The 288,358-nt window shown below is 38.9% G+C and overlaps 4 protein-coding genes and 2 pseudogenes across 6 annotated transcripts; 2 read left to right on the forward strand and 4 right to left on the reverse strand.

Annotated features, from left to right (window-relative positions):
• Window positions 1-73,493: 73,493 nt before the first annotated feature.
• On the reverse strand, window positions 73,494-135,353 carry LOC101403520 (cell surface glycoprotein CD200 receptor 1). The gene is given in 4 exon segments (XM_087440147.1): window positions 73,494-76,068; window positions 80,754-81,002; window positions 81,122-81,399; window positions 135,310-135,353. Coding segments are annotated over 4 exon segments (708 nt in total). The 3' UTR covers window positions 73,494-75,931.
• A 756-nt stretch (window positions 135,354-136,109) lies between these two features.
• On the reverse strand, window positions 136,110-141,052 carry LOC106802837 (cell surface glycoprotein CD200 receptor 1-like; annotated as a pseudogene).
• Window positions 141,053-159,838: 18,786 nt separating this feature from the next.
• On the reverse strand, window positions 159,839-190,926 carry LOC101403251 (cell surface glycoprotein CD200 receptor 1). Its single transcript, XM_087439591.1, has 8 exons — window positions 190,573-190,926; window positions 173,319-173,393; window positions 168,745-168,804; window positions 165,401-165,718; window positions 165,033-165,281; window positions 161,291-161,396; window positions 160,699-160,744; window positions 159,839-159,987 (listed from the first exon to the last, which is right to left on the reverse strand). Exons 1-8 carry the CDS (start codon window positions 190,637-190,639, stop codon window positions 159,862-159,864), a joined length of 1,047 nt encoding a protein of 348 aa, XP_087295717.1. The 5' UTR covers window positions 190,640-190,926; the 3' UTR covers window positions 159,839-159,861.
• LOC147915127 (thioredoxin-dependent peroxide reductase, mitochondrial pseudogene) lies at window positions 168,986-171,684 on the forward strand (annotated as a pseudogene).
• Window positions 190,927-209,614: 18,688 nt separating the features above from the next.
• On the forward strand, window positions 209,615-219,282 carry GTPBP8 (GTP binding protein 8). Of its 2 annotated transcripts, none has more exons than XM_087439594.1 (6): window positions 209,615-209,968; window positions 211,584-211,682; window positions 213,359-213,489; window positions 214,494-214,593; window positions 216,765-216,883; window positions 218,466-219,282. In XM_087439594.1, the coding sequence occupies exons 1-6, from the start codon at window positions 209,633-209,635 to the stop codon at window positions 218,560-218,562; spliced, it is 882 nt and encodes a 293-aa protein (XP_087295720.1). In that variant the 5' UTR covers window positions 209,615-209,632; the 3' UTR covers window positions 218,563-219,282. The 2 variants fall into 2 exon arrangements, with proteins under 2 accessions (XP_087295720.1, XP_087295719.1); XM_087439593.1 differs by having other exon boundaries at window positions 209,616-209,968; window positions 218,497-219,282.
• Window positions 216,441-237,066, reverse strand: RMP64 (ribonuclease MRP subunit p64). 2 transcript variants are annotated; one of them, XM_087439592.1, is made up of 9 exons: window positions 236,903-237,066; window positions 234,768-234,922; window positions 231,511-231,587; window positions 230,999-231,130; window positions 230,315-230,392; window positions 228,484-228,845; window positions 228,101-228,162; window positions 225,702-225,961; window positions 216,441-216,707 (listed from the first exon to the last, which is right to left on the reverse strand). In XM_087439592.1, the coding sequence occupies exons 1-9, from the start codon at window positions 237,003-237,005 to the stop codon at window positions 216,488-216,490; spliced, it is 1,449 nt and encodes a 482-aa protein (XP_087295718.1). In that variant the 5' UTR covers window positions 237,006-237,066; the 3' UTR covers window positions 216,441-216,487. The 2 variants fall into 2 exon arrangements, with proteins under 2 accessions (XP_087295718.1, XP_014647732.2); XM_014792246.2 differs by lacking the exon at window positions 216,441-216,707 and adding an exon at window positions 222,189-223,414.
• Window positions 237,067-288,358: the final 51,292 nt, after the last annotated feature.

A 288,358-nucleotide genomic window follows, 5' to 3' on the forward strand; every position in this document is an offset into this window, starting at 1 on the left:
GTAGAGCTGCAGCAGGTTTTCCAGATCTAGCTAAGATCATTAATGAAGGTGGCTACACTAAACCACAGATTTTCAATGTAGATGAAACAGCCTTACATTGAAAGAAGATGCCACCTAGGACTTTCATAGCTAGAGAGGAGAAGTCAATGCCTGGTGTCAAAGCTTCAAAAGACAGGCTCAATCTCTTGTTAAGGGCTAATGCAGCTGGTGACTTTAAGTTGAAGCCAGTGCTCATTTACCATTCCAAAAATCCTAGGACCCTTAAGAATTATACTAAATCTACTCTGCCTGTGCTCTATATATGGAACAACAAGGCCTGGATGACAGCACATCTGTTTTCAACACACTTTACTGAATATTTTAAGCCCACTGTTGAGACCTACTGCTTAGAAAAAAAGATTCTTTTCAAAATATTACTGCTCATTGACAATGCACCTGGTCACCCAAGAACTCTGATGGAGATGTACAATGAGATTAATGTTGTTTTCATGCTTGCTAATACAACATCCATTCTGCAGCTCATGGAACAAGGAGTAATTTTGACTTTCAAGTCTTATTATTTAAGAAATACATTTCATAAGGCTGTAGCTGCCATAGATGATGATTCTTCTGAAGGATCTGGGCAAAGTAAATTGAGAACCTTCTGGAAAGGATTCACCATTCTAGATGTCATTAAGAACATTTGTGATTCACGGAAAGAGGTCAAAATTTCAACATTAACAATAGTTTGAAAAAAGTTGATTCCAACCCTCATGGATGACTGAGAGATTCAAGACTTCAATGGAGGAAGTAATTGCAGATGTTGTGGAAATAGCAAGAGAACTAGAATTACAAGTGGAGCCTGAAGATGTGACTGAATTGCTGCAATCTCATGATAAAACTTTAACAGATGAGAAGTTGCTTCTTATGAATGAGCAAAGAAAGTGGTTTCTTGAGATGGAATCTACTCCTGGTGAAGATGCTGTAAAAATTGTTAAAATCACAACAAAGGATTTAGTATATTACATAAACTTAGTTAATAAAGCAGTGGCAGGGTTTGAGAGGATTAACTCCAATTTTGAAAGAAGTTCTACCGTGAGTAAAGTGCTGTCAAACAGCATCACATGCCACAGAGAAATTGGCCAGGAAAGGAAGAGGCAATCGATGCAGCAAACTTAATTGTTGTCTTATTTTAAGAAATTGCCAGAGCTATCTCAACCTGCAGCAACCACCACCCGATTGGTCAGCAGTCATTAACATCAAGGCAAGACCCTCCACTAGCAAAAAGATTGCAACCCGCTGAAGGCTCAGATGATGGGTAGCATTTTTTAGCAATAACGTATTCTTTGATTAAGATATGTACATTGTTTTTTCAGACATATGCTATTGCACACTTATTAGACTGCAGTATAGCATAAACATAACTTTTATATGCACTGGGAAACCAAAAACATTCATGTGACTTGCTTTATTGTGGTGGTCTGGAACCAAACCTGCAATATCTCCAAGGTATGCCCGTATACATTTCCTTGTATAAAGAGAATGTCACAAGAAAAAGCAAATGGAAAGATATCTCTAAGACTGAACATAGACTTTTAGTGGAAACAATTTTATTTTTTCAATCAATTCTAAAAATTGCTAAACACACATTTAGAAGCAGGATGCTAACACATTAGAACTCAAGGATGACTAAAAATAAAAAGGAGAAGTAGTTCGAGAAGTAGTTCAAGAAGTGACCGGTCCACATGCCAAAGTCACTCCTACCCATTAGAGAATAAGAAAGTCCCTCATGTCCCAAAATATCTTCCCCACCCAATTAGTTACCCATTCAGCCACCCACTGCCTTCCGTTTCCACATCACATTTCTTTACTCTATTATGTTTAGGGCTGCTGTAACTTTAAATCTTACATGGAAGCAGTAGCATATAAACCAATTGTAAACTGTTTTACTAGAATGTATGTAACCATTACTTAGGGAGAATAAGTGATATAATGACATCCAGGTCAGATCAGTTTCAGTGGGTAGGAGGTTGTCTTAAATTGAGTTCTTCCAGAAGCAGCTGCTGAGACAAAGATTTCAGAGATAGTAATTTATTTGAGATCAAATCAAAGGAATCATGGGTAGTGGACTGGGAAAGAGAAGCAGAGAAAACAGAAAAGCAATAGAGGGTGTGATAATGAGCAATTTACTACTGTGGCCACTGGGGCTTCTCCCATGGAGGATCTCTAGAACACTGTGCAGAGCATGTCTCAGCGTTTTCTCAACCAAGGCATAAGGAGCTGGGGTAGTTATTCACCAACTCTTGTTCATCATTGGTTGAGAGATTCTCCAGGGCATTATCTCCCCCAAGCACTTCCAGTGTTCCACTTGTATGCTGCTGATTGACCTGAGTCTCAGGGGCTTGAAGAAGAAAGCCATCAGCATGCAACAAATTGATGAGCGGATGTGGGTTGGGTTCCAGCAGTGTCTGCTGTAGTCCACCCTTTGCATTGCTCAGATCCCCTTGGGTCCTATGTTAAATTGACTCAGTCTCGCCACTGATTCTTCAAGGAGGGGATTCATTAGAACTTCAAGAGAAAAGAAAAAAGACAACAGGTATATTGATAGGCAAGATACAGTCACCACTGGTGCGGTTGGTCCCAAAGTCACAACTGATAATTATCATTTCCTTCCTCTACCACTTGTTTAGCAGTTTGACTGGTCTTGGTTGTTTGTTTGGTGTGATAACCTAGAGCTTTGTCCCTGAGGGGTCTTGGCCCCTGATTACCATGCTCTTATCAAACTGAGACTGCTTGAATTGCCTGGTCATGATTATCACCATATATGAAACCAATAAAAAGGGCCCCAGTGAGTTTCCTGGGTTCCAGATATTCTCTTCCCTGCTGGCATTATGTATTAGCAATCCTATCTCCTATCTCTTGATGGTAATCAGAGCCAATTACCTCTCCCATTAAAGTAACTCTTTTTTGCCTGTTGGTCTATCAGCATAAGTCCAAAATGAGGAGGGAGGAGGAAGTCATAACTTTAGGTTAGGGGATCTCAAAGAGCGGTCTGAAGAGTCTTGGGAGTTCCTAAGACTATTTCAGGAGGCTCAAGAGGTCCACCACTTCCAACTACATATCTGTAAGAGAACAAATTTTCTTTATATGTTTCAACCAAAAACAATATCTCACAATTAATTGAATGCTGAAGTAGATATGAGAATCCATCTGTCTTCTATTAAACCACAGATTTGCAAGAATGTAAAACAATGACATTCTCTCATTAAAATTTTTTGTTTTGGAAATATTTGTTTTTCATTAAAATATGTCATTTACATGTACAGTACACTACATGTATTGGGTTTACTATTGTTGTTTAAAATAAATTAATAAAAAATGGTTTAAAATTGCCTCAGTTTTAGTTACAAATATGGTAACTAGTGGTAGAGAAAACCCACAAAAATAAAACTCGTTGGAGTCTGCAAAGAGTATAAAAGGATCTTGTAACCCAAAGTCTGACACCTCTTCTCTAGGTTTAATGAAACTTCACGGGGTTCCCTGATATTGTGAACCAGGACCTCCAACCCAGCAAAGCCTGAATGTGCTTGGGTGACTCCAAAAGTGTCACTGTGAGTGATGGCGAGAGGGACTGCTCCTACTTCCGCCACTTGGTTTCCTGACCCACATACTATAACTTTTGAGACATAGAACCATATAATGGTTATTGGGTCAAAGTTTATACCACCTCAACTCTGCAAGGTGCCATTCCCAAAGTGGCATCTTAATTGTAATTTCTAAAAATTACATTATGAAAATGTTCTAACATATACAAAAGTAGATAGTATAATAAAATGAACCCCTCCACACCAATTATTCCTATTTAACAGTTGTCAAAACTTTGTAGCATATGCTTTATCTCCATTCCTTTTTTCATTTTTCCTTTCTTGCTCTGCTTTCATATTTTTACAGTTCTTTTACAACTTTATTGAGGTATAATTGCAGTACAATATACTTTACATCTTAAAAGTGTATTATTTGATAAACGTTGACATATTATACACCTGTAAAATCATCCAGAAAATCAAGATGCCTATTTGCCTCCATCCCTCCCTCCACCTCTGTCCCCATGCAGCCACTGATCTGTTTTGTCACTATAGATTAGTTTGCATTTTCTGTAATAGAAATCATATAATATGTACTCTTTTTTGCTTGGTTTCTTTCACTCAACATAATTATTTTGAGGTTCATCCATGTTGTTGCATCAATTATTCATTCATTTTACTGCTGAGTAGTATCCCACTGTATGGGTATACTACAATTTATTTATGTCACCCATTGATATACATTTGGACTATCTCCAGGTTTTGGTTACTAAAAATAAAGTATGAGCATTTGTGGACAAGTCTTCATGTGGAAATAGGTCTTCAATTCTCTAGGGGTGGAATGGCTGGGTCATATGGTAGGTGTATTTTTAACTTTTTAAGGAACTGATAAAAACTTTTTTTCAAAGTAGTTGTACCATTGTATATTCCCACCAGTATTCCAAGAGAATTCCAGTTACTCCACATCCTCATCAAATCTTGGTTGGTTGGTTATTTTAATTTTAGCCATTCTAATAGGTGTGTAGTGGTCTTAGTTTGCATCTCTCTGATGACTAATCACATTGAACATATTTCCATGTTTCTTTGCCATTCATATATCTTCTTATGTGAAGCATCTAAATCTTTTGCCTATTGTTAAATTGGGTAGCTTGTCTTCTTATTATTGAATTTTAAGGGTGTTTATATGTGATAAAATAAAATAAATACTTGGTCTTTATCCCTGGTTCCTGGCACACAGCTCCTAAATCCCTTGGAATTTCTAGAGAGATAAGATTGTCTTTTGTATGCTACTGAGGTAACTGGCAGCAGGGGGCCCCTAGATAGCCTCAGAACGGGGGCTGGTTACCAAAAAGACCAAGGCATGATTAGAGGGTCAGAATTTCCAGCCCACCTCCTAACATCCTGGGAGAGGAGAAGGACTAGATATGTAAATCACAGTGGCCAATGAGTTAATCAATCATGTCTACATAATGAAACCTCCATAGAAACCCCTAAAAGATGGGATTGAGAGAACTTCCGAGTTGGTAAACAAATCAAGGTAGTGGGAGGGTGGCATGCACAGAGTGGGCATGGAAGCTGTATTTCCCCCTCCCCCACAATACCTTGCCCTATGTGTCTCCTCCCTTTGGCTGTTCCTAGGTTGTATCCTTTTTAATAAACTAGTGATAGTAAGTAAAACACTTTCCTGAGTTCTGAGAGCCATTCTAGCAAATTATTAAACCTGAGGAGGGGATTGTGGGAACCCCCAATTTATAGCCAGCTGTTTAGAAGTACAGGTGGCAATCTGGACTTGTGACTGGCACCTGGAGTTAAGGCAGTCTTGTGGACTGAGCCCTTAAACCTGTGGAATCTGACACTAACTCTCGGTAGTTAGTGTCAGAATTGGATTGAGGACACACAGTTGGTGTCCAAAGAGTTGGAGAACCAGTTGTTGGTGTGGAAAAGACCCACATATTTTGTGTCAGAGGTATTGTGAGTAAAAATAGCTCTGATTATATATTTTGAAAACAAGCCCTTTGTTAGACATATGTCTTGAAAACATTTATCCAATTTGGTGGCTGACCTTTTTGCTTTCTTTTTACGAACCAATATTTTTAATTTTGATGAAGTCCAATTTTATAAATGTTTTCTTTTATAATTTGTGCTCTTTGCAGTCTATCTGAGAAATCTTTGCCTACTCCAAGGTAGCAAAAATTTTCCCTTGTCTTCTGTCTGACGTTTTATAATTTTAGATTTTACATTTAGGCCTTTGATCCATTTCAGGTTTATTTTTGTGTATGTTGTGAGGTAAGGGTTGATGTTTATTAGTTTTTCTAATATTGATTTCCAGCATCAACTTTTTGACAGGATTTTTTTCTCATTAAATTACCTTAGCACCTTTGTAATATAGCAATTGACCATATATGTGTGGGTCTATTTCTAGATTCTATTCTGTTCCATATATATATAATCTTTTTGTCAATACCAGACTGTCAGATACTGTAGCTTCATGGTAAGTCTTGAAATCAAGAAGGATAAATCCCCCATCCTTGTTCTCTCTTTTTATAAATTGCTTTGGTTATTTCAGTTCTTTAGCACTTCCATAGATAATTCTCCAATTATATGTGGAATCAGCTCTCCAATTTCTACAAAAAATGTTTACTGGAATTTTTATTGGTATTTCACTGACAAATTTGGTGAAATATGAAATCTTGACATCGAGTCTTCTAATCTATAATCATGGTATACTTCTCCATTTATTTAGGTCTTCTCAAATTTCTCTTGGTGATGTACCATGTGTACTTAAAAATAATATGTATATTGCAGTTGTAAATAGTGCTTTGTAAATGTCAATTATGTCTAGTTGGTTTATAGTGTTTTTATGATCCTCCATGTCTTTATTGATTTTTTTGTTGTTCTAGGGTCCTTAGCAACTGCTGATGGAGGGGAGTGGAAATTTTCTACCATGTGTTGAGTTGTCTATTTCTCTCTTTTCTTCTCTCAATAGTTGCTTCATGCATTTTAAGGCTCTATTATTAGGTGTACATACATTTATAGTTGTTTTATCTTTCTGATGAATTGTCCTTTTGATTATTATGAAATGTCCCTCATTATTACTGGTAATATTCTTTGGTTTGAAGTCTATTTTATTATTTGACACTAATATAGCCACTCCAGCCTTCGTATGCTTACTGTTTGCTTGGTTTACCTTTTTCCAACTATTTACTTTTGACCTGTGTCTTTATATTGTAAGTATATTTCTTATTAGAAACATGTAATATGGTCTTGCTTTTTTAAAATCTATTCTGTCCATTTCTGCCCTTTTACTGGAACACTTAGACCATTAACCTTCTCCATTATCTCCCATTAGTGGCCCAGAGCTGTTCCCAGGGTCATTAACTCCCTGACATTCTTGGTCTGTCCGTCCTGCCAGGCTAAGCATGGTCTGGAGTAAGAAGCTATCTGTCAGTATGTAGAGGAAGGATGAGTGCTAAGGAGTTGTAGGGAAGGCCTTGACAATGTCTCCTTCAGAGGAAGTAGAGGAAAAAAATGGGAACGGTATCTTATTTCTTTGTCTGAGGTATGCAATGGTGTTAGTTAGGGGAAATAAGTCTAAGGATATCAGAAATGTGTGTGTTGGAAGGTTGTGGACCATGAGCCCTGTTAGGAAGACATCAAAAGGGAAAAAAGGACACAGAAATCAGGCTTCTTTTTAAGCTAATTTTCTTGAGTATTTACTATGCCTTATGCCTTTATTTCCAGTGCTAAGCCACTCATCCATAGTATCAGATTTAATATTTACAATAATACTGTGTGTTAGATGATATTATTTTACAAATGAGAAAAGTGAGACTTACAAAAGTAACATCCCACAGTCAATAAAGACAGAGCCAGGATCCCAACCCAGACTACCAGATGTTAGATCCTGGGCTACGAGGGGCTATGTGGGATAAGCTTTGCCTGCTTCGGAGACCTCTGTATATTTGCCATGGATGCTCTGCGGAGCGTATCTTTCAGAAACCTAAATTCTGTTAACAGACTTCATACAAACTGGGTGATCAAGGAAGTGTTGTTCAGTCCACATTAACAACTCCCTGGCACCCAGATAAGGGCCAGAGCAGGATTCTGACGGGGACTCAGAATCATCTTCTGCTGTGGGCACTCCTGCGCCTGTCCTGGGTGCTCCTGTGCCCCACCCTTTAAGATGAACAGGGGGAGGCTCTGCAGCATCCCTGTCGCTTCGCACAGCGGCTGCCTGGGCCCAAGCTCACTGTAGAACAGCAGGGATAGCTCAGTTCACTGGGCCCAGGAGGAAGCCCTAACCTTCTATGTGAAGCTTGAGGCCCCAGGTGGTCTCTCTCGGGACTGATGTTCTTTCAGGGTAGACCATTTTTCTGGCTTATAATATTTTTGGTTACAATTTATATTGACTCAGCTGCAGGCACTCTAGCTGACACAGCTGTGTTGTCAGCTGAAGACTGTTAATTCCTCATATAAATGTAATGATATATAAGCTTTGGTCTGGGTCTGTCTGGAAAATAAGTGATCAAGTGCCCCCCTCTCCAAAATGACGTCGGAGCCACAAACTCTCTGGTAGGAGGCTACTGCTAAATCTAAACGTCTTGTTCAGTTCAATGTTTTACTGGCCAGGCTTCAAATCGAGCCACTCAAGTTATTATCTCTCACATGCACCCCTTCTACAAACTCACACCCCTCCACCATGCCTCAGACATTTCTGTGAGTTAAATGCAATGCAGCACGAGAGCACCTCCATTTTGCAACAAGGAAATTGAAGTCCAGGGAGAAAGAATTACTTGCCTAATGTGAAGCTGCACCAGAACTCAGAGGCAGGAAGTCTTAGTTGAGTGAACCTCGCAGTAGAGTACAACGCCTGGAGTGAGACCTGGGGGGCTGTCCATGTGTGGCCTGTCTACCCAACCATGGTATGGAACTGGAACTGTCCGTTCCATAGGGATGTTCAACCTTTGAAAAATAGCTACTCTGCTTTCTCTGGACTTCTTGTAAATCTTGTATTAGTTGCCTGTGGCTGCCATAAAAAATTGTCACAAGCTTGGTAGCTTAAAGCAATAGAAATTCATTCTCTCACAGTCCTGGAGGCTAAAATTCCAAAATCAAAGTGTCAGCAGTGTTGGCTCCTCCTGAAGGCTCTGAGGGAGAATCAGTTCCATGCCTCTCTTCTAGCTTCTGGTGGCTGCCAGCAATTATTGGTGTTCATTGACTTGCAGAATCATCACTCCAACCTCTGCTTCCATCTTCACATCACCTTCTCCTCTGTGTGTGTCTGACTGTCCTTTGTGTGTCTCTTATAGGACACTTGTTGTTGGATTTGGGGCCCACCTGGATAATCCAGGATGATATCTCAAGATCCTTAACTCAATTACGTCTGCAAAGCCCCTTTTCCAAATAAAGTTGCATTCACAGATTCCAGGGGTTAAGATGTAGACATCTCTTTTTGGGGGGCTGCCATTCACCCCACTAGAGATTCCCTGTGTCCTGTTCCTTTGGATTTATTTGAGTAATCTTGGGTTTGCTACATGCTGAAGCTGAGTAGACTACCAGAGTCCACCATTAATTTAAGTAAGAAAATGCTTATGGAATTTCTACTACATAAAAAGAATTGAGCTAGGAGATGGTAACATAAAAACAAATGACATCTTACTACCCAACCCACCTAACTGTAATCTACCAACAGGTGCACAAGTAATTGATCCAGGCCCCTGGTGTGGTACAAGTACAGTAGCAGACATTATGCCATCATCCTCTTGGAGATATAATTTGCATATATGAGTAGTTTTGACAACAACAAAAATCTCTTCTAAAATTCCACTCACAGTTAAAGGAAATGCCATCATTTGCTTTGCCTTTGGTGTGAATTCACAATATGGAAGATAACATTACAGGAAGTTAGCAGAATTAAGACATGTCAAACTTGACCCTTTGAAAAGATTTTATGTGGTATGTATCAGAACTTTGGTCAATTTCATCTCTATCTGATTCCTGTGGCCAGACACTCTTAAAGTGAACGTGGAGCTCATAAAAACTTTTCAATATATCAAGTAATCAACATCATAAATAATTCCCAAAAGGCAATGAAGAATCCGAAGGTGGGACTCAATAAATGAGCCCTATAGAAAACTTACTACTTCTGATCTTTTTTCCTGTGAAGCTAACTAAGGAGCCCCTAGAAACAAGGACCGGTTCCCATAGAGCTCCACATTCTCTCCTAGTTAAAAGACTGCCCCATCACACTATCACATCCTGTCAAAATGGATTGCAGGACTAATCCACTAAACCAAGACCCTAAACCACTGGAATTTACAAGAGTTAAGGTCACTGAATGTGTCTAAAAGTAAAAAAGTGCTAAATGCCGTCAATTCCACTCCATTGCCCCACATATGGTACTGGTGTATTTTTCTTCCTATTATTCTAAACCCTAAGCTCAGAAAGACTGTGCCATTTTATAAACAGATGTCATTCAATGTTTTCTTAATGTAACAACTTCCGAAAGACAGCGTTTGCATGAACAAAAAGGAAAAATAACATTTTATACCTTTATGGATGCATTTTCCTCAATTTTGCAAGAAACATTAGAAAAAATTTAACCCTCTATAATTTTAGAAGAGTAAAGCTTAAAAGCAAGACTTGAGCAAAGCAGTATGTTCTACCACCATTCTGCTGGTGTGGGCCAAAACTGAGATCAGAGCCCAGCACTTCTTGGTTTGGGCTTCCCGGTAAGAGAGAGGAAAGGAGAGGAGAGGAGAGGAGGGGAGAGGAGAGGGGAGGGGAGAGGAGGGGAGAGGGGAGGGAAGGGGAGAGGAGAGGAGGGGAGGGGAGAGGAGGGGAGGGGAGGGGAGAGGGAGGGGAGGAGAGAGAAGAGGAGAGGAGAGAGGAGAGGAGGGGAGGGAGGGGAGAAGGGAGGAGGAGAGGAGACAGGAGAGGAGAGGAGGGGAGGGAAGGGGAGAGGAGGGGAGAGGAGGGGAGAGGAGAGGAGAGGAGAGAGGAGAGGAGGTGAGAGGAGAGGAGAGAGGAGAGGAGAGGAGGGGAGAGGAGAGGAGAGAGGAGAGGAGAGGAGGGGATGGAAGGGGAGAGGAGAGGAGAGCAGAGGAGTGGAGAGAGGAGAGGAGAGGGGAGGGGAGGGGAGGGAAGGGAAGGGAAGGGAATGGAAGTGAAGGGAAGAAGAGGAGGGAAGGGGAGCAAAGGGAAGGGAAGAAGAGGGAAGAAAACCTTTTGAATTGGGTAAATGGCCTGATTAAAGGCCCAACTTGCCAAAGCACCCAGCCAGGGCCAGGTGTTTCAGAGAAAGGAATCAGGATGGAGGTGCCCACAAGAAGCAACTTGATTCAGATTCTAAGCTAAAATTGCATTTCCAAACACAAGAGAAGGATGATCTCCTGGTTGATTCTCCCTACTCTTGTCATGACTAGAATTCCTCTGGTCCACATCCACACTTAATTAGTTGGTTGCATTTGATCCCGAGGCCATGAATCCCACTAGCTGATTATACCCTTTCAGAATGGCTGTCTGTGGGAACTCCAGTCTGGCGTTACATTGGATGGAAGCTGCTTTGTGGTTCTTACTCCTCTTCCAGCAGTGTATTTCTTCCCCCCGAAGTAAGTCTCCATATGTGCTTCCCAGTCTCCCTCATAATTCTTCTTTGGCCTTCTCTCATTTTACAGAAAGCTTCTAAGTTGTCGCCTGGAGATTTCTTTACTTAGACTTGTTTATCTCCAAGGTCACAAGAATATGGGAGACTTATCCAGACCCTGACCACTTTCCTCTTCTAGGGTGCACTCCAGACCCCTTCATTGTACCTGCAGCTACAGCAGCATTTCTTATGCATGTGGCACTGCGGCTTTGATATTCACTTAATAAAATTTGGTAATACATGTTCCCAAATGCTTAGTTTTCTTGGGACACTTTCCAGTTGCTTTGTGCCTTCAGATTTGGTTATTCAGTTCACAAAAGATCTGTTCTTTAGACCAGCTTTGTTTTAAATCTCTTTTGTCTGTGGGGAAACCAGTATGCCTTGGGCCACAAATTCTCTTCTTTGCCCATCCTTCCATGATGCCCATAATCACCCAGCAAAAGATTGGAATAAGGCTATCAATATTTCTCTCCCTATTGAACCTTGAGGGCTGAGCTAGCACATATAGAACAAAACTTTAAAAAAAGCAAGATCTAAAGTACAAACAACATCAGAGGAGGAGTAGAGAGGAGTGGAAGACAGTGGTTTCATTTGACCAAATTATCATGCCCAGATAAGCCGTTCATTAAGGCACATTACTTTCTTTCCCTCCTGTGTGTTCACATTAGTGAGTTTGTCTCAGAGTACGAGTGTTCAAGAGTCCAGGCAAGAGTCTTCTTGGAGGACCTTTAGATCCAAATAACATGGGGTCATGATTGCTCAATTCACATGTGAGGATGATAGCAATGAGAAGAATGGCCCAGAGCTGAGGCCAGTTAAAAAAAAATTGTGAGGAAGGTACGTTTTGAGGTCAAGCCCAACTTCTCTGTTTTCACAGCCCTCTTCCTGAACTTACTTGGATCTGCTTTCTTATAGCTCCCTTTCATTACAAAGAGAAAGCTGCTGTATGAACACAGGATTTCAAAGGTCAGAACTCCTCAGTCACTGCTGTTTTGACCATTCTTTGACCTCAGTAATTAAGAGTCTTTCACTCCAGTCACTTTCTTCCTCTGGGAAATTTATGTCAATCCAAAAATGAGAGAGAAAGTTCAGCTGTGTTTTGCCTAATGGGGAGAGGAAAGAAAATGGAACTGAGCCTAAAAAGATGGCTCCAACACAACCAAATGAAGGTGGTTATCAGAGAAAGGAAATTCTCAGACACGAAATGCATTCCAATCTGAAAAAATATTTACAGATAGAATAAACCAGCGCTGGCAAAATAGTTTGAGATAGTGGGAATGTTGTTTCCTTCTGAGACTGGAAATAATTCTCTGGTGGGTACTATTTTTAAAAAAGAGTATACTGTGTTTGCTTTTCATTATAAAAGCAATTCACGATCACTAGAAAAAATTGAAAAATATAAAAAAGGAAGGAGGAGAAAACCTCACAAAATCTACCCACCTACAGCCCCACTAGAGTGGAAATCATTTTGGAAGCCAGTGGGATTTTGTGAAAAGGACATGGCCTTTGGGATCACAAAGATCTGGATTTAATTCCAGTTCTAACTTGTGTGACCTTGGGCAAATCCCTTCAATTTGAGCAGATGCTTACTAAATGGAAGTTGAACAACAACAACAAAAAAAACCCTGACCATTTTTACATATCGGAGTCATTAGAGACGAACATTCCTTTTTCTTTTTCATATACGACACTGGCTTATGATCAATGTTTAACTATCTTTAATGTTCTTGTTTTGGCTTGTTTATGTTCCATTGTTATGAGCCGAACTCCGCATTCTTGCCTCTCTTATTTGGCACTCCCATTACAGCCTTCTTTTTAGCTATTGCCATGACTCCTCTCATGGCAGCTCTTCTTTCCTTCCCCAGAATCCCTCCTTTAACCCTTTCCAAGATAGCTCCAACCTCTACCTCCCAGCCTCAGCCAGGCCAATGATGCCTCACTGTCCATCTAGAAAGAAGAGTGGGCACCCATGAACTTGAGCCTGCAAGCCCTTCGTCTTCATTCTTGAAATAAACAAAAGTTAAATCAAAATGGCTGTGATAAATCATATTGATGCTGTGTTTCAAAGAACTTACTATGGTATATGTCAACATGATAAAGTCATTCAGAATTCAAATATTGGAAAACCTACAGCATCTCATGCCCATTGTACTCCCTTGTCTGACTTCTATACCTAAGGCAAAAAACAAATCTACTTTACTATCAATACCTCTCCTGGGATGAGATGAAGTAACACTTCATGAAAAGCCGTGGGTTATGAAAATTAGTTTGGTGAGTGGAGTTCAGCATTTTTTTAAATGAAAGAATAAAATGAAATAGAAAATGTCAAAGTATAAAAAAGATGGTATAGGTAAATATTGTTTCAAGAACTTTTTAAAAAGTGTTTCTTTGCAAGGCAAAACATTTTTTATGGTCATAATGAGAAATGTTTAAAAACCCTTGTGATAGGAACTTGGTCGAGGGTGAGAGTGGAGTGAGGCTTCAGAGACAGGTTGGGAAGAGCAAGGCATTGATGGGGAAAGATGAGTTCTTGGGCAGGTGCCAAAATTAGACAAGTCCATCACACTTCTGCCAAAATCACATACGCACCGCACCATACCACACCCTACATACACATATGCCTACCCTTAACACCACTCTCCTTGATGTCTAAAAACTCCCCAGTCACTGCCCCTGGCATGAATGCCATAAACTCCACACTTAATCTGAAGGAGTCTTCTTGGAAAATATCCTTCTGGGTGGATGTCCACAGGAAAAGGATCTAGAACAACCAGGACTTCTGTTTCTTTCCTGAGATGGGTATAAACAGTTAATGGAGGGGTGATCAGCCCTCCTGTTTTTTACATAGCTTCCTATTTTAGAGTTTCTGCTTTGGAATATTTAGATTAATAATAACGTACATAGACAGAACCCCCAGATTTAAGTTAGATGATAAGCAGTTATAATTCCAACATGAGAAAACCTGAAGTTTTACCTTCTTAGTCACCTATATCACTCGTTGTACAGATCCTGCAGCAGTCTTTGGTAAGAAGTGTCCACTTAAACCACATCCACCACTCGATTCTCTCTAAACTGTGCGAGAGTGTATGTGTGGTTCCTTCGCCCTGGGTCTTATCTCAGGCAGTGCTGTACCTTAGGAGGGCTGCAGTCAAGGCAGCTGAGCTAAAGCCACAAGCATCTCTTCTAACTCCCTTAGTTGAGTACACTTGACATTTTCTCACCTTCCTTGCCAACATGAAACCCGACAGAGAGAGTGTGAGAATGAGGTTGAGAGTGTTGAGGGAGGAAACTGACGAGCGCTCAGCCGTGGAGACACGGCCCCTTTGCCCAGCAGCAGGGTGACTAAGAAGTTGCAGCAGCTTCCGAGTCTCCTCAGCTGCTGGGGCTGCCCAGGCCCTCAGCAGGGTGTGGGATGCCCAGTCCTTTCCCAGCCTCCTTCCTCCTCCTTTGGGGCTAAGAGGCAGCCTCCTCCCTATTCTTTGAGCTTCTCTCTTGCCACCACCCCCCTCCCCCCACCTTGGGACACTTTCTTATAACAGTTACCTACACTAGGCGGCTGTTCAGGTCACCTCACCTGGGAAAACTTCTTCACTGACCTTTGCTTCTTCTGTTACCCTCTGAAGGTTTAATTGCTACAACTCTTTACCTTAATTTTGGACTGCCTTGTAGCATGTTTAGTTGTTAGCGCTCCTATCCTTGGGCATGAAGGGCTGCCGGCTGTCAATATTGTTCCATTTCTTGATCCAGGTTGTGATTTCCTGGGTGTGTTCACTTTGTGATAGTTCATTGGGCTGAATACTTGTGATCTGTCTGCTTTCCTGTACATATGTCATATTTCAATAAAGGTTTTAAATGTTCCTATCTTATCCACTAGACTATTCCCTGAGGACAATAGTCTCTGTATGTCCCCTAAGTTATAGCAAAATGCCTAGCACTTAAAGAGTTATCAGGAGGCATTGATTTAAATGGTAGTGGGCCTTGTTATAGAGGTAGCCAGGTCCAGTAGAAAACACTGGACTAGAAATATAGAGACTCGTATTCCGGTCCTGGGCCTGTTGCCATTTAGCTGAACTAATTTAGGCAAGTTATTTGGCATCTCTAGACGTCAGCCTGTACAACTATAAAACGGACCCTCTGCACCTGCCTTCTTGACCTCACAAGGATCCTTCTAAGGATCAGATGAGGTAATGGCATAAAAACATATAAAAACGGAAAGTGCAGCACAAACACGAGGTTGGTTTTCTCGGGAGCCTCCTGCTTACATTCATGTCTCTTGGTCTGGATTGGACTGCAGGAAGCCAGGGCTGTGGCCTTTGCACCTCTCTTTGTGCAATAGCAGTTAAAATGCTTTTGTGTTATGAAAGGGTCATTTTAAAAGAATGTCCTCTCATCCCTGGCTCTCCAAGTCACCTCAGAGAGCCTTCCCCAGGCTTTCTCTGAGCCCCTGTTTGCAGTTTCCCATGACGTTTGACTCATAAGGACCCTTTCTGCCTTTGCCCCGGGGTCACGCCCTGCAGTATGCAGAGAGCTATAGCCAGGCAGGAAGCAGCCGCAGCGGACCTAACAGGTGGAAGGCGGTGCGGCAGGAGGAAGGAAAATGGGGTGTGTAGAGGTACAAGGATCCCGCAAAGAGAAGGGCCTGATCACCTCCACCATGGGCTACAGTGAAAATGAAGAGCTCCTCTCAGACTGGAGGCTGTTGAACTTCTGGCTCAGAAGTTGACTGGTCAGTCAGAAAGCAATTCTAAACGGCCTTTCTCTCCTAGATAGAAGATGTGGGGCCCCCACCAGAGTGAAAAAGCTAATCTAAGAGCTAGGAAGGCCAGCATGATGTGAAGGCTTAGGGTCAGGGAGACCTCAGCTTGAATCTTGGCTCTCTAGCTTTCTAGCTAGAGATCTTGACCTCCCTTAATCTCTTTTTTCATCTGAGAATGTGCTCGTAGGTAGCTGATGAGTTTTTCATGAGATTAAATGAGAGAATACATGGAAAACACTGAGCACTGTACTCTCAGTAAATCTTAGTAATTCTTGTCACTACTGTATTAAGTATGAAGGAGAACCTCATGAATGCTTGACATAGAACACAGAGGAAGCCCAGGAGTGGGGTGTGTGGGTGCCAAGAGGATGGAAAGGACAAACAAGGAAAGACCACAGAGTGAGCATCTGAATCCAGGTGTGAGGTTTGGGGGGAATGGTGAGGGAGAGAATATGACTCAAGGGACATAAATTGTTGCTACACAAAATTGGGGTTCACTTGCCTGATGTGTATAAATGCCAATTAATTACGACATCAGCCTTTGGGAAAAGAGATCAGCTTTATTCTGTGAAATTGACCTGCAGGGAGACAGGGGGCATGTGCCTTCAGATCTGTTCCCTTGATTCAAGATTTGGGGTGAAATTTAAAAGGTTAAGGAGAACAGGTTGGCACATGGAAATGTTGGCAGGACAGGTTTTAATTGGTGGGCTTCAAGCACTTATGATAAGGTTTTAAAAACTTATGACAGGGTTCCAAACATTTATGATGAGGTGGGGAAGGAATTTTAGCATCAGATCTTCCTGAATGAGAGACCCCTTTCTTCTGATAAGAGTCCAACTTTTAAGTTCCGGTTGTGTCCTAGTCCTTGAGTTCTGTGGGAAGGAAGATCTTTGGTTCTGCGGTCATTTCAGGTTAAGATTTCCTCTTCTGAGCATGCTCTAGCTACGTGACTTTGCAGGTTTTCTGAAAGACAATCCTTAACCACTTTGTTGATGGATCTGTTTGAACTGGCTCTAAATGGGCCTGTGGTTACAAACTTATGCTATTTAGATGGAAAACACAAGTGGTTTAGTGTGTCAAATGGTTTATCAGGATTGTTAATATGGCAAGTTCTTGTTAGTTCTCAATCTTCAGCACTGTGGTATGGGTTGATGAAATTTATTAACATTAAATTGGCTGTATCAGGTAGGCAAAGATTTCTTAAACAGATTACAGAAATAACTAATTCTTATAGGAAAAGATTGATTAGACTTCATTAAATTTAAGAACTGCTCATAAAAAGATACCATTAAGAGTGTGGAAAGACAAGCTACAGACTGGGAAAAGATATTTGCAACACATGCATCCAACAAAGGATTTAGATAAAAAGTATTTAAAGAAATTGTCCATGTCAATAAGAAAAGGACAGTCCACCCAAACGAATAAAATTTTAAGTTGGGAGGGGAAAGTAGCAAAAGACTTGAACTTCACAAAGAAGTTATCCAAATGGCCAATAAGTATATGAAAAGGAGCTTACCCATTGGAGAAATGCACATTAAAACCACACCTTGCCCTCAGAATGGGGGAAAAAAAGGTGTTGCCCAAGATATGAAATGTCTGGAAACTCTCATACGTTGCTGTTGGGAGTGGAAATTGGTACAAACATTTTGGAAATGAGTTTAGAAGTATCTGCTATAGCTGTACATATGTATCTCCTATAACCCCAAAATTTCACTCCTCAGTGCACAAGAGTAATTATAGCAGCATTGCTTGCAATAGCTTTGAACAGAAAATAGACTATCTATTAATGATAGAATGAATAAGCAACCTGTGATAAATTTATTAAGATGGAATATTATTCAGCAATAAAAATGAAAAGACAACTGCTAACATAAAAATGTGGATGAATCTCACAAACATAATGTCAAGTGAAAGAAGCCAGCAGTATGATTTCATTTACATGAAGTTGAAATGGCAAAAACAATCCATGGTGATGGATAGCAAGATAGTAGTTATGTCTAGGGGAGGAGGAGGTAACTGAGAGGGACAGAAGGGGGGCTTCTGGAATGATTTTCATGTTCTATATCTTGATTTTAAAAGGATTACAAAAATTTCACTTTTTTAAAAACTTATCTATTTGTCCATTTACGAATTTTTTATTTTTCCAAATGTGTTATAGGTCAATAAAAAACAAATTTACCTATAAACCAAGCAGAACTTGCCCCCGACTCCCGCCTCACCCCTAAAAGAGAAGTGCATCATCGTGTCCTGTGAGATGTGGTGCGGTGTGTGCAGGCTGACTTGCCTGATGACTGAAACTCTGCAGCCCTTCTGGGAGGGGATGCATCATTCCCTCCACTACGCCTGGGCATTGGCAGAAAGATCAGGTGGGCAATGAAGAGTTAATCAGGTGCAACTCAGTGAAAAACTCCATGTATTAATGAAACCATACCTCAAGGCCAAAAGAGAGCCACAGGCCCAGTATCTCTCTGGAAGGTGGGCTCACGTGGCAGGATGCAAGGGAAAGCCTCAAGGAGGCAGCAGAGACTGCATCTGGGCCTTGGGCTTCCCAGGAGGCAGGTACTGTTGTTAGAAGAAAATAGAGGCGTGGAGAAATTAGGTACCTTGCTCCAGTCACCTCCTGTGAAGTGGCAAGGTCTGAATCGGGGATTTGAACTTTGGCAGCCTGGCTCCAGAGCGTGGAAACTTAGCTGCTATGCTGTGCAAGCTCTTGAAGGATGTGTGAAATCTAGGGTAGGGCTGTCCAGGAGACGCGCAATGGGACCCACACAGGTGATTTTAAATTTTCTAGTAGCCACATATGAATAAGAAAGGAGAGGTGAAATAATTTTAATATTATATTTTAAACTGATATGTCAAAAATATTATTTCCACATGTGATGAATATAAAAATAATTATTGATGAGGTAGTTCATATTTTTCCATACTAAGTCTTTGAAATCCTGTGTGCATGTTACACTTACAGTACATCTCCATTTCAAGTGCACACATGGCTGGTGGCCACCGTTTTGGACAGCGTAGGTCTAGAGAGCTGGAGAGGAAAGAGGGTGAGAGGAATGGCTTGTGCAAGGGGTCAAGGGTAGGAGTGCTCTGAGCATGTGAAGCATCTTCCATGAACTGCTTGAGTCCAAGCCTCCTGACAGCTACACCCGGGGAAATTCTCTTTGCCACTTGGCAGACGCCTTTCTGCCTCTCGTGATTCAAGATAGCTGAAATCACACAATCAAAACAGCCTCTCCCAGAATCCCACGACCTCAGGCTTTCAGACCGATGGTCAATATGAGTCACTCTGAGACCCACATTCAGCCATGCCCCTGTAAGTTTCATAGTCCAAGGCCAAGCCTGGCCCCCTGCCTGCCTATGCTATCCCTCCTCTCCCCTCCAGACACCCCCTTCTCAGGCTCTCCCACCCACTTCACCCTCTTCCTCAAACCTGACTTCACAACTTTGGGGCTGCCACTCTGTCTTCTTACCTCCTCCCCTCTGCCTCTTCAAACCTCACCCACCCTTTGCTTAGGACCTTGATACCGCCTCTTCACATCATTTAGGAAGAGCGCACTCTAACCAGCAACCTGTTTTGGGTGCACAATCCTGTACATGTATCCCCACGGACCTTTGTCCAGTCAGTTTCATGGTCAATTTTTCCCCTAATCAGAGCTGCATCTTCTCTCAGAGTCAGATAGACAGGGGGCAACTTGTAAATAAGTGTTGTGAGAATACAACCTGGCAAGTTTGCCAGGGTTGAAAGAAGCTGAATTCTTCTGCCACCCTGACTCATAAAACAGGATGAATGAAGTAACTGAATGTTATAGTCACTGTGCATTTGCCAAATAACGTCCCATTGAATCATTACCTGAAGTCTGATTACAACGTTGACTATGAATTGTATAGGAAACAATGATATGCAGTAACGTGAGCTATGCCCACATTTAACCATTTAGAAACACTGGAATTCACATTTCTAGATGCTCCAGCAAGAACGGGACTGAGAGGTGCTCATTTACAGACAAGCATGTCGTGGAGGTGTGGGCATGTCCTAAACAATACCAAGTGTTAGGATCAGCCACTACCAGAGATACATGAAATGTAAATCAATAATGTTGTCAAAAGGTTTGCAATAACACCCTATTCCTCTACAACCCTAAGAAAATTTTAATTAAAATAATTTTATCATCCCTGTACAGTCCCTACTTTGAGGTCTTCCTCAAACAATACCGGGGAAATTCCTCTGATTCTTGTAAACAATGGCTCTTTCTACAGAGGAAACTGGTGGTTGGCAGGACCATTGCAGTGGGTGTGTTGTAAACCACAAGGTTGAAGCTCCACGCTGGGGACCTGGGTCAAGTGCCAGTTCCGCAGATAATTTGCAGGGTCACTACCTCTCTGAGCTGCTTCTCTTTTTATCTGTAAAATGGGGGGAAATAAACTTACATCCTAAGGTGGAGTAGAATCCGGGGTAGAATGCTCACACATTGCAGGGCTCTGCTGCCCCCTGAGTGGAGCCCTGAGGAAGAGAAGGAGAATGAATTTGCCTTCCCGAGCCTCGCTACAGATGGGATGGAGCTTTGCATCTAGTTTCATGAAGGGAATGATGGGGGTGAAAATATGAACCTCAAGAAAAGAGAGCAGAGTTAAGCACCTCCTCAATTCATGGCACCGAATCCTCACGACTCTGGGCAAGGCCTTTTCTTATTTTATTTTGTTTTATACACTTGCTTTTCATCCCTGGCTCCTGCTTGCTCCCACCCTGATATGCACTAATATGTACTTGGACATGTGTGTATATTAATACATTTGAAATTTCATGATGTTATATTGTCTTTGTATACATTTTAAATATGCATGTATATGTGTGTGCACGCGCGCGCGTATAAAGGTGGACTATGGAATTCATTCCTTTTCTTACTTCTTTTTTCACTCAGCTCTATGCTTTTAAGATTTGTCCACATGCTTGGTGAACAATACTCCACATTCACCTATGCATTCCCCAGAGATGGACACAGAGGGAGACCATATGGCATGATAGTCAGGAGTGCGTGCTCAGGAGTCAGACTGCCGGGCATCATTCCCATATGCCAGCTGTGTGAACTAACCCATTTATCAACCTCCCCATACTCCATTGTTCTCATTTCTGATACAGATAGTCTCTGCTTCACGTGGAGTACTGAGAATGTAAAGTGCTGAGCACACATCAGCATCCAGCAAATGTTAGCGATACTTATCATCATCATCATCATTATTATTCCCACAGCCCGTGCTGCACTGAAAACCCTCGTCCACATCCCCTAATGGGCCTGTGCCAGGGTCTCTTTGGGGTGTAGACTCCAGAGAGGGATGGCTGGGTCAGAGGGCGTAGGCACACTTAATTTCACCAAGTCCTGCCAAATTGCTCTCCAGAATGACTGCTCCAGTGTACAATCCCACCACCAGTTCCTGAGGGTTCCGGGAACAGTTTCCTCAGCCAGTGAGAGCACAGATTTTAACAAGTCTCCTCTCCAGTTGCACTGACATCATCTCTCTGGGAGTTCATGTCCAAGTTGGGTGGAGAAACAGCTCTAAGACACGTGGCTGATTCAGGAGTCTGTGGTGTTCCACACTCCAGAGCCCTAGGCCCTGTAGTGATTGTCAAATAGTGGGCTCACAACATTGGGGGGCATCAGAATCACCATGGAGGAGGAGCTCAAAGTGCTTCCCCAGGGAATTCTGACCTGTGCACCCTAGGAGAGCATGCACCTCCTACTCTCTAACCCTGAGAAAGAGTCCCTGCCCCTGGAAGCCACTGTCACTGATGGACAGATGTTGTCAGCACAGGGCAAGAGGTGGAGAGCCGCTGGAAGAAGGGCAGGCCTGCGATGGCCCAGGGCCCTAGAGTTGCTGGAGGCCGTCAATGCAACCTAATGGAGCAGGAAGGTCCCCTTGTCCAGAAAATTCTCCTATTGTCAAAGATTTCTCTATAGCCAGGACAATACAAGAAATGTCACTACTTAATTCAGTCTTTTGAATTAAGCCTGTATTTTTTCTGAAAGACCGTGCACTATGGGCATGTTACTGGGCTCTACGTTACCTGGGCTCTGTTGCCTACGGCCCAATACCTGTTAGTACCAGAAGGTGTAAGCATCTAAGTAGGAGTCCCTGGAGGACTTGGATGTTTGGTAGGCAAAATATGATAAATGTTTGATAGATTTGGGAAATGTGTGTCTCAGGCTCCCCAGGGGTAGTCGGTACAGCTCCAAAGCAGATTCTGAGGCCCACTTAAGAGTGTCATTTAAATCCAGCCTGGCATCCATATTATCCTAAAGGTGCTAAATAGTACACATAATAACTGCCAGTAATCCCAGATCTAGGTCTGGAATTCAATAGCCTCCAAATACCCCTTTTTATGACAGGCAAGTCAGTAGATTTTGTTCCCTCTGTGTCTCCCTCATAAGAGTTCATTAAACTTCAAAATCCATTGCTTCACCCACTGGTAGTCTGTTTCTTACCCAGGGGATCCTTTCTCTTTCTGAAAAGAAACCCTGGCTACAAATTTCACTGAAGCTGTTAGAAAGTGATGCGTGAAGTTTTGTAGCCCTCAGGGATGAGAGAAGCAGAGAAAGAAGCTCGGAACCAGGTGGTGGGCAAACAGCTTTCTGCTCTGTGAAGGAAGGATGAGGTGATGCAGTTTGGCTTGAGGCTGTCACACTGGTCTCAGCAGCATCTGCCAAGGTATTCAAGTATTTGGATGCTAGAGAAGATAGAAAAATATTTAAATTGGCAGAGTAATAGGCAACTAATTTTTAAATATTGATTATCTCTTTATTAATACTTTTTACTCTAAGTAATTTTTTTTATGGACCAGTAAGCTGATATCTAGTAGGTTCTCAGTAAATATTTGTTGCATGAGTGACAAGTCAATGAAGAGCAGGGCTCCTCACCCTGTTCTCCCGATCTCATTCAAGCTCAAGCCAACCTCACCTTCCCACATAATCTCTTGATCCTATAAGGCACATATTGGTTAAAATAAAAAACATATTGGAATATGATATAAAAATTCCACCTGGAGGCTTGTCCAGCCCCAGCTGCAGAACTAGCATGAGGCATAGCAGGATGGGGATCCAAGGGGCCTGAAGACCGGTCACCAGCTGGCTCGAGAGGAAGAGAGGCCAAGGCCCTGTGAGGTCCATTGTTAGGAAGTGGATCAGCCTGAGGAATGAAGATGCTTACAATAAACACTTGGAAGGCAAGGACTGATGTTGCAAAGGGGGGATGAATTAAAAAGGGAGCATCTGCTGGAAGAGCCAGCTTGAAAGTTAATGCTGGGGGTAGAGTTTGGGCACAGGAGGAAAGAGCAGGGACCTTTGGTGCAAAATGTGCAAGAGTGGGAGAAGTTGGGATGAGTAAAATAGCAAGGAATAAAAGAGGTTGAGGCTTGAGAACTGGGGCTAGAGGCCAGAGAGGGAGGTTCTGTTAGTTCCCGCTTATCCATGTTTTCTCTCTTTACAACATATTCCATTCCCATCCCCACCTCCACTCCTACATATGGAGAGCAGGGCTGAAGCCAGACCCCATTGCATCCAAGGTGAGGGAATGCATCTTCTGAGGTTTTGTCTCCCCAGTTTGGGGCCAAACTGGTATCAATGAGTCCCTGTCAGTATTCTGGAACCAGGCCCTGTTGGATCCTAGCCTCCATGGCCCTCCAATTAAGGTTCCTCAATCCCATCCAAACCCAGAAGAGACAGGCCCAAAAGGAGAAATTTAAGTCAATCTTGCCCAGCCATCTGGGTCCTGGCCCCAATTACTGTGGCCTCTAGTCTCTCCCTGACTTTTACCCTCAATTCTGAAAACCAGGCCGCAGCCTTAGCTCAAAAACATGTATTGAATCCCTGCTATGAACCAGGCACTCTGGTCTTTACTGGAGGTACAGTTATGGATGAGGTACTGGCCCTAGCCTAATGGAAACTATAGGCTCGTGAGAGACAGGGTCAAGTAAATAGGAAGTTGCAGTAAACAGTGATAAATACTGAGATGAGGAAATGGAAGCATGTAGGAGGGCAGCCAACCCAAGCTGGGGGAGGGAGGGTGGGACAGGAGAGACTTCCTAGAGGAAGTGATAGCTAAGCCCTCATGCAGGACTTAAGTAGAAGTGAACCCAGTAAAGAAGGCTGTGGCTGTGGGTGGGGCAGTGATGTTGGAGGAAAGAATAGCAAGTTCAGTGGCCCAGAGATTAAAGAAAGCAAGACAGGTTCAAGGATCTGAACATAATTTAGTATGGATGAGACCACAGAGGATCATGGAAGAAGGGTAACTCAAGTAGTAAGTAGGAGCCAGATAATGACTGGTCTTACGAGTAGGGTGACCATATACATTTACTGTCCAAATTGAGGACTCAATAGCTATAAACTGGGACTGTTCCAGCAAACCAATTCAGATCATCATTTTATTTATAAATCAAGTTAAAGGATTTGGCTCTAACTGAATCTGGTCTCTGACTTTCTATACCGAGCCTCACCCCAAGGGCCTACCTGAAACATAGGTTCCTCCTGTACAGAGGCCCTGACTTTCTCTTGCTAAACTTCTCCCAGGAAGACACTTGCCTTTCTGTATATTTGGATTGGCATATTGCCCTCATCTCTGGATAGCCCATAAATATGCCCAGTCCTTTGTCAGAACCTCCTGATCCTCTTTCTTCTAGACGAATTGGCCACCCTCCCAGAGGCTAAGATTCTTCTCCTATATATACCCTACTCATGTGGGTGGAAATAATTTCATGTTCTACTTCTCCAGTCGATCTTATCCCAGGGCAGTTAACAGGGGGTGCCAGAAGAGATGATATCTCAAATCTGCAAAAAGCTACTTATTTGTGTCATATACCTTCTAATGAAACAAATCTATTTTTCACATTAAGATTGTTTCATTTTTTACCCACACCTAAATATGCACTGAGTTAGCATCAGAAAGTTAGAGTTTACATGTAGGCTGCCCACTTACTAGCTCTGTGAACTTAGACAAGCTACTTGACTTCTGAGACACATTCTCCCATTTGCAAAATAAAGAAAACAGTACCAGCTTCTCAGAGTTGTTAGGAGTAAATGAGAGAACACAGGTGATAGAACATAGCTCAGTGTCTGATTTGTGGTACATGTTCAATATAGCTTTACTTTATTATTTTTTTAAAGAACCTGAACTTAGCAGTAGCCATGAACAAGTACTACAGAAGGAAGCAGCTTTAAAAGATTAACTGCATTTTCTGGAATTCAAAGGTACAATGGCAATTATTCACATTCTTTAGACTCAACCATGCTTACTCTGACCCTGTTCCCCACAGTTGCAGGTGGGAACCTCACCTTTATATTTCCTTGTGGGTACCAACTGTGGATGCTTCCATTAGATGAGGCTGTGCTAGGCACATATAGCATCTATTCTTCTTGATTGCTTAGCAGGATTCATCCACAAAGCCCATTCACCAAAGCTGAGCTCTAGAATGCTGGCTCCCAGGATGGCAGGTACACAGAGGTGAAAAGCATATTGCCTGATCCTCCTCACATGTATTGGCTGATATTCTATTACATTGACACAGATACCTGCAGTTCTTCCTCCAACCACCTCCATGCCACATTGCCCTGAGCTACTGGGCTCTACGTGTCCCCTCAGCAAATCCAGCCCCCTGGGTGCAGAGCCCAGGATCATAACCTAGATCTGCCTCTGCTTTGGATTGTCTTTGCCATAACGCCACCACACCCTGGCTGATTGCCCTGCCTTCACTATTAACTTGGAAGTGCTATATTTGCTAAAGGGAACTTTCATCCCTATGATGAAAGAAACTTGGCCTCTCTAATATGCCATGATAGAAAACAATACATTGCAATGAGCTTGCTTCCTCTCACCTGGAGACTGATAACCTTTGAATCTCAGTCCAGAAGGTGCTGCTCCATGTATTGGAGTCAACCTTGTCCTTGGGAAGCATGGTGGTGGTGAGGAGTGTGGTTTATAATGAACCCTAACTACACATCTGATCAGTCTTTCTGATGGTCCTGTTCTTACCTTGGAGTTCTCAGGATTAAATTAGAAGGAATGATTTTTGAAGGAGAGTTAATAAGAAGAGAACTGAACGGATAAGTGGGTGTAAACTTTGAAAGGTTGAATGGTGCCAGTGAATCACTTATACCCATCCAAGGCATTCTACACCCTCCAGTCTTCCATCCCTTGCCTGCTTGTCCCAAGGCCCGAGTTCACCACACTGAATAAAGGAAGCAGTGGTGATCCCAGAACACCTTCCTCATAAGGAGCACACACCAGTCCTTTACGTTACCTGGTCTTGTCTCCATCTTCACAGAATATGGGCAGGCTTTTCACCCACATGAGACCTCTAATCTGATTCTAACCTTATTTCTCAGGGGCCTGAAGTATACTTTACTTCTACGCCATTCACCTTTAGAATGTCTGGAAATTGTCAACCTCATCTCAGAAGATGCTATTTTTACTGGTTCTCAAGCCCCACTGGTCACTTTCAGTCATCTGAGACAGCTGTCTTTGGTACTTTGTATTTTCACATATATAAATCGAAGAACACAGGAACTTACGTACATATTCATTGCACATAATGCTTTTGGTTGCTCTTTTCCAGATTTTATAATACACTTGCTCCTGGAGAGCTGAATCTCAAAAGGTAACTGTATTTTTACCTTATTTTCCAGAAAAAAAAAAATCTATATCTGCTGCCCTAAGAGGCCTGGCTTGCCTACCTAAGAACCCCTTGTCACATGGTTGAATCCGTTGTATCTGATGCCCCACTCTCTATCCACCTGCCTGCCTAGGAAAATTCTTTCCTGTCTCACTGAGGCTCACAGTGACTTCATGGATCTTAGCATCAGTTTGGGTCTATGATAATAGTTATGGACTTAATCTCCTACCTTCAGACTCAAGAACTTGTAGGAATATCCTTTTAACAACTTGACCTTGACTTGAAGTTCCACCACCCAGCCTTTGCTTCAACCTGATCCACTCTTCTTCCCTGATCCCATCAGCCCGAAGCTACAGCCTTCAAAGAATCAAAGCCAGCTTCTCTTTTAGGTTGTGGGACATGGCCCTCGGCACAATGATATGTAGCAGTAGCAGGTAGGCACACAGCTGGACCCACTGCAGCAAGCCTCCTGAGAACAGTGTCCCCTGTGCCAGACCTTCTCCAAAAATTCACAGAATAAATTCTCCAGGACAGAGTTCTAGAGTTAAAGACTAGGACACTCATCCAGAAAGGCATAGAATATCATATCCATGAGGTAGGGAACTCCTTTGTCTTATTCACTGCTGTTTCCCAATGTCTGGCCCAGGGATTGGAACTTAGTACTTGTTCTGTGACACTTGTATTCATGAATAAAAAGGATATCTAAAAGACTCACAGGTTTGAAAAAGAAAATCTAAAAAATTTAAATATAACAAAGGGATTTAGTTTCTTCTGTTTCAAGAAGAGAAAAATTTAACAGAAATTTAACATTAAAACAATTGAAAGACTTAATTGAAGATAGAATATAAGAGGCAGTATTAGATGGTGTAAAAAATTTGATTTGGATTGCCTGGGTTCAAATCCTGGCTTTGAGGTTTACCAGTTACGTCAATGTGGCAAGTTAGTCTCTCTCAGCCTCAATTTTCTTATCTGTAAAGTGGGAATAATAATAATATCACCTAATGGAACTGCTGTGGAAACTACATGAAGTAATACACAAAAATGGCACAGCACCCTGGCTACAGAGTCAGCCCCCATCATTGTTAGCTCTTAGTAGTAGTAATATAGTGTTGGTATTACCACCCACGTCAACACCAACAGTTTGGTGATGACTTCCCAGAGGGCTGTGTGAAAGAGTACGTCCACTGAGCTTCTAGCTTGGAAGAAAAAATGTGTTATGTCTGCCCTGGATGCTACATGAAGGAGCAGTGGAGCACATACCATATATTTGCAATTCCTGGCCTGGACTTTAAATTTCTCAAAGATAGGGACTGTACTTATTCATCTCTGTATCCCTAGCACCTGGCAAAGTATTTCACACATAGTAGTTCTGTCAATAAACCTTTGTTCAAGTGTTCAACCTTTTCATTGGCTGGCTAATAGCTTTTCTCTGCCATAATTCCACAGGATGGGTCATTGCATTGATGGTGTTATAGTCATATAATAAGTCCTGGAGCAAACCCTGGTCTCAGTCAGGTGGTCAGGTGGTGGATAAATTAAGAATTAATCATTCTTAATTCATTCATTAAGAATGAATACACAGGCTCTAACAAAACTGTTTCACATTCCATAAATTCAGTACATTCCAGGAGAGATTAGTGCTATACCAGGATCCCCCCACACGAAACCACATGTGGACACTCTGTTGATTTAATTGTGGCTTTCTCTTCAGAAGTCTTTTTTTCAACCCCATTTGAAATCTTATATAAAAATTCTTTGAGGGTGTTGCAGTCTTGTAGCAATAATCTGGCAATGACTCACCTCCATTTCACAATTAAATACTGTAAAAAGCAACACCCAAAGCTTGCCAATGAATTCCTCAGCTGTCTTCGGTATGACATTGAAATAGCAATGGCTTTCTCTATCATCAGCACATGGATGATTGAAGACTAGGAGAGCAGTCCAATTTTTAAAAAATTCGCCAACACCAGAATAATAGAGCAGAACTTGAATTACTTTGGTTTTTACCTCTAAACACAAATTCTAGATTGCTTCAAAACAAACAAGTATTCCTAACTTACTGCTAGGGTTATAGAAGGAAGAATATTCCTAATAAGAAGTCCTAGGAAAGAGACAGAGTGTATTTAGACATGAGATAGTGTTCTGTAAATAGAGGACAGAGTGAGTTGGGGTGACACCATGGCTTTGGATTTATATGAGAATTGCTCTTGATCTTCTCAGAGAAGAGTGGGTTACCTACAAGTCTGGGCTACCCTGCTTAGGATTCAGTAGGGGCAGCTGGTTAGTTATTCAGGACAGAGCAGGTAGGGCAGGGCTAGCGATCTAGCTCTGGAATTTTTGTGACTACAGGGAATGATAGGAATAGGATGCAAGATGAGGGCTGGCCCACCTGAAGCTGATGAAAGGAGCTGGGATATAACAGGTAAGGGATGGATATCCACACAAAAAGTCAGCAACACTTAGCCCTGCGACCAAGTAATCATCTTTATAGAGCACCACTTTCTTGGGGGAAAACTGTGCTCAGAAGATCAAAATTTTAGATCAGAGGAATTATGCGGTTAAGCATAAAATTAGCATGAAGTCAGTGGTTGGAAATTCTTAAGGTATATCTCTATTTCACACCAGCATATCTATTTTTAAAAATTATTTAATTCAGAGATGTTTAGATAAGGGATATGTTGATAGAAACTAATCAAACTCTAAAACTGCTAGCGAAAGCAGATTTATTTTTTTTAATCCTGAATGATTTAGCTGTTTAATATGCTTTCTTAAGCAATCTGGAACAAAATAACATAAATTCTAGCCTCAGAGAACAGAGAATTATTACTCTTTGAAATATAGAGAAACTCTGAATCAAAAAAATTTTCATGGCTTTTACCCAGATCCAGGGAAGTATGTGAGTCCTTACTATAAGAAAAGCCAGCCTGACTTTCTAAAGAAGAAATAGAACCACGCTAGTAAAAGTCAGATGAGGCTGCAGCATGAAAGAGTCCTACATGGACATTCTATTTAAAATTCCAAATACCTCTACCCTGGAACTTCCAACCCTCTTTACTTTGCTCTATTTTTTTCCACAGCACTGGGAATAGGTATTTGATAGTGCTTATTTGATATTATTTCTCAGCGTTGCAAACTGGAGTGTACAGACCATTAGCATCAAATAGCTTTAAGAATGTGGTGATCCTCTTGTACATGAATCTTGTAGCTTCAGTTGCCTTTCCACTGCAAGAGGTGACAAAACATGGGACCCTAGAGTGGGTGAGGAAGTGCATATGTTAAGTGTAAGGAAAAACATTTGCAGACTCTCTGCTCAGGGCTTTTTCCTATCCTGCAAGGGCTAGTGGTCTTGGATACATTTATTTTATTCTCATGTTTGTGTTTTTTAGAAAGGTGAATAATCAATAAACGACTTAAGTTTTGTAATAAAATCATTTGATACTCTTAGAAGAAAAATGTCCACAGACTATGTTTACTTTTTATCATCTGTCTCTCCTCACCAGAATTTAAAGTCTACAAGAGTTAAGGACTTTTGCTAGTTTTGTTCACTAATGTATCTCAGTTCCTAGAACAGTGCCTGGTACAGGGTAGATGCTGAATAAATATGTGTTGATGCTTATTCAGCGAGTCCTACATAAACAAAACCAGAAGACAGCACATCAAGTAGGAAATGTCAGTGTGTTAAGGGTAAGTATGAGTGATTTAAACATAACTCAAACTAAGTTATGAGCAAATGGTGAAATACCTAACAGAGACGGGCCAAGGGTTGAAATTCAGTGAACTCTAGGATTATGAGCTGCTCTGAAGCTTTGAAGCCAGAAGCAAGTCAGCAAGGAGTGGGAGTCCAGAAGACCTTTGACTCTGGCATACACTGTTAGCTACCTACCCACTTTCCATTCCCCACTCTCAATTGCCAGCAGAAATCCTGTTTTATTTATAATGATTTTATGCACAACTTCAGATGGGGAATCATAATTGGTCTAAGCCAGCTATGACCATCCTCTTCCCAGTTTCTCAGCCTTTCAATCCAGACCAGCGAGAACTTAAGTGGAAGTCAACCAGACATATTCTGGAAAATAAAAATTAGTTTTTCTGAAAGAATACTAAAATTTATATGGGGCAACAAAAGACCCCGAATAGCTAAAGCAATCCTAAGAAAAAAGAACAAAGCAGGAGGCATCACAATCCTTGACTTCAAAACATACTACAAAGCAATAGTAATCAAAACAGCATGGCACTGGTACAAAAACAGACACACAGATCAATGGAACAGAATTGAAAGCCCAGAAATAAAACCACACATATACGGACAGCTAATTTTCGACAAAGGAGCTAAGAACATACAATGGAGAAAGGAAAGTCTCTTCAATAAATGGTGTTGGGAAAACTGGATAGCCACACGCAAAAGAATGAAAGTGGACCATCTGCTATCGCCATTCACAAAAATTAACTCAAAATGGATCAAAGACCTGGAGGTGAGACCTGAAACTATAAAACTCATAGAAGAAAATATAGGCAACACACTATTTGACATTGGTCATAAAGGAATCTTTTCAGATGACATGCCTACCCAGACTGGGGAAACTAAAGAAAAAATAAACAAGTGGGACTTTATCAGATGAAAGAGCTTCTACAAGACAAACGAAACCAGAATCAAGATGAACAGACAACCCACCAGCTGGGAGAGAATATTTGCAAAACATACATCTGACAAGGGGTTGATCTCCATAATGTGTAAAGAACTCACACAACTGAACAAAAAAAAAACAAACAACCTGATCAAAAAATTGGCAGAGGAAATGAACAGACATTTCTCCAAAGAAGATATACAGATGGCCAATAGGCACATGAAAAGATGTTCAACATCATTAATGATCAGGGAAATGCAAATCAAAACAACACTAAGATATCACTTCACGCCCGTTAGAATGGCTATAATCACCAAGACAAAAAACAGCAAATGTTGGAGAGGATGTGGAGAAACAGGAACCCTCATACACAGCTGGTGGTAATGCAAACTGGTGCAGCCTCTATGGAAAACGGTATGGAGATTCCTCGAAGAATTAAAAATAGAGATGCTCTATGATCCAGTCATCCCACTACTGGGAATCTATCCAACAAACCTGAAATCAACAATCCAAAGAGGCTTATGCACCCCTATGTTCATTGCAGCATTATTCACCACAGCCAAGAAGTGGAAGCCACCTAAGTGTCCCTCGACTGATGATTGGATCAAGAAAATGTGGTATATGTATACAATGGAATACTACTTAGCCATAAAAAAAGACAAAATTGTCCCATTTGCAACAACATGGATGGGCCTGGAGGGTATTAGGTTAAGTGAAGTAAGCCAAAAGGAGAAAGACAAACACTGTATGATCTCACTCATATGTGGAATATAAACCAACACATGGACAGAGAAAACTGCATTGTGGTTACCAGGGGCAATGGGGGTGGGAGGTGGGCACAAGGGGTGAAGGGAGTCATATATATGGTGATGGACAAACAAAAATGTACAACCCAAAATTTCACAATGTTAAAAACTATTAAAACTTCAATAAAAAAAAATCACCACACAAAAAAATTAGTTTTTCTGATAGAGGCATAAATGATTGGCATGTTCCTTCCCTCTTCTTCCTGTCTTGAACATAGGACATAAGAAATGGAGCCACACAGGCCATCTCAGGTGCCTGAGCAAAGGTCCAGAGAATTTCAGGTTCATTAGCCTTTACCTCATAGACACTGAACTGATGCTAACGAGTGTCTACCTCAGGATCTCTTCTTATGTAGGAAAAATAACCTCCTTATTTAATCCATTGCACTGGTCTTTACCTGTTTATTCCCAGATTTATTTCACATCATTCTCTGTAAATGGTATTTCCAAACTACCTTACCAGCTGAAATCCAACTAGGTATAGTCCATTGGCAGCACTAGCAGGAGATTGGAGAATGAGAGGAAAGAAGCCAGGGAATTTCTCCTTCTTTTCCTCTGCTTCAGGCAGTGTCTCCAGCATTGGCTATGTCTCCTCCATAATCTTAATGCCTGCCAACTGTCCCCCTTCCATGGTCCCATCTTCCACCAAGCAGCCATCTTGTAGATCCAGCTAGAGGTGGCAATGACTCCTAACTCTGGTGAACATCATCTTCTTCTTTTATCCCTGCAGCCCTGTGAATGGTAGTGTCTTCCTGCTGTTACTAATCTTTGAGTTGCTACTCTTTGAGACACATTATTTGGCTTCTCAACTTTTCCAGCCCCTTTGTAACTAGTTCCCTGTATTCAATTATTAATATTGGATTACCTGGCATGGACTGGGCTTTCCTGACTGGATCCTGACTGATATAGCACCTTAGTTGGATTTTCGCTTACTTGACAAATCACTTTCTGAATTGATCCAAACCTTAAGAAATAATTAAAGCTTCTTTACCTTGTGGACTGGTACATTTTAGTGATGTCCACCCTCCTTTCTAACATATATAACCACATCAGGTTGTTGTCTGTACTCTCTCCTTGCCCACACTGAAGACACAGCCACCCTGTAAAAGCCAAGGCTGCTCCCTGCCTGAGATCTGAGGATTGCTCCCAAATTTGACTTTCCCACACTATACCGGGAACATTCTTTCCTATTTGATTCCAACTGACGTCATCCCAATGACTCTGTACCCTGATTCACTGCCTCGACCAAACTCCTCAAGATTGATAACATACTTAGAATGCCTATCATTTCACCCCAAGATTTTACCTCCCTCATTGCTTCGTTGGGTATGCTCACCTTCAGCCATAAAGCAAATGGTGTACTGCTCTGTAACCAAACAAGGGTCTCCAGGACCCAAAAACAGCCTGGGCCTAAGAACCTCTGGTCTGCTACCCCTGCAAAAAAAGATCCAAACTCTGTGTGTGTGTGTTGAAGGATGAATGGTAGAGGGCAGGATGGAAACTTTGGAAGATAAACAAATTCATTATTTCAACCAATATATATTGAGCTATTCTTTGTGCTTCGCCCTGTTTTATGTGCAAAGGATATGGCATTTAACGAAGCAGGAAAATCCCTTCTCTCTGTCCTCGAGCTGCTTCTGACTCTCCAGAACGGCAAGGAGAGCCATTCACAGCCAGATTATGTTATTAAAGTTGTTAAGGTAATGTTTTCACAAGAGGCAGCATCAAAGTCTTGATATCAAAAGGAATATCTTTTCATCTTATGCGATCGGGTTGTGTTGTCTCCCTAAAATCAAATGTTCATCTTTGCAAGGTGTGCTTGCTTCCAGGGCAAGTCAGCATGAAAATAAACCAGAACTCTAGCTGATAAGTAGACCAAAATGAAATGTAGCCGCCACATTTGCTTTCTCTCATTGACTAGAATCCAAACCCTCCTCCTCTATAGTCAGCCACACCTGAGTTAGTCTCCATCAGCATCCAGTCCAGGGCTGAGGCACATAGAGTGTACAGGAAACAAGAAGGGACTGGGTGGTGAGGAGAAAGGTGACAGAATCTCTTTCTTATCTCAGGAGAGTGAAATTGTCAGAGGAGAAAGAGAAACACAGAAAGAGACAAACAGAAACAGAGACAGAGATGGGGGGTGGTGGTGGCAAGAGATGTAGTGTCTTCATGGGACTCCCTCCTTTTGAAAGCTTACATATGTCAGACTATTAGCAACTACTCCTGAAGATACTCTTTAAGGTTCCTTTTAGCACTAATGCTCCATGACTGTAAGATCTAAAGCAAGATGCAAAAAAATAACCCAAATTCATTAATTGGATTATATGGCAGTTGATATGACTCAATATTTCTTAAGGAAGATGCACTATATTTTTATTAGTGCTCATAAAGAAACAAAAAATGTATTCTAATTTTCAAAAGCAGTTATGAATTTTACTGTCTGATACTCTCAAGCAAGATCCAAGTTCAATCAACACTACCAGGAACTGTTCTCTATAATCAAGACAAAAGTTCCTTCTAAAAGTAAAAAGTAGTTTCTGCATTAAACTGGTGAGATCCTTGAAATAGTCTAACAATACTAACTTCACTTTTATGACCTAGTTTAATCTTTACATCCATCCTATGAGGTAGATACTATTTTAAATCCTCTTTATACGTGTGGAGATAGGGTCTTGGAAAAGCTGAGTGACCTGCTCAAAGTCACCTGGCCAGTAAGTGACAGAGCCAAGATTGGAACACGCCAATTTGGGTAGCTGGCTATTTATTTCCCTATCCTGTAGTGCCTCAGATAGACTAGGGGAGGTTACAGTAACAAAGGAATAAGAAAAGTCTTGAAATCGGCTTGCTTTAATAATCTTCCCCAAGAAATTGTAGACAAAAAATTCTTTGTGTCTTCTTTCCTTGTTGAACATATATAGTTGCCTTTTGTAAAATTCATGCTTGTGATATATATACCAATCCATTTGCATCTGATTGGAATTGTTTAGCACAAGAAAATGTTTTTCTAAACAAACAAAAAAATTAATTTGAGCAAACAAGTGTAAAGCTAACTCAAGAAATTGTTTCCCAAAGCAGACATAACATTCTATATTTAATCAGAGCAGCACTTGCCCCAACCATAAACAAGAACAGCTATGTGCGTGTGTTCCATGGACAGGATCACGTGTTTCATGCTTTTAGCATTATGACGGGAGAGCTTAACAACAGAGCAGAATACCTTCTCCAGGCTTCCGAAGAGAGGCAAGAATCTTAGCAATTACTTCCACTTGAAACATCTGCCTAGCCTACTCAGCATAGGATTTTCAGCCTGTGTGGGAAATAAACTTTTTGGATATTGGGGTGTTTACTATTTTTCCCTTTGTAAGTGAGAAAGAAGATTTCCCCAGTGAAATGGATGTGAAAATAATGGCTGAAGGAAGCTGCAAGTGCTCCAGGACCTCATGCAAAGGCATTTGAGGACAGCCCCACCCACGTTCTGCCCATTGGTGAGCTTATCAGAGGCCAGCCTCAAGGAACTGGTCTGAGAAGACACTGAGAAGCTTTCAACTCTAACGGCACTTGGTTTCCAAGTTCTTTACCTTTGATTTACGAGATAGTAGCAACAAAACTATGTATATCACTTCCTACAGAATCTTTGCTTTCTTTCTCACATCCCTTCATCCAGTTTCAAAAAGAAAGTATGATGGACTTTATCACCCTCACTCAATGGCGCCATCACAGTGAGTCTTTGCAGTCCACAAGCTTAATTTTCTTTGATTGATTATTGGAACAGATCCATTTTCCACATCTTTGTGAACACAGTTGCTGACTGCCTTATCTGAAGGGGCAAGGAATAGGCGGCACAGCCCAAAAGTTTATTTTTCTTAGTTAAAAATAAAAGCATAACTAGACAGCAGTCTGAGGCTGGGGTGGTGAATGGAAAGATGGAGAACATCACTAAGGAAAGCGGGGAGAGAAAGAATGGAAAAACTCAGCTCTGCAGGCCTGGCCTTGTTGTTATTTTTTAATGCCTGTGAACTGACCACTATTGGTAGAGTTTGTGAGTTCAGCTGATTCCGGCTGTGTTGAATCTCCAATGAAGAATATCAGTCCTATCCTAAATTGCCAAACTTCTACCTATAGTACATTTCTCCAAATATGATTAGGACCCTGCAACAAAGTACCACATGCCACAGGGTAGGAAATTGACAGTGTTGGTTCACTAACTTTGAAGATAGAACTTGAGAACAGTGGCTCTCAACTTAAGTAGCACATTGGAATCCCTTGGGAGCTTTAAAAACTACTGACGTTTGGGCCCTGGCCACAGCATTTTTAATTTAATGGAGTTAGGTAAGCCTAGGCATCAAAATTTTAAAACTCCTCCCAGGTTTTTCTAGCTGTAGACAAGACTGAGACCCACTTCTGTAGAACGCCACATCTGAGGTCTAGACCCTCTGCCTACAGACCAGGGGATTTCATATGGCAGGATTAGACAGGATGCCAGTGAATACAGTCTCAGCCATGTGGGGTCTTCTGTGGCTCCCAAATCACTTTTTTAAAGGATGACTGGGACTTGAGGATGGAAGTCCACTCTAGCATCTGCACATGCTGCACTTTCTGGCAATACAAAACCTCGCAGATTTGAGTCAAAACTACAAAGATTAGCCAAAGTCTCTCCATCCTCCTACAAACCAATAGGCAGGATTAGTGGGCCAAGGATGAATCCCTCTTGATCTGCTCTTTGCTTCCTGGACATGATTTTCAGTCAAACTGAACTTAAACTCATAATCCAATCATGAGAATATCTTCTGCCCCATAATTCAGGTTGACCCATCAGATAGACTACCTCTTCCCTTATTGCTGTGCCAAGCACATGCATCTGACTCTCAGAGGAGTAGGAGTAGGACAAGGACTTCAAATTTCTCAGATTAGAAGTACATCCAATTCAACTTTAAAGGTTTGCTGAAATCATGCATTTAGCAAAGGGCCTAACTTCTCTCCGTCTGGTGCCCGTAAGAGTATGTGAGTAATAAACTCATTAGCCATGTTACATGAAAGTACTTTGTGGACTTTTCCAGAGACTCAAATCTAATCATGGTTAAGCCAACAAAGGGATTACAGCCTTATCGGGAGTTTATTTTGCAAGACTGCCACATAGCTCTGCCAGAGACGGTATCCTGTTTTTTTCCCACTATGCTGAGCTCAAAGATCCCATTAAATAAAGTTGAACTCTTCAGTTATGCAGAAATATAAACAGACTTCTCAGTGTAATTTGGAATTATATTTTCATTTAGGAAAAAATAATGTTCAAATACTAAACAGTGTTGACCCCCATAACTCAGAAATCTGGATATGATAGAAGAGGAAATTCTAAAATTTCTCCAGTGGAAAAAAGGTACTACATATTCAAAATACGCACACACACACGCACACACACACACACACACAAGTTTTACCATTTTCTCTAGCCATGGCGTCTACTTGATAAGCAATGATGCCTGGAGAATTTTTCAGTGGATAAACTGGTGAGGACAGTTTATACCTGTTCGTAGCCTGGGACGAACTCGGTAGAAAGCTTTGTAGAATCAAATCTAAATCATTCTTCTAATATGGAATCAGCCTAATCTGAGCATATCGTACTTTGTGGGTTTAGTAAGAGGGTGGCTTGAGAAAGATATTATGGATAGGGTGGCACATCTCTATTATGTAGGTTTCTATTGACTCAAGACCAAATATTGTCTTAGTTCTAGGTAGGCCAAACTAGTGGAATAGAAGGTCCATGTCCAGATACGACTAGAGCCAATCAACCACTTTAACCAAACCAAAATAATTCCCATTTCTATGTAAAATTATGAACTTAAATACCATGGAGGAAATCTATTGTATATCCTCAGATGTCTACACACTATACACTACATTTCTACCGAGAGACATAGGAATTCAAGCCATATCTCCTCAGGTATACTTCTGACAGTCCAATGATGAGTGATTTAGTAGGAGATGATGGCAATGGAAGAGAGCTGGAGAATGGAATCTTCAGAGAGGACATTAATAACCCCACTCCACACTGCATTTTTGTTCACTTACATTGTGGCTCTAAAAGCAGAGTGTTTGAGCCTCTGGCTGTGAGCTTCACATAATTGGAGAGATTGCATTGTCCAAAATGGCTGTAACAATATCTGCCATCCTTCCTATTCCACTATGTGACCTTGCCACTTCCCCCACTCAAGAGAGAAGTCTAATTCCCCTTGGCTTGAATCTGGGCAGGGCTGTGGCTGCTTCTACTAGTAAAGTATGGCAGGAGCTATGCTGTGTGACTTCCAAGACTAGGGCATAAACAGCAATGTAGCTTTTGTCTTGTTCACTAGAACACTTACACTTAGAGCCCAGTACTGCCATGTAAAAAGTCCAACTACCATGAGGTCACCAGGCTGTCAGGAAGCCAAACCACATGGAAAGGCCACAAGTAGGTGCTGGGTTCAACAGCCCCAGTGGCACTCCCAGCAAACAGTCAATACCAATTGCCAATCCTGTGAGTGAGCCATCTTGAACATCCAGCCCAGGCTAGCCTTCAGATGATAGCAGCCCCAGTGACATCTGATTCCAACTGCTTGAGAGACCCCAAGCTAGAACCATCCAGCCAAGCTCTTCCCAAATTCCTGACCCAAAAAATAGTGAGAAAAATTAAATGGCTCTTTTAGGTCATTAAGTTTTGGAGTAATTTGTTATGCAACACTAGTAGCCAGAACAGAATTATTTAAGAATTACCTTTACTTCCTACTATTTAGACTACTGCAGAATCTAAAAAAATCAGAAGTTTCTGGCCACCTTCAAGAAAGGAGCATCTTTTCTGAGATACTTGACCTTGAACTTTCCAATACCCTGGTGTTTCTAGAATACGCTAACAGCTAACAGCCCTGACAAACAGTCACATTACGTAATCAGGCAGAGAGAATTATATTTAGCAGAACTCTTCTAAGAGAGATTGCTCTATATATTTGGAAAAATACTATTTGATCAACTACATGGTGGGGATGAGATGAAAAGTAGGGCAGAGTGAGACATTCAAGCCTACCCTCAAGTACTGATAAATAGTTGCTAAACTTCCTTCTAAGGGGAAGGGGTCCTACTCACTATAGATCTTTTTGCTTTGTTGAGCACCTAGCTGAGTAGGGATTGCAAATTTAGAAAAAGAACTGAATTGCTCAGCAAAATAGAGGAAACTGGACCACAGTTGGAAAAAATGAAAAGAACACCCTGTTTGCTGAGTAGCCAAAATGAGAACTTTGGGGAACAGAGATATTTAACAATGTTTTGAAAGAGTTTGCTATTGAATGTATAAGGAAAACTGTATCCCATTATCCTTAACAGAATTCCAGTAAATAATACATTGCTCAATAATTCTCCTGTTGCTAGCGTTTTAGAGAAATATAGAGATGGTGAGGCTAGCAAAGGGATAAAAAAGAGACTACACATAAGGACCAACAGAAATCTAGGTTACCCACATATTGGTAAAGATGTAGCAAGGACAAAACATTTTTTTGAAAAGGGAAAGAAAATTGCAGAAAATAATTTACAGTAAATAGCCCATTTTAAAGGAAGAGTTTTACACATACTGTCCCCTAAAGATTGAGAGAAGGGACAGGCACACACAGGAATTCCTAAGCACTGATCAGTGTTTTGCCCAGGTGCTAATGGTTGTTTAGTTTTGAAGGAGAAGAAACTTGTGGGAAAATTTAGGCTGTGGCTATACAGAACGGTCATTTACCAGAGTCCCATAAAACGGCCCACTGTTTTTAACCAAATGCTGACAGTGAGTTTTGTCTCTTGCTATCTCTTTCAACCCTTTCAAAATTTTTCTCTCATCTGTCTCACTTTTAGGGAACAAGCTCTAATATGATGCTATTCTGATTAACAAATCTGCACTGAATTGTTAATAAGTGAATTGATAATAAGTGAATGTATTTTATGTATTTTAGCTCTCTGGGTCATTCGCATTTTTAGCCTATATGAACCTTACCCTACAAACTTGGGTGTGAGAAAAGTCTACCCTTTCTTTACTTTCTTCAAATTAAATCTGTTTGAGCCTCATCCCTCCTGAAACTATAGAAAAATTCAACTTCTGTCATTATTGGCATTGGTGAGAAGAAGTCTTCTCCTCCTTAGGTTCCAAAGATAATCTAGGAGCCTGATGTGGTTCCTGGAAATAGAGGAAGAACCACTGGCCTTCACCCTGTCTTGATTGCTGGTACACACTGCACAGGTTGCGTTGCTCTCTGAAGTCTGGTGGCTCCGCAGTTTCCTCTGCTGTGTGTTGGTAGAGAGCTGTAGATGGGACAGGAGCTCTGGCCTAGTGTTCAGCCTCCTCAGGTGCAGTTTTCCTGAGTCCTGCCTCCAACCTGGGTCTCCATCATGGTGCGGGATTCCCCACACAGTGTTCCATCGCCTCCAGTCTTGGGAGTCTCCCTTCTCAAAGAACACTCACTTCTCTCCCTTCTCCCTAGTCTAATCCTTTTGAGGAGATCAGTCCTTGGGGACATAAAAGCCACTGTCTATAGTCATTTTTGCTCTCTGCACCCACAAGACAAACCTGAGGCACGGGGGGTGGCTCAGAGGGCAAAGCTACCTTCCTGGAAGAGGGAGAGGTTAACAAACTGCAAAAAACAACACGAATTCATGTTTCAACAAAACACTCAAACATGTATTTAACAAGCTACTCCAGAAGTAGTGATATTTTAACCCAAAGAAATGGGACTTTTAAAATGGGTGCTCTAGCCCTCCTCAGATCTGGACGGTGGTCCCTCTCCAGAAAGGCTTCGCCCAAGCTTGAAGCACAACGCACTTGAGAAAACCCTGAGTTTAGGGATGTTATTCATGGAGTCACTCCTTGGGAGGAGCCGTGCCTGCCAGGACGCAGACCTGAATCATCTCTGAGAAGTAAACATTTAGGAAGACATTTTCCTGCCTGGACCCCTGCCCTGCAGGAGAATGTCAGAGATAATTCTGGGTTGGTTAGCCAAAGACAGTCTCCGCCGTACCTGACTCCTGCCCGAAGCAGCTGCCTTTGAAAACAGCAAAAATAGCCTTCTGTGTCAGGAGGAAGCAACAGGACCCTGGCACTGAGCAGACCTCACACTTCCCTCATGCCACTTGTTTACAGACAGCGGGGAACAGGGAAAATGAGGTCAAGGAGCTGCTGCCGCTTCCCTCTTTACCAGGCCCAGGTGATCTGGGAGAAGGTCTTCAGAAGCAGATACTTACATCCACTGCCTTGGCGCCTGTGAGACTCAAACTGACACGTGACTTCAGAAGGATTCTGCTGAAACCCCCTGTTATCCTTCTGAGAAGGGCAACCATGGAAGTTTAAAAGGACATAGATTTTCATATCCAAACTAAGAGAGGTATTCTGGAAAAGCACAGGTTATAGTTCTCATAGAACCGATTTTTGCCATTCGCTCTGATCAAGCAATCAGCAACCCAAGCCCTAACTCGCTGGTTTCTTATTTCTTTTAGCAGCCTCACTTTACAGGTAAGGTAAACTAAGGCTCAAAGGGATTAAGTAACTCATTTCAGGTCCCATACCTAGTAAATTGTGTAGTCCAGCATTGCAAGCTAAGAATTTTGGTTGTCTTTACCCATTTGTAGCCTTTTCAGACATATATTTCACTAAAACATTTTTAGGTTTATTTGTTATTTTAAGAGAGATGCTTGAAGAAGACTGAAACTTCCTAACATTAAGAGAGGCTGAATCCCTGTTAGGAAAACCAGACATGTATTTATGAGAGTCTAAGCAAATTATCTGTGTCTAGAGGACACCAACAGATCACAATTATCAAGCTAAGTCTAAACAAGTCAATTATTTTACAAAGAGTTGCGTTTTGTTTTTGAACTATGAGCTCAATTTAATCATTAGTTTGTTTATTGGGTGTGTTTGTGTGTGTGTGTTAGAGGTGTCCATGGGGTAGACAAATAAGCTTTAATATGGAGCTGGGTATAGCCAAAGAATAAGCACATTGTATACAACAGAACAACTAGAGTGTTCTGTAGCTTTGAAAAACATTGTGGCCAAACAAAATGTTCTGCCAGGGGCAACATGGACTAGGTTTTTATCATCTCAATGTGAACAGGTTATAGTCTCAGGTTCTGTTGGCTTGCAAGGCCCAGCCTAATAAACTCTGTTCTTGTGTACCCGAGTTGTCCAACAAGACCAACAGGGCCATTTGGGGAGCTGAGAAAGAAGGAGCTCATTTTCAGTTCCTTTCACAGAACAGTAACTTTCCCAGAAAAAATTCTTTTTTTTTTTTTGTGAAAATGATCGGCCCTCAGCTAACATCTGCCAATCATCCTCCTTTTGCTGAGGAAGACTGGCCGTGGGCTAACATCCGTGCCCATCTTCCTCCACTTTATATGGGACGCCGCCACAGCATGGCTTGCCAAGCTGTGCATCGGTGCACGCCCGGGATCCGAGCGGGTGAACCCCAGGCAGCCGCAGCGGAGCGCGCGCACTTAATGGCTTGCGCCACCGGGCCGGCCCCCTAGAAAAAATTCTTGCTCCTCGACAAGCATCTTTAAAGAGGGGAAAAAGAGGCGTGTTTCCTTTGAGAAGTTGTGGTATTTTTTTTTTTGTCATTTATGTCTAATTTATTTATTTATTTTAATTTTTTGTTTATTGTAGTAACATTGGTTTATAACATTGTATAAATTTCAGGTGTATATCATTATACTTCTATTTCTGCATGGTTTACATCATGTTCACCACCCAAATACTAATTACAACCCATCACCACACAAATGTGCCGAATTATCCCTTTCACCCTCCTCCCTCCCCTCTTCCCCTCTGGTAACCACCAATCCAATCTCTGTCTCTATGTGTTTGTTTATTGTTGTTATTATCTACTACTTAATGAAGGAAATCATACGGTATTTGACCTTCTCCCTCTGACTTATTTCACTTTGCATAATACCCTCAATGTCCAGCCATGTTGTCACAAATGGTTGTAGTATTTTTAAAGCACTGTTTTCAATTAGGTGAGGGGTTCATTAGGACCATGTAATAGTAACCACTGCTAATTGAATGCTTACTATGCACAGTACCATACTTAATCTCCCAGGAAGACTCAGGACAAAGGCAGCATTTGAAACTGGGGTTCAGAGATTTTAAATAATTTGCTTTAAATGGCCCTGTGGAAAGTGACGGAGCTTTCTGACCTCAGCTCAAGACTTTCTGACCCCAAAGCCCTAACCACTATGTTATACTGTCTCCCAATTTGACATGAGGGAAAAGATAAATTAGCCACATGGGAGAGGTGGGAGTTGGCACCAGATAACCAAGAACCAAGCTCTGATCAGCCATCCTTCCAAATTAGAGGACAACTGTAATCTTGATCTTCGCTTTGAAGGGAACTTTCCTGTAAGCACAGTCTGTATTTTTCCAGTTTTCAGCCGGGTACATTGCAGGGAAAAAAAAAAAAAAGATACTAAAATTTAATTGCCTTGCAGAAAACACTACTTTTTTTCATCCCCTGGGGGAATGAAAAAAAACCAGCCACATAAAATTAGATCAAAATTACTCACCTGCAAAAATTTCTTCTGAGATAATCACGTAAAGATTATTTCATCCTAAAGGAAAATTACATGGAAGTTCAAATGTGTCTAAAATGAAATTATCTACAGAAACTTTGCTACAAGTACCAGTGACATTGATGGCTTTAAATCACAGTAGTCTTCATAGAAAGCTCATTTGAATGTTCTTGAAAAGTAAAAATGGTAGCACCAAAAATTGTGAAATTGTGATTAGTTTTGTCTACTTGGCATTACCAATGCTAAGGTCAAGATATAAAGTAGATAAATCACAGATAGGAGAAGTTATTTGCAAAACATACACAGGCCACAAAAAATGTATATCCATAATATACAAAGAACACCTATAAATCAATAGGGAAAAAAACAGTAATCCAATAGAAATATAGACATAAATATGAACAGGCAGAAAACAAATGGCTTATGCACATATGAAAAGCCATTCGACTTCACTAATAATCAAAGATATGCATTTTAAAATCATGAGATGCTCCTTCAAAGCTTCAGATTAGCAAAAGGTAAAAAGTAACAATACCAAGTGTTAGAGATAATACAGAAAGATAAAACTATTGGCATGGAAATTGACACAATCAGTTAGAACAATTGGTTGTATTTACTAAAATTGAATATATAACCCTATTGGCTAACAATTTCATTTTAAGGATTATCCCCCAGAAGAACTCTCTACACGTACATAATGAGACACATAGAAAAATTAGCAGCATTATTTGTCATAATAAAAGTGTGGGGAAATCCACTAATTGTAGAATGTCTAACCAAATTGTGATATAGTCACACAAAGGAATACTATTCAGCAGTGAAAATGAATGAAAAGCACATTAACATGAATGAATATTGTGGACATAATGAGAAGCAAAACAGAAATTTCAGAAGAATACATAAATATGAGTCTATTTATACAAAATTAAAAATATGTAGAATTAAATAATACATTTTGTAAGGATACAAACATACGTTGATGCTATCGAGAATTTCATAACAATGATACACCCCAAATTCAGGAGAGTGGTCAGCTCAGGAGGGCAGGGAAGGAGAGGAAATCAGGGTGGGGCACACAGAGGGCTTTAAATATGTTTGGCAAGTTTCATTTCTTAAGCTGGGAGATGGCTGAGATGTTTTTCTCTTGCTGTTTACATCTTCTGATTTTTTAAAACATTTCGTGATTTTTTTAAAAGCTCTGCACAGAACAACATCTCCCTCCAAACAAGCAAAGCAAAGGCCTGCTCGTCAGCTTTGGAACACATTGCTTTCTTTTGACCATGGTTGTGCCTGAGCGCCTGAGAACTTACATCTCAGAAGAAACAATGAAGACAACTCACAAGATCCCATCCTGGAAGAATGTGAAGCTGTCCCAAATTTACAACCCAGGCCTCTATTCAACAACACTTTGAAATTCACTAGAGTGGATTCCATGCCCTGTCCTCTACCTGCAGCTGGTGTAGAAGAGAGACTGACTTTCAAGACAGATATAGATTTGGGTTTGAATTCTAGCCTTGCCACTCTCTAGCCTCAGTTTCTTCATCTGTAAAATGTAAGTAATAATCTTAAACCCACCTCATTGGGCCTTAACAAGGATGGAATTAGTTACCAAATGCAAAGTGCCTGGTGTGTGATAAATATTCATAAATAATGTCATCATGATTTACACAAATCACCAGTCTAGGAAAGTCTCTTCTGATGCTTTTCCTTGCTCTCACTTTCTCCCAGATGTCTGCCATTTTAAAATTTGCCCTGTAACTAAATATTTTCATCCAAATCACTTTCCTGAGGCTTATGGTAACAAGCATCCTAATTCATTGTTTGGTTAGTCAATTTACTAGGTATTTCTGAACTTTAAAAAAAGAAAGTAAAAATATTCTATTTATTCACCTTTTTTCTTCCTTAAAAGCACTAGCTGAGGTCATGAGACCATTACCTCAGAGTGCTCAGACGTTATTAAAACAAATTACCCCAGGTCAGTGTAAAGGGAGCCCGAACACTCATTCTGACAGAGGAGACCGGGAGGCCCCTGAGAAGGGGCGAAAGAATGGATCTCTTGTTGGCTTACACATGACATTATGCAGAAATGGCTTGTTTTGCCATTATGACCAGATGGCTCCCAGCCATATTTAAAAACATTCTAACCCACACTGATTTGCTTCACAAGTGTCCCACCACAAGGTGTTTAACTAGACTGAAGGGTATGTGTCTATTGAGGGGAAAACCTTATGCAAGGATTGCATTGTCTGCTGAGAGCTCTTCCTTGGGAGTGCTGAAATCCTAATGTTAATGGGAGAAGAGCCAGATATTTTGGGTTTGAAATTTTACTCCACCACTTCCTGGTCACGTGGCATGAGTAAACTGTTTAATTTCTAGGCCTCCACTTCTTTATTTATAAAGCAGGGGTAATAATACATATCTCACCGAGTTCTGGTAAGATTTAAGTAAATATGAAAGAATCTGGAACGGAGCCAGATGCGTAGCAAGCATTCAACAAACGTTAGGTGAAATAGTTAACTCAGTAGATCAACTTGGACATGTGTCTTCAAATTTCAGATCCCAGTTTCAAGATGGTAAACATGACAATGGAATGGAAAAAGTGTTAGACTTTGAGTCAAGAAAGAAAAACTAAATTGTACTTATTACTTGTTGTGTGACTTGGGACAAATTTCTGAGTCTCATTTTCTTAATGTGCCAAATGGGGCATAATAATAATAATATCTCCTCTCTGTACTTTCTAAGATTATCAAGAGGGGCAAAGTTTGTGTATCCTAACTTTCAGATTCTGCATTCCTTCTGTTTCTAAAAGCAACAACCTTCGTTAAGTATGTATTTGTGTTTTCTCAAATTACTAGCTTCTAATGGGATGGATAGCTTTCAAAAAAATCCAGTGGAAGAATTATAGCTATGTTCTAGAATTCTAGCGTCCTCTGAGGGAGCACTCTATAGGCAAAGGCAAACAGCAACTCCACAACAGAACACCAGTAACAGCAATGATTAAGATAATTATCCATCTCTGGAGAAATGCCTCTACCTTCGGTGACCTTATGCTTTCAAGTTCAATAAGATGGAATAATTCCATAATAATTTCAATCCCAGAACTACCTTTACTAAGAGTCTGAGTAATAGCTTCTTAACACTCCACAAATCAAATTTTATAGCCAATTGGCTGCATTGTTGAATAAATCAAAGGATAAGGTTCATGAAAGCCTAAGTCCTTTAAGGGTTCAGACCCAGTGAATTGGGCGGTATTAGATAACATGGCGTATGCATGAAAGTTTACATAACATTGCCCGGAGGACAATAACTTGAGTTAGATTTTAGTTTAGTTGAATAGAAAATGTTTAAATTAATTTATCTTATTCCATTAGAAAAAAACGAACTCTCCATAATTTCTAAATAATACATGAATATACTCTTACTTGAAAAAAAATTTAAACTCTGTAAAGTTTAAGTCCCTTTTATCACCACTCTCCTTCTTAAACGTGACTACTATTATTAGTTCATTGTATATCCTTTCAGAACTCTTTACTCTGCATTTTCTTTAATGTGTATTTATAGAAACATAGTTTTGTTAGTGTATATCTATACATAAATAATACAAACTATCCTATAAATAGCTTTTTACTCTACAGTGTGTATTAGAGATAGTTCCATGTCAGTATGCAGCTATCCACCTCATTTTTTTAATAACTGTTGCGTAGTACTCCACAGTATGAATGTGCTATCTTTTGTTTAACTATTGACCTATTGACTTACAAGTGAGTCATTTCAAATATTTTGTTCTTATAGATATTGCTGAAAGGAACATATTTGACCAAGCCTTCTTAGGCATGGGAGTAAATATAAAAAAGTAATTGCTGATCATAGGATATACACATTTAAAATTATAACATTGTCAAATTACCTTTCAAGATGTCTATACCAGTTTATACTCTGACCAGTAATATCATGCTATCCACTTTCCTATATTTTCACCACCATTTGATATAAAATATTTCAATTTCTTGCTTAATAATATGAAAATGGTATCTTATTGCTGTCTTTCTTTGTATTTCTTTGGTTAGTAGTAATATTGAGCGTCGTTTCATGAGTGTATTGTTTATTTATATTTTTGCTTGAATCAACTACTTGCTAATACATGCATAAACTCTTTCTGTACTTTATTCTATTCTTTTAATCTATTTGCATTTTCCTACATAGTTGCCATATTTGTTTAACCTAACTTTTTAATACATTTTAATATCTTGGGGGGAGGGACTCTTCTTCCATTTGTATAGACCTTTTTACTTGTAAATTTCGTACACAAGGAACTCTCTAATCACACATCACACCTGGAAGAAAATGACAGCTACTACTCTCCACTTCTTAGAGATGAAGAAATAAAACCACAAAATGTACAAGGTCAGATCTAAACCCCAGATCTTTGGGTCCAGTGCCTTTCCTTCTAAGCTAAAATTCTGCAATTATATCCAGATGCCACAGAAACCTAGGATACTAGAGGCGAAATAATTTAAGTAAGAATTATCTAATTTAAGCTCCTCATTTTACAGATGAGCAAACTAAGGTAAGGGAAAGCTACATATCTATGACCTGATACTAGAACACAGGTCTTGAACCTGTCAGTTGGGATTCTTTCCACTAAACCATGTATATTTCTATAATGGTAGCATTTCATAAACAAATTCTAGTGTTTTATCTCTATCAATCACTTGGAAGGGGAAAAGAATCCAGAAGTCATTGTCAGACCTTCAATTTTTTCCATTCTTTTAACTTACAAAATAAAAATAAATAAAATCGCTAAAGTTGAGACTGGACATATGAAAGTTAAAGCTCAAGAGTCTTTTACATGCTTACAATGACTCTGTGAAAAAGATAAAGGGAATAGAAACACCCTTGGTTATAATAATATATTCTGTTTATTTACTGTCTGCCTACTGGGTATCTCAAGTATTTCATGAATGGTGTTGTATCCGTAAGCAAAGATGGGCATACATATTTGGAATGAGCAGCCATAACTATCTTGAGAACTTCTCTGGAACTAAAGATGATTTAAGCTCTTCCTTTGATTAGAATCTTTCACACCCTGGTTTTCAGTATTCTGAGCTAGGAAACACATGAACACCGGATTTCAACAGCTCTCTTGTTTCACCTGATAACACTTTTCTTTGCCTGAGCAATGGACAAGAACAGATTAACCTGTGTCACAAACTTCAAAAGTGCTGTAGCTACTCTTAGAAAAATAGATATAGAAGGTTACCCTTAAAAAGACGGTAATACAATAATATTAGGAGACTTCAATAACCCACTTTCAACAATGGATAGATCATCCAGACAGAAAATCAATAAGAAAAAGTTGGACCTAAACTACACATTAGAACCGATGGACTTAACAGGTATCTACAGAACATTCCATCCAATAGCAGCAGAATACACATTCTTCTCAAGCCCACATGGAACATTCTCCAGGATAGACCATATGTTAGGCTACAAAACAAGTCTTAATAATTTTTAGATCATTGAAATCATATCAAGCATCTTTCCTGACCACAATGGCATGAAACTAGAAATCAACTAAAAGAAGAAAACTGGGAAATTCACAAATATGTGGAGATTAAATAACATGCTCCTGAACAACTGATGGGTCAAAGATGAAATCAAGAGAGAAATCAAAAAATATCTTGAGATAAATGATAATTGAAACACAATGTACCAAAACTTATGAAATTCAGCAAAAGCAATTGTAAGAGAGAAGTTTATAGTGATAAATATCTATATGAAGGAAAAAAGAACGATCTCAAATAAACAACCTAACTTTACCCTCCAAGGAACCAGAAAAAGAACAAACTAAGCCCAAAGTTAGTAGAAGGAAGGAAATATAAAAACAGAGCAGAAATAAATGAAATAGAGACTAAAAAGACAATAGAAAAGAACAACAAAACTAAGAACTGGTTTTTTGTTGTTGTTTTTTTTTTAAAGATTTTATTTATTTATTCTTCCCCCCAAAGCCCCAGCAGATAGTTGTATGTCATAGCTGCACAACCTTCTAGTTGCTGTATGTGGGACGCGGCCCCAGCATGGCCGGAGAAGCGGTGCGTCGGTGCGCGCCCAGGATCCGAACCTGGGCCGCCAGCAGCGGAGCGCACGCACTTAACCGCTAAGCCACGGGGCCGGCCCTAAGAACTGGTTTTTAAAAAAGATAATCAAGATAGACAAAACTTTAGCTAGACTTACCATGAAAAAAAGAGAGAAGATTCCAATAAATGAAATTATAAATGAAAGAGGAGACATTACAATTGATACCACAGAATTACAAAGGATCATAGGAGACTACTATAAAAAATTATATGCCAATAAATTGGACAACCTACCAGAAATGAATAAATACCTAGAAATATACAACCTACCAAGACTGAATCATGAAAAAATAGAAAATCTGAACAGATCAATTACTAGCAAGGAGGTTGAATCAGTAATCAAAAACCTCACAACAAAGAAAAGTCCAGGACCAAATGGCTTCACAAACATTTAAAGAAGAATACATACCAACCTTTCTCAAACTGTTCCAAAATATCGAAGAGGAGAGAACACTTCCAAACTCATTTTATGAGACCAGCATTACTCTGATACCAAAGCCAGACAAAGACACTACAAGAAAAAAAATTACAGGCCAATATCTCTGAAAAACATAGGTTCAAAAATTCTTAACAAAATATCAGCAAACTGAATTCAACCACGACTGAGTGGGGTTTATTCTAGGGATGCAAGGATAGTTCAATATCTGCAAATCTATCAATGTGATACACCACATTAACAAATGAAGAATAAAAATTCTATGATCATCTCAATTGGTGCAGAAAAAGCATTTGACAAAATTCAACATCCTTTCATGATAAAAACTCTCAACAAAGTGGGTATAGAGGGAACATAACTCAAGATAATAAAGGTCATACATGACTAGCCCACAGCTAACATATTCAATGGTGAAAAGCTGAAAGCTTTCCCCCTAAGACCAGGAACAAAACAGGGATGCTCACTCTTGCCATTTTTATTCAACATAGTACTGGAAGTTCTAGTCAAAACAATGAGGCAAGAAAAAGAAACAAAAGTCATCCAAATCAGGAAGGAAGAATTAAATTATCTCTGTTTGCAGATGACATGATATTATATACAGGAAACCCTAAAGATTCCACCAAAAAAGCTGTTAGAACTAATAAACGAATTCAGTAAAGTTGCAGGATACAAAATCAATGTGCAAAAATCCATTGCATTTCTATACACTAAAAACAAATTATTAGAAAGAGAAATTAAGGAAACAATCCCATTTACAATAGCATCAAAATAATAAAATACTTAGGAATAATACCAAGGAGGTGAAAGATCTATACACTGAAAACTATAATACATTGATGAAAGATATTGAAAAAGACAAATAAATTGAAAGATATTCCATGCTCCTGGATTGGAAGAACTGATATTGTTAAAATGTCGATACTACCCAAAGCAATCTACGGATTCAGTGCAATCCCTAGCAAAAATCCAACAGTATTTTTCACAGAAATAGAAAAAACAATCCTAAAATTCATATGTAATCATGAAATACCCCAAATAGCCAAAGCAATCTTGAGAAAGAAAAACAAAGCTGGATGCATCACACTTCCTGATTTCAAGCTATATCACAAACCTATAGTAATCAAAACAGTATTGTATTAGCATAAAAACAGACACATAGAGCAGTGGAACAGAATAGAGATCCCAGGAATAAACCCACAGCCAATTAATTTTTGACAAAAGAGCCAAGAATATAGAAAGGGGAAAGGATAGTCTCTTCAGTAAATGGTATTGGGAAAACTGGATAGCCACATGCAAAAGAGTGAAACTGGACCACTCTTTTCCACCATACACAAAAATCAACACAAAATGAGTTAAAGACTTGAACATAAGACCTGAAACTGTAAAACTCCTAAAAGAAAACGTAGAGAGTAAGCTCCTTGAAATTGGCCTTGGCAATGATTTTTTGTATTTGACACAAAAAGCAAAGGCAACAAAAGCAAAAATAAGCAAGTGGTACTACACCAAACGAAAAAGCTTCTGCTCAGCAAAGGAAACCACAACAAAAAAAAGACAACCTATAAAATGAGAGAAAATATATGCAAACCACATATATGATAAGGGGTTAATATCCAAAACTTATAAGGAACTCATACAACTCAATAATAGAGAAAAAACCCAATTAAAAAATGGGCAAAGGACCTGAATAGACATTTTTCCAAAGAGAACATACAAATGGCCAACAGATACTTGAAGAGGTGCTCAACATCACTAATCATCAGGGAAATGCAAATCAAAACCACAGTGAGACATCGCCTCACACCTGTTAGGATGGCTATCATCAAAAAGACAAGAGATAACAAAAGCTGGCAAGAATAAGGAGAAAAGAGAACCCTTCTCCACTGTTGATGGGAATGTAAACTGGTACAGTCACTATGGAAATCAGTATGGAGGTTCCTCAAGAAATTAAAAATAGAACTACCATATGACCTAGAAACTCCACTGCTGGAAAAGGAAATGAAGTCATTATCTCTAAGGGAGAATGTATTCCCACGTTCATTACAGCATTATTCACAATAGCCAAGATGTGAAAACAACCTAAGTGTCCATCAATGTATGAATGGGTCAAGAAAATGTGGTATATACATGCAATGGAATGTTATTCAGCCTTTAAAAAGAAGGAAATCCTATCATTTGTGACATCATGGATGAACCTGAAGTGTATTATGCTAAGTGAAATAAGCCAGATAGGGAAAGACAAATACAGCAAGGTATCAGTTATATGTGGAATCTGAAAAAAAAAGTTGAACTCATAGAAACAGAGTAGAAAAGTGGTTGCCAGGGTCTAGTGGGTGGGAGAAGCAGGGAGAGGTTGGTAAATTGATATAAACTTTCAGTTATAAGATGAATAAGGTCTGAGGATTTAATGTATAACATGGTTACTATAGTTGAGAACACTATATTGTATAATTGAAATTTGCTAAGAGAGTAGAACATAAATACTCTCACCAAAAAAAAAAAAAAAGACTAAATATGTGGGATGATGTATGTGTTAACTCAATGGGGGGAATCCTTTTGTGACATATACATATGTCAAATCATCACATTGTACACTTTAAACATCTTACAATTTTATTTGTCAGTTATTCCTCAATAATGATAAAAACAAAACAAACAAAGAAGAAGAAGGCTGCCCTTAACTCAACATCTGGATTTTGAGACAGAATGAAAAAAAAAAAAACCAATACTTGAAGTTCTAACAAAGTTTGGGCCAAAGGTCTCAGATCCTCTGCAGGGTAAGTTACAGAGCAGGAAGGAAAAAGTCCACTACAGGGTTATAAGCCGTGTAACTTAACTGAATAATTCCTGATTATTCCTGGGACCCCAACTTCGCCATCTCACAACCTGCATGTGTTCCATTTGTGGTCCTCAGGCAAATTCTTTAAGCCTTTTAGTTGCATTTTCCACTTCAATTTGTTATAAATAATAGGTTAGAACACATGTCTTGAATAGCCTAAGATCTAAAACATATGTTTGTGCAATAATACCACAGAGGTGGGACTACAGAACCTTAAGCCAATTTTATTTTTAGCAGAGACTTTAGATGTCTGCTCAACACATTTATTTGAAGAGTAATTTTTGTTCATTCAATATGTCGTGCTGTCAAGAAACATACCAAAGAAGACCAAGTTCCTGTCCTCCGGGAGCATAAAATCTTGCTGGAGAATAAATGTCTCATTCCTCAATGCCCCTTCTCCATGCACAGAGAATACCAGTTGAAGAACTAGAGGTTCAAAGAAGGTAATGGGAGTAAAGTCAAGTTGAAGGCGAGTGCACTGGCCCCTTTAGTCAGTCTCAAACCGAAAAGGAACTATAAGTGGGTGTACTGCCTTTGGGCCCTTCAATCAGGGCTGTAGACCTGTCAACTATATGTGATGGCTCATGTCTAATTTATAAAAATGCTCCTTTTGCCCCTATAAGACTGCAGTTCTCCTAGGCATGCACACATTCTCCTGGCTCTGTAGCAGAAACTTAGATACAAGACCCATTTCTCAGGTCAGCCTATCTTCTTCTCTTGGTAAGGAAGGTTCTGTCTGCTCACATATTCCTCCCTTGAACTTCATGTTTTTCTTTGCTAACTTGGTGACAGCTTCCTACTCCTTCTGGAGACTTCTGGACCTAAAACAATTACTCTTCTTCTTCCTCTTCCCCTTCTTGATTTTTTAGAAGAAGGTCTAGAAGGTAACCGTATTGTGAGAAAACCCTGAGTTAGAACCTTGGCTCTCCGCCACTCAAAAATTTGAGCTTCAATGTTCTTGATTGTAAAATAAATAAAATGATTTATAACTACCTGCCTGGGCGGATTGATGAAATATTAAGGTTTGCAAAGTAGATGCCTCTATAAGTATTGGCTTCTGTCTCCTTTTCCTAAGTAAACCTTAGGCTGTAAGGTTTCCTCCTCTAGGCTGTAGACTATCCTACTCTGGTCTGCAGTCACCTTTCTTACCTTTTAAAAAAGTCTCTGTGGCTCTCACCCCTGAATATCTCCCTGGACTAGCTTCTCTCTGTCGTGTGAGCATTGCCTTCACTTGGCCTAACCAGCTTTATGTCCAGATGATGCCCAGCTTTTTCCACCGCCATCACCACTGTCACCACCTGTTGCTGTCAAATCTAAATCCTAGTACCACCTTTTCAGGAGGTCTCCATGGTGAACCTCCTACAGGTCCCAGTAAACTGGTGAACTAGTTTGCTAAGCCTGCCATAACAAAATACCACAGACTGGATGGCTTAAAAAACAGAAATTTATTTTCTCACAGTTCTGGAGTCTAGGAGTCCAAGATCAAGGTGTCAGCAGGTTTGGTTCCTTCTGAGGCCTGTCTCTTTGTCTTGCAAATACCCACCTTCTCACTGTGTCTTTGGATGGTCTTTCTTCCGCATGCACATCTGGTGTCTCTTCACGTGTTCAATTTTCTCTTCTTATAAAGACAACATTCAAATTGGATTAGAGCCCACCATAATGCCCACATTTTAATTTAATTGCCTCTTTAAAGGCCCTGTCTCCAAACACAGTAACATTCTGAGGTACTAGGAGTTGGGGTTTCAACATACGAATTTTGGGGGGAAACAATTCAGCCCATAACAACTGGTTCTTTGGCAAGGGTGGGTAGAGAGAGAGCCCTGATTTGCAGCATGATGCATGTATTCCCGCCATGGCCTACTTCAAGCTACCAGTGGTTTACCAACCAGCTCACAAATATCTTGAACACTTAATAATCAATCTCACAAGTTGTGAGAGCTTGCTCCAGCACATGGCTGATACAGATTCCAGCCAAATGCTCCTTCCCTTGTTCAAGGGGATTTCCTTGTATCACCTTGTACCACCTTCAAACTTCATAGGACCTTTACTACGTCCTTCTTCCAGCTGAGGGACACCTCTAGTTGATAGCCCATTTGCAGTGCTAAAATGGCTGACACAGCCTTGAGCTCAGTAAATTCCCCAGCCCTTCCAGGATTAGATTATAAACCCATTCACCTCCTCAAGATGGTAACATTTTCTCTACCCTTGAGAAGTTGGTTATCAGGAAGTATTTTTTTGCTTTCTTTCCATTTTGCCATCTTAAATGCAGTGATACTTATTTAAATCCAAAGAGACCTATATAGAAACAATTTCAGTTAGAGTCAAAGAAAGAAAAACTTGTTAAAATTCTCTCCATTTCTCAACTGATCTTGTGAGAGCAGTAGGATAAGAAGAGAGGGAGTCAAGCTTGTGAGAGTTAAACAAGAAAAAGGCTAAGACTTGTCTTAGCATGAAAAATAATGGTTTTTATCTTTTACTGTCCATGTTCAAAACTGCATGACTGATCATAATTCTAAGTGAAAAAAAACTCATATTTTAAAATAATTTAAGAACTTTCCAATCAGGCAGCACTCCAGCCAAACAATGCACCAAGAAGAACAAATCTTAATTTTCTCATTTCTCATTTTATTCTGACAACTTTGGAAGAGTAACAGGAAATATCTTTTGATGAAGAAATCCCAAATTGACTTCAACTGAAAAAAATTCTTAAATCTATTTTGTAAGACACTTTCAATTTCTGGATTTTGTTTAATCTTTATAACTTAATAGATTCAGAAAAGTTTCTGGCCTTCCAATCAAGTAATTATGATAACCTCATTCCAAATTTGTGTCTACATATATCATAGTCTTATGTATAGTGGATCTATTTGACTTTCCATTTTGATCACGAAATTAACTAGATAATTTGCAAATTTCTATTTTGCTTAGTGTGATGGCCAGCCTCCAATGATCCTCTCCTTCTGGTGTTCATGCACCCAGTGCAGTTTTTTCCTACATTGAATAGGACTGACCTGTGAAACCAGTAGAATTTTGTGCAGAAATGTCATAGAAAACGTTGCAGCTTCTGCTTTGCTCGCTCTTGGCTCACAAACAGCTTCTATGACATGAGAGCACTCAAACAGCCCTGTAGAGAGGTCTATATGGGGAGGAACAGAGGCCTCCTGCCAACCCGAGGTGTCAACTGTCATCATGTAGGTAAGCCCTCTTGGAAGTGGATCCTCCAGCGCCAGTCAAACCTTCAGACGACTGCAGCCCCAGCTGACATCTTGACTGCAACCTCAGGAGAGATTCAAGTCAGAACTGCCCAGCTAAGCTGCCTCTGAATTCCTGACCCACAGAAATTGTGTGAAATAATAAATGCATTTGTTTTGCTGTTTTAGACTGCAAATTTAGACTGCTAAATTTTAGGGTAATTTTTTATGTAGAAATAGAAAACTAATACACTCAGGTAGGTATTTAAACCCAATATTCAGAGAGCCAGTGTTTATACATCTCTCAGGGTCAGTAAATGCGAAAAGCCTTCACTTTTATCCCCGCCATAGACATTTATTGGGTTTTTGTGACTCCTTGACCTTTGAACTCCCTTCCTATATTTGTGAATTCTCTACCTTCGGGTCTTGGCAAGAGGCAGAGCATTTCCTTCCTCTCTAGACCCAGCAAATGCGAGACTTTATTTTGCCAGTTCCTCAGGCAGCTGTTGGACAAGAGCCCCAGACGTGGTGTATCAGGCGCACTTGCTCACAGTGATGGTGGCACTGTAAGCCATGGCATCCACTATGGTCCAGCAGTTATGGAAGCAGGGTCCTTCCTCATTAGACTGGTTTGTTTCTGCCCATTTCCCAAAACTGGTTTTCCAGAGACAGAAATTCTGTGAGCTACTTAATATTCCTTAAAAGATTTCTTTTGTGCTTGAATGATCATCTACTGTGTGTGTACTACATCATGGTATGTGCAATGGAAATCACAAGAGCATCAGATACATCAAAGGCTGCTGTTAATAGGAACTGCCTGAGAGAGGATTATCTCATTCTGGCCAAATGAATCTGTCTTCAAAGGCACAACTTAATTGGCAGAGAGAAGCTGAATCATGACATGGAAAGAGAAAGGTTAAAAGACACAGTCTCTTTAAGATAAACCATTATAGGTATGCATCAGTGAACCAGGAGTTTGAGATCCTCAAATACTGGTGATGTACAAAAGAAATATTTCTCAAAGTCTGAGTTTTTCTCCTTTAGTAGCTTTATAATCACATGTTTATTAACTTACTAAAAATTATTTCAAACCATTCATGAACGTCAAGAAACAGGAGGCATCAAGAAATGAAAAACAAAATTAATTTTAAAGCCACAGTAATTATAGCAAGGACATGTAGAAAATGAAATTTAATTTATACACAACTTAACGTGCTTGGAACTCAAAGTAACTGTAAAAGTATGAGACAGTCATAAATATCAGATTCTTACACAGTTTTCCCAAATAATTAAAAAGGCATATCCATGACAGAACTTGGATTTAATGTTCCTTCTTTCTCCTCATATGCCTTTGATTAATTCTTGAATTACAAATTCTCATAAATTCTGGCATTTTTAGGCTGGTAGACAAATAAGTAGGGAGGCCAGAGGAATTACTTATATGAAGAATAAATAAAAATCCAGAATCACAGCTTCCTATAGGTCGAATTTAGCCAGCTCCACCTCAGCCTTATTGAATTCCCCCTTAGCAGCCTGTTAGCTCTAACCTCAGCCTCTCTGCACGGCTGTGGCAAATCCTATAACTCTTGCCCTACCTTCTGGCAAGAAAGTACATTGGGTTGTCTTACTTTTCATTTTTTATCTTTTGGAAATTCTTATTTTTAATTACACAGAGTACATAGACACATTCTTGGTACAAAATCCAAACTTTACAGATCAAGCTAAAGCCCCTCTTCACTACTACCCACGGTCCAAGTCCTCTGTGCATGCTTGCAGTCTTCCAGATGTTTTTCTACGTCTGGATTATACAGATTCAAGTCTACTGGATTATACAGGTACAAGTGTGAAGCTCAGCCTCTACTCTGGGTTGCAAGGGAAATCATTAATGTTTAGAATACACATTCTAGTACATGAAGAAAATCACTCCCAGTCCATCAGCCCCTTCCCCTCTTCTCCACCAGGGCTGCATCTAAATTTGGTGGTAGTTAGGGAAGCATCTGGTCCTCCAAGTCTTCTGCCCCAGAGGCATCTGCAGAGAAAACCCTTGTTCCCGTCTGCCTGGCTCCTTAGAATCAGTCTGCCTTTACCACATCAAGACTAGAAGAGTAGGCTCAGTCTACCCTCGGTGCCTGTTACAGCAAGAAATCCTGTAATCCATCCAAGTTCTCTTCCCCCCAAACTCCCTCTGGCCTTTCACCTCCTGGGCTCTGCCTGGGGGTGATAGTTTCCCCCAAAGGAATCTCTACTCTCATCACTCCCCCATTTGCCCTTTTCCCCTCATTTCAAGGCGAGTTTTTGTCGCTGTTTTGTTTTTCAGGTTTTGGGATCGAGTGGAGGGAGAAGACTCAGAATTCTCTCTGTTCCCCTAAGAGAATTTATACTTTTGAAAAACAGTCAGGAAGAGACATGTATGTGACATTTCTACCTTCTGCCCAAATGTATATTTCTGCTGAGGTAATGAGCCTAGGATTGCTAAGCTTAAAATAGGTAAGAATGAGGAGAAAGTGGAATTATTAGAAGGATATTGAAAAAAAATTCATTTTGTACTTACTCTACATAAACTATATCATCCTATATGTATTGTTCTGTTACTTGCTTTTTCTTCTTAGTCAATATGCCTTGAAGATCTCGCATGTTACTATATACAGCCCCACATTATTCAGTCAATAACCATTGGCTGAGCCCCTCTGTGTGCCAGGCAGTGTGAGACTGGGGCTGCGTATATGGCACTGGAAAAACAGAACAAGTCTCTATTCCCGTCAATCTTACATGCTAGAGAGGGAGAAAGATAACAGTCAAATGTGTGTGTGCATAAGTAATACGACATGAAGTGAAAGGTAAAAAGGAAAAGAAAGTGGGATAAAAGGATAGAGACAGGGATGGTATTTTAGATAGTCAGAGAGGGCCTCTCTGTGGAGACAGGTTTATTCTTTTTAGCTGCTACATAGCATTACATTCCCCTAAAGAAGCATAGTGAGGTTTTTTTCCCAATTTTGCTATTACAAACCATGTTGCAATATTTATCTACTGTGCACATGGATAGTAGTACTTTGAGTAGATACTGAAAAGAGGAATTACTGGGTCATACTTGCGAACTGTGCTCTGAAAGGCTGTGCTGATTTATACTCCCATCAGAAACTGCTTGTTCCCCATACCTCTCTTAGTTGATACTATCAACATTACTGATTTTACCAATCTGATGTGTGAAAAAAACGGTATCTTGGATTTTTTAGTAATTGGCATTTCCCTGATCATTACTTAGGTTGAATATCGTTTCATACGTTTTTTAGACACTTCTATTTCCTATCTTGGAAAATGGCTATTCATATCCTTTTACCCATATTTCTGTAGGATTTTGTCTTTTTCTTCTGATTTTTTGGAGCTAATGTATTCAAGGTAATAATATTTTGTCTTACATATGTTGCAAATATTTTCTCCCATTCTTTGTCTTTATCTTTGTCATATAAAGCTTCTTTTATTCATGTAGTCAAATGTATCCTTGTATCCCTTTAATGATCATACCTTTATCAGTCCTTATTATTTTGAGTTTTTGAATTCAAATTCAGCATACATTTATTGAGAACTCATTATGTGTTTGGAAGATATAAAAATAATTGAGACCTGACATCTGCCCTCATGGATTTCACAATTTAGTGTTGGGGACACATGAATACAAACACATATAAAGCCAAGGGTCTTAGTACTACAAAAAGATGTACTACAGTGGAGCAAGGCCAAGCCCAGAACGAGACACCTGGAAAGGTTTCCTAGATGCAGCAGCATTGGAGAGAGGGCAGCCTTTCAAAAAGCAGGGATGGAAGTAAATGTCTTCATCATAGGAGGAACATCACAAGCCAGGCAGAAAATGCAGCCAGGAAGGGCTGGAGAGAAATTTATGGTAAAGCTGGAGAGTGGGTAAGTGGGTAGGAAAGAGGAATAAATACAGTGGAAGACCAGATTGAAGAGGTAGGGTGGAACTATTCTAATCTTTCATCTGTAGATAAGAAATACAGTGACAAATTCAACACTTTCTGCTCTCCTTGAAGAGCAGTCATTAACGAAAAGAACATATCAACCAGGAGAAGTCAGGTAAAGATTTGGGGTGATTGGATGAACAGAGATAGCCTCTCCCCCAGCTTGATGACAGCCTGAAGATGGATTATTCCACAGACCTCCAGTGTGTGCTTGTGCACTGGCAGTGTGTCTCCTGGTTTCCGCTGGCCAGAACCCTTACCCAAGATCAGCTGCAATTTGTGAGTCTTAAGTCTGTTTTACCATCCTGCAGAGGTAAGAGTTGGATAGTTTATGTACTATGACTTCACAGTCCTGTGGGGAGGCTGCCAAGGAAAGCATGTTTTGGATAGAAATCTGAAAAAAAGTAAGAAGAAAAAAATAAAAATCTTAAATACCCGAGCTAGTTTGGCATAGGGATAAGGTTTCACATCCAGCTCCTCCCTAGGCTCTGCCATTTAATCTTCCTCCAGGATGCAGGGGCTGCCATGGGTTACCATGGATAGCGATTAGGCCTCCTTGGGCTGCATCAGCAAACACCCTCCTTTGATAGGCAGTTGGAAAGTAATGGAATTTGGGTTTTAGTTGTAAGGGAATGGTGGAAAATGTTACAAACAGCCGACCTCCTTCACCCTCACTGAAATGGCTGCCTTCCTCTGCACATTTTATATTGCTTTGGGGAGAATGACAAAAGACAGATGCTTCTTGCTGGAATGCTAGTTGTTTAATCATCCCTTCTAATCCCAAGACATTTACTGTAGTTTCTTGGAGCTGACCTCTTGGGCCACTCTTTGGTTTTCAATGTCTTGCAAATGGTGTTGCATTGTGATTTTCCATTACATGGAATATGGGAAAGTCTATGGGAGAGTTTTTTCAAAGGTGTTAAGTCGCAGATGGTGTCCTCAGGCCAAAAGCCTTAAATTGGGAGAGCATAAATTGTAAATAAACTGTACGCTCTTGTGGTCAGACACAAAATACGTAACCTAGTTTGGCTCCCATCTCCCACAGAGCATCACTCAGTCTACAGAAGTGTTTTCATCCATTCCAAGGGTTGGCAGCAAGGTACAAAATTCGTCTTTCTGATAGCATGACCTCTCCACACAGCTCCCACAAAGGAGGAGACCTGCTTCCTCTCCAGGTTCCGTGGCCCCGTGGAACCTCAGGAAGCTGCACAGCAGACAAGACGCCCTACAGAAATATAGTGAAACTCTTGTGTGAGAAACCACCCTGCTTGATAGGGCTCTTGCTCTGTCTTCACAAAGATTACGTAAGAGAAACTGAAAAGATGTGATGTACTCAAGCATTTTCATCATGTTAAGGAACAAGAGTAAATGATTAATCTCATAATCATACGTAATTTTTTTTGCCCAGGAGGATCACATTCTTATTAACAGGCAAGTCATAACAGCATTTTGGAAAGCAATTCATTTTTCTTCCCCTAAGAATCTTATCATTTGGTGAAACTTCACAATGCTTGTGTTAGTGTACTTTATTTAAATTTTTTTTTCTGATTTTGAGCTTGTGTATGTTTTTTCTCTCCCTCTTGTTAAATTTGCAAATTCTTTTGGTTAGTGCCATGGCATCCTTCTACCCATGCAGAGATAATCATTTCTTTCCTCTCTGCTGATTACCATACCTCTGAGAAGCTCTCTCCTCGATGTATGGGAACTTTAAAGTAGAGAAGACATAACTGCAAATGGGAATCTATGTTTGTGGCATCCGTGTGTGGGGTCTCTGTGTCCTAGGTAGGAGAGAAGTTTTAGGGAAGAATACCTTGTCAAATTTTTTCAATATACTCATATGTGCATAAGGGGCATTTGAAAACACATGGAATGAATAACAAGACTTTGTGTTTCTAGAGCACCTTTCCCAAGGACATTTATATATAGAGAGAGAGATTATCCTCAAAACCCTCTCTTCAGCTGGGTTAAGAGCAAGAATTATTTTCCCATTTCATGAGGGGAAACCAGAACAAGGAGAAGTGCCTCACCTCTACCAGCTTTACCGACCACAGACACCGAGTCCCCCCCTCTCAGAGATGAGTGCCAGCAGCCAGCAGACCCACTGCGGCTCCAGTCTAAGTTCCCCTGGCCTCTCTTTGGTTCTCCACTGTGTATAAACCAATGTTCTTGGCTCCTTATTTGATCTTAAATTCAGTGTTGGGTGAATCAGTCACAAGATTTGGACATTCTGTTCAGAAAACATTATAAATTCATCAAGATTTGCTGGATCTGCAAAACTCTCCTGGCGTTCTTAATAGAATAGCAGTCTTCTGTCCCCAGATGACTTCAGGAAATGTAAGACTTGTGTGAGGGGATGATAGAGACAGTTTCCCAATTGCCGTGAAAGAGACACACCCTGTCATAGCACCCTGCCTTTACCCATGCTATCCTCTCTTCTTAGCGTGCCTTTCTTCCCTGCCCTTGTTCACCTGTAGCATTCCAATGCATCTTTTAAAAGCCAGTTTGACCATTTTCATCTCCTTCATCAAGGCTTTGCATGCATTCTCCAGTTATGTTTTCTTAACAAAGCCCCAATTTCATTCAAGTCTCCACTCCTCTCCCTCCAGGATGTGTGCCTGGTGAAAGGTGCTGACTTGAGCCCAGCTCCATGGAAGACTTAATTAACATAAGTATAATCTCAGTCCATTTGTTAGAGATTGGATAAAGAATTTCTCCGAGTCCTTGGCCAATTAGACAAAAGAAGTGACATGTGGGGGACTCTTGGTCCTCACGAATAAGATGGGGCTTGAGGAAGAGACGGTCAGCCCTCTTCCTCTGACCATACTGTATGGCTTTGGGGTGGCTGCTATCTTCTCACTTCCAGCCTGAGGATGACGCAAATGCTGATGATGGCAGAGCAGAGACAAGGATAAAATCCAGGTCCTTCAAGGCTTTGTAGAGCCATTGAAACAACCAGACTTGAAGTTGGCTCTACTTCTGGATGATTTACATAAGCTAATAAATACCATGATCCATTGTCAGAGCCCTACTTTCTGTTTCTTGCAGCTGAAAGCCTTTTAATTTATCCAATGCTTTTCCTGCACTAAAGCCACACATTCAGTCAGAATTGAGTATTCCTTCCTTGGGTTGCTGTAGAACTGTGTATACACCTCTATTTTAGCATCAACACTGGATTTTAACCATCTGCTTCTATGTCTATCTTCCTCACTGTGATATCTCAAGGATCATATTTTATTTAATACTTAATTCACATTTCAGTCATTTATTTTTAGAGTTTAGTATTATGGCCAATATATACCAAGTAATTAATGAATATTTGATGAATGAATGAATTTACTCAGAATATATCAAAGTGAGTGCCGTAGGCAGCCTCAGGCATAAGCAACTTAAATAATCACTTGAGACCCTAGCCCTTAAGACACTGCTTCCAGGACCTATGGTGTTTTTTCCATCATCTGTCCATCCATTCATCCAACCCACAGAAGTCCCAGGCACCATGCTAAACCCTAGGAATTCAGAAATATGCTGTCCTCTGCTGGCACAGATTCCATTCTGCCCACCTCAATGTAAATTGGGGGCCCTCTGGACCTTTGATACCACTTCAGGTGCACACTCCATCTGAGTACATGTGGGAAGCTGGCAATGGACAGAACTATAGCTCTCAGTGTAGGCATATAGGACAATACAGACAAGAAAATGCTCAGCTTTCTGCCCAGGAAGTGCAAGTGGCCATACATCCAAGAGAGAACAATAATAGAGGTTGCTGCTTCCCATCTGAGCACTGTGGGCCCTGACTCTCACTGGGCCTGGTTGCACACAGTCTTTGGGCAGATCTGCTGCACCATCTTTCTGGCCTCTTGTGGGTGTTTAGTAACAGAGAGAGCTTGCAGGTTCCTAAAAGGAGGAGAAAACTCCAGGTATTTAAGAATTTCTGAGTATCCCTATTTGATTCCCTGTTTCTCTATTGTAGTCCAGAAAATTACAAGTTACAAGCCACAGGGAAGTAGGAAGGTCAACATGAGACTCTAGTTCTAGCCAGGACCTTCAAAGATAATGGAGTTCTTCTCTCTGCTACCAGGACATAGTACATTCAAATGTTCAGATTTCAAGTAATAACTCTATAGGTAGACTTTGAGCTTCTTGTCCTAATCATCCTTGCAATTCCCAACAGTCCTTAAGAGTTCCAGTCTTCTAGAAAAATCTTTTCCTTTAATATCCAAATAAAATAACTCAAGCTTTGCCCAGTGCAATTTTGGAAAGTTCAACACATTCCCTGGCATTTTGAAGATGCCTGATGGAGTGCTTGCCTTCCCCTGCTGGCTTTTTGTCATCTCTTACCCTAAACTTCGAATCCCAGACCAATTCTTGGTCATCCTTGATTTCTAATCACCAATACTGTCAACTGCTGCCCTCTCTGCCCTGTTTCCCCAAGAATGTGGGCAGAACTACCTCTTCCTTTATTTCTAAAACATCATTAGTCACATGAAGGCTACTATATGTAACAGATTTTAACTAAATGTTAAGAGAGAGGCATCCTTAATTCTAAAATTCTTTAGCTATCCCATGATAGAGAATTTATGACCAATCAACTCTCCCTTTGTAGCTAAGGCCTATTTTATTTCTTCTTTTACTTGATTCTTCAAGGGCCCCCAAAAGCCCTCTCTGGAGTCCAGAGAGAACACTCTTTTTTGATTGTGCTGATCATTTTAGTTCCCTTTATTTTGGTATTCTTGATGCATTCTACAACCTGAGCCCTACCTTTCCTGTCTAAAATGTTGGTGTATTTCCCTGCACAGATACATTTTCCCCTTCTGCCTCTTTTCTTGCTTCCAGATTATAGAAAGGACTGAAGTAAGATTTAAACAAGCAATTTTTAAAATCTCTCCATTGCACTTGTATTCTTAAAGTTTAGATGTGCTGCACTTGGGACAGGATGTACTTCGCATGTGGTGACACTCAATAATTTTTAACAATAATAATATCTAATCCTTCCTTGAAGATAGTAATCTCATATTTCATGCGTTGTTTCACTTTTTCATCTTGTGATCCTTTTGAAGACTCCCATGAATTCCCTCTTGAACTCCAACTCTCACTCCAAACAAACAAACTGTAAAGTCTACTCTGTGAGTATTCTCATTAGCAAGCGAAGTGAGTCCACACTCCAGCTGGCTTCCTAGCAACACCCAATGGTCACTTAACTCTGAGAGTCTTAGTTTCCTCTTTTGTAGAATGAGGAAGTTGGCCTACTTTATCTGTGGCTTCCTTCTAGCTTTAGAATACCATGTATGCCTCTAGAAGATGATGGGGGAGGTGATACGGGGTTGGACCCAGGAAGTGGAGAAAGCCAGCTAATTTTATTTGTAGTTTCAACCATCTGCTGCCATTAACACTAACAAGCAGCTATTTCCTTTTTAGTGATGGAGTGATCTTAACTCTCCAGTTTAAGCAAAAAGTGACTACTAATCTTGATTTAATCACTAAGAGATCGTCACATTTCCCCTTTCCTTGAAATGAGATTACTAATATCGACCCCTATCTCACTTGATAAACAAAATGTTTATATTAAAATGAAGTGTCAAGGGTAGTACAATTCAAGTTTGGAAACTGAAAATTTATTTTTCTCCTTAACTTTAACTTAAGCCATTTTCCCTTCCTTCTGTAATTGTTCCAAAACTACCCAAGAAGACCTAAATAATTAGTAAATGGAGGGAGATTTATATGGAAAATTAAAGAAAAAAAATGCAGAATGATTGTCTGAGGTTAGTAGATTTTAGCTTGCTTCAAAATGTTAAAAGAATTAAGTTGAAGCACCATCTAGTGGCTCTCAACTTTGTTTTGCTAAAAGTTGCTCCTAATTTCCTTCAATTTAGGAACATGATTAATTTGTTGTGCATGTATATCTGTATGCATATATGTGTTCAGAAAAGAAAAAAAATGTTTTTTATCTTTTTGCAGGGGTAGAAGGCTGGGAGGAAGTAGCTGTACTTCTTCACTCTGCCAATCTATCACCCAGACAATCATGGTGGTGAGAACGGAACAGAGAGGAAGCATGAACTCAGATGAATCTCTTCCAGGAGTCCTGTACGTGGAAAAAGGATTAACACAGTAAAGTCCCATAGATTTCAGTTCCTCTGCTCCTCTTCCTCACGTCCTCTCTAAGAGCCCACAACAGTGTCTTTTTCTTCCCACTCTTCTATTGCAGACATGTCCTCACATGTCCAGGGACTGGCTGACTATTAGGTGATCTTTGCACACCCCCAGATTCTCAAACCGTTTCATATTGCAAGCCCACAGCATCCCTTGAGTTTACACAACCAGCAATTCTTCTGGAACAGTCATAGAGGTGGCTCTCATACCTATGATTCTTATCTTCTGAAGTTACATCTCTTTCATTATCTCTAAGGGAAGAATGAAAATGAACATGAATACACCATAACCCGTGTTGCAAGTCTGACAGCAAACCTTGAGATTGGCAAACTAGGTATTTGAATCAATCAAGATTAAGTTCAACTGCATATGAAGTTAAACCCAAAAGAGTGAACAAAATAGTTTATTCTCTCACACAAAAGAATTTTATAAGTAAGTAATCTAGGGTTTGTAAGGCAACTCCATGGTCATCAGGACCCATCTTTCTTTTCCACCATCTTAGTGAATGTCTTCCATCCTCAAAGCCACCTATGGCTCACTTTGGCAGCTGGATTTCCAGTCATCACATCAATGTTGCAGTCCAGGAGATAAGGAGGAAAAGCAAAAGAAGACCTCTCCTTTCTCTTTAAAGGGCTTTCCTAAAAATATCACGTAATATTTATGCTTACATCTCATTGACAAAACCTTTGTGGGTGGTCATATTCAGCTGCAAAGGAAACTGAGAAATGACTTTTAGCTTAGTATGTCCCTCTACTTAATAAAATTGGAGCTATGTTATTAAGCAATATATTGGAAAACTAATACCACAACATTACTGTGTAACAATTACAAAACCTCTGTGGCAACAATTGCTGAAATGTCAGGGATCATCTGAGGGTTAGGTAGGCAGCTCTTCTGGTCTTGACTGAGCTTCCTCACATGTCTAGGAGATAGCTGACTATTGGATTGTCTAGGCTGGCCTCAACAGTGATGTGGGGGTTGAGACTGGGGTGACTCAGCTCTGCTCTTCGTGTTTCTCATCCTCCCACAAACTAACCCAGGCATGTTCTCATGGAGTAACAATAGAAATATGCAGGACCTCTTGAGACCTAGGCTCAAAACTGGTACACTGTCACTTCTGCCTCATTTGATTGGCTAAAGCAAATTACAGGGGGTGAAGAAATATGCACTCGCTTTATAGAAAGAACTCTAAAGTCTCTGATGAGTTACACGGATAAAGGAAGGGGTGAAGTTTTTTTTTTTTTTTTTTTTTTTTACTTTATTTTATTTTATTTTTTTTTTTTAATTTTTTGTTTATTTCAGTAACATTGGTTTATAACATTGTAAAAATTTCAGGTGTACATCATTGTACTTCTATTTCTGCATGGACCACATCATGTTCACCACCAAAATACTAATTACAACCCATCACCACACACATGCACCGAATTATCCCTTTCACCCTCCTCCCTCCCCCCTCCCCTCTGGCAACCACCAATCCAATCTCTGTCCCTATGTATCCGTCCATTGTTGTCACTATCTACTACTTAATGAAGGAAATCATACGGTATTTGACCTTCTCCCTCTGACTTATTTCACTTTGCATTATACGCTCAATGTCCATCCATGTTGTCACAAATGGCTGGATTTCGTCGTTTCTTATGGCTGAGTAGTATTCCATTGTGTATATATACCACAGCTTCTTTATCCATTCGTCCCTTGATGGGCACTTAGGTTGCTTCCAAGTCTTGGCTATTGTGAATAACGCTGCAATGAACACAGGGGTGCATGTACCTTTGCAAATTGGTGTTTTCAAGTTCTTTGGATAAATACCCAACAGTGGAATAGCTGGATCATATGGTAGTTCTATCCTTGATTTTTTGAGGAATCTCCATACTGTTTTCCATAGTGGCTGCACCAGTTTGCACTCCCACCAGCAGTGTATGAGAGTTCCCTTCTCTCCACATCCTCTCCAACACATGTTGTTTCCTGTCTTGTTAATTATAGCCATTCTGACGGGCGTGAGGTGATATCTCATTGTAGTTTTGATTTGCATTTCTCTGATAATTAGTGATTTTGAACATCTTTTTCATGTGTCTGTTGGCCATCTGTATATCTTCTTTGGAGAAATGTCTGTTCAGGTCTTTTGCCCATTTTTTAATTGGGTTGGTAGTTTTGTTGTTGAGATGCATGAGTTCTTTATATATTTTGGAGATTAAGCCCTTATCAGATGTATGGTTTGCAAATATCTTCTCCCAATTGTTAGGTTGTCTTTTCGTTTTGTTGATGGTTTCCTTTGCTGTGCAGAAGCTTTTTAGTTTGATGTAGTCCCATTTGTTTATTTTTTCTATTGTTTCTCTTGCCCGGTCAGACGTGGTGTTTGAAAAGATGTTGCTAAGACCGATGTCGAAGAGCGTATTGCCTATGTTTTCTTCTAGAACTTTCACAGTTTCAGGTCTTACATTCAAGTCTTTAATCCATTTGGAGTTAATTTTTGTGTATGGTGTAAGGTAAGGATCTACTTTCATTTTTTTGCATATGGCTATCCAGTTTTCCCAACACCATTTGTTGAAGAGACTCTTTTCCCCATTGTATGTTCTTGGCTCCTTTGTCAAAGATTAGCTGTCCATAGATGTGTGGGTTTATTTCTGGGCTTTCGATTCTATTCCACTGATCTGTGTGTCTGTTTTTGTGCCAGTACCATGCTGTTTTGGTTACTATAGCTTTGTAGTATATTTTGAAGTCAGGGAGTGTGATACCTCCAGCTTTGTTCTTTTTTCTCAGGATTCCTTTAGCTATTCGGGGTCTTTTGTTGTTCCATATAAATTTTAGAATTCTTTGTTCTATTTCTGTGAAAAATGTTGTTGGAACTTTGATAGGGATTGCATTGAATCTATAGATGGCTTTAGGAAGTATGGACATCTTAACTATGTTAATTCTTCCAATCCACGAGCACGGAATATCTTTCCATTTCTTTGTGTCTTCTTCAATTTCTTTCAGAAATGTTTTATAGTTTTCGGTGTACAGATCTTTCACCTCTTTGGTTAAGTTTATTCCTAGGTATTTAATTCTTTTTGTTGCAATTGTAAATGGGATGGTATTCTTAATTTCTCTTTCTGCTACTTCGTTGTTGGTGTACAGAAATGCAACTGATTTTTGTATGTTGATTTTGTATCCTGCAACTTTACCATATTCGTTTATTACTTCTAAAAGTTTTCTGGTGGATTCTTTAGGGTTTTCTATATATAAAATCATGTCATCTGCAAATAGTGACAGTTTCACTTCTTCCTTTCCAATTTGGATCCCTTTTATTTCTTTCTCTTGCCTGATTGCTCTGGCTAGGACTTCCAATACTATGTTAAATAGGAGTGGTGACAGTGGGCATCCTTGTCTAGTTCCTGTTCTTAGAGGGATAGCTTTCAGTTTTTCACCATTGAGGATAATATTAGCTGTGGGTTTCTCATATATGGTCTTTATTATGTTCAGGTACTTTCCTTCTATACCCATTTTATTCAGAGTTTTTATCATAAATGGATGCTGGATCTTGTCAAATGCTTTCTCTGCATCTATTGAGATGATCATGTGATTTTTGTTCTTCATTTTATTAATGTGGTGTATTATGTTGATTGATTTGCGAATGTTAAACCATCCCTGCATACCTGGAATAAATCCCACTTGATCATGGTGTATAATCTTTTTAACGTATTGTTGTATGCGATTTGCTAGTATTTTGTTGAGGATTTTCGCATCGATGTTCATCAGTGATATTGGCCTGTAATTTTCTTTTTTTGTGTTGTCCTTGTCTGGTTTTGGTATCAGGGTAATGTCGGCCGTAGAATGAGTTAGGAGCTTCCCCCTCCTCAATTTTTGGAAGAGTTTGAGAAGGATAGGTATTAAGTCTTCTTTGAATGTTTGGTAGAATTCACCAGGGAAGCCGTCTGGTCCTGGACTTTTATTTTTGGGGAGGTTTTTGATTACTGTTTCGATCTCCTTACTGGTGATTGGTCTATTCAAATTCTCTACTTCTTCTTGATCCAGTTTTGGAAGGTTGTATGATTCTAAGAATTTATCCATTTCTTCCAGATTGTCGAATTGGTTGGCATATAGTTTTTCATAGTATTCTCTTATAATCTTTTGTATTTCTGAGGTGTCTGTTGTAACCTCTCCTCTTTCATTTCTGATTTTACTTATTTGTGCCTTCTCTCTTTTTTCTTGGTGAGTCTAGCTAAAGGTTTGTCTATTTTGTTGATCTTTTCAAAGAACCAGCTCTTGGTTTTATTAATTTTTCTATTGTTTTTTTGGTCTCCATTTCATTTATTTCTGCTCTGATTTTTATTATTTCCCTTCTTCTACTGATTTTGGGCTTTGTTTGTTCTTCTTTTTCCAGTTCCTTTAGGTGCATTGTTAGATTGTTTATTTGAGATTTTTCTTGTTTGTTGAGATAGGCCTGTATCGCTATAAACTTCCCTCTTAGAACCGCTTTTGCTGTATCCCATAAATTCTGGCATGTCGTATTTTCATTTTCATTTGTCTCCAGGTATTTTTTGATTTCTTCTTTGATTTCTTCGTTAACCCAGTCATTGTTCAGTAGCATTTTGTTTAATCTCCATGTATTTGTGGCTTTTCTGATTTTCTTCCTATAGTTGATTTCTAGTTTCATACCATTGTGGTCAGAAAAGATGCTTGGTATTATTTCAATCTTCTTAAATTTATGGAGACTTGTTTTGTGGCCTAATATGTGATCAATCCTGGAGAATGTTCCATGTGCGTTTGAAAAGAACATGTATTCTTCAGTTTTTGGATGGAATGCTCTGTATATATCTACTAGGTCCATCTGTTCTAGTGTGTCGTTTAAGGCCAATGTTTCCTTATTGATCTTCTGTTTGGATGATCTATCCGTTGGTGTAAGTGGAGTGTTAAAGTCCCCTACTATTATTGTGTTACTGTCTATTTCTGTTTTTATGTCTGTTAATAATTGCTTTATATATTTAGGTGCACCTACATTGGGTGCGTAGATATTTACAAGTGTTATATCTTCTTGTTGGATTGTTCCCTTGATCATTATGTAATGCCCTTCTTTGTCTCTTTTTACAGTTTTTGTTTTAAAGTCTATTTTGTCTGATATGAGTACTGCTACCCCAGCTTTCTTTTCATTGCCATTTGCGTGGAGTATCTTTTTCCATCCCTTCACTTTCAGTTTGTGAGTGTCTTTAGGTCTGAAGTGTGTCTCTTGTATGCAGCATATATATGGGTCTTGTTTTTTTATCCAGTCAGCCACCCTATGCCTTTTAATTGGAGCATTTAGTCCATTGACGTTTAAAGTAGCTATTGATAAGTATGTACTTACTGCCATTTTCTAACTTTATTATTTTTTTTTTTTTTCCCTCAGTGTTTTAGTAGTCCTTCTCTGTTCCTTACTTCTTCTATACAGAATTGATGGTCACTTTAGTTTGACCTCTGTATGAAAGCTGTACTCTTTAACTACCCTCCTCCCTCCTTTTATGTTTTTGATATCATATCTAACCTCTTTTTTGTGCATTTGTATCCATTACGTTCTAATCGTGGAAATAGATAATTTTTCCTATTTGTGGTCTTCTCTTTTCCCCTTAAATCAGTCCCTTTAACATTTCTTGTAACACTGGTTTCTTGGTGACAAACTCCTTTAATTTTTGCTTATCTGGGAAAATTTTGATCTCTCCTTCCATTTTGAACGATAACCTTGCTGGGTAGAGTATTCTTGGCTGTAAGTTTTTTCCTTTTAGCACTTTAAATATATCATGCCATTCTCTTCTAGCCTGTAAGGTTTCTGCTGAGAAGTCAGCTGATAGCCTTATGGGGTTTCCTTGTATGTAACTTGACATTCTCTTGCGGCTTTTAGGATTCTCTCTTTATCTTTAATTCTGGACATTTTGATTATGATGTGTCTTGGTGTGGGCCTCTTTGGGTTTATCTTGTTTGGGGCTCTCTGTGCCTCCTGTACCTGGATGTCTGTTTCCTTCCTTAGGTTAGGGAAGTTTTCATCTATTATTTCTTGAAATAGATTCTCTGCTCCCTTGTCTCGCTCTTCTCCTTCCGGGACACCTATAACACGGATGTTAGTGCGCTTGATGTTGTCCCAGAGGTCCCTTAGACTGTCCTCACTCTTTTTAATTCTTTTCTCTTTTACCTGTTCACCTTGGGTAATTTCTTCTAGTCTTTCTTCCAGCTCACAGATCCGTTCTTCTGTATCCTCTACTCTGCTTTTGAGTCCCTCTAATGAATTTTTCATTTCCAGTATTGTATTCTTCATTTCTGATTGGTTCTTTTTATATCTTCCATTTCTTTGTTGACATTCTCACTGAGTTCATCTATTCTTCTCCCCAGATCAGTGAGCATCCTTAACACTCTTAGTTTGAACTCTCTGTCGGGTAGGTTGCTCATTTCTGTTTCACTTAGTTCCTTTTCTGGGGTTTTGTCCTGTTCCCTTACTTGGAATGTATTCTTTTGCCTCCTCATTTTGCCTCTTTCCCTGTGCTTGTGTCTACGTATTAGGTAGGTCAGCCACGTCTCCTGCTCTTGGATAGGTGACCTTATGTAAGTGATGCCTTAGGATGCTTCCAGTGTGCTTCCCTCAGTTCTCAATGTTCCAGGGTGGCCCCTATGTGGGCTACGTGTGTCCTTCTATTGTGGCCTATTAGCTCTCCCTATAGGCGCCCAGGAGGCTGAGTTATGCTCCTGGCCAGCTGTTGTAATGCTCAGCTGCTTGTAGTTGTTGTGGGCCCTTCAGTCTCTTTATCAGGTGTGGGGAGCCCCAGTACAGTTGGCTGTAAGTTCTAATACCACATTTGTGTTGCAGTGTTTCTTTTAAGTGAGTAGGCCCCCAGTGTGGCAGGTTGTTAGGCTCAGGGCCTTACAATTGCTGTAAACCTCTAGCCTATTAGGTCTCTTGTCAGCTCTCTGGGGATTGCAGCTGGGTGGGGCTGGCCTCAGGCACAGGAGCACCCAATTGTTTCAGGCTTTGGAAGGTGGGGCAAACCCCCTATGTGGGTCTTTGAGATGCACAAGTCTTCTGCAGCTGACAAGCCCTGCTGCCCACAGGTCCACAAACACAGTCAACACAGTCCTGCCCGGTGTCCTCACCCCGACCTCCCCAAGCGCACCCAGTCTCTCCACGGCGGGAGCCCCACCCACTCCTCCACCACCCCACACTCTCCACCCGCTCCTTGTGCACACCCTGCCCCGCTCAAGTCAGCTCAGTTGCCAGGCTGCAGAGAATCCAGTCACCAATCTATGCAGGCCCACACGTTGCCTGAGGGCTTGTTGTTGGGTGGGGCCAGTCTCTAGGGTGGGCTGCCTGCCCTGGCTGAGCTGGATTAAATTGGTGCTCTAGCGGGTGGAGCAGACCCTGGGCTAGCAGGTCTCAGGGAGAACTCCAATGGCGTCTGTGTCAGCACGCTCACACCAGGCCACAACAATGGCCGCCGCCAATGTCCCAGTCCCTGGAGAGGTCTCACCCCTCACCGTGATGCACTCAGGGCCTATTAGGTGAGTCTCTTGTCACCGAAGCACTGTGTACCTTTCTTTCTGGTGATTTTAGGATGCTTTCTGGAACGGGTGAGTTTGTGCGCGGGCCCTTTAAGAGCCAGTTTTAGTTTCTTTGTGAACCGGGTTTTCTGGGGGTGCTACCCAATGCTTTAGTAGCAGGCACAGTCAGATATTATGCCGCTGGTGTCGTTTGTGCTGGGTCCACAAAATGCCCACAGCGGGGGCGCTCCCCGGCTCAGGGCCCCGCGCCTCCAGGGAGGCTGCGTACCTGTGAGCTGCTCCCGGCGGCCGTGAAGCTGGCGGCTTGTGAAGGCGGCGTTTTTCCTCTCCAGAAGGGAGTCTCTGCCTCTTCTACCCCAGTTAGGATTGTCCGTTGTTGCAGGAGTTCCTCTTATCCAGTTTTCAGTTCTGTCTCAGGGGTAATTTTTCCACGAGTAGTTGTAAATTGGCTGTGTCCACGGGAGGAGGTGAGTTCAGAGTCTGCCTACGCCGCCATCTTGACTCCGCCTCTCAGGGGTGAAGATTTTGAGTCATGAATATAATCATCCACCACAAAGAGAAAGAGGAAGATGAGCATTGGACCAGGCAGCTAGCAATCAGTACCACAGTATTTTCGAGTCTGTGACAGAATTGTAGTACTAGACTTTTTTCCGTTCTATGCTCTGTTTTAAACATGAGGAAATTAAAATAAAAAAGAAAGAAAGAAAAGAGCCAATATAAGTTATGTATGGCGTTATTTACTAATTTATTTCTTGACTCATGTTCAATTACTAATGGAGTAGGTATTAATCTTAGCATTTGTCCTATCCTTTACTGTAGGCTATATGTAGCCAAAACCTGACTCTATTTCTTCAAATCCAGCTACACTACATTTTCCAACTTCCATAGAAGTTAGTGTGGCCACGTAAAAATTACCAGCCAATAGAATGTGAGCAGTAGTGATTACTATTCCAGGCCTGCTTCATGAAAACCTCCCACATAAAACCTCCATTCTCTCTCTCTCTCTCTCTCTCTCTCTCTCTCTCTCTCTTTCTCTCTCTCTCTGTCACCCATTCACCAGCTGAATGGAGAATACTCTGAGAAGAGCAGAGTCATAGGATAAAATGCTAGCTTAGAGTAGAACCACTCCTGCTCCCTGCCCTAGCCCCACCAACCTGCATTGGAATGTGAAGCGAACAAGAATTAAACTTTTGTGGTATGAACACACTGAGATTTTGGGGTTGTTTGTTTCAACAATTAGACTATCCTACTTATTTAGTATCCTCTAGACAGTATGCATTAATTTTCTCCCTTAGAGTTTTGCTAAAAATAAAACTAGTAGCCCAAATCACCTGCCACTTTATGCAAGAAATTTTTCTTTTAAATAAAAGGACACTTTTTACTATAGGATTACCATATGTATCAGTGAAGATAGGTTTCCTCTTTACAGTGGCCCTAGAAGATGTTAGGGTTTCAGCAAGCATTCTTACTCCTACCACCATTAATCTATTCCAACCTGGAGTGCAGACAAGAAAGAATTGAGAAAGGGAATTGAGACATTGGAGCTCTAAAAGGTGAGATGACATTCAGTGCCATCTCCAGTGAGTCTAACAGCTCCTTATTTGGGACCAGCTTATAATTTCTTCAAAAATGCAGGTAAGTGCTGAAAACGATTCCTGACCATTTATTCGATGATCAGTCCAAATATGCAACACAACTACACCACTAATTGCTAGCAAGCGAGAAAGGGGTGGAAGGGTCAGCGACTAGCTGATTTGGAGGAGGTGTTTGCAGTGGCTCCTGCCATTGCAACATTGATTAGCATCTCAAGTGGGCGGAGGAAACAAGAAGCTAGGATGAAAGAACCATCCAAAGAACCCCGAGGAGTGGAGAAAAACTGCACAGCATGGCTATTTGCTTTTTGCTGACCCATCTTCCTCTTTATTCTGAGAAGCAAGGTTGCTTCTCCTTTGCAAATAAGAACTCACTAGGGCAAAGGGGAGAGTAGATGAGTCATCCTAGGCACTGATGATGGCAGGCAGCAAGCTTTTGCATGGGCATACATATGTGTGCTAAGAGTTTGAAATGGGCCTTGCCAACTATCCCATCAATTCTTATAAACACAAAGTTGTCAAAGAGTAACGGGAGACGTTGAAGTAGATGTTGAACCCGAAGGCTGATTTCAACTGGCTGCTTCTTTGTGATATCTCCTCAAGTCTAAATCGACTTCCAGATTTTTTACTTTCGTGCTCTAGAAAAAAACATAAAATATATAATTCAGCAGGAATGAATACAAGCCTTCAGAAGCAGAGAAACTGGGAAGTAAACACTTAAGAAGTCCCAGCCAAATTTCATTTCTCCCATGGAATTCTCAAAGGGTGGTCTAGGATGGGTCTCTCCCAGGGAAAAACTACAGTGAAGCAGAAGCTCGTGCCCCGGTGCTGCAGGCACCTCTGGCTGGGCTCTCAGCTGTTAACCAAGCTTTTATGTCAACGGAGGGGCTGGCCAACAAGCACAACGCACGAAAAAATGTGTCAAGCTTTTCCCAGGACATTGTAAACTCAAAGTCTTACAATGATGGTTTCTTTCTAATGAGTCCTATGTTTTTCAGTCTTCAGCTCCTAACTGCAACCATTAATCCTCTGGAAATAGATGCATCCCATGATGACCAGTATAACCAAGAAAAGAACGAATCTCTCATAGAGAATGATCAGTAAGGATGATGCTGGAAATCTTAGGGTTCTGAGACCTTTAATCACAGGCAACACAGGCGGGGGTAAAGAGCCGTTCCAAGGATTCTTCTAATTAACAAATTACAGTCAATGGTTTAAAAGAGCCTTTTAAAATGTTCCTAAAATTTCACAAACTATCATAATCAAAACACCTTCTAGATTACAATTCTAACGTTGTTAAAGTAGCCTTCTTTTGTGACAGAGTTTAGGACCCACGTCTGTGTTTGTAAATGGTAAGTTTTAATAAATATTTTCTAAATGAATAAATGTGCAATAAGCATTGCTAATACTTCCCAATTTTATTTTTTTTTACAAAAGGAAATGTACTTTCTAACTTCCTGTGTAAATGTTAGTCTTTGGGGGTGTTATTCTTAGTATTTTGAGCACTATCTGATAATACTTTCCACACAGTGAAGTGATTTTGTCACTGAGTTGCTGTAAATAGGGTATTTTGTGTTTTACTACTTTCATTTGTTTTTCTGTGAAATGGTCTTGGAAATTGTTGAAAAGGTAAAATGGGATTAATTAGGACAATTACTCTGAAGTCTTTCCTTCCATGAAAATGGTAGCCAAAAGAGCAAGTGAACTCTAAGTACAAGTCTGACTCTTGGCTCCAAGATGTCAGGTCGTCCGTTAAATAACCTGCTCAAATACTAAATTGGAAGAATGTCAGGCAATCTCCTAGGCACCGTAAGGGAAAAAGAAGACACGGTCAGAGCCCTCAAAAATCTCACAATCCAGGGGCCGGCCCAGTGGCATAGGGGTTAAGTTCGTGTGCTTCTCTTCGGCAGCCTGGGGTTTGCAGGTTCAGATCCTGGGAACGGACTTACACACTGCTCATCAAGCCATGCTGTGGCAGTGCCCCACATACAAAATAGAGGAAGATTAGCACAGATGTTAGCTCAGGGCCAATCTTCCTTACCAAAAAAAAATCTCGCAATCCAATTGGAGAAGTCAGACCCATACGAATGAAAAGATAACTTACAAGAGAGCAAATAGTGCTAAGTGAGCATTACAGATTATAAATCCTCTAAGGAATAAGAAAGCTTAATCACCTCTAACTCGGAGGTCAGGGTGAAGTGGATTTGACCAGGCCTTGCCAATAGCAGGATTAAATAGGTTAAGAGAAGAAGAAAGGACTTTTTAAGGGAAAGAAACAACTTGAGTCAAGATTTGAAGATGAGTTAAGTCATATTTGAAGCATAGAGCGGGAATATAGAGATGAAGTCTGTGATGAACTGAAACTAATTCTGCAGTTATTTGTATGTGTCAGGCACTGTGCCAGACTCTGGGGATATGGAAATGAATGATGTGGTTCCTGCTGTCAAGAGCTTACACTGCACTGGGAGTCTGAGAAGTGGGCGGTCAATTACAGGGTTATGGAAGTACTCTGACAGAGGCATGCATGTGGCATCATGTGCGCACAGAGTAGAAAGCTAATCAAACTGTAGGGCAAGGGAAAATTATCCCAGAGGAACAATATCAAACTAAGTCTTAATGCATCATTAGGAATTGATCAAATGGAACGGAAGAAGAGTATGGACAGAGAAGTGCATTAGGGAGAGGTAGAAATTGCATGTAAAAGAGAACAGAGGAAGAAGAACATAACACATTTAGGAGTCCAAAATGCCCACATGCATGGAGTGCAGCCTGGAGAAGAGCAAGCCATGAGGCTAAGGAGAGCAACAGGTCGAGGTTGTCAAAGGGGTTTAGCTTTCCATGAGACAAAAAGAAGCCACTAGGGGCATTTAAGTAGGGGAGTGGCATATTTTTCATTTTAGAAAAGTCACTCTGGCAACAGTGTGGGGGACAAATTGAAGGGAGGTAAGTTAGGGGCCAGAAGAACTGTTACAGGGACATTGCAATAATCTTGGTGAGAGATAATTATGTGCTCAAGGAAGGCAGTGGGAATAAAGAGAAAAGTCCATATTTTAAAAAGATCTTTAAAGTAAAAATCAACAAAACATAGTGATTGGTTTTGAATATGAGGAATAAAAAGAAGGATGTTGTACGATATCTTTAAGTTTCTGGCTTGAGTCACTTATCAAGATATAAAATATAGGTGTGGAGCTTATGAAGGGGTAGAGGAAAGGAATTCCATTTTAGGAATATGCAAGTTGAGGTGCCATTGGTGCATCCAGGTGAAGCTGTGCAATTGGAAGTTGGTTTTGATCCTAGTGTAGCCAAGGAGAGAAATCTGGGCTAAAAATATATATTTGAGAGTCAAGAATTAGGCAGTGGTTGAAGCCATAGGTATGGATGAAATTGCTCAAAGAACGGGGTAAAGGTGAAAAGAATAGAGGGCCAACAATGGAATTCTATGGGAGAAATGCCTTCATTCATGGGATGAAGAGACGCAAAGTGATCTATTTAAGAAGACTGTGATGTAGACTGAAAGTTAAGAAGAGAACCAAGTGAAAAAGGGAGGAAAACAGATGAGAAGGGAGGAGAGATCATATCAAATATCACAAATAAGCTAATTAATAACAAGAAATTAAAAATTATTATCTCACTTGGCATCTGGGAGATCTTTAGTGCTTTTTGTCAGAGCATTTTCTGTGCATAGATATAAGTGAGTTAAGGAGTAGACATGAGGTGACAGAAGATAAGTATAGATTCCTCTTTTAAAAATCTTGGATATGAGTAGAAGGCAAGAGCTCAGAGCTTGAGGAAGTCACAGCATCTAGCTTTAAACATGAGGGGAGAAAGTCATGTTTATAAAATCAGCCTTAGGGAAAGGATTTCTGGAACAGAAAAGATTGAACAAAAGAGAGCAAGGATAATTAATGAGGCAAAGCCTCTGAGGACATGGAAGGGGAAAAGTATAGAGTGTGGGTTGAATGTTTGGTCTGCAGAAGGGAAAGTCAGGTAGGACTGGAGATAAATGCACAGATCTAGAGACAAGAAGCATAAAATAAGAGCCTAGAGCAAGCGGGAGATTGACAGTGGAAAATAAAAAATAGATGCGAATGTACTGATACATGCTACAACATGGATGATCCTTGAAAACTTATGCTTTCACTTATGCTAAGTGAAAGAAGTCACAAAAGACCACATATCATATGGTTCCATATATATGAAATGTTCAAAATAGGAAAATCTATAGAGACGTAAAGTAGATTAGTGGTTGCCTAATGCTGGAAGAGTGGTGGGATTAAGGAGTGATAGCTAAATGGCATAGGTTTTCTTTTTGGAGTGATGAATATGTTCTAAAATTGATTGTGGTGATGGTTGCACAACTCTGTGAATATAGTCATGCTCCACATAATAATGTTTCAATCAATGACAGTGAATCAATGTGAGAGACATTATGAGGAATAATTAATAGGATATGATGATTTTTAGTAATAATAGCCAATGTATACTATAATAAATACAATAGCTAACACTTATTGATAGCTAACATTTGTTAATACAATAGCTAATATATATTGAGTACTAACTATGTGTTAGGCACTGTGTTAACTATGTATATTATTTTATTTAATTAACACAATAACCCTATGAGGTAGGTGCCATCATCCTCATTTAACAGATGAAGAGATCATGGGACAGAGAAATTAAATATTGTTCAAGGTCGCACAGCTGGCAAATGAGAAGCCATTTTATGCCAAAGGCTTTGCTCCTAATCACCAGATTATACTCCCTGGAACGATATGAAAACATGGACCTTGTCTTTTCATCTTTGTATCACCAGCTTTAAATGTATAATAACATTCAATAAATATTTGGTGAATGAATTGATGGATTGGTTACCGATGACAAGGGAGAGGGAGAAAGAAAACTTATCTCTTACTCAGGGTAACAAAGTGGTGACAGAAAACTCAGGAAGAGAATAACTACTGCTTTTTTGCTATCTACTAAGTACTGTTTAATTATATAAAAGTATTGATAATTTGTACCAATAATCAACCTCAAAGTAAAAGTCTACAGATTACTAAGTTAGCAAATAATACTTTTATGGCTACCAGAATAAAGATATGTAGAGAATGTACTGGTAAATTGTTATTAAATGAATTCTTTCTGTTTGATAAGGGAGTAGGAACAATTTGTCTAGCATGCTAATGCATTACCCAGTTAAGTTTTAGAGAATATCTTCAAATTAGGAGCACAGGCTTCCTACCGTGTACTTGGTAATTCATAATCTTCTATAGAGGGAAAGGCTGAGCACCAAGTCCACTACTCTAAAAAAACAGGTGCTTACCAGGGTTTAGCTCTAAGGACAGGCTCTTGTTGCCGGTCACATGGGAGACAGTGCAGGACGCCGTAGGCACATGGCAGTCCTCCCAGTGGCAGGTACTCTGGATGGTCACTGTGCCATTGTCCCAATATTCTTGCTCAGTGACACAGTCTCCCTCTGGGGTCCAGGAGATTTGTGCAGCTGGCTTCCTTGCAACTGCCCTGCACACCGCAGTTCTATTCTTACTTTGAAACAGGGTCACCTCAGGGGGCACTGCAGATACATAGGGAAAAGAGCTTCAGTCTTAACACATGGATATGGAATTTAGAGAGACATTCATTTCAGTGCCAAATCTGGTTATCTGAAATACTACAATCTATGATGTTCCTTACCTAACACTTGGAGGTGATATCCATGAAGAAAATTCCCGTAAGATGTTACCACTTGACACCTGTAATACTCATCATGAGTGATGTCCACGGGATCAATCTGAAGGGTAAGATTCTCATCAGATCTGGAGGCCCAGGTTATTCTCTTATCAGACAGTTTCCTTTTGGTCTAATTTTTCTCTCTCCTGTAGGCTCTGATGCAGGAAAGCTTGTCTCTGAGGATTATTTCCCATGTTGTTAGCACCACAGCTGTCAACAGGTTGGGAGGGCAATAGAGCCCTCTTCATAACCACAGGTACAGACACAGAAGTGTTAACTGGACAGACACACACACACGGAGAATAACAAAAGAAAAGCTTGAGAAAGAACTTCATCGTGTGTTAAATTTATCCACAGCATATTACACGAAGTTGTACTGAAACATTACTTTGCTGGTGATATAATTCCAGAAATATTAGATTTATATAAGAAATTAACATTTATGAAATACATATAACATATTAAATCCATCTGAAGATTAACCAATTTTATCCTGTATTATGTTTCATTAGGAAAACACACATGTTGTATGTCTGACAAATTTTTTAAGTATTTTGAAATTAATTCATGGGATTTGATATCTATAAAACAACAGAGAAGAAAACAGAATCTAAATTAAAAGAAAAAGACAATGTTCTAAATCTAATCTTTTGGTCATAGAGACTATTAGATTTATCATACAATTCATGTTCCCCAGGAAAGAAAATGGATGTGGTTTTCTCTTCCTAAGTTTTGATGAAAGCAAAAAAATCAATAACATCAGAACTAAATGCCTATCTCTAAAGGGTGACACTTAAGACAAACATAAATATGGAAAGTATACGGTACTTGCATTAAAAATAACTAAGATGGCATCAGGTTGAGCAAGCTGGATTTTTTTTTTTTTGCTTAATTTCTCTTCAGAGAATAATGAAGTCAGTGAAATCTGTAATTGTATCAGTTGGACCATTCCACAAAAAAGTAAAATGATGCCTGGTAGAAAGAGAAGCTAGAAGTATTTATTTCTAGTGAAAAAGTAGTATAGTATATAAATACAATACAAAGAAAAAACAAGAATTGTTTTCCTCTGTATATTTTCTGAAAAAGGAACTTATTGCAAATGTGTCATACTATCGTATGTGGCCTTTGAACGAGTTTCCCTTCCTTCCTATTCCGTCACATATACTCTCCCAGATGGTTCAGCTATGAAATTTGCCCACAGACTTTGTTTCCATACATTCAATACAATTATCAGGATTAAATATAGAATCGACCTCTTCTCCTCAGTTCATGCCTTACATTGCCACCAGGTACATCTTTCTATAACACAAGTCTAATTCACTTAACTCTAAGAGAGGTCTCTTTAGAGATCTCTCACTGTTTAAAGAATATGATTAAATGTCTTTGTATTGGCTTTGAAAGCCCTCTTTTTCAAATTGACTCACCTTTGCAATTTTTTAAAATATGTGATTTATCCTGTAGAATGTTGTGTGTGCACTTGAGAAGGATGTATATTCTGCTGCTGTAGATGGAATGTTCTGTATACGTCTGTTAGGCCATTTGCTCTACAGTGTTGTTCAAGTCTACTGTTTCCTTATTGATTTTATATATGGATGATCTATCCATTTTTGAACATGGGTAATTAAAAGTTTCCTACAATTATTGTATTGCTATCTATTTCTCCCTTCAGTTCTGTTAATATTTGCTTTATATCTAGGTGCTCCAATTTGGCGTGCATAAATATTTACAAGTGTTATATCCTCTTGATGAATTGACTCCTTATTCACTATACAAAGACATTCTTTGTCTCTTGTTAGAGTTATTTTTTGTGTGTGTGTATGTGAGGAAGATCAGCCCTGAGCTAACATCCATGCCAATCCTCCTCTTTTTGCTGAGGAAGACCGGCTCTGAGCTAACATCTGTTGCCAATCCTCCTCCTTTTTTTTTTCCCCAAAGCCCCAGTAGATAGTTGTATGTTATAGATGCACATCCTTCTAGTTGCTATATGTGGGACGCCACCTCAGCATGGCCGGACAAGCTGTGCATCGCTGCATGCCCAGGATCCGAACCCAGGCCGCCAGTAGCGGAGCGCGCGCTCTTAACTGCTAAGCCACGCAGCCAGCCCCTAGAGTTTTTGACTTAAAGTCTGTTTTGTCTGATATAAATATAGCCATCCCTGCTTTCTTTTGGTTTTCATTTGCGTGGACTATCTTTTTCCATCCCTTCACTTTCAGCCTCGGTGTATCCTCAAACCTAAAGTCAATCTCTTGTAGGCAGCGTATTGTTGCATCTTGTTTTTTTTAATCCATTCCGCTATTGTGTGCCTTTTGATTGGAGAATTTTAGTCCGTTTACATTAAAATAGTTATTAATAGGTAAGGATTTACTGTTGTCATTTTGTTAATTGTTTTCTGACTGTCTTGAATTTCTTTTGTTCCTTTCTTCCTTTCTTGCTGTCTTCCTGTGTGATTTGATGAGTTTTTGTAGTGGTATGTTTTGATTCTTTTCTCTATATCTTTTGTGTATCTACCAGAAGTTTTTTCTTTGTAGTTACTATGCGGCTTACATAAAACATCTTATAGTTATAATGGTCAGTTTTAAGTTGATTACAACTTAACTTCAATCGCACACAAATACTCTACACTTTTAATTCTTGCCCCCACCCACATTTTATTTTATTGATGTCACAATTTATATATTTTAAATTTGTGTATTCATTAACAGATAATTGTAACAATAGTTATTTTTAATACTTTTGTCTTTTAACAATTGTACTAGAGTTAAAAGTGATTTGTGCACCACCATTACAGTATTAGAGTATTCTGAATTTAATTATATATTTACCTTTACCAGTGTATTTTATACTTTCATATATCTTCATGTTCCTGATTAGCATCCTATATTTCAATTTGAGGAACTCTCTTTACAATTTCTTGTAGACAGGTCTAACAGTGATGAACTCCTTCGGCTTTTGTTTTTTCTAGGAAAGTCTTTATCTCTCCTTCATTTCTTAAGGATAGCTTTGCCAGGTAAAGTATTCTTGGTTGGCAGAATTTTTTCTTTCAGCACTTTGAATTTATCATCCTACTCTCCTAGACTGCAAGCTTTCTGCTGAGAAATATAGTAGTCTTATGGGGTTCTCTTATATAGGACCAGTCACTTTTCTCTTGCTGCTTTCAAAGTTCTCTCTTTGCCATTTGATTATGTGTCTCAGTGAAGACTTCTTTATGGAAAATTTATTTGGAGTTCTTTTGGCTTCATGGATCTGGATGTTCATTTCCCTCCTCAGATTTGGGAAGCTGTCTGTTATTAATTCTTTAAACAAGTTTTCTGCTCCTTTCTCTTCATGTTCCTCTGGGATTCCCATAATGTGTATATTGTTTTGTTTCTTGGTGTCCCATAAGACCCATAGATTTTTCTCACTCTTTTTTGTTTTTGTTACTCTGTATGGATAATTTCAAATGATATGTCTTTGACTTCACTAATTCTTTCTTCTGCTCGATGAGTGTGCTGTTGAAGCTCTCTATTGAATTTTTCAGTTCAGTCAATATTATTCAGCTCCAGAATTTATGTTTGGTTCTTTTTTTATGGCTTCTATCTCTTTTTTGAACTCTCCTTTTGTTCATATAGTGTTTTTCGGATTTCATTTGGTTGTCTTTCTATATATTCTTGTAGCTCACTGAGCTTCTTTAAAATAATTATTTTGAATTCTTTGTCAGGCAATTTCCATATCTCCATTTCCTTTAAGGTTAGCCATTGGAACTTGATTTTGTTTCTTTGGTAGTATCAAGTTTTCTTGATTTTTTGTATTCCTTGTATTGCTGTCTTCACATTTGAAGAAGAAGGCACCTCTCCCAGTCTTTACTGACAGGCTTCTGGAAAGAAAGACCTTCACCAGTCAGCTCAGCTAGAGATTCAGTGGGGGGGAGGGGTGTCTCTCAGACCTTTCTATGAATCTTCTCCATTCCCCTTGCTCTCTCTTGGGAAGGAAGTCTTAAGATTATGTGTCTTCTCTTAATCCTGCAAAGTCAGACAGAATGCTGAGAGCCTCTCATTTACCTCAGGGCAATTCTCTGAATTATTCAAGGTTGTGCACCTTCTCCCAAACCATCAGAATCAAACAGCTGCTGATATCCATGCACACTGTCTGCAAGGGTGCCTGTTATCTGTGGAAAAGTGTGGTGCCAGCCACAGAGGGGACCTATGGAATACTTGGGAAGCACATCAGCTAATTAACGGGGTCCACAAATGAAGACTCCCACAGGGCTTTTGGGTGGGGCTCATAGTGGAATTCACAAGCCAGCCAGTAGAATCTGTGGCCAGTTGTTGAGTTTCATGCTCCAGTTGCCATGACTCCCCACCTCTTTTGCCTACTCCTAGCTGCCCCAGACAATTCAGCTGTGCTGATCCCCTCAGAATTCCTCAGGGGTCAGAAAAGTGGGCCTCTTGGGCAGCATCCTGTAAGGCTAGGGAAGCTGGGTCCTCACTTTGCTCTAATTTTCCCCCACAGGAGAAATCACAGGCTGAGGGAGTTTCTCTTGGGACTGAGCTGTGCTGCCTTGGGGGGAGGAGTGATATTGGCAAAGTGAAACTGTTCTTACTGTCTTCAATGTGTCTATTCTTGATTTTTTGCTTCACTGTGGTACTACAACCTCTCAGCTGGACTCCTGGGCTCCCATAAAGGTATTCTCATCCACATATGGTTGTTAAAATTGGTGTTTCTGTGTGGGTTTGAGGGCTGGAATCTCCTATTCTGCCATTAAAGGGACCAGTAATTTTTACCAACATTTCTATTGCACGATCAGTGGAAAAGTCAGCACAGTAAGAAAGAAAAATAATGTCATTGTATTACTATTATTATTAATTATTATTATTATAAAAATCATTTTTACCTTTTGGACCTACTGAAAGGGTCTTGGTGACCTCTAGGCAGCTGAGAACCATACTTTGAGAACAATTGGAATAGTCATTCCCCTAGTCCTTTCCTAGGGGTCCTATGACCACGCACTTGGGTAATCACTCACTGGGGAAAAAAAATTATCAAGATCACTTGAAGATTGTTTGAATACAGATCTGAATTGATCCTGATATCCAAAGATACAATGCACCATTATGGGCTTCCTGTTAGAGTAGGAGAATATAGGGTAATAAAAGGAATCCTGGGTCAGGTTCATGTCACAGTGGGTTCTCTAAACCTACAGCCCATCCAGTGGTGATTTTCCCAGTTGATAAATGTTTAATTAGAATAGATATATTTAATGGTTGGCAGACCCTCCTGGTGACTCCTTGATCTGTAAAGTAAGAGCCATTATAGTAGGAAAAACTGAGTGAAACCCTCTGAAACTACCCTTTCTGGCCAAGAGAATAAACAAAAATCAATATTGCAGACCTAAGCATAGGTGTCCCCTCAAAACTTAAAGGACACTAAAATAGTGGTCCCATCATATCCCCATTTAAATCATCAGTTTGACCCCTGCAAAAAGTGAACAGTGAATTACAGTGGACTAAGGCAAACTTTCCAAGTAGTAGCCCCAACAGCAGCTGCTCTGCCAGATAAAGTATCTTTACTAGAGCACTTTAACCAGCCTCTGGTTGAAGTATGCAGCTATTGATCTAGAGAATGCATTATTTTCAATATTCATCAGGAAGGAACATCATAAGCAGTTGTATTCACATGGGACAGGAAACAATATATAAATATGGTCTTGTCTTATGGCTACTTAAATTTCCACCCTCATGGATGATATAATCTAAAAAGACCTAGACTAACTAGGCAGTCTACAGATCATCACTTTGGTCTACTATATTGATGACATCATGTTAATCAGAGCTCATGAGCAAGAAGTGGCGGGTATTATGGATACCTTGGAAAATCACATGCATTTTAGAGGTGGAAGATAAATTCTACAAAAATCCAGGGCCTGATACATTGGTGAAGTTTTTAGCAGCCCAATGTTCTGTCCCTACCAGGACATCTCCACAGTAAAGGACAAGTCATTTAACCTTAATTCCTACCACTAAGTAGCACAATACTTGGTTTTGGAGGCAGCATATTGCACATTTGAGACTATTACTATGACCCACTTACAGGTTTACATGGAAGGCTGCTAGTTTTGAGTGGAACCCACACTAAAAATAGTATCTATTGCAGGTACACAATGCAGTACAACAACTTTTACACTAAGTTCATAAAACCAGGAAGATCTCATAGCACTAGAGGATATTGTGGTTGAGAAAGATGCCATGTGGAGGCTCATACAAATCCAGTAGGAGAGTCACAGTGGAAGCCCTTAGGATTTTGGGGCAACGCCATATCATCAGAAGCAGAGAAGTATTCACCTTTTGAAAATCAGTTCACGATATGCTATAGGACCCTAGTAGAGACTGAGCCTCTAATCATGGGTTATGAAGTGACCATGCAACTAGAACAAACTGTCATAAACTGGGTACTGTCAGACCTACCAGATCATAAAGTCAAGTGGGTTTGGCAGCAACTCATTGTGAAACAGAAGTTTCAGAGAGTCGAGAGGACACAAGTAACCTGAGTGAACAAATGGTCCAGACTCCCACATCATATACCACTGTTGCACTGACATCTCTCCCACAGCTCACATCTAAGTCCTCATGGGGAGTTCCCTGCAACCAGAAACCCAAGCTTAGTTTATGGATGCGTTGCCTCAGTATGTGCATATGTGCCTAAAAGGACAGTTGCTGCACTAGAGTCCCACTCATATCTGGCCCTGAAAGATAGTGGTGAGAAAAAACACTACCTACCAGTAGGCAAGGTTTTGAGTGGTACATCTGGTAAATCTACTTTTTATGGAAAAAAAAAATGTGGTCAAGTAAGAAAATAGATGAACTCATGAGCAGTGGCAAATGGCTTGGCTTTTTGGTCAGAAGCCCAGAAGATTCAAAATTGGAAGGTTGGGAACAAGAAGATCTGGAGCAGAGGCATATGGATTCATCCAGAAATTGCTAGCCTGATGGAGCACTGAAACTCTTGAAGGCACAATTTGGAAATTATCCCCTACAATGATCCAGGCACCATCCTTCAGAACAGTTCTGTTTTCCCAGTAGATGGAATACACGGCCCAAAAACAAAGAGTAAATGCAGGAGTCGTCCCACTCACCATAATTCCTTGGGGAGTTTTGCTTCCAAATTCCAGTAATTTTAGATCCTGTGGGTCTAGTGTCCTGGGTCTCGGACTGGAGATACTTTTTCCAGGAAACACGATAAGAGTTCTTCTAAGATATAGCTGCTTTCTGCTAGATGAGGAGGCTCAGAAAGGAATTACCTTCTTGGTAGGGTAATTGACCCTGATTATCCTGAGATGATAGGCCTGCTTTTATATAATGGGGACAGGGAAGAATATGCCTTTTTGTACTCCTATAACCAGTTTTAACTGAAAATCTGTAAGTGTGGCAAATACGGTCTGAGAAGGGCCTGACAACCAGGCCTCAGACCCCTCAGGACTGAGGGTGTTGTCACCCCACTAGGAAAGCCACATAGACAAGTAGAACTGCTAGGAAAGGAAAGGAAATTGATAAGTATGAGTTATGGCCTTGGGACCAACTACAGCAGCAGGGACTATAGTCTGTCACCTTACCCTTCTTTTGTAAGTTTTCCCAGAAACTATAACCAAACAGAATCCTGGAAAAGCTGTGCCTGGATACAGTCAACTTAATGTAAAAACACACAAAAACAAGTGGATGTGAATGGTGCAAAGAGTGGACTGTAGTGTATGCTTCGGTACCCCACCCAGATCCCCTTTATCAGGCAGATTCTCTCATCGCCCAACTGCTGAGAATGCTGGTTGTTAAAAGCTCACAACTGTCCCCTTCTCTGCTGAATGGCTCTCAGCGGAATGGGAGTTGTCTCACCTGAGAAAATATACACTGCCTCACTTACCCACCCCAGCAGCTGACAGCCAATGCCTGAGTGATACAGAGATACAAAAAGATAACCCTTTTTCTCGAGATAGAACAAACTCTGAAATGCATTTCATGTTCCACAGCTCCAAGTGGAGCAGCCTGATGTCTCCACCTGAATCCACATTCTCGCTTAGCTTTCTTCCCTTGTCCTATCTTGTTTGTCTCACTTCTACTCTTCTATAGGAGTAATAAACCTCAATAAACCAATGGCATAAGACCATACTTCTACACTCCCTGTACTACAATTTGTTTGTTTTTGACTAGTAAAACCTTTCTGCCTTTTTCTATAGGATTCTGGGTGTTGTAACTTGCTTAGGAAATCCTTCTACACTAAGATTATAAAATATTTTGTCTAATATTTCCATAGTTTTGATTTTCATATTTTGCTAATCTATCTGAAATTTATTTTGATTACTCTGTGACAGGATCTTTCTTGCCCTTTCTTCCTTCTTTCCTTCCTATGTATTTACCTATTTATTATGGATAGTCAATTATCCCAATATCATTCATTCAATTTCCATCCTTTCTGATGTTTTTCAGGTTTTTGTTTTTATCTTTAAAATAAAGCCTAATACACATATGAATCTGTTTTATTTCATTGATCTATTTGTCTACTCATATGCATTTACCACACTATTGTAATTTATATATTTGCATTTATGTCCGATAAAGACAAGTCCTCTCTCATTGTTCTTCCTCATTCTTTTTTATTCTCCAGAATTTTCTAGGTATTTTTTGTAATTTTTTACTTGCTTCCATATAAACTTTAGAATCATCTCGTCAACATTCACAAAAATATTCCATTGATAGTTTTATTGTGATTGTAGTGAATATATAAATTAAATCAGAGAGAAATAACATATTAGCACTATCGAGCCTCTGATACTTGGAAATAAGTATTTCCTAATGTACTCCCGAGCAGTCATATTAAACTCCTGCCACCCCAGACTGCTTCCATTGGACAAACATTTCATCTACCTTATATTTTAGTACACAGTGATTCCTTAGCCTTCTTTTCTTCCTCATTTATGCCTTCTGAAATCCTTCCAGAGCCGGCTCAAAAGCTACTCTCTCTAATACATCGATTTTGTATTACAGCACTCATCTTATTCTCCCCTATATTTCATGTCCTGTCTACCTCCAAGACTAGACTATACTGACCACCTGAGGACAGGTGTAGGTTCTCTTCATCTTTGCAGCCTCTATTTTACCTAACACATTGCTTTGTACTAGTAAGAAATCTATAGGGTTTTTCTTGGTTATTGAATTAAATTGGCTAAGTAGTTTCTTGCATGGTCTTCAAGCAATAGTGTATGGAGAGATGTCTATTACAATTGCTCACAGGGCACATGATCATATAAATATTTCTGCTGATGATCTAACCCTGCCTACTGCAGAACTGGCTAATAAGTGAGTACCTTACCTCCACGAGGTGGAAACATCTGGCTCTGAATTTCCAGTTGTGTCATCAGGAATGAATTATTACCTGAAGATAGAAAAAATATCTAGAGAAGAAATATGAAGAAAAATAAGAAATTTTATTCACTGAAATGAAGCAGAATCTCCTGATTTCATATGAGATAATCACAAAAAAATATCAATTGCTTTAATTAATCATCACACAACAAATCATAAAAACCTTTACAAGAGAGAAATCAGAGTGGTACCATAACTAGGTAAAAGCATTATCAGGCTTTTGAAATTTACTTTATATACTTATGAATAAATTATTCATTTAATGTTACTATAACAGATCAGGCCCTTCTAGTCTTTTGCCAGCCATACCTACCTCTAATCTGTGAAACAGTTTACAATGCAGGGCCCAGGAGTCAAGTTTCATTTCCAGAACTATCGTGGGAAAGATAGTCAAAATCTCTCCCACTAAAAAATACTTAGAGTGTTGAATGAATTATAACAATTCCTATTTCAAATGCATCACTGAACTTGCAAAACAGAAATAGAAATTCTGCCAGGCCAAAAATGATAAGGGAGCAGGAAACCATGATACCACTTGCTGACCTCAATAACCTAGAACATTTTTTAAATTACTTAGGTGAGTTTAAATTTATTGAGACTTGTTTTATGACCCATTTTATGGTCTACATTGGTAAATATCCCATGCGCACCTGAAAATAATGCATATCTTCCTATGATGGTTAGTTTTTATGTGTTAACTTGACTAGGCTATAACCCCTAATCATTCAATCAAACGTTAATTAGGGTGTTGCTGTGAAGATATTTTGTAGATGTTGTTAACGTTTACAATAAGTTGACTTTAAGTAAAAGAGATGATCTTTGAGAAAACAGATAGACCTCATCCAATCACTTAAAGGATCTAAGAGTAAAACTGAGGTTTCCCTAAGGAAGAAGAAATTCTGCCACAAGACTGCAGCATCAGCTCCTGCCCAAGAGTTTCTAGCCTACTGGTCTACCCCCAAAATTTCAAACTTATCAGCTTCCACAGTGACATAAGCCATTTCCTTGAAATAACATACACACACACACACACACACACACACACACACACAAATACATATTTCCTTCTGATTTTGTCTCTCTGGTAGAACTCTGACTGATAGAGATTTTGGTACCAAGAGTAGGTCTAGAGGAACAGGATCATAAAGATGAGATTTCTGAATTGGTTCTGGGTTTTCTGGAATTGTTTCTCTAACCTAGTAATATTTAAAAGCACTAATGACTCTATTTCTAGTGGTAAAGAGGGCATTGGTAGTCTATGGCATGTTGTAGCAATAGAGATATGAAAAATATCACCATTGGATACTACTAATCAAATACTTATAAAAGGTTCTGGGTTACCATGTATTTGATACTTTAGAACATTTTAGTATAATGAAATTGGCTAGTTTCTCCTAATTGCACTGGAGAAAGGGGGTGGGGGTGAAGATGAGTTCAGGTCTTCAAATTCCCAGCTCAAGCTCTGCGTAAAGGACCGGAAAGTTTCTATGTCTGCTCTGAGAGAAACTCTTGTCTCCTGTAGCAACAGGATTGAGATTTCTGTAAAATCAAACCTTATGCTGCGAGTGGCTGCATTACAACATGAATTCCCAACCTTGCAGAGTGCCTTCTGTTAAAGTGAAAGTATTGATTATGAAGGAATGGGATTTTGAAAATTAGAATGGAGATATATGGACAGATCCCAATGAAGTTGGGGGCATCAAACTAAACTCTGCTGAGTCTTCTTTGCCCATAGAAGTAGCCCTTCTACCCCTGCCTGAAGAGGTTAACCCTGCTTTGCCTGAAGAAACTATAATAGCCTCCCTTAAGGTAGTTACCTTGAAAGACACTGCTGTTCTCCTCAAGACCTGCCCCGCTCACTCCTCTTTGCTTCTAGACCTATAACTAGACTCAAGTCTCAGTAGGGTCCCAAGAGCGAGGTACAAAGTGTGAGCCACTAAGAGGTGCACTACACACCAAAAACCTATATGATTTTTCCAATTTATACAGTTGTAAATCTGGAGAATAAGTGTGGGAATGGATATTAAAGATATAGAATAATGATGAAAGGAACATAAAATTAGACCAGGCTAAATTTATTGGTATGGGTCCACTAAACAGAGATTCTGGATTCAATGTTATAGCTTATGGGGTTAGAAAGAACTCCAACAGTTCCTTCATTTGGTAGACTGAAACATGGACCAAATGATAGCCTACACTAAATGAAAATTAATGCCAGAACTGCCTTGGTATACTGTAGAGGAAGGTATCTAAAAGCTCAGGAAAATTGGAATGTTAGGTTGGATTTATCATGTAAGAGGTGCTCATTCACACCGGGTGACCTTTCACCATGACTGTGACAAATAAGTTTGTGAGAGAAACTCCAGCATCCTTTAAGAGCTCTGTGGTCGCTCTTCTCTGTAGGTCAGAAATTACAGTGAGAACTGCTGCCACTAAACGTGGAATATAATGCAAGAAAGATAATTTGATCCCGGGGTAGCAGGGCCAAGTTATGGCACTTTATCTCCAAAGATAAGGTGTGAGTGTGGTTATTGTAATGGATAATGGAGTCAAAGCAGTAATTAGAACTGTCTGACACACAGAGGTCTATGGCATTGGCTAGTTTATCATGCTGTCTCTAGAAGTAAAATAGATGGGCAGTCTATTAAATTCTGACTTGATCTGTATAAGCAGAAAAGTTCTAGGTCAAGTAAACAGAAGACTAACTTGAATTACCAAAACAGAAGCACAGCCTCTCAATCAATTCCCAGACCTGAGCAGTTCTATTAGTTTTTGTTTCATGTATTTTGAAGCTTAGTTACTATGTGCATTAATGTTTAGAACTATTAGGTTCTCTTGATGAATTGACCTTTTCATTATGATGAAATGTCCTTCTTTATCTCTGGTAATATTTTTTGGTCTGAAATCTACTTAATCTGATATTAATTTAGCCACTCCAGCTTTCTTTTGATTAGTGTTAGCATGGTATATTTTTTCCACCTATTTACTTCTAATTTATTTGTGTGTACATTTAAAGTGCATTTCTTATAGATAGCATATAGTTGGGTCTTGAATTTTTACCCAATATTACACTATTGCTAGAATTGATATACTCCAGAGAAGAAACAAGCTGATTGTATTTTCCAGAGGTTCCAGAAGATGCTTCTTTGACTTAAGCAATAAGAAATACACTAATAAAAGGCGAGAAGGAAGAGCACTGGCATCATTGAGAAGCTCAATGGTGGTTGTCTTTTGTATGCCAGGATTGAAAATAAGGAAATTCATTATGGAAGTGAGTTCCCCAATGACAATGGAGATAATAGGATTCTGTAACACCAGAGACAAGGTGACACCACTTAACAGTCAGAAGCAAGGTGGATATAATTATCATAAACAGTAACAAGGCTAGAATGGCAACCAAGAGACTCTGACCTGAAGGATTTGTGGCAAAAGTTAAATAAACCTTAGTACTCTTAGAGGCAAGATAGAAGGGCAGCCAAAGAGGGTGTGGTTTGCCCTATATAACCAAATCAAGGGTGTAGTGTCCTAGTCAATTTTGTCTGCTGCAACAAAATACCATAGACTACATGGCTTAAACAATAAACACTTATTTTTCACAGTTCTGGAGGCTAGGAAGTCTAAGATCAAGGCACCAGCAGACCTGGTGTCTGGAGAAAGCCCTCTTCCTGGCTTATAGACAGCTGCCTTCTCACTGTATCCTCACATGGGAGGGGCAGAGGGAGAGGGAACTCCCTTGCGTCTCTTCTTATAAGGGTACTACTAATCACATCATGAAGGCTCCTCCCTCATAACCTAATTATCTCCCAAAGGCCCCATCTCCTAATACCATCACATTGGGGATTATAGTTTTAACATATGAATTTTGGGAGGACACAAACATTCAGTCCATAGCAGTGAATGAAGTCTCAGATCAGTTGCCGTAATGGAAAATCATGATCCTTCACCAAGTTTCTATACTCAAACCGGTTCTCAGACTCAAAGCCACATAATCGTGAGCTCACATTCAAAAATTACAAAACACAGGAAGAAACAAGCAACCAAAAAGTGAGATAATACACCCTTTTATTGACTGCTCTTTCTTATTCCCAAAGAGAAGAATAAGATTCAGAACTTCAGATATTAGAATTATTGAATGAATCAGATATTCAGATATTGGAATTGTTGAATGTGGGTTATAAAATAAATTTTTTGAAGATGTTTAAAGAAATAAAAGAGGAAATTTTTTTAAAAAACAAATAAAATATGTTCTCAAAAAAAATTAGGCATATTAGGAGAATAAAACAGAGTTCAGAGGGGGCGGAGTCAAGATGGCGGCGTAGGCAGACTCTGAACTCACCTCCTCCCGTGGACACAGCCAATTTACAACTACTTGTGGAAAAATTACCCCTGAGACAGAACTGAAAACTGGATAAGAGGAACTCCTGCAACAATGGACAATCCTAACTGGGGTAGAAGAGGCAGAGACTCCCTTCCGGAGAGGAAAAACGCCGCCTTCACAAGCCGCCAGCGTCACGGCCGCCGGGAGCAGCTCACAGGTACGCAGCCCTCCCTGGAGGCGCGGGGTGGGGTCCTGAGCCAGGGAGCGCCCCCGCTGTGGGCATTTTGTGGACCCAGCACAATCGACACCAGAGGCATAATATCTGACTGTGCCTGCTACTAAAGCATTGAGTAGCACCCCCAGAAAACCCGGTTCACAAAGAAACTAAAACTGGCTCTTAAAGGGCCCGCGCACAAACTCACCCGTTCCAGAAAGCATCCTAAAATCACCAGAAAGAAAGGTGCACAGTGCTTCGGTGACAAGAGACTCACCTAATAGGCCCTGAGTGCATCTCGGTGAGGGGTGAGACCTCTCCGGGGACTGGGACATTGGCGGCGGCCATTGTTGTGGCCTGGTGTGAGCGTGCTGACACAGACACCATTGGAGTTCTCCCTGAGACCTGCTAGCCCAGGGTCTGCTCCACCCGCTAGAGCACCGATTTAATCCAGCTCAGCCAGGGCAGGCAGCCCACCCTAGAGACTGGCCCCACCCAACAACAAGCCCTCAGGCAACGTGTGGGCCTGCATAGATTGGTGACTGGATGCTCTGCAGCCTGGCAACTGAGCTGACTTGAGCTGGGCAGGGTGTGCACAAGGAGCGGGTGGAGAGAGTGGGGCGGTGGCGGAGTGTGTGGGGCTCCCGCCTTGGAGAGACTGGGTCCGCTTGGGGAGGTCGGGGCGCTCACGCGGGACAGGACTGTGTTGACTGTGTGTGTGGACCTGTGGGCAACAGGGCTTGTCAGCTGCAGAAGACTTGTGCTTCTCAAAGACCCACATAGGAGGTTTGCCCCACCTTCCAAAGCCTGAAACAATTGGGTGCTCCTGTGCCTGAGGCCAGCCCCACCCAGCTGCAATCCTCAGAGAGCTGACAAGAGACCTAATAGGCTAGAGGTTTACAGCAATTGTAAGGCCCTGAGCCTAACAACCTGCCACACTGGGGGCCTACTCACTTAAAAGAAATACTGCAACACAAATGTGGTATTAGAACTTACAGCCAACTGTGCTGGGGCTCCCCACATCTGATAAAGAGACTGAAGGGCCCACAACAACTACAAGCAGCTGAGCATTACAACAGCTGGCCAGGAGCATAACTCAGCCTCCCTGGGTGCCTATAGGGAGAGCTAACAGGCCACAATAGAAGGACACACGTAGCCCACATAGGGGCCACCCTGGAACATTGAGAACTGAGGGAACCATACTGGAAGCCTCCTAAGGCATCACTTACATAAGGTCACCTATCCAAGAGCAGGAGACGTAGCTGACCTACCTAATACGTAGACACAAGCACAGGGAAAGAGGCAAAATGAGGAGGCAAAAGAATACATTCCAAGTAAGGGAACAGGACAAAACCCCAGAAAAGGAACTAAGTGAAACAGAAATGAGCAATCTACCCGACAGAGAGTTCAAACTAAGAGTGTTAAGGATGCTCACTGATCTGGGGAGAAGAATAGATGAACTCAGTGAGAATGTCAACAAAGAAATGGAAGATATAAAAAAGAACCAATCAGAAATGAAGAATACAATACTGGAAATGAAAAATTCATTAGAGGGACTCAAAAGCAGAGTAGAGGATACAGAAGAACGGATCTGTGAGCTGGAAGAAAGACTAGAAGAAATTACCCAAGGTGAACATGTAAAAGAGAAAAGAATTAAAAAGAGTGAGGACAGTCTAAGGGACCTCTGGGACAACATCAAGCGCACTAACATCCGTGTTATAGGTGTCCCGGAAGGAGAAGAGCGAGACAAGGGGGCAGAGAATTTATTTCAAGAAATAATAGATGAAAACTTCCCTAACCTAAGGAAGGAAACAGACATCCAGGTACAGGAGGCACAGAGAGCCCCAAACAAGATAAACCCAAAGAGGCCCACACCAAGACACATCATAATCAAAATGTCCAAAATTAAAGATAAAGAGAGAATCCTAAAAGCCGCAAGAGAATGTCAAGTTACATACAAAGGAAACCCCATAAGGCTATCAGCTGACTTCTCAGCAGAAACCTTACAGGCTAGAAGAGAATGGCACGATATATTTAAAGTGCTAAAAGGAAAAAACTTACAGCCAAGAATACTCTACCCAGCAAGGTTATCGTTCAAAATGGAAGGAGAGATCAAAATTTTCCCAGATAAGCAAAAATTAAAGGAGTTTGTCACCAAGAAACCAGTGTTACAAGAAATGTTAAAGGGACTGATTTAAGGGGAAAAGAGAAGACCACAAATAGGAAAAATTATCTATTTCCACGATTAGAACGTAATGGACACAAATGCACAACAAAGAGGTTAGATATGATATCAAAAACATAAAAGGAGGGAGGAGGGTAGTTAAAGAGTACAGGTTTCAGACAGAGGTCAAACTAAAGTGACCATCAATTCTGTATAGAAGAAGTAAGGAACAGAGAAGGACTACTAAAACACTGAGGAAAAAAAAAAAAAGTTAAAAAATGGCAGTAAGTACATACTTATCAATAGCTACTTTAAATGTCAGTGGACTAAATGCTCCAATTAAAAGGCATAGGGTGGCTGACTGGATAAAAAAACAAGACCCATATATATGCTGCATACAAGAGACACACTTCAGACCTAAAGACACTCACAAACTGAAAGTGAAGGGATGGAAAAAGATACTCCACGCAAATGGCAATGAAAAGAAAGCTGGGGTAGCAGTACTCATATCAGACAAAATAGACTTTAAAACAAAAACTGTAAAAAGAGACAAAGAAGGGCATTACATAATGATCAAGGGAACAATCCAACAAGAGGATATAACACTTGTAAATATCTACGCACTCCAATGTAGGTGCACCTAAATATATAAAGCAATTATTAACAGACATAAAAACAGAAATAGACAGTAACACAATAATAGTAGGGGACTTTAACACTCCACTTACACCAATGGATAGATCATCCAAACAGAAGATCAATAAGGAAACATTGGCCTTAAACGACACACTAGAACAGATGGACCTAGTAGATATATACAGAGCATTCCATCCAAAAACCGAAGAATACACGTTCTTTTCAAATGCACATGGAACATTCTCCAGGATTGATCACATATTAGGCCACAAAACAAGTCTCCATAAATTTAAGAAGATTGAAATAATACCAAGCATCTTTTCTGACCACAACGGTATGAAACTAGAAATCAACTATAGGAAGAAAATCAGAAAAGCCACAAATACATGGAGATTAAACAAAATGCTACTGAACAACGACTGGGTTAACGAAGAAATCAAAGAAGAAATCAAAAAATACCTGGAGACAAATGAAAATGAAAATACGTCATGCCAGAATTTATGGGATACAGCAAAAGTGGTTCTAAGAGGGAAGTTTATAGCGATACAGGCCTATCTCAACAAACAAGAAAAATCTCAAATAAACAATCTAACAGTGCACCTAAAGGAACTGGAAAAAGAAGAAAAAACAAAGCCCAAAATCAGTAGAAGAAGGGAAATAATAAAAATCAGAGCAGAAATAAATGAAATAGAGACCAAAAAACAATAGAAAAAATTAATAAAACCAAGAGCTCGTTCTTTGAAAAGATCAACAAAATAGACAAACCTTTAGCTAGACTCACCAAGAAAAAGAGAGAAGGCACAAATAAGTAAAATCAGAAATGAAAGAGGAGAGGTTACAACAGACACCTCAGAAATACAAAAGATTATAAGAGAATACTATGAAAAACTATATGCCAACCAATTCGACAATCTGGAAGAAATGGATAAATTCTTAGAATCATACAACCTTCCAAAACTGGATCAAGAAGAAGTAGAGAATTTGAATAGACCAATCACCAGTAAGGAGATAGAAACAGTAATCAAAAACCTCCCCAAAAATAAAAGTCCAGGACCAGACGGCTTCCCTGGTGAATTCTACCAAACATTCAAAGAAGACTTAATACCTATCCTTCTCAAACTCTTCCAAAAAATTGAGGAGGGGGGGAAGCTCCCTAACTCATTCTATGAAGCTGACATTACCCTGATACCAAAACCAGACAAGGACAACACAAAAAAAGAAAATTACAGGCCAATATCACTGATGAACATTGATGCGAAAATCCTCAACAAAATACTAGCAAACCGCATACAACAATACGTTAAAAAGATTATACACCATGATCAAGTGGGATTTATTCCAGGTATGCAGGGATGGTTTAACATTCGCAAATCAATCAACGTAATACACCACATTAATAAAATGAAGAACAAAAATCACATGATCATCTCAATAGACGCAGAGAAAGCATTTGACAAGATCCAGCATCCATTTATGATAAAAACTCTGAATAAAATGGGTATAGAAGGAAAGTATCTCAACATAATAAAGACCATATATGAGAAACCCACAGCTAATATCATCCTCAATGGTGAAAAACTGAAACCTATCCCTCTAAGAACAGGAACCAGACAAGGATGCCCACTGTCACCACTCCTATTTAACATAGTATTGGAAGTCCTAGCCAGAGCAATCAGGCAAGAGAAAGAAATAAAAGGGATCCAAATTGGAAAGGAAGAAGTGAAACTGTCACTATTTGCAGATGACATGATTTTATATATAGAAAACCCTAAGAATCCACCAGAAAACTTTTAGAAGTAATAAACGAATATGGTAAAGTTGCAGGATACAAAATCAACATACAAAAATCAGTTGCATTTCTGTACACCAACAACGAAGTAGCAGAAAGAGAAATTAAGAATACCATCCCATTTACAATTGCAACAAAAAGAATAAAATACCTAGGAATAAACTTAACCAAAGAGGTGAAAGAGCTGTACACCGAAAACTATAAAACATTTCTGAAAGAAATTGAAGAAGACACAAAGAAATGGAAAGATATTCCGTGCTCTTGGATTGGAAGAATTAACATAGTTAAGATGTCCATACTTCCTAAAGCCATCTATAGATTCAATGCAATCCCTATCAAAGTTCCAACAACATTTTTCACAGAAATAGAACAAAGAATCCTAAAATTTATATGGAACAGCAGAAGACCCGAATAGCTAAAGGAATCCTGAGAAAAAAGAACAAAGCTGGAGGTATCACACTCCCTGATTTCAAAATATACTACAAAGCTATAGTAACCAAAACAGCATGGTACTGGCACAAAAACAGACACACAGATCAATGGAATAGAATCGAAAGCCCAGAAATAAACCCACACATCTATGGACAGCTAATCTTTGACAAAGGAGCCAAGAACATAGATTGGGGAAAAGAAAGTCTCTTCAACAAATGGTGTTGGGAAAACTGGATAGCCATATGCAAAAAAATGAAAGTAGACCCTTACCTTACACCATACACAAAAATTAACTCCAAATGGATTAAAGACTTGAATGTAAGACCTGAAACTATGAAACGTCTAGAAGAAAACATAGGCAGTACGCTCTTCGACATCGGTCTTAGCAACATCTTTTCAAACACCACATCTAACCGGGCAAGAGAAACAATAGAAAAAATAAACAAATGGGACTACATCAAACTAAAAAGCTTCTGCACAGCAAAGGAAACCATCAACAAAACGAAAAGACAACCTAACAATTGGGAGAAGATATTTGCAAACCATACATCTGATAAGGGCTTAATCTCCAAAATATATAAAGAACTCATGCATCTTAACAACAAAAAAACTAACAACCCAATTAAAAAATGGGCAAAAGACCTGAACAGATATTTCTCCAAAGAAGATTTACAGATGGCCAACAGACACATGAAAAGATGTTCAAAATCACTAACTATCAGGGAAATGCAAATCAAAACTACAATGAGGTATCACCTCACGCCCGTCAGAATGGCTATAATTAACAAGACAGGAAACAACATGTGTTGGAGAGGATGTGGAGAGAAGGGAACTCTCATACACTGCTGGTGGGAGTGCAAACTGGTGCAGCCACTATGGAAAACAGTATGGAGATTCCTCAAAAAATCAACGATAGAACTACCATATGATCCAGCTATTCCACTGTTGGGTATTTATCCAAAGAACTTGAAAACACCAATTTGTAAAGGTACATGCACCCCTGTGTTCATTGCAGCCTTATTCACGATAGCCAAGACTTGGAAGCAACCTAAGTGCCCATCAAGGGACGAATGGATAAAGAAGCTGTGGTATATATACACAATGGAATACTACTCAGCCATAAGAAACGACAAAATCCAGCCATTTGTGACAACATGGATGGACATTGAGGGTATAATGCAAAGTGAAATAAGTCAGAGGGAGAAGGTCAAATACCGTATGATTTCCTTCATTAAGTAGTAGATAATAACAACAATAAACAAACACATAGGGACAGAGATTGGATTGGTGGTTACCAGAGGGGAAGGGGGGAGGGAGGAGGGTGAAAGGGGTAATTCGGTACATGTGTGTGGTGATGGGTTGTAATTAGTATTTTGGTGGTGAACATGATGTAGTCCATGCAGAAATAGAAGTACAATGATGTACACCTGAAATTTTTACAATGTTATAAACCAACGTTACCGCAATAAACAAAAAATTAAAAAAAAAAAAAAAAAAAACAGAGTTCAATTCACCCATGATTCTCTACTTTCCCTACCTGGAAAACTACAGTGACAACACAAATGTATGGGATAGGAGAAAGGGAGAAAAATTTCAGAATATGGATCATTGACATCACTCCAATATACAAAACACTCTTTGGGGTAATAAATGATGATAAAATAACACGTAAAATTTAAACCATAAAACAGAGTGAGAAGTTAACACAACTTGTCTGAATCCTCTTATTGACTTGAGTGATCACATTCTTTAAAATATAACAGTATATGCAAATTATTTTCCAAAGACTGTAGTTCACGAACAGCCCTAAGAAAAAGGAATTTAGTTAAAATTGAGTTATAGAGCAACTAAAAGTCTTAGATTTAAATGACTACCCAGTCTACTTTTGTGTATGGCCAACTAACTTCTAAAGGAACAACACCTCTATAGATACCAACTGTAATCTCTGGACAAAATATGAATAACATCTATCTGAATGTACTGGAGAGCAATCAAGAGAATGTATATAGAGAAGGCGAGTCAACAGCTGGAAAAAGAAATTGGCACTGAGTGAATTTCCCATTTTCAAAACCTTTGGCCTGAGGGCAGGCCCGGGTGACATACTTAAACTCTAATAGAAAATCTGCACTGTTACAGACTTGAAGAACTGGAGGACAAAGTTTGGAAAAACATAAACCATTGGAAAGTATGAAAGTAAATTTTGGAAAAGACAGAGCCAAAGAGAGGAAGCCCCAAATTCTGTGCAATAGCTCTGCCCAAATCTCTGGCAGACCCATGACATGAATATGTTTAGGGCAGAATCCAAGCAGCTAAGCTTAAGACTTAAAGAATGGTCTTGAATTTGAGTTGCTGCCCAAAGCAATGAAGATAGCTGATCTACCTAATACATTGAAACAAACACAGAGAGTTAGGCAAAATGAGGAGACAAAGAAACATGTTCCAAATGAAAGAGCAAGAAAAAACCTAGAAAAAGAACTAAGCAAAATGGAGATAAGCAATCTACCAAAAAAAGAGCTCAAAGTAATGGTCATAAAGTTGCTCACCAAACCTAGGAGAAGAATGGAGGCACACAGTGAGAACTTCAAGAAAAATATAGAAAAAAAGAGAGATCCCAAATAAATAAAATCAGAAATAAAAGATGAAAAGTTACAACTGACACCACAGAATACAAAGAACCATAAGAGATTACTGCAAACAATTATACTTCAATAAATTGGACAATCTAGAAGAAATGGATAAGCTCCTAAAAACATTCCAAGACTGAATCAGGAAGAAATAGAAAATCTGAATAGACCGATTACTAGTAATGAAATTGAATCAGTAATCAAAAAACTTCCAACAAACAAAAGTCCAGGACCAGATAGCCTCATAGGAGAATTCTACCAACGTTTAAAGAAGAATTAATATCTATACTTCTCCATCTATTCCAAATAATTGAAGAGGAATGAATGCTTCCAAACTCATTCTATGAGGACAATATTACCCTGATTCCAAAACCAGAAAAGACTCTACAAAAAAAGAAAATTATAGGGGCTGGCCCAGTGGCATAGCAGTTGAGTTCAAACATTCTGCTTTGGCAGCCCGGGGTTCTAGGGTTTGGATCCTGGGTGCGGACCTACTCACTGCTCATCAAGCCATGCTGAGGCGGTATCCCATATAGAAGAGCTACAACTCCACAACTATGATACACAACTATATACTGGGGCTTCGGGAAGAAAAAAAAAAGAAAAAGAGGAAGATTGGCAAGAGATGTTAGCGCAGGGCCAAACTTCCCCTCACCCCAAAAAAAGAAAAGAAAATTATAGGCCAATATCCCTGATGACAACAAATGCAAAAATCCTCAACAAAATGTTAGCAAACTTAATTCAATGATACATTAAAAGGATCATACACCATAATCAAATGAGATTTACCCCATGGATGCAAGGATGGTTTAATATCTGCAAATCAATCATGTGGTTCACCACATTAAGAAAATAAAGAATAAAAATCATAGGATCATCTCAATAGATGCAGAAATAGTTGCTGACAAAATTCAACATCCATTTATTTAAAAATTCTTTGTCTGACTTATTTCGTTTAGCATAATACCCTCAAAATCCATCCTTGTTGTCACAAATGGCATGATTTGATCTTTTTTTCTTGCTGAGTTGTATTACATTGTGTGTGTGTGTGTGTGTGTGTGTATCACATCTTCTTTATTCATTAATCTGTTGATGAGTATTTAGGTTGCTTCCAAGTCTTGGCTATTGTGAATAATGTTGCAATGAACATAGGGGTGCATATATCTTTTTGAATTAGTGTTTTCATGTTGTTTGGATAAATACCCAGAAGTGGAATAGCTGGATCATAGCGTATTTCTATAAGAAATCTCCATACTGTTTTCCATAGTGGCTGCACCAGTTTGCATTCCCACCAACAGTGCATGAGGGTCCCCTTTTCTCCACATCCTCTCCAACACTTGTTATTTCTTGTCTTTCTAATAACAGCCATTCTGATGGGTGTGAGGTGATATTTCTTTGTAGTTTTGATTTGCATTTCTCTAATAATTAGTGATGTTGAACACATTTTCATATGCCTGTTGGCCATCTGTAAATCTTCTTTGGAAAGATGTCTGTTCATATCTTCTGCTCATTTTTTGATTGGGTTGTTTGTTTTTCTGTTTTTGAGTCTCATGAGTTCTTTATATATTTTGGAAGTTAATCCCTTATCAGATATACAATTTACAAATATTTTCTCCCAGTTGATGGGTTGCCTTTTGCTTTGTTGATGGTTTCCTTTGCCATGCAGAAGCTTTTTAGTTTGATGTTGTCCCATTTGTTTATTATGTTTGTTTGTTTCCCTTGCCTGAGGACACATGGTATTCAAAAATATACTGCTAAGACCAATGTCAAAGAGCATACTGACTGTGGTTTCTTCTAGGAGTTTTATGGTTTCAGGTCTTAAATTTAAGTCTTTAATCCATTTTGAGTTTATTTTTGTATATGGTGTCAGAAATTGGTCCAGTTTCATTCTTTTGCATGTAACCACCCAGTTTTCTCAACACCATTTATTGAAAAGACTGTTTTTTCCCCATTGTATAGTCTTGCCTTCTTTGTCATAGATTAATTGACCATATAAGTGTGGATTTCTTTCTGGACTCTCTAGTCTGTTCTATTGATCTGTGTGTCTGTTTCTGTGCCAGTGCCATGCTGTTGTGATTACTATAGCTTCACAGCATTTTGATAACTGTTGTTTGATTCAGGGAGCATGATATTCCAGCTTTGTTATTCTTTCTCAAGATTCCTTTGGCCATTCGATCTTTTGTGGTTCCACACAAATTTGAGGATTCTTTGTTCTAGTTCTGTGAATGCAATTGGTATTTTGATAGAGATTGCATTGAATCCATAGATTGCTTTGGGTAGTGTGACTATTTTAGCAATATTAATTCTTCCAGTCCATAAGCACAGTATATCTTTCCATTTATTTGTGTCTTTTTCAATTTCTTTCATCAATGTCGTATAGTTTTCAGAGTACAGTGCTTTCACCTCCTTGGATAAATTTATTCCCAGGTATTTTATTCTTTTTGATGCAATTGTAAATGGGATTGTTTTCTTAATTTCTCTTTCTTATAGATGGTTATTAGTGTGTAACTAATACACTATGTACAGATTTATGTAGACATACAGACAGCCAACAGAGACATTAAAAGATGCTCAACATCACTAATCATCAGGGAAATGCAAATCAAAACTGCAATGAGATATCACCTTATACCTGTCAGAATGGCTATCACCAAAAGGACAAGAAATAACAAGTGTTGGCAAGAATGTGGAGAAAAGGGAACCCCTGTGCACTGTTGGTGGGAACGTAAATTGGGGCAGCCACTATGGAAAACAATATGGAGTTTCCCCAAAAAATTAAAAATAAAACTACCATACAATCCAGCAATTCCACTTCTGGGTATTTACTCAAAGAAAACAAAAACATTCATTAAAAAAGATATATATGCCCCTATGTTCATTGCAACATTATTTATAATAGACAAGATAGGGCCGGCCCCGTGGCTTAGCGGTTAAGTGCGCGCGCTCCGCTGCTGGTGGCTGGGGTTTGGATCCTGGGAGCGCACCGATGCACCGCTTGTCCGGCCATGCTGAGGCCGCATCCCACATACAGCAACTAGAAGGATGTGCAACTATGACATACAACTATCTACTGGAGCTTTGGGGGAAAAATAAATAAATAAATAAAATTATTTATAATAGACAAGATATGGAAGTAACCTAGATGTCCATCGATAGATGAATAAAGAAGGTGTGGTATGGGGCCTGCTCCGTGGCTTAGCGGTTAAGTGCTCGAGCTCTGCTACTGGCAGCCCGGGTTCGGATCCCGGGTGCGCACTGACGCACCGCTTGTCCAGCCATGCTGAGGCGGCATCCCACGTACAGCAACTAGCGGGATGTGCAACTATGACATACAACTATCTATGGGGCTTTGGGGAGAAAAAGGGGGAAAAAAAAAAGATGTGGTGTATATACACAATGGAGTATTACTCAACCATAAAAAAGAATGAAATCTTGCCATTTGCAACAACATAAATGGACCTAGAGAGTAGTATGTTAAGTGAAATAAGTCAGACAGAGAAAGACAAATACCATATGATTTCACTTATATGTGGAATCTAAAAACCCAAACAAATGAATAAACAAAACAAAATAGATACAGAGAATAAACGGGTGGTTGCCAGAGGGGAGGTGAGTTGGGGTTGGGTGAAATGGGTGAAAAAGATTAAGAAGTACAAACTTCCAGCATAAAATAAATGTCACGGAGACACAGTATATAGCATATGGAATATAGTCAGTAATATTGCAATAACTTTATACAGTGATAGATGATTACTAGAATTATGGTGATCATTTTGTAATGTCAAATCATTATGTTCTACACTTGAAACTAACATAATACTATATGTCAACTATACTTCAATAAAAAAGTGTAATTACCATATGACCCAGCAATTCCATTCTGGGGTATATATCTAGAAGAATTGAAAACATGCATCCACACAAAAGCTTGTACACAAATGTTCATAGCAGAATTATTCATAACAGCTAAAAAGTGGAAATAATCCAAATGTCTACTAACTGATGAGTAGATAAATAAAACGTGGTATATTCACAAAATGGAATATTAGGGAATAAAAAGGAGTGACATGCTGATACATGCTACAGCATAGATCGACCTTGAAAACATTATGCTAAGAAGCCAATCACAAAAGACCATATATATGATTCCATTTACATATAATTTCCAGAATAGGCAAATCTACGAAACAGCAGTAGATTTGAGGTTTTCCAGAGATGGGGGTGTGGGGAGATGAAGAGGAGTTAATCCTTAGATCAAATACTGAAAATACAATGCAAAGTAACATAGACAAAAAGTCAATAGCTTAGTTAAAATGATGTCCTTAAAAATATTAGTTAACTAAAAAAAAGGCAGGAAAGAAGAAACCAAAGAACACCAAACAGAGGGGACAAACAGATAGAAAACAAATAGTAAAATGATAGCTGTAAATTTTACCATATCAATAAGTCTATAATATATTAATACAAAAGCAGAGATTGTCAGAAAGGATGAAAAAGCAAGATCCAATGATATGATGCCTACAGAAAATGCACTTTAAAATAAAGACACAGATAGTTTGAAAGTAAATGGATGGAAAAATATAAACTATGCAAACAGTAAGAAAAAAAAGGCTGTAGAAGCTATATTAATAACAGATAAAGTCTTCAAGACAAAGAACATTATCAGAGATAACAAAAGGAAAGTTACAATGTTTAATAGACCAATTCATCAGAAAGACATATTATCATAAATGTGAATATACCTAATAACAGAGCCTCAAAATATGTGAGGCAAAACAGACAAAATTAAAGGGAGAAATAGACTGTTGCACAATCATCGTTGGAGATTTTGACACCCTTCTCTCAGAAATTAATAGAACAATTAGACAAAAAAATTTCAGTAAAGCCATAATATATGAACAACAGTATCATTTATCTTGATCCAGTAGATACTTATAGAACAGTACACCCAACATAGAGAATACACATTCTCTTCAAGTGTTCTTGGTACATTTACCAAGGTGGACCATGTTCTGGACCATAAAGCAAGTCTCAATAAATTTAAAAAGATGAAAAAACAAAAACTATATGAGTGTATCAAGGACTCTCACACTTTTATTTCTTATTGAAGGAAATGTATTGTTAATGGTGTGATTGTTCTTGGTCACTTGGTCTTGATTTTATACATACTGAAGTAGAGGAAAATACGCACTAATATTTCTACTTTTGAAGAAAAATACATTTTCTTTCATATTTATTTGTCTATTTTGGAATGATTTCCAATGAAATATAAGTAAGGAGTGTAGTCATACCACATTTGTGTAGTATGCTTCTGTCTCAATCTTTGTAATGATTACTGTGAAATAAGTTCCTCATCTTGCCCTCCCTCCTTCCTCAACTAACTTTCAAACAGTGACTTTGCTTCAAACACTTTGAGAAAGAACTCCCCCATCTTCCTACCACCAATCCATAAATGATTTGCATCTATGCCATCTTATCCTTCTTCTCCTTGTTAAAATGGAAGACAGTACCTTTCCTACCAAAATCCAATTCCTCCGCTTGTGCTCTGGACCCCATTGTTTCTCATCTTCTCAGTGTTCTTTCTCATTTGGTTAATAAATACCACTCTCAAAGAAGGAAAAAGCAAGAAACTTAGCAAGATACTTCTTTTCAGGGAATAACTAATCTTAACATTTATGATAATGACTGATAGAATAACTTATTTTAATGTAATATTTGTGGTTTATCTACATTTTTACAAAATCAGCTCAAAGGTAAATTGTAGAATAGTAAAATGATCCTAATTTCCTATTGGTTTTTATTATAAAATTGGATTTATATGATGCAAGAAAAGTTACAAATAGAGAATGAAAACTGAAAAAAATCAGTGTGCAGTTGTTTAACAAATTTTTAGACTGCTGGTTTCCAGTTCCACATGTAAGGAGCTTGGAAGTCACCACTCCATCCTAAGAAGTAAAAAGCTGAACAAATTCAAAAATCAATAACTCTTCTTAGATCCATAAAAGAGAGGAGGTCACATGACAAACCACTGCTTCCACTGGAGACATCAACAGGCAAATATTGAGAATCACAACTTATGAGAGCAGAAACTCAAGAGTAGGAACCTCTAAGGGCACCGGTGTTGGGGTAGGAAAACCAGAGCTGTAATTGATGAATTGCTGGAGGCTCAGAGTGGACCAATCTGAGAGTTAAAAACTCCAAGGGGACACAGTCATAGGAGAACCCTCACACTTTTGTGAGTTTTACCTCCAGAAACTCAATCAGGTTTTCACAGTAAATATTGGAGAAAAATCCTCTTATGCTTCTGGCACAGGGAGGAGAAAAGAAACCATTTTGAAATACACCACCACACTCTGTTCCTACAAACAAAGTTCGCCCTCAAGAGAAACTATTTTACCAGAGCCTCACTCGCTGGGGTTTAATCAGAGCCTAACTGACGTGCAGTAAGGGAAATACCCAACTCCAGCCCACTCTAACCATCCTGTTCCAGCTAAGGTGGGGGAAAATAACTGAGAAGCATTCATAAAGTTCACAGTCCAGAGGCTTAGGCTCACTATAAGACTGACACTGAATCATAGGACTATAAAACACTTCCCCTCACCCCCATCTTGTTACCGTATTCCTAAAGACCTATTTATAGTAGTTCGTTTTACCCTTTAAATCACGTCTGGGTATCAAGAAAAAATTACAAGTCATACTAAAAGTCAAAAAACACAGTTTGAAGAGACAGAGCAATCATTAGAACCAGACATGGCAGGGATATTGGAATTATCAAATCAGGAATTTAAAACACCTATGATTAATACGCAAAGAGCTCTAATGGATAAAGCAGACAACATGCAAGAACAGATTGGCAATGGAAACAGAGAGATGGAAATCCTAAGAAAGAACCAAAAAGAAATGCTAGAGATCAAAATCACTGTAACAGAAATGAAGAATGTCTTTGATGAGCTTATTAATAGACTGGTTATGACTGAGGAAAGAATCTCTGAGCTACAGGATATATCAATAGAAACCTCCAAAACTGAAAAGCAAAGAGAGCAGAGACTGAAAGAAATAGAATAGGACATCCAAGGACTATGGGACAACTACAAAAGGTGTAACATTAACGTGATGGGAAAATCAGAAGGAGAAGAAAGAGAGAAAGGAACAGAAGAAATATTTGAAACAATTATGTCTAAGAAGTTCCCCAAATTAATTCAGATACCAAATCAAAGATCCAGGAAGCTTGGAGAACACTAAGTAGGATAAACACCAACAAACAAACAAACAAAAACTAGACCAGGGCGCATCATATTCAAACTACAGGAAAAAAAAAATAAAGCAGAAATCCTGAAAGAAGCCAGAAAAACATCTTACTTGTAGAGGAACAAAGATAAAAATTATATCCAGCTTCTCCCCAGAAACCATGCAAGCAAAAAGAGAGTGGAGTGAAATATTTAAAATGTTGATAGAAAAAAACGCACCTTCTAGAATCTGTACCCTGTGAAATTGTCCTTCAAAAGTGAAGGAGAAATACTCTCATATAAACAAAAACTGAGGGAAATTGTTGCCAGTAGACCTGCCTTGCAAGAAATGTTAAAAGTTTTTCAGGGAGAAGGACATAGATCAGAAACTCGGATCCACATAAAGAAAGGAAGAGTGTTAGAGAATGACTAAGTGAAGGTAAAATAAAAACTTCTATTTTTCTTATTCTCAATTGATATAACAGATAGCAGTTTGTTCAAAATAATAATAGCAATAATGTATTCAGTTATATTTATTTGTTTATTTTTATATTTATATATAAGTGAAATGAATGAAAGCAATGATACAAGGGATGGCCAAAATCCAGAACACTCATAATACCAAATGCTGGCAAGGATGTGAAGCAACATGGACTCTCATTGATTGCTGATGGGAATGCAAAATGGTACAGCAACTTTGAAACACAGTTTGGCGGTTTCTTACAAAACTAAAAATACTCTTACCATGTGATCCAGCAATAACACTCCTTAGTATTTATCCACTGGGGTTGAAAACTTATGTTCACGTGAAAAACTGCACACAGATGCTTATAGCAGCTTTATTCATAATTGCCAACGTTTGGAAGCACCCAAGATGCCCTTCAGTAGGTGAATGGCTAAATAAACTGTGGTACATCCAGACAATGGAATATTATTAGATGCTAAAGAGAAATGAGTTCTCAAGCCATGAAAGGACGTAGAGAAAACTTAAATGCATATTACTAAGTGAAAGAAGCCAATCTGAAAATGCTACAAACTATGAAATTCCAACTGTATGACATTCTGAAAAAGGCAAAATTATGAAGATACTAAAAAAATCAGTGGTTGCCAGGGCTTAGAGGGGAGGGAAGGATGAATAGGCACAACACAGAGGATTTTTAGGGCAGTGAAACTACTCTCTATGATACTATAATAACGGATATATGTCCAATGTATATATGTTTATATACATTTGTTCAAACCCATAGAACGTACAACGCCAAGAGTGAACCCTATGTAAACTATAAACTTTGGGTGATAATTATGTGTCAGTGTAGGTTCATCAATTGTAACAAATGTAACACTCTAGTGGGGGATGTTTATAATAAGTGAGAGGCTATGCATGTGTGAGGTTAGGAGGTGTATGGGGAATTTCTGTACCTTCCTCTCAATTTTGCTGTGAACATAAAACTGCTCTAAAAAAAAGTCTTAAAATACAAAAAAAAAAAACTTTTTATAATAAATGGATGTTTAATTTTATCAAATACATGAGACAATCTTATGGTTTTCCTCCTTTGAACAGGTAATGAAGCCAATTACATTAACATGTTTTAATTAAACTCTCTTCAATTACACCTGTTTATTGCCATCTGTTTCCTGACATATCTAAATATTTCTATAGCCCTTTTCATGTGTCAAAATCTGCTGTTCACTTTCTTTTGAGTTCATCCCAAATGTTTCTCCCTCTCACCCAACTTCTTTCAGCTTTTTCTGGCCCTAGATTCCCCTCTTTTGTTCTCCTAAGAACTGGTTCTCTTGTCTCTTAACTAGGCATAATGTGGAAATGTGGAAGCCAGTGTTTCTCAGAATGTTGTGGAATTTCTATGAGATCATTGCAAGGAAAGACAGAAAGGATTCAAAAGTTTGTTTCTGGCTGCCCAAGCCTGCTCTGATTAAAGCCACTCCACTCATTTGTTCTACCTGTTTATGCTTTTGGATAAGATTCCATTTGTATAAAGAGCTCTGGCAGGAGCTTGAAATCATTGCCTTAGATTAATTATTTATCATTTATATACTCTTATGTTTCCTGCTCCTCATTTTCTGAAACAAATTGTACCCATATATTTCTTGCCTCTATTTTAAAACCCCAAATAGAAATTTAGGGTTTCCTTCTTAGCCTTAGTGCTGGAAATATTAGAAATATCAAAAGAGAAAAAAATTACATATCAATAAATACTAAGGTCCAAAAAATAAGAATTCAAGTGAGACAACGAAAACCAAAAAACTAGGGGAAAACACTAAATTTTGTCTAGTCACAGAAGTCTAGTTTCACTCCATTCCAACCCCCATGTCTCTAGACTCAACTAGTCAGTGCACCATTGGGTTAAGGTAAATCAGAAGGTTTGCTGGATAATGCACAAATTTATCGCTGCTACTAGGACAAATCATAAAACATCTTATGAGTGGATCAAGAGTGTCCTTATCACTATTGAAAGATAGCTTTATTTTTCGATAAAAATGTCACAGCATCAGACTTACCGGACACCACAATAATGATGGAGATCAGTAACCTCAAAGTTGAAGACCTCCCCAAAGTATGCATTTGGAGTGGTGTCATTAATGCAAATTCACTGTAAATCAATCAATGGACTCGACAAATCGCTCTCTCTGGTCACCTTCATTTACTCTCCGTTCAACAGGATTGTGTGTCATTTTTCTTCGCCATTTTGCTTTATCTTCATCTCCATTCTATATGCTTTTGGCTAATTAGCCACTGACAGGAAATGTCAGTGAGTTTTTCTGGGTGATAAAGAAAAAAAGCCAATGCTTGCTATTGATTGGTTCTTTCACAGTACTGAAGTGACAAGATAAATTATGTAGCAATTCTTTTAAGAAGGAGCATTTTTGGAAGTATAAATTACATATGGTAAAATACATAAATTTTAAGTGTACAGCTTGATGAATTTTTACATATGTATGCACTCAGATAATCATCTCCAAAACCAAGGTAATACCATTTCCGTTATTTAAGAAGTTTCCTTCATGTTCCTTCTCTGTCAACATCCCTTCCCCAGAGATAAATACTACTCTGACTTCTCTCACCATTTTACCAGTTTTTGAACTTCATATAAATGAAATTTTTTATGTAGTTAATTTTTTTAATGCTGTGTAGTGGGGTTTATTATATTTTATACCATAATTTATTCATCCATTTCTCTGTGGATTTGGATTGTTCCAGTTCAGGACTAAGACAAATAAGGTTTCTATGAACATTTTTGTTTTATACATACCTTTTAGTCTACTTATGCATTCATTTTTTGGGGTATACATCAAGAAATAAAATTGAGGGATCATAGGATAGACATGTGTGGCTTTAATAAATACTTCCTGTTATGGGTTGAAATATGCCTTCTCAAAATTAATATGTTGAAATCCTAACATCCAATACTTCAGGATGTGAGCTTATTTGGAAATAGGTCATCGCAGATATAGTTAGTTAAGATGAGGTTGTACTGGAGTAAGCTGGGCCCTAACCCAATGACTTTGTCATTTTAAAAAGAGAAAAACTGGACACAGACATGCACACAGGGAGAAGGCCTTCTAAAGATGACAGTAGAGATCAGGGTGGTGCTTCTACAGGCTAATGAACACCCAAGATTTCTAGCAAACCACCAGAAGCTAGGAGAGAAGCAAGGAACTGTGTCTTTCTTCTTGTTTTAGAAGATTTAAAGATTCTTTTGATAGTGGGGCAAACACAAAGACACTTGAATAGACGAAAGTCAGAACTCTTTGTTACTTATGACTCCGAAAAACAGAAGGCTGTCATATAGGGCCACACAAGGTTTGCACTCACAGACAGAGTAACACCAAGCTAGAACTCTAGAGGGTAGCTTATGAATGGCAAGCAGGTTGGGGTTAGGTTTTCAATGTTCCCAGATTGGCTAATTTGAATAATTTCCCAGGATCCTGTTCATAATTGTCTATGGGGCTGTTCCTAGTTGTCTGGTGTTTGGCACTGGGGCAACAATGTTGCGTACACAATGGCCTGGAGTGTGAAAACCCACATAAGGGAAGTAGTCGGGGTGTGGACTTAATCAGCTGCTCAAGAAGGGGAACTAACTATCCTTTAGTCAGGGCCTCAAAACTGGGTCTAGACAGCATTTTAAAATAACAAAAAAACTATATTAAAATTGACCCATTGATCTTCACATCAGTTTTGAGCTTGATTATTTGGGGCATTTGAGTGACCCAAATAGTAAAGGAGACTTTTGGCAAGTAGTGCATAAGTTGCCCTAAACAGCATATAAAAGATTTTATTATGAGATTAAAATGGAAGAAAACAAGTAGAAGTATAAGGAGTCCTGGTAGGCCTGTCTGTAACCAAGTTCCCCATTATATGGTATTAGCCAAGGAAACAGATCTAGAATGTTGAGGATCTCTAACAATATCCTGGTTGAGTTGTAGAGTATGTTAAAAACATGAGTTATATTTTTTATGACAACAATATCTTGGTGTATTCCTTGGTTCAAGGTGGCAAGTCCAGCAGTTGCATTGTTGGAGGGTATGAACTGATAGTTTGGTAAGGCATATGTAATGGTTAATGGTATTTGTAACTAAGGGGAAGGGGTAGTTGTGGTGGTCATGGTCAGAGATGCAGGATGGGAGGCTGACGTGGCAAACGAGATGGGAAATAGGAAAAGTCACCGGGAAGTGAGAGGTCCTCTCCTCAGGGGGTTGAGGCAGATGTCTCCTGGGGAAAGCAAGAATCTCCATTAATGTTTAAAATAGTACAGAAGTACCCTCTACCATAATTCCCTTTAGATGTGGGAGTGTGGGGATGTACATTTTGGCAGAGAGCAAGGAGTACACCAGGATTATGGGCTAAGCAAACAGTGAGAGGCAGTTTTTTGCATCAGAAGCTCATGCACAATTTATGGCCATCAAAGATAGTCCAGAGACCCCAGGAGGTATGAGAGGAGGTTGCTAGAGCCTGTAGAGTGAAGGAGTCTCTGAGACACGAATTGGAGTGTCTGTTGATTTTAATTTGGATTGATGTTAGAGCCTTTTGTTGGGGGTAGGTAAGCTCATTTGTAAGTAGCAGCATCAGGGAGATTAAGTAAAATTGGTAAATGAAGAACATGTTACCTTCAGAAGCCAAAAAGGATTAAAGGATGTTGGACTTATACGTCCTTAATGAGTATGTTAAATGAAACTCCTTGGAGGAGGATGTCATTAATGTAATGTCATAATTGCGTCCCTGGAGAAAGGTGGATGCAGTTAAAATTTTGTCTGAAAAGATTGTGTGTAATGACAAGGCTTCTGAGGGACTTCATGGGTAGGCTAGTAAAGGTGTATTGTATGCCTTTGGAGATGAAGAAAACTGCAGCTGAGAGGCTATTGAAGTGGGCACTGAATAAAACATATTAGATGGAGTTACTTATTTTAATAATATTAGATATTGGATATGGGAGCTTTAATGGATAGGACCACAGTATTAAGGTTCCAGTAATCCACCATGAGGCCTCATTCATTTTTTACAGGTTTAAAAACAGGCAAAATTGAGCTGTCAAATGGACAATCAGGGGGGGGGATAATCGCCCATTTATTAATTAGGTCTTATATAATGTTTCAGTCCTTGAAGGACCTGTTTTAACTTACACTGAGTCATGCTATTTTAACTGAGGGTCCATGGGGTCTGCTTTTGCCAGGTCAATTTGTAGGCGCCAAAGACTTAATTTAATTTTATTGCTTATTGTGTCAGAGTGTTTATGCCCACTGTCCTAGTCTATTCAGGCTGCGATAACAAAATACCATAGACTAGGCTACTTAGAAACAACAGAAATTTATTTCTCACAGTTCTGGAGGCTGACAAGTCCAAGATCAAGGCACTGGCAGATTTGGTGTCTGGTGAGGACCTGCTTTCTGGTTTATAGACAGAGCCCTTTCATTGTGTCCTCACATGGTGGAAGGGACAAGCTAGCTCTCTGGGGTCTTTTTTATAAGGGCACTAATCCCACTCATGAGGGCTCTGTCTTCATGATCTAATCACCTCCCAAAGGCACCACCTCCAAATACAATCACATTGGGGAAATAGGTTTCAATATATGAATTTGGGGGAGGGGAGGATGACACAAATACTTAGTCTATAGCAGACCAGAAACACACCTGAAAGCTAGACTCTGGAAAGTGTGGCTCAAGTGGCCTCTCACTCCTGTTGCCCTAAGGTGGTGCCCACTGGGCTATTATCTAGTTCATGAAATTTAACCATTTAGAACTGTTCCCTTTTAATATTCCAACACCGAGGAAATATGGGTAAGGAGAGATGTGGAAACCACCAGCACACACAGCAGCAGGCAATAAGGTTAAAACACAAGCTCACCAATGGATGGCAGTTCCTTCCCAGGCTGCTTTTCTGGTGGTTTGGAACCAATTAGTAAGCCAAGAACAGACCCCCAAGAAGCTATGCAAGAGTCAGCGGTCATGGCCATGCTATCCTGCTTATAGGGCTAATTGTTTCCGAAGATTGAAAGATTCTTTTTTTTTTTAATATAATTTTATTTATTTATTTATTTTCCCCCCAAAGCCCCAGTAGATAGTTGTATGTCATAGCTGCACAACCTTCTAGTTGCTGCATGTGGGACGCGGCCTCAGCATGGCTGGACAGGCGGTGCGTCGGTGCGTGCCCGGGATCCAAACCCGGGCTGCCAGCAGCGGAGTGCGCACACCCAACCGCTAAGCCATGGTGCCGGCCCTGAAAGATTCTTTTGATGGAAGGACACAACACAACGATGCTCATATAGATGAAAGGCAGAACTCTTTGTTACTTACAACTCCAAAGGAGAGAAGGCTGCTATGCATGGCCACACAGGGGTTGCACCCGGGCACAGGGTAACAGCAAGCTGGAACCGTACGGGGCACCTTATGTAGGGCAAGTAGAGTGGGGTTCACTAAGTTTCCTGGATTCCCTTACATGGATACTTTGAATAATTTCACCAAGTCCAGAGTGAAAGGGCTGTCCCTAGTTGTCTGATATATGGTTCTGGGGCAATTAAGGCAGAGGCATAGGGCCCAGAATATAAGAGCCTGAATAAGGAAGTGGTTGGGGTGTGGACTTAATCATGTGCTCAAGAAAGGGAACTGACTGGCCTCTAGCCAGGGTCTCAAAACACAATGAAGACAACATTGAAAAAACTATACCACACAGATAGAAACAACCCTGCTAACACTGCAGTCTTGAACTTCTAGCCTCCAGAACTGTGAGACAGTAATTTCTGTTGTTTAAGCCACTTACTTTGTAGTACTTTATCAGGACAACCCTAAAAAATGAATACACTTCCAAACTAGTAGTGTCATTTTTCATTCCTACCATTACAGAGGGCCAGTTACTATACATCTTCACTACATCTCCCACGACAATTCACCACATCTCACTTCTCAACTCAGATTAGCCACATTTCAAGTGGTCAATAATCCTTGTGCCAAGTGGCTAGTATATTGGACACCACTGTTATGGAGCATTATTTGTTTCTATGTAATTATGATGCTAAAATTTTCTGAAAAAATCATTTTTCAAAGAGAGAAATATGTTTAATCCTTTCTTAGAACTTGAGAATATTAAAATTATTCTGAACTATTTTTCAACATATAATTTTAAATGGTAGAGATACAACTTACAGTACAGCTATCAAAATATACACAAAGTTTGAATTCTTCTGGAATGACTTATTCAAGTTTTCCAATAGGACTTAAATGAGTTGCTGCATGACTTAGGAACAAAGCAAAAAAAAACCAAACAAAAGATGAGAATTCCATTCTCTGTCATTTGTAAGTTTTCCTCAAGATTCTTTTTTCCTCTTACATGCTACAAGTAACTAAAGTGCATAGAAAAACATTTGACAAAATTTAACACCAATTGTCTTAGTCTGCTAGGGCTGCTATAACAAAATACTACGGAGTGACTTAAACAACAGAAATTTATTTTCTCACAATTCTGGAGGGCGGAAGTCCAAGATCAGTTGCCAGTAAAGTTCTGGTGAGGCTTCTCTTCCTGGCTACCACACAGCTACCTTCTCATTGTGTCCTCAGATGGCTATCTTCTGTGTGTGCACTTGAAATGAGAGATATCTCAGGAGTCTCTTCCTCTTCCTATAAGAACAACAGTTGCTTCAGATTAGGGTGCCATCCCTACGATCTCATTTAACCTTAATTACGTTCTTAAAGTCCTTATCTCCTCATAGAGTCACGTTGGGTATTAGGGCTTCAACATATGAATTTGGGGAGGACACAATTCAGTCCATAACACCAATTCATGATTAAAAAACTCCCAGAAAAATAGGAATAAAAAGGAACGTCCCCAACATGATAAAAAGCATCTATGAAAACCTACAGCTAATGTTAACATTGAAAAAGTGAATATTTTCCCCGTAAGGGAGTGAACAAGGCAAAGATGACTGCTCTCACAACTTTTATTCAAGATAGTGTTGAAAGTTCCAGCCAGTGCAATAAGGCAAGAAAAGGAAATAAAAGGCATACAGATGAGAAAGAAAGAAACAAAACTGTTCCTATTTGAAGATGACATGATGGAATTGTTTTGTATCTTGTTATCATTGTAATATCCTGGTTGTGTTATTGTCTTATATATATTATATTATACATGTTATGTGTATAGTTTTGCAAAATATTACCATTGGAGGAAACTGGGTAAAGGGCACATAGAATCTCTCTATATTATTTCTTACAACTGCTTGTGAATCTACAATTATCTCAAAATAAAAAGTTTAATTTAGAAACTTAAAATTAGAAACAAATTCTGTTCTGTCATTTGTAAATGTTCCTAAAGATTTTTCCCCCAGATGTTACATGTAACTAAGGTGCATTTTTTTTTATTGTGGCAAATATACATACCTTAAATTTTACCATTTTACCCATTTTAAAGTGTACAATTCAGTGGCATTTAGTGCATTCACAATGTTATGAAACCATCACCATTACCAAATACCAGAAGATTTTCACTGTCCCAAAAGGAAACTTTATAATCATTAAATAGTCACTCCCTATTCTCCCTAGCCTTAGCCCCTGGCAAACATTAATCTGCTTTCTGTCTCTATGGGTTTGCCTATTCTGGATATTTCAGATAAATGTAATCATACAATATGTGGCCTTTTGTCTCTGGCTTCTTTCATGTTTTATATTTTTTTTTTTTTTTTTTTTTTGTGAGGAGATCAGCCCTGAGCTAACATCCGCCAATCCTCCTCTTTTTTTGCCGAGGAAGACGGCCCTGGGCTAGCATCCGTGCCCATCCTCCTCCACTTTATATGGGACTCCGCCACAGCATGGCTGCCAAAGCAGTGCGTCGGTGCGCGCCCGGGATCCGAACCAGCGAGCCCCGGGCCGCCGCAGCAGAGCGCGCGCACCCAACAGCTTGCGCCACCAGGCCGCCCCAGCTTCTTTCATGTTTTAAAGATTCATCCATATTGTAGCATGTATCAGAACTTCATTCTTTTTAAGGCTGAATAATATTCCATTGTATAGATATACCACATTTTGTTTATATATCCAACAGTCGATGAGCTTTTGGGTTGTTTCCTACTTTGGCTATTACAAATAGTGTTGCTATGAACATTAGTGTACAAGTTTTTGTTTGAATGCCTATTTTCACTTCTTTTGGCTATATACTTATGAGTGAAATTGCTGAGCCATGTGCAATTCTATGTTTAACTTATTGAAGACTCACCAAAATTGTTGTTTACAGTGGCTGCACCATTGTACATTTTTATTAGAAATATGTGAGGGCTCCAATTCCTCCACATCCTGCCTACACTTGTTATTTTCTGTTTTATTTATGATGATGATGATGGTTACCATTCTAGTGGGTGGAATGTGATATCTCATTGTGGTTTTTATTTGCGTTTCCCTAATGACTAATGATATTGAACCATCTTATCACATGCTTGTTGGCCATTTGTTTATGTTTGTTGGAAAAATGCCTGTGCAAGTCTTTTACCCATTTTTCAATTGGGTTGTTTATTTGTTTTTGAGTAGTGTGAGTTTTTTATGCATTTTGGATACTAGAACACATATATATGATTTGCTAATATTTTTTCACATTCTGTGGGTTATATTTCACTATTTTGATAGTGTACTTTGATGCACAGAAGTTTTTAATTTTGATAAAGTCTAATTTCTCTATTTTCTTTGGATGCTGGTACTCTTGGTGTCATATCTAAAAATCATTGCCAAATCCAAAGGTAGTGAAGATGTTTCCTTTTAAGAGTTTTATAGTTGTGGTTCTCATGCTTAGGTCTTTGATCTATTTGGGGTTCATTTTTGTATATGGTGTGAGATAAGAGTCCAACTTTATTCTTTTTCATGTGGTGATCTAGCTGTCCCAGCATCAAGTGTTGAAGAGAGTATTCTTTCCCCCAGTGAATAGTCTTGACACCTTTGTTGAAAAATCAATGGGCCATAGGTGTCTGGGTTTATTTCTGAACTCTCAATTCTATTCCATTGGTCTATATATCTATCCTTTGGCTAGTACCAAACTGTTTTGATTACTGTAGCCCTGTAGGAAGTTTTGAAATTGGGAATGTGAGTCCTCCAATTTTATTCTTCTTTTTCAATATTGTTTTGATTATTGGGGATCCCATACAATTCTATATGAATTTGAGGATTTTCCATCTCTTCAAAAAAATGCCTCTTTGAGGAATATTACTGTCTTAATAATATTAAGTTTCCAATCCAAGAACACAGGATGTCTTTCCATTTATTTAAGTCTTCTTTAATTTTTTTCAGCAATGCTTTACAGTTTTCAAATCAGTACAAATCTTACAGTACAAATCTTACAGCTCCTTGGTTAAATTTGTTCCTCAGTATTTTAATTTTTGATGTTATTATAAATGGAATTGTTTTCTTAATTTCCTTTTCAGTTTATTCATTTCTAGTGTATAGAAATGCAACTCATTTTTGCATGCTGATTTTGTATTCCACCACTTTGCTGAATTGGTTTATAAGCCCTAGTTGTTTGGGGTGGGGGGGCGTTGGTAGTGTGTTTAGGATTTTCCGTATATAAGATCACGTCATATGTGAACAGAGATAGTTTTACTTCTTCCTCTCCAATTTGGATACCTTTCATTTCTTTTCCTTGAACTTCCAGTATAATATTGAATAGAAGTGGCAAAAGTGGCCATTCTTGTCTTGTTCTGACGTTAGGGGAAAAGCTTCCAGTTTTTCACCACTGATTATGATGTTAGCTGTGGGTTTTTCATAAATTCCCTTTATTGTGTTGAGGAAATTCCCTTCTATTCCTAGTTTGTTGGATGTTCTTATCACAAAATAGTATTAGATTTTGCCAAATGATTTTTATGCATCTATTGAGATGATCATGTGGGGGTTTTTTCTTTCATTCTATTAAAGTGATGAATTACATTCATTGATTTTTTTTTTATGTTGAACCAGCTTTGCATTCCTGAGATAAATCTCACTTTACATGATGTATAATTCTTTTAATATGCTACTGGATTAAAGCTCCAATTAAAAGGCATAGGGTGGCTGATTGGATAAAAAAACAAGACCCATATATATGCTGCATACAAGAGACACACTTCAGACCTAAAGACACTCACAAACTGAAAGTGAAGGGATGGAAAAAGATACTCCACGCAAATGGCAGTGAAAAGAAAGCTGGGGTAGCAGTACTCATATCAGACAAAATAGACTTTAAAACAAAAACTGTAAAAAGAGACAAAGAAAGACATTACATAATGATCAAGGGAACAATCCAACAAGAGGATATAACATTTGTAAATATCTACCCACCCAATGTAGGTGCACCTAAATATATAAAGCAATTGTTAACAGACATAAAAACAGAAATAGACAGTAACACAATAATAGTAGGGGACTTTAACACTCCACTTACACCAACGGATAGATCATCCAAACAGAAGAGTAATAAGGAAACATTGGCCTTAAATGATACACTAGAACAGATGGACCTAGTAGATATATACAGAACATTCCATCAAAAAACCAAAGAATACACGTTCTTTTCAAATGCACATGGAACATTCTCCAGGATTGATCACATATTAGGCCACAAAACAAGTCTCCATAAATTTAAGAAGATTGAAATAATACCAAGCATCTTTTCTGACCACAACGGTATGAAAGTAGACATCAACTATAGAAAGAAAATCAGAAAAGCCACAAATACATGGAGATTAAACAAAATGTTACTGAACAACGACTGGGTCAACGAAGAAATTAAAGAAGAAATCAAAAAATACCAGGAGACAAATGAAAATGAAAATACAACATGCCAGAATTTATGGGATACAGCAAAAGCAGTTCTAAGAGGGAAGCTTATAGCAATATAGGCCTATCTCAACAAACAAGAAAAATCTCAAATAAACAATCTAACAATGTACCTAAAGGAACTGGAAAAAGAAGAAAAAACAAAGCCCAAAATCAGTAGAAGAAGGGAAATAATAAAAATCAGAGCAGAAATAAATGAAATAGAGACCAAAAAAAATAGAAAAAATTAATAAAACCAAGAGCTGGTTCTTTGAAAAGATCAACAAAATTGACAAACCTTTAGCTAGACTCACCAAGAAAAAAAGAGAGAAGGCTCAAATAAGTAAAATCAGAAATGAAAGAGGAGAAATTATGACTCCTCAGAAATACAAAAGATTATAAGAGAATACTATGAAAAGCTATATGCCAACAAATTCGACAATCTGGAAGAAATGGATAAATTCTTAGAATCATACAACCTTCCAAAACTGGATCGAGAAGAAGTAGAGAATTTGAATAGACCAATCACCAGTAAGGAGATAGAAACAGTAATCAAAAACCTTCCCAAAAATAAAAGTCCAGGACCAGATGGCTTCCCTGCTGAATTCTAACAAACATTCAATGAAGACTTAATACCTATCCTTCTGAAACTCTTCCAAAAAATTGAGGGGGGAGGGAAGCTCCCTAACTCATTCTACGAAGCCGACATTACCCTGATACCAAAACCAGACAAGGACAACACAAAAAAAGAAAATTACAGGCCAATATCACTGATGAATATCGATGCAAAAATCCTCAACAAAATACTAGCAAATCGCATACAACAAGTTAAAAAGATTATACGCCATGATCTAGTGGGATTTATTCCAGGTATGCAGGGATGGTTTAACATTCACAAATCAATCAACGTGATACACCACATTAATAAAATGAAGAATAAAAATCACATGATCATCTCAATAGATGCAGAGAAAGCATTTGACAAGATACAGCATCCATTTATGACAAAAACTCTGAATAAAAGGGGTATAGAAGGAAGGTACCTCAACATAATAAAGACCATATATGAGAAACCCACAGCTAATATCATCCTCAATGGTGAAAAACTGAAAGCTATCCCTCTAAGAACAGGAACCAGACAAGGATGCCCACTGTCACCACTCCTATTTAACATAGTACTGGAAGTCCTAGCCAGAGCAATCAGGCAAGAGAAAGAAATAAAAGGGATCCAAAGGAAAGGAAGAAGTGAAATTGTCACTATTTGCAGATGACATGATTTTGTATATAGAAAACCCTAAAGAATCCACCAGAAAACTTTTAGAAGTAATAAACGAATATGGTAAAGTTGCAGGATACAAAATCAACATACAAAAATCAGTTGCATTTCTATACACTAACAACGAAGTAGCAGAAAGAGAAATTAAGAATACAATCCCATTTACAATTGCAACAAAAAGAATAAAATACCTAGGAATAAACTTAACCAAAGAGGTGAAAGAGCTGTACACGGAAAACTATAAAACATTGCTGAAAGAAATTGAAGAAGACACAAAGAAATGGAAAGATATTCCATGCTCTTGGATTGGAAGAATTAACATAGTTAAGATGTTCATACTTCCTAAAGCCATCTACAGATTCAATGCAATCCCTATCAAAGTTCCAACAACATTTTTCACAGAAATAGAACAAAGAATCCTAAAATTTATATGGAACAACAAAAGACCCCGAATAGCTAAAGGAATCCTGAGAAAAAAGAACAAAGCTGGAGGTATCACACTCCCTGATTTCAAAATGTACTACAAAGCTATAGTAACCAAAACAGCATGGTACTGGCACAAAAACAGACACACAGATCAATGGAATAGAATCGAAAGCCCAGAAATAAACCCACACATCTATGGACAGCTAATCTTTGACAAAGGAGCCAAGAACATACAATGGAGAAAAGAAAGTCTCTTCAACAAATGGTGTTGGGAAAACTGGATAGCCACATGCAAAAAAAATGAAAGTAGACCCTTACCTTACACCATACACAAAAATTTACTCCAAACGGATTAAAGACTTGAATGTAAGACCTGAAACTATGAAACGTCTAGAAGAAAACATAGGCAGTACGCTCTTCGACATCGGTCTTAGCAACATATTTTCAAGCACCATGTCTGACCAGGCAAGAGAAACAATAGAAAAAATAAACAAATGGGACTACATCAAACTAAAAAGCTTCTGCACAGCAAAGGAAACCATCAACCAAACGAAAAGGCAACCTAACAATTGGGAGAAGATATTTGCAAACCATACATCTGATAAGTGGTTAATCTCCAAAATGTATAAAGAACTCATGCATCTCACCAACAAAAAAACTACCAACCCAATTAAAAAATGGGCAAAAGACCTGAACAGACATTTCTCCAAAGAAGATATACAGATGGCCAACAGGCACGTGAAAATATGTTCAAAATCATTAACTATCAGGGAAATGCAAATCAAAACTACAATGAGATCACCTCACGCCCGTCAGAATGGCTATAATTAACAAGATAGGAAACAACATGTGTTGGAGAGGATGTGGAGAGAAGGGAACTCTCATACACTGCTGGTGGGAGTGCCAGCTGGTGTAGCCACTATGGAAAACAGTATGGAGATTCCTCAAAAAATCAAGGATAGAACTACCATATGATCCAGCTATTCCACTGCTGGGTATTTATCCAAAGAACTTGAAAACACCAATGCATAAAGATACATGCACCCCTGTGTTCATTGCAGCATTATTCACAATAGCCAAGACTTAGAAGCAACCTGAGTGCCCATCAAAGGATGAATGGACAAAGAAGATGTGGTATATATACACAATGGAATACTACTCAGCCATAAGAAATGATGAAATCCAGCCATTTGTGACAACATGGATGGACATTGAGGGTATTATGCAAAGTGAAATAAGTCAGAGGGAGAAGGCCAAATACCGTATGATTTCCTTCATTAAGTAGTAGATAATAACAACAATAAACAAACACATAGAGACAGAGATTGGATTGGTGGTTACCAGAGGGGAAGGGGGGAGGGAGGAGGGTGAAAGGGATAATTCGGTACACGTGTGTGGTGATGGGTTGTAATTAGTATTTGGGTGGTGAACATGATGTAATCTATGCAGAAATAGAAGTATAATGATGTACACCTGAAATTTATACAATGTTATAAACCAATGTTACTGCAATAAACAAAAAATTTAAAAAAAAATAAATAAAAATAAAGAGAAAGAAAAAAAAAGATTTTTAAGTAAGAACATTAAAAATGACTTTCACAGTCAATTCATTTTTTAAATTAGAAGTCCAAAAATTAGAAATTTAATATTTTTATAATTTTAAAATAAAGTGTTCTTTAAATTCACTCAGTTTAGTTTTTTGCCTTGGAGGTAACCTCTTGTTTATATGCCAAAATCTGTTCGCTTTCAAGGTCACTTTTGGAGACTTGAGAGCCTTTCACCAAGCATGGCTTCAGATGCTTCTGCTTAGACATGTCTGGGGTTCCAGGTACTCTGTCAATCTCCACAGCCAGCTTGTGTCATTGCACCTCCCCCTCAATTCTCTGGACAGCCTTTCTCATCCTTCTCCTCCACTTGCGTCTCTAAAGTGCATATTTAACACTGAAATAGTTACCCACATGAACTTCCTGTTCAGGTTGATTGTTATCTCAGACATTTCCACCACTAATACAAACATTTTCTCTAATAAAATTAATCCCATAAATGCAAATATAACGTATACACACAAACTAAGTATAAGATTCTCACAGCGTGGTCAATTGTGGTTATCAGAAACATCATGGCTTAGAATAAATGACTCTTTTTTGCTTACTTCTCATCTGAACCACAGGAGAGGTATTTGGTTATTTTGAATGCTACAGTTTCTATATCTGCTGTAACATTTTAGCAATATACTGTTTAATCAGTAGTCTCCAAATGGTTTTGATAATGAGTAAGAATTTGCTTTGCTTTGTTCCTGAGAGGGTTTTTTTAATCTTTTTTTTTTCTCACTTATAAGGAAAACTAGCCCTGCTAATAACTCCATGATTACATTGTCAGATAACAGATCCTACCATACATTCAGTGAGTAGCATGGCAGAAAGAGACATATTCCGAGTGAGCTACAACGGGTTTTACTGCATCTTAACCTACAGATCTGTACCAAAGAAGACAGGAGAGAATTTAAAAATAGATACAAACTCTCATTCTTTTTATCCTTCCTCTTCCCTCTCATACTCCTCCAGTTGTAAAACAACAAAAATACTAGCTAGTGATATCCTACCAAACAAGACACAAATGTAAATAAGAAATCACGATTGGTGATTAACAATAAATCCATTTAAATATATAGTTAAGACTAAGCACTTGAGGGAATTATGGATAAAGAACAGAAGGCAAATATTTTAAACCTTCAAAATGAAAAAATAATATATAACTAACACATCAGAAAGTAGGAGGAGAGGTAGTTTGAAGAAATGTAAAGTTGTTAAGATTGCTTGATCTTTCATGACACAGAGTCATTGTGTGACAGTAAAAAATATAATGTACAGGTACATCATCCTCTTAATATTGTTCACAATCTTTTAACTCAGAGAACTCCTTTAGAAATTAGTGTTTCATCTGATAAAGACTTTTTTTTCAATATGTAGGTGGCAACAGTCCAAACTCATTGGAATAGACACATATGCAGATTTGCTTTCTTTACTTGGCACGCTGTGGTTTTTGTTTTGTTTTGTTTTTTTAGTTTATTGAATGCCTTATACATCATTATGGTAAACTAGAAAATACTGCTTCTGGAAAGGAGCTCACATTTCTGTACATATATACTTTATTTTTTAGAGCAATTTGAGGTTCACAGCAAAATTGATTGGAAAGTACAGCGTTCCTATATACCCCCCACCCTCACAGATGCATAGCCTCCCCCGTTATCAACATCCCCACCGAGTGGCACAGATGTTACAATCAATGAAGCAACATTGACACATCATTATCACTCAAAGTCCATAGTTAACATTAATGTTCACTCTTGGTATTGTACGTGGTAGAGACATTTTTATTTCAAATTCAGTAATTACTTCGGTTCTTTGTCTAGTTTAAAATCAAGTAACAATAAATGTAATATTTTTTATTTAAAGTAGCATGATTATATAAAAGAATTTTTGTGAAATAAATTTTGTCTTCCCTTCTTTTTACATATATCCAGTGTTTATGGGTGATGGAATTTTAAGCAATTATGTTTTTCTCTATTGCTTGAAATTCTCATAATAAGCATGTTTCACTTTCACCAAAATAAAATATTATTTAAAATTAAAAAACTAAAGAGAAAAATATATACCTAAGTGACCACTCATAAATATTCCCACAGTAAATGCTAATGCTGATTTATAACATATTTGGCAGAATTGTCTTAGAAAGTATCTTGAAAAATAGTAGGAGACTTGAGAAATCCCAGAGAAAGATACAGTAACCATTTAGATTCGGAAAACAAGAGCAGTAAGTGGGATACTTAAAATGTTTATTTAGGCTAAAAATGGGGAAGAGTTTACATCAAACATGACCCATACTTAAGGCAAATTAGACCAAGCCCCACTGTGTACTAGTCGGCTAGAGCAGCCGTAACAAAATACAACAGACTGGTTGGTTAAACACACAGTGTTTGTCCGGAAAGCAGGTTGTTAAGGCTGGAGGCTGTGTTAAGTTAATAACCAACAAAAACCAAAGCTCTGCTTGTGTTAATTTTAAAGAAAATGGCCAGAAATCACTTTATGTATAAAATAAGACAAAAACACAGATAGAGAGAGCAAGTTCTATAGCTCAGGAACGAGTCTGAGTCTGAACCACCAGGAATCGCAAATACTTTTCTTTCAGCGTCAAAAAAGACCCACAGCCAGGAACTCAGTAATTTACAACCAATTCAGGTAAACTAAATGATACAATTTATGAATTTTCTTTTTTTTTTCACAGTTGATAATATTTTATGGCTTTATATAATTTTCTAAAGTGATGATTCCCAAACGTAAAACTAATCCAATCTTAAGAGGTCCTAATGTATATTTCTTGTCATCTAAAACAGCAATTCTCGGACATTTTGATCTCAGGATCCCTTTACAAGAGGATCCTTAGAAAAACCTAGAAACACACAAAAATACAGAAGTACTCACTCCATAAGCCATCAAAGCAATGATATCAATATATGCCATGTAGCATCTAGAAAATTCTATGGTACATTCATGAGAGATGTATGTGCAAAAAGCAAATAACGTCTTAGTATTATTATGAAAACAAAAACAACATTGAGGACGTCCTGCAAGGGGTCCTTGGACCACATTTTGACTAGAGCTGAGCTGGAACATGCTTGAAAGTCCAAAGATTACTCTTCTCTTATCCCTTAATGTGTAAAAAATGTCAGGGATGTCAAGGAGCAGGAAAATATTAAAAAAAAGAAAAAATGTAATCTGATTTGATACTTGTTATTCTTCATTTAGCAATTCTAGTTAGCAAAGCAATTGTGAATAAAAAGTTTTTTTCACTTTTAAATAGAAACCTGTTTCTTTCAATTATATGTTATTTTCCCCCACAGAGATCACTGCTGAACCCTCTCAAGCCTAAAAAAATTCATATAAGACATAAAAGCTTTCACATAAATGATCAGCTACCCCCCATTTTTAATTCCATTCTTATTAATAAGAAAAATGTATTGTGTAAGTGAAATCTATTAGAATTTGGTGATTCTGGAACAAATTAACTAAATAGAATTCACTCCTTAAGGATGCAGATGTTTCTCGTGATTCTTGTGCTTCTTCCATAATGTTCAATAGATATTATTCATAGTTATTCTAAACCACCCAGGGGTGACCTGCAGATAAATGAGGGCAAAGGCATCAAATAGACACAAGTCTCTGCTATTCCAAATTTAGGAAAAAATCCAAGGTCAATGCAAATTCAAGCAGGGCAGCATGAGGGTCTGTCAAATCCACTGTTTCCCTCGTGCTCCCACAACTAGCTGATAAGATTAACTAAGAGGGTTAATCAAAGAGGGTTAATGCAGACATTGAGCAGAGACTGGCATCTTCATAATCTTATTCTACTTAGTGCTCCAATGAGGTTTATTCTTCATCTGAGTTGATATGAATGTTTGCTGTTAATACAGATAAATTAAAGTCAGAATCACAAAGATAAGGATATCATAACAGAAATTAGGCTACTCATCACTCACTTCCACTCCTCTCTATACGAATAAGGGTATGTTTACATTCACACACACAATACAGAAGTCACTCATAAAATCTGTTTACATAAGTTTTTAGGGAAAACTGACAGCTTGAACAAGCTTAGCACCACCTGGAAGAGACAACCAAAACTTGTGGGATTTAATGCATTTTTACATGGTAACTTTGAGAGATTCCATACCATATACTTGTCATCCATATTATAGAGCTTTGTGGGAAGATAAAAGACAACATTACAAAATTGCACAGATAGAAAAATCTACGCTCTGTTTGCGTTACATAGACATGGAATGCAATGAAAAAGCACAAAATATGGAAATATAATATTCCTTAACTCTTAGCAGTGATGTGAATCACCCAAAGCATTTTCTATATTTACCATTTTGACATCTGGAGTAGGTTTCCAATTTTTTAATTTATAAGCTCTATGAAAAGATTAAAATTAAATCAAACTAGCAAAGAATTCATAAACAATTCCTTGTGTCATGCTTCTAAAGATGGTGACCAACATTATAGATTATAGGATGCAAATTTCCAGTTCAGTTTGAAATAATTTTTAAACAAATTATCCAACAATGGAATGGAGTTCCCTAAAAAGCAGTGTACTCAACAATAAGAAAATGGTCAAGGAATACTATGTTAGTGATTTCAGAGTTATGAAAAAGAAAGTACGGTAAGAGGGATTTGGGGGTGAGAATTGGTAGAAATTTTAAATAGGGTGGTCAGGTTAGGTGACATTTGAACAAAGGTTTGAAAGAGGAGAAGTTAGACATATAGATATCTGGAAAAAGAGCCAGACATTCAAATCCCAGGAAAGAAGGGGGCTGGCAGGTGTGAGGCAGAGAAAAAAAGCCAGAATGGCCAGAGCAGAGTAAGCCATGAGGAAAGTCATAGCAGGTGAAGTGAGGTCACAGAGATGACAGAGAAGGGGGAGGTAGGTCAAGTAAGGCCTTGGGGAACACTGTAAGCTCTTAGGCTTTTCCTCAGAGTGAAATGGGGAGCCACTGGAGTGTCTGAAGAAGAGGAGTGACATCATCTACCTATGTTTCAAGAGGATCACTCAGGCTACTCTGTTAAGAATAGATTAGGAGGAGGAGGAAAGCCAGTTATGACGCTAATACAATAAAACTGTCAAGGCCTGGTGGTGGCTTGAACCAGGGTGGTAGTTGCAGAGGGGTTAAGAAGAAGTAGGAGGGCCGCCCCGTGGCTCAGCGATTAGGTGCGTGTGCTCGGCTACTGGCGGCCTGGGTTCGGATCCTGGGCGTGCACCGAGGCACAGCTTCTCCAGCCATGCTGAGGCCACGTCCCACATACAGCAACTAGAAGGATGTGCAGCTATGACATACAACTATCTACTGGGGGCTTTGGGGAAAAAAAAAGAGGAGGATTGGCAATGGATGTTGGCTCAGAGCTGGTCTTCCTCAGCAAGAAGAGGAGGATTAGCATGGATGTTAGCTCAGGGCTGATCTTCCTCACAAAAAAAAAAAAAGAAGAGGTAGGAATCTGGATGTACCACAAAGGTAGAGACGACATGAGTTGCTGATGGTTTGCATATGAATGTAACACAAAGAAAGGATTTAAAGATTATCTCAGGGGTTTAGTCCGAAGAACTGAAAGAATGGAGTTGCCATCAACAAGGAGGAGAAAGACCGGTAGTGAAGCATGTTTGGAAAGATAAGGGAGGTTAGTTTCAGTTTCGGACATGTTAAATTTGAGCTATCTGTTAGATGTCCAAGTGAATATGTCAAGCAGGCATAGACACCCAGGGTGGAGATATAAATGTGGAATTTATCAATATATAAATGCTATTAAATCCAAGAAACTGAACAAATCACCAAGGGAGTGAGTGTAGATGAGCCTGGAGTACTCCAGAGTTGAAAGGTTGGGAAAGGAAGGGGAATCAGCAAAGGAGACTGAGAAGGAGTAGCCATTAAAGTAGAAGCAAACCAAAAGATTGTGTGATCAATTGTGTGAAATGCTGCTGATGGGTCAAATAAGATCAAAACTGAGAATTGACCGTTGGATTTAGCATCGTAGTGGTCATAATCAGTGGCCTTGACGTGAGCAATTTCAGCAGAATGGTGAGGGCAAAAGCCTAACTTAAGAACATGTAAGAGAGAATGAATTAATAATGTTAAAGAATAGTGAGGAAGGAGCAATATAGTTTATTTCTTAATATTGCCACCCTAGGCAAAAATTGAATTCCTATCTACAAAGAGCGGGTAAAAACATGGAGACATGCTAATAGGTTGAAAAAAAATTAGATACAAAATGTTACACAGTAAGTGATAAAAAAAAATGAGTCAAAAGATGCTTAGGAAAAAATGAAAAAGAATACCACAAAATTATAGCACCTTTACTGATGGGATTGGGGTGATTTTTTTATTCTTATCTGTATTTTCCAAATGTTTTATTATAAGCATATGTTACTTTTGTAATTGAAAGTAGTGTCCTCCCTTTTACTACTGTGCACAAACTGAACATGGCAAATAATCTCTCAAGGATGTGTTAGGGGAATTTGGATGGAGGTAATTATGTAGGAGAGTGGATTAGATGTCCTTTGAAGCTATTTCCCTCTCTAAAATTCTGTGATTCGATATTCATTACTTACCAATTTCATTTTACTTCCCTTGCTCTACTCTTGAAGGAATAGCTATTTAAAACAGTCTATATGCAAAAAACTAAAACTCCTCAAACAAGACACCTGCTTTTAGGCAATTTGGGATGACCCTGAGTCATCATGTTACATGGAAATTTTGGTGTTATCAAAACTTAGAATATTATCCTTCAAGGTTGTTGGGATATTCGCCCTGGAAAACAATTATGTCTCTTAGAAATCTACTATTTTTTTCAAGCTTTTTTTCAAATTCTATTTTACTTTTGTGTGTGTGTGCGTGTGTGTGGAAGATCAGCCCTGAGCTAACATCCATGCCAATCCTCCTCTTTTTTTTTTTTTTTTGCTGAGGAAGACTGGCCCTGAGCTAACATCTATTGCCAATCTTCCTCCTTTTTTTTCCCCCCTTTTTCTCCCCAAAGCCCCAGTAGATAGTTGTATATCATACTTGCACATCCTTCTAGTTGCTCTTATGTGGGACGCTGCCTCAGCATGGCCCGACAAGCACTTAACCACTAAGCCACGGGGCTGGCCCCTCTATTTTACTTTTTATTTTTAGTTTTACATGAAAGAAATATAAGGAACAAATTACTTCAAGCCAAACAATATATCTGATTACTCTTTCAAAAGATTTGGGGCATGGGGAAAGACTTTATCCTAACACCAACATCTATTGGTGTTTCCCCGCATCTATCAATGTATTCTGAAGCTTTGACTTTGATGTAAAATGTTCAGGGTTATGCACAGTCCTGATAATTCCAATAATTGAATTCCCCTATACAATGCTCGAGAGAGATTCATATTACATTGAAATGCTGGTGTGTGTTCCCCTTTCTGCTCAATAAGAGGTAATAGGACACAAATAAAGGACACATAAAAGGCAATGTTCACAGCCTAATAAACTAAAAACACTACCACTTATAGCCTGCCAAATTCTCACATGCTGTGTACTCTCATCATGAAAAGGAATACAATCTAAACTTAAAAACAGTAAGCATGGGAGCCAGCCCAGATAGCCTAGTGGTTAAATTTAGGCATACTCCGCTTCAGTGGCCCAGGTTCGGTTCCCGGGGGCGGAACCATACCACTCATCTGTCAGTAGCCATGCTGTGGCAGCAGCTCACATAGAAGAATCTACAACTATACACAACTATGTACTGAGGCTTGGCGGCGGGGGGGCGAGGGGGAGGAAAAAAAAACAGTAAGCATAGCCTAGTGAATAGAAGGTATACTTTGGTGCAAAGAGACCAAGGCTCTTCTGTGATCAGCTATGCAGCCTTAGGCAAATCCCTTGCCTTTTCTGGAAGAGTTACTGTGAGGATGTTAGAAATAATATATGTGAGGCATATAGTATAATGCCTGGCAGAGTAGTAGACATTCAAATAATGACAGCTACTGCTGTTTGTTGCTTGTTGCTGCTGTGGCTACTGTTACATGGTAGTTGTTTCCACCAATCTGCCCTAAGTATTGAATACTAGGACATTAGAGGTAGCATAGCACGATCATAAATTTTGCTGCCTACAAATTTCTTGTTTCAGTAAGTATACTTTGAGTCTATAGTCCATTTTAATTACCTAATCAATTTTTGCATTCAGTAAACTTCCAGAAAGCAATGGATCCCACGATAGTCAGAACACCCAGAGGAAAGGAGAGACTTATGTATAGAGTCCAAGGTGTGGAATAAACTGGAGACTCAAGACCTTTAAATACAAGCACAAGTAATGCCTTAAAAATATAAAAATATATTCCTTATTGACAAGTCAGTTTAATCCATAGTATATTGATGTTTTCATAGTGCTCTTTCCTCAAAGTAGCAAAGGATCTGGAGAAAGTTAGATGTTTTGCTTTTCTCTAAAAAATTTAAGGAATTTCCAGTAAAATTTTGCCTAAATATTCCACCAAAGTTCCTTGAAAAGAAATCTGTAAATAAGACATCAAATGTTAGCATTCTGATCAAAAAATTTTTTACCAATGTGCTATTTAAAATTCTTTGAAGATTTTTATTCCCAGGAGATAAATATTATGCTATTATAGAAAAGAACTTCAGTGAGGTATTTTGGAATGTTTCCTGATAACGATTCATAATAATTTTTAAAAATGAAGAAGTCAAAAGCTGTCTTAAGAGCTAGCCATCCCCATTCCTACATGGTGCCTCTACTCTTTCCACCACTCCACTGAAATTTCTGTTGTGACAGTCATCAATGATCCACTGATGGTCAACTCAAAAGACATTTTAAATTCTTACTCTGCCTGATCTCTTGAAGGAACTTGAAACTGTTGCTGCTTCCTCCCTGAAACTTCTACTGGTTTCTATTGATTTTCTTTCACCATTGACTGCATTCCGCCTCTTTTATTAGATTGTCTACTTTGGCCCACCCCTAAAAAATGTGGCATTCCCCAGATTCCATCCTGTGCTTGCCTCTGTATCCAACTCAACACCCTTCCCCAAAAAATTTCATTCACACCCATTGGCTTATCCATCACTTATAAGAAGATGGCTCCCAAATCTGAATCCCATTCTAACTTCCTGTGCTTCAAACCTGTATTTCCAACTCATCTGTAAAACATATTGAATCCAAACAAATGATCTCCACTTCCTTCCTTGCATTCCTTATGTAATCAGTAGTGTTATCACCCACATTGACTAACATAAAATACCCACTCATCAGTAACTCCTACTTAATTCCCATATTTAATTGATGTAAAAATCCAATTGATCTTACAACCAAAAAGGTTTTCTGAATATTTTACATTACCATTATTTATGTCCAAGTCTAGCCCTTATCATCTCTATCCTAGATTAACTATTAAAATAGCCTACAAACTGATCTCCTTGCCACTGACTTGTTTTAATCCTAGTCTGTGAAACCATATAAAATCTCTTTCTGATCATGCCATTTCCTTACTTGAGATCCTCTATTGCCTATTTTGTAAAATATAAATTCCTTAGAGTGGCATACAAAGCTCTTTACAACTGGGCCTTTATTTATTTTTTAAGCCTTACATCTAATCCAGAGATTGGAAACACTGGCCAGATCCGAACTGCAGATCCTTAAATTTGTTTTGAGCCCATAAAATATTTTTTTAAATGAGAAAACTTTTACCTAAGAACATAGATGTCAAACTCTTTTGAGAAACTTAAAGATCTGGCAATATTAGGTCCTCATTTTCTAATGGAAATCATCAGCTGGACCTGAAAAGTTAAATTACTCTTGTAGATTCTCTCACCCTTCATATGGAGTATTGCCTTCTGTTTCACCGCAGTACCCCATCTAGCCCACCTGGACTCATCTATGTTATCTGTCTGGCCCTTGAAGCTCTTTAACACAGTTGTTCTTGTCACTACCCACTCTCCCCACACTGCGTTTCTTCCAAGTGATTTCAGATAATTTCTTGATTCTCTGTCTTTGTATATGTAGTCATCTTTATTTAGAATGTCCCCTTTTTACTTTGTCAGCCTAATTAACTTTGTTAAACTCTTATCTATACTTCAGGCCTCATTCAAATTTTGTCTCCTGTATAAAGGACTCTCTGGATTCTTGCCACTTCCATTTACTACATATTTGTCACTGTCTCTTCTATAAATCTATAAGTCTATTACATCAGCCACAGGAGACTTGGCAACACAATAATTAGAGATAACAGTGTGAAAACCACCATAAAATAACATATGGTTAACATGGTTAAAAAGGAAAAGAAGAAACAGAAAATAAAATGAAAAAAACTAAACTCCTAGAAATGAAAAATACAGTCATTGGAATTAAATCTCAATGAATGGATTAAAAAATAGATTATACACAGTTGAAAAGACAAATAATAAAGTGGAAGATTGATCTGAGAAAATCAATCTCAGTTCAATAATAGATATAAAGCAAAGGAAGGCATGAAAGAGGGAATAAAGAGAGTGGGAGACAGAATGAAAAAGTCCAATATAAGTCAACTAGAATGTCCTGAGGAGATAACTGTGAGTGAATAGGTAACAACTATTTGGGAAGTTTTGATAATCAGATAACTGCAAGCTCACTTACCTATGTTAGACTCTTGTTACCAGAACAATGTAAAACAGAGCAGGTCACGTAAAACACATCGTTGCCTATATTGCGGCTTGTGCTCTGGACGGTCACTGTGCTGTTAATCTGAGGCTCATGCTCAGCAATGCAATCTCCTTCTGGGGCCCAAAATATCTCTGCAGCTGGCTTCCCTGCAACTTATTTGCACACTGCAGTTTTATTCTTCCTTAAAAGAAGGGTCACCTCTGGGGATACTGTAGGTGAGGACAAGAAAAATTGCTTTAAGTTTAATATTTAAAAACTAAGAGTTTATCTGTGACTATTTATTAAGGATCTACTTGTAGCGCATGTTGATTAAGGGCATGGACTCTGGAGTCAGATTATCTAAGTTCGAATTCTGCCACAACTGTTCCCTAACTGTGTAACCTTGAATAGGTTACTGTGCTTCATCAAATAAAAGAATAGTATTAGGGGTCGGCCTGGTGGCATAGTGGTTAAGTTCACACGCTCTGCTTTGGTGGCCTGGGGTTCACAGGTTTGGATCTTGGGCAGAGACCTACACCCCACTCATCAAGTCATGCTGTTAGCTCAGGGACAATCTTCCTCACCAAAATAAAAAAGAAACACCAAAAAAAAATAATATTAATTTTTAACATATTAATTATGTAACAGTAGGAAATGAAAAAGTTCTGGCAATTACTAATGACGTTATCTATTGTGAGATGCTTCTGAGCTGGACTGTCTTCCATTTTCACCCCTCCAGATCCATTCTCCAACCTTTTCCACCCTTCTTTGTGCCCTAGGAGGCTGACACATTGAAGACACCTGCAATAGATTTAGGTCAGAGGGTAGGAGGAAAGTGAGGTCAGAGTATTACATCTTTCCTATGGGATTGTTATGGGTTGCTTAAGTCCCACTGCTGTAGCTATAATCCTATTGGCAGCCCTATTCAAAAACACTACTTTCTCCAGGCTCCTTCATTTTGCAATGTCAGGCCAAAGAATGGAATGTCTTCTAGAGGTTGCAAGTCCCAGGGTCCTTCATTATCTCTTATCAGTTTCCCTAAACACTAACCACATCTTTGTAAAGCATGCATCCTTTTATTAAACTCTCCTCAAGTTATTCAAAGTGTGCAGTTTGTTTCCTGCTGGGGCTCTGACTGATGCACATCTTAATTTGGAGATAATGAAACATAAAAAAAAATCTACATCTAAGATATAATGAAATATGGCACTTAGCCCCTCTGTGTCTCAGTTTCATTTCTGTACAATAGAGATAATCATTCCCCTCAGAATTATTATGACTAAATGAATTGAGGCATGTAGAGTACTTAGAAAAGCATCTGGCACATAGTAAATACTCAGTAAATATCACCGTTAGTATATTTGAAGCATTGTGATAGGTGCCATGAATTATACAAAGATGGGTAAAAGACAAAGCACACCTCCAAGAATTTGGGGCAAATTCTATCTTTCAATCCGATAGCTATATCATTCTGTCAACAGATGTACTTTACCTAATACAAGGAGGTGATAGCCATGTTGGAAATTCCCATCAGGCATTACAACAGTACAAATGCAATGTACATCATGAGTGACGGCCACTGGATCAGTCTGAATGGCAGGATTCTGGGCAGGTCTAGAGGCCCAGGTTGTTCTCTTGTCAGTACAGTTTATTTCCATTGTCTCATTTGTCTCTTTCCTGTAGGCTTTGATGCAGGAAAGTTTGTCTCTGAAGACTATTTCCCATGTTATTAGCATCACAGTTGCCAATGGGATAGGAGGGCAAAAGAGCACAGCCTTTGTAGCCATTGGTACAAACAGTGAAGTATTTACTGGACACAGAAAGAAAGTATTGATAAAGATATCCACGCACCAGTCATTTTAAAGGACAGGATTCAAAGCTGCCCAATGGTGGTATCTTTTTACGTAAAAAACTTTGTAAATTTTAATTCATAAAAATAAATATTGAATAATGTCCCCACATAGGTCCACCTAATATAAATACCACTGTCCATTCTTGTAAATCTAAATGCAAACATAGCATTCACCTGAAAAAATCAAACATCTCCTCTTTACTCAATAACCAAAAACCTGTAAGTTAATACTGTTATACCTTATCTTAATATCACTCTGTATAAAGAAACAGCAATGCCATCCCACATACGCAGAATATAAATGACTTGGTTTTGGTTATCTGGAGTCAAACAGAAGATGACTTTTGAACTGTATCTTTAAGATGGAAGTAGTGAAAAAGGAATTGTTTTGTGCAAGCTGACACACAGTTAAAGGTATGGACTGAGTCCAGGAAAGCAATTCAGTGAGATTGGATGAGAAGAGCACAGTAGGAGGAGCATATGGAAAGACAGCTTGTGTAATGGAGGGCCTGGAATCCAATGTCAAGGAATATGCACCTTATCCTGTAGGCAGAATAAATAGAGAGCTAGTAAAGAGTTCTGAAGAAGAGGATAGTTTTAACAGAGGGATACTTTATAAAGAGAATTGGTCGAGTCGTGAAAGATGACTCTAAAAAGAGACCAGGTATAGGGAGATAGGTTAGAAGAACATTGTTGCCACTATCCAGGGGAAGAATAATAGACTAGGACAGGGGCATGGAAAGGAGATGACAGATGCAAGCATCTTTCCAGGTAGAATGGCCAACATTCCTGTCGTTCGCTGCATCTGCTTCCGGTGTCAACTGCTCCATCTGAAAGCAATTACCAAGCGCAGGGAGATTTGGAACAGGACACTGAACTCCAAGATTTTTGAGCATAGATGAATGCTTTGTTTGTGAGGTGTCAATCCACAGATGCTTCCTGGAAGCAAAGAGTGGAAAAAGACTGTTGTATCACACACACTCGAATAAAACAAAATTTGCTTTAGGGAAATCTCTCACATAGAAGACTGTACTCTGAGAAATAGAAGTGAAAGAATACTAGAAGGATAAGGACCCAAGGAGATGAGAGATAAAAGAAAAGTAGTTAGAATGAATTAGGTGTGGTACCTAGTGAATGTTGGTTTCCCTCTTTAGTTTCTACAAGAATCTCTTTGTTCTGCAATCAGGGTAGTTGCAAAATGGGACTCCTGCCACTTCAAAATCTTTGCAGTGCATCTTTATCTCATTAAATACCTGAGAAATTCTAAACTAGCAGCAAATGACTTAAACAAAGATGGGCAGACGAGTCTCTAAATATAAACTTCTACTGAATAGTAATCATGTTCTTTGTAAGCTATGCACAGTCTCTAGCAAAACCCAGGTGTTGAAAACATTTGGTTGATTGTGGTGTCCTAGATTTATGGTTCTTTGACACTAGGATGTCGTGGATTAGGAAAATTTTTTTAAATGAAAAGATTTTTAAGTAAGAACATTAAAAATGACTTTCACAGTCAATTCATTTTTTAAATTAGAAATCCAAAAATTAGAAATTTAATATTTTTATAATTTTAAAATAAAGAAGTGTTCTTTAAATTGACTCAGTTTACATTTATGTAAAACTTTTGCCATATTATTTTTATTTTTCTCATTTCTCCATGGACTCATTTCTCCATGTATCATAGAGCACTAAGTTAGGATTCAAAAAACTTTTTTATTAAATCACTATGTAATCCCTACATAACTTAAGGCAAATGTTAATTAATCTCACTATATGAAATGACCGCTTTTCTATTACACAGGGATAAATATAAGTATGTCCTCTTAGAGAGAAAATGGATTTGTACAAACTCATGCTAAACTAATCAGATGCATTCATGATAGATGAGCACAACCAAGAGTGAATGAACATGCTAACGGAGGGTGCTTAATAAGTAAGAGCGGTAATTCATTATTCTCTAGCATCTGGTATTTTTATGTTTATTAGCTCATTTATTTTAACAACATCCCAGCAAGCCAGATAACATTGTCCCCATTTTACAATGAAGAAATTGATGTGAAATCATTTATCCAATATCATTAATAAGTGACAGCTCTAAGTCTCAATGTCAGATATTTTGACTTCAAGCCCAATATTCTTCTCACTATCAAAAGTTCCTTGATAATTCAAAGTAACTGAAAAGATCACTCTAGCTTACTGCAAAAACACTTATAAAATACTTTTTAAAATAAATGAAGTGTTATTAGTTTTGGTTATGTACAGTAACACAGCCTAATAATTAAAATATGTTGCCAGAAGGCACTAGGAAGTGATAAACAGATAAAAAATTAAAGTTAGCTTGAATGTAAAAATGGTAGTTATTTATACACATATAAATAGATTCTTAAATCTATTGAAGAAATGGCTAGCCCCATTTTACAGATGAGGAATCCACCTCAGAAGGCATAGAGCAGAGATTCAAACCCAGAGTTTCCACAGTTGACAAGAGGGAGCACCATGAACATCCATGCCTTTTCTACATCACTGCTTCCAGAGTGCTTAAAAAAAAACTCTCCTAAAGTGGCTTAAATAGCACATGCCCACTTACAAAGGGATTTACATTTATGTGTGAATTTATTCTTAGACTTTTTTTTTTTTTTTTTTTGCAAATGGCACAAAGATATACTCTAAGAATTATCCTTTTTCAAAGAACAAGGCTTCTCTAGAGCCTTACTACTGAAAGTGTGATCTACAGACCAGCAGCAATCATATCACCTGGAAGTGAATTAGAAATGCAGACATTGGGCCCCCATGCAAGGACTGTTCTAAAAATGTTAGCCAAGGAAACTAGAAAGAGAAGAATACAATTGAGCATTCTAAAAGACGTGAAAAATTCTGGTGGAAAACAATCTAAAGTATCTTTCTCATCATGGTTTCCTCTCTTCTTCACCCCCAAACCTTTTACCCTTTCCTTCACCTCTCCCCACAGACTTACCAGCTATGAAAAGGGGAAAAATTGTGAACAGTATTCCAAAAGTGGAAGGCATCTTCTGAAGGGAGTTTTGGCTGTTTTTTTCCTGTCCTTACCTCTGTGTTTTTCCTCCACCATACCATACACGTAGCTGTGGCCTTTTACTTCTCCTGCTCTGCCCCATAGCACTGATGAGAAATCCCCTACTCTCTCGCTCTGTTGTATTTATGACTCATGAGCAGTTTAAGAAGAAACATTTCCTGCTTGAAGAGTTGAGGTGATAGTGACTGAACTTTCCAGCGTGTGCTTTTATACGTTTATTTCTCTCCCGGGAAGCATGTACATTTGACCCACTATTCAAATCCAACTGTAATCAACTGAGCTATATCCTAGAAACTGTCAAAATGATTTTTATGAGGCATACATCATTATATTCGTTTTATAAACAAAGAAGTAGAGAGTCAGAGAGGTTACGTAGCTTCCTAAGTCAGTTAATGACAGAGCTGTAGAACGAGGATAGAAACCAAGACCTTTCCATGGGGAATTTTCCTTCCTTTGCATTGTATTTTGTGTGCATGTCTATGTATATTTGTTTGGTAATTTGTTGTGTGGTTTATGAAAGAAGCCAAACATGACCTCTTCCTCTAGAAGTATGCACTTTAATACAGAAAACACTGAGACAGAAAGCATTTACAAATAAAACACTCAAAAAGACCATAATACAAATAGTTCTCCATCCATATGACCCCTTCCAAGTAGAAGGCTTAGGGTGGGGCTAGGGGTCAGTCTGGAATGAGGAATTAAAACCAAGCTGGGAAAATTTTACTTCAATTTGTCAAGTATGTCCTATGTACAAGCCCTGGACAAGTCTTCCCAAAGATGGGGAGGGGACCAGGTACCAAGATAATGCTAGTCTTTGCTGATCTAAACATTCACCCATTATTTCTCAGGTACCTCCAACCTGACTCCAGCCCTCTGCGCACTTGGCCACCGCTTGCTCTTTCTGAACATGGCCCTGGTGGAATGTCGTCCTTGCTGCAAACCAACAGGGGATGCCAATGCCCACTGCACAAGCTCAGACCCTTTGTGGGCCATGCCAGGACCTCCCTGCCTCCCCTCCACACTCACCCTCACACTTTCTCACCCTGCTGACAATATTAGCCTCTACTTCATAATTTCTACTTTATTTCTTTTTTCTTCTTCATTGTGTTTGTTTCTGGCTAAAGCATTTTAGGATATTCTGCCTTCTGCCACAAAACAGAGGAGAGAGGACACGGGGAGAAAGCAATCTACAGACTCAACGCAATGTTAACACAGGTTTTCCGTGTGGAGTGTGAAGGTGAAGACTAAGGGGGCTGACTGGTAGACAGAAGCTTCTGCTCATAAATTCTCTTTACATCTTCCTGAATAGACAATGATCCTATACTTTGGATTTGTCCTATTAATAAGTGGTTGACTTTGGTTTCAGTCTGGTTTCCCAAAGGAATGGTTAATGATAACCTCCTATGAAAAAGGTAGAAATCAATTGTGTACACTTGTTGACTTTCCACACTACACACTTATCACCGGGATCAGATTCTTGTCACCAGATAGACAATTCCTCAACACATTTGAAAATGAAAGTTGGGATTTTTTTTAATTGGTAGATTTTATTAAAGTCAATATCTTGGTTGTCATATTTTACTATAATTAAGCAAAAATGTTATCATTGAAACAGACTGGGAATAGTGTACAGGGATCTCTCTGTATTATTTCTTACAATTGCATGTGAATCTATAATTATCTCAATGAAATTTCAGTTAAAAAAAGTGAAAGTTCTGCATCTTGAAGTTTGAAGTTGGGAAATTTAGGAGAGTGTAAAGGAAGCTGGTTGCAGATTTATAGACCTTATTGGTCAAATTTCAGAAAATGAAAACATGGAGAGAATCAAATAATTTGAGATATTTTTATATACGTGATCCATCCATAAGGGATTCCTCTGGGTATCCCTAGAATATTCTGTGGTTCATCACTACATATAAGCTTTAGAGGAGTTCACATCCTTTCAAAAATGTTCTTTCGTGCCTCTGACAGAGATTTAATACAGTATTTGGAAATTGGGTAATATCATTTCTAACATCAGTCACTGGAAATTTTTTTAACACATCCATCACCTCACACAGTTACCTTTGTGTGTGGGTGTGGGTGGGTGTGTGTGTGTGGTGAGAATGCTTAAAATCTACTGTCTTAGCAAATTTCAAGTATGCAATACAATAGTATTTACTATAGTCATCATGCCATACATTAGATCCCCAGAACTTGTTCATGTTGTAACTGAAAGCTTGTACCCTTTGAACAGCTTCTCCCTATTTCCCCAACCCCCCAACTCCTGGTAACCACCATTCTACTCTGTTTCTATGAGTTTGACTTTTTTATTTTTTATTCAACATATGAGTGAGATTATACAGTATTTGTCTTTCTCTGTCTGGCTTATTTTAATCAGTATAATATCCTTTTGGTTCATCCATGTTGTCACAAATGGCAGTATTTCTTTCTTTCTCATGGCTGAATAATATTATATTGTGTGTGTGTATATATGCATATATATTATATATATATATACACACACATATATATAAAATGTCTTCTTTATGCATTTATCCATCAATGGGCACTTAGGTTATTTCCATATCTTGGCTGTCATAAATAATGCTGCAATGAAGACGGAAGTGCAGATATCTCTTCAAGATACTGATTTCATTTCCTGTGATATACACCAGAAACAGGATTGCTGGATCATATGGTAGTTCTATTTTTAATTTTTGAAGGACCTCCACATCATTTTCTATAATGGCTATACCAATTCACACTCCCACCTACAGTGTACCAGGGTTCCCATTTCTCCATATCCTCACCAACACTTGTTATCTCTTGTCTTTTTGATAAAGGCATACGAACATGTTTAAGGTGATATTGTGGTTTTGATTTTCATTTCCTTGATAAGTGATGTTTAGCACCTTTTCATGTACTTGTTGGCCATTTGCATGTCTGCTTTAGAAAAATGTCTATTTAGGTCTTTTGTCCATTTTTTAATTGGGGTATTTGGGGCTTTTTTTGCTATTGAATTGTAGGAGTTCATTACATATTTTGGATATTAACCTCTTACCAGGTATATGGTTTGCAAATATTTTCTCCCATCCATAGGTTGCCTTTTCATTTCATTGATTCTTTTGCTTTGAAGAAGCTTTTTAGTTTGATATTGTCCCAGTTGTTTATTTTTGCTTTTATTGTCCATGCTTTTGGTGTCATATCCAAAAATCATTGCCAAAACCAATGTCAAGGAGATTTTTTCCTGTTTTCTTCTAAGAGTTTTATGCTTTCAGGTCTTATATTTAAGTCTTTAGTCCATTTTGAGCTAATTTTTGTGACGGGTGTAAGATAGGGGTCAAGTTTCATTTTTTTTCTTTCCCCAAAAAGACCTTCAGAGGTTGAATTAATAGGGCATAGGTCATAGTAGCATAAGATTTTGGTAAGAGAGTCAAGGTTGGAACACGCCCATTTGGAGCATCTTCCTGCAAATTTATCTCCCTAAGTGATACTGAAAATTCAGGATAAAATGCAGGTTTTCAGGATAAGGAAATTAATTCTGTTTTGAACATGTTACATTTGGGGTGACTATAGGACATCCAATTGGATATATATCCAGCAATCAGTTTTGTTCTTTTGCATGTGGATAGCCAGTTTTCCCAGCACCAGTTATTGAAGAGACTATCTTTTCCCCATTTTGTGTTCTTGGCACCCTTGTCAAGGATCAGATGACCATATATGCTTGAGTTTATTTCTAGGCTCTCTATTCTGTTCCACTGTTCTTTGTGTCTGTTTTTATGCCAGTAGCATACGTGTTTTGGTGACTATAGCTTTGTAATACAGTTTGGAATCAGAAAGTATGATGCATCCAGGTTTGTTCTTCTTTGTCAAGATTGCTTTGGCTATTCAGGGTCATTTGTGGTTCCATATGAATATTAGGATTGTTTTTTCCATTTCTGTGAAAAATGCCACTGGAATTTTGATACGGGTTGCATTGACTCTGTGAATTACTTTGGGTAGCATGGACATTTTAACAATATTAATTCTTCCAACCCACAAACATGGGATATCTTTCCATTTGTTTGTGTCTTCTTCAATTTCTTTCCTCAATGTTTTATAGTTTTCAGTGTACGTGTCTTTTACCTCCTTGGTTAAATTTATTCTAAACATTTTATTCTTTTTGATGCTCCTATAATGGAATTTTTTTCTTAATTTCTTTTTTGGATAGGTCACTGTCAGTGTATAGAAATACAACTGATTTTTGTGTATTGATTATCCTGAAACTTTATTGAATTTGTTTATTAATCCTAACCATTTTTTGGTCAAGTCTTTAGAATTTCTATATATAAGATCATGTCATCTGCAAACAGAGACAATTTGACTTCTTCCTTTCCAATTTGGATACCTTTTATTTCTTTTTCTTGCCTAATTGCTCTGGCTAGGACTTCCACTGCTATGTCCAATAGAAGTGTCAAGAGTGGGCATCCTTCTCTTGTTCCTGATCTTAGAGGAAAAGCTTTCAGCTTTTCACCATTGAACATAGTGTTAGCTGTGGGCTTGTCATATATGGACTTTATTATGTTGAGATACAGTCGTTCTCTACCTATTTTGGTGAAACTTTTTGTCATGAATGGAAATTGATTTTTTTCAAATGTGTTTTCTTCACTTATTGAGATGACCACATGATTTTCATCCTTCATTCTGTCAATGTGGTGTATCACATTTATTGATTTGCATATGATGAACTATCCTGCATCCCAGGGATAAAATTGGGATGTGTATGATTCTTTTGATGTGCTGTTGAATTCAGTCTGCTAGTATTTTGTTGAGGATTTTTGCATCTATATTCATTAGGGATATTGGTCTGTAATTTTCTTTTCTTGTAGTGTCCTTGTCTGGCTTTGGTATCAGGATAATGCTGGCTTCATAAAATGAGTTTCCTCCTCTTCAATTTTTGAAAGAGTTTGAGAAGTATTGGCATTAATTATTCTTTAAATATTTGCTGGAATTCACCAGTGAAACCATCTGGTCATGGGCTTTTCTTTTTGGGAGATTTTTGATTATTAATTAAATTTCCTTACTCAATATTGGTCTGTTTAGATTGTCTATTTGTTCATAATTCAGTCTTTGTAAGCGGTATATGTCTAGGAATTTACCCATTTCTTCTAGGGTATCCAATTTTTTGGCACATAATTGTTCATAGTAGTTCCTTATATGCTTTGTATTTCTGTGGTATCAGTTGTAATGTCTCCTCTTTCATTGGTAATTTTATTTACTTGTGTCTTCTCTCTTTCTTAGTGTAGCTAAGGCTTTGTCAATTTTATCTTTGAAAAATCAGCTCTTGGTTTCATTGATCATTCTTATTGTTTTTCTATTCTATATTTTATTTATTTCTGCACTGATCTTTGTTATTTTCTTCCTTCTGCTAACTTTGGGCTTAGTTTGTTCTTCTTTTTCTAATTCCTTAAGATGTAAAGTTACCTTGTATATTTGAGATATTTTTTTATTAATTTAGGCATTTATTACTATAAAGTTACCTCCTAGAACTTTTTTTCTTGTATCCTATGAGTTTAGTATATTGTATTTCCATTTTCACTTGTTTCAAGATATTTTTTTATTGAAGTAACATTGGTATATAACGTTATATAACTTTAAGGCGTACAATATTACATTTTGACTTCTGTATAGACTACATTGCGTTCACCACCAAAAATCTAGATGCCATCCATCATGGTATAAATGTGCCTCTTTACCCCTTTTGCCCCCCTCCACCTCCCTTCCCCTCTGGTAACCACCAATCTATTCTCTGTATCTATGTGTGTGTTTGTTTATCTTCCACATGTGAGTGAAATCATACAGTAGTTGTCTTTCTCCATCTGACACTTCACTTAGCATAATACCCTCAAGGTCCACCCATGTTGTCACAAATGGCAAGACTTCATCCTTTTATGGCTGAGTAGTATTCCATTGTATATATATACCACATCTGCCTTAACCATTCATCCATTGATGGGCAGTTAGGTTGTTTCCAAGTCTTGGCTATTGTGAATAATGCTGTAATGAACATAGGGGTGCATGTATCTTTTCAAATTAGTGTTTTTGTGTTCTTTAGATAAATACCTAGAAGTAGAATTGCTGGATCATATCATAGTTCTATTTTTAATTTTTTGAGAAATATCTATACTGTTTTCCATAGTGGCTGCACCAATTTACATTTCTACCGGTAGTGTACGAGAGTTTCCTTTTCTCCACATTCTCTTTAACACTTATTTCTTGTCTTTTTAATAATAGCCATTCAAGATATTTTTTTATTTTCCTTTTGATTTCTTCTTTGACTCATTAATTGTTCAAGAGTGTTGTGTTTGTTTAATTTCCATGAATTTGTGAGTTGTCCAATTTTCCTCCTGTTATTGATTCTAGTTTCATACCATTGTCATTGGAAAAGATACTTGATATTATCAACCTTCTTAAATTTGGTAAGTCTTGTTTTATGCTTTAACATGTGATCTATCCTGGATAGCATTCTGTTTGACTTGAATAGAATATGTATTTTGTTGCTGTTGGATGGAATGTTCTGTATATGTCTGCTAGGTCCATTTGGTCTAAGGTATAGCTTAAGTCCAATGTTTCCTTTTGATTTTCTAACTGGGGTGTTGAAGTCTCTTAAACTTTTATTGTATTGCTGTATTTCTCCCTTCAGATATATTAGTATTGGCTGAATATATTTTGGTGTTCCGATGTTGGGTGAACATATATTAACAGTTGTTATATCCTCTTGATGAATTGACCCCTTTATCATGATATAATGACCTTCTTTGTCTCCTGTTACAGTTTTTGACTTAAAGTCTATTTTGTCTGATATAAGCAGAGGTACCTCTGCTCTGATTTGGTTTCCATTTGTGTAGATTATCTTTTTCGATCTCTCCACATTCAGCTTATGTGTATCTTTAAAGCTGAAGTGAGTCTCTTATAGGCAGCATATAATTGGATCTTGTTTTTTAATCCATTCAGCCACTCTATGCCTTTTGATTGGAGAATTTGATCCATTTACATTCAAAGTAATTATTGAAAGGTAAGGACTTACTACTGCCTTTTTTAAATTGTTTTCTGCCTATTTTGTAGATCCTTTTTTCCTTTCTTCCTCTCTTGTTCTTTTCCTTTGTGATTTGATGATTTTCCACAGTGGTATGCTTTGATTCCTTTCTCTATGTTTTATGTATCTACTAGAGGTTATTGCTTTGTGGTTACCTTGAGGCTTATATAAAACATCTTATAGTTATAACAGTCTGTTTCAAGCTGATGACAACTTAACTTTAGTCATATAAAAAACACTATCTTTTTACTCCCACCCCCCAAACATTTTATGTTTTTGATGTCACAGTTTACATCTTTTTATATTGTGTTACCATTAACATATTATTGTATCTATAGTTAATTTTAATATTTTTGTCTTTTAATCTTTATACTCGAGTTAAGTGATTTACACATCAGCATTACAGTATTAAAGTAATCTGAATTTGACTATATATTTACCTTTACCAGTGTGTTTTGTGTTTTTACATAGTTTCATGTTGCTAATTGGCAACTTTTCATTTTAGCTTGAAGAACTCCCTTTAGAATTTCTTATCAGACAGGTCTTGTGATGATGAACTCCTTCCACTTTTGTTTGTCTGGGAAGGTATTCATCTTTTCTTCATTTCTGAAGGATGGTTTTGCCCAGTAAAGTATTCTTGGTTGATAGATTTTTTTCTTTCAGCACTTTGAATATAGTATCCCTCTGTCCTGGTCTGCACAGCTTCTGCTGAGAAATTCTCTGATAGCCTATTTGGGGTTCCCTTGTATGTGATGAGTTTTTTTTTCTTCTCTTGCTGCTTTCAAATTCTTTCTTTGTATTTGATTTCAGAAAGTTTTGTTGGAATGTGTCTTGGAGAAGATTTTGGGTGAATCTGTTTGGGGACCTATATGTGCTTGGATGTCCATATATCTCCTGAGATTTGGGCAGTTTTCAGTCATTATTTCTTTAAATAAACTTTCTGCTCTAGGACTCCATTATGCATAAATTTTTTCACTTGATGGTGTCCCACAATTCATGTACGCTTTCTTCACTCTTTTGCATTCTTTTTTCTTTGTTCTTCTCTGACTGATAATTTCAAATGATTTGTCTTCAAGTTCAAAGATATTTTTCTTCTGCTTGATTGAGTCTGTTGTTGATGCTCTCTATTGCACTTTTCATTTCATTAATTGTATTCTCCAGCTTCACAATTTCTGTTTTGTTCTTTTATGATTTCTATATTTCTGTTAAACTTCTCACTTTTTTCCTGTATTGTTTGCCTGATTTTGTTTAGTTGTCTTTCTGTGTTTTCTTGTAGTTCACTGAGTTTCCTTAAAACAATTGTTTTGAATTCTTTGTCAGGCAACTCATAGATCTCTATTTCTTTGGGTTTGGTTACTGGAAAATTATTCTGTTCCTTTGGTGATGTCATGTTTCCTTGATTTTTCATGTTCCCTGTAGTCTGGCATTACTGTCTTCACATTTGAAGAAGCAGTCACCTCCTCCAGTCTTTATTGACTGGCTCCAGAAGAGAAATACCTTCACCTGTCAATTCTGCTAGGGATTCTAAGGCTTTATCAGATTTTTTCTATGGATGTGCCTGCTCCATTTTTCTTGTTTCCTCTTTAGGAGGAATTCTTAAGTTTGTATGCCTTCTCTAAAACCTGAAAAGTCAGCTCTGATACTGACATCCCATTTGCTTTCCCTATGGTGGTGTTGAATGCTCAAGTTTGTGTGCTTTCTCCCAATCCTGTAGTCAAGCTGGCTTTCTGCTCATGTTCACTAGCCATCTGCAAATGCTTGCACTCACCACCCATGGTGGCATGTCAGGGAGACAGCCACATGGTGTATGTGTGAAGATGAGGCATGCAGAGGGTTTGGGGGGTGCCTGTGGGCCAGTTAGAGAGATGTGTAGGTGAGGTGACCCAAGCAGCTTATGAGTGAGCTTCCTGGTAGAGTCCACAAGGGGTTACTAGGAATCACATCCCTTTGATATGTTTGGAGCCTTAGCCACTGTGCTCCCAGCCTCGCCATCCTCAGTCATGCAGATTACATCAGTATTCTGTGTAGGTCAAGAAAGAAGTGGCCTCTTTGACAGCATCCTGCACAGCTGGGGAAGCTGGGCACTCACTCACATGCTCTCACTTTCTCCCGAGGGAGAAGTTGCAGACTGAGTGCAACTCTCCTGGCACTGAGCAATGCCTCCTTGGGGTTGGGGTTAGGCAGGTAGTGAAACTGTTCCCCTTCCCCTCTTCAATGTGTCCAATCTCAGATTCTTTTGCTTCAGTGGTGTGCTGGAACTTCTCCATTGGAGTCCTGGACTCCCACAGAGGCACTCTCCTGTGTGGGTGATTGTCAAATCAATGTTCCTTGGGGGGAAGATGGTAGAAAATGCCTATTCTGCCACCTTGCTGTCGTCACTGTCCTCCAGTCAAAGTTGGAATCTTTAGTGAAAGAACAAAGCACGTGCATCCTCTATTCACCCTCCACCCTCTATTACATGAGTCGTGACTGTTAGTTGTATTTGCACCTAACCGATATTTAGAAAGATCATCTCTTTAAAAAAAAAAATCTGTGGTTATTGTTATATAACAAATACAAAAGCATAATAATAAACATCAAAATTGTCATATTTGATTTTTTAAACCCAGTTATATGATATTTAATAAAAGACTCCCCTAGATCCTATATATACAATAATGAGAATGTACTTAATACCACTGCATTGTACACTTAAAAGTGATTAAAATGCTCAATTCTATGTTATGTATATTAACAAAAATAAATTTTTTTAAATTATGAGGCATTCAAAGAAACTGGAAAATGCAATCCATGTTGAGGAGAAACACCAATCAATCAAAAGCAATGTAAACTGACACAGATGGAAGATTTAGCAGACAAGGGCATTAATAATCATTATAACTCTAGTCCATATGTTCCAAAAGTTAACTCAAGACATGGAAGACATAAAATAAGATTCAAACCAAATTTCTAAAAGTAAAAACTACAATATAGGTGGTGAAAAATACATGGAATTGAATTAACAGCAGATTATGCATTGCAGAGGAAAAAATTATTGAACTTGATAATAGAAACTATGTAAAAAGTAATACAGAGAAAAGACAATATTAACATGAACTGAGTATCAGTGAGCTATGGGCCAATTTCAAGTGACTTGATATATATATAATTAGAGTCCCCAAAGGACAGAAGAGAGGAGGAGACAAAAATAAATTTTGAGAAAATAATGGCAAAAAAAATCTGCCTAATTTGATGAAAACTATAAACCCACAGATCCAAGAATCTTAAAGAATCCCAGGCACAATAAATATGAAGGAAATTATACCAAAGCTCATTACAATCAAATTGCTCAAAACCAGTGGTAAGGAGAAAATCTTAAAAGCGTCCAGAGAAAAAAGACACATAGACGCAAGGATAAGGATGACAATAGATTTCTCATAAGCAACAATGCAAGTGGGAAGATAATGATGCAACATTTTTAAACGACTGAAAGTAAAAATCCAGTCAGACTGGAAGTCTATATGCAGCAAATATAACTTTCAAAAATGGATGCAAAGTAAAGACTTTTGGGGATATAGAAAAGCTGAAAAAATTTATCACTTGACCCACACTATAAGAAATGTTCAAGAGAATCTTTCAGGCATGAGGAAAATGATACCATATAGAAATATACATCTACACAAAGGAATGAAGAAACCAGAGAGGGTAACTACATGGTAAATATATAAGATTTATTTTCAGTATTTAAATATCTTTAATAGATAACTAACTAATAAAATATTTAAATATTTAATATTTAAATATAAAATTGAAATAATTATGCATTTTTAAACTATTTAAATAACAAAATAATGTTAGTTATTACATAACATAGCATGAACAACATAAGTGAAGTTATAGCATGACACAACAGCACAAAGGATGGGAGAGAAGAAATGAAAGCACACAATTTTAAGATATACTATGTGTGAAGCATCATAATATCGCTTGAGGGTAGAAAGTGATAAGTTAAAAATATACTATAAATTCTAAAACAACTACAAAAATAACAAGAAAAAAGACAGCTAATAAGTATATAAAATAGAATCATAAAAAATATTCAGTTTTCAAAGCAGGAAAAGAAGGAAAAGGGAAAAAATACAGATGTAGAAAAATATCAAACAAATAGCAAAATGATAGATTCCAACCTAACCATATCAATAATCAAATTAAATGTAAATGGTCTACATCTGCCATTTAAAAGCAAAGATGGTCATATTGGATAAAATAGCAAGACTCAACTATATGCTGTCTATAAGAAACATACTTTAAAAATAAAGACAAATAGTTTAACAGGAATATAATAGAAAAAGATATACAATTCTAACACTAATTAAAAGAAACGTGAAGAGACTATATTAACATCAGATAAGGTAAATACAAGAGAAAAATTATTACCAGAGATAAAGAATATTTCATAATGATAAAGAGGAAATTTTTCAAGAGGATATAATATTCTTAAAGATTTATGCACTTTATAACTGAGCTTCAAAATACATGAAGCAAAAACTAATAGAACTACAAGGAAAAATAGACAAATCCACAATTACAGTCAGAGATTTCAGAAGTTATACTCAGAAGAAATAGAGAGGAAATCAACAAGTATATAGAAGACAAACAACACTACCAACCAACTTGACCTAATTCACATTTAATTAACACTTTAAGAAACAACAGAGGAATACATAATCTTTTCAAGGACACATAGAAGATTTACCAAGTTAGTCCTCTATCAGGGTCATATACCGTGTCTCAATAAATTTAAAAGGTCTCATCTCATACAACTTATGTTCTCTGACCACAAAGCAGTGAAATAAAGATCACTTATAGGCAGATATCTGAAAAATTCCCAAATATTTGGAAACTGCATAACACATTTCTAAATAATTCATAAGTCAAGAAGCAATCTAAAGAAATTTATAAGGTATTTTGAACTGAATGAAAACGAAAACTTTCGCAAAAGAAAACTCCAAGGACAAATGTCTCCCTTAAACCAAGCATTGAAAGAAATATTATCAGTTATGCACAAACTCTTCTAGAAAATTTAAAAGAAGGTATCCTTCATGAATGTAGATATAAAAATTTTAATAAATAAAATCTAACAATATATTTTAAAAAGGATGGTATAGTATGTCCAAGTGGGATTTATCCCAGGAATATAAGCTGAATTTAACATTTTAAAAAATCAATATTATTCACCATATTAAAATCAAAAAAGAAAAAAATTTTGATTATCTCAATTGACACAGAAAAAGCTTTTTACAAAATCTAACACCCATTCCTGTTAAAAACTCTAAGAAAACTAGAAATAGAAGGAATACTCTTCAAAGCAATAAAGGGCATCTACAAAAAAATTACCCAGCTAACATCATATTTAATGGTGCAAATCTGAACGCTTTACCCCAAGACCAAAAAGAAAACAAGGATGTCCACTTTCACTATTTCTAATCAACATTTTACTAGAGGTTTTAGCCAGTGCAATAAGTGTGATATTTTGATATAATAAGAAATATATGTTTGGTTCCTGGCACAGAACTCCTAAAACCCTTGTAATTTCCTGATTGATAAAAGTGTCTTTTGTTATTCATAATAAGCCCCTTTGGATCATACCTGAGTTTATGCTAATGAGGTGACCTTGCCAAGCCGATGAATAGCCTCAGGAGGGGGACTGGTTGCTAAGGGAAACAACCTTGTTATTAGAGCATTAGAAATTTCAGGCCCACCCCCTGACCACCAGGGAGGGGAGAAGGGCTGAATATTGAGTTAACCACCAACAGGCAATGATTTGATCAATCATGCCTACATAATGGAATCTGCATAAAAATCCTGAATGCAGGGATTTGGAGAGGTTCCAGGTTGGTGAATGCATCCAATGCCAGGAGGGTGGTGCACCCCAAACTCCATGGCGTCAGAGCTCCCACATTTGAGACCTTTCCAGATCTCACCCTATGTACCTCTTCATGCAGCTGTTCCTTTGTATCCTTTACAATATCCTTTATAATAAATCAGTAGTAGTAAGGAAGTATTTCCCTGAGATCTGTGAGCCATTATAACAAATTATCAAAACCTAAGGAGAGGGTCTTATGGGAACCTTCAATTTGCAGACAAGTGGGACAGAAGTGTGAGTAACCTGGGGACCCACTACTTGGAATTGGCATCTGAAGTCAGGGGCAGTCTTTTGGTACTGAGCCCTTAATCTGTGAGGTCTGTGCTAACTCCATAGTTAGTGTCAGAATTGAATTAAACTGTAGAATATCCAGTTGGTGTCCACAGAGAATTGGAGAATTGCTGAGTGTGGAAAATCCACACATTTTATGTCAGAAGTGTTGTGAGGTGAGAAACAGTTATCATTTAATAAGTAAACCAAACAAAAGTGATCCAGATTGGAAAGGAAAAAACAAAACTGTCTTCATTCACAGATGTCATGATCATCTATGTAGTAAATCTGGTGGAATCTTCAAAAAAACTATTAGAACCAATAAGTACACTTATCAAGGTTGCAGAATATATAAGGTCAACATACAAAACTCAACTGCATTTTTATGTAATATCAAAGAACAATTAGAAACTGAAATTTAAAAAACAATACCATTTACAATAGCATCTAAGAGTATGAAATACAGTATTTAGGGATAAATCCAACAAAAGATATGCAAAAGCTGTACACACAAAAGTACAAAACATTGCAGAGAGAAGTTAAAGAAGGCCTAAATAAATGGGAGACCTACTATGTTCATGGATTGGAAGACTCAATGTTGCTAAGATACCAATTCTCCTCAAATTGATATATACTTCAACACGATCCAATCAAAATGCAAGAAGGCTGTTTTGCAGAAATTGACAAACTGATTCTAAAATTCACACAGAAATGGAAAGTATCTAGTATAGCCAAAACAACTTTAAAAAAGAACAAAGTTGAAGAGCTAACACTACCTGATTTGAAGACTAATAAAGCTACAAGACAGAGTGATACTAGCATAACAATAGACAAATAGCTCAATAAAACACAACAGAGGGGCCGGCCCCGTGGCACAAGCGGTTAAGCGAGAGTGCTCCACTGCTGGCAGCCCGGGGTTCGCTGGTTCAGATCCCAGGGGCGGACCGACGCACCACTTGGCAAGCCATGCTGTGGCGGCATCCCATATAAAGTGGAGGAAGGTGGGCACGGATGTTAGCCCAGGGCCAGTATTCCTAAGCAAAAAAAGAGGAGGATTAGCAGATGTTAGCACAGGGCTGATCTTCCTCACAAAACAAAAAACACAAAAGAGTGTCCTTAAATAGATCCATACAAATGAATACAAATGATTTTCAACAAGATTAAAAGGCAACTTAGTGGTGCCAGAATATCCATATGGATATCAATATGCAAAAAAAAAAAATGTACTTCAATCTATATCTCAAACAATATAAAAAAATTCTATCAAAATGGATTATAGGGGCCAGCATGGATTATAGTATAGTGGTTAAGTTTGAGCACTTCACTTCAACGGCCCAGGGTTCAGATCCCAGGCATGGACCTACACACCACTCATCAAGCCATGCTGTGGTGGCATCCCACATACAAAATAGAGGAAGATTGGCACAGATGTTAGTTCTGTGACAATCTTGCTCAAGCAAAAAGAGGAAGATTGGCAACAGATATTAGCTCTGGGCCAATCTTCCTCACCAAAAAAAGGGATCATAGACCTAAATGTATAACCAAAAACTATAAAACTTTTAGGATAAAATCTTTGTGACTTTGGGTTAGGAAAACACTTCTCAGATGCAATACCAAAAATAGTCCATTAAAGAAAAAATTGATAAATTGTTCCTCAAAATCAAAAACATCCCCTCTTAAAAAACAAACAAAAAATCTTCTCTTCAAAAGACAGTATATACTGTGAATGGAAAGGACTTATATTCAGAATATACAAAGAATTCTCAATAAAGAAGCAAACTATCAATTTTTTTAAATGGGCAAAATATGCAGACTCACCAAAGAAAACTTACGAGCAGTAAATAAGTATTTAATGACAGTCAATATCATTAGTCTTTAGAGAAATACACAGTAAAACCACAATGAGAGAGCAATACACATCTATTAGAATGTCTAAAATTAAGAGGATTGACCATACCAACTGTTGGTAAGGATATGGAAGAAGTGGAAATCTCATACACTAGTAGAGGTAATGTAAAATAGTACAATCACTTAGAAAAACAGTTTGGCAATTTCTTTAAAAGTTAAACATCCACCTGCCATGTCATCCAGCTGAACCACTCACAGGTTTTTATCCAGGAAAAATAAAAGTATATGTCCAAAAAATATACTTGCACAAGAATGTTTGCAGCTTTATTTGTAATAACCTAAAACTGGAAAGAACCCAAATGTCCATCAACAGGTGAATGGATAAACAAACTTTGGTATATCCATACAATGAAATACTATTCAGCAATTAAAATAATGAACTATTAATGGGTGGATGCATCTCCAAATAATTATGCTGAGTCAAAGAAGCCAGACCAAAAAAAATAAAGAGTACATTTCGTATGATCCCATTAATGTAAAAATCTAGGAAATGCAAACTAATATATAGTTACAGAATGCAGATCAGTGGTTGCCTGGGGAGGGAGGGGAGCAAGGAGAGTTAAGGGGTAGGATTACAAAGAAGTATAAGAAAACTTTTGGGGATGATGGATAAGTTCATTATCTTGATTGCGCTGATGGTTTCACAGGTGTAAAACTATGTCAAAACAACAAATTGTACACCTTAAATATGTGCAAAATTTAACAAATTGTATGCTTTAACTATATCAATGATACCACAATAAAGCTGTTTTCAGGTGTTCATAAATAAAGCATAACCCCTAATAAATGTATATTACAATGGATAACTTTCAAACTACTAGAGGTGAAAGTAAAGAAAAGAAAAGAATTGAAAAGAAAATTAACCAATCCAGCAAAGCACAGTAAAAGAAAACATAACACAGAGTGGGGAGAGAAAACATAGAAAATGAGACATACAAGATAAGATTGAGAAATATGACCAAATATGTAAGTAATCACAACAAATGTGTATAGTTTAAATTCTTTTATTAAAAGTTAAAATTCACAGAGTTAATAAAAATTAACTATATCTTTATTAAAAACCTCTAGTTTTTTTTGTAAAAGGCATGCTGAAGATAAAATGTCACAGAGAAGTTGAAAATAAAGAGATAGATGATGACATACCAGGCAAATATAAACCAGCAAAAGGATGGACTGGGCAGCCAAGGAAGTGAGTTGTTCAGGTTTCCAATCAAAAAAGAACTTACCATTCAACTGCAAAGAGTGCAATTAGATGATGGTCTCCAGTTAACAACTTCAGGATCCATTTCAGCTTTTGAACTGAGGCCATACTCTTCCCAGCCAATGACTAAACATGAGCGGGTATCAGAGTTTGCCTATTCTGCTCATGAAAGACTCTTAGAAGCAATTTTTGCTCTAGGGCTTCTCATTGGTTTGGCCAAGATTTTGACAGTTCTATATTTGATCTGAGGCTCTCCGTCTTGTCTCCTGCTCCCTCCTCTCTTTCCTTGCACCGGTTTCATTCAAATCAGTATCACCGTCTAAAGGCTTTCCCTCCCCTATCCTACCTCCTCCTCCTTTAATCTTTTACAAGTGTAACCTCTCTCCCCTAATTAACTTTGTTGCTCCTAACTCCATCTCAGCCTCTGCCTCTTGGAAGACCTAACTGACACACCTGATCCAATCTCTAGATTTTTTTTTCTGATTCAGCAGGTCTAAAGTGGACTTGGGGAATCTACATAATTTTTTATTTCTCCACATGATTCTGACGTTCAACCACATTTAGCACCCCTGTAGTGGAAGTTTTAATACTTTTATTTTCCGTACAATACAATTTAGCATTTATAAACCATCTTGAAGTCTTTACTATGGCATCATTTGACATGGCTGGTTTGACACCATCAAGGTAAGATGCAAACAGTTTTGTTTTAGTGTAATAAGTTTTTGTTTTTCAATAATAATTAAACAGATATTTTTGAACCTAACTGTGAGCCTCATTCCAACCAGGATTGGATGAAAAATTAAGAAAAGATCAAGTACAGGGTTATAATGTCTAGTGTGTACACTGCTTGGTAATATTGGTGTGGAGAAATTTAATGGTTTGGTTTCTAGGCCAAGTCAAAATGGTAACAAAATGGTTTGGTGAAAATATCTCGTGTGAAGTGTCTTTATACTAGTTTGATATCCAAAATAGACTAAAAATCTCTTTAAGGATAAAGCCTAGAGTAACCAAAATGCCTGGAGGGAGGAAAAATATTAATAAGACAAAATAGCTGTCTTAAATGTTTCAAATGGCATTATTGAAGAATGAATGGATTTGTTTTAATTTCTACCATGATGAAAAATTTTAATGCTTTTCCTGCTATGGAGAAACAGACTTATTGTTTTCCATAAATAAAATATATTTTAATTATATTTAAAAATGATTAATATACACATTCCCAATATTTTATTCCACAGAAAAATGAAGGAGAGGGGCACATCCATTGTCCATGGCCATTCTCTTAGCACATAGGCCATATTTTATAGATACCCAAGTCCTCTGTAATGCATATTTAGCTGCTTATATAGTCAATAAACATTTGTTATTTGATAAATACATCAGAATAAAATGTACACCATAAAAATACACGTTTGCAATTTATCACATGTACAAAACTGTCAGGCATTAGTTATCAATACCTCTATAGAGATTAATGAGTTCAGAGAAAGCTAATGTTCTCACACGTGTTCTCTCTCTCCCTCTCATAAACATGACAGAAAACTATAAATCTAGTTTTATTAAATAGTATAATTATTATTACAATCGTACATCATATTAGCTAACTGGTTGATTAGAAGTAGGAAGTGGGAATCTTGAAGATATTAAAATAACAGTATAGGGAAAGGCACGTTCAAACAAGGTTGGAGGGAATGTAAATTGATACAATTTGACATATTAATCAATAATAAAAATGCACAAACTCTTTGGCCTGGCAATTTCACTCAAGGAAATTATCCTACAAATATACTCAAACAAATACAAAGAGATATACACACAAGAAACCTTCTATGTGGTATTGTTTATAGTAGCAAAACAAATAAACAAAACTTAAGACAATCTAAATATCCATCACTAGGGTTTTGGTTAATTAAATTATGACATAACTGTACAATGGAATTTTATGTAGCCATTAAAATGAATGAGGTAGCTCTGCTTGTGTTGATATAAAAGATCTCCAAGACATATTATAATATTAGCTTTCTAGAAGTACAGAACAGCACTATAGTATATTCCCATTTGTGTCTTGACAAGGATATGTTTATGCATATGTAAATAGATATATAAATGTATATGCGTACCATGGGCATATAGATATGTCATATGCACATAGAAATTTTCTGGAGGAATACATAAAAATTGTTGATGATTGTCCCTGCTGCAGAGTTATTTCTTGAAGAAACTTGGTTTTCATTATCTACTATACTGAACAATTTGAGTATTTTATCATGAGAGTGCTTTCTTTGTAATAGCATCAGTTCTTCAGAGAACTATCTAGTAGCAGCTAAGATTCTAAAATTTCAATTATATAAGCATATAAATGCAAATCTTTCAAGTCTTTGTCTTCTAAGAATCTTTGAAAAGCTAATTTCAAAATAGATCTTCCATTCTCAAACTCTAAGAAAATCAAGGCAGTAATTGTACTGTATCTTGATTCACTTGTCCTGGTGCTAGACTCCAATAACTTATAAAGTATTGAGACCTGTTCCATCAACTTCACTTTGTAACACCCGAGACATCTTCACCTTGTTTGCAGTATCATACAGTGGATTGTTCTTCTCTGTGTAGCTGGCATAGGGCTGCATTTCATCCTAAGAAAGAACCCAAAGTCAAAATTAATTTTAAAAAGCCATAAATTATAATAAAAACTACCTACGTTTTTCTAACAGGTGTCCACAGTCTTAGAATCTACCAATAGTGCTTTTGTGTCTCTGGGCTTAGATGAACATAGAGCAATTTTTTTTTTTATCATGAAAAAATTATTGATTACTTAAGTCTCGGTGTCAGATGATAAAGGTTGTGTGAAAGCAGGAACGGAGAAGAATGAAGTGATATGAGAAGTATTTTGAAGGAGAGGGTCAAAGACTTAGTAAACTATGGGTTATAGAGATTAAGGAGTAGGATAGGTTTTACCCTTGGGTAAGAGGGAAATGATAGGTTTTAAGCTTGGGTAAGAGGGAAATGGTGATGGTATTGAAAACGGGAAGTCAAGCATTAGAGATGCTTTCATGGGGGAGGAAACCCCAACGCAGTTTCTCAAAAGATTACCATTCAAATGAGGCAAACATTATGTGTTTTTTAGGACGCAGTTCATGCAATGAAAATATGGATTTGGGGTGGTGTATAAATAGTGTTTGGTAGGTAATTAACAAAATAAATACACTTGGCAATTAGCATTGTAAGATTAGAATTTTTACTTTTCAAATAAAACACTAATATTGATGCAAATTACAAATTATGTGGCTAGGTTTTTAGACTACATGGCTTAAATTTTGCAAATACTCTTTTTAATCTTATCTTACCTCCTCAACACTTGGATTAGCTTCTGTTTTTTTCAATTTACCTTTTCTGTAAAAATAAAAATAAGCTGGACTGAAGGCAGGAAACATTATTATTTAGATCAAAAATGGAAAACAACAAAGAGTATACTATTAACAATTGCGGTTCACTTAGATAGAAGCCATAATAAATCAGAAATCAACTACCAGAAATGAGTGAAGAATGATGATACACCCAAATAAGATAATTCTGGATTTTAGAACAGGAAGTGAAATTATGCAACAACAGCTTGATGTAATAGAATATATATGACACCTCCTTTATGGCATATGAAATAAATTATTGTAATTATTTTCCCAAATAGAAAATTAGCATACACTGTCTCTCCCAAGATCCTGCTCTAAATGGCTTAATTCACCATGCTTGCATGCCTAAGTAACCTAACAAAATGCCTCTCATCATTCAGAGTGGTCTATGTCTATCACCCTCAGAATGTGCTTCTTGATTATGAGAGAATTGATGTTAACATCTTAGTTTTACCCAGTTAATCAATTCCATATTTCTGACTCCTTTCTAACCCAATAACGCTGAAGAAGAGAAAACATCAGTCAATACCTGCAGCCACCGTTTTTCAAAAGCCAAATGGATCCCCCGATGGCAAAGACAATAAAAATACAGGGGATGCTATATAGAATACGTAAGTTTGTTGTTGTTTGGGCACCTGTAAACATAGACACAAAAATATATGGTTTAATGTTATTCAGCACTAAAAAGAAATGGGCCATCAAGCCATGAAAAGACATGGAGTAACCTTAAATGCACATTACTAAGTGAAAGAAGCCAATCTGAAAAGGCTACATACTGTATGATTCCAACTATATGGCATCCTGGAAAAGGCAGAAGTATCAAGACAGTAAGAAGCTCAGGGATTGCTAGAGGTTAGGGTGGAGGGAGGGATGGATAGGTGGAGCATAGAGGGTTTTAGGACAGTGAAACTACTCTGTATGATACTATAGTGGTGGATATATGTCATTTAGACATTTGTTAAAACTCATAGAACGTACACCTAGAGTGAACCCTAATGTAAACTACTGACTTTGAGTGATAATGATGTGTTAATGTAGGTTCATCGTTACAAGAAATGAACCACTGTGGTGCGGGGGATGTAGAGGTGGAGGCTGTGTGTTAGGGCAGAGGTTATATGGGAACTCTCTGTACTTTCTACTCACTTCTACTGTGAACCTAAAACTGCTCTAAAAAATAAAGTTTATCAAAAATAAATAAAATATATATACATATATATAGTTCAAGGATGTCTCACTGTACATGAAATTCATTTCCGTGATTTTATTTTAAACAATTCTGACCCATTAAGAATTCAGATAGTTGTTATAATAAAATTGCTTTATCAACTCAGATTCTAGGGTTTCCAGCAAGACATTATCGTAAGTCAGGACTTTATTGCTCAAAGGATTTATGAATGGTAAATTCCTATAGAAGAAATGTGAAATTTAGATCTCTCCATTACAGTAAAAGCAGAGCGTCTCTCTTCTCCGATATTCAAAAATAAATAGGGAGTTGTAAGGAAGGTAATTGGAAAAATAACCCTAACTCTGAAGTCACCTTTCTTCCAGGGCATTGAAACTGAAAGGAAGTCATGGCAACAACTTTAAATTATTTATTAACCACTGGCAGCATTATAAAGCTCAATCTGACCCGAGGACAAGCCAACAAAGGAAGTGCCAGCTCTGAGAGGCAGTGGCTTTAAGACCGTGCTCCTGGGGCTCCGTGAACGTGGCTGGCGCAGCAGGAGGAGGTGAAGTGGAGGCTGAGCAGGCTGGCAGCCAGTCCCTCCACCTTCCTTCAACAGTTGATTTTTAAACTTTGGATTTCTCTGTGTTTTATTTGAAAAAGAAAAGTTTTGTTTTACGGTTAAAAACAACGTTGTTTTGAAAACCTCTCTTCCAAACTAATGCACTGTCTTTCATTGGAAGTGCACCAGCAGAGGCCGGAGATCCACCCTGCAAGGAAGACGTAAAGGAGATCCCTGCACTGGGTGGGAACAGCCTAGATGGTCCCTTCATCTCTGAGATTCTATAAATATGACATCATATTGTAATACTGGATGGTCGGATTTCATACATAACCAGGGCACAATTACTCTTCTCAGTAAATACTGCTAAACCCTTTTCTTTACAAAACAAATATCACTTTAAGAATGAATAATGAAAAATGGCAGTTTAGACACATGGGTTTTTCTCTTCTCCCTTCTTAAAACTTACTAAAATATCAGTAAAGAAATGTTTTAAAATATAGGCTTGCAAAAACAAAGAGAACTGGGATGAAGACAAGAGCAGATGAAAGATTTCAACTTGTTTTTAGGAGAAAAATGAATGGAAGAATGGCAAATAATTTAGTGGAATAAGTAAAAACCTTAGTGTCCACAGAACTCCAGGAAGACTCAAGAATAGGAAGCACCAAATGCAGAGAAAGGGGTTTGTAGGGAGTGAAGTGTGGGGCTAAGAGTTGGGAGCTTCTTTGGAAGTCTGTATTGAGAGCAGGTAGGCTGCCAAGTCTCCCCCCACCCTGTGCAGCCAGGTCACGCACCTTCCCCAACCAGCAGAAAACAGGAAGTTTGGCCCAGAGAAGAGGAACTGGGAAGACTCCAGAGTCAAGGATCCAGACATAACGGAGGGTGGAGATGAAGGGCCAAAAGAAGAGAGGTATTACCAGAAAGTCTGAGATCTGAACACTCACACACGCGCATACACACATGCACACTCCCTTCTCCCTCTCTGCTCCCAGAACACTGATAGGATTACCCCTCCAGGGCAAGAGCCTGGAGGGTTATTTTCTGCAGAACCTGAACAGTTTCAGAGACAACATTCAGATACATAAGGAAATAAGGAATCCTTTATTTTAAAAAAATTTACCTCCTTTTCACCCTGTTGAAGCTAACTAGTTGACAAGCCCACCCACAGATAACACAGCTTCCAATCAACACGTTAGTGCTCACTTTGAAATGAATGATAGCCAAGGATTACCAAAGAGTTAAGGAAAGCCACACCTGTGGAAGAAAGAGATTAAAACAAATGTCTGGAAGGCAGAAGGAACTCAGATTAAATAGAATGGATCAAGCAGAGGATGGAGGGAAAGAGAATGTCCAGGACAATAACTGGACAGCAGGTCTAGTGACTAACCAGGCCAGATAGAGCAGGAGCATGTATAAACTCAAGAAGGACGCCTCAAGAGGAAAATGAAACTGACAGATTACCTAACAAATTTGACCATGTGGGAAGTAGTTTTAAGAGAGGTTTTCCAGTTTTATTAGTGAGTTTGGTGATGATTAACAATAGGTACACGCATTATTAAAGAAACAAAAAAAGTAAAGCAATTACTAAGTCTAAGAAAAACAAAAAGTTATTCAAAAAGGAAAGTGCAAGTTTATTTCTTGATTCAAAGCTTAAAAAAATTTACATGTTCAAAATAATGTAAACACTGGCAGTTTAACCAAATGTTGCTATATCACTGTATATGAAGGATGAGGGAAGGGAAGAAGGTAAAGTTAAATTCTCATCTACCATGAGAGGAAGTGGGTACATAATGTCTAAATTTGATATATTAAGAAATAGCAATATAACCATGTTGTTTATAAAAATGGAATTAATTACCAGAAGAAACACTTGAAGATTTGAAAGTACTTGCCTCTGGGGAGTTGAGTAAGAATGGAGAGGTAGTAGGGGAGAGGCAGAGATAGGGCAAATGTTTTTCATTATAGCCTAATAGAACAATATAGACTTTAAACTACATGTGTTAGCATTGATTAAAATAACATTTAATTTTTTTAAATAACAAGAAATGAGAGCAGGACGGTAGCAGAGAGTAGAGAAAATAAACAGTGATGAGCTGAATCACAGATGTTATTATAAGACATTTAAGAAATTTCACTGGAAGAGCCTGGAGGAGAAAATTCTACCAGACTAAAAATTCATGAAGGTGATTTGAGTGACTTTATTCGTCTAATAAAATCATAAGTATTTTCTTAAAATAACACTTTATCTTTCAATTAAAACCATACATATTCATTTGAAAGTACACTACTCCAGCCAATTTACTACTAGTACAGAAGGGAACATTAAAAGTAGAATAAAGTGCATTCTATAATATAACTTTTTACAACAAATTTTGGTATTGTTCTTCTAGACAATCTCTTTATTTTGAGGAGGAGAGGGAGATCAAATGGAGGATGGGAAGAACATCCTTGAATGAAATTTCTCTGTACATTCTTTTTTCCTTCTTAAGGTAACTCCTCTGAAAGAGGAGAAAAATCAAACACAAAACTAGAAAAATTACTGACCTTGATTCAGCTCTAACGACAGACTCTTGTTGCTGGTCACATGGGAGACAGTGCAGGACACAGAAGGCACATGGTGGTCCTCCCAGGGGCATGTACTCTGGACTGTCACTGTGCCATTGCCCCAATATTCGTGCTTAGTTTCACAGGCTCTCTGTGGGGTCCAGGAGATCTGTGCAGCCGGCTTCCCTGCAATTGCCCTGCACACCACAGTTCTATTCTTGCTTTGAAACAGGGTCACCTCGGGGGGCACTGCAGAGGTGAGGGAAAAATGCTTCAGTCTTAACACATGGGATATGGAATTTAGATAGACATTCGTTTCAGTGCCAAATCTGGTTCTCTGAAATACCACAATCTATGATGTTCCTTACCTAACACTTGGAGGTGATATCCATGATGGAAATTCCCGTCAGGTGTTACCACTTGACACCCGTAATACCCATCATGAGTGATGTCCACGGGATCAATCTGAAGGGTGAGAGTCTCATCAGGTCTGGAGGCCCAGGTTATTCTCTTGTCAGTACAGTTTTCTTCCTTGGTCTCATTTGTATCTGTCCTGTAGGCTCTGGTGCAGGAAGGCTTGTCTCTGAGGACTATTTCCCATGTTGTTAGCACCACAGTTGTCAACGGGATGTGAGGGCAATAGAGCACAGCCTTCATACCCACAGGCACAGACAGAGAAGTGTTAACTGAACACACACACACAAACACATGCACACACACAGAGAATAACAAAAGAAAAGCTTGATAAGGAACTTCATGTGTTAAATTTATCCACAGCATATTACATGAAGTTGTACTAGAATATTAGTTTGCTGGTGATCTTATTCCAGAAATATTAAGAATTTAACATTCATGAAATATATATAACAGATTAAACCCATCCAAAGATTAACCAATTTTCTCCTATACCCTGTAACATTAGGAAAACAACACATATTATGTGTGTGACAAATTTTTTTAAATATTTCAAAATTAATTCAGGAGATGTGATATCAATAAAACAGACATGAGAAAAAAGAATGCTGAATTAAAAAACAATGTTCTAAATCTAATCTTTTGGTCATAGAGACTTAGATTTATCACACAATTCATGCTCCTCAGGAAAGAAAATGGAATAATTAGTGATGTGCTTTCCTCCTCTTAAGTTTTGATGAAAGCAAAAAAACCCAGTAACATCAGAACTAAAGCCTATCCCTAAGGGTGGCACTTCAGACAGACATAAATGTGGAAAGTACACAGTACTTTTATTAGAAATAACTAAAATGGCATTCATGTTGAGCAAGCTGGAGATTTTTTTTTCTAATTTTTATTCAAAGAATCACAAAGTCAGTGAAATCAACAGATTTTAAATAATCTGTAATTTCATCATTGGACCATCCCACAAAAATGAAAAATGATGATGCATAGTGGAAAGAAATGCTTAGAAATATTTATTTCTAGTGAAAAAGAAGTATACTATATAAATACAATAGAAATAAAAATGAATTGTTTTCCTCTGTAAATTTTCTGAAAAAGGAATTTATTGCAAATGTGTGATACTAGCAAACATGGCCTTTGAACGTTTCCCTTCTTTCCTATACACACTGCCAGTCAATTCAGCTGTGAAATTTGCTCTCAGATTTTGTTTCCATACATTCAATACAATTATCAGGATTAAGTATAGAATTGGCCTATTTTTCAATACTTTAAAGTAAAAATTAAGCCCTGCAATCATCTTCCAACATAGAAGCTCACACTTTCCCATAACCTGACATGTGCCCATGACTTTTGGGGTTTGGTGAGAGGTGCAGGTGCATCTGTTACAGCTCATCTGTAACAGAGGTGAGTGTCAGTGATTTCATCTCTTTAACATGAGCAGAACCCGCTGGGGCGGAGCAAAATTTTTATGTGGATGAAGCTCATTTTTTCTAAACTCTGCATTTAATGTCTCTCATATCGTTTTTTGGAGTCACCTGCCTCTTCTGTGATGTACTCAAGCGTTTGCATTTCAAAACAAAGATCACATAACTAGATAAAGGAAGAAGGAGGATCTTAAAGCAGATCTGAGAGGGCGGTTCAATCCATACTCTTTCCACCACTCCAGGTGGCATCCCCTTGTAGAGGGAAACCTGGCAAAGGCTTAGAGGCAAACAAGAACACGGCTTGCTGGAGAACAACTAGAGGTGGGTGTGGGTAAGCATATATGTGCACAACGGAAAGATGCTGAAGATAAAACCAGGAAGGTAAGAGACTGGTGAGATAAGTTGTGAATGCTCTTCTGCTGCTCTTGGGATTGAACTTAAGCTTGTAAGCAGAAGAAAGCTTTAATGTTTTTGCCTAGTATTTATGCTTAATATCTGACTCTATTTTTTTAAAGGAAAGTACTAGCTAATCAAATAAATATGCATTTTAACATAGGCACAGTATCCAAAGAATTAACTCCGGTGGTGAGGATTCCAAGCACTGTGGATTTCTGTCTTTCACCTTTCTTAACTCTATGAACTTCAATCAATCACTCTTCACCTATAATGAAAATTTTTGTGTTATTGCTATTATTTCACCCATTCTCTATCCTCTTCTTTATTTTTTCATATCTGTTGTGAGAATTTACCAATAGCCAGTCACTCCCCCACACTCAGTGGGTTTGGCACCTAACAAATACATTCTCCAAACACTTTTGTGATCAGCTAGGGTGATTTCACCTCCTACTTCACTGAGAAGATAGAGGGTAGATTCTCATATTTGCCCCAGAACCAGCAGTCGTATCCTATCTTTTCTGCATCCTTTGTCTGTAAATATCTTCCAGTCTCATCCAGCCCTATGCACACAAATTCCGATTGGCTTTTGGGCATTTCCTTTCTTTTCTCACTACCATACCCTAGTATAAGTCCCTATCATCATGCACCTAGATTTCTGCAAAAGCCCCCTAACTTCTATCTCTGTCTCAAAACTCTCCTGTCTTCAGTTCATACCTTAACAATACCACCAGGTACATCATTCTATAACACAGATGTGATTCACTCAACTCTAAGAGAGATCTCTTTACAAATTCCTTCAGAGATCTCTCACTGCCTGAAGAAAATGTTTAAATGTCTTTGTATTGGCTTTGAAAGCTCTCTTTTTCAAATTGACTCACCTTTGCAATCTTATCACCCCCTGTACTGTCCCACATTCCAGAATGAAAACACGAAGACAATTGCATTTCTATGTCTTTCTTCACATTGTTCCCATAGTCTGGGATGCCCTACAGAATGCTCTTTGTCTGCTAAAATACTCCTCTTCTTTAAGACACAATTTACATGCTGCACCCTCATGAAGCCTTCTCTGAGCCTTGGTACTTAAATGTTCCCTTCTCTACACTCCTGGTACACTTGATGTGAGTGCTTATGTCCCTGCTTCATATGACAGCTGTGCTCAGGTCTGGGTTCCCCCAAAAATCTAAGCTCCCTGAGGGCTCTCTGATAGTCTTGCTCGTCTTGCTCATCTTTGTGTTCCCCCATAAAGCCTACCACAGTGCCTGAGAGAGAAAGCTCCAAAATCTTCAAATGGAATGAAACACTTTTGGAGGAGGAGGGGCGGGGTCATTCAGGGTCCTCATACCACAGTACTCACATCACTGTATTCTTCAACTGGGCACAAGGCTGGCCCTCAGACCAGACCATCAACTATGTTTCTAAGGAAGTTCAACACTCCATCCCTTCCATACTGGCCTCTAGAAAAAAAAGCATATTACCTTCTGTAGGAGGTCCTAATTTGCTCTGCTTTCCATCCATAGATGAACCATTTACTGATACTGGAAAATATTCAGAGAAAAGTAAATGAAATCAATTTGAGGTACTTGAATGGAGCAGAAGCCACTATTTCTCAAAAAAACTTATATACAACATGATAGAAAATCAGTTAACCATAACTAAATTACACAGAAAGACTTGCAAAACAGAAATTAGAAGTTATTCCATATTAAATGGAAAAGCATGTTAACATTTGAAAATTACATTTATAAGCTATTAATCAATGATTTCCCATTTATGAGACACCTTGTTTTGTACTTGACAACTATTTTGCACAAGGTAACCCTGACTGCACCCCTTCCTTAGCCACAGTGGATTGTCCATCATGGGCACATCACATGAGCTGGGATGATCATAGTCCTTTCTCCAGATGCCACTCCCTGATTAAAGTTGTTTGGTGCAGTAGTGGGCACCTCACCCAGCAGAACAAATCAGAATACTTTCTTGAGAGCTTTGGAACCAGAACTGAGAAGAATAGTTCATCCCTCTTCCTTCCCCATTTTTCCTACTGTGATGGTTAATTTTACGTGTCAACTTGGCTAGGCCACAAAGCTTAGATACATAGTCAAACATTATTCTAGATGTTTCTGGGAAGGTATTTTTTAGATGACATTAACATTTAAATCAATAGACTTTGAGTAAAGCAAATTAACCTCCATCATGTGGGTGGGCCTCATCCAGTCAGTTGAAGGCTTAATAGAAAAAGACTGACCTCCTGGGAAAGGGAATTTTGCCAGAAGACTGACTTTGGATGCAACCTGCAACTCTTCTCTGGGTCTCCAGCCTGCTGGCCTACCCTGCAGATTTTGGACTTGCCAAGCCTCCACAATCACATGAGCCTATTCCTTAAAATAAATCTCTCTCTCTCTCTCTCTCTCTCACTCATATATATAGAACACACACACACATCCTATTGTTTTTTCTCTCTGAGGAACCCTGACTAACACACCTACCTTGGGAAGAATGAAGCAGAACCAGAGAGAGAGACAGACAGATGACAGTCTTCAGCTAGCTTAAGTTTCCAATTTCGTAGTTTCTCAGACCCACATGCATTCCTTCCCTTGCGTTCTATAGAGTTTCTGACAATCAAAATAGTCCTAATTTACTTCAAATTTGGTTCTGAAAACTTCTGTTTTGTAGTATTTTTTTAAAAAAATGACAACAATGATAAAAGAAAATACTTCTTATGATTTAAGAACTCTAACAAAGTTCTCCCTCTGGGTTTATAAGACCACCATTCAATAAGCATTTATGATCTCTCTGCTTATAAAAATATACTTCCTGCTCCTTATTCTAATTTTGCACCCAACTCTACTACATTAAAAAATAAACAAAGAAATTCAATAAAGGTCTTGGAAATGAGCAACAAAGAGACCTCTGAAATAATTTGGCCTTTCTAGGCAGCTAAATGTTATGGGATTGGGCTGGAAGGAAGGCAAAGAATGAAATTCTAACAATTAAATTTAGCTCATATTGAGCTCAAGAATCTATTTCAGAAACAGATAAGAAGTCAGAGCTGACCTCAGAGGGCTTACTGAGATCAAGGTATGGTTTAGATATTCTTGATTCTAAAGCTCTATCATAGTACACGATACAGCTTAGCTTTTCCAGACCTCTCCAATTTTATCACACCCAGCTTCTCAGAGGTTCTAAGGTCTGTGAGTTTCAACTGTCAAATTCACCACCTACCAAGACTGAGTGTTTGTAATGGAAGAAAATTTAGGATGTGGGTATTTTTTGACTATGATATTGTTGGAGTTTGCATTTGGAAGCATCAAGAGGAAAATTTAAAGCTTTATTAGGAATAAGGGGTGCAAGTAAGGTGGGGTAGGGGTACCAAATCAGGATTTGCAAACTTTTTCCATAAAGGGCCAAAGAGTCAACGTTTGAGGCTTTGCAATCCATATGGTCTCTGTGGCAAGTATTGAACTCTGCCATTGCAGCAAGAAAGCAGCCATATATAATAGTAAGCAAATGGGCATGTCTTTACAGAATTAGAAAGACAAACAAGAAACATCTATTGAGTATTCTATTTTCTTCTGTTACTTTGCCTTTTAAAAATAAACTAAATCTCCATTGACAACTCCAAGTTCTACCTCAATTTATATAAATTTCCTATTCTATTTTTACCATAAGTAGCAACTTCTTCCTCCCTCCTTTCCTTCCTTTCTCCCTTCTTTCCACCCTTTCCTTACCTTAAGTGGCAAGTATTGAGGGAACCCAATAGGATTCTGATGAATAAGAAAACTACAGTGAGCCCTGCCGCATTCCCAGCTAAGGGAGCTATCTGGTGATCAAGAGGTGGCAGCCATGATAGACAAAGGCTACTCCAGTATATGACGGCTTTTTCTCATGGGCATTCTGGCCTCTGCAGCCCTGAGAGCTGCTCCCTACTTGAAGAGTATAGGCTGTTGTCAATGGAAAGTTCAAAGAACTCAGCCTTGATTGATGCATTTAAAGGGATATTTAAAGCCTTTTCTTCTATCCTTGGTATTTTATTTCATATGCCCTATAGAAATTGTTATGTTTAGTGAAACAGCAAATGAATATCATGCTCTGAACTATAAAGCTGTTGCTATTTCAGCAGATTCTCATTTTAGCCATCTTGTCTAGGAATATTGGAAATTTGGCCACATTAGTTCTTATCAGATATAATTAAATCAGTGTTCAGATACTATGGATTCTGTTAGAAGAGGCTGGTCTTGCATTAAGTAGTGTCTTCATAATTGACTTGAATGAAGTCTTTAAGCACTTGGAGTGTCAATGATGTCCCAGTGGGCTGGAACGTAGAAGAGACCTTCTGCTTAACAAAGGTTTTCCAGTGAGTGGAGGCCCATGGAGAAATCTGCCTCTTGAACCAGATACCAAATTCTCCTACCTGAATCAAGGAAAATCTACCTCCCTCTGAAGATGATCCTCAGAAGGAAAATCAGTAAATGATCCCTGCAACTTCTCATACTAGAGATAAAACCCACAAGTTGGAACATACTCTTAAATGTACAAAAATAATTGTTTTTAGAAGAGGAAAAAAAATTAGGCTATTGTCACAAATATTCCTCTGATTGTTTTTATAATATTGGGTAAGCTTTTTAAACTTAGTTAATTGCCATATATGAGCCCTTTGGTTTTATTATCTCGATTAGTATCTAGTTGCTATAGAAGGCAGATTTCATATCGTGTATCATGTCTTCGTTGAAAATAGAAAGCATCTTTCTTAATCTTGCTTGAAGCTTTGTATACACAAAAGTAGTACAACAAATGTTTAAAGCTTCTGATCAATGGTCCTGTGATTTCTTTAATTTCTTCATATGAAACCAAATTTTCTTTTAAGCTTAGAAAGATTATAGTTTTACATTTTTAACATCAGATGTCTAATTTAACACTTTCACAATGTCCATATATATAGACTGAAACAAGTATGAATTGTTTTTGAAAACATTTATAGTAGAAAAGTAACTTAATTACTCATTATATTAGTTTCCTTGGGCTGCCTTAATATATAATCACAAACTTGGTCACTTACAACAAGAGAAATTTATTCTCTCATGTTCCTGGAAGCCAGAAGTCTGAAACCAAGAGGTCAGCAGGACCATGTTCTCTCCAAAGTTTCCAGGACAGAATCCTTCCTTGCCTCTTCCAGCTTTTGGTGGCTGCCAGCAATCCTTGGTAGTCCTTGGCTTGTAGATGCATCATTCCAATCTCTGCTTGATCTTCACATTGCCTTCTCCCCTGTGACTTCACCTCTCCTCTGCTCTTATAACGACACTTGTTATTGGATTTAGGGCCCACCATAAGCCAGGATGATCTCATCTCAAGAGCCTTAACTTAACTACATCTTCAAAGACCCTTTTTCTAAATACAGTCACATTCACAGGTTCTTTTTGGGGGGCTATCATTCAACCTACTCTACTCACGCATTGTCTCTACCCCTGAGATTTATAGTTTACATAGTTATTTTACTTATTTTATTCTGTACTTGACCTGGCATCTAATTTTTCTAGATGTTGAATAATTGAGTATAATTAGAAAGGATATTTATTGAGTCCAAGAATGCATTTTGAAATCAGTGGAATTATTTTTCCACGAAGTACTCAATGCAAGATACGTAACAAAAATAACATTTTAAAATATAAAAAACAGGTTAACTATAATGACAAACAAAAATCGGGGAAACAGTAGGCAAGGTGGGAGATACAGAAAATAAATCACTAACATTTGCTAAAACCTATTTTTTAAAGTTCTCTAGAGTAATAACCTATGTTTCAAAAATCGACTGAAGAAAATTTTGGATATGCCGTTGGTGTGTATAGTGATCACATTCTTGAAATAAGTACTAAAGAAGTGCAGAAATAATTTCAGAATAAAAAATTTACCAATACTCTTAAACATAAGCAATATTTTATTTAGGTAATACAGTCTATAAATGCATATAAGACAATTCAAGATTCTTAAACGTAAAAACTATACAAATATCAAGCACTCTCCACTGGAATTACCATTATAAGACGAGCCTTACCTGAACTGTAATTGTCCTTGCCCATTTGCTGCATCCATGAGTTGCTTGTTGTTCCCACTCCTGCACTTATGCATTCTGAAAAAATATATGGGATGAAGAAAGAATTATACATTAGTATTTCTGATTCCTAGTTAAAACTACATTTTTTCACATTCTTGAGGCTATTTTTGGATTATGGTTGCCAACGAAAACATAAATTAATACAGGCAAGCAAAAAATCTCAAAAGATTTTGTCCCAATATGAACTTTTGACCTGATCTTCCTGCCTGTTTGTCATACTCCTACTTTAGGCCCAGAACACCCCTCATCACCCTCCTGTCTTTATATTCAAATCAAAGTATTTCTTCTCCCAGGCTTATACGCATTTAGTCTATCTCTGTGGAAGAAACGGTTCTACTCTTATAGATTTTTCAGTCACCAGTGAGTAGGTAGAAAAAGTTTAGTAGTGATGTGTTGATCAGATGCTGGTATGGAACAAAAAAGGATTTTCCTAAGCATTGTTGAAATCACATCATATAGACAACTATCTATTAATTTCAAATTTTATAAGGCAAGCTCTAAGTGGGAATTGCTAATAAACATTTTTTAAGTAACAACTACTGGCAAAGTACTTGCCAGGCATAGAGACATCATAATAAACAATACTTCTCTCCAAGAGCGTAAGGTCCACAGGCAAAAGCAGCTATGTAAACAATAATAATGTAAAGTTTTCGGTGTGATGATAGAAGTATGCATACTGTCCAGAAGTTAAAAAGAAGAGATATTTAATTCTAAGAGAGCAAGGGTAAGAGATTAGGGGAAACTCCCTACAATAGACGATATTTGAGCTGGATCTTAGTAGATGAGGGATTTTCCAGGAAGATAAAAGAAAAAAAATTGCACACAGAAAGAATGCGTTCTTTAGAAGCCATAAAGTCAAAGAACTACAGATAGTTCAGGATTGCCATAAAGTGAGAAAAACAGGGTGTGTGACTAGAATTGAGGCTGGATATCAGCAGGTTCCAACTGTGGAAGGCACAAAACTCCTAGGAAGTGTTCACAAGGAAATGATACACTTCTAGTGCATCTACAGTGAGTGTATCTGACCAGCAAAGAGAAAAGTTTTAGGGTAATATTTAATGCACAGTGTTTTTCTGGATAAATTTTGAATCCAGTGCCCCTCTTAGCTGGATAAAACGTTCTTCGAAAGTAAAAATTTTTGAGCACTTACACCAAGAACACATTTTCGATAATTTGCATATGTTATTTCAGTCTCTCCATACTGACAGGTATTATTATCTTCATCTTACAGACAAAAAAATGTAAACTCAGTAATGAAGCAATTTGGCCAAGGCCACTCAGCTTGTAAGCTGCTCCAATTGCCCAACTGTTCTTGTGCCAGTAGGTGATACTGCAGTGAGTAGAAACCAAGGGTTGGATCCTAAGAAACACACTAGGACAAATACACTACCCAAATTAACCCAAATTTAGAGAGTTGGTGAAGCAAGAAACAGAGAGATACAGATCTGAAAGAACACATCAAATGACAAGTCCATAGAATCAGGATTATAATGGCATATGGACACAAACACTATGAATTCTGGATCTGAATGGGAATAGTTAAGCTAAGGAGGAGGACTTGAGACAATTGCCAAAATTCATGGGCCAAACCCATCACTCCCTCACTGGATTGTAAACTCCATGAGGGCAGGGATTTTCATCTCTGTTCATTCTGCATCCTCAGTGCTTGGAACAGTGGCTTGCACAGCTCCCTGGCATGTGGCTGGCTCAAGCTGGGTTAAAAATAAAGGTCAACACAACCCTATAGCAAACTAGACTAAAGATACGGACAGTTAGTTTGTAGAAAAAGAAGTACAAATCTTTCCTAGTCATATAGAAAGATGCTCAACGTCATTTGTGGTAAAAGAAATGCAAATTAAAACTATGCAGAAATACCATTTCTCACCCACAAGATTGTCAAAATCCTAAAGTTTGACAATATACTGTGTTTGCAAAGCTGTAGAGGGATGGGCATGCCAATAGACTGCTGGTGGGAATGTAAAATGTCACAACTTCGATAGAGGAAAATTTGACAAGATACAGCAAAATTACATATGCATTTTCCTTTTGATAGGAATGTGTGTGTGTGTGTGTGTGTGTGTGTGTGTGTATTATGCCTTTCTGGCTTATAATTTCATAAGTAAAAAGATAAAATGGGGACATGACTAGAAATAAGATGTCTCTGAATATACTTCATTTTATAGATTTGACTTTGGTACCATGTAACCATTTTGCATAATTATAAGACATAATGAAATTATTTGTAAACACTAAAACTATAAAGCAAAATGAAACAATGAACCTAACTGCATGTAGAATTGGTTGCATAACCACATATAGAGGAACTACTTCAAATGACTTTCAAAACACAGTAACTTGACTGTATGTCTCTAATGGAATATAACTTAATGATAAAAATATTGTAAAAAAATCTTAAACTATTTTCAATAATTGCATTGTGGATGCTAGTGTTTGGTATTGTTATTCTCAAACTATTGCATATGTGTTGCAGGATAAATCAAAGGGTTATTATGTTGGGTGTCATTCAACTTTTCAGTGCGAGAAAAGTTACAGATGTAAAATGAATAAGTTTAAGTAAAAACCCTGAGTCCTAAATTTGAATCAAAAGTATCAGTATCAACTCTTGACGTATTTTATCTTTTAAAATATATATTCCCCAGCTGCTGCTAAGTTTTGAGGTAACTCATTACAAAGCAATAGATAATTGCTAACATAGCTATCAACTACATAGACCTAATTGATATATTTAGAACACTCTACCCACATTGGCAGAATACACTTTCTTTGCAAGTGCAAATGGTTTACCAAGTTTAACCACATTCTGGGCCATAAAGCAAGTCTTAAAAAACTTTTAAAAACTGAAATTATAAAAAAAAAAGTTCTCCAACCAAAATGGAATTAAATTGGAAACCACTAACAGTAAAATATTAAGAAAAACTTAAGTATTTGGAAATCACACATGTTTCTTAGTAAGCCTTTGGTCAAAGAAGAAATCCATAAAGAAATTAGAGAAGATTTTAAACTGAATGATAATAAAATGCAACATATCCAAATTTGTGATATGCAACTAAAGAAATGCTTACAGGGAAATTAATAGCTTTAAATACTAATTATGAGAGAAGCAATGTCTAAAATCCACCTAAAGAAGCTAAAAACAAAAGAGAAAGAAATAAAGGTAAGAGCAGAAATCAACAATACAGAAAGCAAGCAAGACAAAAATTAACAAAATGAGAAGCTGGTTTTTTTGGGTGTTTTTTTTGTGTGTGTGTATGTGTGAGGAAAATTAGCCCTGAGCTAACATCTGTTACCAATCCTCCTCTTTTTGATAAGGAAGATTGGCCCTGGGCTAATATCTATACTCATCTTCCTCTACTTTCTATGGGACGCCACCACAGCATGGCTTGACAAGCAGTGCGTGGGTCCACGCCTGGGATCCAAATCTGCGAACCCCGGGGTCACCAAAGCAGAGTGCACGAACTTAACCCCTACATCAACCAGGCCCAAAAAGCTGGGTTTTTTGAAAATATCTTTAAGATTTATAAACCAATAGCTAGACTTATCAAGAAAAAAACAGAGAGAACACAAATCTCTAATACCAGGAATGAAAGAAGGGACATTAATATAGATACTACATTCATGAAAGGAATAATAAGAGAATATTAACTACTTTATGCTAATCAAATTCAACAACTAAGATGAAATGGACAACAAATTCATTGAAAGACAGCTTTCAGTGCTCATTTGGGATTAAATACATAATCTGAAGAGCTTTATATCTACTTAAAAAACTGAATTTGTTGATAAAAATCTTTCCACTAAATTGGCTTCACTGACAAATTGAAGCAAACATTTAAGGAAGAAGTAATATCAGTTCTACACACAAACCCCTCCAGAAAATAGACAAGGAGGGAACACTTTCCTATTCATTTAATGAGGGTAGAATTAACTATATACCAAAACCAGATATACACGTTACAAATAAGAAAAGCGACAGACCAATAACCCTTATAAACATAAGAAACAAAAATTTTTCGCAAAATATTAGCAAAACAAAGCTAGCACTATATAAAAAGAATAGTATAGCATTATCACATAAGGTTTCTCCCAGGAATGCAGGTTGATTGAACACTCAAAAATCAATGAAATTCACCACATTAAGAGAATAAAAGAGAAAAAGCACATGATCAATTCAGCAGATGTAGAAAAAGCATTTGACAAAATTCAACACTCATTCATGATTTTAAAAACTCTAGGAATAGAAGGAAACTCCCTCAAAAGTTAAAGAGCATCTATGAAAATCCTACAGCTAATATCATATTTAATAATGGAATATTTCCCCTCTAAAGTCAGGAACAAAGCAACAATGTCTGCTCTTAGTACTTCTTTTCAATGTTGTACTAGAGGTCCTAGCCATTGCAATAAAGCAAGAGGAGAGAAGGCATATAGACCAGAAACAAAGATAAAACCGTCTCTACTTGCAGAAGACATAATTGTTAGGCATCTGTAAAAACAACTCCTAGAACTAATTGAATTTAGCAAGGTCATAGTATAAAATGCTAATAATATTTTAAAACAATTATATTTTTACATACTAGCAACAACAATTGGAAAATGAAATTTTAAAAATGCCACTTACAATAGTGCAAAAGGAAAAAAGGAATAAATTTAACAAAAGATGTACAAGGCCTATACACTGAAAATTACAAAAAGTTACTGAGATAAATTTAAAAATACCTATATAGATGGAGATAAATACCTTGTTCTTGGACAGAATGACTCAATATTGTTAAGAGGTCAATTCTCCACAAATTGGTCTATGGATTCAACAATCTTAATCAAAATCTGGTAGTCTTTTCTGTAAAAACTGAGAAGCTGCAGATGGGAACAAAGGCAAGGATAGACTGCAAATATACATGAAGGACTATTTTGGGAATGATGGAAATGTTTTGTTTATCTTGTTTGCGATGATGATTCACAGGTATATACAACTGTCAAAACTGATCGAATTGTACCTTTTAAAGGGATGCAATTAATTACACAAATTAGCCCTAAATTTAAGTAAAAATTAATATCAGAAACATCAGATTTTAACACACATAACAGAACATGCAGCCACACAAATAAACACAAAACAAAATACAAATGAAAAACACTTGACACTGAAAATAGTGTTTAAAGAAAAACTTTTTCCATCTAAGTCAAAATCATCAGTAGAAGTAAGACTGTTTTGTGATTTTATGACTATTGAAACCTCTTATTCACTTCGGGCACCAGAAGTTTCCTTTCCCAAATCATCACTGTCATATGCCTGAGCAAGCATATACCACCCACTCAAAAGACACTGTATAGGCATGACTGTGCAAACCCACACTCCAAAGGCTTCCTCCAGGGAGGGAGAAAAAGGCTCTCAGAAATAGCACATGGTTTTCTTGTGATGTTACACAGTTTTTATCTGTTGTAACTCCTGTCCTCTGCTGTGCTCTACTATGCTCTACTGACTAAAAAAGTTAGAAATACGCATTGCGGGTATTTCACCATTCCCAATAAAAACCCCTGATTTAGTAATTGTTATTAACCAAAATAGAACATGGATTATGTCATACTTATATAATTAATATAGTTGCTAAGATTTATTTATTATTTCTAGTTACGGGAATGGGAAACAAGAGAGTTAAAGATTTCCTGCCCGTTCATTCATTTGCTGGTTTTTTGGGAGTATACAAACAAAGCAGTAAGGAGTCTTAAAATTGAATTTTAGGCTAAAAGAATCCTTAAATTGGGGCAAAACTGTAGCCTAAACTATTTGGCTATGCTCTAATAAGAGGACCGTATAGCTGCAAAAGACAATAATGAGGAATAGCTCTATTTTTAAATGTCTTTCAACATTTCTCTACAGGACTTGAGGCCTCTATGCTAGCACTGAACTAATTAGAAGTCGTTCTTATTGTTTATTATGGTCTTTATATCTTTATCTGTCATCTTCATTGTTATTTAACGTTTAGTGAATTTACTACTTTTAAAAAAAAACAGAACACAAAATACATTGAAATATACTTCAAAACATTGAAATCTGTGGAAATATCCTAATATTTTACACAAGGAAAACCAAATAATACAATTATTTCATTCTTCATTTGGTGTTTTCAAGTTTTTAAGCTTCAAAACTCTGCAAGTTATTATAAGAAATGTAGAGCTGACCGTTGTGGATGAAGAAATGACTGGAAACTGAGAGATACGAGTCTCGCTTCTTACTCTGCTGTTTCTTTCCTGAATCACTGTAGATAATTAAATGAATTATACGCTCTAGTTTTCCCCTCTGCAAAACATAGAATACATCCTTACTTAACAAGTAAGGAATAACTCATAAAAGGGATTCAAAGCACGTTACAGAGTGAGGTGTTAAACCCAGTTAGAATGATACGTTCAATCTCTCCTAAAGATTCAAGGTTTCACTTAAAATGACTGCAACTTTGAGACTGAGATCTTAATCACACAAAGACCTGGAAATCCAAATTACATTGCCAGAACAACTTTTATTTAGCTACACAAAGCACATAACTTTTTCTAATCAACAGTATGGTAAAGTCAATACAATGCAGAAACCTTTACTGTCAATCTTCTGGCTCCAGAAAGCTTAAAATATCAACCTTAACATTTTAGTTAGTGAATGTTTGTACTACATTTTATAAAACTGCATATTGTGAATGTAGGTTAGACATAAAAGTATTATTTCCTGACAGTTTTTAGAGTTATGAAAGGATTTAAGCAAGAAGCTTACATTTTTTTTAACGCAACAATGTGAACAATTGATCCTGGTATCACAACGTATATTTTGTGTTCTTACACTTTAATTTATGAAAGTGATTTACATTTTTAAACACATTAATTTTGTAGCAGATAACATCTAATTAGGTGTTCGGTAAACAAAATATTGGATGGAAACCCAAAGTTTTAGCAGAGACGAGTATAGAATAAACAATAAAATTTAAAAAAATATGTCAGTACTAATTGTACTTCTTGTGTTTCTTTGTACTTTAATTTTCTTTTATATTAACATATATAATATATATTGCAGAGTGTATTATATGTATATACATTTCAAAGAACAATTATATAGTGTATATCCACGTAAGTTAAGAAATAGACTATTGCCAGTTTTTCCCCAATTATACTTCCAACCTTTGCTCTAAAGGTAGCCATTATCTTTTGAGATAATCATTCCCTGTTTTTCTTTACATTTTACATTATGATAAACAAAAGGCTAATTTCCTCCAAAAAATATACATAAAACACATAAACCAATAAACAAAAAAGAGATGGACAACCCAATTGAAAAGCACTGGCAAAAGATATAAACAGGCCAACAAAAAAGTAGATTAATATGTTGAAGGGTGACTTAACTAGTAACAATAATTATGCTCTTCAGATAAAACATAGAGAGAAAAAGAAAACACCCAGATGGTTTATAAAAAGGAAAAGTGAGAAATGTTTAATAAAAGTAACAAGCTGCAAAACACAAGAATTCGAAAATGAATTCAGCGAATGGATAAAATTTAGAAAGCAAAAAGAATTATGGTGAATAATAAATTTGATCCAAGTTTCCAAAGCAATATAATCACAAAGTCTGTATCAGCTGATCAAGACATAGTACTAATAAAAGCCATATTGCTGGGCCTAATTTTTTTTTTTTTTAAGGCTAATCACAAAGTGTATCAGTTTGTTAGGACACAGTGCGAATGAAAGCCATATTGTTGGGCTAATTTTTTTGTTTGTTTTGAGACAGTTACTATCACATAGTCCAAAACTAATTAATGGAGACAGTTTTGTTCCCTAGCCGACAGCAGATGTTGGATAAATGTGTATCAGTGATCAAAAGGGACAGAATGTTCAATGGGTAGATAGTGAATATCTATGCATATCAAATATACAAAGACATACGTACTAGTATATTAATTCTAGCATAGTTTTTAATTCCGAAAAACACGAAACAACCAAAAAGTCAATCTGTAGAGGCTAATTAAATAAGCTGTAAAATAATATCTATGAAAGAGCTTTGAAAATTGCAAAATGATAATTAAGGTACCATCTTTTGAATGTTTGTAAAATTCAGACATAATGTTAAGTGCTTTATATACATGATTTAACTTAATCCTCACAGCAACCCTAGACACAAGGTCAGGGGTTTGGGGTAAAATTTCCCAATTTTATAATATTGGCAACTAATTCAAATTTTTTAAAATATTACACACGCCAACTAAAAGTGTCTGCAAGCCAGATCTAGCCCACGGGCTGCCAAATTGCAGTCTCTGATGTGGAAATCGGAGAAGGGGCCAAAACCTGAGTCTTGAAAACATTTATAATTAGGGATCTGTGGGAGGAAGTGAAGTTAGCAAAAATGATGAAGAAAAGCAGAAAATAAATACAATGTCTTAAACCAGGGAAAGAGGAGATTTCAAAACGGGAATAATCAAGATCAAACCATGTGGGAAAAGTCTTAAAGTAAGGACTAAGAGGCTTTAGGATTTACTAATAAGAAGGTGGTCAGAGACCTTTAGGAGCTGTAAGAGGGTAGTATTAGTACAGAGGGAGGAACAGAACCAGACTGAAAAGAGCCAAGCAGAAGCAATTATCAACAAATTAGACTTATTCTTTCAAGAATTTTGACCTTGAAAATATGGGAGCATGAGACAGTGGCTTTATCCTTTCATGTCAAAGTGGAAACAAAGAGATGGGACAATATCTGCAACTACAAGAGCTGAGGGTATTTACGAGTAGAGTAGAGCACAGCGTATTTGTAGACAGAGGGAGAGCTAGAAGCTATAAGAATGAAGGAGGCTAAGTGGTAAAGCAGGATCCTAGAGGTACTGGGAGGAGATGAGATAAAAGCAAAGTAGAAGTTTGCTTTTGAAAAGACTGATACTTAGTCTCTGACAGAGAAGCAGAAAAGGCAAAAGTAGTAATAGACACAAGAGACATTTTGAGGACGTTCAGGTTGACAAACATTTTCTGAGTTTGAGTACTCAGCGTCAGGTAGCTGCCCAGAGTTCTGGGGATGGTAGGGTGAATGAGGCAAGGTCTCTGCCCTCAGAAGCATCATCATCTGGGGAAGTGAAAGGAGTCCACACTGGATGATGAGTAAATCAGAAAGTGAGCAGCCATCTGCTGAGTACGGTGGACAACAGGAATAGTTTGGGTGATGAAGAAAGACCTGGGACGGTGTTCTTAATCCTGGTTCCCATCAGAACCACCTGCAAAGATTTGTGAAAGTTCAGATGTCTAGACTCTATATACCCTGAAAAGTATGATTAAGTAGGCTTGAGATGGCACCACATTATCTTTAGTATTTTAAGCTCTACAGGCAACTCTATCTGCCAATCGGCTTAATTACTGGTTTAGAACAAACCCTGGGGAATATCTAGGAGGGAGCCAATGAAAGATAGATTGAATGATTTTTTGGAGAATAAAAATAACTAGATTTCATTATTTTGAATCTAGCAAGATTTACTACTTGAACATTTTTTCAAAAAATTGTCAATATCACAAAATGGATTATATAACCAGATATTCTCATATTATGTAATAGATAAACCTTTGCAAGAACGTAGCATTTCATGGTAAACTACCAAAACGGCAAGGAAAAAGAAATACTAAACAACTAAAAGCTACACATACACACATCCAGTTTGGAAAAATACCTTTACCGAATCACTGTATGTTCTCAAATGATACCCTTTGTACACACTTGGGTTTCCCCTCTGTTGATAGAAAAAAAAAAATTAGATGCTGCTTTCTCCTTCCAGCTATGATCTTTTCTCTCTTTTTTACTGCCAAACTTCTCGAATGAGTGGTCTGTGCCCACAGCCTCAATTTCCTCCACACCCACTCTCTCCTCAATACCAGCAATCTTGTAGCTCCTACACCCTTCCATTCAAACCACAATGTTGAAGGTCACCAGCCGCCTTTACAGTCAAGCTTTTGGCCATTCTTCAGTGCTTGTGCTCCTGGATTGTTCGGCAGATTTTGATGCTATTAACCACTTTTCTCTCCTTCTAAAACCCCTTCCTCAGCCTCTATCCCTATCCCTACGCTTTTCTCTGTTTGTCTCCTTCTCCGCCTGCTCTGCAAGCCTGCCTTTCTCCTTAGGCACATCAATGCAGATATTCCCTCAAGTCTCATCTGCTCACTTTTCTCTCTACACTTTCTCTCATCATTCCGCCCAACCCAAGAGCTCCAAAGTGTCCTCCTACACAATTGATTTCTCCTTGTTTTACCACTTCAGTCATACTTGGGCTCCCTCTGTCCTTCATACAGGCTGTTTGACCTGTCTGGAATGTTGGTTCCCTCAACTCTTTTTGCCTAGGTGTTTTCTTCTCTTCTTTATTTTAAAAATCACTTCCACACAGAAGTCTTCCCTGACCCTCGGACGAGATTAGACTTACCAATTACACATTTCTATGTCACCCTCTATTTCTCCTTACACACTCATATTTTACTTAATCATTTGCAATGATTTTTTTAGTATCTATCTTTCCTACCAGATTCTAAGCTCCATGAGAGCATGATCTATTGTCTGTCTTGTTGAAGTATCCCCAGCATGAAACACGGTGTCTGACACACGACAGACACTCCCTTACTTACTGACTGACAGAATACGTGACCCATATTTTAGCTTTGACTTATTTTTCCCAAATAACAATTTCAACCCTTTAGCTGCAATTTCTCCCCACTCAAATGCCTGCCGTCATTTCAAGTGCATCACATCTAAAAATCATAGATTTTCCCATACATACTTGCCACATCTCTTTTCTATTTTTAGTACTATGGAGGAGTTTCAAGCTCAGTTAATTAAAAAGTTGGGTAATATCTGTAGTAATTCCTTGAACACTCTTGGGCTTTATTTGCCCATGTATATAATTTGAAGATTTCTAAAGCCCTTCCTGTCTGAAAGCTCTATAATTCTCATGGTGTCATATACATCTCCTTCATTTCACAAATGAGGAAATTACTATCTAAAGAGGGTAGCAATTTACTAAAGAAGACACAGCTAGTAGTTAGAATTATATCCCATTGACCTTTAAACCCAATACAGAGATATGTAAGAATCTAGAATTTGGAGGAAAGGGGAGTGAGATTTTATTGAGAAAAGTAAAAAGCATCAAAGCATTAATGCACGAATAAAATTTAGAAAGCAAAAAAGCATATAATAATATAATACATTCAATCTCAATGTCCAAGACAATGTAACCAACCATATCAATATTAGTTGGTAAAATCACAGTGATATTTAAAAACATGGACTTGAAGAAAGTTCTGCTTCCCTTATGGCAAAGCAAGCTTCCACAGATAAGAACTATAAATTCTGGACAAAATATAAAAACAGCTATCTGAAGAGTAAAAAAAAAAGCAAGAAGGGATTCTTGAGGGGTGTCAATTCTTGGAAGAAAGAAATGGCTCAGGGTTGGGTTGTGGGTTCCCATTTTTACTACTTTTAGTCTCAGGGAAGGCTGTAGTTGGCACCATACTGAGCAGCTAAAATTCTAATAGAAAACCCACAGTTTTCTGAGGAACAAGAGGACATATTTAGGGGGAACCTTGGTCTCTGTAAATTGAGAGAGGCAGAGAGAGAGTTTCAAATTTTGTGTATAAACTCTACCCACATCTCTGGCTGAGTCTAAGCCACACACTGCAGGGCACACTTGAAGTTGACTAGCTAAAGGTAAAAGAACTGAGATTTAAGACACTGTCCAAGAGATAGAGTTTGCAGTTTGAGTCCAACAGGTTAAATGCTTTCTGGGAAAAAAAAAATCAACAGAGTAATATAACAGAATCCAGAGCCTCTATGAAGTAATATTCACTATCCAAATTGCTCAGCATACAGAGAACTAGGAAAATGTGGCCCATTCTTCAGAGAAAAAAGTTAAAGGAGACCAATCTCAAGGGGACCCAGATATTGGAATTATCAGACAAGGACCTTAAAGCAGACATTAAACTAAGCTCAATGATGTAAAGGAAAATACGCTCACATGAATGAAAAGAAAAATCTCACCAGAGAAAAAGAAACTAATTAAAAAATAAATGGAAATTCTAAAATTGAAAATACAGTATCTGAAATAAAATATTCACTGGGTGGGCTTAACAAAAGAGTGGAGATGAGAGAGGAAATTGTTGGCAAACTTGAAATGTATCAATAGAAATTGTCCAATCTGAAGAATAGAAAGAAAAAAATTGAAAAAAAATAACAGCCTCTGGGACCTGCAATGAAACAGCAAAAGTTCTTCAAACATGTGTGTAATGGGAGTTCTAGAAGAAGAGGAGAGAAAAAGAATATTTAAAGAACTAGTGATTGAAAATTTCTCAAAATTTGCTGAAAAGCATAAATTTATAGATTCAAGAATCTCAGTAATCCCCAAGCAGGATAAATAGGAAAATAACCATATGTAGACAGACTATATGCACTGAAAACCAAGAATAAAGAGAAAATTTTGAAAGGAGTTAGAGAAAAATGACAGATAATACTCAGGGAAACAATAACTTGAGTATCTGCTGACTTCTCATCAGAAATGGTGAAACATTTTAAAGTGCTGAAAGAAAAAAAAATGTCAATCCAGAAGTCTATATCCAGCAAAAATATGCTTCAAGAATGAAGCATATTCAGATAAAAGGAAACTAAGAGAACTCCTCACCAGCAGATCTACACAACTAGTGATGATAAAAGAAATTATTTAGGCTGAAGGGAAATGATGCCAGACAGAAACCCAGAAATTCAGAAAGGAATGAAGAGCATTGGAAATGGCAGCTATGGTGGAAATAAGTATGTGCACCCAGAATCCCCTTCAAGGAATGGCGTTTTCCCCCTTCTACTAGGAGCACTGTTGGCAGACAGCCTTCAGTACACAGCATCTTCAGGGATCGCCTCAGTGACTTTGCCCAAAGTCAGACCCTTCTCAGGGCAGCCCATCAAAAGACTCAGCCATTTTGATTCAATACAGGGCCTTTCTAGGGTCGTTCCAACTCCACATCTCCCCATGGGGGCCAGATGTGGGTGTTAGTGGTTAAGACCGCAGACGAATGTCTCCCTCTGCAATGTTCCTCTTCCTTCCAGGTGTTTCCAAGAGTCCTCCCTAATAACCATTCTCTACTCAAGACTCTCTCTTAGAGTCTGATTCCTGGAGAACCTGCAACAGCGTCAACAACTCCAAAGAACGGAGATTTTTAAATAAAATGGTTTGCTTCTAAAACCTTCTAGTCCTGCTTCTGGGACTTTTCTATACTCCTTTCCCTAAACACAAATAGGATTTTGTTCTTAGGATGGTTTCTAGGTTTTCTGGACGGACAAGGCATACTAATTCTAGCTAAAAAAAACTTTGAAATTGTTTGCTCAGTGTTCATGCATGAAAAATGTTGTTTCTTCCTGGAAATAATGAACTGATTATGACTATTATATGGGTTTTGTTATATACATATATATATAAAATATATATATAGTTTCATAATGATAAAAAAAAGTAACGGTTGTGAATTTGATTCTTAGGAGCTATTAGCTCATAGAGTCCAAAGCTATTTCATAACCACGGACCTGCTCCCTAATCTCAGTCAGGAGTTATCAAATGAGGGTCAGTGATAACAAGGAGAAGCAAAATTATGTTGATGTTACTGCATTTTAATCACTGTACAGATTGATTTTTCAGGTACGACATAAAACCAAATGACAACTGAGTTATTTTATTAATTAGCACCATTAACTGAAATATTCATGACCTTATTAGGAGGTAATTTATCTACTGTGGAACTTTCTCATTTGGTCCCATCTCCTTATTTCTATCCTCAGCCAATTAGCATCCCTGTATGTAACTTCTCATCTTACTCCTCAATTTCAGAAGCGTTTCCCGCCTCCTATTTAAGGTTAAGCACTCCATTTACACCCCAGCTTGTCTCCCTTCCCATCTATTCTCAGATCTTGCTCTCTGTTATAGAAAGGAAAGAGATAATTATCACTCTCAGGACCTAAATCCAAAAATCTCTAGAGCTTATTCTACTATTTCTCTCTCTGTGAATACTCTCTTTGTGAGATCCTCCACTCCATGAATGGTTCACAAATCATGGATTGTGCTATCCTTCCAAGTACCTGTAGGAATTTTCCTCCTAGGTGTCCTCCCTCCCTGTACTGGATTTAACATCTTCCTCTGCAGCCACCAATGTCTCTCGCAATATCTCGGAACTTCCTAAAATGGAAACCCAGGGGTAGGAGCTCTTGACTCCTGCTTCAAAATAAATCTTTTACCAAGTGCCACTCTCCCTCAGTGGGTTACTGCTGCCAATTTATTCTCCAAAAACATCGCTTTATTACATTATTTTCCTATTCATAAAACAACTGATGGCTTCACAATGCCTACTGCACAGTATCCAAGTTCCTCTGTTTAGCTACTGAGGACCCTTGAAATGCAGCCTTAGGTCCTACAATCATATAACACACAACCTATGTTCCCTCAAGCTAGAGTTCTTTCTCTCCCCAAACCACCTTGCCTTTGTTCATGCTGCACATCCCCTCCCGCCAATTTATATCTCTGCCTTTCCCCATTGATGCAAAGCATCATTCAAGGCCCAGCTCAAGACTCATCTCCTCCGTAACGCCTTCAACAACTCCAACCTACTGTAATTTCTCCCATCTTTGGATTTTTACTAGATTCATAGATGATTTCAAGACTGCCTGATTTAAAACGTTCTCCAATTGTTTCATCTGAGCTTGATCTCCCTAATTTAGATTGCTAATAACTTTTAGGCACTATTCACACACACACACACACACACACCCTCCGTCACACTCAGTGAATAAAGACTTTTGATTAATTTATTAATTGCTTAAGCATGGATGTTTAGAGGAAAACACACCTAAAAATTATTATAATATGTAAATTGACAACTATCACAAACTAGAAAAGGACAATGGGACTGAAAATTATGAAGACTAACCCCTTCTTTTTCACAATTGTTTTTAATTTCCTTTTCCATCTTTTGCAAACCTGCTGAAGCTATCAAACAACCCTGTCTCATCTCCTCTCTTTGTTACTGCCTGCCCCCTAGTGGTAGATAATGATAATGGTCAAAATTAACCCAAAGAAGAAAAAACGTGGAGGATTCCTTTTCAGGAACTCGTAATCTCAATCAGTGACTTCTATAAAAGGTAGATTCATATTGATCGGAATAGCTAAATTTAATTTGAACACAACAAAAAGATCTAGAAGACAATAGGCTAAAATAAGGAGGAAGAAGTGGAGTGGGGGAAACGGGTGCAAGGAAAGGGCATCAGACAGGCTGGAGAGCTTTGCTCTGCAGTGGATGACTTAGGTTGTTTTAATTTTTCCTCTCAGGTATCATTTTCTTAATAAACCTTGTTTACCAACTACCACATTGCTTAAATTTATAAGCAAATAATTAAACAAAGAAGTAAATAGATTTTTTTTAAATGCTATGTTTTACATTGAAGTCATTAACTCTCTTGCTCCTTTGTGAATTTATTTTGTATAATAAAGTGAATTTTCTCTGTTTGGCAGTATTAATAACAAAGCAGTATTAGTAATAAAGACATAAATTCATGCCCTAAATGGTTTGCTTCTTATTATTCCGAACTATTTCATGGTGAATTTATCATGCCAAGTTACTGCACGTAAAGTAATTTGCTTTTTTTGTATCTTGATTCTAAACATTTTGACAACTTTATAATTATACAAGCATACACTTCAGAGATTTGGTATGTGTAGTATCTCCTAGTTGTGTTCAGAAATAGTTTTAAAATTCAAACCTTTAAACCACTAAAATTCAAAATTATGGGTTATGTTTTAATCTTGATTTTTTTCCCTTTACCCAAAAGTCAGAGTGCAACTTGACATAAATAGCTTTTTGCCTAGCTGGCTTCTCTGCCAAGTGAGGTGGTGCACAGGTTTCTGTAAGAGTTTCCACAAAAAGATCTTAACTATTGAAAGATTCAGATCACTTGACTTCTTTTTAAGTGAGTAAATAGTCCGTTAAGTTTATGACCAAGTATTGGTGTCACTTTTTTTTTCAGTGGTCTAATAAATAGTGATGTTCTTTAGTGAAAAGCATAATGGCTAAATATTGAGGAAAATTGCCTATTCAAATGTTTAGTGACGCACAGACCTGACCAAGTGGGACTCTGCCATGTACTAGTAGTGTTGGACAAATCATTTCACCTCTCTAAGCCCCAATTTCTACCTTGGTAAAATGAAGACACGTCTTCCACGCCTGTCTCACTAGGCTGCTGTGCAGATCAAAGGAGAAATTCTGCATAGAAAGTACAGCAATACAGTATGGCTATTTTACATGTGCTCACCAGTAAGACTGTCATGTGGAAAACAGACTTTTTTTGCTGGAAGATAAATAATATTTTAAAGTCTTTCATATGAGGAAAAAAAACTTTTCTTCTTTCAATCAGAAAATTATAAAATTTAAAACCAACTACACTGTTTCCTTGCAGCTGCTCCCACCTACTCAAAGTGAAACCTGAAAACTCCCTCCCACATCAACTCCTACCAACCCTCTATAGTAAAACCTGGACACCCCTACAATAGCCCCAAATTCTCTACAACTCCTACAGAAACCCAGACACTAAAGAGTGTGTCCTCTAACCCAGAAAGTGTCTTTTACAGCCTACACGTCTTAAAGATAAATACAGTCATACATCACAGATGCACCACCAAACTGTGAGTGTATTATACTTTAAAAGGCACCTGGTCATAGAAAGTGATAGAAAGCAATAAACTTTCCTAATTTATGTCGTTAACAACATGGACCTAAATGGGTTGGGATTATTACTTAAATTTTTTTTTAAAGGGAGAAGAAGATAAAGAGAACCCAGATGACTTAGATAACTACTCGAAATTATTTAATGTATTCTGCCTCATTCAAAAGAGGGACAAGGGGAAATAAGGAAGTGGACAGTGAGGCAAATTATAGAGATATGTATACTGTCGTACGATACAAAGGAAAATAAGAGAGACAAAGAGGAAAATACGGATAATAAAGTGAAATAAATCTGGGAGTAACCCCCCTCCCTCATATCTGTATTGCAATTATCTCACATTGCTTCTTAAGAAAGGCAAAGAAAGTTCAGGAAAAGCTGAGACCAAGTTTCTCACCAGTCATTCTTGTTACTCCTCCAAAGAGAATTTAAACTTACCAGCCACTAAGAAGACGACCAAAGTCAATAGCAGCCGTAGGTCAGAAGTTCTCCAAGTGCAGAGCATTTCTGTCTTCTTGTTTCTTGCCCTTCACTCAGAACTTTTCCTCCACAAAAGTAGAGAAGGAGCTGTGGACATGGTGAGGCTCTCTCTGGTCAACTTCTCTGTGCTAGATCCTCTTAGCCCATCAGCAGGGAATACTCCTTTCCTCCTGGCCTCTTCCTTCAACTCTATGTGTTTTAGCCTGATTAGCAACTTGGAACAGAAGAAACTCTTCTCTGGAACTTGACACAGCAATAGATTTCCTGTCTGAAGCACTGAAGCAGAGACGGAGGAAGCGGATTGATTGAGTTATCTTTCAGCTCATTGGTCCTCCTCTCACTTCTGCTGCATACAGATAAACTGTACAGTAAGTCATTGAATGTGCCCAAGACAAACGAATTTGTCTAACCTTGGATTAAAAAGCAAAACAGGATATTTACCTATTTTTGGCCCATCCCCTTCAGTTTCCCAGTCATGATAGCTTTTAGAAGCTTTCTCCAGGTTGAAGAGGTGGTCAGCCTCAGTAATAAAGTTTGGAACAAAATAATTTCCTTTGAAAATTCTTACATGAAATTACTATCTATAATGTCTACAACTCTAGAAGCATCATAAGTGTATGACTTTGCTATTGCTACTGTAACAAATTACCACAAACTGAGTGGCTTACAATAATATAAATTTACCTTACAGTTCTAGAGGTCAGAAGACCAAAATGGATCTTATCAGGCTAAAATGAACGTGTCAGTACAGCTGTGTTTCTTCTGGACACATGGAGAAAATCCATTTCTTGCCTTTTCCAGCTTCTAGAGGCCACCATCATTCCTTGGCTTGCGGCTGCGTCACTCCCACCTCTGTTCCGTTGTCACATCACCTTCTCTGATTGTAACCTCCCTGTTTCTCTCTTACAAACACCCTTGTGATTATATTGAATCACCCAGATAATTCAAGATAATCTCCCCATCTCTAAATCCTTAATTTAATCACATCTGCAAAATCCCTTTTCCCATGTAAGACTAACTATTTACAAGTTTCAGAGGTTAGGACATGGACATCTTGTGGGGGGTGGATGGGCATTATTCTGTCTATCACAATTTGGTACTTATCTCCATTCACTTTCACCTTTGAAGAGCTAGACTGGTCATTTGAACCAAATTACAAGTAAACACCCATCTTTAGTTGTCATACATCTGGAATTCAGACTTACCAAAAAAAAACCCTCTGCCTTAATGTGGCTAGTTCATAGGCACTTATTTTATGTTTGGGAGGAAAGAAATCCTCTGTGTGTTACGAATTTCCTACCCAAGGCAAAACTCTCCAGGAAGGGGAAGAAAACATTGCAAACAGGAAAAAGATTAAACAACATGCATTTTTTTCTTTTAAGTTAGCAGTTCCATCTCCTCTCTTGCCAAATATAAACAATATGTATTTTCCCCCTTCCCCTTCTCAAGCTTTCCTTCCAGTGAACCAATTTGATTACAATGATAAAATCAGGTGATTGAGGGCATGAAACACTTGAAGATATGAGCTATGAGACAATAGCAAAAACAGCTTCTCTACCGGCTAATATTTTACCAAGTGTCAGAAAATCAGTGATGAAATGTCATTTAAAATATAACACTGGTTTCCACCACATAAAGGTTAAGGTACGGAGTGGTTAAGACCACAGGTTTTGATACAAGACAGACCTAGGGTTGAGTCTCTGCTGGGCAATTACTAGTCCGATGATACGAGGCAAGTTTCTTAATCAAGTCTGTAACCTGTTTTTTCCCCTTAGTATTATATTGACATTAGCATTTTCTCCTGTCATCAAAAATTCTTGATGATTATTTACTCTAATGCCTGTTCAATGACACAGCCAAAACTAAAGCAGAGAAGGGCTAAATGGCCCGCCTAAGGTCTCAAAGTGACTTGGTGACATAGCTGGGAGTGAAACTCACATTTCATGTTTGCTAGCCCTGTGTTCTCTCCACTTAATTCCTCTGCTTTGAAATTTCAGACAACTGTCATAGACACACTCCCATGCACTCATCTCGGGTCAGACCACAATCTACAATCAGCAGTTTAGGTAAGAGTCAAGAGAGTGGTGTCAAAAACCATAGAATTCTCAAAGTAGATTTGGCAGGATGAGACTTTCTTCACCTTCCTTTATCCCCTCCACCCCAAACCCCACTCCCCCAACCTCCCAAGTTCCACCTTTACCTCTCATGGGGAGCAAGTGTTTGGAAGAAGAATAAAGGGACCAAGAGTTTGTTAGCATAATCATCCATCAAAGATATGCCATGAAAGTCAATATAATAAGAAAAAAATGTGCTTGCCTAGTAAATGCACCTCTCTGAAAGATCTAAAGGCCCCAGATTCTCCTTAGCTGTGCCCCCTGGGCACAGAGACCCAAAAAACAGAGCAGAAGTGCAAGACTGGATCAAGAGAAAGGTGTAGCTCAAGACAAAAACCCAAACCTTTTACTCCACCAGTCTCCCAACTCCTCTTCAATACTACCAATTAAGAATCAGTGCACGTGAGAGACAAACAGAACAATGTTATGCGGGTTAATGTCATGGTAGTCAAAACAAAAAGGCTTAGCAAGCTTTAGTAAGTTAGAGCTGCTTTACGATGTAATGCCCCCAAGTTTGTACTGTTGAGTCATTCAAAAATTGATTTATCTGCCCGTAAATGCTTTTGAAGTAAACTTCTCCCAGTCAAGTGTATATCTTTGTCTCCAATATCAAATTCATACTGAGCCACAACTGAAACCAGTTAAGAAGACATTGCCGTCTTGCCCTTGGGACTCCTCTCCATCATGTAGAAGCTTTGCATGGATCTTGAACACTTACTGCACAGACTCTAGCGGCCTTTTATTCCCGACCCCTTGTTCTCCATTGCCAGCTCTTTCACCTCCTGGATTTGCATCTTGACTGCCTAGAACTCAAGTACTGGCCTGCCCCTCCTTCCTTAGCTGAATTTTCTGGGTGTGTATCCTTGCAAAAATGGGCCAATACCTACTTGCTTTGTCATTTTTACTTTCTGTGAGCTCTCTGGCTTAGACATGTGGTCTGACTTACCCTTCCATATGAACGTGCGCACACGCACGTGCACGCACGTACATACACACTCTCACACACACACACTGCTAAACACTTAGTCCCAAATCTCTCAGTGTACCGCATCCTACTGCTACCCAAGTACTAATGTAACAATTTCACAGACATGAAAGAACAATGCCCAACAGCGCGAAGAATTTCAAGGAACTCAAACTCTGCAACACTCCACTCTTTATTTTAATTCCTCCCTGCCCTCATGGCACTATGGTTAGAGGTTTGAGGGTAATGAATTACCACAGAAGCAATGTAATTCAACGTATGATTGCATAAAATGGCTGCTCTCCTGGCCATATCCTATTTCTCTATTCTCCAAGTCACCTCTCTGCAATCTTCATTGACCCAAGCTCTGAAGACTCATCTGAAACCCCGGATCTTCTTCCACGCACAAGACTCACAAAATGTATATTTCTATTTTTTACATTCTATTATATCATTGACATTTAGCTTGAAGTTTTTTACTTCCAATATACAATTAATGCTATGTCACCTCCACAATTCTTCTTTAAAAGTTAGACAAAACTTATATCAGAAGAGAGTTAATCATTATTTTTCAATATAAATTCACAGATTGTGCAACAAGAAAAATTTAGAAATAGATATTTGAAAATAAAATGTGTGCAATATCAAATAAACAAGTAAAACCAGAGTGGAGAAATTAGCAACCACATTTTATATTTTGATAAATATCAGTTCTAAACCTCAGTGGTCATATCCATAGTAAATAACAGTTGTCAAGGCCTTAGCTTAACACCCAGGCCTTGTTCTAAGCACTTTATAAACACGGCCTCATTTAATCCTCTCAACAATCCTATGAAGTAAATATCATTATTATCCCCATTTTACAGGTGAGGAAACTGAAGCCAGAGAGGTTAAGTAAATTGTCCAGTCACACACCTAGTAAGTGATGGAGACAAAGTTCAAACCCAAGAAATTTCACTCCAAAGTCTCTCTCTCAGTTATGCAGCTAATTACTTTACTACCTATTTTTTTATTCTCTGTCTTGTCTCCAATACGCCTCCCACACTCCTCACCCCTCCTAAATCTATTCATCTATTCATTCACTTTTCTATTTGGACACTCTTACAATTTCATAGTTTGTTTGTTTTGAAGAAAAAGAAACGTAGAGACAGAGAGAGACAGGGAGATGGAGAGAAAAAGAAACTCTGCTTTGTCTCGGATCATCTATTTGCATTAAGATCACTCTCTGCTGCCCCCTGGAGATAATCTGGTGAAACCAAAGATAATGTTTTCATAAGCTTATTTAGCAAATTCAGTAACAGCTGCACTTTGAGATTTTGATCACAAAGTATGCTACCATGCTAAACATTGCACATTTATTTATATCTTTTGGAACCTAGTTAAACATAACAAATGACTACCTGATGGATAGTGTAAATATTATAACCTAAAGAAATGTTATTGAAAAGAATAATAATGAATCTTCTGAGACACCAGGATGACATAATAAAAACAGTAAAGAGATAGATGGGTGGATGGATGAATGGATGGATGGATGGATGGATAGAAGATAGATTCCATGCCTCTTTCTAGGGAAATTTGAAGTAGATTATCATAGGTTGGGTACCCTGGGAAGCAAACTCTGAAATGGAGTTTAGTGTGAAGGATGGTTATGAAGGAGTAACTTTGGATCATCCCTTGTGGAAGTGGAGAGGCAGAAACTGGTGTGGGCAGAGGGAGAAATCAAACTATAAGATAGGCCCACAACAGGTTCAGCTAACCGCATGGAGAGTTCTGGAGCTTGAACTGCCCTTTAGAGTTGTCCTCTGTTGGGTTGAAATGGCCATCCCTTTATACTCTTGCATCTATCAGTCATTAGATATAGCTCCAGGAAGGAGCAGGACCTTGGGCAAGGCACCCCGTGGAGGTGCTGACTTCTTAACTGCCAACATTACCAACACTGGAGCAAAAAAGTCCTTCACTGAAGGGGATCAGGTGGTACCTCACAGTGTCTGCTATGTGGATAAATGTTGGAAAATAATCTACTCTAATTCTGGTCACAAGTACAATGGTATTCTAACCAATTGTCCTTCATTCCCCAGAAACCAAATTAATGAATAGAAATCTTGTTGAAAATTTAACCTTGGAGGAGCTCTGCATTAAGATGCATGTGAAACAAGAAACCCCTGTCCCCACCCCGGTGCTCTGCCCCCTCCTGGGACCCACTCACACTACACCCTCTTCCCACCTCCCTCCACCCAACCTCCCCAAAGAGAAACTGGACCTGGCGGGATGGGTGGGGTACTGGCCAGAGGAGGACCTCTTTCCAGAGGCACTAGAAAGGGGAGGGACAGCTGGGGTCCCCCATCCATTCCCCCTCTCTCCAAACTCCTGACCTAGCCCCTCAATCAGCGTTTGAGCCTCTTCTTTCCCCTTACACACCCCTCAGTGAATCTTTGGTGATGATTTTGGCAACTTTGGGAATAAACGCTAATTCTCACAGGAAAAAAAAAACTTTAGAGGCAGTTACGTTATTTTCATCTATGAGTGACAGCTGGGAAGGGGAAGTCCAGAAGAATACAGAAATGAATTGAAAAGAATAAAAAGCCGAGTCATATACCTTGGCTAACAACTGACATCCAGGCAAAGCATTCTGAAAAGAGACAGGTGTCATCTGACCTCCAAAACGCCCTCATTACTAGAGGCAAGAAGGGTTAGGAAATTTTAAAAAGAAATATTCCAGACTGAGCCAAATGGCGTCACTTTAAATATTTCAGACAATATTAAACTGTTAAATAAATGATTTCTGTGTAACATTCTAGTAGAAGAATATGAAACACGAAAATTATATCTGTCATAGACACTGATATCTGTCTGCAATTTCATTTAATTTTCAATGGACCTTTTTCAGGGGAATGACAAATGTTCTGATGAACCATCATGGTTTTTTATATCAGTGGCTTACAATTTTGTTCCCAAATTACATATTTGACTATGCTGTCCATCTTTTATAAGATGATGTAATGTTTTCAACGAATAATTGGAAAGTAGTTTAAGGTGGATTAACTCTAATTAAATTTGGAAGTTTAAGAATGTTACAATTTTTTTCCTAGTTTTGAGAGTACCCATTAAAACTATGGCCCCTAAAGTTGAACTTTCTGGGTTCAAACTTCAGTTCTGCCACTTAGTTTTTGTTTACTGTATTTTTTTTTCTGTTCTAGAATGTCTATTTTATTATTTTTTCAATTCTTCTGTCATTTTTATAATTTCTAGTTCTCCAGCCAAACTTTTGATTTTGTCTTTTGTCTCCTTGAGCATAAAAAGAATATTTTAAAGTCTCTGTCTGATAATTTCAGTATTTAGAGTGGCTGCGGGTAAATCTCTATTATATACTGTTTCTATTGGGTCTTTCTGTAAGTCTGGTTTCCTTGTGCCAGGCATTATGCTTTCTTTTTCAGATTGTAGAAATAATTTGAGGCCCTGTATGACTTTATCTTTCTCCAGAGAGGATTTTCATTTACTTCTGCCAGGAATCTATAAACATTAGCAATCTGGGATCATCTCAATCCAATTTTAAGGACAGATTTTCGAAGCCACCAGGTGACTCAAAGCTAGATTGCAGTCTATGGGAGGAGTGGTTTTATTTTCTCCCCCTTCTCCCCACCTCTACCCACCCCAAGAAGCTGTCAAGGCGATACTTAACCTTTCAGCCAGCTCTTCAAGATCAACCAATAACCCCAGGGTATACGTAGCTCCAAGGTCCAGGCTCATGGATCTGTAGTTCTTTGTCTGGAGTTGGCCAGGTAAATCTTCATTACCTTTTGATTTCTCTGATATCTTCCAGCAGATTGATGATGATGATGATGACGACGACGATGACGAAGTCCAGCTTTTCTACTTGTCTTCATTGGGAAGGTTGGTCTAAACTTCTGTCCACCATTACCTGATATAGAAGTCCCATCCTTTGATGGTTTACTTTTCTTCACCTCTCACAATCCAACAGAAAGTCTTTTTGGTTCCTCCTTAAAAATATTTCCTGAACTTGACCATTTCACCAATCTCCACTGTATTGGATTAGGAAAAAAAAAAAAAAAAGATAAAGTTATGAATTCAAAAGAATGTTTTTTAAAAGGTAAATCACTATGGCATTTAACTTTTGGGAAGCAACAAGAAGATAAACAGATACCAGAAGCTGAAGAACCCTTGTACTTGGTAGCTGCTCCATTTTATCACAACTTTCGTCAATCTGTTCTATTAAAATCTTTGTTTATTTTCATCACTGGCAGCACTGATTAGGTTAATAAAACATAAAAGCTCAGATATTCCATACATCAAATTTAAGAATTTTAAAAGTCAGAAGTCCTACATTAAGATATTTTTCCTTGAGTTTATGCTGCATTAATATCTATCTAAATGATATATCTATGACTATTTTCCTACTAGTGAGCTTTCTTTCTTGTATGCTTTAATTCTTTTTACTTATTTCATATGCTGCCAATAATTTTGGAGTTGTTTAATATGATTTGAAAATGTGTCTAGGGGAATTTTCTAAAGAATACTGTTATGATTATCTCACATTAGGAAAAGAAGAAGTGTTATGAGACTGTTGAAAATGTTTAGATGTTGAATGCTCTGTATCGAGAAAAGGAAGTAGATTAAGATCTTTTTTTGATTGAGTGTTTCTATATTTTACTTGGCTGAACGTGATAAAGCAATCAAACCTGTAAGAAGTGGTGCCCAGCTACTAACAAATTAGTCCTAAGAGTGAATAAACCAGTTGTGGCTGATCTCCTGCCGGGGGTGTAGCAACCCCGGGGAGGATGAATCAGGGATGAGTTTGCACCACAAGCTGATCTATAAACCTTGATTCTTCAAAACGAAAACCCCAGAACCAACGGCAGTGGGAACGCAAGCAGTTATGCCTCCATCTTCAAAGGTAAATCACTATCACAGTATTGATCATTGGACACCTCCATCCAGAGGGAGAACACCTAGAACATTAGAGTATCTTAGGAGACACTTTCAGAAGGAAAGTGGGTGGTGATGTTAAGGGTAGGCTGCTTTTTTTTGTTCATTTTACAGATATTAAATAATCTGTTTTAAAATAATGTATTTCATGACTGCTTAAATTTGGTTTGTCAATATGAGAGGATCAGGAAAGTTGGAAATAGACTATTACTACTGCTAAAAGAGTTAAGTTTTCCCAGGAATATGTCATTAGTTATTTTACTTAATATTTATCTTAGGCCCATTTGGAAGCAAACAACAACTTCTCGACCCTTGGGATATCAGTATTAATGAATAAGATTCGACACACAGATTGGAACTAGTTTTCAGGAGGTAACATGCTGAAATACTTCCTGAGAATCTTTCTCTTTCTTTTTTTTCTCTTTGCCCTGATTTACAGTCTTTTATTCCACCATTATTCTTCTTCCAACAGATATTCCCTTTATTCAAATCCACATATTAGGTAACTCAATTATGCTCTATATACATCAATTTGTATCTCTATTAAATGTGATTATTTAAACACAATGACTTTAAGAGGCCATCAAAATAATGCTTCTGCAAGGCAAAGAGATGCATGATATAAAATTTACTTTCCATAAAAAGAAATAAAAAATGGCTGGGGGATCAAAATATATTTTTAAATGATTATTAGTAGAAAAGTAATATCTTCTTGGCGAAAACAATTTAAACAGTGGTACAAAATGATATAAAGTAAAAAGTGAAAATATTCCTCCAAGGGCTCCAATTTCCACCTGCCTCCCCATACCCACTCTCCATTTGTGGTAGACAGAATAATGTCCGCCCCCCCCCAAAGATGTCCACGTCCTAATCCCTAGAATCTGTGAATATGTTACCTTATGTGGCAAAAAGGACTTTGCAAATATGATTAAATTAAGGAGCTTAAAATGGAGTGATAATCTTGTATTATCTGGGTGGGTCTAATATAATCACAAAGGTCTTTATAAGTTAAAGAGGGAGGGAGGAGAGTCAGAGTCAGCATCAGAGAGATGGAAGATGCTATCCTGCTGGCTTTGAAGATGGAGGAAGGAGCCACAAGTCAAGGAATGCAGGCTACCTCTAGTAGCTGGAAAAGACAAAGCAGCAGATTCGCGTCTAGAGCTTCCAGAAGGAACACAGCCTTGCCGACACCTTGATTTTAGCCCGGTTAAAGCCGTTCAAGACTTTTGACCTCCAGAACTGTAAGACAATAAATGTGTGTTGTCATAAACCGTTAAGTTCATGGTACTTTGTTACAGAAACAATAGGAAATTAATACACCATTTAACCACTGTTGTACTTGTATAGTCTTCCACGATATGTACAAAGGCCTGCTATCATTTTCTCTCATTATTCTTCCTCCTTTATCAGGCCCACTCCTAATATTTATGAGGTCCAGGTGAGAGTGCAGATGGAGGCTCATATATCATATGTCTAAATATTTTAACGTTACAAATCAAGGTAACAAATTGTTAAATAAAATGTGTTCCATCCTCCTACTTTAACAAATAGAACTTCAAAACAAAAAGAAAAATTTCATGTAAACCTATAGTTTGTATAAAACCAAATGTTGGCAAAATATCAAAGATGGCCAAATTCAATTACTGTTATGTAAGTCTGGGTGTTCTCTTGATGGTCCATCTATGTTCGGAAGAGTCATAAAATTCATAAGCCATTATATAATTATGCCATAAATCCTTTTCTTGTTTCTACACAATTTAGTTTCTCCCTCAGTGAATTGACCACTCATACGCTTTGCCTAGCCTTTTCTCTTTCTATTTGGGTTAACTATATTTTTGGTGATATACTAAAGTTTCTTACAGATATTAATCCTCTCAGCTGCCGTCTGGCTTGGCCCCACCCTACCTGTCTACTTCCAATAAATAGTTTAGAAGAAGTTAAAAAGCTACATATTTTTATTTTAAACTTTGTCTCAAAACAACATATAGAATAACGTAATGGATTTGAACCTTGAATTTTTGTTGTCTTATTTGTTTTTGTTTTTTACCAATATGAGAATTCTATCATTATATTGATTTACCATTTATAAATTAGTTTAAACTATTTACACTTATTATATTGCTGTGATATTAGATCTTATTTCAGCCATCTTATTTCCAATTAGCTATTTACCATACTTTTAAAATTTATTTACTTATCCTTTTCTGATTCAAAATTGAAGAATTCAATGTGCCTATTCTATTTTAAAAGATCTACATCCTATTTTTATTCTTATGGTGAATAGCCCAACTTAGTAACATTCATATTTATGCTTCTTTTTCCCTATAAAATTTAAAGTTTATCAATAACCAAATCTTCTCTCCACTATAAAACCAAGAGAAATACCTAAGCTCACTCTCATGTTCCTATGGTCTTGTACACCTCCACTCCACAACAATATTATCTATAGCAGTGCTACTCAAAATGTGGTGCATGAACAAGCACTGATTTACAAACTGTTTGATATTAGATCTGATATTTAAAAAAAAGAAGCTTTGTGCCAAAGTATAAATCATCTGTAATACTAAGCACACAGTTTAGTCCTGCTGACTTTTTTTCCCCTAGCAAGACTTTCTCAATAAAAGAAGCAATGTCTTCATCTATATTCCTGCACAAGCTTCTTCTCTCATCCAGATGGATAACAAACTATTCTTGGGCTGGCACTTTGAGTAACATTGGTCTAGACTAGAGTTTTAGTTCTGGATTGTTAGAATATGCTTTTGTGTGTCATTGCTTATTTCATCAAAAATAAAATTTACTAAGTTCAATGTTCATTTTCTTCAATGCTTTAAAAATGCTACTTTTTTCTTTTCTTGCATTCAGTACTGCTACTCAGAAAATTTAATCTGACTTTATTGCTTGGTAGTTGACCTGAATTTATCCTCTGGAAACTTGTAACCTTTGTTGTTTGAACTTGGTGCTCTAAAATGTTAACTTAGTACATCTAGGTGTAGAGTTTCTCTCATCTATTCTGTCGTATGAGCCCTTTCAAACTGAGGTCTTTCATCTTCCATTCTGGAAATTTTTCAATAATTATTTTTTCAAATACTAACTTCCCTCCATTTATTTTACAGTGACTCCAATGATATTGATAGTAACATTTCTTCTTCTATCCCTCACAAGTCTTACTTAACTTGTTTATTTTTCATCTTATTACCCCTTCTTAGTGCTTTTCTAGAACATTCTCCACCCTGATTGCCCAGCTCAATATTTTCTTCTTTGGCTGTATTCACTCTGCTATTCAATTATTAAACCCATCCATTAAGATCTTTACTTCAACAATAATATATTCATATCCAGTTGTTTCTTCTTTGAAGCTTCCTGTTACATGTTTCCCTATATTCTCCCTTATCTCTCTGAGGATATTTACTGTTTTTATTTTAAATTCTTTGTCCACCAGATCTGTTCACTCTGATTACTTCTAGAATGATTTTTTTGTCTTTTGTCTTTTTTTGTTTTTGGCTTGTGGGTTCATAATGTGAGTTTGTGAGCTCATAGCATCACGGTAAAATCAGTTAGTTATGTCGGCAAATAACGGACATGGGAGAAGAGTGAAAGTCTGGGCCCTTGTTTGTCCTAGTTTAGGCAGTAGAGGGGCACCTCATAGCATGGAGAACATCTGGCATTACATTCTGGGCTCAACCGCTCCTTCTGTGCTGTCCCCCAATGAGGTCCTGCCTATCAGGTGACTGCCTCCCACCTCTACCCCAGGCATCACTCCTTTCTAGAAGTAATCACAAAAACTCTTTTGTAATTTATTGTCCAGCTCCTGAAGGAGGTGAGTAAGGAGGTTGGAGGGAATGTTCCAGGACATAACTGCACTCAACTCCAGCTAAATGCCCCAGGACTCACCTAGTCCACCTGGGATGTGCTGTTCATTGCAATTCAATCACTAACGTTCATTGCTCTCTAGAGGCTTCATACTTCATGACAGTAGCTGATGCAGCAGCTTGGATTATAACCTCCTTCAACATGAAGAGTTCTCGTTTTGCCATGTCCCACTAAAATGACTAGAACAAGTCTGTCCCACTTTTCTCAAAAATCTCCAGAAAAATCACTTGTATTTAGAGCAGAACCTGGAATATACCTTTCCTACAAGTACACAATCTCACAATAAGTGCACATGAGAAACTCCTCATTTTTTAATTTATTACCTTTCAATCTATGTGCAAGAAAAGTTAACATAGCAGGCCTGTGACTGCAGTCCTTAGAAAGGCTTGCTTACAATATTGGCCCTTGGCTGGCATCTGAGAACTGGATTAGAAAACCTTCCCTAAAAGATAACAGTGGCTCACTGTACCTAAAGTGCCTGTACAAACCATGTGGTTTATGCTGAACACTTGCTTTCCTTCTGAGAGTCTGGAAATTCAGTGACCATAGTCAATCACACCATGTGCCTACATGACCAGCCCATGTTAAAAACTCTAGAGCCCTAGGCTCAGGGAACGCTCCTGGTAGACAAGTCACACGTGTTGCTATAGCACGTTGCTGGCAGAATTAACTGCATCCTGTGCACCTCCACTGGGAGAGGACTCATAGAAGCTCGTGACTGGTTTTCTCCAGACTTCACCTTGAGTGCACTTCCCCTTACCAATTTTGCTTTGTATCCTTTCACTGTGATAAATCTTAGCCATGAGTCAGACCCATATGCTGAGTCCTGCGATTCCTCCTAAAGAATCGCCAAATTTGGGGAGTAGTCTTGGAGACCCCTGACGCAATCTACCTGTGAGTGAATTAAACAATCTGAGTATATCTCAGCATCTCTGCTTCTGGAAAGCCGTCTCATCTATTCAGGGTGCCAGAGAGCACACTATTTACTTCCCATAAGGCAATGAAGATATAAATTAGAGGTGTACTTGCAAACTTGCCCATCAAAACAACTTTGCATAATAGGAAATGAGAATTAAAATGTTAATAAATTAATCAGTGAGAACAGCCAAATCCATGCTTTTTTCCAGCAAAAAAAAAAAAACGCTGGATAATATAAAAACATATGTTGAAGAGTGTTCTAAAATATTTTAATAGCACTAGTATGGCAGAGAGATCAAACACACAATTATAAATGAGAAAACTGACTACATAAAATAATTATTTTTCTCTCTATTGAGAAAAACAACCTTGAGGGAAGTGAAGCTCTGCCCTACTCCTCCTCCAAACCCAAATCATTCTAAGAACTCACCTCCTACACATGAGCACTGTCTGATATTTAATCTCCAGATCTCTTTAGAGAAATCTATTCATACAGCAAGCACAACCTTAAAAGAAAGCTCAAAATCTTCTCTGAAGAAAAAAAAACCTCTCAGAAGTTAGAGATATTCTCTAAAGGTATATTAATGAAATATAAAGAGAACCTAAATGACTTGGTGAGCTTCCAAAGAAGAGGGTCATAGGAAATATGTCTCTGTTGTTTTCTTGAACGATGATAAAATAATAAATTTCAAGAAAAACAATTTATAATCTTATTAGGAAACTAGGTGGACAAGTCATACATCATGTTGCATGTGTGTGCCATAAATGCGTGTCAACGTGTTGGGTGATATCTAATGTAAACTTTTAAAATGTGTTGCACAGAAAACTTGAGAAAAATATAATTAAATTCATTTTAAATTTAAAGCATTCATTCAAACAGTAGTTATTACAATTCAGGCAATTTAAGTTACATGTCAAAAGCTCTCCCATGTCATTCTCTTTCATATAACCCCTCTTCCTTCCTCCCAATATTTTCTTCCTAATACAAGAGTTTGAGATCCCAATTAGATTGTGACCATGTTTTTCTCATATTTTATTCCTGGCACTCAGATTAATTCCTGGCATAGCAGGCACCCAATAAATGTTAATTACTGTTGTTAAAACAAGGGGAAAAGTATGGTAGGAAAAGGTTTTCTGTAAATTGGACACTGAGATCTAATCTATTACCTCTCTCTGCATCTACAAGTAAGCTTTCCTAGAATCTCTGTCCTTGTTTCTGTCGGAACATTCAAATTGTTTCCAGCCTAGGAGGAGAGGTGATCTACGTGTATGCTGTGCTTGTCGACTACGATGCCCCCCATTCCGCCTACCTACCTAGGGCTGCATTTGCTCTCTTCGTGTCTTAGACGGATTCCCTAAACCTGACAACCACAAGACTTGGACATATATTGAGATCACTCTGGACCCAACGACAATTCATTATAAAGACAGACATCCCTGAAAGAACAGTTGAGATGACTCCAGTTGAGATGATCTCACCAGCGTTATGCCTATGCTCGCTCCTTCCATTCTCATTAGATGAACATGACAGAGTATAACTATGGCATTTAGGTCAGATAGACTTTAGCAATAAAAGCTGATTTTAAGGAATGTGAGTAAAGTATGTAATACCTTTCCAAGTCATATGAAAGAGTAAAATCTTGTTAACTTTGTAGTGAAAAACTATCTCCTAAGCTGTCAGACAGAAGGCTCTTTTTCTCAGGAGAAGGACCATAAACACATCCTGAACTCTGCTAATTTTCACAACGTAACCAGATTACTGACCTTTACGAAAGATCATGAATACCCACTGGATGAGGAAATATCCTGAGTGGAAGGGAGACTCGAACTTCCTGAAGCCCAGCTGTTACATTAAGGGAGGATAATATTTTGACGTGCTTAACCTGCAGCCACAGGCACTGTAAGCCCTAAAACATTACTATGACTCCCTATAATAGGGTTGAAATGTACGTAGGACACTCCAACTATCCTGCGTGGTAGTCTGATGTCTCTGGATTTACACAAGCAACCACGCGGCATCTTACAATGCTGCATTAATCAAGATTCTTGGTCGTGTAATGGAAAATCCAAGTCAAATCAGTTTCAGTAAAAACAAGGAGAGGAACGTGTTGACTTGTGTGATTGGAGAGCAGAGGGACAGAGAACATGATATTCAGCATAAGTCATCAGGAGTCATGCCGCCTCCCATCCCCCCCCCATACTGTTTTTATTTCTGTGTTAGCTTCGTTCTCTCTTAAAGCACTGTGGGTGTCCCTCATGTAGCAGTGAAGAACAGCCATCATGAGAGCTACAGTTACAATCCAGCATCGTGACACAAGGCTCAATGGCAGAGCCAGCTGCCCATCCGACTTTAACATAATGACTGGCTTGGTTGGGATCACTTGCATATTACTCAAATAGTCATCACTGCCATAATACACACAATGTACGGCAAAATCCCACCTCCTGTGATCAGAAGAGTGGAGTTCTGTTACTGATGAACCCACCAGAACCACACAGAGTGGGAGCGGACGGTTCCTTTCTATGCAAAGGATGCCAAACAGTTAAAAACAAGTAAACATATGTTCACTTCAAACGTCTATATCCAAAGTAAAGTTTGATAGGAATAGCTAGAGTGACTGCCAGCGTCCATCCTTGTTTACTTCATTCTGGCCACATTGGCCTCTTGGCTCTTCTTCAAACAAGCCATACACAATCCTGCCTCTGAGTCTTTGCACTTCTACCTGGAATGCTTCCCCCAGATAATCCCATGGTTATTCCCTCATCTCCTTCAAGTCTGTGCTCAAATGTCACCTTCTCAGTGAAGACCACACTAAAATGGCAACACCCCTACATCTCTACACACACACACACACACACACACACACACACACATCCTATCTCTCTACCCAACTTTAGCTTTCTCCCAAGCATTTATCATTACCTAATATACTCTGTATTTTATTTATCTTATTTATTGTCTCAAGACAATAACATGAGGACAGAAACTTTTTTCCATTCATTTATTCACTCATATATCTCCAGTTCCTAGTACAGTGCCTGACACGTAATCACTGCTTATTAAATACTTGATGAATGTACAAATGATGAAATCAAGCAGGGGTGCCTTATCACTCTTGGTGTTAGATCATGTACCCTACAGTAGTATACAGGGAGGACAGCACAGTACAGAGCATGAATACGGTCCTAATTTATCAACCTCCCCAGGCTACCACAGTTTAGCAAAGTATGTCCTGACATCAGTGCTGTGGAATTAAAACAAGGGTGGGTTTTGAACAGTTCTCTGGGAGGAGCCACAAGATGCCCTCAGATCACTTCAAGCCCTATCTCATATCCTTGGTATGTTTCTGCAATCTGTATGACTGAGGAGCTGCCTGGTTTCCTAATCCACACTCCCTTTCCCCACTAGGACTTAATCTTACTCTGAATCTCAGCCCCGATATCCTGCCTAGCCAGGAGACTAGATCCTGACTCGCAATCCAAAGCCGTTGGTTGGGGTACTGCTTCACCCAGACAGACCACCTGGAACCAAGATGCTGCCAACAATCAGAGTGAGAATATTGCCAGAACACAGAGAGTACTATTGCAACATCCCATCCAACAGGCAGAAGGCCCTTTGATATTGATTTGGACTGATTTTCCTGGACTTTGACAATTCCCTGTGGACTCTATGATTTCCATTGCAGCTCTACAATGGAGTTAATTTCCCTAAGCTAATTTCTCCTGTTTCTAGCTTTTTCCCTTTCACTAGTAAACCTCACTGCTATGCATGCCTCTGCCTGCACCGGAACTTAGGTAAGGGTATGATCACATTTACCCAGGGAAAGCATAGTGTATTTTTTACTCTAAATCCTTTTTCTTACTTTTGTATGTTTTGTTTACACAGATGCTCAAAAAAATAGACTGAAGAAGAAAAAAGGATGATTAAACAAATTAAGTACATTTATTTCCAGTGGATTATTGGTTTGACCTCTCAACCTTTGGATGACAAAACAATTTATTTTGCAAAAACTGTCCTGTCAAGTGATTCAGAGCTATGTAGGATTACAAAAGGAGTACTGTGAGGTCGATTAATCCCTGAACACCTCCAAAACCACTCTAAGAACTGGCAAAAGTCCTTTATGCTCTGGCTTATTTCCAAACCTGGGACCCGAAGGTTTAGAAATGAAATGGCATATATGAGAGCATTTTCAAAGTTCAGAGTTGTCTGCAAATTGACCCATATACATATGGAAATTTGTCATTACGATACAAGTAGCATTATCAATCAGTGAAGAAAAGATGGATTATTTAATAAATATTGTCAAGACAACTAGCTAACCATTTGGAAAAAAAATAAAGCTGAATTCCTAGCGGACACCTTTCATTAAAATAAATTCCAGATGTATTAAATATTTAACTGCAAAAAAACCATTCAACCACTAGAAGAAAAGATAGGTTAATTTGTTTATAATCTCAGAAGAAATTTCTAAACATAACACAAAGCTTAGAATACATAAAAGATTGTTCAGTTTGGCTACTACAAATTAAAAATCTACACAATCAAAAATGCTATTAAAAAATCAAAAGATAAACAAGTTGGGAAAAATATTTGGAAAACATGACAGACAAGAGGTCAATGTTCTCAATAATTAAAGTTATTATAAATCAATTTTTAAAAGGTGAATAACCTAATAGAAAACATGTTTACAAAAAAAGAAATACAAATGGCTCCCCCCCCAAAAAAACATCAAAATATGTTCATCCCCCCTAATAATCAGGAAAATATGAATTGAAACAAGAAATAAGATTTTTCATCTATTAGATTGGCAAGATTATACAACATGATAATAACCTAGTTTTAAGTCTGTTTTGATATTGTAATACTTTGTTATTAGGGAGTAATTTGGTGCAATTTCTTTAGAGGATAATTTTTCAGTGGAGATATGAAAAATATAAGTGTACATACCCTATGACCATGAAGTCCTCTTCTAGGAATTTGTCTACTTCCACAAGTGTGCAAAGATGTCTATTCATGAGCGCTCACTGTAGCATTATTTGTAATAACAAAACCTAATTAGTGATCAATAGGACACTGGGAAAATAAATGGAATACTATGCCTCCATTAAAAACAATCACGTAGGTCAGTATGTACTGATACAGAAAGACTTCCAAATATATTGTTGAATGGAAAAAAATGCGGTAGTGATTAGAGTTAAAATACATACACAGTAATACATGTATCCAGAATGTCCGGATGTGTACAATAAAGTATTTTATTATTGGGGAGTAAGACTAGGGGATGGAGGGAAGCCTCAAAGCCTAATGCCAAGATCAATCAAAAATTAGCTGACCAGCCACAGGTCAGGCGGCTCTCAAAGTCTTCCGTCCTGTTCGTTAATTATTGTTTCACATTCATTCACTGAACAACCTGGGGAATCGCTCAGGATGCCGGGAGTTACTGTTCCTCTGCAGTTTGCTGTTGATTTTTTAGAAGAACTATATAGTCTTTTAAGCAGGAACATCTTTCAGTTACTCATTTCATCATATGATACCTGTATCTCCCATTCCAGGGCTGATCAGTTTGAATTGCTTTGAGAAGAAACTTTTGAAACAAGATGTCAGTATGTAACCTCCATGAAACAACTCTGTAACACCTGTGCAAAACTGTTTTTGCTTTCATTCTGTAAGAAATCTCTAAAATTTAATGACATTTCCTGCAGGTATAGAGGAGGCTGAAATATGGGCAGTCCCTCCCCTGAAACCCAGGTGCTATTTCACCCACATTTCTCATCAGCCCTTTTCTTTTTTGCAAAAGTGTTTTTCCTAGTGATGTGTACATCAACGTCAATGATCCGTGAGATAACCAGAAACTGTGAAGCGTGAACCGGTCTGAACTCCACCAGAGCTTCACACGTCTTCTCCTTCGCTTGAGACTCAAGGACCAAGCAGCCAAACACGTCTTTTCACCTCTGAAAACCGTTAAACAGCCTCCCCACACCGACATACAGTCAAAGTCACAGTCGTCGAGGCCAGAGAGTGAAAGGCACCCAGCGGAGGGAGCAACGCGTGTCCCCGGCTCAGTGAACCCGAAGAGCTGACGCGGAAACTAACGAGGCCAAAGCAGACTACAATTCCCAGCAGGCGTAGCGGGAGCGGGGTCACGCACACGCAGACCAGACCCTAGGAATGAGGTCGCGCTGGGGGGGCTTCTGGGAGAGGAAAATGGCCGCACCCGGGCTGTGGCCAGGTATGGGCAGGCTCCTTGAGATGCCGGCGGCGCTGAGGCGCGTGAGCCGACCTTACAGCACGTTCCAGGCCTTCGCGGAGGTTCTGCGGCTGCCAAAGCAGCAGCTGACGAAGCTCGTGTTCCCGCTACAGGACCTCGAGCGGCAGCTCGTCCCGGAGTCGAAGTCCGAGCTTCACCTGAAGATCTTCGACCCGAGCCTGGAGGAGATCGCGAGGGCGGAGAGCATCTTCACGGCCACCGCCCGGAACCGCATCGAGTACCTCAGCTCCGCTGAGCGGCTGGACCACGCCCCGGACCTCCCCCGCCCGGAGGTGAGAGCAGCTGCTGCCGGCTGGTCCTGAAGGCTTGGCGGGAGTTGTGCCATCACCTGTTTCTTGTCAGCGAACGAGAGATGTTTACCAGCTTTGCGTGGATGCATATAATTATTTTAACTAAATAAGCATATGTAGCTTTAATTATTTTGGTAATGGATATAGAAGACTTTAAAAGGTTTTAAAACCCAAACTAAGCATTCAAAAAATTAACTGTCCTTTTTATCTTTTTCCTATATCATTGAAGTAGGCAGAACATGCCAAGACAAATTAGAAAAAGCGAAGAATATGAAAAGTATAATAGTTTCACAACTGAAGTAATCCTCATCAATATGTAATTTTCACCCAATCTAAATTTCCTATCATGTGCAAAAATGTATAGAGAGATGGCAATAATGTAAAAGATTTTTAAACACAACTTGAGTGAAATTTGCTGGGTGTGCATTTTATGCATGTCCTGCAGTTTAAAATACTTTGTTCTCAGTCTGCTAAAAGAAGTCTCAGATTTTCTTACGTATTTGCAGTAACTGCACCACTGCACTGAAACTTTTCTTATAATATATTTAGAACTGCTCTAATAATTTAAAAGTACATGAATCATTTAATAATTTTCAGATAGCATCGCTTTTCAATTGCAGCTTCTAAATAACTGGACTTTTTGTGTAATTTGTTTTTTAAAATTCGGTTTTATTATCTCTCTATTATCATTAGATTTAATCTGGCAGGGCATTTGAAACTTATTCAGGGCTCAGATCAATTCATTTTAAGGACTGACCCAAGTGTTGCTATAAATAGTATCCCTGGCCCCTGCCCACTAAATATCACCCAATCATATTGATAACCAAAAACTGCCCTTAAAAATTTCCAAAACACTCCCCAAGGGGCAGTACTGCCCTCATTTAGAACCACTGATTGGTATTGTACCCCCTTCAATATTATGTTAAAAAGCAGACCATGTATGTTAATGGTTAGTATCGAATATTTTGTTGCTTTTTACATTAGAGGACTAAAGGAGAAAGGCTTAATTGGAATGAGAGAGATCAAGCGAAAGGAATAACCTCTTAATTTACAACGGTATTACAGTGTACTCTGAGAGTTTGTGGTTCCAAACCCGTGGTTATACTTCAGAGCTAGTTTTGTTGAAATGCATCTAGTTTTTAACTTCAAAAAGCTTTATAAATATGGAATGCTTGCAGATATTCTTGAGTAGCATAGTGTAATTAAAAGCAGAGATTTTGGATGTAGATGTCCTGAGTTCAGATTCCAACTCCTTCACTTTCTAGCTGTATAATTTTGAGCCAGTTATTTAATCTCTCTCTGCCTCTAGTTTTATCATCTGTAAGATGGGGATAATAATATTACCCACCTCATAGGGGTGTTGTAAAAAGCAAATAAAATATATGTTAAGTGCTTAGAACACTACCTGGCACATTGGAATCATTCAGTAGATGGTAGCTGTATGTTAGAATTTGAGGTTTGACTAAACGTAAGCCACTTTTTATGGCTAAGCAAGACTGAATAGGTTGACAGATTTTTGCAGCTAATACGACATACAACATGTAATTTAAAAAAATATATAAACCAGTACTCAATTATCTTCTTTTTGTTGTATAAGGTGTGTTTTATAGGCAGAAGCAATGTTGGAAAATCTTCTCTAATAAAGGCTTTATTTTCACTGGCCCCAGAGGTTGAAGTCAGAGTCTCCAAAAAACCGGTATGTTGAAATTTATATGTCTGAACTATCTCTGAATTGACTAAAATGAATAATAAATGTTGGGAGGTACCAAAAATCATAATTGCTAAGTTCCTAGAAAGTAATTCTTTCAAACAAGTAGTAAAGTAAGACATTTCGTTAATGCCTGTGTATTTCTCTGAAGAAAAGGAAGGGTCTGGATTTATTTTAGTAAGGTCTAGCCAGTATCTTGAGGAAATCTTCTTTGGTCCAAATCTTTGCCAAAGAGTTGTTCTGTTGTCATTCTATATTTGCTTCTATGAGAATGATCATCTAGTTCTACGTTGATTTTAGAGGAAACAGCCTTCAAGTGTTTTTTTTCCTCCTATAATCTTATACTTTGCTAACTCATATATACACACCAATCAGGCAGTCCCCGGTTTACCCAGGGCCAAATTATGTGCTTATTATCTCAGCCAGTCTGCTGTAGTAGCTTTCTGTCATTTTCTGATTTTCTCTACTTCCTTCTCAATGACGCACTCTACCAATATCTAAGGTACCCTCTCCTCAAAAGTCACCCCCGGTTCCCCTCACCTTATCTATCCATGACAAAACGTTCCCACACACCCAGTGCTCACTGCCGCCCTTTCCTTGCCTTGGAATACCTTCCATGAGGTTTCACTAGTCTTCTCTTGCTCCCCACTTCTTCATATAGTTGTTTCCCGTGGCTTGATCACTGATGATTGTTATCATTCGTTAACCTTGCTATCCCTACTCCTGCCCTGCCTCACCAGATGACCCAGCTAAAGGCTCACCTCCAGGTAGGGTGGTTCCCTTCCTACTGTGAGAGGACAGTGGGAGAAATGGATTCTTGACATTCCTAATCTGTAATTCTAAAATCATTTTCCTACAGATAGAGGCATAAGCTGACTGGGAACCTAAGCACCATTTATAAATCTTTCCTCTGAAAATATTTGTTCTAAGTTCCAAACAATTGACTTTTAAAATTGTTTATCTTAATCTTTCCTTTTCTGATTAATAAATGTCTGTGGACACAAAACCATGAATAAACCACTTTTTATCATCTTTGTGTCAATTTTAGTTACACAGATATAGTGTTGTATGTGTTTTAAAAAAATGTTTTAATAAAAGCACTAAAACCCATCTAATGAAACATGCAAACGTCTTGATTTTAGGGGAGCAATAGTCTAGGCGTAATAAACTATCAGGCTTTACATCTAGGTTTTATGAAAACCTGTAGGACTGATGGTAAGCATTTAATTTAACCTATTTGTGCCATAATTCATTTCTCTTTAAAGTGGAGATATATTATTCATCAGAGAATATTGACAAATGCAGTCACACCATTTAGAACAGGGTTAACTTTTTCACTGAGAGAGGACTAACAAAATAGGAAAGACTTGAAAATGTTTTGCCTGCATATTTCTAATATGGAATCTAAAGTTTTTCTTAAGTCATTTAGATTCTCTTAGGAAAAAAATGAATTGGATGGAAGTAGTAGTATACATCTAAGCTTATCTCCAGCCACTTGCCTTCTGTCTTCTTTTCCTGTATCATCATCAGCATAGCTAGGATTATATACAGAATACTTAGGCTTTTAACAAATATTTGTTGATTGAGTAGAAAATATTTTGAGTCATGAAATATATAAAGGACATATTTTAAGAAAGCTTTTATTTTTCCATTTACTTTATCAGGGGCACACAAAGAAAATGAATTTTTTCAAAGTTGGAAAATATCTTACATTGGTGGACATGCCAGGTTATGGCTATAGAGCACCTGAAGATTTTGTTGACATGGTAGAGACCTATCTAAAAGAACGAAGGAAGTAAGGAAAAAATTTTCTTATAATAATTATACATTTAACCCAAAAGCATGTTTTCCTTAATTGAGCATTCTACACATGATGAACACTTCAATTTTATCAAATGACTTCTTTTGGAAAGTCCATTTTATTCTCATAATATTCTCCAGTACAATATTTAGGACAAAGGTATGTACTGCTTGCTTAGTTTTTTCCTGTAGGTTAGCTTAATCTTAAATTCCAGTGTTTTCCTAAATTGAGACTATAAATAGTACTTGAGCAGAATTTATTAATTTTTTATACCAAACTCTTAGCTGGCTGGTTTTGAAAATGAAAATTCTTGGTTAATGTGGTATTTACCGGATTAAATGAACTTCAATAAATTCTGATCCTTCTTAAAATACTTCTGACATCACATCCTCTGTAAGTCTTACCTTTTTATTGTCTCCATAGGTAGTCAAGTAGCAGTTCTATGTTTCAAGCCTTGCGTGATATGTAGAAAAATTAATGTTCAACTTTTGAAGTGTAAAAAAGTATTTACAAGTATCTTGCTTGTTGTAGCTTTACATAGAAACTAAGATGAAATATTTACACAAGAAAATACAAAATATAATGTGTCTGGTTTCTGTTGTCTGTTAGTTTTAAAGTAATATTTGAAAATTTAGACATTTTTATCATAACTTATAGTTAATTGGGTTCATGTCTCTTTATCTTACTAGAGTTCAAGCTCTTAGAGGAAGGGGCTCACTCATCTTTGTATCCAGTCCCAGGCAGAGTGTCTTATGTTCAATACATGCTATTGAAATAATATTTAGTCAGTTTAGTTATTGAAAGTAAACAGCATCGAGACCTATTGGACTGTAGGAGAGGCTTTTGGTAAATTGAGAATTCCTTTTGCCTAAAGAAATTTTTAAATTTTGGGTTGAGAATTATTCAAAGGGAAATTTCTTAGTATAGTGAGGGTCAGAGGGAGAAATGAATGAGTGTATTTTATATTGCCATTAATCTTCATTTTTGCATTCTTTTAGTTTGATGAGAACATTTTTGTTAGTGGATAGTGTTGTCGGAATTCAAAAAACAGACAATATTGCCATAGAAATGTGTGAAGAATTTGCGTTACCTTATGTGGTAAGTATTTCCTTTGAATCATGCTTGCAATTAGAAATACCAGTTGTGTGTGTGTGTGTCTGTGTGTGTGTGTGTGTGTGTGTGTCTTTTTAATGAGTGAGCAGGTCTTGCCTCCTCAAGAGATAAAGGAGTACCTTTTGAATAATCTTTTTGGTTATCAGCCATTAATATTAAAATAAGTTCTTTGGTACTTTTATTCTCTTTTCCTTCTCTCAGCTTTAAGTTTTCGAAATTCTAGTCAAAGTTTTTTTAAGCTGTTCATTTAGTGTTCCTAAGTGCTTTTATGTTTTTTGTTTATGGTAATATAAATATTTATCTAAAACGTGTTAGTAGCTCTTTAACAGCAGCTTGGCAGATAGTACTTATCAGAATGTAAATAAAACTGCAACTGAAAAATTTGCTAAACTAATTTGGAATTTAAGAACCATTATAGGAACATAGCAGGCAGGCTCCAGCACACACAAGTAGGATTTTTACATTCTTAAAGAAAACAGAATTTCTTCCAAGAATATCTTACCAGTGTTCTTTCTGTTGTTTGCCCTAGAATAGAATACAGATTAGTAGGTTGGTACCCACATTTATTTTGCTTTGTGAGTTTTCCAGATAAAATAGCACTCTTAAAGTTCCTTTCAAAGGAAAAGTGAAGAACCCATTGATTATGATTTGGTTTCAAAAAAATGTCAGAAAACCACTAAAATGTAACAGTGGAGTTTAATGCAAATCAACATGTTAGTGGTCAGCAACTTTTTTGTATTCCTGGGGTTATGGAATGCACGGGGTTTGCAAAAGCCCGGTGAAGTAGTAGAGATAACTTACAGTCACGAGGAGCCAAAGGATTGATAAACATAGTCTGCATGGTAAAAAATGCCCAAACATTGCCAAACTGGTTTTATTAAGTGATAGTATTCCTGATTTAGTATCATAGGTACCAGCTTGTGAAATCATGTATTGTCCTCAGTTTTAACTTTAAGGAAATATTACTTTCTTCTCTGGAAAAGAGATTATGATAGAGGAATTATATCTCCTTTTAAATATAGGCATATCTGCCTTTAGGAGGAAAGACTCCCATTTGGAGGGATTCACAGGTCATTAGAAACCATGCTCTTTCTGCCATTAACATTTTTCATAACTCACAAGCATAAATGATTAGTCAGGAAATTTAATGTTATAGAAATTCCCAAGGAAAACCTGATAGATCAAGGTTAGTTTTTAATTGATTTTCTTATCATCCATGCCTTGACCTTCTTCTAGTAGGAAATTGTCTTTGAATGAGTAAATTATTCAAAGTAATTATTTACTAGTAAGACTAGTAAATTCTAGGCTTACTTGGAATATAACTATATATAACTTGGGATCCTTATAACCACAGTGGATACAGCCGACAAATAGCCTAATTTCTGATTTTTCCTTTACATTATTGCATACAAGGCGGAACTATTTTGTAGGTCAAAAATGATTATAAGTTGGCAATTTTATATGGATCAACGTAATAATACTCACTTATATATCTTAGACCATATAGTGGTATAGATGGTATATATAAGGTGATATAGATCACCTTAGTGATCATATAAAACATTTGGCTTATGGAAATTGCAGATGTGGCTCCAGGGTCCTTTTCACTGGTCTTGAATCCATGATAGGGCCATGTGTAGTTAAAGCACCGTTAAGCAGCAAACACAGTCTATGCTTTATATATTGCATACCTTAACTCACTTAATCTTCACAGTAACTCCTTTAGGGGGTATTGCTTTTAATTTATAGATGAAACAAGTACAGAGATTAAGAAACTTGCATGGGTCACCTAGTTGTTATTGAAAATTTGTAGCTAAAATGAGTAAACCATATATTAAGAAATACTTTATTTCTGAGCCAGCCCTGATGGCCTAGTGGTTCAAGTTTGGTGTGCTCTGCTTTGGCAGCCCAGGTTCAGTTCCTGGTCATGGAACCACACCGCTCGTCTGTCAGTAGCCATGCTGTGATGTTGGCTCACATAGAAGAACCAAAAGAACTTAACAACTATACACAACCATGTACTGGGACTTTGGGGGCGGGGGTGGGGGAGGAAGAAAAAAGGAGGAAGATTGGCAACAGATGTTAGGGCAAATCTTCTCCTGCAAAAAAAAAAAAAGTACTTTATTTGTAATGCTTAAATATTTGTTTTCTTACAGATGGTATTAACAAAAATTGACAAATCTTCCAAGGGACATCTTTTAAAACAAGTGCTTCAGATCCAGAAATTTGTTGACACTAACACACAAGGATGTTTTCCTCAGTTGTTTCCTGTGAGGTAAGAGTTGCATTGTTTTTGTAACTTTATGTAGTAACAACCTTTAATATTAAATCAGTGTTTCTTAAATTGAGGTACTACTTAAAATTAGAAGAGTTTGGAAGATTGTGCACTTAGCCATGATTTATTAGGTGATAAGCTCTTTGACATTGGTCTTGGTGATGAGGTTTTGGATCTGACTCCAAAAGCAAAAATAAATAAATGGGACTACATCGAACTAAAAACCTTCTGCACAGCAAAGGAAATCATCAACAAAATGAAAAGGCAACCAACTGAATAGGAGAAAAATGTTTGCAAATCATGTATCTGATAAGGGGTTAATATCTGAAATATATATATATAAAGAACTCAATAGCACAAAAACAAGGCAGGTAAAAAATGGGTAGAGGATCCTGAATAGACATTTTTTCAAAGAAGATACATAGGTGGCTAACAGGAACGAGAAAAGATGCTCAACATCACTAATCATCAGGGAAATGCAAATTAAAACCACAGTGAGATATCTCATGCCTCTTAAAATGGTTATTATCAAAAAGATAAGAAATAACAAGTGTTGGCAAGAATGTGGAGAAAAGGGAACCCTTGTGCACTGTTGGTGGGAATGTAAATTGGTACAGCCACTATGGCAAACAGTATGGAGGTTCCTCAAAAAACTAAAAATAGAACTACCATATGATCCAGCAGTTCCACTTCTGGGTATTTATTGAAGAAAACAAAAACTAATTCAAAAAGATATATGTACCCCCATGTTCACTACAGCATTATTTTCAGTAGCCAAGATATGGAAACAACCTAAGTATCCATCGATGGATGAATGGATAAAGAAAATGTGGTATATATACACAATGAAATACTATGCAGCCATAAAAAAGAATGAAATCTTGAAAAAGAATGAAATCTTGCCAGTTGCAACAACATGGATGGACCATGAGGGCATTATGCTAAGTGAAATAAGTCAGACAGAGAAAGACAAACACTGTATGATCTCACTTATATGTGGAATTTAAAAAACAAGAAAAACAAGCTCATAGATACAGAGAAGACATGAGTGTGGGGTGGGAGAAAGGGGTGAAGGGGGTCAAAACGTACAAACTTCCAGTTATTTTATAAAATAAGTCATAGGGATGTAATGTACAGCATGGTGACTATAGTTAATACTATATTGTATATTTGAAAGTTGCTAAGAGAGTAGATTTTAAAAGTCCTCATCACAAGAAAATAACTATTTATGGTGACGGATGTTAATTAGACATTGTGGTGATCATTTCACAATATATACAAATATCGAATCATTATGTTGTATACCTGAAACTAATGTCATATGTCAATTATACCTTAATTTTAAAAAAATGAACTTCTGGTCTGGGAAATAAAAAGCAAAAGAGTAGATACGGTGAAATTAGAGTCATGAAGCAAACAGATCAGATAATGCGGATCATCAGATTTAGAATACTACAGGAGGCTGGGGCGGAGAGGAAAGGTAGGACAGATTAAGATGTTGTTTCATACATGGAGCTCATAGAGTTTGTAAACAGTTTTTTAAATTAGATGAATTCAGATGTGTTACTGCCTCTGAAGTGAGGAAGAAAATGATTTTTCTTTTCTTTTCACAGTGCTGTGACGTATTCTGGAATCCATCTGTTGAGATGCTTTATAGCAAATATAACAGGAAATCTTAAGACTGATGGCATCCAGTTTAGCTGAAGATTCAAAATTCTTTGTGCCAGTTGGAGTTAAACACCTAAGTTTCAACATTGTTTTAAATGTTGTGTATCTGTAACTTGCCGAAGGATCACTTCAGCTTTCTTTTTTTTGTTTGTTTGTTTTTGGTGAGGAAGATCAGCCCTGAGCTAACATCCATGCCAATCCTCTTTTTGCTGAAGAAGACTGGCCCTGGGCTAACATCTGTGCCCATTTTCCTCTACTTTATATGGGACCCTGCCACAGCATGGCCTGACAAGTGGTGTGTCGGTGCACGCCCAGGATCCGAACCTGGGCTGCCAGCAGAGGAAGGCGTGCACTTAACTGCTACGCCACGGGGCCAGCCCCAGGATCACTTCAGCTTTAAAACTTGCATCTTCCTGAAGCAAGAATGAATTTATGCCTGGGGGACAAAAGGTTTATAAATGATTGGATTATGCCATTCATTAGAACATATGCTAGCAGTTTTTCCTGTTTTAACAAACTGACAAGAGCATATAGAAGTCCATAAAAGGAAAACCTGTTTACTGCTGTGTAGAGAAGGTTTGCCATGTTATTTATTGGGCTCTTGTTTTTTAAAGAAAACATCTATTATGTATATTTTTTTAAATATTAAAATGGACTAGGTAACAAGGGGCTACTTTTCTGTTAAGCACTGATAAGTAGGTTGAACATAAATGCTCTTATGTATGCCTATAATTTATCTTTTTTCTGAGTCCTTATTTAAATATAAAAGAATTATTCTTGATAAAATTTCAGTCAGTCCATGCTGGAAACACCAGTCATTTCAGGCTGGGATCAGTCACCTTCAGGTGACCACAGGATGCAGAATCAGAAGACCAGAATTCAAGTTCCAGTTCTAATATTTATTGTATGTTGGATCTTGGGCAAGTTACTTGACTTCTCTGAGTTTCATTTGTAACTAACCTCACAAGCTGTGAAGATTACAATGATATTATGTGTGACAGGGACATCTGCATATTCTGCATATTTGTAAAGCAAAACCAACCCAGGGATACAGCAAAATTCACAGGTAGGTTTATCACAGAAAACATCCTGTCATGGAGGAAGTAACATTTTGCCTACTGAAAGATAAAAAACAAAAACTAGTTTTAAGTGAGAAAACTGATTTGCAAAGGGCAAGAGAAGAAAGTTGTTAGGACAGTTTAGAATTGGCACGTTGAGATTCAGAATGGAAAGATAAAGCCTTACTTTGAACTAAAGTTAATGGAAAAGATTTATGACCTGTTCATATAAGTGGCTTAGCTTTTCAAAGTAAGGCTGAGTATTAAAAGGTTATAGCGATAGTGCTGGATAAAAAATCAAGGCTGTAAAACAATTTTGTGGTTTTTTTAGAAAATTCAATTCTGAATATATTTTCAGTTGTTTTATAGTTGATAGTGCTGGTCATTTCTAACCAGCAGGGTTAACCTAAAAAACTTTTTATACAGGCATTCACAAAGTAAAATATATGGTGACAATAGAATTATCTTAAGAAGTCATCCTTCTGCCTGCCAGTATTGCTTTACTGCTTCTCTTAGTCTTGGTTCTCCTAAAAGCAGAGCCCAAGGCAAAAGCTTGCACACAGTTTGTTTGGGAAGTGATCCCAGGGAACAGGAGTGATGGAGAAATGGAACAGAAGGGAGGGAAGCCAATCAAGGCTGCATTGAGTTGGACACCAGTTTTGAGGGACCTTCTGAGGAGCTTTATAAAATGTACCTCTGAACTGTCTTTGAATAGGGGAGAGGGCAGCCCCACACCTCTCCCAAGCTGTACATGCCCAAGGGCTAGGCAGTTCCTGCAGCTCATCAGAAGCCAGCAGGCAGGAAGTGAGGTCCCTGGAGCAGGAGGTAAGGCGCAATTGTCCAGTCCTACTTGAAACTGGGGCCACTGTAGTTGCTGAAGAAAGAAGGCTAAGAGGATTTGAAGTGACACATGGGAGGTCTCACCACTCTTAGAGATGATCTGAGTGTTCTAATGCCACCAGAAGTGATAAAATTGGTATTCACTATGATGATAGTAACAGTTTCTAATCTAAGTTGTGGTTTTGTATATTTTAGATTTCACTTTTAAAAACTTAAAACAGGGCCACCCAGTGGTTAAAGTTTGGCGTGCTCCACTTTGGCGGCCCCACGTTCAGTTCCCGAGCGTGGAACCACAGCACCTGTCTCTCAGTAGCCATATTGTGGTGGCAGTTCACACAGAAGAACCAGAAGGACTGACTTACTACTAGAATATACAACTATGTACTGGCGCTTTGGGGAGGAAAAAAAAGAGAGGGAGAGGAAAATTGGCAACAGATGTTTGCTCAGGGTGAATCTTCCCCAGCACACACACAAAAAAAAAACTTTAAATATTTGAATTGAAATTGTTTGGGAAAATTAACTGATATAGAATACTACATTCCTTATAAATTATCATTTTGTGGACACGTGAAACTTTTTACTATTTTTCCCAGAATTGTAAAGGGCAGGAGATGGGAGAAGGAGATGAAAAAACTTACTCCAAAGGAACATTAATGAAGTAGAAAAAAAATGCTAGGCTTATAGTCCAATCCAGGCTTTATAGTTTTACCTCCTTGGACAACTCACCGAGCCACTCTGGTTTTTCCAATGAGGGATAACCTCCAAAGTCTCTTTGAACTGTAAAAGTTTATGATTCTTGAACAATAATGCCACTTCACATGAAGGAACCTAAGCCCAGGGAAACTGACCAGCTCAGGGGAGTCATGTGCAAAGAAAAGTAGAGGCAAGCCTGGACCTTAAATCTTAGAATCTTAGCAGCTGATGGCCATTTCTAGACTTGTCATGAATGAGATCTCCTTGATATTGTCCATATTTTAAGGCACTAAGTAGCTACTACCACTTGGTAGGAAGCCAGGAGGAATATAAATGAAAAGTGACTAGAGATTAAGAACTCAATTAAAACAGGATATTTAGCAGGGCTTCAGGAACGAAGGAAGCTAAACCAGTGTTTATATAACTGCATTTCAGGCTATCTCCATCAAAATCACCTGGGCTCCTCGTTAAAATGCAGACTTCTGGCCCCATCTCCTGGCCAAATCTCTTCGGAAGGGACTGGGAATCTGCATTTTTAAACAACACACCAGGTGATTCTCAAAACAGCCTAAAGTGTGAGAACTACTAGAACAGATAAGTGGGAAAATGTGCAGAGAGCAGACAGGGAACGAACAAGGCCAGATAAACAACAGAAAGAAAATAAAATGGTAGGATGGCCAAGGAAAAGAAGGATGCAGTCTATACTAGGGTACTGTTTTATTTTTCTATAAATCTGTATATAACATAACACTTAAGGCTACAGCCTACTTAAACAGAAGCTTATTAACCTAATTCTAGTAAGCTAGAACATTTGAAAGATACTTCAAACTTCATGTCATTATTTGAAGATTTACCCTCTCAGAGCAACTGTATGAGCAACATACAAATATCAGATGATAGCATCAGCATGCAAGTATAAATTTATGTTTAGCATCATTCCTGGGTCTGTTTTGTCTCTCCTAGCTTTATTTTTCCATTTAACTTTCTCACCTACTTCTACTTTGTTATCCTGTTGTATTTCATGTATAACTATAAGTCACCATATATCCTTTTTCGAAAAAAGTTTATTTGGAATCATCCCCTAGCACCCAATAAATAAACCAAAAAACCCACAAATTTCTGGAAAACTCCAAAGGCATTTCACTTTGCCCTCCTATGAGAAAAGGTGAACAAATGAAGTGAAATAGTGATTATGACCACTCCTAGGTAATACAATTAGTCGCAAAACTTTTGAGTCCCTTTGATGATCAATTCTAATATGGAAGCGAGACAGCATAACCATTAGAAGCTACAAACCTTGGTGTTCAGAGGTGGACTAACCTACCACAGAACCAGTAAGGCTAAAGTGAGCTTTTAGGTGCTTTCTTGCTACTCTCCACACTGCCCCCCCAACCCGCCCCATTTACCTTAAAGCACAAAGTAGGTTTTTTTAAACTTAATTATTCGGGTCTTAATTCCCTGTTAAATCATAAAATTATTCAATTTTTCAGGGAACTACCAGCCTCAATCAGAGTATTACATCTGCTTTTCAAGGGCAGGATATGGTAGATTTTCCATCTTAACACTTGGCATGTAGTCAAGTCAAAATTTGACTAATTCATAGTCAAATACTTGTCGATTAAATGACCCAAAGCTCCTATAAATGTTTGTTGAACTGAAATGACTTTTCTGCCATACAGTGTTGCACTAAAGCAGCTCCTCTGAGTCCCAGTGGTACTTCCAGATCTTTCCAGATCTCAGCAGTTCCACTTAAAACAGCAGGACACTGGACCAGTTTGTTAATCACTTAAAAGTCTCACATATGAGCATCTAAACTCCCATTAAAGCAAAAATATCATCAATGTCATCTGTCTCCTTAACGGTTCCTGATGTATTATGTTTGTTTATTTGTATCAATGTCCATGAATCAGCTTCATTTTCACTGCTTCCTGTACAATTTTCATGAATTTGTTTCTCTGGAGTTTGTATGACAGGATGTGAAACTCTGCTACTCAAGACCTGCTTACTGTTAAGGTAGAGATCAGTTCTATGAACCGTACAGTGTGCCCGTCCCCATTTACTGGTATCAGTAGCACTCTGAGTCCCCTGAGGGGACTGGTGAATTTCCTTTAAAAGAGTCGACTGCAGCTTTCTCGGTGGTTTCCTCTCTCTCAGTAAAAATTTATTCTGTGATCTTCTTTGTCTCAGATGATGCTTTGAAGTCTTGATACCTGAGCCACGAAGAAGGCAGTTGCAAATAGATGTTTTTATGCACGCTAATTTCTTTGGCAAACTTTAAAGGACAGAGAGAAAGGAAAAAGTCTGAGATTGTTAAGATGCAGAAAAACATTCTCAAAAACTTTTGTCTCCTTTTTACTGACTTCCAACCGAAAAGTACATTATTTATCTGTAAGTCCAGTGCTTGTGTACAACCCCAAAATCATAATGAAAAATAAGGAAATAGGAGCTTCAACCCACATCTGTGTGTCCAGAGCACACCTTCCCTCCAATTCAGGTTGTAGGCAAATGTGTCCCCATTATGTTCCCAAAGTAAAATAGCTCCCACAACTGCCTCACAAGGTAGCTGAATGCTGAAACACCTCCATACTTCAGTGTGGAGCTTTTCACCGATAATTGCTAATCTGTTCATAATGGAATAGGAGTGGACCTGGGGAAAGGATGTATCACAAACAGAAAAATCTGCCAGGATGCATTAATCCATTTCTGGATGAACAGCTTCATGTTGTAGAAGGAAATGAACAGGAAAAAAGAATAAAAGTGAAGAGGGAGTGTATATAAGAATGAGAACACAGGCTTCTGGCATAGACAAACTGACAGCCTTGAGCTACCCTAATTGTGGTTTATATATCATCTTCAAGTATGGGAATTCAGAACTCAGAGCTGATTATTTTAGGTGCTTTGCTTCTGAATAGGGTACACTGCCACAAGGGACATCAAATACCATGCTAAATGCCTCACTGTGACTGTCAGATTTCAGAAGATTAGCATGGGTCTATACTTCCTATCCCACCACCCTCCCCTCTTCCGTTTTAAACAAATATAGAACTTTGAGAAGCCCATTATAATGTAGTAATTCATGATCTCTGTTTCCAAACCTTTTTCTTACTATAAGCAGTGATTTTTAAGTGGGGAAAGGGTAGGTGTACCTCCTAACTGAAATGGAAATAGAAAGAATGAAAACAGAAGAATCAGAAGATCTGAACTGAATTCTAGATCTCCAGCTCTAATACCCTGAGCAAAATCCTTATTTCCTCATCTGTAAGATGGGAGTGATACTGCCTACCTGACAAGAGTTATTATGGACATAAGTAAATTTAAAATGTATTACAAATATATAACTGAAACCTCAAAACAGGGCAGTCTGCAACAGCATTATATTTTTGTGGGGTACAGAATAATGGTTTAACCAAATAAACACCAATTTGTTACCCTTCTCATTAACTCTTAATTATTATCGTCTCTGCCTCATCTACCCCTGACTTTAAACCCAACCTCGAACAGAACAGCTCAGGCTGAGTTTCCACTCTAGAATAGATCCCTTTTAGATGGCTACAGGCCTTTAGGGGACCCCAATGTAAAAACCTTCCAGCAATTCATTCTTTAGGAGTACTTAACTTCTCCCACTGCTGTTAATCAAAACTTTTTGCAAAACCCTCACTACATATCAAATTCTTTACTAAAATGGGAATATCTTTTCCATAAATTTTAAAAGAAAATTTAACAAATTTTAGACCAAGTGATTCACCCAGGAGAACCATTCAGAAAGCCCTCAATAGATACATGTCTATACCTATAGATAAGAAATTATGGTGGATGCACAGAATATTTCTTGAAGGATACATAAAAACCTGGTCAGAATGATTGCCCCTGTGAAGGGGTAATAAGGCATCTTTGTAGCCATGTGTGTCTGAAATTGTTACCATGGGCATCTATTATTTTTTATATATAAAACCTCCAAGTGTCTCACTTCATGTATTGTTTCAAGCAATACTTGCTCACAATCAAAGACGACCATCCTTAAACAGTTCTACGAATGTTAGAATTACAGGAAAACAAAAAATCAATACACGGAGAGTCTAAGTCTAGCTCCTGTGAATGACCTGAGAACAACTCTGACCCCAGAGTCTGATGTGTGCCTTTGTGGGAAGCAGGCACTTTCTGCTTCTGCTCTCACCCTTACCGTGCTGGGCTGAAGCTCTGGGCAGGCTGGCCGTCTCTCCAATTAGAGCTAAAGCTCTGCGAGGACCGAGTCTGTCTCACAGCTGTATCCCCAGGCTTAGCATACCATGGCACTCCTAATGCTTTCTGAACCAACGGACGGAATGGTGAGGAGGATAAATGAATAAACCCAATTAACCAGGTTTACTTTCTTCTTCCCAGTGATAACAGCTTTGCCCAACAAAAGCAGCAAACAAAACTGCAGTTTGAGTAGATCCCACTTTTATCCCCCTCGGGCTACTGGACACTTCATTTTAAAGAAAGCTGACTTGACTACATAGACTTTTGCCCTAAATGACAAGAGAAAAAGTAAAGGAATATAATTTTTGTAATATACCCACCTATAGCCTTGAGCTTCCACATGTTTAAGCCGGTTACTTTTAAGAAGTTTGTTACCCAGAAAGGTGGCCTGAGCTCTGAGTTTTTTGCTCCTGCTCCAGCGAATCGCCATTTGGATTTCTTCAGAAAGCTGTAGAAAAGTCTGAGCTTCTCGGAATCTTTGCACAAAACTTTTGGCACAGGGAGTTCCTATCGCCTTCTGAGAAGAATATTTGGTTGCCTTTAGTTTGGATTTAGAACAACTGAACTCAAAGTTGGTTTCCTGAAATATGGAAAGGTGAGAAAAATGTATTGGATTTGTTACTGACTTGTAAATATATGACAACAGAGAAAAGTTGACTCATAGACTATCAAAATTTGATAATCCATCTTTTTAAAAGAAGGAAAGCTTTTTTTAAAGCTCATTGTGCTCTCCTTTTGTCTTAAAAAACTTAATTTTTTATCTACTGCTCCTAACACAAATTTTTTTTTTTCCCTCTGTGCTACAACAGATCCCATGTGTGGCTGAATTCAGCTGTACACAGGAAACTTAATATAAATATTCTAACACATATCTATTTAACCTACACAAAAGAATAAAACTCCACATGATTAAATATTGGTCAAAGCCTATCTGATAGGAAAAAAGTCACTTTAGAGCCCTTTTCCTCTACACTACTGGACTATCACAACTTGTTTTTCACTTATTTCTGTGACCCTGAGTCACCCTCCTCAATGATGGGTCGTAAATGTTACTGAAAACGTGTGAAGATAGGGATAACTGCTGAACATATGTTAAAAGTGCTTAACTGAGCAACATTTCTAATTCCAATTCAACCCTCTTGATGTGGCACCTTTGTCTCTTTAACCCCATCTTTCTATATAAAGTCAAGTTTGAATTTTAACTCTTACTGTTTATGAAAATATGCCACCTACTAGGTCTGCTTCCATCCTTCATTCAAAACTTACCTTCTTCCAAATTTCTCACCCTCAAGAAGAATGTAAAAAAGTACAAAGTATAAAAGTAGAGACCTATCAATACTTTGTGTTGGTGATTGATAAAACAAGGTTGACCTAAAAGCAAGCTGAGCATATTAGTGCTAATTGCTAAAAATGTGGTAGTTATTAGTCAAAAATAAGAGGGAAGCTGACCAACCAGCTCACCTAGGAACAGGTGGACGGACTGCAGAAGTTTCAAGGGTCACCGAGATCATAGTTCTTGACACAGAGTTGACAAAACTACTTTGGAGACTGGTATAACGGTCAAGAACAAAGACTATGAAACCAAACTGCCTGCCTTCAAACCCCAGCTCTGCCTTGTATTTGCTGTGTGGCCTGAGCAAGTTTCTTGTCCCTTCCATGCCTCAATTTTCTCATCTGAAACATGGAAACAATAATAATAGCAGCTACATCACAGGGCTTTTGCAAAGAATATATGAGTTAACACATATAAAGTGTTTCAAACAACGCCTGGCAAAGAGTAAATGTAATATAAGTATGAGCTATTATTATTACTATTACTGTTATTATTATTCCTCCCTCTGGAACTCATGAATTGGACAGAATATAAACACAAGCTGGAATCCTTGTAAATGTTCAAAAAAGTACTCGCACTTATTAGAAATGATTACGAATTCTTAAACAGAATGGAAGAAATAACCCATGAAGGAAACCAGAATAAGACAATTTCGAGAAGACAGAGGGTAACAGAAGTCAAGTAGTTACCAGACGAAAGGGGTGACACTGACGTACTTATCTGTTGTTAGGTCCAGAACAACAGAATTTACAGACACTGACTAAGAAGAGGAATCAGGTTAAAGCTTGAACCCTGACAGGAAGAAAGAAATAGAAGCCTCATGACAAAGGATGAGGATAATGATAACGATGATGAAAGTAGCTAATAACATCTAACACCAATTAATATGCTTATGCACCAATGTGGAGTATGCTTACCATACTCCACACTCTGTGCTGAACACTTTACATGCACTAAAACTGGCACATCCCTATGAGGTACATTCTATTATTAGAAAACAGAAGTATGGACAGGTCAGGAAGCTTACATAAGGTCACACTAGTACAAACCAAAGCCAGGACTAAACCATTTCTGTCTGACTGCAAAGCCCATACTCTTAAGCTGCAGTACAATCCACATTTACGATGGATCCTAGGGGGACTTTAAAATTCTAGCAAAACTCTTAGTAATATGTTTCTGAAGGCATTTTATTAACTGAATTAATTGGATGCACTCAGATCCCTTGGGAGTGCCTCTATGCATTTGGAAGCACAGTCTGAGAAGTACGATGGCCCTAAGCTTAGAGCTGGGGATGAAAACGGAAGTAAGATTCAACCTCTGCCCTTGGTCAGTGGACTCCACAGTTCAGCAGAAATCATAAGCTGTATTAAAATAGGCCGGACAAACCTGAACAGCCTTGTGTTTCAGCTGTTTGCAGAAAGCCCTCACATCAAATTCTGATGACTTTTCTGTGGAGATGGAAAAATCACAGATATAAAAACTTAGGCATACTATTTTCAAATCAATAAATTAAGTGCATGACATTTCTTGCCAAATTACTACAAAAGAAATAAAGGGAATTAAACAAGGAAAGAACTATGAAGCAACAACAGAAACAAACAACTTAAAATGTCCAAGCTTAGAAAATGCTGGTATTACCATACATCTCTAAAGATAATCAATGTGAGTTAAAATTAAGAAGAGAGATGTTGAATTTCTTTCTGCACAATGCATGATTGTTAATTTCAACATTTTTTTATTAGAGTATGTGCTATATCAAAGCAAATTACCTTTGAAGATTTTCTTATTCTTTACAGGCCGTCCAATGTCCACATTATTCTGTATATTGATCTTCATTTGTTTAGCTTTTTTGGAAATTCCAAGTAAAGTTTCTTCACTGGGCCTCAGTGATTGCTCTTTTGTTAAAAACAGTTTATTTAGCAATTTAGTTACTCCTTTAGCTGCAAAAGCTGTAGGCATTTTTTTCTTAAAGATTTCAAAATAGGGCTGTCCTAAAAATTCAGCAATATCAGAAGGAAAGGTGAAATCTTTGAAGTAAGGCAATGGTTGAATCCTAGAGACCTCCTGAAGCAATCCAAACAATGGCTCATATAAAGAAATCAGCCTTTTTAAAACACCTTTATAGAGAACCCTAGAGAAAAAAATAGGAGCTCATGAATTAGCCAGTAATTACAATTTGCAGATTACACAATAACCACAACAGATTCAAAGCTAAAAGTAAATGCCTACCAAATCTGCCACTATAGATGAAAATGCTATAGCACATATTTGCAAATAGCCAGGTTAGTCTAGCCCAAATAGAAAAATGAAAGTACAAAATGTTATGTAAAACCAAATAAAGTACTACATGGAGAGATGTCTCAAAGAATGTGTATCAAAACCTTAAGTGTGATTTTATCTAGGTGGTGAGATTTTAGGCAAATTTCAGGTTCTTCACATTTTTTCGTTTTTTTTTTAAATTTCTTAAAATAAACATTGTATTATTGTCATAATCAGCAAACATTAAAGCTATTTTCATTATAGAAAAGCGTAACGAAGGTTTGACATTTTATATTAATATAACTAGTAATTCTAACATTGTTACCTCTAAGAATAAGCAAAATAAAAAACAAGAACATTTGAAATAGAACTTGAGATATCTAAGTTAAGATATCAAAGCAAGGTTTTATATCTCCAAAGACAGAGAGAATTTTCTTTTTTTCTTTTTAGTTTTCATTCAGATTAGCACTAACCATCCCAATTGTTTAAAATGGCCCGAAACAGGTCTCCTTATAAATATGGGCAGATTGCGAGTCCAATTATCCAACAAATAAGTTTCATAATATATATTAAGAGATGCAAGGGAAGGTCTTTGGTTTGCAACTATTCCCAGTGTTCGTTACATCAACCGACTATCTCTCAAAGCAGTGTTTCAGGTGGAAGAAAAAAATCTAGAGCCCATAAGGAAGGCCATTAAAAATTAGAAACCTAGGGGCCGGCCCGGTGGCATAGTGGTTAAGTTTGCACGTTCCGCTTCGGTGGCCCAGGGTTTGCAGGTTCAGATCCTGGGTGTGGACCTAGGCCCTGCTCATCAAGCTATGCAGTGGTGGCGTCCCACATATAAAATAGAGGAAGACGGGCACAGATGTTAGCTTAGGTGCAATCTTCCTAAGCAAAAGAGGAAGACTGGCAACAGATGTTAACTCATGGCCAATCTTCCTCACCAAAAAAATAAAAAAATTAGAAACCTAGTGGCAGAAAGAATCAAATGATACAGCATGGCTAGGAACACTTTCATTTTAAATGAGTCAGTTGCTGTTTGATTACAGCCACCACTTTTTTTATTATTATTTCAGTTGCTAATTCTAGGAATTCATTTGCTTAATTGTTTAGTATTGAGGTGATCTCATGGCTTCAGATTCAAAGCCTAGTCTTTTGACATAACCATCAACTCTTAGCTTCCCAATCCACCCCAAATAAACTCGGATCAAATGAAGAAACGAACTCCTGCACCTTCAGCACCCCATGGAAAAGTGAATATGAAAACTACTAATGAGAAACCTAGGCTGAGTTAGAGATGAAAAAGAAATGAAAAGATTTCAAAGGTATAGACATACTTACCATAATCTGCTCACTATCCCAACCATCACAAGGTTTAAAATAATGAATTCTTGCAAACCTAGGTGTTTCACAGTCAAGCTAGAGAATCAAGTTAAAGTTGGAAAATGAAACCAAAGTGATTTGGATTTTCTAAGTTACATTTATGAAAGAAACAGATTAGAAGTAGAAAGAATTTTCTTGAAGGAATTAAAGCCTTAAAACATGTTCTATTTAAGTCATGGAAACTTAAAAATAAAGTAATACACACTCTGCTAGAGCTCTCATTATTAAATTTATTTTCCATGATGAAGAATTTCGAACTGTCAGGGGCCAGCCCGGTGGCATAGCGGTTAAGTTTGCATGCTCTGCTTCGGTGGCCTAGGGTTCACGGGTTCAGATCCCGGGCACGGACCTACGCACTGCTTATCAAGCCATAAAGTAGAGGAAGATGGGCACGATGTGAGCCCAGGGCCGATCATCCCCAGCAAAAAGAGGAGGATTGGCAACAGACGTTAGCTATGCTGGATAGAGACAGGCAGTCTCTGGCAATGGTTGTATCAGGCAATTCCTGGTAAAAGGAGGCCAAGAAGCAAAATTTTAAGAATTCCCATAGGTTATAACTCCTAGCTTTCAAACAGAAATACTGTTAAATATATCCAAACAGTTCCAGTTCAGAAGAAGGTATCTCAGTTGATTCAAGGATACAGAAATGTTTTGCAGCAACAGTCCAACAAGCGAAGCAACAACTTGCAGGCTCCCAAAATCTTCATCAACACCAGTTCCACCACTGGTTGGCTGGGGATGACACATGTTTTGGTAGCTACAGGCCGATTTCCACTTGACAAAAAAAGAAAAGTACGTTACTTTCAATCTTAAATATAAAGCACTTACATAGCAGTTTTCAAGCGCAGACTTGTTTTAAGCTCCATTTGAGGTAGTTATGCTCACTAATGACTTAGTGAAGTTGATCGACACTGATGTTTCAATATAATCTATCATGACCCAGATTTCAGTGTCACACCAGTCCCTCCCACAGGCCAACAGAGGGAGATTACCCCAAATACCAGGTGCCCTTTATTAAAACAAAATGTGTACAGCTGAGGTATAATTGGTTATATTCCAACACCAAGCACAGAAAAGTCCAAGGGGAGATCACAGCAAGACACTGAGTCCCCAGCCCCCCAGAAAGCCCATCACAAAGCAACTGGACCACTTACTTGGAAAACAACTCAGACAGATCTTGAATTGAACTCTCCAAATTCATGTTTTTCAAACGTTTTAAACATTGTTCAACCTGAAAGGGGAAGAGCAGCTCAAATCCATGTGTATATAATGCAGACAAGGCCACAAATGTGACCAGGAAACAAATCCAAAACTTCAAAGTATGGAAATACACTGAAGACCACAGAATACATTTTTTTAAGGGTAAAGAAATCCATAGCCCAAAGCAATTGCTACTGGTTAAAAATTTGAAATTCACCCAGCCAAACAGATTTCTCAAATCAAGTTATGACTGAGAATTTATTATATGCCAGGATGTGCTTGATGCTATAAAGGGGACCAAAATTAAGTATAAGATTATTCTCAAGATCAGAATTTTTCTGAAGCAACAGGATTTCTAATAGTGAAACTATTAAAACAAGATAGTAAATTATTAACTACTAAATTTCAACAGTCTGTACGTGCCACAGAGATGAGGAAAGTGATGGATTTATTCACTTCACAAATGTATACTGAACACCTACTATACGCAAGGCATGCTGGGAAATAAAATGGTATATAAAACACTTCCCAATCTCTAGTTGCTAAAAATCTAGTAGTAAAAAAAGAAGACATATAACATAATCAAATACTAAAACAAAAATACATATGCCCTATTTAAAATTGCATCCTCCCAGCACTCCCCTTTCCCTGCTTTATTTTTCTCCATAGCACTTATCACCATCTGACATTTGATTGACTGACTGATTTGATTGCCTTTCTCCTCCCAACTATAATGTGAGCTCCATGAGGGCAAAATATGTTATGTATTTTGTCCCCCACTGTAACTTAGTTACTTAGTACTTAGCACAGTGTTGAGTAAGCACTCAACAGCATTTTTTATCAAAAAAAAAAAAAAAAGTTAAGAGCAACCCATTATACAAAATACAGTGAGAATTCTGTAGTCCTCAGGAAATAGCACACAAAGGGCATGCATGGACCCTCACCAGACTTTGAAGGGTGTAAAGATTTGGATGGGCACTGATACTGGAGAAGACAGTATCTTGCTAGAGCTACATATATGCTACAAAAAATTAAATCAAAGTTATTTGATCTTAACAGCACAGTTTTTAGAGCAGTGGAGGCAACAATCCTTAAATTCTCCGGGGTCTGCTGCTGTCTTTTTCAGTTTTTATTTCTGGACGCCATCCTTTGAGAGAAGTACTACAAACCAAGATGGTAAAGCAGCTGGAAACATAGCGAGCTCTGGTTCAAAACAAACAAAAGGGAAAAAAAAGACTTGAGAATTTAACAAGGAAGAGAGAATGTGGAGGAACGTAAGAACAGTCTTCCTAGACTCAAAGGATGTCACACAGAAGAAGAATCAAGACTGTTTTCTCTGCTCCATTTGCAGGAATGTTAGAGGGAAGCTAATTCCAGTACCTAGCTTTTGAAGGTAGAAAAAATAAATCTTAAAGTAGATGAAAGTTCTCTGTAAATGGTGAAATGTGAAGCAGATATAATGTGAAGCACGAGTAATGGTAACAGTAGTGGCAGCAGCAGCATGAGATGTGTTCCTACTCTAAGGTTGTGGGGAACCTAAAACACGTACACAGATGACTGTACCACAGTGCAGACTGTGCTCAATGCCAAAGAGAAGCACCAAGGGGAGGCCCAAATAGCCAAGAATCATAAAAAGAGAAGGAGTTCAACTTCTCTAATAATCAGAAAAATGTAACTTAAAGTGAGATTACCATTCTATACACTCATGTTACCCATTGGGAAGAAGTTTATCACTGCCAGGAAGGCTTGAAATGGGACTTAGAGGATGAGAAGGCCTTTAACAGGTAGAGATGGAGGGACTGGCCTTTCTAAACATACAGGCTCAGGTGAGCAAAGGCTCAGAGGAGGGAATGAATGTGGTGAGCAGGGGGACTGGTGAAGAGATCAGGTTTCCTGGAATATAAAATATATGAAGACCAGAGAGAAGCCTGAGCTAAGGAAAACTCTGAGGAGGTGAGATCATGGAAGATCTTGTAAGCCAAGCTAAGAGGTTTGGTCTTTATTCAGGAGACAGTGGAGAACCATTAAAAATCAAAGCTGTGTTTTCAGGACGATCAACCTGATTTGGTATACATGAATATGCCAGAGTGTAGGAAAGATTGAAGAAGGAAGGATCAGTCAGGACAGCAAGACAACTACAAGCTGACAAGGTCTGAAAAAAGAAGATGGCAGCCAGAACTAAAAGAAGGGACTAGATGCAGAGAGAGTTTTGACTGATCAATTGACTGAATGGGAGAGCTACATAAAAGGAAGAATCAGAGACAACAGAACACCAAATTTTTCTGACTGGATAATTATTCACAACTTAGAAGCCAGGAGGAGAAATACGTTCAATCTGAGATAACACGTTTGGTTTTGGAGCAAAAGACTAAAAAGGAGATAAAAGCTGCCCCAGATAAGAAAACTTAAGGCAAGATCATGATCCCAGATCTTTCTTTGATGAAGACATCTTCATCCTTTTTGCCTTAAGTAATGGGAGTGGAAAATTAACCAGAGATCATGAATCTGTAAGGTCAGAGACTATGTCTTTTTCACCCCTGTATAACCAGCACCAAGAAGAGTGCCTGGCACATAGAAAGTTTCAAAAATACTTGCAGAATTAATAAAATAAATGAATGAATGAATGAGCGTATAAGGAACCCAGCTTAGAAGGCTCTACTCTATGGTGTAGTCCATGAGCTAGAGGGCCCAACTTTGTTTTAAAATCCAAAAATTAAATGAAACCACTTTACACCACAACTTCTTATATACCCATTTACTCTATTACCAATTAGATTATATACCCCAAAATAAATAAACCACAACTTTGTTCTTTTTAGGATTTTAGGATTTTGATAATGCTCAGGAAATCGTTTCTTAATCCAACACTTTGGCTTAATCAAATCGCTATATCTTTGAACTAGGCAAAGGCACTGTAATTTATTATAGATTGCATATACTGAAGAAAACCTTTCATAGAAACTACTTAGCCACTAGAAACAAGACTGGGAAAGAATTAAACATAGTTCCTCTGTAAATAAACTGTTTTTTCAAATGCTTTCGGAAAAAAAAAAGGAAGAAAGAAAGCCCACATACACCTGTGAGCTGAAGACCTATAAATCACAAGTAATTTACTGAGATTTCTACAAGTAACAAAATATTAAGTGGCAGTGTGATCTCCATCTTCATCAGGTAAACATGTTGAGTCTTAAACACAGGGCTTCCTCCTTACCTGTTTGAGGGCCAGATGGGGCTTGTGGCGGCCCATTCTGTTGTGATTGCTGTAAAGGACTGCACATAACACGTCTGTTTCTGCATCTAAGGTTTGGCTCTTCAGTGACAGTGTGACAAGACAGCATTCTTTAATTACAGTTGCAATGCAAAGTCCTAAAGCAGAGAAGTTTAATAAGACTTTATATGTATCTCTAAGTATATTATATAAAGAATACACTGAAAGAAGCATCTTTCCTTATTTGTTTTAAAGAAACCAAGAACAAATTAACATAGGCCCTCAACTGTAAGAACATAATTCATTAATGATCCTAAGTATGTGAGAAGTTGGAAAATGGTGATAGATGATATAATGTCCAGGAAATCATTAAGAGAACATCTGTTAAACTAGAATGTGTGTCTTTCCATCACATTTTATCATGATTTTAACAATCTTTCATGAGTACTTTGCAGCCAGTCATTCGGTGTACACTTACACCTTAAGTAACTTGAAGGTGGGGCACGTGTTGTATACTTGTCTAAATCCTCCGTTTTGCTATGCACATAAGCAAGGCAGAATGGATTAATTCTGGATCAATTCATACTCTTAGAAGTCAAAGGTTACTGTATTTGAGTACCAATTTAGTCAAAGCTGTCAAGGAGATGATGGAGTTCATGTGTTCTCTAAGGCTCTAAGGGTAGCACTAGCATCCTAAGTGAAAGTAACACAAAGGCAGATTTCTAAATAACATGGAGAACTTTCCTATTGTCCCAACTATCTGAGGCCAGGATGGGCTGCCTTGGGGATGGGAGTGAGTTGGTGAATTTCCACGCCTAACAGGAGTCCTGTTAAGGAATTTCTTTTTTTTTTTTTTTTTTTAAATTTTTTGTTTATTGCAGTAACATTGGTTTATAACATTGTAAAAATTTCAGGTGTACATCATTGTACTTCTATTTCTGCATAGATTACATCATGTTCACCACCAAAATACTAATTACAACCCATCACCACACACATGTACCCAATTATCCCTTTCACCCTCCTCCCTCCCCCCTTCCCCTCTGGTAACCACCCATCCAATCTCTGTCCCTATGTGTTTGTTTATTGTTGTTATTATCTACTACTTAATGAAGGAAATCATACGGTATTTGACCTTCTCCCTCTGACTTATTTCACTTTGCATCATGCCCTCAATGTCCATCCATGTTGTCACACATGGCTGGATTTCATCGTTTCTTAAGGAATTTTCTGAAGGGAGAAGAGGGAAGATTAATCTGTAAACCGCTTAGGATGGATGAGGAGGAGGCTGTGATGACTGGATAGGTTATAAGTATTTAATGTTAATAACAACTATCATTTGAGTGTTTACTCTATCAGGCACTGTTCCAAATGCTTTACCTATAACATTAACTCTTCCATTCCTCAAAACAGCCCAGTGAGGCAGGTACGATTTTTACCCCCATTGAAAATGAGCCAAGACACAGAACGGTTAAATAATGACACCCCTCTCCCCGGCCCAGCTCCTGCAAAAGGAAGACCAGGATTCAAACCCAGGCAATCTGGCTCCTGAGCCAAGCTCCGAACTACCAGCCCTACTGCCTAGTAACGGCAATACCATCATACATTGGTAAAACACTTTAAGAGCACTTTCCCCGAAACGACATCGTTAGATCCTCCAACACCCAGTGATGGGTAAGGACGACTAACCCCATTTTACAGATAAGGAACCAGAGGCCCAGAAAGACTGTGGTTTAAGTCCAGAGTGCTTAAGTGACTGCCCCCAGTTGCTCAGAGGCAGAGGTCGGGAAAAGGCTGCAGGGTGAACCGGGCTGCCGGTGCCCTGAGCGAGCACGGGGTTCCCAGGGAGCGCTTCCTGACGCTAGCTGCGCCCGCCTCTCTGCCCCCTGGGCGCGGGGCTGGGTCTGGGCCTTCGTCGCTCCAGCCCGGCCCCGCCATAGGCACCGTGGGCTCAGTGAAGAACTGCCACGCCAGATGCGCCACGAGGTCCCTGGACAGACTCCCGAGCCCGGCCGCGTTCCCCGCACCGACCCTTCCCGGCGGCCCGCGGGCTCAGGAAGTCCCGCCCCCAAGCACGTGCGCGCCCCGGCCGGACGCCCCCTCCGGAACCGGTGGCCCCTCGCCGGCTCCTCACTCACCCAGGCCCGCGCCGGGCGCCTGCACTGTCACAGCGCTGTGGCTCCCCGCCTTGGGGATCCTCACGCGATTCCACGGCTCCGGGCCCGCCCGCGCCGCAGCCATCTTGCGAGGCGGGGGAAGGACCAAGCGGAGCGCCGTAAGGAGGGGAGAGGAAACGGGTCTGGGGAGGAGGCGGGCAAGGGGCGGGACTGTCTGCGGTCGGGGCTGCCCGGGGGCGGGGGCTGCCCGGGGGCGGGGGCTGCCCGGGGGCGGGGCTGCCCGGGGGCGGGGCTGCCCGGGGGCGGGGCTGCCCAGGGGCGAGTCCTCCTCGGAATCTCGGACCCAATACAGCGGGCGAGACCCAGATGGTCCGTCCAGCCCTGGTCTCCAGAACCTGGCCGCGTATCAGGATCACTTGGGGGAGTTTCGGGGGAAAAGCCTCATCTCAGTGCTACTCAATCAGAATCTCGGAATGGGGCCAGGATCTGCATTGTGTTTACGCTTGCTCAGAGGGGATTCTGAGACAACCGAGTTTGGAATTACTTAACCGCCTTTTACAGATGTAAACACTGAGGCCGAGAGTTGAGTTGATGCATACACCACTATCTTCGCCTCAGATATTAGGGGAAAAGGAAGAAATGAATTAAAGTGGCTTATGCAAAATGTGGCATTTGTAACGCAGAAAAAATGATTGACTTTCATCTGAGATAGTAAGCTTCTCCGTCTTGAGCAACAGCAACACCGCGATCACATCAAAGAAACTTGGAGGCCATCTGACTCTTCATCAATCCCACCCTCTATTAGTGTTCAAGACAAGACGATATTCCAAGCTCTGCTGATCCTCACCTCATTAGTATCTTTCTAATAGTTCATTTATCTTCAGCCACACTGATGCCACCTTGCTTGTCCGTAAGGTCCACACCGTGAGGTATTAGAGAGGCAGTTAGTGGGTTTTGGAGAACAGAGCACCAACGTTCTAATTCTTAATCTGCTGTTTACTAGCTCTGTGATCCCAGGAAAGTTACTTAACTCCTCCAAACCTTAGTATCCCTAGTGGGTAAAATGAAGATAGTAGTAGTACCTACCTCACAGTGTTGTAAAGTGCTTTAGAGCAGTACCTAGCATACAAATACTCTTACTAGAATTAATATTGTTGATATTATTTCTACTTATTAATACAAGTAGCTTTGCCTTATTGAAAATGTGCTCTCTGTGAGTGCCTTTGCACATACTAATTTCTCTACCTGGGCCATCTTCCTGGAACAGTCTCCCTTCCTCAACTCTGGTGTCATCACCTCTGGGTAATTCTTCCTGAACATCCCATCCCCACTCCCTAATGATATGGAGACCCCTTTATGTACTACCATCCTGCCCTGTGTTGGCCTCTGTATTAGCTGCCTATTGTGGCTGTAACAAGTGACTACAAACTTAGTCGCTTAAAACAACACAGTTACTATATTACTTTTCTGGAGGTCAGAAATCCAAAATGCATCTCACTGGACTAAAGTCACCAGGGCTAGATCCTCTGGAGGCTCTAGTGGAGAATTCATTTCCTTGCTTTTCCAGCTTCTAGAGGCCACCTGCATTCCTTGGCTCATGTCTCCATCTTCCATTTTCAAAGTCAGTAACAGGCATCTTCCAATCTCCCTCCACCCTCTCTTTCTCTCTGTCACCCTTCTGCCTGCCTCATCTAAAAAGGACCCTGGTGATTACATTGGGCACACCAAAATAACCCAGGATAATCTCCCCATCTCAGAATCTTTAACTTAATCACATCTACTAAATCCGTTTTTCGATGTAAAGTAAGATATTCACAGATTCTGAGGATTAGGATGTGGACATCTTTAGGAAACCATTATTCAGCCTCTATACCAGAGACTCTCTTTCAGAATTCACCTCACTGTATTGGATTACTTTGTGTATTTGTATGTCTCCTTCTCCAATGGCATGTGAGCTACTGTACTACCAGTATAGCTTACTGATCTTTATATCTCAGTGCTTAGCTCAGAGCCTAGCATGTTGTAGGAGCTCAATAAATTTTTACAGCTTTATTGAGGTATAATTGCTATAAAAAGAACTGCACATATTTAATGTGTACAATTTCACGTTTGTCAATATTTACTGGCTGAATAAGAGAATAAATGATGCTTGAATAGAGTTTTTGAAGGATGAATAGGAATTGCCCAGGCAAATAAGGGAAGCCTCATTCCTAACAGAGAGTATGAGTGAACATAAGTGAGGCCATCTTGTTACACTAAATGGCCCCAGCCCCTCCTCTGTGTGACTACTTGCTGCTCTGCACGTACTCCAAAAAATTCACATGCTCTCCTGATATATGGCCTCCACTTATGTACGTACTCCCCAATAGTTTGATAAATTAAAAACTTTGTTCTGTGAGTTTCTATCCAGGAACAGGCTGACCACAGGTGGGAAACACACCTACAAAGTATCCATCACAGCTGACAGAAGAATGGAACAATGTAATGCCTGGAGCCTGTCATGCCTGGAGAACAACATCCCTAGACTGCCTCCTCACCGCCCATTTTCCCTATATAACTGCCCCAAGATTCTGTAATCTTTGAAGATGGGTCTTTGAGACATTAGTCACCTGTCTTCTGATTTGCCGGCTAATCTAATTGAACTTCATTTCTTGGTCTCTAACTTGTTGTGATTAACTGGTTCAGATTGCAGCGAGCAGAGCGAGCCCATTGCTCGGTGTCAAGAGGTGTTAAACAACATGGACTAGAAGAATCACTAGTCCTGGGTTAGTTTTGCTGGAGCATGATGTGTGCTGAGGGATGAAGCTGGGAGTGGTGGTATTAGATTATGGGTAGAATTTGGATTTTACTTTGAAGGCCAGTGGTTCCCAAAACTGGCTGATCATAATAACATGGATAGCTTTTAAAAATAAAAATTTTCAGGACCCACTTTGGAAATTCTTATTCATTAGTTCTGAGTAGGGCCCTAATCTGTGTTTTTTAAAAGCTCCTTGTAATGGTGATCTGGACTGGGGAGCCCTTGCTGTAGGTGATAAAGAAGTTGCTGAGTCTTAGGCAGGGCAATTTTGGTCACCTTGTATCAGAGGAGGAGCACTCTGGAGAATAGATTTGAAGGAGATGAGGCTGGCGGTAAGGAGGTAAAGGAATCTATTACAAAAGCTGAGACAAGACATGTTGAAGGCCCAAATTCAAACATTGGCACCAAAGATAGACAGTATGACTTATTGAGATGTCTAGTATTTAGATATCTAGATGTCTAGTATGACTTCCAGATTTTTGCTCTGAGTTTGAGATATGGATTCAAAAGAGCATATTTAGGTAAGTGGCAGGTTTAAGGAGATAAATTTTAATATACTGAGTTTGAGATTGCCCATGGGCTGTCCACAAGAATATATGCAATTCACCGGTTGAATAAATGGGACTGTAGCTCAAAGAGTGATTGCAAAGGGAGGATGTAGAGATGATAAATATAGGAGAATGTTTTTAGATAAGAAGGGAAGACAGAGTTGATGTGGTAACAGAGAGATGCAGGATTAAGCAAGGTATTGTTTGGTTTGTTCTGATTTTAAGGATAGTGTATCAATTAGTGTTCAACCAGTCAAACAGAACCTGTAAGATATATATGTTAAGGGATTTATTGAAAGAAACTGGCTTACACAGTTGTGAGGTTGGATAGTCAAGTCTGAAGTCCATAGGGCAGGCCATCAGAAAGGGCAGCTGGAAACTCACAGGCAAGAGCTGGTGCTGCAGTCTACAGGTGGATTTCCTCTCCCTCCTTCCTGTCTCCAGGGAAACCTCAGTTCTGTTCTTAACACCTTTTAAACTGATTGGATCAGGCTCACCCAGATTACTCAGGATAATCCCCTTTACATAAAATCAACTGATTGTATCTCATAATCCGTCTATAGAATACCTTCCCAGCAACACCTAGACTACTGTTTGAATAACCTGGTACTGTAGCTTAGCCAAGTTGATAGTAAAACTGACCATCACAGACAGGAAATGATTTGCTCATACATATAGGTCAAGTGGAAGAGTGAGAGAAGCTGGACATACTAAAGAGATAAAGGGGAGAGAATTGATGGAACAAGACCCATTATTCATTCAACAAAGTTTTTGAGCATCAGCTATTTGCCAGGCACCATACAAGGGCCAAGAGGAGACAAGCAGGGACGGCATCAAGTGCTTAGGTAGAGGGGTTGACTTAAACATCAAAAAGTCTTTATTCTCTGAGCCAGGAAGAAAAATAAAGATAACTTTAGATATGGATATGTTTGGGATGGGGTAATGGAAAGATCAGGGAGCCCCAGAATGAGAGCTGCTGTGTCATTAGTGGAAGGGGATTTTCGATCATTACCAAGAGTAGAGGGTAGGGAGAAGTTTTATGAGTGAGCAGTGGATGTTTGAAATCAGAGCTTCCTTGAACTGGAGGATGTGGAAGAGGCATGGCCTATACATTAGAAAGTAAAGTTTTAGGTCCATGCTTTACAAATTTTGAGTCTGCAAAGAAACACTGCCACAAACCCAAATGACCGTTAAATATATAAAACCTTGTCCATGTCATTAGTAATCCAAGAAATAGATTAAAATTATTTTGGGGTACTGTCAAATAGACTGAGTAAAAAGCATGATGTCCCATGTTACTAGGGTTTTGGGCAAAAATTTACATACAAAGTTATCCTTTCTTGCTGTAATCATGAAAATGAAAATTGATATTATATTCACAAAATGAATCAGTTGTTTTTTAATATTTTGGCAGTGGATTTCTTTTTTTCCCCACAAAATCTTACATAGAAATCAAATATATAAAACAAGTAAAGGCAAAATTGCAGTGGTTAAGGGTGTCTGGTAGAACACAGGGCGTTTCTGTTAATGCTTCCTGCCCAGGCCCCTAGAGGTAGCTTATAAGACACTTCCTAGGAACCCACTGTTGCAAATAAATAAATATGTATTGATGTGAGCAATTTTTGATGATAGAGTAAGGTATTTTTTAAAGCAATTTAGAAAACTGTGTGTATAATCTGATTCCATGAAAAGAATACACATCTACACTTTGAGAAAAAGGTCTGAAAGGATCTAAATGAAAGTGTTAACAACGATTATCTTTTCAGCAGTAGGATGGACATTTTCATCTTCTATGAGCTTATTTGTATTTTCTATTTAAAGGAAAGAAATAAATACGTGTTGCTATTGTAATGAGAAAAAATTATTTTTATTGCCAAAATAGTGTGTGCCAAAGTCTTAGGATATTTGTATGTGTGTGTGTATGTGTGTATGTGCACTTGCGCCAGTATATTCAGTGACATATACTTTTTGGCCCATCCAGCTATGGCCTTTCAGCTTCAATCCCACCCTTCTATACTTTCTGTGATGCTGTGTCTGGGACTCTGCAAAACCACAGCATCTTTGCCAGCTGGTAGTTATCCCAATGTGGACCCCTAGAGGGAGGTTGGAAGGCAGGAGGAGGAGACAAGAGACCTGTTCCTTCCTGTTTGCTCTCTTATTCCTGACGGTGTTGCCCAGCAACAGCTCTTCATCCCAGGTAATGGCAGGTTCTAGTCCCTGACTGTTTTCAACACACTCACAGAACTGGTTGACTCCAGAGGTACTAGAAGCACCTGGATGGTGTTATCTCCTCAAAGATCTGGGTCCCAATTCTGCAGATCCCTTCCTCCAAAATTCTGATAAACCCAAACTCTTCCTCTTGTGTCCCCAGCTCCAGGGGCTGTGACTGCTTTCAGCAGTTATCTCTGTGTTACCTCAGTGCTGCATGTGTGCTTTTCAGTTCTTAAACATCTATTTAACCAATTCCTTATATTAAATTCTCTCTGGTGAGATACTTAATATGACTCTGTTTTACTACTGGACTCCCACTGATACGATACTTGGAACGAGACGTAGTCGTAGGAAATAGCTCCTCGAAATGGGATTCTGAGGTTGGTTTGGCCATGTCCTTAGCTTTGAACACAGTAGTGATCTTCTTACCAAGGGGGAATGGGATTTGAGAAATCCGTGCTATGCTGTGGCGTCATGCTTAATCACAAAGGTTGATTGTAATGAAATGCCTTCTGAAGCCTAAGGGGACCAGATGCCCATTATGGTAGCAATGATGCTTCTGGTTGCACTGGAGAGCCTACAAAAAATGACAAGCTCAAATCTTGAACTCTTAGCCTAAGTCATAGAGAAGCAGAGAGCTTCTATGGTAGCCCTAAAAGAATTACTTATTTCTTATAGCTGCAGGGCTGACCTTGACCCAAAATCTAATTCTGTGGGTTGCAGAATTCCAACCTAAATTGAATTCATAGACTCACAAGTCTTGTATGTGAAAGTTAGGGCATTTCTTGGTAAAAATGACTCTGAGACTTGGAACAGGAAGCATCTAGTTTGACTTGGGAAAAGCTGAGAATCTTAGAGCAGCCTGCCTTCTTGTGTCTCAGAAGACTTGCGTGAAGACCCTAATAACCTCAAGACCCACTCCAACCACTTCTCATCACCTCTAGAGCTATAACTCAAGTCAGATCTTAGTTTGCTCCAGGGGGGCAGGTACAAAGTGTGACATGGAAGAAGATATTTTATACTCCAAAATAACTGCAAAATTTTGCCAATTTTTATTGACAGAAACTGAAATAATAGTAGCTTTCAAGGTTATTAGACTAAAGAGAGTGGAATATAAAGCACTAGATTAGACCAAATGTATCAATAGGGGTCACCATATGAGTTACTACAGATTCTTGCTGTTAAAAGTGTGTCTAGCAGTTTTCTTTGCTGATTGAAACTTGACCTCAGCTATAGCCTATAATCAAAGAAGGTAAGATGCCAGAATTTTCCTGACAATGTAGAAGGAGGAATCCAAAGGCTCAGGGAGATTGGGATGATGGCATAGTTATATAATCTGTGATTTGCACACCCATCCACCCACCCACCCCCAACTATGTCCTCTGGGAGGCCACTCCTCCACTGAGGGATTGAGAAATACATTAATGAGGGCTACTAGAATCCTCACAAAGTTCTGTGAAGGCTGTCTTCTGTAGATTAGGATGATGGTAGAAGATACCACCACTGAAATTAGCTCTCTGATTTCAGTGGAGATGATGGGATCTCAGAATGAAAGGACAAGCGACAACAATACAAGAGACAAGGTTGGTGCATTTACTGTAATGGGCAATAGGGACAAAATGGTAGCCCAATTGTTTTGACTAGTGAGGGTCTTTAGTAGTAGCTAATTGATCATGGTGTCTGTAGGAACTGAATAGGTTGCAGCCTATTAAAATATTACTTCATTTGTATAACAGGGGCCAGAAACCAAATTTGAGCACCAATGGAGAGACATGACTTCTTACTCAATTTCCGTACTTAAACATGTCCAACAACGTAGAGTCCATGGATAGAAGAGGAAACCGGTACAAAGATGCTCATCACTGTCATTTACAGTAGCAAAACTTTGGAAACATGTGAATACCCATGTATCAGTTATCTATTGTTGGTTAACAATCTACAACTTAGTGACTTAAAATAACAGTCATTTTATTGCTTACTGTTCTGTGGATTAGGACTTTGGGCAGGGCTCTGCAGGGATGGCTTATTTCTCCTCCACGTGGTGTTGGCTGGGGGGCTCAACTGGATCTATGGGACCCAAGATGGCCTCACTCACAGGGCTGACACTCCACCGGGGATGACTTAAATGGCTGAGGGTGAGCTGGGATGGCTGGGTCTCTCTTTTCATGGCATTAGCTGGGCTCACACATATGTCTGGGGCCTTGTTCTCCTGCATATGGTTTCTGTCTCTATGTGGTGTCTCACCCTCTAGGACCTATCTCCCTATATAGACCCTCTCTCCAATAGGATAACCTGGACTTCTTTACATGGCAGCTGGGATCCATCCCAAGCAAAAGCAGATGCTACACGAGGCCTCTTAGAGTCTGGGCTCAGAAGTCCACAAATGCCACTTTCATCATATTCTGCTGACCAAAACGAGTCATAAGGGCAGTCCAGATTGAAGTAATGGGGAAACAGACTCCAACTCTTGCTGGAAAAAGCAGTAAAAACACATTGCAAAGAGGCATGGACACAGGGAGATGTGATTCATTCATCGGGGGCCATTTTTAACAACCTACTACAGTCTGATAAAAAACATTTCTTTAAAATATTATGATACATCCATAGGATGAAAAACAGAGTAGGCAAAACTGCTATAACAGACAGACCCAAAAATATATAATGGTTCAAACACAATAGATGTCTATTCTCAACCACATTGTGTTCAATACATGATTATTCAAAATTGTAGGCTCCTCCCATCCTGTGACTTTGAATTTCCCTAGGGCCTTGTCATCATCTGTGTCTTGCTAGAAGAAGGGGGAACAGATAACATAAAGGAAACACACCTACCTCTTAAAAGTATTGACTTGAGAATAGCACATATCATATGCACTCATATTTCATTGGCTACACCTAACTGCAAGGGAGGCCTGGAAATGTAGTCTAGTGCATGCCCAAGAAATAGGATATGGATTTTGGTGAACAGCCAGAAGACTCTGCCACAATCATATTTTAAAGATGTGTAATTCACAGAGAAATGCTCATATTATATTCAGTGAATAAAAGAAATTATAAAACTTTATATACAGTATGACTCCAAATTGGGGAAGGGGCAAAGAGAGATGTGTATCTGGAGTGAAAATGATGCCAAGGTATTAGTAATTATTTCTGGTTGAGGAGAAACAGGAGAGTTTTATTTTCTATTCTTTTCATTTTTAGAATTGTGTCCAGTGAACACAAATTACCTCTATAACATGATAAATAATATTTTTAAATGTTAAAATGTCTAAATTATAAACGCTTTTAGCAAGGATCATTGCTGACAATCAGTCTTCTGTCTCAACTCGTAGCCTCATAGAAATGGAAAGAAAAAACACCCATTGATAGATAGCATTATTTTTGCCACTCTATTTTCTGAGGTATTTAGAAGCCAGCACACAATTTTAATACAGACAATCCCTAATTTAGAAAAGCCATTTCTAAGTCTGTTGTTTGAAACCAAATGCATTCTCCCATAAAACTGTTGTAAAAGGTGATGATTAGAATCCAGAACCAGCCCACTTTGTTCCAACTATAGATGACATCCCAACCATTGGTTCTCTAGATGCCAGCTATGGATCCCAGGATTGTTACAGAAAAGTGCTTTCCACAATCAAGATTAAGATGACAGGAGCACATCTTTCCTCAACTTGTGTCATCCCTCATCCCCTACAAGCCCCAGCAGCCAGAGTGGGAGCTTGTACCCTGCCATATCCCCAGAACCAGTTTCCCCATCATGTGGAAAGTAGGAGCTGGGCCTCTCTCAGCAATGAGCCCCTGACATGGTGGGAGAGAGGAGGTGGGGTGGAAAGCTGGGTTCTTGGCCTGGGGCAGCAGTTCCCATATAGCATGATCACGTGAGACCCAGGATTCTGAGGGAGACATAGTGGTGGGATGTCAGATTAGGATGATGAGGAAAATGCTAGAGACTCCTACATTGGGGAAGAGATGTTTTCCCCATTCACTTTCCCCTTCATTGAAGAAGTGGTCTTGAGCACTTCAGTTCCTCTCCATCCCAGTCCTCCATCTTCCCAGTTACTTCATTGTCCTCATCTCCAGTAACTTTCACATCCACTTCACTTCAGTCATGCTCTCTCAAGTCGTATCCCAAATCTTGTCACCCAGAATTGTTCCATCTCTGAAATCATAAATTCAGACATTTCTCTTTCTGACAATAGCTTCCTATTTTTTCTACTTTCTTACTCAAGGTGCTCATGATGAATCTGATCTTAAACCTCATTCAACCACCAGTCTTTTACCCCCTACTCTCTCCACATCAGTACCCTTCTGCCTTCATCCTTATTTGTATACAGCTTAGGTTCTCCCAGTCCATCACTTGCCCATGTTCTCAATTCCTTCGCCTCATTATACTTCTGTCACGTTTGCCCGGCAAATGCCCAAGGCTATATTAAGTCTTCTCTCCGAATTCTCTGTGATTACAGAAAAAACCAGAGGCCTCAGACCAAAACTCTCTCTGTTTCCTAACACCAAACCAACAAACTTACTTGTCCCCTCACCGTCCTGTCTTCCATTCCTCCAATTACAGTGGATAAGGTGATCTGCCCCTCACCTAAGGTGAATCCCTCCGTCTGTGCTCTGTGTCCCAAATCATTCTGCCTTCTCATGCACTTCAGACAATAAATGAATCCCCTACTATCCAACATCAACAATATACCCTTCTACATGCCTTTTCCCATCAGCATTTTTTCCTTTTTACTTTCTCGAGATCTTTTCATTTTATTTTTTTTATTGTGGTAACATTGGTTTATAACATTGTATAAATTTCAGGCATACATCAATATACTTCGATTTCTGTGTAGATTACATCATGTTCACCACCCAAAGACTAATTACAATCCATCACCACACACATGTGCCTAATCATCCCTTTCACCCTCCTCCCCCCCTTCCCCTCTGGTAACCCCCAATCCAATCTCTGTCTCTATGTGATTGTTTGTTGTTGTTTTTATCTTCTACTTATGAGTTAGATCATAGGGTATTTGACATTCTCCCTCTGACTTATTTCGCTTAGCATAATACCCTCAATGTCCATCCGTGATGTCACAAATGGCCAGATTTCATCATTTCTTATGGCTGAGTAGTATTCCATTGTGTATATATACCACATTTTCTTTATCCATTCGTCCCTTGATGGGCACTTAGGTTGCTTCCAAGTCTTGGCTATTGTGAATAACGCTGCAATGAACACAATGGTGTGTGTATCTTTACACATTCATGTTTTCATGTTCTTTAGATAAATATCCAGCAGTGGAATGGCTGGATCATATAGTAGTTCTATTCCTGATTTTTTGAGGAATCTCCATACTGTTTTCCATAGTGGCTGCACCAGTTTGCACTCCCACCAGCAGCGTATGAGAGTTCCCTCCTCTCCACATCCTCTCCAACACTTGTTTCCTGTCTTGTTAATTATAGGCATTCTGATGGGCATGAGGTGATATCTCATTGTAGTTTTGATTTGCATTTCTCTGGTAGTTAATGATGTTGAACATCTTTTCATGTGCCTGCTGGCCATCTATATATCTTCTTTGGAGAAATGTCTGTTCAGATCTTTTGCTCATTTTTTAATTGGGCTGTTGGTTTTTTGTTGTTGAGATGTATGAGTTCTTTATATATTTTAGAGATAACCCCTTATCAGATGTATGGTTTGCAAATATCTTCTCCCAATTGTTAGGTTGTCTTTTCATTTTGTTGATGGTTTCCCTTGCTGTGCAGGAGCTTTTTAGTTTGATGTAGTCCCATTTGTTTATTTTTTCTATTGTTTCCTTTGCCCAGTCAGACATGGTACTTGAAAATATGCTGCTAAGACCGATGTCGAAGAATGTACTGCCTGTGTTTTCTTCTAGAAGTTTTATGCTTTCAGGTCTTACATTCGAGTCTTTAATTCATTTTGAGTTAATTTTTGTGTATGATGTAAGATAATTGTCTACTTTCATTTTTTTTTTCATGTGGATGTCCAGTTTTCCCAACACCACTTATTGAAGAGACTTTCCTTTCTCCATTGTATGTTCTTGGCTCCCTTGTCAAAAATTAGCTGTCCATAGATGTGTGGGTTTATTTCTGGGCTCTTGATTCTGTTCCATTGATCTGTGTGTCTATTTTTGTGGCAGTACCATGCTGTTGTGGTTACTGTAGCTTTGTAGTATATTTTGAATCAGGGAGTATGATACCTCCATCTTTGTTCTTTATTCTCAGGATTCCTTTGGCTATTCTGAGTCTTTTGTTGTTCCATATAAATTTTAGGATTCTTTGTTCTATTTCTGTGAAAAATCTTGCTGGAACTTTGATAGGGATTGCATTGACTCTGCAGATTGCTTTAGGAAGTATGTACATTTTTGTGTGTGTGTGTGTGAGGAAGATCAGCCCTGAGCTAACATCCATGCTAATCCTCCTCTTTTTGCTGAGGAAGACCGGCTCCAAGATAACATCTACTGCCAATCCTCCTCCTTTATTTTTCCCCAAAGCCCCAGTAGACAGTTGTATGTCATAGTTGCACATCCTTTTAGTTGCTGTATGTGGGCGCAGCCTCAGTATGGCCAGAGAAGCGGTGCATCGGTACGCGCCCAGGATCCGAACCCGGGCCACCAGTAGCAGAGAGCACACACTTAACCGCCAAGCCACGGGGCCTGCCCAGGAAGTATGTACATTTTAACTACATTAATTCTTCCAATCCAAGAGCATGGACTATCTTTCCATTTCTTTATGTCTTCTTCAGTTTCTTTCGACACGTTTCATAGTTTTCAGTGTACAGATCTTTCAGCTCTTTGGTTAAGTTTATTCCTAGATATTTTATTCTTTTTGTTGCAATTGTAAATAGGATTGTATTCTTAATTTCTCTTTCTGCTACTTCGTTGTTAGTATATAGAAATGCAACTTATTTTTGTATGTTGATTTTGAATCCTGCAACTTTACTGTATTCATTTATTATTTCTAAAAGTTTTTTGGTGGATTCTTTAGGGTTTTCTATATATAAAATCATATCATCTGCAAATAGTGACAGTTTCAATTCTTCCTTTCCAATTTGGATCACTTTTATTTCTTTTTCTTGCCTGATTGCTCTGGCTAGGACTTCTAATACTATGTTAAATAAGAGCGGTGAAAGTGGGCATCCTTGTCTGGCTAGAGGGATAGCTTTCAGTTTTTCTCCATTGAGAATGATATTAGCTGTGGGTTTGTCATATATGGCCTTTATTATGTTGAGGTACTTTCCTTCTATACCCATTTCATTCAGAGTTTTTACCATAAATGGATGCTATATCTTGTCACATGCTTTTTCTGCATCTACTGATATGATCATGTGATTTTTATTCTTCATTTTGTTAATGTGATGTATCACATTGATTGTTTTGCAGATGTTGGACCATCCCTGCATCTCTGGAATAAATCCCACTTGATCATGGTGTATGATCTTTTTAATGTGTTATTGTATTTGATTTGCTAGTATTTTGTTGAGGATTTTTGCATTGATGTTCATCAGTGATATTGGCCTGTAATTTTCTTTTTTTGTGTTGTCCTTGTCTGGTTTTGGTATCAGGGTAACATTGACCTTAAATGACACATTAGACCAGATGGACTTAGTAGATATATACAGAATATTCTGTCCAAAAACTGCAGAATACAGAATTCTTTTCAAATGCACATGGAACATTCTCCAGGATTGATCACATATTAGGTCACAAAACAAGGCTCAATAAATTTAAGAAGATTGAAATAATACCAAGCATCTTTTCTGACCACAACAGTATGAAACTAGAAATCAACTACAGGAAGAAAACCAGAAAAGCCACAAATATGTGGAGATTAAACAAAATGCTACTGAACAATGATTGAGTCAATGAAGAAATCAAAAAATACTGGCAGACTGATGAAAATAAAAATGCGACATGCCAAAATTTATGGGATACAGCAAAAGCAGTTCTAAGAGGGAAGTTTATAGCAATAGAGCCCTATCTCAACAAACAAGAAAAATCTCAAATAAACAATCTAAAAGTTCTCCCAAAGGAACTGGAAAAAGAAGAACAAACAAAGTCCAAAATCAGTAGAAGGAAGGAAATAATAAAAATCAGAGCAGAAATAAATGAAATAGAGACTAAAAAAATAGAAAAAAATCAATAAAACCAAGAGCTGGTTCTTTGAAAAGATAAACAAAATTGACAAACCTTTAGCTAGACTCACCAAGAAAAGAAGAAAGAAGACTCAAATAAATAAAATCAGAAATGAAAGAGGAGAAATTACAATGGACACCTCAGAAATACAAAAGATTATAAGAGAATACCACGGAAAGCTATACGCCAACAAATTGGATAATTTAGAAGAAACGGATAAGTTCTTGGAATCATACAAACTTCCAAAACTGAATCAAGAAAAAATAGAGAATTTGAATAGACCAATCACCAATAAGGAGATCGAAACAGTAATCAAAAACCTTCCAAAAAATAAAAGTCCAGGACCAGATGGCTTCCCTGTTGAATTCTACCAAACATTCAAAGAAGACTTAATTCCTATCCTTCTCAAACTCTTCCAGAAAATTGAAGAGGAGGGGAAGCTTCCCATCAGCATTTAAATATAAACAAGTCTCTTTAATCTTGGAAAGAATGAATGCCTCCCTCCACTTCAGAGTTTCTCCACTCATTGTCCTTTATCTCTCTCCTTTCCCTTCCACAAGGGAAAGGAGCAAGAGATTAATTCCACAGCCAAACTCCTTTAAAGTCTAACTCCTTCTTCACCACCTACACAATCTTCAAACCACTGCAATTTGTTTTCTAACTCACTACTAAAATGACTCTCTCAGGCAGTGTGCCAGCAGGAAGAGGAATCCATCCCAGATGGTTCAAAAGCATGGGTTACTTACAGTGATGTAAGCAACAACCATGTGACGGTGACACACTCAGAGGGCAGGGACAGAGGGAAGCCATTATCACTCCTGGGACTGAAGAGACAGAGAAGGAACTAGAACAGTGAGAAGAGTACTGGTGGGAACTGAAGTCAAGGTGGGATGCACCTGCTTCTCGAGACCAGTCACCAAAGCACAGAGGGAATGGCAAAAGATATCTTGTCCTCTTCTGCCTTCTGACCTGTCATTGCCTCCCATTGACCAAACCCAGTTGGAAGCCAGAGAGCAAGGGAGCCCAAGTGATAAAGTCTACAGAGCTCAGCCTCCAGGGAACAGAGAAAGTGAGAGAATGGTGGATTGCAGAATAACAAGCACATTCACCCATAGCTTCTTTTTCATAAAATCCAGTGTCTTGATTTGACACTGTTGACCATTGCCTCCTTGAAATAATCTCCTCCCGTGGCATCTGTGACACCACATTCTGCTGCTTGTCCCTGTCTCTCAGGATGCTCCTGCTCAGAGTCCTTTGCCAGTTCCTCTTCCTCTGTCCATTCCTTATATATTGGTATTCTCTACACACTCCCATGGCTACATCCATAGATAGAAAACTCACAAATCTCCATCTCCAGCTCAGATTCCTTTCCTAATCTTTAGACTTAAGAGTAGATAACTAGAGCATATATCTGCATCTTCACCTAATGATCTCGAAGCACCTCTTATTTAATGTGTTCCAAATTGAACTCACTTCCCACTCTCCTCCCTGAAAACTTGCACCTCTTACTGTGTCTCACTGAATAACGTTACTGTTCACTCAGTTATCCAGTCAATCATCCAAGCCATTCTCTTTGCTGCTGATAGAATGACTTTTCTAACATGAAAAATATGGTCATTTTAGTCCTTTGCTGTCAACGACTTAATAATTCCACAATAAAGGCTGAACTTCTTAACATGGTTTACAAAGCTCATGTCAGATATTGCTAGCTGTTCAACAAGATCCATGTTCTCCTCTTATTCCTGGATGCACAGCTGGGCTGCTCTTCCCAGCCTCTCTTATTTTTTGAGGAGGAGGATTATCCCTGCTCCAACATCTGTTGCCAATCTTCCTCCTTTTTTTTCTTTTTTCTCCCCAAAGCCCCAGCACGTAGTTGTGTATCCCAGTTGTAGAGTTGTAGCTCTTCTATATGGGACGCCACCTCAGCATGGCTTGATGAGCAGTGAGTAAGTCCGTGCCCAGGATCCGAACCAGCGCACCCCAGGCTGATGAAGCGGAATGTGCAAACTTAACCGCTACACCAGCGGGCCGGCACCCCAGCCTCTCTTGAATTCAGGGTGACCATATGACTGAGTTCTAGCCGGTGGGTGCCATTCCCAGACCAGTGCTTTTAAGAAGCAGCTGTGCCTCTTCCACACTCCCCCATCCCCCTTCAGTTAGGATGAAGCCAGATGGGATGGCAAAGCCACAAGATGGAGTCACTGCCTGGAGGAAAGCCACTGCACACCATGAACACCTGCTTGGGTTGTGAGGTAAGCTAGGAATATATGTCTATCAAAAATTGGAGTGCGAAGAGGTTAAGTAGCAAGCCCAAGGTCATATGGCAAGTATTCAGTGGAGCCCAGATTTGAATCCAGATTGCCTTATACCAGAGGACAGGTTGTTGACCTCTGGTATATACCTCTGGTATAATCAGTGTGTACTGATTGTCTTCTTACACTTTAAGAGTTTTTATTCTATTGTTTAATTGGCCATCTCCATCCAGTAAAAGTTTTTTCAGAAAAAGGATCATGTGTGTTTGTCAATTGCCTTCCAGTACCTGGCAGAGCATCTGGCATATAATAGGTGCACAACAAATATTAATCAACTAATAGCATTGGTGATTTAAGGAAAAGATAGTGACAGAAAGAAGGAATAAGATAGTTATTCCTCCTCTCTTGTTTTGCTGCTTTTGGTCAGAAGAGAGAAGAGTATTCTGAGGAGGAGAGCAAAAGTCTCATATGTAAAGTACAGAGGCTGATCAAGAATTGGCAGTGTCTGAACTGTTCTTAATTCTCACCCTTCATAAGTCACCTGAATACATGAAAATCATTTTCATGGCACTTATTATCTGTGTATAATTTATTTTCCCAAGAAAACTTATTCCTTTAGAAGAAATTTCCAAATTTCTGCTATGTAGAATGGTTTTATGTCCAAATCCTATTCACCCTTTAATTCCTAATTCAGATGCCCCTCTTTTCACCCCAAAAGCTGGAACTAATCTCTTCCATCTCTGAAACTCCATGTCACTTTGTCTCTGCCTCTCCTGTGATATTAACCACAGTCTGCCTTGTTCTTGAGATGTTTGTGCTCAGTTCTGTACCACCTTCTGCACGGGATGTGTGTCCTCCATCCTGCTGGCCAATGGGTGTTCAGTAAATACTTGTTGAATAAACACTGAATTAATTAATTAATTCTGAATAAGAAAGCCTTCTAATATGAACCATGTATTAGCCTGGCATTAAGAATTTCTTAACTCAAAACACATGGTAGATCTAGCAGTCACTGGAACACATTTGAAAGGTCAGTCATACACACATATAATGCATTAATATCCTACACACTAGTCTCCAAAATTTTTGTTTGATTCTAAAAATTATGCTCTCATAGATTTTAATTAAAAATGCATGCTTCTCCCTGACTATAATTTTTGAGGATTTGGCATTTTTAGGGCTTTAAAAAAATCATATTTTCTTTCAAAATGTAATTTGCATGCAAAAGTATTAGGGAGACAGCCTCTCATTTGCGTTGAGAGACTCTCAAAATGTTTCATTTGAATTCCTGAAGTGAATTTTGGTTTGAATTTTCATCTGAGCGTGTAGGTATAAATCTCAGTTTAAGATCTGGAGTGTATAAGAATTACAATGTTCCTGGGCCAAGCGCTGATTTTCATTTTTTGGAAATGTTTAAAGATAACCCCTTGCAAGAATCTTATAATTATCTCAAGTTACATGAAATGAAGATTGAAGAAAAGGAAGAGATTAGGGGGGAAAATGAGAAACGAGTTCCCAGCAAATAGAAATAAAAAGAAGGTGGAATTAAAGCTCCCATTACTGAGAAATCAGACTCTTAGCGAGCAATCTTTCAAACTTTTTCATTTAATGTATCTTTCTATAATGACATTTAGATTCACAGTTTAGTATAAGTTAATAACTTGAAGTGTAATTATTCCCTGTGGACCTTAGCGCTGATACCTTAACAGCATTTGGTCAGGAATGCAAGTCCGGTTATGGCTTGTTCAATACCCGCATTTGCCACCAGAGGGCAGCAAGAGGCTGTAACCAGATTACCCTCTGTAACTCTCTCCTGGCTTCAGTTGGAAGCCAAGCAAAGGAACCTAATCTACATTCCTTTCCCCAGTGGAATCCCGGCTCCACAACCTCAGACAGCGTGGAGACAAATCGACTTATCCCTGGCAGAGGAGATTCAGATGATCAAAGAACATCTCACAGGCAAAGTAGATGCACATGATTTCAAGGCCTGGCCCCTGATATGGCAGAAGGTCACATGACCTGAAGACCTAGCTTTTGCCAGGAGCACATGACCTGAGTTTATTTTCAAGGAGCAGAGTCACCTGACCCTGGGAATGGCTAGACCAAAAACAAAACAAAACAAAAGTTGGTACTCAGATAACTGGACGTTATTTCCTCTACAGTGAAGACTAAATGCCCAAGAACTGGCCCTGGAGAAACTGGAATCATTATGTCTACTCTTTGACAGCCTTGAGGCAAAATTTCCAAGTTAAGATTTATAAGGTGTGTAGGGATTTGGTTGCTTGTTTTGCGTTCTTCTCTCTTGCCAGTTACCCCCTGAGAGCTGGGCAGGGATCAGCAAGATCCCTGATCTGTGACTGCCAGCAAGTCTAGGCCTGATTTGGCGAGTTTCTGAAAAGGTACCAGGGCCTCCAGGGGAAGGTAACACCCTAGTATGGTGGCGAAGGAGGGAGCCGGTGCCCCTCACCGTGTCTGCTGCCGAACCAAGCTACAAGCAGGGGCCATCTTTCCTGCCCAAGAAGTTGTTACTGGAATCTTTCACGTGTTTACTTTTGCAACTAACCTGGTGAAGATAATGTTTTTTAAAAATAGAGTTCACTCAGAAAGGAGATGGTCTCTGTACACCCAACATTTCCAAGAGACCCATCGTCTGTGCATCCAGATACACTCACACACAGGCACACACCAAAAAGTTCTCAGTTAGGACAGTCGTGCTCCTAAAAGCTTTGTCTTCTACACCAGTATATATTGCTTCCCATGCTCATAAAATCTGCTGTGGGAGATGCTGGCATACCACAAATTTTGCCTCAGGAGTATATAAGAAAACATGATCAGAGAAGTAAGCAGATATATTCAAATAGTGACAAGATACTCAAGTGTGGTAAAACTAATACATGGAGTCAAATCTAAATCACATCAACTCTAGCATAAAAATTAAGGATATTAAAATTAGCATTGAAAATCTCCCCCATGAGCATATAGGCATCATGAGAATGGGAATGTTTAGTTCCTTGTTCTAACAAGAAACTGTTTAGTTCCTTGTTCTATCCTAAGTGCCTAGAATAGTTCAAAATATTAATGCTCAATTAATATTTGTCAGATGAAGAAAATGCTAAGGAAATGTACCACTTCAGAGACCAGCATCTCTTAGTAAATCCATTGCAGACAATCTTTTCCCCTCTCTAGCATTAAAGCAGGTCACAATTTCTTCAGTTGAACACTAGCCGCAGTAGTTGTCTTGGGACAAGGGGCCTGTTATATGCATCTTTAACAACAATCACGTCCTAAAAGGCAAGCAGCTCACCCTAGACAAGTGCGTGTGCACAGACGCTGATTAAATAAACGGATGAGTCCCGTCTCACACTCTCTCTGCAGTAGGGTTGCCAGATTTAGCAAGTAAAAATACAGGGTGCTCAGTTAAATTTGAATTTCAGATAAATGAGGTTAGCATGGGACGCACTTATATCAAAAAATAGTCATTATTTATCTAAAATTCAAAGTTAACTTGAGCATCCTCTATTTTATCTGGCAACCCTAAGCTGCAGCATACTCCTGAGCAGAAGGGTAGGAGAATTGTCCGATTTTTAAATCGTGACCTTTCTCTCTGGCACAGGGATGTATCCTTTTAACTTTAGTGTCTGAGTGTCATTGTAGTGTGATGATGACAGTGGACTCCATTTAATCCCTTTAGGTGTGCCATCAAAAATTCCAGTATTTGGAAATGTTCCCTGAACTCAAAGTTTTAAAAACCGTTGGTATATAACCTTGGGTAATCAGTCTTCTTTGATCTGAACGAAGGGTCTGCCCTGTAACCTTCTTCGTCCCTTATCCTTTGGGAAATGATTTCTGGGCAGATACCTTTGTTTAGAAGGTTGAAACCAGGTTTAGGAGGCCCTGTGTTTCCCAAGTAATTTCCAGCCAATTATCAACGCCCTGATCATGGAGTAGATCTAACACCCAATGCTGGGGGTGGAGCAGAATGGAAGAGTGTGGAAAAAAGTACTGAATTAAGTGATGATAACATGAAATCAACTTTTCCAACATAAATGAGGCTTAGAAAAAGTGATCCCAGACTTCTGTTCACAAACATCCAGTATTAATCCTGGACCAGAGCCAGTCTTCCCTGAGAACCCGCACCTAGGTGTAATTCTAAACAAGTGATGGGTTCCTGGTTCCAGTATCAGAGGGACTGGGTCCGCCTTTAAGCTTAGTCCCTGTACTTCATGGGTCAGCTTCGCCAGAAGGCTCAGTGGATAAGCCTGGATGCCTCAGGTAGAAGTGGGCGTGGGGGTGGGACTGGGAGGAGAGGCAGGGGGCAGAGGAATCTTGCTAGTAACCAGGGAGGGGATACGAATGGACACTTTCCATAGGAAAATCTTTATTCAAATGACCTCAAAGCTTTACTTAAAGAATTTTGTAAAGGAAATGCGCTTTTGTCACTTTTAAGCATTATCACTTTTTATTGAACTACACTATAAATAAGTACCATTGAGTAAAATGAGACCAATTAAATGAATAAAAATAAAACTTATCTTTCTAAAAACTTCCATCCTATGGCATTTAAGACCTTTCCCAAATTAATACAAATCTATCTTTCCAACCTCATCTCCTGACACTTCTTTCTAGGACTGCCATACTCTACCCCAGGAGACAACACTATTGGCATTTTGAAAATGGGATAATTCTTTGTTGTAAGGGACTGTCCTGTGCATTGTAAGGTATTTAGCAGCATCCCTGGCTTCTACCCACTACATGCCAGTAGCACCCGCCGCAAGGTCGTGACAATAAAAAAAATGTCCAGAGACAGCGCCAGATGTCCCCTGGGGGACAAAATTACCCCCATTAAGAACCATCAGGGGATAAGCCACCCATCCCCCATTGAGAGCCACTGCTCTAGCCCAGGAGACAACTTGCCTTGCTATGAACACATTTTCACACACCCTTCTCTCACACACCCTTCGCACACCTTTCTTCCTCTTCCCTTTACCTGAAACATCCTACTTTCCCCCTTTTCATTGACAAACTCATACTTATTCTTGAAAGCCTGAATCAAATGCTACCTATCTATAGAGTTTTCCTTACAATCCATGCCAACTTAATTTCCCTTCCCTCCTCTGGCTGCCAGAGGCACTGCACACATCTTTACTTATACTAAGTGTTTACCACATGAAGGGGCAATTATTCCCCCCTCCCAAGAGATGGTGAGTTCCTTAAGAGCAAGGTCTGTGAATCCACAAGAGCCAGTGTGGTCTCGCGCGCGTGCCCGTGTGTGTGTGTCCCAACAAATATACACAGCAATCAAATAAATGTTTCTGTTGAAGCATAAGCCAAAGTCCTAAAGTTATACCTTTTACAGTATATTTCCTAAAGGAATATGTGGATTTTCGTACTCATCAAGTAGATTAAATTAGAGTAGACCCAACTAGGTTTCTATGCTTCAGCAAATCTGGATTACTTGCTCTTTTCCAAACATGCCTGGTACTTTCCCAAATTTACATCATTGTAAAATTGTTTTCTTCACCTGGAAAGTTCTATTCTCATTTTTCCGTCAAATTCTCCGCAAACGCCACTTCTGTTTTCATAACCCTAGACACACACACGTGTGTGCGCTTGTATGCTATGATCTCGTCCTTCTGTAAATGTCATTGCTTTTTTTTTCTTTTCCTTTGCTGAGGAAGATTGGCCCTGAGCTAACATCTGCACCCATCTTCCTCCATTTTTTTATATGGTATATCACCATAGCATGCCTTGATGAGCAGTGAATAGGTCCACACACAGGATCCAAACCTGCAAACCCCAGGCTGCCAAAGCAGAGCGCATGAACTTAACCACTATGCCACCAGGCTGGCCCCGTGTCACTGCTTATTTCTCTTCTTTATTCTAGCTCTCCTCACTCTCTGTCTTATCCCCAGTGGTCTTCTCTTGAAGTTGAATTCCACTCCTTGAAGGAAAGACTCTATCTCCCTCTTTTTACTTTTTTACCTCATCAAGTGACTTGCACATACCAGGCACTGAGCAAGATGTTGTTGAATTGGATAGAAAAATCAAGGGTTGTTTTAAAAACACTCAGTTAATATCCAGAGACAAATGTGAGTAAATTTAGAAAGGAAGGGAATTCTGACACCATCAAAGTGACGCTTTAGAAAGATTAATTCCTCTTGGTTGGAAAAGCGTGGAGATGCATGATCAGGCAACCACAGTAGTCCAAGGGCAAGGGAAAACCATTGCTTTGATGATAGCAGAGATGGCAAGAACCATTTCAAAAATGACACTGTACGGGATTTGGTACCTAGCTGGAAATGGGGCAAGGGAGAGAGAAGAGTAGGGATAAGTGATACTGTTCAGATCCTGATTGTGGGTGCTGGGATGACGACAGCATCACTCACGAAAACATCAAGGTTTGGGGGAGAAGGTAATGAGCACAGCAGTTGAGGTGTCAGTGAGCCACCCCAATAAAAACATCACAGAGACAGTTGGGAAGGTGAGAGTGGGGCTTAGGGAAGCAGGGGACCCAGAGATAGGGTGTGGGAGTCAGTCATACAGCTGAGGCCAAGGGGCAATATGTGATGCCTCAGGGGTGGGATCTGTGACAAGAGAAGACAAGAGGGGCTGGTGGGGGTGGCAGGCAGGGGAAAAGGAGAGTGAGGTTCACAATGCTGTGGAAGCCAAGAGGCTATAAATTTCAAGGGTTTAAATGATGTAGGAGTGGGTGAGAATGAGAGCTGGAGATGAGCGTGGGTTCACTGGTCTGTTGACTTTTGAGAGATGAGATTCAGTGGGGGGAGGGGGCTGAGAGGCAGAATGCCAGAAGGTGAGGAGTGAAGGAGCCGTGGTGAGAATGTAGTGCCTGAGAGAGAAGAAACCCATCTCCTCAACAGGTGTGTTGGTAAAAGGAAAGCACTCAGCACCACGGTAGCTTGGGGGATAGTAGGGTTCAAAAGCTGGTGTTTATTTTTAGGTTGTATGAGACTAGAGCTTGTTTGTTGACAAGGGAAAGGAACTGGAAAGTGGGAGATTTTTGAAGCTGTGAGAGAAAAACTTAATAAGACCAGTCTTGGAGGAGGTGGGATGGGATTGGAGTCCCTGAAGAAGGGCTGGCTTTGGAAGGAGAAAGGACCTCTTCCTCTGAGAGAAGGAAAGAAAGGAGGAGGAGTGAAGAATCACAAAACTGAAGGAAAGAGGAGAGTGGAGGGACCTCACCTCCAGACATTCTAATCTGTCCAGTCCTGTCGGCTGGGGTCACATGAGGATGATCCTGAGACACATGTTCCAGGGAAGTGACAAGAGACGACTTAAAGGATTGCAAAGCAGCAGTGAGGCCCCAGGATGCCTTTCAGATGCACATGTCTTTTGCTGGAAAATCCCTACTCAACCCTTCAAGACCCAGCTCAAATGTTCCCCTCTCTGACTCACCCAGGTGGAAACCGAACTCATGGGATCATTCTCTCCCCCTGCCCACCCCAGCAACCTTTATGAAAGTATTTACCTTGTTGTATTTCAAGTTTTATGTTTACTCATTTGTCTCTCCCATTTGTTTTTGAGCTTCCCAAATGTCATAATTCATCTCTATGTTCCCGGTGCCTAGCAATGTGGCCAACACATATTAAGTGCTCAAAAAATGATGAGTGAGGGAATGAATGAAGGCGTGAAGAGATGAATGAGTGAGATTTCCTTCCCTGGGGAAGCTGACTTCTGCTTACAGTGTATTAACTAAACAGAGAGACCCAGGGAGAGGCTGCTCATCTTCTCTGGCTACACAGGAGCAGGGAAGGGCTGCACGTATGGGTGCATGTGAAGTAAAAGCGAAAGAGAACAGTAATAGCCATGAAATAAATGGGAAACTCAAAGGGTTTTCTCAAAACCCATACGCAGTCCTGATTAGCAAGGGAAAAGAATGGGAGGATGGAAACTAAGTGAAAAAAGTAACAGGCCCAAGAGATACTTTACAGTTTGGAATGGAATGACTTCCTCCATCGTAGACTGTGTGGTCCAGAAGGCAGAGCACGGCACACGCAGTTACTGTAAAACACCACTTGTGACTTTTTTTTGGCAAAAAGAAAGTCTGTTTTGAATCTGACTATCTCTCTAGCAGCACATAACCTTACCTTAAAAAGCAACAGCTCCATGAAACCCTCCTTCAGTTGAAATTCAGTTTAATGTGAATACCTGGGACCTTGCAACTCTGGTGATGCTGTTTACTGAATCCCACCACATGCTCTGCGTGTCTGTCTTTATTCCTCACAACCTTCCTGCAAGGTGGGTGTGATTTGTCTGGTTTATACACAAGGAAACTGTGGCAAGGAGCAGCTAGGTGAGTAACCCAAGATCACACATTAGTGCACAGGGCCAACATTAAAGACCAAATCTTCCTGACTGCAAAGCCCGTATTCTTCCCACCATATTAAGCAGATGCTCCATCAAATGTAATTGGTGAAGGGTAGTGATGGGGACATCCATAGACTCAAGGGCAGCTTCATGGGTACTCAATCTGGTAAGGGGTACAGGGTCCCAGGCTTAGAAGGGCCCTATGCTTGGTTTAATGTCCTGGTGTTGCTGTCTTGAAATTCCTCATACTTTTTTAACAAGGGCCCTGCATTTTCTTTTCACACTGGGCTCTGCAAATTATGTAGATAGTCCTGCATAGTCTCATAGAATATTTGAGCTGGAAGGGCTTTGAGAGGTCATCTGTTTCACCCCTACCCATTTTAGAGATGAGGAAACTGAGGCACAGAGAGGCAAACTGGCCTGCCTTCGGTCACACAGCTGATTGGCGGCAGAGCAACAGCACAAGCCAGGTCTCCAGTGTTCCTCCTGCCTTACCACATCATCCCCTCGAGAGCCTTTAAAGGTAGAGAAGGGAGGTTTCTCCTCTTCCCTGCAGGAGCTTATCTCTAGCCAAAATATCATTTGTGGCTGAGCTGGGTCAACTCCTTCACTCCTGGGCAAATGGCCCTGGGTTTTTCATAAAACCAAATGCACATAAACCTGAATGTGTTTCCAACAAAACCACAATGTCCACACTGTGGTAAAAGAAACCTGTAGCTCAGTCTCTCACCTAACACCCCTCTCCCCTGCCCCAACCTCCCCAATATGTATTTCTTATGCAGGAGGAGGCTGGCTCAGCTAGGGGTAGGCTGCGATCATTGGCACGGCAGCCAGCGGGAGGCCGGGCTCAAGGCCAAGGCCGGGCACCTACCAGAGCTGACCCAGAGAAGAGTGAGCATTTCAGCCCTGCCAGTCTCCCTCGGGGCCCAAGGCATAGATGTTCCGCTTCTCCTAAATGGGCAGCCCATTAAGCCCTGTCAGCAGGGCCTGTCAGAGCCACCCTCGGCTGTAAGACAGAAGTAACCAAGCACTTGAAACAGTCTGTGCTCACCTCTTCTGTGCCCACATATTTGGAAGTTACAACAATGAGGACATAGTGCTCTGATTTCCAGCCCAGAAAACACATATTTGCCTCAGATACACAAGAGCATGTGGCTCTGCTCAGTGGGGAGGGAGCCAGTGCTGAGAAGTGTTTGTTTGAAAGCCACACATGTCACCCACAGCCTGAAGGAGAGGAAGGGGGACACACGCAGATCCCCAGGGAAACTTGGTTATGCTATAGAAGAGCCTCTCTAGGTTTCCTGGGGTTGTGGAAAGGCTTTGCCTGTAGCACAGTATGAACACTTTCCATTTTCAATCAGAAAAAACACTGTATGTCTTGACACTGCCGTGGTGTGGTCACGACTTAGTGAGATGGCACCAACCAGATGACCACTGTCTTTATGTTACAGAGGATGCACATGAGTCACCACCTGACACAGAAGGACCACAAGGGCAGGGTGTCTTCCTTCCTATTCACCGATGTGTCCCAAGTACCTGAACAGGGCCTGGCACACAGGAGGTGCTCATTAAATGCTTGCTCTGTGAATGAACGCCACTTGTGGCTCTGAAGGAGCCTTAGGGCATCAGTGTAAATGAATGACTAGTGTAGGGTCATGGCTTTTCATTCCAACATGACAACTGAAGAGGGTATTGCAGGAACTCTGAGGAGGTAGAACGGGTCCACGAGTCTTGTGTGATCCAAATGACAACAAATAAAGACGGGGAAAATGTTAGAAGCTACCATTTTCATTTCTCAGATTATTCCCCTAAAGGCTCTATGTATTGAGGCTAATTCTAGTAACTCCAGCACACATACATACATACATATATATGTATGTATGTGTGTGTATTTGTAAAGTATATTAATAAATATGTTTATAGAGAAGTATATATACATATATACCTTGTATTTGCTTATATGTATACATATGTCTATGTGTATGTGTGTGTGTGTAATATATATATATAGAGAGAGTCTTTTTCTGACATCATGACCCATGAGTCCTAAATACTCCATGTTTTCTTCCACAAAACAAGAACACTCTTTTTTATTTTTTTGTGAGGAAGATCGGCCCTGAGCTAACATCTGCCAATCCTCCTCTTTTTTCTTTTTTCTTTTTGCTGAGGAAGACGGGCCCTGGGCTAACATCCATGCCCATCTTCCTTTACTTTACATGGGACGCTGCCAGAGCATGGCTTGCCAAGGTGTGCGTTGGTGCGCTCCCGGGATCCGAACCGGCAAACTCCGGGCCGCCGCAGTGGAACGCGCACACTTAACTGCTTGCGCCACTGGGCCAGGCCCCAAGAACACTCTTGTGTGGTACCATCACGCCACCTTTCCAATCTGAAAATCGGCATCAACACAACACCAACTTCCAATCCGCTGACCTCATTCAAATTTCTCCACTATCCCAATGTCTCTTTTTCCTTGTTCCTCTCCAGGAACACCCTTTGTCTCATTGTTCTCCTTCATTGTGGAACAGTTCCTCCTTCTTTCCCTGGCTCTGTGTCCTTGACAGTCTTGAAGCGCATAGACTTGTCATCACTAGGATGACCCTCAGCTTGAATCAGTCAGACGTTTCCTTACACTCCTTGGCATTCTTGGCGGAGAACTTGGAGAAGTGACGCTGTGCTCTTCTCAATGCCTCCCATTAGGAGGCTGTACAATACCAGCCTGTCCCACTACTGGGGATGTTAACCTTGATCACCCGGCCAAATTTCTGTCTGCCAAGTTTTCCATGGTGAGGTCACCATTTTCCCTTGTATTTGACTAGTATTTTGTGAGAGATACTCTAATATTACACAATATACTATTCCTCATCAAACCTCCATAACCTGTAAGGAAGAACCTTTTCTTCTCCTTCATTTGTTTATTTATACGTTCATTTATTTATATCAGTGTGAACTCATGGATTCTTATTTTATTCATTGAGTTTCAGTTCAATATTTTTATTACAGTCCTGCACCACATAATGACATTTCAGCCAATGATGGGCCGCATATACGATGATGGTCCCATAAGATTAGTATGATATAGCCTAGGTGTGTAGTAGGCTATACCATCTGGATTTGTGTAAGTACACTCTATGATGTTTGCACAACGACGAAATCGCCTAATGACGCATTTCTCAGAACTTATCCCGTCGTTAAGGGACGCATGACTTTATTTATTTTGATGCTTTCCTTGTCCTAGATTTGGCCAGTGGGAGCTCCTTCAGGCTGACTTGTATGTCCTATTGCCATGTCCCTATCATTCTTTGAGCATTTCTTTACTTTCTATCACCACAAGATGATGATTCAGGGCAGTCGTGTCCTTTCCTTGCCATAGCCCTGCAATCAGCCATTGCTCTGAGGAGCCCTGGTTCCTTTTAGTGAAGGAGCTACTTAAAGGCCAAGATCTGGAGACTTAGTGTGCTCATTGCTACTTATACCTATAACTATTTCTATATCTATGTATATGTATTTAAAAATTCATGAGTTCATACCAATACTTCCAACTTCAATCCAACACCCCAGGATCTTTCTAGCTTCCCCTGTTTTCATATTTGAAAATCTTGTCTTAAATGATAAGAAATGTGGATCTGACTATCCTCAATATATTTACTAATTGGCTCAATCAACTAACTTATTTGCTGAAGGAAATCAATCCCCAACCTTCCAGCTGCCTCCTCCTCCTGTCACCTCTGCATCTTCCCCACTGTATTCTTCAGCCATTAGACTGCCTCCCACCACCACATCGTCATACTACTCCCTCGCCCTCCCTGACCTGCTTCCTTGGATGAAGATGGGAAGGGAATGGATGGTATTTTAAAAGGCTTACCAAGTGATTCTAAGTATGCAGGCAGGTTTGCACATCATTTGGCTAAAGAGCAATATGAAAGCAATATTTACATCTAAGCCTGAGTCCCAAATTATCAAACTTACCGTATGACATTCTCCTGGAAGCATCCCTTTTTTAGCAAGGATTCGGTGTCTCACTTAAGGGTGGAGTTGGAAGGCCCCTGGAAAGGGTGGGGAGTCATAAGATTTCATGTCAGAAGCAAGATAAGATGGTAGAATAGCAGAAGTAGGAGATGCCAAGAGAAATCACATAATTTTGCTTCAGGCTGGCCCTGACTGTGCCCTCTCAAAAGTACTCATGTGCCCCCTTTGACATGTGCATGTGTCACTGCTCTCTAACTTGCAGTGGCCTCCCAATCTTTTGATTCCTGAGGTCTATGAAGAACATGACTGCTTTTAATTTGTTGAAGGCTTCCCTCTATTTCAAGTGGTCTCCTTGTATTTTTCCACTTTGGCAAATGGAGTGCATTCCTGGGAATGAGCATAGCCAGTGGATGCACAGTTTTGTCTTGAGCCCATCTCTGCCTCAGCCTTGACCTAGGTCTACTCTTGGGCGGTTCCAACCTTGAACCCCCACTCAGCAACCTCATTGCCTTCTTTATTTAGTATTTACCATATAGCCTGGTAGGAATCATAAACCCAACAGTAAACTCCACAGGCCAGAAATGCCAGCGTAGAGCAGTATTAACCCACCTGAGCCAAAGTTACTGCACTTTCTCCAGCTCCACACTAATGAAGAAACCTGTCAAATGTTTATTCTGGAGGAGAAATTGAAATCAAGTTAATAGGAAAAGAGGATGAATGATGGAATTCTGTTATTGCCTTTCCTGGCTTCCTGCATTGCTGGAGAAAGCCATAAAACCTTATTTGTGCTGTTCATTTTCATATTTTCATGCTTACATTATGGCTGAAAGAAAAGTCAAGGCTGGCTCCAGATGAAACATCTCTGCCTGGAAAAGGAACACTTTGTCCCAGAGCCACAATTGGCACAGTCCTGCAAAGCAAGCTTGCACAACAAAGTTAGGGCAAAAGTCAAACAAGAGAAGAACTCAAAGGAGAGGTTCTTTAATTTATTAAATTTATTTAATTTATTAGACCTTCATATAGTCAATATCTGATTTGATAGTAACAAGTTGTCTCTAAAATCTTCCTCTGACCTGATGGTCAGTTCCCAGAGATCTCCATGGATGGCATTTGAAGAAGGAATCTCTGAGTAAAGCACAGACTGACATAGACCGCAAGAAAGCTCCAGTGTGAGAGGGAGTTCATGCTGCTTAAAAGTTAGCTCCAAGAGCACCTTCTTTTTTTCTAAGATATAACCTGAGTAGCTTAAAGGTGATTTTGTTTTCATGGGTGTGTATGTGTACATTAAAAATCAAAGTACCAGGAGAGGAAAGGAACAGAAATACAAACAAACCAGACTAATTTGTATCCTGAAAAGAATACCATAATAAATAGAATGAATTAGGGCCTGAGGCCAAGACCAGCCTGGAAAATTATTACAATTACTTCTCATAAGAAAGATTAGGAAGGTGTCTTAGTCTGTTCAGGCCGCTATAACAGAACCATAGACTGGATGGCTTATAAACAACAGAAATTTATTTTTCACAATTCTGGAGGCTGGGAAGTCCAAGATCAAGGCACCAGCAGGTTTGGTGTCTGTGAGGCTCCCCTTCATGGTTCATAGACGGCTGTCTTCTCACTGTGTCCTCACGTGGCAGAATGGGATGAAAGTTTTCTGGGATCTCTATTTTTTTTTTTTTTTTTGGTGAGGAAGGTTGGCCCTGAGCTAACATCTGTTGCCAATCTTCCTCTTTTTGCTTGAGGAAGATTGTCCCTGAGGTAACATCTGTGCCAATCTTCCTCTATTTTGTATGTGGAATGCGACCACAGCATGGCTTGATGAACGGCATCTAGGTCCATGCCTAGGATCCGAACCAGCGAACCCTGGGCTCACCAAAGCGGAGCATGCGAACTTAACCACTACACCACAAGGCCAGCCCTCTGGGGTCTCTTTTATAAGGACACTAATCGCAATCATAAGGGCTCCACCCTTATGACCTAATCACCTCCCAAAGGCCTCATCTCCAGTTACTATCACATTGAGGATTAAGTTTCAACATATGTATTTGGGGAGGATACACACCTTCAGTCTATAAAGCAGAAGGTGAGGAAGACTATATTAATCAAGGCATGAAGAGGCTTAGTCAATCAAGGGCTTCACTTGTGTTCCTACTACGTGCACTGCACTGTGTTGACACCATGGACTGATGAAAGAGGTAGGTCTGGTTCCTACTTATAGTCTATGCCAGGCTGGTGGTGTGCTGGAATTGGCTCACATCAGCTCATGAGAACAGAATATTTAGGAAATTCTCGAGCAGGTTGTTAAACCATTGTTAGCTTAAAATTGGCCATGAAAGTAATATTTACACCATGAAAATGGACAAATGCTACAAATGAGGACTTTGTTTTTAGAGAGCCAGTTTATGAGCACACCACTGCCAGTAACCACACAGGGACCCTCTCCAAGGTTGGAGATGATAGACTTAGAAGGAATATGAGGATGGACATGAGGAAGGACAAGGTGGCTCCTGCGAAGCCAGTCTCCGGAAGAGGGTAACGCCATCTTTTGTCTGGGGGAGGCTTCTGTTCAAAACAGGACTTGAGTAAAGGGGAGAAAAGAAACATCTGTGATTTTTTCCTAGCCAGTCTTAGTCACCGTCTCCACCTCATCCCCAACCAGGGCCATCCCATCAGCCTACTCAGTTTCTAAGGAGAAGCAGAGAGGAACACAAACAAGGAAAAGAAAGAGAAGGTAGAAAAGCTACTGAAGCATACAATTCATTGGCTTTTAGAGATAGAGGAGCCTTGAAGATTACCCAACTCAATCCCTCAGTTAGAGTTGTGGAAATAAAGCCAAAGGGGTTAAATAACACCAGGGTCATACAGTTAGTTAATGACCCAGCCGGGGCCAGAAACCAGGTCTTATCCACTATCCCTTCTATGGGCCAAGTACTGTGATGGTTCCCAATCCTTGATCTTCCTACTGCTACCTCCAGTATGATTTACAATAGGGGGCGGAAGGGTGGAATTAAAGGAAGAACTGAAGCTCATTAATCCCTCCCTCCCAGCCAGCACATTGAATATGTATTGTTTCAAGAAGGGTTGGGTTTATTAATTCCAACCACGAAGGGCCAGCCAACTTAATAAAGGGATGTGCACTCAAAGAGGTGATAATGAAGGTGCTGTCTATATACCATCTGGTGTAATTGGAAAAAAGCATCTTTTGTCCTAAATTGAGTTCCAAGTCATAATTTCTTAAATCACAACCTTTACTCCCTAGGAAACTACCAAAAATAAGCTGGTGATTTCAATTCCTTCCAGATGGAAAAAGGTTGATGTCATCTCCAGCCTTGCCTCTGCAAGAGTCATTTTTTCTGCTCGGCATAAGGGGGCAGCTGAGGTAGAGGTGTCAGAGTTGGAATGAGTCCCTGAGACCAAACAGGCCCCACCAGGGCTATTTCCTCCCTATCAGGGCTGCGCCTCTCAGACTTGGGGAGAGAAACTTGTACTGTGCCTACATCAGCTGAACCTTCTCAAAGAGTACAAGATTTGGTTCTGCACTTGCCGTCCAACCCCTGTCATCAGCATTAAACTCACATTATATTTTAAGAAGAGAGGTTCTCATTAAGCCAGTCTAAATAAAGCCTTTGTGAGAGAACAATTCCTTGCTGGTCTGTAGAGGGGTGAATGGAATGTATAGCTTGATTGATCCTCTGCCTCTCTGATTGCAGTGGTCATTCCAACAGAAGTCACAGGAAAATCAAGTCCACCTTTGACAACGTGGATTTTCCTTGGCAAGAGGATTACAGAGGTTTTCTTTAAAGGGTAATTTTGGGGACTAGTTTGGGGGAAGAAGGATTATATCCGATCAATCTTCAAAATTCTTACTTTGTGCCTAACAATTAATTGTATTACTGAGATGACTTAAAGAACCAACTCATCATCCATAGATATGTCCACCAAACAGATGGTGACTCCACATAGTTGGGAATACAGTGAAACTGTAGAGACACAGAGCAAAGCAAAACTGAATACATTTACTAGGTAGTTGCCTTCTGATCACTCGCTCACCCTACCCTGAGGACAGCAGCTCCCTCTAGATGAGATGCACTGTTCCATGATATATGAACTTTGTAACAATTCTGCTGGGTTGTAGGATGAGCAACCATCCCAGCTTGCCCAGGACTGAGAGGGTTCCTGGGGTACAGAATCTTTGTTCTAAAATCAAGATAGTCTTGAGTGAACCAGGAAGAACTGGTAACACCATTAAACTCCAGTTCCACCTGTCCCCCAATTCACTGATTATGAAACTGATACTCCAAGAAATTAAGAAACTTGCTCGAGATCACATCCTTTTTCTTGGCAGAACCTGAATTTGTATCCCAGTCTGACTTCAAAGGCAGGACTTTCCTTTCAGTGGCCTATAAGGGGATTTATGTTTATCGACAGAGAAAGGTAGGAAAATATGAAGCAGGTGGGTGTTTCCTCGTAGCCCTCCACACTGGAGGCCTGTTTAACAAGACAATAGGCTTAAAAACCAGACTTAGATGCAAAAGAAGATTTTCTAAATTCCTTTGGGAAGAAAGCATGGAGAACTCAAGTCATAGAGTATCTCCCATATTTTATAGAAGATACAGTTTCTGATTATGAACACTAGGTCATGAGTAGGGTAACCATATATTCCAGTTTTTTGGGACAGTCCTGGTTTATTCCTGTTGACCTGATGAATAATTAAGAATGCTCCCTTTCACTCTCAAAAAACTCCTGATTTGGACAATAAATTATATGGTTCCCCTAGCCAAGAGGCTTACCACTCCATATAGAAGAAGGATGTGATGAATTGAAAAGAAAAGAAAGCCCACTCTTTCTGGCTGAGGAGGTGCAGAAAAGACAAATAGATAAATGAGAAGGAAATAAAGGTAGATAAAGGAAGTTTCCAGGCAGTGAATGCTGGAGTCAGCTTATACTGGCTGGCAAGGTCACTTTTTAAATATTCAGAAATGTTCTGAGCAGGTCGTTAGGTCATGGTAGCAGCCAGAGTGGGAGTATTGACACCACAGAAATCAGCAAACACTACACACCAGGGCCTTTTTTTTTCCTCGCAGATCCAGTTGACCAGAACACTACTGGTTCCAGAGAACTCATTTTCTCTCTCATTCTCTTGCTCTATCTCACACACATATGTACACAGACCGTGAGCTGAAATGGCAGGGGTGCTTTAGAAGCACCCAATGAATTCCAAGAAGAGGAGTCTATTCTGGCTCCTCACTTGGGGCTCTGGAGGAACATAACTTCCCAGACTGCTCTTGATCAATATGAGATGTGTTACTTTAATGCAAACCCAGGGGTACAGTGTGGTTGAGCAGAGAAAGGCCTATAAATTTAGCTGTGCTAAGCTACCTTCAGTTACCCATGGCATGTAGAACTCAAATTTGGCTGAGAATCTCTCTGGAGAACTTGCTAAAGAGGGCCTGCCAACCTGGGGTGGAGTGATACTCAGCAGAGGGGACCACCGAGACCAAGGCCAAATAAAGGTCTTAGCTCAATTCCAGAGGGGTCCGTGGATGAGACCAGACTGCCAGGGATGGTTACTATCCCCAAGGGAGCCAAAAGGGACCTAAGTAAGCATCATGCCAGCCACTGACATTAGCCATGAATGTCAGCAAGGCCAGTAGTGACCAGGTGGACAAAGGACATCACTGTGGGGCCCAGAAGAGCAGAGGGCATGCAGTAGTAAGCAGTTAATGAATATGTGCTCTTTCCCAGTTTATGTCTATTCTTCTTTTCAACTGTTGGCCCTGGTAACTTCGGGCCCAGCATTAGCTCCAGAAGCAGAAACTTAAATAGACTGCTTAACCAGCTCCCAGGACTGTGCAAGGCCTAATCCCTATTAAAAGTTCCCTTACTCTATGTCAGTAGTGGTTCTGCTTCTCTGATCAAACTCTGACTGATACAGAAGTTAGTACTGGAAGTGTTTTCAGAGAGGCAGAGCCTTAAAGATGGGTTCTCTGAATTGGCTTTGGGTTTTTTGGAATTAATGCTTTGATCTGATTAGATTTAAAGGCATTAATTACCCTAATTCCAGTGGTAGAGGAGACGTTGGTTGTCCATGGCATGCTGAGGCAAAACTTACTTATATTATCCCCTATTACTTACAAACACATGTAATCAATTGCCAGTAGAAGTCAAGGCTCCTTTGTGACAAAGCAGCTAGTGCCATAGAACATTTTAGTAAAAATAAGAAGTATAATGGAGGTAGTTAGATGCTTCTTAGTATCTAACTTGAGAGAAAGAAAATGGTGAGTTCAGGCATTAAATTCCCAGCTCACATTTTAATGGGGATATTTGGGCAAAGCCTGACCTTAAACTCCTAAATTCTGCTGAGTCTTCTTTGCTAAGAGGAACATTCCTTCCTCTCCTATCTGAGGAGGTTCCCTTCACCTGAAGAAGCTGATATAGCCAGTCCTGAAACAGTTGCCTTGCAGGGGACTGCTGATATTTTTCAGGACCTACCCCCACGCATTCTCGTTGCTTCTAGACCTACAACCAGACTCAAGTCCCAGCATGCCTAGAGGGTACTGTACAGAGTTGATGATCCCTGAGAAGGTACAATATACATGAAAAGAATTACACAATTTTGCCCATTTTTACTAACAGAACCCTGGGGAGATGTACGGGAATAGATCCTAAGGGTGTTGGATCAGGGTGGAACAAATCTAATGTTAGACATGGCTTAGTTCATTGATATGGGTGCCCTAAACAGACATTCTGGATTCAAAGTACCAGCTTGAGCAGCTGAAAGGGGCTAGGAATGGCTCTAATAGTGGTGGAATTGTGGATGCCAAGGTGGCCTATCCTAAATAAAATGCCAGAACCTCCTTGATACACTGTAGAGCAGTGCTTCTTAAAATGTAGTCCACTAAGCCTGGCTCCCCAACACCCTTTCATGGGGTCCATAAGATCAAAACTATTTTCCTAATAATACTAAGATGTTATTTGCCATTTTTCACTATGTTGATAGCTCCACCAATGGTGCAAAAGCGATAATGGGTAAAGCTGCTAGTGCCTTAGCAAGAATCAAAGCAGGATCTCCAAACTGTGTTAGAGGTCATCATAGTCTTCACCGGCACCCATTCACAACAAAAAGAAAAATGTCAGTTGTACTTAAGAATATCCTTGATGAAGCAGTAAGAATATTAGTTGTATTAAATTTCAACCCTTGAATGCACATCTTTTTAATATTCTGTGTAATGAAATGGGAAGTACATATAAAGCCTTTCTGCTGCGTACTGAAGGATGATGGTGGTCTTGAGAAAAAGCGCTGTATCACGGTTGGAGTTGTGAGCTGAACTAGCCAGTTTTTTTTCATGGAATACCATATTTTGCTTGAAAAAATACTGACAAACTATAGATATTTTCTTGACATTTTCATGTCACTTCTATGAAAACAACTGGATGTATTTGTTGATAAAATTTGAACTTTCCAGTGAAAATTAGAGTTATGGAAAACTTGTATCTGCCACTATATGCTCAACAGCTTTTCAATTTCTGATATTAACAAATGTGCTTTTTTAATATTGTAGAATAAAATGTGTCAACATTTGGAAGATCTGTATAACTCAGTGAACCAATATTTTGCAAATGACTAATGCATGACTTTACAGTTTCATAAAAAGTTCAAGATAGACCAGGGGATTTTAACAGAGTAAAAAATTTTTCACTGATGTAACTTAAATTTCATACTGTAATTAACCTTTAAGAAAGTACCAGTTATCAAATTTTGGTGTAGTATCAAAGGAATATTTTTTAAACTTCTCAGTTTTAATTTCTAATCTGGTAAACAACAATAAATATAACCCAAATAAACAAAACCTCTTTGGAGTTCTCCATAATTTCTAAGAATGCCAAAGAGTCTGAGACCAAAAAGTTTGAGATAGGCTGCCACAGGGGAAGATATCCAAAAGCTTATTGAGATCTGAGTGCTAGAGTGGATTTATTTTGTAAGACTGCCCTCCTCCAACTATGTCCCCCAAGAGAGTCCAGAGGACACTCCTTTTATCAAATGTGTAAGAAATATATTCATGAAGGGAGGTCCAGCATCCTTGATCTGCTCTGTGTTGCCATCTAACTGGTCCTTCTGAATTCAATGGAGATGATGGGATCCAGGGATGGCAGGGGCTAAGTGGTAGACAATCACCAAAGACAAGGTGGATATAATTACCATAAGGGGCAACAGAACCAAAACAATGAACAGAATGGTTTGAACCTCAGAGGTTACTGTGGTGTCCCCAGAATTGAATAGATGGGCAGTCTACTAAAGTCTTACTTGATTTTGAAAATCAAGGAAATTTGTAAAATCAGAAAAGCCCTAGATTTGTTCAACAGAACTCTGACTTGAATCTCCACAGTAGAGACTTGTGGTCCCTCAAGCAGTTCCTAGACTTGAGCAAGTTCACAGATCCAGAGCCCCTTAAATGAAGAGGCAGCTGAGTCCTCTTAAAGAAATCCTCTTTACGCAGCCAAAAATGTATAGTGTAAATCATCTTACTAGATTTCCCCTTTTAACAAGCTTATCCCCCAGCTCTCCAGGGGCTTGAAACTGTCCTAATTAGCCATTGTTTTTCCATCTAAATCATTTCAGTCTAGCTAATCATTGCTTAGTGCTGCAAGACCCCACTCAGGCTAAGAAAGAGAGTGCAAATCCCTACAAACACTAGACCCCATAGTGTGGGCCTGGTGTCCACAAGATTCATACTGGACCAACCCTTCCTCCACAAGTATACTTCAGTTTGTCTCTGCCTCCTCTCCCCCACATCTATTTACATATATATTTCATATATATTTTCATTTACTATATATATATATCCATCCAACTTCTTAACCAGAACCTATGGCACATAATTCTCTATGTTCCAAACAACAAATCATGAATATCAAATATGGTTTAATGTAGTAATCCAGTTTCTCTAGCAATTGGATATGTCTATAAATTAGTCAAGAGTGAGGCTCTGTCTCAAAGAATAATTCCATAGCTAGGCACTGGAATGAGCTAGATGTCCCCATAGTTCTGTAGGTTCAGGACAACAATCCAAGAATATGTCTATTCTATGGCTACTTCATGTCAGGTACTGTGCCAAGGGCTAGGTACAGAGGAAGAATAAGACCTAGAGAGAGCCCTCAGTTCACATGGAAGTTCCTTTGAGACACAGGGGGTGAGAAGGAGCCCTGGGAGGCTTCTCCTCCACAGTCAGTTTGTCCTTTCCCTCGTCCAAATGGAATTGTGACCAAGTGTCTTTTCCAAGATTCTTTTTCATTGCTCTGTTTTTCTTGGAGAAAAAGTTTTTGTGTCAGCAGCAGCAGCAGCAGCAACTCTTTTAATGTGTTGAGTATTTTATGCTAATCACTGATCTGGCACCAGTTTACTAATTCTTTGGTCTGATTATTTATTATTTATAGAATGTGGTAAGTGCAGATGGCATTCTGCAAAGCACAGAACTCTGAGAATGAAACCCTAGCCTCAAGGCGTTGACTGTCTGATTTAGACATAAACAAAACCCTGAATAAACAGTGAGACATCTAGTTGAGATGATGTGGCTGGAAAGGAGGAAAAACTGGGAGACCAAGGAAAAGGAGTTTTAGGGAGGGATTTGAAGGATGAAAAAGGAACATGAAAAATGTGAGCTATTTCGAGAGGCGTACAAGAGAGGTTACCAAACCAAGAGGTTAAAAAGGAAACAAAGGAGCATTGAGGAGCAAGTCCCAGGAGAAGAAAGAACTCAGTGAGATTCCCTGCATGCATCTTTTGGTTGGAGAGATGAGAGGCAGGGATGGTCAAGTGAAGAAAACTTGAATGATTATGGATGAAGGTGACAAGGTCATGGACTAGTGTTTAATTTCTGGAGAGGAAGAGAAAAAGATGGCCATCGGAAGTGTGAGAAGACTTGGAGGAATGAGAAGAAGGTTGAATGAGAAGAGAAGGGAAAATAACTTGAGAGTTCAGATGATGAGGTTTTATCATGGGTCAAGGCAGCCGGTCACTCTGTCAGCTGGGCCATCTGCACCTGACTTTAACTGTTTGGATTTATAAATTTCCTCTTGTTGATTTATCCAGAGATGATCATACTCTCGATATCTTACTCAAACTAACAAAATTTACAAAAGGCTCTTATATAAGCGGAAATTTAGATGTATTTGATTCTGAGTGGATGATATAGGTTGAAAGTAACTGGATAGAAAAGATAAACCACACACACAGGAAGCATAAGAGGGGTGGAAGAACTATATTGACATCAGATAAAATAGACTTCAAGACAAAGAGTATTTCCAGAGATAAAGAGGGACATTTCATAACGATAAGGGAGTCTACTCATCAGGAAGACATAAAATAATAAATGAGTATGCACCTTATAACAGAACTTCAAAATATAAAAAGCAAAAATGGACAGAATTGAAGGGAGAAATAGACAAGACCATAGTCACAGTTGGAGAACAGCATTTTCTCAGCAATTGATAGAACTAGACAAAAATTAGTAAAGATATCAATGATTTAAACAACACTATTGACTGCCTTGACCTAATTAATATTTTAGAACACTTCACCCAATGTCTACAGAACACACATTCTTTTCTAAAATGGGTGACAGTTCTGACCTCAAAACTTGTATGTTACTTGAATAAATTATGCCCACAATGTGGCAGAAAATTTCAATGTCACCCAAATCTCAGGTCCCTGAATCCAAACAGATTACCGCTTACCTTACATGTGTTGCCGTCTTTCAGATTTTTAAGTAGTGGTTCTAGGCTCCTTAGTAAGACTTGAGAAATACTCGGCTCTATCAAACCTACAAATTTTCTTTGAGGCTGAGTTATTTGCAGAGACTATATTGCCAATGGTATCTTCATCAGTATAAACAGAGAAATTCATTCTCCAGCACTAGTATAAAACTTTCTGGACCCGAGTCCTAGAAGATCTGGGTTGTCTCTCCCAACCCAAACACACACATAACTTCCTAGCTGTGTGACTGTGGACGCATAACCTCTTTAAGCCTGCCTCAGTTTCTTCATCTATAAAACTCTGGGAGCTGTAGTGAATTTCAACTGAAAGGCTGTGTGAAGACTTTTTATAAACTAGGAAACACTATACAAATATCACGGAGCAGTATCTTTTGTGCTAATATCAGTTAGGTTATCTGTACTCCTGAGAAAGGAACTAGGCAGCTATCCTGCTTCTGCCTCCATATACAAGTGAGTCGAGCCTCGTGTGAGTAGAAATTGTATGATGGGAGAATAAAGTAAAGGTTGAGGGTTTATTCTAAAGTAAAACCTGTGAAAATCTTAGATTTCACCTCTCAGGAGAGATTATAGAAGGTGTAATGGGAACCTTTTTAAGTTTGAATAAGGAGACAGGGGGAAAGTGTGGGCATAAAAATCAGAATAAGCCGTTGGAAATTTTGTTGAAGGACATGCTGATGACATTGACCTGTCAGAAGGGTGGGTAGATTTCAGCCTAGGCATGAGGACTCCAGACCTCGTTCCACTGTGGAGTTGCTGAGTAACCTTGCACTAGATGTTTAACTCCTCTAAACCTGTTTCTCCATCTGGAAGCTGAGGGTGATAAGATAGGCCACCCACAACTCTCCTGAGTCCTGATTAATGTTTGTGAATGCTGTGAGCAATTTGGAAGGATGACATTTCTAAGAATACAACTTATTGGGGCTGGCCTGGTGGCATAGCAGTTAAGTTCATGGGTTCCACTACGGCGGCCCGGGGTGCGCCGAGTCAGATCCTGGGCGTGGACCTACTCACTGCTCATCAAGCCATGCTGAGGCAGCGTTCCCATAGAGAAGAACTAGAAGGACCTACAACACAACTATGTACTGGGGCTTTGGGGAGAAAAAAGAGAAAGAGGAAGATTGGTAACAGATGTTAGTGGAGGGCCAATCTTTCTCAGAAAGTAAAAAAAAAGGAAAAAGAAAAAAAAAGAATACAACTTATTATTTAGAAAAGTGAAGGAACATGATCAGAAAAGACTTGGAGCATCTCCCTCTATGTAGCCTTTTCATGAGATTCCTCCTTTGTCTTATAAGGAAAGAAAACCAAGTTGGGAGATGACTAATCCCACAGGCAAATCTCTTCCTTTAATGTTCTCCTGACATACGCTCTTCTCCTAAAGGAGTGTGTTGGAATGTGGTCATTCAGATTTCCTCATCAGTAGAGATGGGTTCTTTCCCCGAAGTACGATAGTGAAAGATGAAGGCTGTGGTTTTGCGAGGAGCTGGCAGTGGGCTCAGCTGTCAGATGTTCTCGATCCCTCACTCTACCTTGGGCCTTGTGTAAATCACATGCAGTTCAACTATCCTCATGGGTGCGAGTGGAATAAAAGTGCCACTCTCTGGGAGAACAAGTGAAAATTAATTAGCTATGTTTTCTTTAAGCTCTTCTCCATTGGTGTTTCAGCCCTCTCTGCAGTCATTAATTAGAACAACACTTTAGACATTACTTCTAGCCATGACCGCAAAATTCCTAGTGGAAATGAGTATGAAAGAATCTGGGAAGCTTTCTAATCACTAAAGTTTTGAGATTCTGGTGACAATTCCTAAGCTTTACATTTAAAAAATGCACAAGAGACCTTTACCAAATCTATCAGCCACTTTCAATTGTGTGTTACATTAAGAACACCAAAAATAAGTTTTTCCTTCTTTCCCCCTCTTTTCTTCTCTCTCTTTGATGATATTTCTCTTTGCATCTCTGTGGGTTTCACTTTCTCACTCTCTCTGTTTCTCTCATTTTCCTATAATTTAGGTAACTTGTGAAAATGAGAGTTTAGCTGAGTGTTCTAACAAAGTTAGCCACCTGGCAGCCTTGCTGGGAAATAAAACTCTTTTAAATCCAACTGTCATCAAACTCATTAGCGTCCTCCTCCCCCTACCTCTTGCGCGTTGGGTCACTAACATGTTACAACGTTTTCTCTTTCCTCTCCTTTTCCCCTTGTTTTGGGGTTTTGTTCTCTTCTTCCTCGTTTCTGCGTTGCTTGCTCGTCTCAGAAGCATGGGCTGCCCCTGCTGCCAACACTCCCCGGCAGACAGAAAGGCTAAAATGTCAAAAGATGCGTCGGTTGCCTCTGACAAAAGTGCAGATCAGCTCTGAAAGGGAATAAATATGATGGGGGGCACAATAATAACAGTGTGCACTTGTTAACTACAAAAATCCAGCAGGAGTTGGGGGCAGGGAGGGAGGGAACCGTGGAGAATAGAAAGTGCCTCGGCAGGAGCCCCTGGGGGTAGGAGTGCAGGGGGGTCCTCCAGCAGCAGCCATCAGTTCTATGGGCTGGTTTTGTTTTGTTTTGTGAGGTTTGAACTGAGGCTCAGCCGATAGGGCAGGGGGGTGGGAGGGGTTGAATAAGGGATTTTACCCAAACCAGTGACTCTGAATGGAGGTCTTGGGCTCCATGGAGGGGGCCTCCACAGTGGGAGCTTGAAAAGAGGGTCTTTGGGCTGTTGGGAGGGGGAGGTGAGGGTTGGGTGGGGGCTGGGGGGACATTTTGAGGTGGGAGGGGTAGGGGAAAGGAGGAGAATAGCACAATAATGGGTAAAAGGAGGCGAACTTCTGAGCTCTCATTTCTGACAATGAGTCCCATGTGGTTCTGTTTATCTCAGCCATTCAGGAGTCAATAGAGGGAGATTTTTTATTTTGAACTCTGGGTATACAGCCACCCCACCCCCATCTCTCTCTCTCTTTCACTCACACACACACACACACACACACACACACACACACCTACAAGTGCAGGACACAGAGCAAGACGTTAGAAATGTCTGAAAAGTTATTTGCTCAACACAGATTTGCTGAATTTTATGTCACCTGGCAGGACTGTACGTATGGGATGGTCAGCTCATGGCCGCCCCCCGCTCCTCTACCTCCCTCCTCCCAGCATCCCCACACTCGGCCTCCGATCCCTGCTCCCCCTGTTGTGCACCCCTCCTCTCCTCCTTCTGTGGACGCCTCTGTCCTTGACTCTTCAGAAAGACATGAGTCACATGGTGACCACTAAAGCAGAGATCCATGATGGAGTGATGGTTAATTTCAGCCAAAATAAGCAAAAAAGACTGCAGCAAATCCAAGCCTCAACTCTAGACTGTTTTAGTGTATAGAAAACAACAAACAAAGACAGTGGTCTTGATGGTGGGCCTCTGTGAAATGTTAAGTCCCCAACTGGACAAATCTCTTTCAGTTTTTTCCTATGTCTATCACTGAGGCAGCCGCAGTCTCTGAATTTAGCCTAATAGAAAATAATTCATCTATTTTTCAAACAATATTATTGTGTATTCTCATGGGATATGTGAGTCCGAATAGGTACAACATTTTTAATCAGGGGCAGAAGCTTTTAAAAATATAGATTCCAGGCCTCGCCTCTCCAAGATTCTGATTAGCTGAGTCTTATTCTGATTATTCATAATAATAATGAATTATTCTGATTCATTATTCTGACTAGCTCTGAACGGGGCTCAGGGTGTGTGTGTGTGTGTGTGTGTGTGTGTGTGTGTGTGTGTGTGTGTGTGTGTGTGTGTTAGATAAAAGAGACATTAGTTAAATAACAGTCACTAGTCCACTGCCGGGCAATGGTTGATTACTTGAGCCAGATCCACCTGACCAGGCGAAGGCTCTCTGCTACCAAGCAACGTGACTGAATGAAAGAAATGGGAAGGAGGAAGTTATCATTTTCATTACCGAGCAATGAAGATAAGAGGAAGGAGTTAGTAACTGAAAATGACACTAACAGCAAGCAGTAGCTTAGTGCCACATACTTTTCCTACAAGAATTATTACCCCATTGGAGGGGGAAATGAGACTCAGTTGTCTTAAGCAACTTGCCCACGGTCACACAGCTAAGTGGCAGAGCCAGAATTCCTCCCCAGGCTTGACTGATCTGAACAGCATGCTCTGGAGTGGGGGGAGACCCCAGGAGAGGGGATGGCACTGAGGGAGCACTCGAGAAGCAGACATCCCCACAGCCCATAGGAATGCTCCAGGGGCGGTTCCTGCACTCAGTGGCTGTGAGCTAGGGGGTGGCTCCTGGCTGCTGTCTTCTCATCAAGGACTCCATGATGACTGTGCTTAACAATATTGTATTATATATTTGAAAGTTGCTAAGAGAGTAGGTCTTAAAAGTTTTCATCACAAAGGGAAAAAAATTGTAACTATGTGAGGTGATGGATGTTAACTAATGTTGTGGCAATCATTTTACAATATATACATATGTCAAATCATCATGTTGTACACTTTAAACCTATACAATGTTATATGTCAATTGTATCTCAATATAACTAGGGGGGAAATAAATAAATAAAAATTTTTCTTAATAAAGGACTCCAGCATGGATGTTAGCTCAGGGCTGATCTTCCTCACAAAAATATAAAAAAAAAAGGACTCCAGACTTCTCACCTCTCACAAATCTCATTTTTTCCTCTTCACACAGGTTGCTTTGCTGAGTGAAGTGCCCCACACCAGGCACAGAAGGAAGATGAGTATTGCTTTCAAATCTTTCTGAGCGGGGAGATGAGGGTAGCTTTCAGGCCTCTCTCACATGATAAGAAGGTCACAGTTACGCTTTCCTTGGCTCCATTTCCATTCTCTTGAAGGTACAGCTGTGTGGCTTGGATGAGAATATTCGGGAGGATGTGAAGAAGGTAGGAGAGAGGACGACTCTCGTTCTGCCACCCTGGCTGCTTCTCAATGGCTTCCTCCAACCGGCTCTTCTTCACGGTCTTTAAAGCCCTATCTCGACTGTACAATGTGGATGTGCTCACAGGATTCACCTGTGCCTAGGTCTTCTCTCCAACTACACGGAAGCTCCTTGAGGGCAGGAACACAGCCTCCTGCTCCTCTGTGTCCCCAACGTGCCCAAGCCCAGTGCTGAGCATGTGGTTCTCAGTAAGTTATTGCTCTTTGCTTGATCCCCAACAAGTGCCTTTTACATTGGAATGCTCAGAGTTGAAATAGTCTGTTGGTTGTTTTTGTTCACCCTTCTAATCATCTTCCTCTTGTTGATAGGCCATAGTCTCTGGATCCTCTCAGTGGAGGTGTATTAACCCCAGGTGGACTCGACTCCAGCCACCTGGGTGCTGCCTTCAGCACTCGCATCCTGGCGCCTGCCTCATGTCCCCCAGTCTCTTGTGTGGGTTCCATGACCCTGAGTCACGCCCCCGAGTCAAGCACATGTGCTCGTGCTTACTCGGCGTGTTCACACTCACCTCAACTGTTGTTTAGCAGTGCTGCTTCTTCACCTTTTGCCAATTTCCTGACACAATGGCCAGTCCAAACCTTCTCCATTCTTCCACCTTACCTCCAGGCCCGAGCTTGAAAACAGTCTCAGCTGCTACTTTATTGAGGTGGTGGGACCCCCAGGAGCCTGAGTACTGTGTCTCTGCATCCCACTTCTTCCAGGTATGTGGAGGCAGCGCTGTTTGGGGTTGTTTTTGGTTTCGGGTTTTTCTTTTGTCATTTATAGGGCTCACCCCTTTACCAGAGGGCCTGTCTCCTTCAGGATGTTAACAACTCAAATTCCTGTCCCTCTGTGGTTTTTGGATACCATCGATTTTTCTCTCTCGTTTTATTTTTTGTTTTTGGTGAGGAAAATGGGCCCCGAGCTAACATCTGTGCCAATCCGCCTCTATTTTGCATGTGGGAAGCCACCACAGCATGGCTTGATGAGCGGTGTGTAGGCCCATGCCCGGGATCCAAACCCACGGGCCCCTGGCCGCTGAAGCAGAGCGTGCGAACTTAACCACTATGCCCCTGGGTCAGCCCCCCTCTCCTCTTTTTATTTCCCCCTCAATCAATAAACAAATCTGTGTCACCACTATAATCAATTAAAAAACAACAAAAGCATTTGCTCTTCCTTTCTCCTTCAGTTTCCGTCATATTTTTCGTTTCATCCAAGGGGACACCCATAAATTGTTTGTTACGACTTGCTCACTCCTCAGTTGGGTCACCTGGTTTCTACCCTTCCCCTTTGTGTTATCCATGCTGGGAAAGGCACAGTAGCCTGGAAGAGCCTTTCCTTCATCAGATGGGGCTGGGTTTCTCTGCAGCATTCCATGTGTAGCCACTGCCCCCGACCTGACGCTCCCTCTTCTCTGTACGTCTGTGATATTCTGGATGCCTCTCTTTCTTTTCCTTACTGCTGTCTCTCCACCTAGGCTGTGCATATGGGGGCTTCCCATGTTTTTGCTGGGAGCTGTCTTTCTCTACCAAGGCTTCAGCCATGAGCACCTCTCAGCAGGGTCACACTGTCACACTTCCAGTTGTTTACTGGATTCTCCCAGTGTCTGACCTACTATCGCTTACAACTTAAAACATCTCAAATTGAATTTCTTTTCCCCCCAAACTGTTCATTTTCTATTCTACTAACTTCAAGCCTCAAGGTTACTGCCCATCCATTAACTATAATATCCCCTCGATCATCAAAGTCTATGATTCCTCTATCTCCCATATTCAGTCCCCTTTGCCATGGTCCTAATTCTGTCCCCTATCCCTTACATTTGGACTATTGAAATTAATCTATTAAAATGCTTTTGTTAAAATGTACTCTTCTACTCAAAACATCCAATGGTTCCCTATTATTATTATTCTTATTTACAGAATCAAGTCCAACCTTCTTAGCCTAACATTCAGACCTTTCTTAATCTAATCTCACCTTTGTTGTTCCCACCATTTCTCCCTTTACCATATTTCCCTTAAATAAATAAATCACTCCAGCAAACTGTTCTGCTCATAAGCTCCCAAGCACTTATGTTCTCTTGTATCCACACGATTGTTTTGTCCTTCCTGATACACTCATCCCTCTTATTCCCATCTCTACTGACCTAACCTTCCTTCAAATTCCAATTCAAATCCTGCCCTTCAGAAAACCTTCCTTGACCGTCTCAATCTAAGTTAATGTCTTCTTCCCATAAACCCCCTTTAACTTCCATAAACTCCTGGCAGTTAATGAAATTAAGTCAAATTACAGTTTACATTTTAATTTAATGCTTAATTTTCCTTATGTTATCTTCCTAACCAAATTGCTGCTTTTGGATCTGGACTCCCAACTGGTGCCTAGCTCAGACTTAGTAAATACTAGCTCTTCTCTTCTGAGTTTCCATGGATTTATGAATACAACTTGCCTCTGTAAATTGAGTCCCAAGCCTGTGTGTTTATGAGAGTAAACACCTTGGATAGAATTAACTATGTGCAGGGGTGCATATTCTGTTGTACTTCTTTCCAAACAAAATCTTATTTATTGGCTACCCGTGGAACTTTACATACCTCCTCTTTTCTTTTTGCCTGTTCTTTAGCAGATGGCAAAGAGACAAGGTAGACAGCTAGTCGTATTCTCTTCCAAATAACCTCATTTTTCATACAATGGTTAATTTCTTTCTTCATGCTGAAGTAACTCCACTGTTTAAAACAAAACAAAAAAAAATTGAAATTTTGTAATAGCTTCTGATTCAAGTGCGTAGAAAAAGTTGAAATTTACTCTGGACAAACAGCTTCAGTATATCTAGATTATGAGTTAATTGACTATTTCCAAGTACCTCCTACACTCACCTCCAAAAAAGATATGAGAGTCATAGATATAAATGTCTTTTTTTCTTATCTGAGGAATCGAAATCTTTATTAATGGGACTTTTGCTTCTTTAATTCAGGTTAGAGTTGATCCCTCTTAGCAGAGCTCTCTCCATTTCTTGCCATGCTGGTGAGATAATGTCTGGCGTCTCAGTGTGTCCATGGACCAGCAACGGCGCCATCACCTGGGAGCTCAATAGAAATGCAGAATCTCGGGACACTCAGAATCGACATTTTCATGAAGTTGTCGGGTGATTCACATTCACATTCAAGTTTGACAAGCACGGAAGTAAAGCAGACATGGGAACCAGACAGTGCTGGAAATTCATCTCAGGTAGCATGACTGTACAGCTTGACGATTCTGCAGGAATCTTAAAGCAATGTGTGGGTGGCGATGGGTGACAATAGAAGATACCCGCACTCTATAGACCAGAGTCCTGCTCTGGGCAGTGTCTACCCAGTAATGCCCAGGACTGTAAGAGCCCTGAAAGAGACACCTGCAGCCTAACTCTCCGGCTAAGGAATCCCTCCATGGTTTACAATCACCTCAAGCCTTCACTTGTTTCTGTCATGTTGCCCTCCTCCTGGACCTTCCCCCTCTGCCCTTCTACAGATGTCTTCATAGATGGCTGGAGTGTCTTCCTTTACCGCCCTTGGGTGACTTCTCTCAACACCCCTCACCAGGCCAGGCTCCTGGAGAGGAAGGTACTGGAACCATGTATAACTCTGGTGTGTACGCCAGAGAGTGTTTTCCTTTAGTAGGTCGTCTTCTACCATCTTTACTCTGTCATCTTCCTCAGACCCATGTGGAGAAATGTAACCGCTTTAAGCACTGTATTTGTTCTTTCCTTTTGGGATCTGGTATTTTCCTATTAGGCTTTTCCTAAGTATATCTTCATTTTGAACAGTAAGAAAAAATGCTACTCATATAAAAGAGCAAAGACAGCAGACCAAGAACCGGCCAAGCATTTTGGTGTGATGCTGGGTTCTCCTTAACCCTGAGAAACACTGATGGCATTAAAAGTTTCTTTATTCAGGCATCCACTTTCAACAACTATTACTGAGTTCCTACTTGTGCCAGGTGCTATTCTATGGGGTGCAGGTATGTTGGTGAACAAAACAAAGTCTTTTGTCCTGTTATGATAAATATTTGGGGTAGGTAACGAAGGGGAGAGAGAACAAAAATGAATAGATCAAAATCCCTGGCCTCAAGTCTGCAGAGTAAGTGGAATGATCTAGGACAGATAGGAGGAAGAAGAGGGGGCGACATGGGAAAGTAGAGAGGAAGGCCAGAGGTAGAGAAAGAAGCCAGAGGCCATGGGAGTGTAGGGAATGCCAAACACAGGCCACTGCCCGAGCCCCTGCCAGCACGGTGCAGTAGGCTCCCTCCCCACAGTCTGCGGCCCAGGAGAGTGCATTTCTTTGGAGGAAAGAGAGCTGCAGAAGGGCAAGGAGAGTGCATTTCTTCTTTGGAGGAAAGAGAGCTGCAGAAGGAAAATACGCTAATGAGCCAGAGGCAAAAGAGGCACTTAGTAACAAGAAACCTTCTGAAGAGAGGAAGTTAGGAATCAGATTAGAGCAAAGATAGAAGTTGGGATTTTAAAGCTCTGTAATTTGCAAATGTTATAAGGACATTTCAGAGCCTCCTGCTCTGAAAGTTCTCACAGGCCTGTGCGACAGTCACACAAACACCTCGGTGTGTGAATGTAGGAGCCTATGTGTATATGATGTGTGCTGGGATCGTGGGGGGGCGCGGCGCCAGGGCAGAGGGAAAGAAAGACGGGAAGGCCATTAAAAGCCTTGCTGAGAAAGGTATTTCTTGTGCACAAAAAAGAATCAGGCCCCTCGCTCCCTACTGAGCCCATTTCTCCTGCCTTTGCCCGAGCTGTCAGGCATGAATCCCTGTAGCATTCCGTAACTAATTGACAGTAATGGGGGCCATTGGGAGCCTAAGAATACATGGCATTGCCCGGCATGCACTGGGAAGGGGGGGCTGCCTCAGGGGCAGCTGTGGGGAAAATAGAAGCTGCCTTGTAAACTTTTTTCCTTTAATAGAAGGTAGGAGGTAGAAAGTAGGGAGGAGCGGATTGAGGCAAACTTCTACTTTAACCTAAAAATAAAAAATTGTAAATCTCATATCTTATCCTGAGCTAATATTCCAGGATGCTAAGTTTGCCACAGAGAAGAAACAGATGGAATTTCAATTAACCCCAGGGGCCCCTGTGAAATCTATATTGTACCCTCTGGATTTACAACATATTGTAATATACAACTGCGGGCTCCGGAGATTCCATTGCAAATCAACCCTCTTTATACCAGGGGTTCAGAAAACAGCTACAAAGGCCCACTTCAGAGCCAAAAGAGGCCAGCTTTTTACCACTTCATCCTCAGAGTTGAAATCAAATTTTTAATTTTACAACAGATCTTATTTGTTGAGCAGTCTCATATTTTTTTAAGAGGGGACGTTTATTTTTTCCTGCTATTAATGATGACGTTTACATGCTAAAATTGTTTAGCCAGAATAGAAGATTGGAAAAAAATACACCATTATCCCACCTTGAAGAATGATTCACCACAGACTCATGGTGAATTATCTTCCAAGGATTTTTATATTTTAAAAATTCAGACCTCTGTAGAATATAGTCATTAGTAGTAAAAATATTTAAAATAAGAGCAGTTACCTCTGCTATGAATGTTACATGAAGTTGTAAAAGTTGACATGACTTTTAAGAATTCCAATTTGTTGGTCAAAACCAGAATTGTTTTGGTACCTACAACCTTATGGCTTTGACTTTTGGTTCTTTTCTCTTATTACCGGACTCGCCTCTCTGCATTCATTCTTCAGTTCAAAAATATTTGCATAAACATTCAACTTTCACACACAAAAAAACTTTAAAAATTAATTTTGGCTTTTTGATGTTAGGGATAAATTCTCTGCACATTTTTCTTGGCAGACTACTTACCCCTAAAGTTGCACTTCCTCTCACATCTTTCATGACCTTCTGCAAGGTGAGTATTCTCCTGACTCTACTCTCTGGGTGGCTGGTCTGTTGTCCTGCATCATTTAATGGAAGATTTGCCTCTGGAATATTCCTGGGGAATATCTCTAGGAAATCAGATAAGTAAAGTTCCTGAACTTTGAGAAAAAGTAATTTCGGGGAACTGAAGAGTGTCTTTTTTTTAATTTTTTATTTCATTATTTTTGTGTGTGTGTGAGGTAGATCAGCCCTGAGCTAACATCCATGCCAATCCTCCTCTTTTTTCTGAGGGAGACCGGCCCTGAGCTAACATCTATTGCCAATCCTCCTCCTTTTTTTTTTCTCCTTTTTCTCCCCAAAACCCCAGTAGATAGTTAGTTGTATGTTATAGTTGCACATCCTGCTAGTTGCTGTACGTGGGACGCCACCTCAGCATGGCCAGACAAGAGGTGCATCGGTGCGCGCCCGGGATCCAAACCCAGGCCGCCAGTAGTGGAGCGCGTGCACTTAACCGCTAAGCCACGGGGCCGGCCCCTGAAGTATGTCTTTTTAAAAGAAGATTGGGGGTTGAAATATGATGCAAAGGGTCTCCCTCTCTAAGGAAACGATGAAGAACTGAGGACCAGGACAACCTATTAGACTCACAGAGGTTGAGAGCTGGGAGGAATAGGAAGAGACGTCATTTGGGCAGCTAAGGTACTCGGTGTCCCCACTTTTCATTTTCATGGAATTAAATAAGCAGAATTCAGTGAGGCAGTCAGAGGACGTTCCTCTTTGAATAGTCAGGGTGGCGGATTCTCCAGCCAGCTGTCCTTTTCCTCCACCGAGTGCACAGTCTTGGAGGAGCACATGAGGGAAGCTTCTCTCTCCCTACATCTTCAGCGTGTGGCTGGACCAGCAGGGGCCATTACATGGAAGGACATCCACCCGGATCAAACAGAGAGCCTGGGTGTGGTGCAAGGTCTCTTGTGGGGTCCCCCAGGGAAACTCAAGGATCTGGCTAACTCACTCGTCAGCAGATTTGGAACATTGGCTCCAGGGTTGGAAGAAGGTTCTTCTAAGGGAACAAGCCCCTATTTCTACTGACATTGGTTTATCTCCTTAAACCAATCTTTAATCAGGAAAAAAATATGGTGTTTTTAAATAGGCTGAACATTTGCCTGTTTTGGACATCTTAATATCAGGCAATCAAAGGTCATTTTAGTGTAATTACTAAGGTTTATTTCCTCATCCAAACAAAAACATGGATTTGTTATTAAACCCAGACCAACGTTCATTTAACCTGTCTTATTTCCATCTTAGCTATCATTTATTTTGGAAAGAGCAAATATGTGGTTACTTAAAAATAATATACCAACCAAATGTTAAGAGTAACTGGGTTTTTGTTTGCTTATTTAACCTTTCGTGTGTATTTATCACATGAATAATGAAAGTCAATACTGTAGTACTTACTATGTGCCACTGTTCTAAATGCTTTATATGCATCAGTTATGTAATCATCACAATACTCTATGAGGTATTATTATCCTCCTTTTCCAAAGAGAGGATATGAACGACGTAAACAGTGTTCTGAGTACATGGTCGTTTCTCAGCTTTTCGAGGTTATGGCTGGGCATCAGGCTGTCTGATGGCCTGTTCATTTGTGGAGTTGACAGTGACTTATATTTTAACA

Source organism: Ceratotherium simum, chromosome 15 (genome assembly GCF_057802395.1).
Source record: "Ceratotherium simum simum isolate JZ-2026a chromosome 15, ASM5780239v1, whole genome shotgun sequence".
NCBI classification, from domain to species: domain Eukaryota; kingdom Metazoa; phylum Chordata; class Mammalia; order Perissodactyla; family Rhinocerotidae; genus Ceratotherium; species Ceratotherium simum.

Excerpts from the sequence above, each read along its gene's own strand:
- GTPBP8 (XM_087439594.1), top strand. The coding sequence starts at position 209,633 with ATGGCCGCACCCGGGCTGTGGCCAGGTATGGGCAGGCTCCTTGAGATG. Across the intron at positions 214,594-216,764 it reads AATTTGCGTTACCTTATGTG|ATGGTATTAACAAAAATTGA; the intron begins GTAAGTATTTCC and ends GTTTTCTTACAG. Across the intron at positions 216,884-218,465 it reads CCTCAGTTGTTTCCTGTGAG|GAAGAAAATGATTTTTCTTT; the intron begins GTAAGAGTTGCA and ends CTCTGAAGTGAG.
- LOC101403251 (XM_087439591.1), bottom strand. The coding sequence starts at position 190,639 with ATGCTCTGCACTTGGAGAACTTCTGACCTACGGCTGCTATTGACTTTG. Across the intron at positions 168,805-173,318 it reads CAAGGACAATTACAGTTCAG|TATCAGTAAATGGTTCATCT; the intron begins GTAAGGCTCGTC and ends AATATTTTCCAG. Across the intron at positions 161,397-165,032 it reads GTCGTTAGAGCTGAATCAAG|GTGCCCAAACAACAACAAAC; the intron begins GTCAGTAATTTT and ends CTATGTTTACAG.
- RMP64 (XM_014792246.2), bottom strand. The coding sequence starts at position 237,005 with ATGGCTGCGGCGCGGGCGGGCCCGGAGCCGTGGAATCGCGTGAGGATC. Across the intron at positions 225,962-228,100 it reads TGAAACACAAGGCTGTTCAG|GAAACCAACTTTGAGTTCAG; the intron begins GTTTGTCCGGCC and ends TCCATATTTCAG. Across the intron at positions 223,415-225,701 it reads GTGGAAGCTCAAGGCTATAG|TTTGCCAAAGAAATTAGCGT; the intron begins GTGGGTATATTA and ends TGTCCTTTAAAG.